The 288,358-nt window shown below is 36.8% G+C and overlaps 4 protein-coding genes across 7 annotated transcripts; 2 read left to right on the top strand and 2 right to left on the bottom strand.

The window, feature by feature from the left end:
• The first annotated feature begins 111,515 nt into the window (after nt 1-111,515).
• Nucleotides 111,516-113,355, top strand: RAG2 (recombination activating 2). The gene has a single exon (XM_026704632.2). The coding sequence runs from the start codon at nt 111,516-111,518 to the stop codon at nt 113,091-113,093; it is 1,578 nt and encodes a 525-aa protein (XP_026560417.1). The 3' UTR covers nt 113,094-113,355.
• Nucleotides 113,356-124,002: 10,647 nt separating this feature from the next.
• On the bottom strand, nt 124,003-127,792 carry RAG1 (recombination activating 1). The gene has a single exon (XM_026704623.2). It carries the CDS (start codon nt 127,790-127,792, stop codon nt 124,652-124,654), a length of 3,141 nt encoding a protein of 1,046 aa, XP_026560408.2. The 3' UTR covers nt 124,003-124,651.
• Nucleotides 127,793-153,007: 25,215 nt separating this feature from the next.
• On the top strand, nt 153,008-177,500 carry TRAF6 (TNF receptor associated factor 6). Its single transcript, XM_026707285.2, has 7 exons — nt 153,008-153,190; nt 164,691-165,020; nt 166,956-167,106; nt 167,946-168,101; nt 169,504-169,575; nt 171,295-171,372; nt 172,478-177,500. The coding sequence occupies exons 2-7, from the start codon at nt 164,716-164,718 to the stop codon at nt 173,357-173,359; spliced, it is 1,644 nt and encodes a 547-aa protein (XP_026563070.1). The 5' UTR covers nt 153,008-153,190; nt 164,691-164,715; the 3' UTR covers nt 173,360-177,500.
• A 12,573-nt stretch (nt 177,501-190,073) lies between these two features.
• PRR5L (proline rich 5 like) lies at nt 190,074-257,063 on the bottom strand. Of its 4 annotated transcripts, none has more exons than XM_087921382.1 (11): nt 256,354-256,496; nt 247,666-247,766; nt 243,834-243,890; nt 232,984-233,246; nt 230,399-230,479; nt 224,332-224,380; nt 215,503-215,560; nt 210,108-210,199; nt 205,544-205,684; nt 204,226-204,352; nt 190,074-191,503 (listed from the first exon to the last, which is right to left on the bottom strand). In XM_087921382.1, exons 4-11 carry the CDS (start codon nt 233,100-233,102, stop codon nt 191,121-191,123), a joined length of 1,050 nt encoding a protein of 349 aa, XP_087777508.1. In that variant the 5' UTR covers nt 233,103-233,246; nt 243,834-243,890; nt 247,666-247,766; nt 256,354-256,496; the 3' UTR covers nt 190,074-191,120. The 4 variants fall into 4 exon arrangements, with proteins under 4 accessions (XP_087777508.1, XP_087777509.1, XP_087777507.1 ...); XM_087921383.1 differs by lacking the exons at nt 247,666-247,766; nt 256,354-256,496 and adding exons at nt 238,403-238,439; nt 246,334-246,457; XM_087921381.1 differs by lacking the exons at nt 243,834-243,890; nt 256,354-256,496 and adding an exon at nt 256,873-257,063.
• Nucleotides 257,064-288,358: the final 31,295 nt, after the last annotated feature.

Below are 288,358 nucleotides of genomic sequence, written 5' to 3'. Positions count from 1 at the left end.
CTGGCTTCTGTTTCCATTAGTATATTTACAAATGGCTTCCTCTTGAAAATTCACAATTTCAGCATTCAGAATCTGTACACTCTTTCATGGATACTTCTGTTAATCCCATTCCCACAACTGCCTCAAGTCTTGCCTCTCCAGACAAGTCCTTGTAAATCTCTTCTTGTCAATCGATTTAGTTCACTGACTGTCTACCATGAGATACTTCATAAAACAATTCACAGAGGAATATAGCCTTCTGCCTCTGTCTTTTACTAAATAGGCTGTTACACTAGATAACCTTTTAATGATTGCATTCCATTTTAACCTGGCTCTAGAGACATCATCAAAGAAAGGAAAACTCCTGCCTTAATGTGATAAATTTTTCATACTGCATTTCAAGCAGGAAATTAGAAAGGGGTGATTATGAGGCTTTTCCCCCTAAACTCTCCTACATCAATGGCCTACCAACCTGGAAATTTGCATAGTATACCAGGAAAGGTTAGGTAGTCTGGGTTTGTGTGAAACTTATACATTTAATTTTGTTCTTTTTTTCCTCCCTTATGTTCAGATCACAAGTCATCTTATGAATGATCACAGTCACAACCAAAAGTACAAATTACATTCTCAGAACCTAACAAATTATCTAACAAGCTGCTAATAGCAGGGGAACAAAATCCTCTACACTAGAAAAATGTTGCAGGATCCAATCTGGGTTGGTTACTGGCATCAGAGGTTTAGTTTTCTGAGCTTTAGCACTCATGATAGAGACCAACCTCATTGAACTTACGTACGTATGCATGAATGTATGTATGTATGTATGTATGTATGTATGTATGTAAGTATGTATTACATTTATATGTCTGTCCATCTTAAAAGCAATTTGGGAGCGGGGGCCTTGAAGTGTAAAACAATCTAAAACAATATCAATAGTGTAAATCAATCTAAAACAATATAAAACTGTGATTAGAGATAGATGGGCAATTCAGAAATGTTATTATTATCTAGTGTATAAATGAGAACATGACAGAAGAGAAGTAAACATATACACACAACCCACATAATTAAATCTTCTACAGGAGTAATGCCATACCTCCTTAGTTCAGAAATTTGAAAATAAAAAATAAAAAATATTACCAGAAGTAATAAAACTGGTCCCACTTGTCTAGTACATCCTTATTTTCATCCCACTCCAATCTCACCCTTTCCCACTGCCTAATTGTTGTGCATTGCCCAGAGTCACTCTTGGTGAGATGGGCCACTGTAAAACTCTGATTAATAAAAAAAAAGAGCCAGGTTTTATGTGCTTTCAGGACTGACAGGAGGATAGGGGCCTCTTGGATCTCAGGGGGACAGTGTTCCTTGGGGAGGAGTTTCAAGAGAAAAGTTATGCTTCTGGGGACCTGCAAAATGGCAATGTTTAAGGAAAGAGACCTAAAGCATGCCTTGGCTCCATCTGGTGTGATAGACAAATGTTCTCAGTGAATGGTGGTCCTGCAGATAAACTGGTCCAGTGGCATGTAAGGCTTTAGAGGTAATAACCAGGTAATAGCCTGAATAGCACCCAGAAGTTTTCTGCGAGAATTTGTAGCTATTCCATAAAGATATGTGAAAAACAATGAGCTGTGGATAGTGGTCCTTTTTTAAGGGTTATGTAGAAATTTACCTCCAGTGTAAATATTTTCATGTTACTGATATTTCTGATGTAATATACATGGGCACTTTTGTCAACAAGATTTCCTCAACTGAAAGTTCACATAAAGGTAAATGAATAAATCATAAATGCCATCGATGTGAATAGATTGTATTCACAAGAATAGTTTGGAAAACCAATACAAACCTTGCCTGCCTTCAAATGGAGGTGAAAAATCACTGGATTTCTTTAGTTGGTTTTTGGAAGGAAAAAATATAGATGCCTTATTGAGTATGAGTGATACATATTTTAGAACAAAATATAACATAATATCATTTTTATAATACAGTGGCTTGTGAAACAATTCAAATCTGTCAGTTGATAAATGCAAAAATATTTTGTCAGCTCTGGCTTCATTTAATTTCACACAGATTGATGCCATTATTATAATTTAATGAAGAGAAATAGTAATGTTGTAATATATATACATGTATAGAGAGAGATACATTTTTAATGCTACATTCCAAAGAACCCTGAGGTTTCTTGGACATTTAAGTGTGATCCACTCAACATTCCTGTATCTTAACTTTAGCAATAACAAGTCATTATGTTTAAAATCTACTCTTACAGCAGCCAGTTTCCTAAAAATTTCTTGCCCTTTATGTTTTAAACACTTAATGAAGGATTGAAGATACTCTGTCATGAAAGAGGTTTGCAAGAAAGAAATCAAGTTATAGACATTGATAACAGGAATAAAAGATACAAAGACATTGAACAAGTATTACAAGAGAGAGAGGGTAAAAAATAACCAGCTAACTACAATCCTTTTTTCCATTTGCAGCTAACCATGGCATGAATATTCCCTGGTAACTTTTTCTTCTGCCATATCCTCATGACATTGTATTTATTTCATGCCCAGATCATACCTGAGGCAGTTAAAAGTTGCTCTCATATTGCTAAAGAAACCTTTTTCCATTTAAGTAGTCTTATGATTCAGACATTTTGCTATGTGCAGTTTGAAGTGTTGCAAGTTCCATCAATGTTGGTGTTAGTTGACTTCTAAGTGTCCTCCTTCCACCACAGCCACTAGTCAGAAAGATGTAACATACTGAAGGCGGTGGGACTTGGAGGGAGGGTCCCGAAACTCATTGTTGCCATTGCCATCCCAATCCTTTGAACATGGGTATAATATTTATGTACATACTTTGAGACGAGGCTTTGATCATGCACTAAGAACCCCTACGTGGGACTTTTATTACCTCCCTCCCAACCCCATAAACTTGACCAATCTCAATCAGGAAATTACAGTCTTTATGTAATTCTAAGAAAATCATTAAAAAGCCAGATATGTGAAATGTAATAAGATCATTTATTAGCTCATAGGCTATGCAGTATCTCAAGTTCAAGGACATGAAGTGCTTCAGAAGACATGAATATATAGTACCATTCTTTGCATCTCCTTAAAACAAACTCATCTTTTCCCAGGATTTCATGGCAGCTAGAAATCAATTGAAAACCTTCAAAACTGAGTGACCTAGAAAAAAACCTCCTTCCTTATTTTTAATGATGCCTCAGCATCCTTAATGGGATTAGATACTTAACCATAATTATATTACCTCCATGCTGGAATTATAATTGATTCTTTAATTTGGGGCTAACTCATGACAGTTCTTAAGAATCAATTGACATAAACTGGGCTACAGTTATTCTCAATTTCTTTTATGATACAAAATCCAGAAAAATCTATTCTACTGAGAAAGAAACAAATAATCAATTATTTGTCATCCAACAGTTAGGTGGCTGACATCTTCAACTCATTCATTTTCCCTCTCAATGGTTCTTGGGGTGTGAAATTAATCTATATGATATTGCTTCCTTCAATGAAGCATGGGTTTTAAAGTAATTGGATTTTGTTATTGAGGTAAGATAACCAGAAGTTGTAGCTCTGTGTATTTAATATCCTCAGTTCTTCATAGAAAGACTTAGGATTTGGAAGGGTTGAGCTCATGCTATGCTTCCCCCCACAGCCCCCCCATACAGTCTTAAGAGAAGAATGCCATTTATTGAGATATAACAGTTCATCTTGTGTGGTAGATATTGACTCCATTCAAATTGGCAAGCCTGCAGTGCCAATTTATTCTAAGCTGATAACAAGGATGAACTGATACCTGAACCACAAAAAGGCACCATATTGTATTTGCTAGATTATTTTGCCCTCTCCGTGAAATAATTATCAGAATTGTTTTCTGCATCAGCTTGAAGAGATCCATCCTCAGAGAAGCATGTCTCATTTAGTAGGTTGTCATGCCTAAAAAGCATTGTATGATTTTACCTGTCTCAATTTGTTTCCCTGTCTATGTCCAACACTATTGCTTTTTTTCATGATACAGATTACTTTAATTTAGTTTTTCAGTTAATGGAATCTAAGAAGTTGGAGAAAGGAGATTCAACTTATGTACTGTTTTAACAAACGTTTTTGTACACACAATAGAGCAACTATAGCAAACTCTATACATAATGATATGACTAATGATTTTTTTTTACTTAACTGTGAGGTTTAAAACATGAAGTTACCTTTTTAAAATTCTATTTTTCCTTCACTAAATAACACAGTAATTTTAAGACTTCGTTCCAACTCAAAACTTCTTCTAAAAGTATGATCTTGTAAAATTATGGTTATCTATCATGACAAGACAAGCATAAAAAGAAAGACAAGTCTAGACTTGTTCTGCTACTGCAAATTTAGAAAACTATGTTGTAATAGACACATTATCTATTGAGCTTAATATTGCCATCTCTGAGTGACAATTTAATATATGGTTTTAAATAGCACTATTTTGCACCATAGCTCAGAACACTCCTTCAAAAGTCAAAATAGAGTTGAGATGATAGCCACCCATCAAGCCCATCTCATGGAATCATAAAACAGAAAGGACCTTGGAAATTGTCAAGTCCAACTGCATGCCACTACTATAGAAATTCCAATAGAAGAGAATATTGAACTTTGGAGTCCTTGAAATGTCTGCAAGCAAAAACCAAGCTCAGAGAGCATCAAGGAATCAACTATAGCAATTACCAAGCTTATTTTCATAAATCATGGGCTACAACATTAGCAGCTGTCCCCATGCTGACTTCTTCCTAGCATTATGGCAGTCAGTAAAATGTTGAAAAATACAGTAGCTTCTGCCCTATTTGCCCTTTTGAACTTGCCACTATTTTGCATTCAAATGTAATGGACATGATTGCTGTTTTAAGAGGTGAAGGGTCAAACTATGAACTATGGCAAAAGATGGGCCTGCTCACTCTGCTTGCTCAACAGTCTTAATTTTCAAAATGTGACTTATTTGTGTATTTTTAATATTCATCTTCTTGAGTTTCTACTTGGGGAATATTTAATATTCATCTCCTTGAGTTTCTACTTGGGGAATATTTAGAGTGAGTTACAAGCAAAAGGAATTAAACACTTTTTAATAATGTAATGGAGATCACTAACACAAGGCAAAAAAAAACTGTCAATTTTTAAAATTATTTTGCCATTTTATTCATTTTTATATTAATCATTTATCTTGTCCAAATGCATTTCAAGATTATTAATAATTACATTATTAGCATACAGCATTGTTATAGCAGCCAAGAGACCACAATGCTTTAGCAGAGTATTAGTTTGGCACGCTAAGGAACCAGCCCTGTTATAGGACATGTTTGCATACTTCCAAGGTGCACTACAGGAGGGTGAGCTGGCTTTGAACCAGAGAGAAAGATGAAGGCTCTCCTGAATTGTCACCCAAGGCCCCATCTGTTCCAGGAGTTGCCTCACAAATGAGCACCACAACCAGAAGGTTCAGAATCATCAGGAATCTGACTGCCTGCACAGAACACCAGCTCATTTCCCTATCACTGGTACCTATCTATTTATCTACACAGAACATGCTTCAAACTTTTAGGTGGACAGAAGCTGAGGTAAGTGACAGGAGCTCACCCTGCCACACACAGAGCTAAAGCTCGAACTGCCAAAGCTGAGACCATCTCCAGTCTCATTAAGCCACTAAACCCCCACACCTCTTATTATTAATAATAACAAGACTAAACTGAAAAAGTTTTTTTAATATACCAAAAATTCAATTAAATGACCCTAAAAAATAGCCACCTGTTTATTTATTTAACCATTTATTTATTTACTTGTTTGATGTGTGTGCCATCAGAACTTTCCAGACTCCCAGCATCTTATAACAATAAAATCTTACAATAATAAAAGCATTTAAAATGTCCATAATAAAATATAAAGAATATAGAGCATTCGTCTTCTGGCAACAGTATAAGTCCAGATGGCATGGTGAAACATTCCCTGGAAATGCTCATATCATTTATGTGCCAAATACCTGCCTGCTGTCAGAAGAGTATCAAACAAAGAAATAATTTGAATTTTCTTAACAGTTCTGAGAACAGAGCACAGCAGGTGAAAAAAGACTCCTATTTTCCCACCAATTATGATTTGGATAGTTCCACTTCATTAGCAGGAAAAGTATTTCAGATTGCAAGGTCATAATTTGTCTGGGGACTTATATGTCATTCCCAGCACAAAACAGTAATCACTGAAACTATTTTTGCAAAGCAATCCCCTAGTCCCTATTATTAGCCCCAAACATTAGTCTGGCCATAGATTTCTGATCAGCAGAAGTTTTTAAATACTTGGCAGATGCAAACCCATCAATAGTCCATCAGCCAATTCCTTTCACTCTTTTGGGGTCTACCAACTTAGAATTTCAGTTTTTTTTAAAAAGAAATTTTCAAAGGTTACGAGGACCAGCATTAGGGGAAAAAGATAGAACTACCCGATTTACCAACTGGACAATTAATCCAATGTTAAATTAATATAGTGGCTATTTTTTAGTTTCACACATATGAAGACTGGGGGGGGGGGAATTATTGTCTAATAGGAAACAGCTTAAATCTAAAAAGAAATACAGAATGAGTAGGAAAAATAAAAAAAATGCCTTGGACATCCTCTATGCTTATATAAATTTCTTTTCTCATTTGAAAAACAAAACAAAAATTGCGCACTCTTTTCTTGTCTTGCCTTCAGAGTAGGTAAACCTAATTTCCAAGAGCTTATATTCAATCTCAGAACAAAATTATTATAGAGATTGAATTTAACACTGGCTCAGAAGAAGGAGAGCTACTATGTGGAAAAGAAAGAGACAAATAAAATAGCATTGTTATGCCTACAACATATAAAATTCACAAAATATGCATACTGGTTATCTGCTTTCCCTGCAAAGAAACCAGTTTTTTTCTTCTTCTTCTTTCTCTTTTTTCATGATAAAACAGGCAAATACGCATTATCAAATCACACTTCAAGAAAACTGGACACAGGATTAGGTTGGAGTTCATGCTGATCACCCAGTAATTCTTCCTTTGAGGAAATAATGCATCGCTCATTTATAATCCTTTTGTCAATATGAATGAATGAATCAATGAATGGATCAATGAATGAATCAATGAATGAATCAATTCTTTATTGGCCAAATGTGATTAGACACACAAGGAATTTGTCTTGGTGCATATTCTTTCAGTGTACATAAAAGGAAAAGATACATTCATCAAGGATCATAAGGTACAATACTTAATATAGTCATAGGGTACAAATAAGCAATCAAATCAAACTAGGAGACAGTCAACATAAATCATAAGGATACAAGCAACAAAGTTACAATCATTCAGTCACAAGTGGGAGTGGATGGTGGAACAAGCCAGAAACCAGGGAACCATGAGTTTTAGTCTGCCTTAGGCACAAAGTTAGTTAGATGGCCTTAGACCAATCATTCACTCCCTAGGAAGGAGGCAGTGGCAAGCTACTTGTGAAAAAAAAGTTTAGAAAACTGCAGGGATCTGCCCAGGGAGTTGCCAGGAATCCACACTGATGTAAGGCATAAAATAAATAAAATAAAGTTAATACAGACCCCTGGTTATTAAATTTATAGCTATTTAATTTCAATTTAAGTTACTCACCTTGTACATAGTATTTTCTATATATTAACTTTTCTTACATATAGAAGATTGAAATGAACATTGACATGAATCTGCAAAATTGATCTCTCTCCTCTAGATTCATCAATTCTTCAAGCTAAATTTATTGAAAATTATTAAATACCACTAAATTAGAAGCAGTATCAAAAGCATATTCTTGATTCTCTATTTAATCATTCTTGTTACAATTCATTATTTCAAGTCTTTTTTAGTAATCTATGGCTATGTACAGTTTAATTACTCCTAAATTAGAATAAAATCCTAATTCACCTTTCTTTGCACCTTTCAAAGGTATAGATTGCCCAAGCAGGTTTAAATTATTTAGTTAAAAACTCGTTCATTATGTCTCATTTCATTAAAAACATTTTTTTCCTGCTGGGACAGAATATGATTGGACAGTTGCCATCCTAAACATACTTTTTTCAAGATCCAGGTATTCTCAGTCATATAGAATCGGGACTCAGTTCATGTTTATCAGCTAATAGCATAAACATATATTTTGTTCCTTTCTCACTACATACAACAGAAGCGGCATCATTTTTATAGAAAAAATGGCACAGAAACAAGGAAGCATGGGGAGAGACTTCTAGTTCAGGGGTGGGCTGTTGGGGGTTCTCACGAGAACCCCAAGCTAAGATTCTGTGCAGTTCAGAGAACACCCAAATCCCAGTCCTGGTGGCCCCACCCCGCCCACCTCACCCCTCCCAGGAGTCCCACATGGTCCATTTTGGATGCAGGTAAGTGCATGGCACAAGTGAAGGCTCAGGGAGGGAAAAAAATGGGCCTCCCATAAATTCAGGAAGGCCAGAAATGGGCCCATTTCTGACTTCCAGAGAGCCTCTGGATCCCCGGGGAGGGAAAAAATGCCCCCCCACACCATGGTGCAGGAGGTTGACTAGGCCACACCCACCATGGCCACACCCACCCAGCAACTAGGCAGAGAACCCTTTGCTAATTTTTTTAGCAAAGAGAACTCTTTGCTAAAACCCTTGTGCTAATTCCACATCATCTCCCGGTGGGTTGATTGCAAAGCCTTCCCACAAAATGAATCACAAAAGCTAGCTCTGTATTCAGCAAACTGTTTTGCATCTGACTTAATGCAGCATTATATCTCAAGGCAAATGGATAACTGTAAAAAGAACATCCAATCTGTTTAGGAGCCTTATATCGGGGATTGGCTACATAGGATCTAGAGCAAATTTCATATGATGAAATACACTGAGGTTTGTTTGTTTTTTAACTAGAGAGGCTATTTATACTTTAAAAAAATATGCCCAGAAATTTGCTCATTTTGAAATACATAAATTTGCTCATCTGCAGCTGTAGAAAAATCTGATCTTCTAAAGTATCCAGTCCTATGAGGTTGGAACAAAAGAAAAAGAAAGGCAACTTATGTTACAATTGTTGGGGTTAGTGCATCGGCTTTTGACCTGTTTCACTTCTGTGAATACTAACAGCAACTTCTTAATTCATAATAATCCTCAGCTTGCAACTTTATCCTTCATTGCCATTTTCTAACACCTAGGTTATTTTATGAGAAATTTTAGACAAATTACTTAATCTGCCCCCCCCATTGCTTCTTATATACATGTCTCATGGCTTCCAACTCTTTGGGGAATCTTGCCACAATCTCAATCAACTTGTCCAATATCACGGTTTTCCTTTTACAGGTTCTCATCCTGTGGCAGGTTTGTGACACTAAGATCAGCAAACCATTATTCTTCTTTACATTCTCCTGCATATCTTAAAAATTTAAGTGTACCCAACATTAAGGGAGCGTCTTGGTGGGGATATAGGGAGAGTATGGCAAAAAGCATCTCTTGCTTTCTATTATCAGAAGTTCAACACCAGGGGGGTCAAACTCAAGCCGCGCAGGTCAGATTCGGTCCCCAAGCTGCTTAGATCTGGCCTGCACAGCTGCCCTGGAAACAGCAACAGACCAGCCCACGGTGCCTCTGCCAGCAAAAATGGAGCTTGGGAGGGCTGCACAAGGTCCTCCCGAGCTCCATTTTTGCTGGTAGAGGGTTGCACGATGCCATCGCATCTGAAAATGGAGCTTGGGAGGACCACAGGTGGCCTTCCCAAGCTCAATTTTTGCTGGCAGGGGGTTACAGAAGGTCATTGCAGCCAAAATTGGGGCTCGGGAGAGTACTTGGGGCATCACAGGCACTGGCAGAGCACTGGGGCTACCACAGGTGCCCCCAACATGGGTGACATTGAGCGGGCCATGACTATCCTGGCCATGGCCATCCCATCTCCTGAGGTCAAACAAAATCCTATGGCCCTCAGTGAAATTGAGTTTGACACCCCTGATCAACATCTTTAGACTTAACCAATAGTTTAAATGTAAACTTTTTTAACGTATATATGTAAATCCCCCTCAAAATCATTGTGTTTCATTTTATTGCCACATGGTTTGGAGTCATGATGTTAATTTATTGTCTGATATAGGTTATATCTGAGCACTGATATTTTATACAGACCTTGATTTGAGTTTTGTTTTGTTTTTTTAATGGCTTGGAATCTGTTTAATCTTTTCACTGAGTTTGATTGAATCAAGGGTTAGCAATAGACATTTAATAAACAAATGCATATTTTTAAAAAAATATTATTATTAAGAGAAAAATCCAGCAGATATTAAACACATTATTGTTTGCATTATTTTGCCCCATTCTTCCTGAACCAGGAGAATAATAATACTAAACCTTCACTCTCTCAAAAATGAGTGGGAAGGATGGCTTTCAACTTGATGAAAGCCAATTTCCCATGGTTCACAAGCTTTGCTTTTAGTCTGCAGAATATTTAAAAATATTTTAACAGCTCTACTCTAAGCTGTGATTATCTGAAAAACTCAAAATGAAGTCCATTTACTGACTAATATGTGCTGCATTTCATCTTTTTTCCAAGTTCACCACTTCACTGCCTGTTGGGTTCCAGTGTCTTAATATATGCCCTTGACAGCCCGCTAGTCAATCTGCACCATTAACACAGCAGGATATTTCAAATCACAGGAAACTGAAAGAGTATTAATGGTCTTGGCTATATATCTGTGACAGCTGAAGCTGACCTTAACAACTCTTGTGAAATCTCCAAATATCATGCAAACGGAAAACTGAATAAAAGCCCCAGCATTTGCTATTCATCCCTATTTGCAGTGTTCCTTTTTTAAAAAAAGTCAACTCTTCTAGAAATGAAAGCTGAACTGCCTTTGGTGCCTTTCCAATGTGTTTCATATGCAAGCATTTTCTAGTTTTTCAAAGGAAAAAATTATCCAATTGACTCACCAAAATATATACTGCAGTATCTCATCTGGGAAATCTATATCGCAACCTACTACAGACCATGAATGGTAATACTTCCATCTTGGTCTTTCACTATTTCAGTGTATCTGATTGTATTTCTCAGCTATGTAAATACTCATGATTAATATCAAATCATCTTCTAAGACCACCTTATTCAAAGAGATTCTAAGTTATTTGGCAACATCTGTAAAATCCATGCATAATTGAAAGTGTTCCAAAATCATAATATTCCTTAAACGCCAGTGCTCCCAAAGCAATGGTAACATGTATCTTTAAATCAATAATCAAATTGAAATGTAATTAACTTTATGTCAGATATATTTCCTGTGAATTGCAGCTTGAATAAATCAAATCATCACCAGTTCCTTTTTCTCCTATTACGTACAAGAAGAAACTTAAATAAAGTCGTATGAGTGAAAAGAGCAGGGAAAAAACCCTGTGGATCATAATCAAAACAAAGAAAGTGAATACAATAACATAGCAATTCCTTTCCTCTGCTCAGGAAAAAAACATGTAATCAACAGTTACAGTTCATTTGACTGCACTTACAGCTTTTGAATACATAAGAAAAATCTATTTTAAAATGCAGCTCTATCCAAAAGATTCAGCTTATTAGATTCCTTTTAGCAGAGGTTGCATAGATATATGTCAATAGCACCATGACAGTGAATGTTCTTCTTTATAGGAAATTTAACTAAATGTTTTATGACTCATCTAAATCCATATCCATATCCATACAAGACAGTGAGTCAAAATTGCAGGAATATTTCCCAGGCTGTCTCATTTGGTTCACTTGCAAGTACTCTGTGTTTTAACCATGAGTTCACTAACAAGGACAAAAAATATTATGTATGAACGAAAGCCTAGCATTTTGCCCAAACCAGACAATTGAGTAGTTGTAAATCAGATTATATCCTTATTCAGTGAGCTATAAACCATGAATGACAGCTAAATCTCTGCTAGTTTAGTTTCCCCAAACTTTCAGGAGTACTTCCTTGTGCAGCATGCTATAAAGATCTCACCTTCTCCTCCTTGGCCTAGTCAATGTTTCCTCTATGAGAAAAGCACTGAAATAGCAGTGTTTGTTTTTTGAGGGGAAAAAAAGTGCCATAGCAACTTGATTTCAAGAAGTCACAAAAAAACAGTAGCCGGGATAAGGTAGCATTTCCTACAATAGCACATCATTTGTCTTGGAGCTCAAGAGGAAACACCATAAAACTCCAAAGTAATTGGTCCAGTATGTAAGCCTTCCATAAGATATAAGGTGGAATAGGATAGGATAGGATAGGATAGGATAGGATAGGATAGGATAGGATAGGATAGGATAGGATAGGATAGGATAGGATAGGACAGGAGAGGACAGGACAGGATAGGATCAGGGGTGGACTGCTATGGGTTCGTTTGGGTTTGGGTGAACCTGTAGCTAATGTAATGGCCAGGTCAGCGAACCGCCAAATCCCACCCCTGGCTGGCCCTGCCCACCCTGCCCCTCCCAGAAGTTTCCATGGGGCCCGTTTTGGATGTAGGGCCTGCGCAGAGGCTCAAGGAGAGTGAAAAATGGGCAGTGAAATTCCTTTGCATATCTCTGTAAAGAGATCTCTACACAACTCATATCCAGAAGGGCCCATAACACCCAAAATAGGGCTGTGGAGCTACAATCAGTGGATGCAATAAGGGTGGAGAAGGTCTGGTGCTTTTCTACTCTTATGACCACAAGGAAGGCCTTAATGGCAACTATTCATTTGATTCTTAAATTTATATGCTCTAACCTGTGTTTAGTCAAGTTTAGTCAAGAGGGGACAGATTGCATACAGGTGACCTAATCCATTGCCTCAGCCATTTATTTCTGGTTTTGCTCATGCTTATTCATGCCTCAGTCATATCAGGATTCCATTTTGTTCTACATATTGAACCCCTTGGAAGTTTGAGCTGGTACATCACATAGCTGCCTTATTTATAGGTGTGCCGAGATTCACTCATGTTCACTATTCAGGTTCACAATTACAGTGGGTATGCATTGGCCACCAGTTAACATTTAGGTACAACTCAAGGTGCCATTTGTTATATTTAAAAACTTACAGAGTTTTGAACCTGGCCTGAATATTAATCAGAACATTTGCTCTGGGTTGAATCTGCTTTTGATATTAGATAGGGACATTTTTTTTGAAGAAATATCACTTACAAAAGTGATTTCAAAGACTTCTTGGTAATGGCCTCCTTCTCTGGAACACCTCACATCCCAGGAGCATTTGGAGATGTAATGTAAGATACTTCTTTGTGTAAGTACCCTGGGTTGTAAGTTGTTATTCATATATGAGGGAGAAGTGATCTATTCTTTTAACCCCTGGATTGAAAAGCATATATATGATATGAGCCCTATTGGCACAGTTATTTGAATGCAATATTGCAGGCAAACTCTGCCCATAATCTGAAGTTCATTCCTAATGGGGGTTCAAGGTTGATTCAGCCTTCCATCATTCTGAGGTCAGTAAAATGAGGGTCCAGGTTGTTTGGAGACAATATGCTGATTTTGTAAACCACTCAGAGAGTACTGTAAAGCCCTGTGAGAAGGTATATAAGTTTAAGAGCTATTGCTATTGCTGTATTAATGGCATAATATAATATGGTATTAATGAATAATAAAATAAATACAATTTAAAATAAAGCATATTTTATATAATTGTATTATATATAATTATAAAATATAGTAAAATAATAATAAAATAATATTTGACAAGATTGAAGTTTACCCATCACAAACATATATCATAGAAAAGAAAATCAAGTGTTGTTACATTTTTTTATAAGATCCAGACATATGATCTTAGGCAGTGATGGGATTCAGCCAGTTTGCACGACTTCAGGAGAATCGGTTCTTAACTTTCTGAGCAGTTTGGCGAAATGGTTGTTGGAAGAACTCATTACGGCAGAGAACCGGTTGTTAAATTATTTGAATCCCACCATTGATCTTAGAGTCTTTCTCAGAAAAAAGGAACTCTGGTCATTTCATTCCATTTATCAACTTCAATTTATCAACTATCAAAATCAACTTCCTGAAGCAACTGATATGTATTTGATATGGACCTTTGAACTTTTTTCTCCTGAGTTCCCTTAAATTCCGTCACTCTGCAATTCTGAATTCTGACTCCAGCAAAGTGATAGTATTCAAATCTGCAAAGAGCATTACTGCTACTCTGTCAAGTGCCAAAGGGCAGAGAGGTGAACAAGTATCTGATCTCTTGAAAAAACACCTTGAAAGTAATCATCATCTTGAGAGTAATGGGTTTATTATTCCACAACCTGCTTAAATCAACACAAACTATACTTGAGAGGAAGCTGAAAGGTCCACCATGAGCCAGAAAGCAATCTAATAAAGAAGTAATTTCTGGAACCACCAGATCTTGATTTTGCTGTGCCGTCCTAGATCAGCAGCCCCCAACCTTTTGGACACCAGGGACCGGTTCTGTGGAGAGAGGTTTATCATGGATCAGAGGAGTGTGGTTCTGTTTGATGTCAGCATCCCACGGGTAGGGCTTCATTTATTTGCATGGCCCATTTTCTGGCATGTTATGGACCCAGTGGTGGGATTCAAAATTTTTTGCTACTGGTTCTGTGGGTGTGGCTTGGTGGGCATGGCAGGGGAAGGATACTATAAAATCTCCAGTCAGAGGGGGCATTTGCCGGTTCTCTGAATTATTCAAAAATTCCGCTACCAGTTCTCCACAACTGGTCAGAACCTGCTGAATATCACCTCTGCATGGACCAGTGTTGTTCCAAAGACCGAGGGTTGGGAACAGGGGTGGGATTGAGCTGTTTTGGACCGGTTTGGGCAAACCAGTAGTTTTGGCAATTAGTTGGCCCCATCCACCCGCCTCTACCATAGTCTGTCCTTTATTTCCATGTTTTGCAGCCTAGCTGATTTGCGCAGCACAGCGGATTGCCACACCTCAGCTGTTTCACTCACTGGAGCTGAAGGTAAATTTTACAGCCCAAAATGGGCAGTTTCCAAATGCTGTGCACAGGCGCTCACCAAACCAGTTGTCACACCAGTTAAATCCCACCCCTGGTTGGGGACCCGTGCCCTAGATGACTAGACCTCTATATTAAGAACCTTAATATAATTCTCTAAGGGTTAAACATTTGAATTTGCTATTAAGGATGTGCTCTGGACTTGACTGGATTACAAGTATGTTTTATTACAGCTATAAGATCAATAGTCAGAAACAGTTAAAAGAAATTAGCACAATTCTTCAACCACATGGAGAAATGGATGGTGTACATAAGAAAGGCAAAACTGAGCAACCTGGGAAGAATAATGGTCAGAAAAGAGAAAGGAGAACTAAAAATTGTGTTCTTTGCCATCACAGCAGTAAAGGAGCATATGGCTCAAGGACTCTCCTGAACTCTCCATGTGTGCTAGTATATTTTTGTAACACTTCAGCAGTATTACAGCAGAGGGCAATGTATCCTGTTTTGTTTACTAATTCTACAAGTTGTTCTATAGATTTCAAGATTAGTTTTTTTTCTTTAGATTTCTTGCTCTATCACATGAATCCTGAAAGAATATAATCCTTAGGCTATCTATTCATCACATCATTTCATAAGTTTCAGTGGTAGATTTGACACCTTATTCCTTTTAAAAAAAAGACACCTTATTCGTTTTTTAAAAAAAATAAAAGAAAAAATGGGCTAAAGTAAATAAAGACTATTAAAAATCTTCAAAAATGGTTTGATGTATATCCATCTTTCTTTATCCAAGATGAAAGAAAGAAAGAAAGAAAGAAAGAAAGAAAGAAAGAAAGAAAGAAAGAAAGAAAGAAAGAAAGAAAGAAAGAGAATTTAAATGCAAAATTAAGTAAAGCAATTACTCAACCAGCCAGATTCATTTTCTGCAGAAAGCTTAAAACTAGGCTGGAAAACACTTGGCCATTAATACAGATCTTTCAATAGGAGCTGTTAGATTATTTTATCATTTATTTTATTTTTGATTTAGATTTCACTTTTCCACCAAGGGCTCAAGGCAGCTTTCATGGTGACTTCTTTTCATTTTATTTTCACAATAACTGTTCAAACTGGGTTGCAAAAATGTGTCTATTTCAAAGTGAGTTTCAATGGCTGAGAGTGGGGAACTCATTTTAACCACTATACCACAGTGATCTTCTGATATTTTATGTAATCTTTTACACAACTGAAGTTGTATCTGAGACTATCAAGAGTTGTATCTTCAGAGTTTACTTAAGTAATCCAAGTTGTAGTCCAAGTAAGATGTGGGTAATTATTTCAAGAGCTGATTTGCCCAGGAGCCATTGAATTTGGAAAATTAAACTTGTTTATTTAAATACATTTCTTGCCATATAAACCACATCTAGCGCAGGATCAAAATATGTTCGGTTTTTCTATCACATTGAACCTTAATCCCTAAAAAAACTATACTATCTTTTAAAACTTTTCCCACATATTAACTAACATTCAACATGCTTCTTTTCTTTTGTAGTTTCATTGGGATCACTATTATAACTACGCAACAGTGAGAACCAGGTTGCTCTATGCAAAGTTTTTAGGCAAAAAATATTTTAGTTTTGAAAAACAGTCCCCTATACAGGTAATCCTCGATATACAACCACAACTGATCACAAAATCCCTGTTGCTAAGTGATATATTTGTTAAATGAGCTTTTGCCCATTTTATGGACTTTCTTGCCAAAGTTGTTAAGTGAATCAAAGCACTTGTTAATTCAGTAACACTGTTGTTAAGTGATTCTTACTTCCCCATTGACTTTACTTATCAGAAGGTTGCAAAAGTTAATCACATGACTCTAGGACACTGCAACCATAATAACTATGAGTCAGTTGCCAAGCTTCTGAATTTCGTTCATGTGACTGGGGTGGGGGGAGGCTGCAATGGTCTTATGAAAAATAGTCATAAGTCACTTTTTTCAGTGCTTTTGTAACTTTGAATGGTCACTAAATGAACTGTTGTAAGTCAAAGACTTCCTGTGCAGTAGCATAAGGAAGAACTGGAGCACTTCTGGCAGAATATAAATAGCAGGTGAAATCACCTAACCTAACCTTGAATGAAATGTAGTATTTTCATGGGAGACCCCCAGAAAATCCCAGGACTCTTACGACACTGAAATCAAAAAATAGCATCCCATAAAAAGACAATGGCAAGCCACAAAAGCAACCAGGACTCACCAGGAGTGAAGCATTACTTTAAAAAAAATAACTTCATGAAATTAGACACCTGATTATTATGGTAATGAAGAAGCAGAATTCACTGACATTTATAATTATATTTCAATGAAGCAAAAAAGAACCTATACACATAGATATACAAATAAACCAAATCAAGTTAACTAACATAGAACATACAGCAAATAACAAACACAAGAGGAAGTTGTTGGTTTTTTGTCCCTAACTTTACAGGGCTGAAGCAAATGGTACTAAATCTTCAGTACTTTTTAGAAATGCCAGGATTAGTTATAAATCCCTCCATTGAAGAGAGAAAGTATTAATTACACCATACCCAGATACTGATAGAATGATTACCCTTTGCCAGAGGTTACTGTACACCCAATTAAAGTTTTTGTTGGACACAGTCAAGATCATGAGTGCAAACACTTTTTTTTTTAATTTTAAAACATGATCCATAAATAATGTTAGGGAAATAACCATATATTCATTCATAGAGTCATTAGAAAGCAAGGAACTTGATATATTTCCATTATATATGAACAATAAGCTTCAGCTGAATCCTGACAATGCTGAATGGCTTTGAGTTTTGAGACAGCTGGGACTAGGACTAGGACTGTGCCATTTCTAGTGCCCCAAATAGACCTGATATGCAAATCTAGGGGGTCTCTAGATTCACAAGTCCTGTTTGGAAAACAGATATCAGTTGTGGCTGGGCGGGTGGGGGAGGTATTGCACAGGTTTGTATTGTGTGTCAGTTGCATCCATTCCTAGATCAGGAGGTTACAGATACTCGTGCCCTAGTCATCTCCAGATTGGACTACTACAATATGCTTTGCATGGAGAGTATCTGGAAGCTTCAACTGGGCAGAATGCAGTGCATGGGCAGTTAGTGTGAACCCCAACATCCCATGTTATTCCTCTGCTCTGTGAGCTGCATTGGCTGCCAATTTACTTCTGGGTCCAATTCAAGGTGTTGGTTTTTAAACCTTGTAATTCTTTGTGACATAGGATCAAGTTATCTGAGGAACTACCTGTCACCAACTTCTTCCTGGGCTGATAGACGCTATGGAACTCCACCCTATGATCTCTCCCCAAAGTCAGATTAGCAATATCCCTGTTAAGGTTCCAGAAATCCCTCAAGTTACGGCCATAAAAAGTTAACAAATAAACAAATAAATACATTTGATCAAATGTAGCCACAGTATAGATAAACATTTCCTTTTTTAGGAGTGCTTTACAGAAACTATTACTTTTAATAATATTAACATTTAGATTAACATTTGTCTATCTTATTTCCATAATATCATATAATTCTAATCACCAAATCCCCACATCAACTTTTCATTTCTTTCAGTTTTTTGCAGAAAATACAAAAATGGTTTCCAAATAAAAATGAAATTTCTGTCTTTTTTTTTAAATTAGGGTTCTCAATTTTACCATCTCTTCCTGTTCCACTAGCTTCACTCTCATTCTTCCACTGTTGGGGTTTGTAAATCCTTGTACCTTTGAGCATACAAAAGTCTCACTCCATTGCTATATATAAAAACAAAGTTCTATAAGATGCCTCTATCTCTTTGCCCATTAAGCCGCAAAGAAAGACCTCTGATTTCATTCACTTTTAAAATTTTCTGCATTAAAATATATATTTGGTCTATTATTTTCTAGTTTTGGTATATGTCCACCAAAAATGTTCCCTCCATTAGATTATGTTCCCAACAAATATTTAAAATTCTCTTAAACATTTTTGACAGTTTATCTGGTGGTCATATACCAACAATACATCATTTTATAAAAGATTTCTTTAAGATTATAATTCAATGTAAATTTTGACATTTTCCCTCATATTAGCCTAACTGTATATTATATCTGCATTTTTGTCCATTTTATCATACAATCTTTTAACTGTTTCTTCCTCTATTTCCATTTTCAAAAGAAGTTTATATATCTTAGCAATAATGTGATCATTATTTATACAGAGCTATATATCAATTTCAGTTTTACCTTTTTCAAATTCATAATTCTTCTTATTCAACTTAAATCTTTCCATTAGCTGAGCATAAGGAAACCAATGGCATGTAAAACCTTCCACCTCTGAATTTTCTTTTCTTTTTAAGTTATACCATCCTTGAGAAATATTTAGCAAGTCAGCATAAGTTAACCATTTTTGTTTAACAAATATTTCCCATCTAAAAAGATTTTTCAGGGTGACAGTCATAAAAGAATTTTAGGAGACAATTTTGCTGGTTTTCTATTTTGTGTAAGAAGCTTTCTAATATAGCATCTCCCAGGCATTGCATTAAAATTGCACACAAATACAGGCAGCACACAAATGTATAGCTTTACACTATATCATGCTTTTGCATGGTCATTTTTTCTGATTGATGTACCATGATATCAGAAGAATGTTCTTCTCTCTTCTCCAAAGTGATTAGTGTTGCAAAAGGGCGAGAACAAAGTCGAGCATTTAAAAGAAGGAATTGGCTTTAATAAATTCTAAAGAATGTTTCTGTGACTTGGCCTATGGCAATAGGATTGTCTTAGTATTGTCTCCAATAATTTGAATCATGGACCACAAACAATTCTCTTTTTCTCTCAGGCAGTTCTGACTACTGAACCCAGGCATTTGGGGTTTTTTTTTGTTTGTTTGTTTTTGTAGTCTAATAAAGACATGGATGCCACCTTAAAAATAAAATTGCTGGAAAGTAGTAAGTACAAGAGAATCTGGCTCTAGATCATTCAACTATTCATCAGAAAAGGTCTTAAGTTGCAGTGGAATTATTTTGGTACCTTTATCTTCACAACATTAAGAAATCAGAAATTAATTTACATTCTTAGAAGGTCTTCTCACTAGGCTGTTAGAATTTAGATTGGACAACTATCTCTCTGGAATGGTACAGGGTTTCCTGTTTGGACTAGAAGTCCTCCAAGATCCCTTCCCACTCTGTTATTTTGTTATCACTTGCAATCACTGTGATCCCCTTAGTAGGAAATATGTGGGTTTTTCTTACTCTTTATGGGTCAGCAGCTAGCAAATAGTAGCACCCCCGCCCCCATTCTTGGTCTGAATCCACCAAATAACAATCTTCTTTACAAAGATTGTCATTTGATTTCAGCAAAAAATATTCAGGGCAAATCACAACATACATAAACGAAGGAATGCCATGAATGAGAGTAATTTTTTCAACTAATGTATAGAAAAACCTGCTTCAAAAATCAACTACAATAGCAATTAGAAATTATCAAAAACAAAACCCCACCCCAGTGGCAAAACTTTCAAAAAAAATCCATATAGTAGAAAAATTCAAAGAAACATGTTGGCCTGAGAGAATAAATGGAATTTTGCATGGCATCAAAACAGAAACTTTCTATGACAGCCCTCAAACCTGAAAAAATAATCAATGTCTAATCTTTACTGACTGTTGAAAACTCTCTAGAATTTTAGGGAAAATATACTTCCCTATCTGAAGATTCCTTGATTCATACTGGAAATGTTGCTTGTAAAGGAAGTTACAGTTCTTTCTTGGAGGAAAATACCAGCAAAATAATCTACTTGCTCTCTCTGACTAAATTTATTTCTGTTTCTCTACTTCCTCAGTTCAATTTGTAAATAATCTTGTTACAAACAATAAATCTAGTTGTCATCTGTTTGCAATCTGGCTGTTGACCCCAACAGCAGCCTTCAAGAAAGTTTAATCTCAAATATTACTCCCCTGAAATCCACAAGTTAGCAAGAGCCCTGTTCCAACCCACCCCAATTATTTGAACTGCCTATAAAGTAAGCCACTCTAGCACTCAATCCTAATTGAATGACATGGCTTGTTCGTTGTCAGTGGACTTGGTCTGTAAACTAGCATAGCAGTCCTGCCATGTGTAAGACAAATAATGTCCTGTGCCAGCTGAAATGTGAGTATTACTTGACTTTTTTCACTGAGTGACCAATATAAATTGAACTTGTTCACTTGATTAACATTTTATTTAGCTTTGTTACACTATAGCCAAGTTTACAGGGTGATATATATGACCTAAATTCAGCTCTATCCAATAAAAAGCAAAGAATAGCTCCACAAAGACAACAGCAACAAATATCGGAGAAATTGAACAAGTCAGTGAGAATTAAAACAGCTCTAAGCCACAACTTTAATACATAGCAGGGCTATGCATCTTTCAGAAATTAATAAGATCTGGGAGACTAAAATATAATAAAATATGTCTGCCTGGTTCTAAATATATATTTGTAAATACAATATATGTTTCTGTCTTCTTTTACAAGACAAATTTCCAGTCTGAAAAATACTCAAAATGCTAGATCAAGGATGTGGGATTATTTTTATTGTATAACTTTTTGTCCAACTTTATTTTTTTCCTTTTCTGTAACAAAACCCTTCATATATTAGAGTTATGTGAGTTCTTTACAGAAGATACTTCTTTTCAGTATTTCCATGCTTGACTCTGTTACCACCTGACCTGAAGTGGTTGCAAAATTATCAAAAGTGAACCCAAAGGTGCCTTTTTCAAGAGGCAACTTGACTTTCTGTTTTTTCTTTGAAGACATTTCACTTCTCATCCAAGAAGCTTCTTCAGCTTAGAGCTTCTAAGAAGATTCTCAGATAAGAGGTGAAACATCTTTAAAGGAAAAACAGAAAGTCCAGTTGCCTCTTGAAAAAGCCCCATTGGGACAACCATGACCTGGATGACTGAGAATCTCCATAGATATCAAAAGTGAAGTAGTCTCAGTGAAGAACACTACTGTGAGCATGGAAAACATTTTTTTTACTATTAAAGAAAAGAGAAGGATGGAATTTCCAGCATTCTATGTTTGAAAAAATAAGTCATTTTTAAAAGAGGAAAAGAAGTACACAAACTCCACTTTGTTCCTACTAGTATTCATTCAACCATGGATCTAGTAAAAGAGAAATATGAGGAGGGGAAATCATAAAATTTGTGATAGAGTCCTTTTCTATCCCAAGGTATTCCTCAAAAAACAAATCACATAATTTTTACTTCTCTCTCAAATTAGAGGATATTATTGGAAAAGACTATAATGAGAAATTTCTTTTAGTATTATTAATCAGCACATATCACATCTAACATCAGAACCATCATTAAAAAAGCACAACAAAGAAAGTTCTTCCTGCGTCAACTCAGAAAAACTGCCCCAGGAGCTGTTGATACAGAGAAATTATTGAGTCTATCATTTATGCTTCTATAACTGACTGACAGGACAGGTACAGACTTCAATGGATAGTTAGGACTACAGAAAAAACAGTTGCAACCAACCTTCCTTCTATTGAGGATCTGTATCCTGCATGAGCCAGAAAGAAGGCTGAAAAAATATCTACAGATCCCTCACATTCTAGACATAAACTCCCCTCAGGATGCTGCTACTGGGCATTGCATGCCAAAACAGCTAAATACAGAGGAAGCTTTTTCCCTCGTGCCTTCACTCTGCTGGACACCTAATTCCCACAGTATTGTCTCTTGTCTAAGGGTATTTACCCATTATCCACTTCATCTTTTCTAACACCTTCTCTTATTGGTATCATTATTATGATTATTATTACTCTTATTTTGCATGTATACCAAGAGCTTATGCACTGGAGACAAATTCTTTGGCTGTGTAATCAAATTTCGCCAAATTATCCTATCCTATCCTATCAGTGATGGGATTCAAAAAATTTTACTACTGTTTCTGTGGGCGTGGCTTGGTGGGCGTGGCAGGGGAAGGATATTATAAAATCCAATCAGAAGTGGTATTTGCCGGTTCTCCAGACTACTCAAAATTTCCACTACCGGTTCTCCAGAACTGGTCAGAACCTGCTGAATACCACCTCTGTATCCTATCCTATTCAATTCAATTCCATTTCATTCCATTCTTTTTTATACAGAAAAGTGGAGACTAAAAAGAAAAAGCCAATTGCAAGATATTTACACTCTCTGGCTTGAACCTGGTATGAGAGCAAAGAGCAAGAAAGAAAATGCATGAATTCATCCTTTGTAGTCAGAATGGAAGGGTTTAAATTTGTATAAAAAGGCAAATGCAGGGAGAAAGGGGCAATTGTTCAGTTTTGTTTTGTTTTTGTTTTTGTTTTGGAAATGATAAAGGAAGCAAAGGGAAAAAATGAGAAGAGATTTTTAAGGTGGAAAGGACTTTTAGGGCATAGCAGAGGAATAATTGAAACACACACTGTCTGTATTCAGGTAGAAAGGTAGTCAAATAGTATCACTTAAAATCAGGCTATGAATCCATAGCCATCAAAAATGAATGCAAAAATTCTCAGAAAAGGAACAGCTCAGTAACTATAGTGCTGGACTGTCAAACTTGTGGACCATGGACCGGATGCATCACATGCTGGCCATGCCCATGCCTGGTTTAGCGAAGGGAGGGGAAGTCATGATACATCATGTCACCATGATGACATGAGTTTGACACCCCTGCTATAGAGTAATATAGTTAAAAAATTAATACAGAATAGTTTTTGAATGACAAGAATAAATCTTGAATACAAAGCTGAGCTACACTTGTAGAAAGGCAATTATGCTACAATAGTTCATTCTTGGTCCCTCTTAAATGGCTCTCTTCATCTGATTAAGCTAGTGAGGCATCCATCCAGAATTCATTGGGCAAACTCAATTGCTAGGACACTAATGTGCAACATTTCTTTATTTCTCTCTTAATAGTCTATTTTTTAAAAAAAATGAGGTACAGTGCATCTATAAGGCAGTACTTGATCGTATAAGGAGTACATATATTTTTTAAAAAATTAATGCAAAAGGCATATGAACATATAGAAAAAACATACAAAAGGTGCTGTATTTAAATAAACCATTAAACCAATACTATGAAGAAAATATCCATCATTCTGTTTAATACATTAGTTCATAAAAAGAAACTGAGCTTATATCCTTATCCCAAAAGTATAAATGCAGACTAATTTTGTCTTTGAATAAATATCTTCTTTGTTTTCCCTCCATGAACAATATAATTATCATTGTTGGAAACTTTGGCATATAATTCAAGACACAGTTATATCTTTAGACAAGAGTGAATTTTGTAACACCTTAATAATTTTGTGACTATCAAGGCAAAATGAAACATTAATTGACTAAGCCCCTATTATTTAAGTGTTCTTCATCCATATTACACTTTCAGTATGACTGAGTGGTACAATCACTTTTTAAATAGTCTCTGAAGAGGCCAGTAGGCTTGAAAAAGAAGGTTTTGTGATATTACAGTATTTGTTTCATCTCAAGATCATAGGTATTACTATGAATATACCCTTTTGCCACTGATCTAATTGTAGAGGGTATTCTAGCTGTTTTTTCAAAAATCCTTGAAAATTGCTATTATTTCCCTTTCCATTAAGCTATCCAAGGAGGATTTGCTTTGTATTTTATCACTTTACTCTCTCTCTCTCTCTCTCTCTCTCTCTCTCTCTCTCTCTCTCTCTCTCTCTCTCTCTCTGTGTGTGTGCGGGGTGGTGTCTGTGGGGGTGTCTGTGTGTGTATGTCTGTGTCTGTGTCTGTGTGTCTTTCACCCATACATACACCCATTCACTCAAACAAACGTGAAAGAGAGAGAGGGAGAGAGGGAGGGATAAGAGACGTGTTTTTATTAAGCCTACATGCTATATGTAATCTTAATAAAAGCTAAAATTGAAGGGGTCAAGCTCAGTTTTATAAGGTTATTGCTTAATGGTTAGGGCAACAAAATGAACTTAATTCTAGCTATGAGGTATATTATTTACTATATATATCTGACTTTAAGAATTATTGCTATTTAGGTATTCACCTGTGGGGAAGAGAAAAGAGAGACTATATTAAAAATGCACAGTACTATTGAACTTCTTGTTAAATCTTTACTTGATGGCTCGTTTTTGTAGGATAAATATTCTGAATTTGTACATGAAACATTGATTCAGAAGTACTGCAAAGACTACAAGGGGAAGATCCTAAAACATTACAACTCATGGTCATCCACTCAAAATAAATGTGAAGAAATTCCTTACATTATACATTATTAAACTGTGGAATTCACTCAAAAGGTGGCAGGCCTTTGATCAGCACAGCAGCAGATAACAACTTGACTTTTTTTTACCCCATTGCCATGCCTAGTGTCCTACTGGCCACCCTCTTGATGGCTGTTTACAGCTTCTTGGAACACAGGGTGCATACTATAAAAAATTAAAAATACTATATAAATACACACAAAAAATTGTCATGTTTGCCAGCTTTCCTAGTGCCTCCAATTATCCAGATTAACAGACAGAAAATGCCAGAAGAAATGGGCTATCTGCCATATCCAAGTCTTTTCTTATATTTTTAGGAAAAAGATATTATTAGTTTACTTTTTCTCATCTCTGTGGAAATTGGTAGCTACTAAGTAAGCAATTCTATACAGAGAAGCAATAGTCTAATTTCCTGCATGCTTGATTATGCCCCTCTTCTATTTTTTTTCTTCTTGCCAGCAAGGAAGCTTTCTAAATCTCAGCTGACACAGCCACCCCATCTGGTGATTATTTTATGAAGTCCAATTTAAGAGCATTTTACACTGGTGTTTGTAAATACATATTGCAAATGTTTCACTGTCATTTGAACATCTCTTTAAAAAAATTCTCTCTTACACTTTGTTTTCATTAAGCTTGCTTTCCAGTTAGGTATCTACATTCAATATTTTTGCATTTAGCTCCAGTATTGATCCTTGCACACCACACGATATTTTATCTAGTTCATACCTTGCCACAAATGATTCCTTAAGTCTTAATTGCTTATGTGTCGTGCTAAACTTTGCAGCTTTCCGAGTTACTGGCAACTTGCAAACAGTGTCAACATAACAAGAAAAGTTTGCAAGTACAAATTGTGAAAAGCTTTGTCTGTGCTGTTTTAAATCTAAAATAACACTATAAATGAAAACTCAAGTTTCTCTTAAAAGGGGGGAAATCATTAACAAACCATTTTCTAATTAAAATAACATAAGAAAAAGAAAATACATGGCATTATTTTCTTGTGACTGTACTAATCGCACTATGCTAATGAGTCTGGAGGCTACTACTCTTTCCCCATGTGATAATCTTAATACTAGACTGAAATTGTTAGTTCAACACATTTGAAGGATACTAAGTTGAGAAACATGGGCATTTAAAAGAGAATTGCTATAATCTCACCTATCCCAAGTATCTTTTTTTAGCAATAGTAGTTTGGTCTAGAGATTGAGGTACCAGGTTTAGAAACCAGGAAACTATGAAATTTAATCCTGCCTTAGTCATGAAGCCAGTTGGGGGAACCTTGGACCAGTCACTCTCTCTCTGCTTCAGGAAGGAAGCAAATCACTTCTGAGAAAACCTTGCCAAGAAAACTGCAGAGAATAATCCAGGTACTCACTAGGAGGCAACAAAGACACATACCAAAAAAAAAAACACCACCCTGAAAGATTGTAAAAACAAGACAAAATGAACCTAGAGGAAACCCTTTCCTTTGACTTTAAGAGCAAACAATCTATATACTGTTTTATCCCCAACATTTAGATGTTGTTTTAAGAACCTTATATATTGTTCTTTATGTTAATATGAAAATTGTAATAGATATATAGGAGGTCTGTGCTGTGTTGTACATTACTATGGTCACAAGCCACGGTCATCCCCATCTTCAAAAAGGGAGACCCCAGCCTAGTTGAAAATTATAGACCAATCTCTTTATGCTACATCACCTGTAAAGTCATGGAATCAATTATTAACCAATCCATCATCCTCCACTTAGAAACAAACAACCTACTCTCTAATAAACAAGTTGGTTTTAGGAAAAAACTATCATGTAATCTGCAACTGTTACACCACAAAAACATGGACTACACAACTTGATCAGGGCAAAGCAATAGATGCAATCTACATAGACTTCTGTAAAGCCTTTGATTCAGTGTTACACGACAAACTACTACTAAAACTAAAATCTTATGGTATCTCTGGACACCTGCATAACTGGATAGAAGCATTCCTGTCAGACAACAAATGGTCAAAATTGGGAGCATCCTATCAAATTCTGTACCTGTCAATAGTGGTGTTCCCCAAGGCAGTGTTCTAGGACCAACTCTTTTCATACTCTATATAAATGACCTCTGTGATCATATCAAGAGCAACTGAGTTCTCTTCGCTGATGATGATTCAACACCACAGACAATACTACTACCCTCCAAAAAGACCTTGACTATGTATCAGAATGGTCAAACAAATGGCAACTTCAAATCTCAACAAATAAATGCTCTGTCTTACATATTGGCAGAAAAAATCAGAAAATAAAGTACAAGCTAAATAGTCAAGACCTTATGAGGATCCAAACTTTGTCAAGAACCTTGGAGTACTCATCTCAAATGATCTAAGTGCTAGAGCCCACTGTAACTACATAGCCAAAAAGGCGTTAAGAGTTGTTAACCTAATCTTACGTAGCTTTTTCTCTGGTAATATTACACTAATTACTAGAGCATACAAAACATTTGCTAGACCAATATTTGAATACAGCTGATCAGTCTGGAACCCACATTATGTAGCTGATATTAACACAGTTGAGAAAGTCCAGAAATATTTCACAAGAAGAGTTCTCCACTCCTCTACTCGTTGCAGAATACTTTATGCCACCAGACTTTAAATTCTAGACCTAGAAAACCTAGAACTACACCACCTTTGATCCGATCTAAGTAAGGTATATAAAATCATACATTGCAATATCCTACCTGGCAATGAATACTTCAGCTTCAACCATAACAACACAAGAGCAAACAATAGATACAAACTGAAAGTTAATCGCACCAAATATAATTGCAGGAAATACGACTTCAGCAACAGAGTAGTCAATGTCTGGAATACTCTACCTGACTCTGTGTTTTTTTCCCCAAACCCCAAAAACTTTAACCTTAGACTTTCTACTATTGATCTCACCCCTTTCCTAAGAGGTCTCCAGGGAGCATGCATAAGCGCATCAACGTGTCTACAGTCCCTGTCCTATTGTCTCTTTTATATATTTTTTTTATTTTTCTTATATGTATCCATGTATTCATAACTATGTTTTTCCTTATACTTATTATCTTGTAAGCAATTGACAAATACAAAATAAAAAATAAAAAAAATATGCTAAGCTGTGGTTTATGTTAACCAAGATACATCATGGACTGAATAATCCAATCCCAGTCTTGAAGGTGATCAGAGTAGTTTGATGGTGTGAATACATGATTCCTGTGCTGTGTTTAACTCTTTTTCTGTTGCATTCCATTGTATTGTATAATGTGTCTGATCTGTCTGAATTCATATGGAATTGATCAACATATTCTTGTGTTTAAAATATTGTACTCTTATATTAATTTATACTAGTCATGAGTCCTAGGAAATACACCTGCACATATCCTATTAAAAAGAGCTCTACTCATTTCAGCAGAGTTAAATTGGAAATTTTCTGGAAAGGGCACGTATAAAATATTGTACCACAATTCAGCTGTTTCCTGACTTAACAATAATACAGTTACTAAAGAAGTGACACCTTCTATATTAATATGCTTCTTTGATTTAGAAATATAAATCCACTTCTGTATTTTCCCCATGAGTCATTTCCTCAGTTTCATTTATTGTCATCAGCCTCCAAATCTCTATTACATGCTGAGATTTTCAAATTGCTATAGCTATTGTAGTCTTCTATATTATATGCTGAATGTGTGTTAATGGAAGCCATTAATGGAGGAAGAAGAGCATTTAAAATTGCAAGAAGTATTGATAACCTGTGCTATACTGGTGACATTACTCAAATAATCAAAAATGCAAAAAGATCTCCAAACTCTAGTAATAAAAGTCAAGAAGCATAGTGAAAAATTGGGATTCTAAGCATAAAGAAGACCAAAATAATGAGAACTGGTACAACAATCAGCTTCTGTCTTTTAGGATCAACAATCAAGAGTAAAGAACAAGCAATCAAGAAACAAACCACAGACTAATACTTGGTAGAGCAGCCATGAAGCTTTCAAAAGGATATTCAGATGCCATGATGTGTTTATACCTACAAAGATCAGTACAGGGTAAGAAGTGGTATTCTCTGTGACATTCTATGAAAGTAAAAGCTGGATTTGACTTTCAATGTTGGAGAAAAGTCCCAAGAGCACCATGGATAATTGTGATGGTATGCAAGTCTTCTTTCAGTATCTCAACCTCATTCCCACATATTATCACATTAACCAACAAATGGATCTTTGAATAAGAATCCTCTAGAGGGTCAAGTCACCAGGGTCAAATTATCCTAATTCAGGCACATTATTTAAAGCCCTGCCTCTTTAGACCAAGTTTCTAATGCTGGAAAAGTTGGAAGAGAAGACAAGAAGATGACCTGCAGCAAGGTAGAAGAATTCAATTGCAGAGGCAATGAGTGCACAATTAGAAGACCTGAAGGGCAACATTAGGATGATCATCATGGAGAAAGTCTGTCTATATGCTTGCCAAGATTTGACACTGAGTTGATGGCAAATAATCAATCAATCAAGTCTTCTATATGCATATTTTAATAAATGTAGACAGTATTAACCATTTGCTTGCATGTGAAATTCTACATTGTTAACATGCTCTGAAAGAAACGTTATTTCCATAACTGCAAGAAGAGCATTTATATTAGTCTAAATCTGATTCACATAATCTGAAACTGAATGTATCCAAGGAAAAAAACAACATAACACAAAGATCCCTCTACTACGTCATACATACATACAGGTAGGTAGGTATGTTGTATTAGGATAGCACAATAAAAATGGGGGGGGGGGGAATAAAACCCGCTCCAATATTTTAAGAAACCTGATGTTTTTTGTTTATATTATAGTCTTGTCCCAAAATTTTGGATTGTTAGGTTGACATCCCACAAGGGATCATTCCTAAACTGATGGTTTCATGGTGAAGAATAGCACAACAGTCCTATTTTCTATTTCTATTTTTCTAATGCTATCTACATAATAGGGTTAAGGCTGGAGTGGAGCTTGTCCATTCTAATTACCCACATAATTGTTTCTAGTTAATCAAGAAAGATCTGTGCTTTTGAGTGTGTGTGAGAGAGAGGGAGGGAGAGGGAGAGAAAGAGAGGGTCAGTTAAGATTTGGGATGAGTACTTGCTTTTTTTGAATATTAAGATCAGAAAAATAAACATAAGGCAGTTTTTATGCTAATTAAACTGATTGACATCTGTCCTTGCTTTGATATGAATATAAGGATTGACTGGGAATGTGTTGGGTGGAAACTAAACTGGGACCATACCCATAGGCTTTTCCAACATACCATGGGATACAGCTGCCTGTGACCACATGATTTCTTTAATGCAGATTGTTTCTTTGAATGTGATCTCTACTGAACCCAAATAGTTTTGCCAAATTCAATAATTACTGCTAATTAACTCCCAACATTATTAGAAATACTTATATAGATTAATTCTGCATTGGTTCTGTAGTAACAGGTGCTGAAAAGATTGGTGGAGTTCTGAAGCAAACAACCGAAAGCTTGGTCTTTATTCTCCTCAGACTTTCCTAATGATTCAGATTATAATGTATATTTTACTTGTTTACTTGCCATCACTCATGACTGATTTGGTTTAAAAAGTGAGTTGTTTGCATTGGCTAATTGGAAAGCATCTGAGGATATCCTGGTTTGCCAGTGGGGAATGTATAAATGTCAGTTCATCTCACTGCAAAGTAATAAAGAAATGTAATTGATATAATATTGCATTAGAGACTGAAAAGGACAACGTACCTCTAAGTCAACGTTTATTGGCAAATGTAGCACTTTTATCCCCCCTAACTAGCCTAAACCTAAATCTGAACAGTGACATTTATAATTATTTTGAAATATACACACACACTTCAAGGTAAAAAAGAAAAATGAAATTCCAAATCATATTAACGTAAAAGACAGTTTTTGTATCCCTCATTTTCCTAATCATTTAGTACTATAAAAACAGGAGTTAGTGTTAGATATATATATTTCTTATTTATTCTTTAGGATATGCTGAGTTCAGCTAAGTGGCTACTTGGGCAGAAAGGACTAAATATAATAAAAGGTTGAATAACCAGTTCACACGGGATATATAACACACACACAAAAATGAATATCTGTGGGGCTTCCAGAAATTTCTATGCTTCCTGAAAATTCTGAATTTATATTCCCAACACATCTAGATGGCAACAGGTTAAAAAAAATGGCCTATAATAGGACTGTCAAATTCACAGCCCATGAGCCGAATGTGTCACATGCTGGCCACGCCCATGCCCTGTTTAGTAAAGGGGAAAAGTTGTGATATATCATGTGATGATGCCATGACAACACAACCCCTGGCTTATATGATTGTCATTGCATTACATTTCTTGTTCTGCAATTAACTATTAGATTTATTAATGGTAGTGATAAAGCTCACCTGCAGTCATTGGGGCTCAATATCAGTGTTCCTCACTAAAGCATCAACTAATTGTGTACTCAGTTTTCCTGACTAAAGCCTCAACTAAGAATCCAAGCTGTAGGCTTCAGTTAAAGGTAATTTGGGGGAAAAATCTACAAACTTTTCATTTCTGTTGTGCTTTGTCCACAAGACCAGAAATTATTCTGCATTATCAGATTCCAGAATCTTAATCTACAACAATTTTCTATTATCACAAAATCAAATATTTGTTGAGTATGACGTATGCATTGTTTTTCCATATTGATTTACTATTTAAATTTTGGTGGTGATGATGACTTTTTTTCATTTTACCATTAATCACATGGAATGCAATATGAATAAAAAAGTAAGATATCAATTTAAATTATTACTATTACTAGAAAATCACAATTTTATCACAATTTAATGAGAATAAATTTTGCCCAGTACTGGAAGAAAGTTATAATTCTGGCAATATTTGATTGGAAAATATGCAGCAGTGGCAAAATTTACAGTATACAGTATATTCAAAATTGATTGGAAACATGTGGAAGAGGCCTTCCTCCTGCAGTATATAGACAATGGCTAAAATGATGCTGATGATGATTCAAAAAAGAAGTTTCACCAAAATTTAGAAAAAATGTTTCCTGCACAAACAATGCATTGCAAATATAATGCAAATATAATGATTTACAGCCTGGCTTCTAAGCATGTTATAAGCATTGTAAATAAGCATAAGTATAAAGGGGAAACTCAGCTTTTTCCTTTTTCCTTTCCCCCCCCTTATTTTTTGGTATTTAAATTATTGCCAAACTTGCTTTCTTAATTTATTTTTTTCCTTTTATCAATATATACAAAAAACTGTAAATAACCGAATTGACTTAATTATTTAATTCTAACTAATCAGCTTAAAACAGAAACCTTTATAGTGGGATAAATATTTTGACACAATATGTAGGATATTTTTTTAAAAACTGCTATATTCAATTCCAGATGAAAAAGACAAATAATATAATAATGGAATTCTCCTGGTAACACACTTTAAGACTCTATTGGATTTTTTAGTTACTGCAATGTGTGTTTGTGTGTGTGTGTGTGAGAGGGTCTTCCAAATATTAGTATGGGTTGCCCATACTAACTCAACTGCTACAACTGTTCTTAAGTCATCTACCCATAAAGGCAAATAAAAGTCTGGTGATTTAATTAACTATGCATTATGGTGGTGATTTATATGAATTATGTGATTGTGTCAGGTTAGAGTGTCTGAATGCATTGTATAACCATTGTTGGATCCTCTAATCTTATGGCATGAGCATCAGAAAATACCTTTTGCTTTGTTGAAGATTTTCATTGAACTTGCTCAATTCTTACTTCTTCTATCATGGTAAGAATATACAGTATGAGAGAGTTTTATGTCGACATTTCTAAAAAAGGTTGATGATATCTCATTCCAGATAAGCATGTTTTCTGTCATATTTCTCCTGCCATGTAGTACCTAGAGATGTGGAAATCCTGTTAATTGAAAATATGAGAGATGATAGCACTGCTATAAGATTAAGATTGGCTTGAAAAAGGGATGAGCCATTTTGCAATCTGGAGCAGAACAGCCCAGCTGTTTTATAGATAATTCCACCAAACCTCTAGGTGACAGCACATAACTAAGACTATCATTTCATACTTTGGGACCATTAATAAGAAAAATTAGAGTCTGTGAATTTTGATCATGCAGTTCAATGTTCAAAATAAAGTATTTCTCAAAATGAATTTTATAAATTGTTCTACATTTGCCATAATGTATCTTGATTACTTCAGTGTAGACTCAGAACTGGTGAACACAGCTATTATTTTTAATGACCCTGTTCAAAAATCTGACAGTGTTTGTTTATTCTTCAAGACTGTTTCATATAGTATTGGTTGTTCTTAAATACCAGGTTGTGCCAATATTGGATAACATATTGCTGAGGAACATGAGACTAAGGCCCTAGACATATTTGTGATCTGGTTTTCAATGCTCAGTTTGTATGCTTTGCTTAATAAGAGAGACACTGAGCAGAAAATACAGGATGAACATCAATGTGGTCTATCTCAAATATATTTCCTTTCTAGGCGCAGAATATATTTAATGCTTAATATGGCACATTTCAGCCTGGTCACAATAAATCAGGGTAATAAAGTAGCTTTCAGAGGATTTTGTTTTGGATCTAGAAATCTGAATTAATAATCTCAAAAATACTTCATTTGCATGAGATGCTATAAGTTATTTTACAAAAATGTGAGCTTGCATTTCAGTCATAGAAACAGAATGAAGAATCTTCCTTCTCTCAGTCCAAATCAAAGTGTTATGGAATATAAAGATTTAACTAGATATTGTAGAAGATACACACACATACATTTATGCATGTATAACAAAATAGTAGAATGAATCTGTATTTTTATTATTTTAGGTCAATACATTACTTATGACAACAGATAAATGACTACAATTCCAGCTGACTTATTATTAAATGTTGCAGAGAGCAGAGAAACATTAAGCATAATAATATAATATCAGGTGTTTGTAACTTCTCTAGATGTTAGTAGAGAAATAGGAGACAAAGTTGGGCTTATTAATGGAAACTTATCCTTTACAGATAAGACCCATGTCCTTTTTTACCCCAATATTAATGGCAATAGTCTTATTTAGATATACAACAAATATCCAGTGTTACTTCTATGGAGGTAGTTAAAAGTATTTGAGGAAGATAAAATATATATAGTATTTTTTTAGTATTTTATTTGATTTGGAAATTACTTACAAGATACAGGTATAAGAATAAATATAGTTTTGAATACATGAGATAGATACTTATAAGAAAAATAAAAAAAAACAATAGGACAGGGATGGAAGGCACAATTGGTGCGCTTATGCATGCCCCCTACAGGCCTCTTGGGAAGGGGATGAGGTCAATAGTAGACAGTCTAATGTTAAAGTTTTTGGGGTTTGGGGAAGAAACCACAGAGTCAGGTAGAGTATTCCAGACATTGACCACTCTGTTGCTGAAGTCGTATTTCCTGCAATCAAGTTTGGCGTGGTTAACCTTGAGTTTGTATCTATTGTGTGCTCTTGTACTGATATGATTAAAGCTGAAGTATTCATTTGCAGGTAAGACATTGCAATGTCTGATTTTATATACTATATTTAGATCAGACCAGAGGTGGCGTAGTTCTAGTTTTCTAGGTCTAGAGTTTCAAGCCTGGTGGCATAAGGTATTTTGCAAAGAGTAGAGGAGCGGAGATCTCTTCTTGTGAAATATTTCTGGACTGTTTCAATTGTGCTAATATCAGATACATGATATGGATTCCAGACTGATGAGCTGTATTCAAGTATAAGTCTAGCAAATGTTTTGTATGCTCTAGTTAGTAGTGTGATATTACCAGAGAAGAAGCTACATAGGATTAGATTAACAACTCTTAATGCCTTTTTGGCTATGTAGTTATAGTGGGCTCTAGCACTTAAGTCATTTGAGATGAGTACTCCAAGGTCCTTGACAAAGTTTGGATCCTCAACAAGGTCTTGACTATTTAGCTTGTATTTTATTTTCTGATTTTTTTCTGCCAATATGTAAGACAGAGCATTTATTTGTTGAGATTTGAAGTTGCCATTTGTTTGACCATTCTGATACATAGTCAAGGTCTTTTTGGAGGGTAGTAGTATTGTCTGTGGTGTTGAATAGCTGTACATCATCAGCGAAGAGAACGCAGTTGCTCTTGATATGATCACAGAGGTCATTTATATAGAGTATGAAAAGAGTTGGTCCTAGGACACTGTTGACAGGTACAGAATTTGATAGGACACTCCCAATTTTGACCATTTGTTGTCTGTTTGACAGGAATGCTTCTATCCAGTCATGTAGGTATCCAGAGATACCATAAGATTTTAGTTTTAATAGTAGTTTGTCGTGTACCACTGAATCAAAGGCTTTACAGAAGTCTATGTAAATTGCGTCTATTGCTTTGCCCTGATCAGGTTGTGTAGTCCATATGTTTTTGTGGTGTAAGAGTTGCAGGGTACAGGATAGTTTTTTTCTGAAACCAAATTGTTTATTAGAGAGTAGGTTGTTTGTCTCTAAGTGGAGGATAATGGATTGGTTAATAATTGATTCCATGACTTTATAGGTGACACAGCATAACGAGATTAGTCTGTAATTTTCAACTAGGCTGGGGTCTCCCTTTTTGAAGATGGGATGACCGTGGCTTTTGACCATAGCTTTGGCAAGGAGCTGGTCCTGAAAGATTTTTCAAAGATTATGCTTAGAGGTTCAGCGATGGCAGTGGATAGCTTTTTTAAGAAGTAGGCACATATTCCATCCGGTCCAATAGATAGGAATGGTTTTAGATTGTGCAGTGCTTTTTTAACAATGACTTCTGTAAAATCGATATGTATTAGATCATTGTACTTGTCAATGACTTCTGTAAAATCGATATGTATTAGATCATTGTACTTGTCTGTGGTTTGACTAGGAAGTACTGGGCTTGAACCATTGCTGTTTACAAATACTGAGCCAAAGAATGTGTTAAAGAGGTTGGCTTTGATGGTGTTGTCATTGCAGTCTTTGCCATTAGGTTCTTTCAGGGGTGGGATGGACCTTGAGTCTTTTAGTTTGTTGTTTACAAAATTGTAGAAAGCATGGAATTGGTGGAATTAGTGCGTAGAAGGTTTTCTTCTTGTTTAATGTGATAATTGGTGCATTCAGTTTTTATCTGGTGGCATAAATTTTTGTATCAGCTTTTGAAGTTGGCAACATGACCAGATTTGTTTTTCTGCCAAAGTGATTTCTTTTTGGATTGAAGCTTCCTTATTGTTATGGGTAATCTGGTTTTTTTTCTGGTTTGGGGAGTTGTTAATGGTACATATAGTTTGATGACTCTTTTGACTTCAAGTAAAAATGTGTTGGAATAGTCTTCTATGGTATTGCATCCAGAGAATAGAAATTGCCAATCAAGGGATGAGAGATCGTTGTTTATAAGATCATAGTTGCCTTTTTTGAAGTTATAATCGGGGATTCCATCATTGTGATGATTTTGGTGTAGACATATGTTGAGACAAAAGTCTATCATGTTGTGGTCACTGTTGGAAAAGGGTTCTTTAATTTGTATTCTGTAAATTGAATTCAAACTAAGCAGAAGATGAGATCAAGGCAGTTGTTAAGCCTAGTATTGTTGGTTACTAGTTGTTCCAGTCCCAGATTTGTTACAGCATTGTGGAAGGTTGCATGTATGGGTTCAGTTGTACATTTGTTTAAGGTTCAGTTAATATGAGGTAGATTGAAGTCACCAAGAAAGATAAAAGCGTGTGGGCAGGATGCTGCTCATGTTACTAGTGTATTTAGCTTGTTTACAAGTTCAATGTCATAATCAGGGGCTCTGTAACATAGTAAGAACTGAAATGTGATATTCAAGGTGAGTTCACAGATAATGGTCTCAGGAAGAACAAGCTCTTAGGTAACTTGGATGTTTTTTTACATGTAAGGACTTTTTATAGAAGATGGCAACACCACCTCCTCTACGGATTTCACAATCAGTTTGGTAAACATGATGGTCTCTTACTGGGGTAATGGAGTCAGGGAGAGATGCATTGAACCATGTTTCATAGACAAATATGATGTCGAATTTAGCCATATTTAGTAAGAGGAGAAATTCAGGTATTTTATTTACAAGGCTTCTTGCATTGAGTAGCTTGCATTTAAGTCCAGTTGTAGTTTGAATTGAGGTATTTGGGCCATGCGTGCCTAGTCTTGGGTAATGGTGGATTGGTTGAAGAAGGTTTCGATGCTGAGTTGTGGGTTGTGTGACTTACTTTTGATACAGTCTGCACAGTAATCAATGTACAGGTCCTTCTCTCCATTGTCTAGATGATTTTTGAGTTCTGTGCATAGTATATGGGAGTGGGCACATTGTTGTAAGGTTAGGTCAGGACAAGATCAGAGGTTTTTAAGGTTGGTGTTGTTTTTGGCAAGTGAATTTATAGTATAAATGAATTTACATTTGCTTAATTCATTTTTGCAAATGATTCTGCAGAAGCATGGGGCCACAGAGCCATTTCTATTTTTGAGCTCTCGGCCAATGCGAGAAATGTCAAGTATTTAATCAGGGGAGATGGTTGATGCTTGATAATCACTGATGATGTTCTGGACAATTGTGATATCATCATTGTTATTGATGTCCTCTAGACCAAATAAGATGGCGTTAGGACGCTTTCATTTGCACTTGACAGCTTCTCTGACGAGGATTGGGATATCATTATTTGTTGGATTTATGGTGTTTTGTGGATTAGGTTGCAGTTGTTGGTTTGTAGCTATTGGATGCTCAGGTTTTTGTGTTGTGTCTTCTTTTTTTCTCAAGGTTAGTTAATCTTTCATTTAAAGTGTCCAGGGATGCTATTATGGTGTCAAGGGATGATATTCACATTTCTATAGAGTCAACTCTTTCAAACAGGGCTATATGTTTGTCCAGTTTGGGTTTGCATGGTGGGCAGAAAAATGGAAATGCATAATTGGATATTTCTAGGAATTGAGTCATTTGCTTGGGTAATTCCAGACAGTCATAATGAGCATATTTTTCACATAGAGAACATTTGATGGAATTTTCATTAACTTTTAGAGTTACAGAGCATATAAAGCATGTGCAGTAATCTTGTGGTTCATTGGTGGGGATTTTTTTTTCTTAGGTTGTGGTTTGGTATTGGATACCAAATATATAGTATACAGATGGTCACTGAACCACTCTATCATCTCCCTCAACTTTCTTTAATTGCTACTCAATCAGTATCCAATCTGAGTCAGTCATTCAGACCAAATGTTTATTTTTTCCAAGCTTTTGAGTTCTTGCTAGAGCCCAACCACAATCTCTGTGCCACATTCTGGGGAGAGAGAAGTTCTTTGAGGATGGGCTTCGGCATGAGCCCCAAAGCTTAATAGACTTTGGTTCCGATGAGCGACTCTGATTGGATTGTGCAACATTATCCTGGGACATGAATATTTGCCTTTATTTGCTACTGAATCTTCCAGCAACACTCAAAGCACTTAAAGCATTCTTAAGTGAAAAGTTTCTTGAGGTGCTTTGCTGAATGATTTCAAATATAATAGGTCTCTTTTACAAACAAAAAACAAAAAAACCTTATTAATCTTTGATAAACAGAACCTATCTAAGGCAGAAATGATTTAATTAATAAATAAAGCCTACCTGTAGGCAGGCCTGTCAAACTAGCAGCCCACATCTGGATGCGTCATGCACAGGCCATAGCCACTCTGGATTCACAAAGACCTTAGCCACGGGACTGTTTAAATTGGACTGTCCTACATTTGTATATTAAACAGTCCCATTCAAGTCAAAAATTGATTTCCCCCACGACTGAAAAACCAGTAGGCCAGGGATGGGGAACCTTTTATGGATCACTCAGGAATTCTGGGAGTTGAAGTCCATAAGTGAGAGAACAGCCAAGTTTCCCTACCTCTGGCCTGGACTATCTTGAAGAAACATTTTTAAAACTCCCCATATTAATGATGAAAAGTTGGTTAATGATGAAAGTGGTTGGAATAATATCACTGGTTAACATCAAGTAACTGAGTCAGATGAAATTTCAGAAAACTGAAGAGGAAGGAAATCCTAATTCTGACAAAAGCAATGAGGTCATGAACTCCAACTGAAATTCCTTGTTCATAGCCCATTGGCATCCATATCAAATTGACTTCCCCTTAAATCACTTTGAGGCTTGAAACGGGCTCAGAAGTTCCCTTCCTCTTGCCTTCATTTTTCCACCTCAAACTGAATCCTTCAACTGCTTTGCTCAGCAAGTTATATTCTAAGGAAACATTCATAAAAAGCAGCCTGAAGTTTCTGTTCAAGCCACTCAGTGAGCCCATGTGGGATCCTGTTCTGTTTAGTGGTTCCTTCACCAAATGGTGCTAAACAGCTCATCAAGGAACTTTTCCAAATTATTTTGCAACCTTACACTAAGGGGAAATTTCTCTCTAAACAGAAACACTTCTGAAAAAGGAAGGCACAGTTCATAATAGGCCAAGAGCCTGAATCATCCCCTTTTCTATCTCTTACCACCAAAAGAAAATTCTCTGACCCACCTTGTCAGGTGAGTATAATGTTCATGTTGCTTTCTCAGCTAGATGATTGGTTTTATTACATAATATGGTTCCTCAACCAAGTGTTTTTATTTTGGTAGAGGAAGCCTAATTAGCCAGATTCTGGCTTGCTTTTTTTTCTTCTCCTCCACAACCTTCAATCCAGAGTTGGGGCAAACTCGATGTACTACAACAAGGGCAGTGGTGGGATTCAAATTTTTTAACAACCAGTTCTGTGGGTGTGGCTTGCTTAGTGGGCATGGCTTGGTGTGGTGTGACTGGGTGGACATGGCTTGGTAGTCATGTTATTGCCTGGGCGTGGCAAACCCAATATCACTGTGGGGACGCTGCAACAGTCGTAAGTGTGAAAAATGGTCATCAGTCACTTTTTTCAGTGCCATTGTAACTTTGAATGGTCACTCCACACAAGCAAAGTACCAGCAAAGGAGGGAAAAATAACTCCAGAGAAGTTCCTGAGACAGGAAGTCTACTCCTGCCAAGAATGTAATAAGGGTTAACAGAGAGGCAGTTTCTATAAGCAACACCAGAATGTTTCCTTCCTGCCTTCCTTACAGGATTAGGCCAGTAATTTCTTCTAACAACTGGTTCTCCAAACTGCTTAGAATGTTCACAATCGGTTCTAGCGAATAAGTGAGAACTGGTAGAATCCCACCCCTGAACAAGGGTCTTCAAACTTGGCAAGTTTAAGACTTGTGGACTTCAACTTCCAGCATTCCTGAGATAACATGACTGGAGGAGGAATTCTGGGAGTTGAAGTACACAAGTCTTATAGCTGTCAAGTTTGAAGACCCCTGTACTACAGGAATACATTGCTATTGATATATCCTGTTTGACGTTTTGTTTGTTTGATGATTTTTTTAAAGAAAATTTATTATTTTCCCTATCTACTACTATATTTTTTGATCAAAGAAGCAATCAGTAAAACACATATTATTCAGGTCTAGTGTTCTCTGGTTAAACCCTTGCTTTGTACTTCATCAATTTTGTTAAAGGAATATCTTCTGCAGAACTTAAGCAGGTATTTCTCCAACCACAGTGCAACAGCACCACCAAGTGTTCTTAAATAGGTATAAGATTCCTTCCAAATATGAGCATTTTAAATAATCTACTACTTCTATTATGACTTATTTGACCTTCATCACTGGAAATCAGCAAAGGTAGTGATCAATATTAATCATTATTACACAGGTACAGTGCCTTCACTGACATTTACATTTATTTGTTCAAAACCATTATGCTCTTTCAAATAGCATTCTCTCTAAATCTCTATTCAGTCATTAATCAGTTATGCACTTAAAATATTTCACTTTTTTTCTTTTCCCTTTCCATGATATTAATTATGGAGCCATTATTCCAGTTTTGATCCTACAATCCCATATCATTTTGCTTTTAAAGGACAGGTACATTTAAAAAGATGCTGAATTTTCCAAATGCATTCTTACATCAAAATCAAATTAAACACAATTAAACAAAGATTAAATTGTTTCAGGACTTTGTAGAGATTAATATTTGACCATTTAAAAATAATGAAGCATAATGTCAGAAATTAGTGTACTTTGAACTGTGGCTTGTAACAAAATTTAAAACAATTTTCTCTAAAAATTAAAAAACTATAAAAAGAAATATATCATGCCCATCCTTAAAAAGCAAACACAATGAGCCAAAGAAAACACAATGAGGCTCAGCAGCTACCTTATCTCCACTCATGGAAGAACCAACAGGTGTTCATAGATGTTTGAAAGATCATGTGGATAGAAACCAAATATCTTTTTGGGGGGGTGGGAGATGCTGTTCTACAGGAAAGGTATGACAGGGAAGGCACACTTCCTACGTCCTATAACATTGTTCAATTGAAAGGACCTGGAGTATACCCACTGCATCCAAACTTACTTAGCAGATAGAAGCTATTGGAAATAGGCAATCCATCTAACACCAAGTCCTATACCATGAAGGCCTTTATAAGTAACAACCAGCATCCTGAATTGGCAACCAATGCAGCTTTCAGACATACAGTGCACATCTATCAACACCTACTCTGTGCATTTTGAACCAGCTATGGATTTCCTGTGGTCTGCAAAGGCAGCTCCATGTTGTGTATTACAATAGGCTCTTCATGATGTGATTAGGGCATGAGTGAATGTATGGATCTGTGCAAAGCCCTTCTTTGTCACAGCTATGATATTGTAGAGACACGGGACACACATCTCTACAGAGTATTGAACCATGAGGTTCATAGTTGTTTGGATACTTTGCTTATGTGCTTTCCTACAGCCAATTACTATTCATCCATCCCTGAGCTGGCAGAAAACTGTATCAGCATAACATTTGCTATCCTGGTTGCTGATCTTTTTTTCCTGCTCTATTGCTTCTGTTAGCAGGCACTGCTAGTCACCTGGCTTCCCACCAGGCTAATGAGCAACAGAGTAACTATAATGGACTGAGAGGCAGAATAAAGCTAGCTTTGGGAGCACACATTGTACACACCATAAAGCTATCCTTGAATGGTGCCAGAATAAGGGAGAAAATATTTCTATAACACCAGTACAGCTATGGAAGACTTAAAGTTGTCTTACTCTGTCACAGTGTGACAGGGATCATTTTGAACTGGAGGTATGTGGTTTTGCAAGGGTAGCAATTGACACTGAAAAACAAGACAGTGGAAGCTTTAATGTCCTTTAGTATAGACAGTCATGTTATTTACAGCAGTTATTGACAATAGGTATATATAAAAAACATTAATGGTGCTCATTCAGTGTCAGGTTTTCTCCCAGAAACCATTCCCTCCACCTCTCCTGCTTCTTCCTCTTTTTTCCCTATCTCCCTCCCCTGTTTCTGGGTTTGACATGAGAAAGAAGAAAAAACAAAAAAGAACAGGGTGGAATTTATTGACGTGCGCTCTCCACAGCTTGACCTCTTCCTGCCATTGAGGAGAGTTATGGTTTTAAAGGTATCAGATATCAGCAAGAAACTGTTCCAATGGTCTTCAGCATTTGCCACTGAATTTCAGCATCATAATCTTGGAGAGTCCTGGAAAAAAACAGAGCTTTGGATAATAGACTTGTGGCCTTTGGACTAACAAGTTGTCCACTGCTGCTTTAAGAAGAGGGTTGTATTCCATTTCAATATTTTAACAGTTAAAGTGTATTTTCTTTCAGGATCAGAAACATGAATAATTAACCTTCTACTTCAAATCACAAATTATTTTATTTTAATATTGTGAACATTGAATGTTGTGACTGTCTGAGTCATATTTGGAGATCCAAAGCTTGAACCCAGAACATTCTACATGTAAAGTACTATGCACTATGCCACAGACCAATGGATATTCATATCACTGCATGATTGCTTGGGCATTTCAATACAATCTCTGCATGTTGTCCAAGCAGTAAAGGCCCTTCAGTACATTTCAATCATTCCATGATGCAGCTTATCCCTACTTTACCATGTATGAAATTAATTAGGATTTCTTTCCATCAAAGTGATAATCAAGGTAATTTTCTTCCATACATAATCAAGGAGCTATATATGGAGAGAGCTCTTAAGAAGTGCTTTTTAATGTAGGAGTTTAATTGAATTCTATGTCTGACTTTTTTTTCTTAAAGATGTAAAGATTTTTTTTTTTACTGTTATGTATAATTAGTACTTTTGAGTTTAGAAAGATTACCTGAAATTAGGTGAATTGCTCCCCACATAACCATTAGTCTTGGGACAGATTGTATCACTTTTATAACAAGGGAAGGAAGGAAGGAAGGAAGGAAGGAAGGAAGGAAGGAAGGAAGGAAGGAAGGAAGGAAGGAAGGAAGGAAGGAAGGAAGGAAAAGATGCATGTTGTACAGCATGCTAAAAAAAAAAAACAATAGCCTGTGAGATGCCACTCAATCTTTTATGACTTTTGAGATACCTTTTGTAAATACTACATAGTGAAGGAGAATCCAAGGCTTATGTTTTTATCAGTCTCTCTTGTAAATTTCACAAAGTCCTATGAGCAAAAGAATAAAAGCCACCCACTCACTGTCTTCCCTAAGTGGCTTTTAGCACTCAGCCAACTCCAGGTTAATTGCACCTCTTGATTTCCATGAGATTCTCCATTCCTATTGTATAAGATCAATTGTATATGGTCAAGCTATTTTCTAACATGCCTATAGGCCAAAGAAGGAATAATGGATGGAACCTGAACAAGGAGAGATTTAACCTGGAAATAAGGAGAAATTTTCTGACAGTGAGAACAATCAACCAATAGAACAGCTTGCCCTCAGAAGTTGTGGGAGCACCATCACTTGAGACCTTCAAGAAGAGATTGTACTGCCATTGTCTGAAATGGTGTAGGACGTTTGGATGGGGGGGTGTTGGACTAGATGACCTATAAAGTCCCTTCCAACTCTGATTATCTGTTAATATCAACACACCAAGCCAAATTTTAGAAAGCCCAGTGGTAGATCCCTAAATTTTCTTCCATCTCTACCGGGTTGCTTTTTAGAGTAAAATAAATATCCAAGTGGTGTTGATTAAATTTTCCATTCATTTCCAGATTATGTCTTTAGTGAACCTGAGAAGAACCATGGACTGACTAACAGCAGGCAAGTGGAAAATATCCCTTGCCTCAACCATGCATGGGAATAAGAGAGAAATTGGTGCACTGGAAGGAAACCAGTCTCATTAAGACTTCCTAAAGCAACATGCCAAATTAAATTCATCATCATCATCTTTTGCATGATAGCCCATATAACTTTCACCATGCTCTTTGGGGCTTAAAAAATGCAAATAAATTGCACATTGGAGAAAATTAGATAGAATACCAAGTAAGCTGTAAAACAATTCTAAGTGTTTCAGTTTCACTACTAAAATCAATTAAAATCTCATATGAAGCACATTCAAAAGGCAATCTGTGATCCATTACGCCTTATTTGTTCTGGGTCCTGTTTTTTGATCCCACAATGCAGTCACTAAAAACTTCCAAAGCATAGAGGGGAAAAAAAACTGTCATTTTCACCTTTGTGATATAATCTTAACCCATTTTAGACTCTATACATCAGAAGTGGTATTCAGCCAGTTCGCACCTAGTGGGTGAACCAGTAGCAAGAATTTGGCGTGGGTCACCAAACCGGTAGCAACATCTGGCTGGCCAAGCCTCCAACCCGGTCACCCAGTTTCAACTCACTCACTTGCCCTGCTCACCCGATGTTCGCTTACCCCAATTTAAAGGAGGACTGCTCCTCTGCCCTAGCCATGCATTTTCAAGCAGCCACTTGAAAACACATAACTGTGGGTGGAGCAGCAGTCCGTTAACCTGCAAAACTGCTCCAAGGCTGGATTCTTCATGGACACTAGAAGTATTGCTTCCCCTTATGAGTAAAGTGCCTGGAGTGAGAGGGAATGAAGGCTGGGGTAGGGGAGAAATCCAGCCATGGAGAAGTTTGCAGAAGCTGCAAATGCATGTCCATTAATCTGCAAAACTTCTCCAATGCTGGATTTTTTCTCCTTGTGAGTAAAGTGCCTGGAGTGAGAGGGAATGAAGGCTGACAGGTATGTGTGTGTGTGTGTATGTGAGAGAGAGAGAGAGAGAGAGAGAGAGAGAGAGAGAGACAGACTGAGAGGGGGAGGGAGGGAGGGAGAGAGAGAGAGAGAGAGAGAAGAAAGAAAGAAAGAAGAAAGAAAGAGAGAAAGAAAGAGAAAGAAAGAGAGAAATAGGGGGAGAGTGTGTGTGTGTGTGTGTGTGTGGTGTGTGTGAGAGAGAAAGAGAGAGAGCGTGAAAGAAAGGAAGGGAGAGAAAGACAGAAAGAGACAAAGAAAGAAAAAGAAATAAGAAGGAAGGGAAAGAAAGAGATTCAGAGAAAACTCTGTGCTATTATTTTTAATTGTTCCATTAATTATCATGTGTTAATATTTTACACTGTCCCTACACCTAGAGTGATTCTACTGCCTTTCTTTTGCCCAGAGTTACCATGTACTTTTCAGGGTTTACATGCATTCAATGTCTATAGTCCAAAGCATAAATACATGAGTGTTTAATAGAGTTGAATGAAGGCCTTCTAGTCCAAGCCCCTGCTCCCACAGGAAAACTGAGGATGCCACTCTGAGTAGAGGTCCTGGGAAAAGTGTCAGAATAACATAATAACACTTAGAAGGGACTTTGGGTGGGGGGGAACCCTATACCATTTCAGAGAAATGGTTGTCCAGTCTTTTAAAAATTTCCACTGATTGAGCACCCAGAACTTCTTGTGGCAAGCAATTCCAATGGTTAACTGTTCTCACTGTCAGGAAGTTTCTCCTTAGTTTTAGATTGCTTCTCTCTTTGGTTCAGTTTCCATCCATTGCTTCTTGTTTGCCTTCTGGTGCTTTGGAAAATACATTCCCTCCCCCCTTTCCTTCTGGCAGCCCCTTAAAAGCCTGTTGCCTATCACACTCTTGGGTAAAGCATGTGTGCCTTTTCCTCCTTTCAGTGGTCCATGAAAGTACATCTATAGTATGCAGATAATAAAGTCAAAAAAAGGTGAACAACATTTTTACAGAACTATAGATAAGTTGAGGCTGGGTGTAACAAGGAATGGCTGGGAAGGGAGGGGCCAGGTGAGGCACCCCTTGATGTGAGTGACATCGAGTTGGCCATGGCCACCCTGTCACATGACCACCAAGCCATGCCCACCCAGTCACATGATCACCAAGCACACCCACCCAGTCACACGATCGCCAAGCCATATCTACCCAATCACATGACCACCAATCACGCCCACCCAATCATATGACCACCAAGCACACCTCCCAGTCACATGACCACCAAGCCCTGCCCACCAAATAAGCCCACAGAACCGGTAGTAAAAAAATTTGAATCCACCACTGCTTTACATAATAGCTTTATGGGGTTGCTACATATAGATACATAAATAAATACATAATTTGTGCCTTTGATTCACTGTTGATTCTTGATGACTACCTGGACAAGTCTCTGGTGTTTTCTGGGAAAGGTTTTTCAGAAGTGGTTTGTCATTGCCTCCTTTCTAGGGCTGAAAGAAAGGACAGGCCCGAAGTCTCCCAGCTGGCTTTGTGCCTAAGGCAGGTCTAGAACCAAAGAGTCTCCAAGTTTCTAGTCCAGTACATTAATCACTAAACCAAACTGACTCAGCTATAGATATAGAGATTTAATGCATGAACAAGGCCTACTGAAGTGAAGCAGGATAGCACATTTCCAAATGTGCTACCTTACAAAAGTACCGTTTCATTATGAAAAAATAATATCTATTTCAAATCAATATCACAACTATCTGCCCCTCCATACTTCCCAAGCTTGTGGTTTATAAAATATTTTAATAAGGATAAAAAGAAGGAAACAATACTGTGTTGAGTAGGACTGCTCCCAGCATGGTCATTCTATTCCAGATTTTAACTCCTTTGTGGCCACCTTCATTGTTTATTGCTTATATTTATTACATTGTGAACAACTATTTTGGAAGCCCAATGAAATGAAATGGAATTTATTAAATTATTAAATTAAATTAGATTAGATTATTTTGGTTATTGACCAGCCTTACATAACATAATAACAGAAATAAGATGAAAAAGTAAAATCAGCTCAACCAGCAAAGGTATAATTTTCTTGGTATAAATCATTTTTAAATAGGGTCTAAACCTTCAGTGACCAGACCAACATAAATTGTAACAAGAAATAGATGAGGATGAGAATGATTGTTAACTTTTGATTTACTACATCAAATCAAACTGTTCTCAGTGAAGCCCCATTGAACCTTACTGGCATTATATGATGACATTATAGGAGAGTGCATCACTTTTGTCAGCTAAAAGATAGTGGAGATTAAAAACTGTCAGTACCACCAGAGTGTTGAATTAGTAAGAATGTTAATGTCATAGATCCTGAGCCTGTCATTTTAATGGCTGCTACAATGACTGAAGTGTTCACTGTAAGCAGTTTTCCCAATCCTTTTTCCAGGACTCAAGTTTGCAAGGCATTCAAGCATCAAAGCTCTTTTGGAATTTTGGTAGAGTAAGCAGATTAAGACATTTGGCAGACTTATGATTGATAGCCTGATTATCAGGAAAACTTTAGGTGGAATTAAATTGCAGTCAGTTTGATGTTCTGTCTCATATTCGTTGTCTCATGCTCTTTCTGCAGGGGGTCATTCCTCATAGATCTCCTTGATTTTTAGGACCTAGTTTTAAGTTGCATGTTCCAGCAGAGTTATTCACAAAATAATTACCTGTTTAACTGAATAATTGTCTTATGCTTGATACTTAATAAAAAAAGAAAACCTGCTGAAATTTGGCAATATGCATCAATTAAGAACTAAATGAGGCACCAACACAAATCTTTAATTGATATGTAGCCTTAATTTTTCCCAGTGCGCATTTCCATTTAAGAATGCCATATGGTGAGGATTATAAGAAACAAGGTTATCTAAAGAGAACACAATTAGTAATGGATTCAACAGTCAATAATTCTTGGACAGGTTTTCAATTTTTGGAACTTGTCCAGCAATCAGACTCATGTCAGTGCAAACTATCCTCTTACATAGGAGAAATAATGTTTTTATATTTATATTAGAGACAATTCCCTCTCTATGATTAATTGGATTCTCTGAGATGTCGCAATCTGGAATTTTGTCTATGGATATTCAATCAAAATGAAGAAGACATACATACATACATACATACATACATACATACATACATATTCCCAGACTCTGCTAATAGCAAAATGAATCAAGTAATCCATGATGGTGGGAGTCATTTCAGGCAATTTTTATTAAGTACCAAAACATTTATTGTGGGCTCCATATCATAAGTTGAATTTCAGGTCCTTCTTATAGCCTGTGCCTGCCTTGACCTCCCATTTAGGCACTAAATGGCACAAGACATCTGTGTGGTTGAAACGGAGTCAGAAAGTTAGGGTAAACCAAGGGGAATAGCAGTACAGTAATTACGAAAAAGAGTTTATGTTAAAAGTAGAAGAAAATATTGCATTATCTGAGCAACAGGTGAAAAAATTGATTTTGCAATAGAGAAGAAGAATAGAGTTTCAGCAGGTGGCAGTATCTACTTGACCTTCTCTAGGATCAGATGCTAAAGCATGATTACTCCATTTAGTATTTAGATGGGAGAGTTTCCAAAGAACTGCACAGCAATAGGGTAGCCAGGAAGTTATTATAGAAAAAAAAAGGCGGGGGGAATAGCACACTGTTTCCAAAGAACTGTCAAGAATCATTTATGGTGCCAATGCAAGCACTAAACATATGTATAATGATGAAGTTGTAACAGGGAATATCAAAGAGGGATGCTTTTGTAGCTAAGAAGGAAACCAACCAAAGTAGGCACCCAAGTGGAGTAAATGCCAATTTTCACTGTTTTACATTTAAGAGCAACACAAGTTGGACAACACCGGAATGTGAGCAATTCAGTAAAATGCAGCATAAAAATAAGTCCAAGAATATCTGTAACATATCAGGTATTAAAGGAAAGGAAATTCTATAAGAGGAATACTTTATAAACAATTCATTCTAGGGAAACTTTCTCAAAATATCTCAGTGGACTGAAAAACATGCTGAGTTTTGCTTCTCCCTGGAACTGCAAAACAACAATTTTGCAATGCACCTGGCAGACCACAAGGCTTCATTGATGTTTATGGTTAACTTGGTGGGTTTAAATTGATGTGGGTCTGACATAGTTCCACCTAATGTTTGCACTTATTCTAGGGATAATAACATTGTCTAAATGTAAACAGTATGATGAGCATATGGATTAGAATTACAAAGAAGAACAGATTTGAAAGGCGTTTATTAATGTCTCCACTGGCCCTTTCCCTTTTGTCATGGTGATTTGGGCCTCTTGGATTCATGAGCTGTACTTCGTTCTTCATACCACGTACCCATTATTCAAAGAAAAAATGTGATATGTAAATGCAACAGTTCTGCCACAGAGCTTTTATCCAGGGCATTTCCACTGGAGCTAGATAGTATAGATCTTTAGCTATCTGAAGAACAATATCTTTTGTTTTCTTTTTTGGCATAGATTTCTTACGTAAAGATGTACTCACATTTTCTTTTGCATTTTTTAAACTATATTCATTCAGTCTGGTGGAAAAAAGACAAATATTGCAAACAAATTGCTATGGATAAAATTGTAAGATTTTTATTTTCATTATAGTATCTTTGAGAGCTGCAGGTATATCTATCCTACCTTTAAAGCTGCAGTCTCACAGATTCTAAAGAAATATATCAAATAAGCCTCTGATTTATAATAGGTAGAATCAGAATTGGGACTCAGTCTAAACAAGCCACAGAATAAGTTATTGAATATTTGCTTAAGTTTTTTAAATATTTTCTAAAATATAAAGGATAATAACACATAAAACTATGTACATAATCTTCTTGGACTACTCTAAATCATAACATTTCACATATAAAGAGAAGAAGAATTAAAATATGAATCCCAAGTCTTCACACATTTAAGGATTTGCTTTAAATAAATCAGCTTTTCCTCATTCCTTTTAAAGAGCCCGTGATTGTGTTCCGAGTGTGTTTCCTGGAACACTTGTGTTATAAGCTTGTGATTTTGGAAGAGATTATGGCTAGAAAAAAAATGTTATTTGTTTCCTAATTAAAGTGACTCCTTGGGGTTTTTTTTATCCTTTGGCTGCGAACTTTGAACTGGTTTCAGATTTCACTATTTTAAGTTTCCTTGACTTCATTATCATCTAGTTACTACTGGTCTGGCTTCTGATTCCTGATTTGCCATTTTGATTATATCCATTCAAGACTTCTAGGCAGGGGTGGGCTGCTGGGGGTTTGCGTGGGTTCAGGAGAACCCCTAGCTAAGATTCTGCATAGTTTAGAGAACTTCCAAATCCCACTCCTGGCTGGCTCCACATGCCCCACCCCTCCCAGGAGTCCCCACATGGACCATTTTGGATGCAGATAAGTTCAGGGTGCACACAGAGGCTCAGGGAGGATGAAAAACAGGCCTCTGAAAAGTTCGGGAAGGCTAGAAATGGGTCTGTTTCTGACTTCCAGAGAGCCTCCGGAGCCCAGGGAGGAAATTTTTGACCTCCCAGAGTCTCAAGGAAAGCCTCTAGAGCCAGGGAAGGGCAAAAATGCACCCACCCACCCCACCCCCAGCATGGTGCAGAAGGCTAACTAGGCCATGCTCACCATGGCCACACCTACCCAGCAACTGGGTAGAGAACCCCTTGCTAAAATTTTTGAAGCCCACCCCTGCTTCTAGGCTACTATAGATATTATGATAATTTCTGTCTCTCTTTTAGCCCTGCTTTATGTTGCAGATCTGAACAAATTCTAATCCATATTGCAGATACATATTTTATGAAAGGGAAAAAAAATCCAGAAATTAGAATAGAATAGAATGGAATGGAATGGAATGGAATAGAATAGAATAGAATAGAATAGAATAGAATAGAATAGAATAGAATAGAATAGAATATGTAATATAGCCCAATGTTAGTTCTTCAACAGAGCTGGTGAACATGATAACCTCAAGCCTCTTTGATCCTCATTTAATAATTTTTATAATCATCATAAACTCTATCAGAACTTCTATAAGAGAAGAATTAATATTATTTGAAAGCATAATCTTTTCATTTCTTGTGTAAGTTTTGATGGATCCTCCCTGAAATTAAAATTGTTGAAATTAAATTATGAGATAACAAAAATAGTTACTGTGTTATCGATACAGTAACATTAATATTCTTAAGCCTAAAAAATTTCGATAGCCATATTCTGGTTGCTTTCATATTGCCATGCTTTCCACATTTCTACTGTATATTTTTAATGTCATCTTTTTTAATCAAATGTATTTCATGAACAGTTTTTACCTAGTACCTCACTAAATAATGTTTGGGAATTCCTATGTAATAGGCCATGAAAAACTAGTGCAGAGAAAACAGCAAACCTGCATTAAATTTTCATTCAGCAGGAAGATCTATGTTCATTTCTTCCTTTCTGTTGATTTGTTCCCTGAAAGGTTTGTAAATGCTACAGTCACACATAAAGCTACCAGCATAGAACCAAAGGTACTTGGAACAAGTAACAGCACTTCATCTTCTTGCTGTAAAATTTTATCCATCAAGAAAGGGGCTCATTGGATTAATCCAACATCCTGTCATGTTTAGGAAAGTTAGTTGTAAATTCAGCCAAGGCAAGGCATGGGCACACAAAATACATCTCAACTTTCATTTTTTAAAGAATCAATGTGCAATTTGCAGCAAATGTAAACAGTGGAGTCAGCAGTTTAAAGTAATAGGATATATTCATTCTCAAACTGAGGTAATCTGATCATGGATATTAAGATAAACAGTGTTTGCTTTTTTCAATACATACTAGATATGTAAAAGCTTTTTTCAGATGAGCAAAACTGGGCATGAATTCAGCAATAATCATGAAGGCTTAGGTGCTACCAAAGCTGTTCCACATAGTAAAGGTCTATTAAAAGTAGCCTGGTGGCATGGAAAAAGTTTATAGCAATACATTAACTCCAGGATATTTTGACTGGATTATTAGCAATAGCAATAGCACTTAGATTTATATACCGCTTTATAGTGCTTTACAGCCTTCTCTAAGTGGCTTATAGAGTCAACTTATTGCCCCCCAACAATTTGAGTCCTCTTTTTAACCACCTCGGAAGGATGGAAGGCTGAGTCAACCTTGAGCCTGGTGGGATTTGAACTGCCAGATTGCAGGCAGCCAGTAATCAGCAGAAGTAGCCTGCCGTACTGCCCTCTAATCACTGCGCCACCAAGGCTCTTACAATGATTCAGGTAAAACTAATAAATCATTGAAATTTTGACAATACTGTTCAATTTGAACACATTGTAATATTGCTATTATTTTGAGATTAAGCTCTGCATAAAATGCTAACAAAGTTGCAAAAACAATCTGCCACTGATTTATACCTTCTTTTATATTTTTTAATGTAAATAGGTGGCTTCACTATTTAGAGGATGACATTACAGTAAATAATCACAGCAAATTTCTGCAAACCAGTGTTGTCACTTGAGATTGAAATTTCGTCTTACAGCTGAAAAATTCTTACTTTCTTTCCTCAAAACCAAGTGTTCCCATTCCCACAGACTTGGACTATGTATCAACCTGTGATTATGCAGAAATCTCTAAGGCTAATTATAGTGTGGGTCATCTCAGTCTGTGTATCTTATGCTGAGTCCTGATGAAAGGATTACTTTTTTTATTAAAGTATTTTTATCTACTCTTTCAACCAAACTGTTGAGAACCTAGGATAACTACAAAATAATGGCTTTTACACATTGTCTTTTTGGTATGTGTATATCTCCCCACAAGCATGTAAAGGAGAAAATATGGAATGAAAGAGGTTAAATCTCTATTAAAGCCAAATTCCCAGCATGCTATGACCCACCATGATTTTCACTGTATCTTTTTTAAATAATGCAGTAAAACATCCAGAAGGCTAAGAAGAATCATTTGGGATAGCTTTGGTGCCAATATAAATGGCTGTTCAACCAAATGTAGTTGATTGTCAGCTTCTTATTCAAAACTCTATTTTTCCTTGCTGTGGAAAAAATATCAGCATTCTATAATGGAATCATTCACTAGATGCTTGCCAACAATTTAGAATATTGGATCTCCATTAAAAGAATTTACTTAAAATCTTGTTAAGGCATGACCTAACCAGATGTCCTTGAAGTAGCCTGATTCTCTCCACACATTTGAATTTATTTTTGCCTATTGTTTTTGTTATATTCTGTTTTCTTCAGGAGTGCAAGGCAGGGATTAAAAAACTTTTTCCCAGGATAATAATTCCATGAAAAGGGTTGAGCTAAGAGACTGGCTCAAAGTCATGATGAATTTCTACTTCTGAGAGTACACATGAATGTAGATGTTTCAGTGGATTCTCATGACAATAATGAGGCTATAATGTAGCTATTATATAAACTGGCCTATTTCCTCAGAAAATATAAGTTTCTTCCTGCTTCACAAAAGGACTGAAGCAAGCATGCATGAACCTAATAGTTTTGAATATGAGTTAAGTTAATAGCATTGCACGAGAATTCTCAGTTTTCTGTTACTTTTTTCCATTTGTTCTTCTCTTTAAATTTGTGTTGCTTTTACTCTGTGGCAAAACTTCTTTAATAAAAAATTAATCATGGCTATTAGATGAATAATATATTTCTCTTTATTGGAAGAATTACAGACAAATCTGCAATGAAATATAATAATCTGTAACAAATAATCATATTACAGATTATATAATATGTTTTATGCCTGCATTTTTCCCCTTTTTGTTTGACTTCATGTCAGTTTTTAACTCCTCATGACTGCCTGAACAAATTCCTGCAGTTTTCTTGGCAATGGTTTTCAGAAGAGTTTTGCCATTGCCTCCTTCCTAGGGCTGAGAAAGGGTGACTGGCCAAGGTTACCCAGCTGGCTTTATGCTCAAGACAGGACTAGAAGTCTCAGCATCCCATTTCTAGTCTGATTCCCTAACCAGAATAATATACTTTACTGATTAGTCAGTTGACCATATCAAGGGATTCCTTACCCACTGCACCAAAAAAAGGTTCTTATTTCCATAGCACCCAACAATTCCTAAATGACCTGCATGAATGTTTTAATGTCCAAAGTTCAAGATGTTATCTAAGTATGCTAATATCCCAAGTTCTTAAGTAAATGAAGTCTTCTATCTAATTGATTCCCTCAAGACCACTCTATATCTTCTTTTCACAAAGGTTGAAGTAGACCATTAACACCTGGTAGACCTTTAGAAGCAAGGCAAGTTAGATGGCAGCCAGAAAATTTGAATAAAAACAAGAAGCATTCCCTTCAAAAGAACAAGATACATATGGTATCTCCTACCAGCTGTGCTAACTGAAACTTTATCAGAACTGAGACTAGTGTGGTGGAAATGCCCTGCCTTATCTCAGTTATTGATCTTTGTGGTGTAGGGATCCCATCTCAAGAGGCTGACAGTGCTCCTTATCATGGTGTTTATCATCTTTCAGGTGTGGTTTGACATGTCAGAAGTTTCACTTTAATAATATGTGAACTTAATGTTACCCACAAAAAAATGATAATATAATGTAAATCGATCTGATCATAGAGTCCCAGCTCTCAGCAAGGCTCAGCCATTCAGTTTTCTTGGATTTCTTTATAGAAATATCACAGCTATATATGATGTGGCATCTCTTTTAAAACCTCCCAGCCTCTCAAAATCACATATATAAAATTTGGATTTTTTTAAAAAAATGGGTGGGAGATAGGAGAAGGTCTGAGTTGAAATAGGGGTAATTTGCCTAAAAAGCTCTTTAAACTGAGAAAATGTTTCTGATGACTCTGACTACAGCCTTTCACTAGATAGTCTTCTACAACTTTCTGGAAAATCTGGAGGTCATACTCCAGTCCCCAACCATTTAAATATTATCCAGCCTTTGTCTAGGGCACTGTCTCAGCAACTCCCAGAATTCCCTAGCCAGCCAGGATAGTGATCTACAGAATCTAGTGATTGTTCATATTTTTGTAGCCCAGGTAGGATAGGTCTGTCTAACCCTAAGTAAAACTTTGTGCTATCTTAAAACAGATTTCCTCAAAACATATTGGGATTATGTATTAGCTAGGACTTTTGGAAATGTTGTGTAAGAAAGACCCACTTAAATAAGGAACCAGAGCACTTGGATATTTGTTTGTTTGCTTGTTGGTTACTTTGTTTAACTCTTATGCCATCTTTCTTGCCAAGACAATCTAGAAACAACAAAGTATCTTTTATTAGCATGCACAACTACAGTTTTCACTAGGTTCCTTGCCAGAACAGATCCTAAAGCCCACCAGGTTACAGACTGCATTCCTGGAAGGGATACACACAGGGGTGGGATTCAAATTTTTTAACAAACCAGTTCTGTGGGCATGGCTTAGTTGGTGGGTGTGGCTTGGTGGTCATGTGACTGGGTGGACATGGCTTGGTGGTCATGTTATTGGGTAGGTGTAGCCAACTCAATATCACTCATATCAAGGCACGCATCTTCTCGCCTGCCTTCTCATGACTGTGGGGGTGCTGCAACAGTCATAAGTGTGAAAAATGGTCATAAGTCACTTTTTTCAGTGCCATTGTAACTTTGAATGGTCACTCCACACAAGCAAAGTACCAGCAAAGGAGGGGGGGAAAACTCCAGAGAAGTTCCTGAGACAGGAAGTCTAGTCCTGCCAAGAATATAATAAGGGTTAACAGAGAGGCAGTTTCTATAAGCAACACCAGAATGTTTCCTTCCCGCCTTCCTTACAGGATTAGGCCAGTAAATTCTTCTAACAACTGGTTCTCGCAAATAGATGCAAACTGGTAGAATCCCACCCCTGGATACACAGGAATTCCAAAAGCAGTATACATTTACAATGTATACAACAATCTGTATTGAAAGAATGTAGGACCTCGTAACATCATCTGACTTTACCATGGCATGGACCAGGCTGGCATCTCTAAATTCTTCTCTTCTAAGCCCTTTCTACTATTACTCTATAACATAATTTGTTGTCATTCAATTGCTCAGTCATGTCTCACTCTTCATGATCCCATGGATCATAGCATACAGGCTCCCCTGTCCTCTCCTGTCTCCCAGGATTTGTCCAAATTCATGTTCATTGAGTCGATGACATTATCTAACACTATCCTCTGCCGTCCCCTTCTCCTTTTCCTTTCAGTCCTATTAAATATCAGAGTCTTTTCCAATGAGTCCTCTCTTTTCATTTGGTGGTCAAAGTATTTGAGCTTCAGCTTCAGTATCTGTCCTTCCAAAGAACAGTCAGGCTTGAAGTCTTATAACATAAACAAACACATTAATTGTATCCATGTATTGGCTTACTCCATACTACAGAAAAGACATCTTGATTTTTATTAACTGTGTCCTTTCCTTCCAGATGCATCAGGCAGTTTCAGCTGCCCTGGTCTGTATACTGTGCTCATCATCATGTATGTAAGAGTTTGTCCCCACAAAGGATACCCTATTGGGGAAGGCTACGCAAAGAGGTTGAATAAAATGTTCTTTTCAAGCAAGGAGTGCCATGAGTACAGTGATTCTTGATTGCTGTTATGAGTCCTATACAGCATGATATTAGAAAAACAGGAATGCCAATAAATTCCAGTTCCATTTTGATATGCTTAATCCTTCTGTGATTCTGTAATGCCATTCAGTCCTGGTTTATCCAATAACACTCTGAGCATCAACCAGCATCAAAAAGTCTGATGTTCAGTCTGATCTTCAGGTCTTCCTCATAAACAAAGTTACCTTTCTCTCAGATATAGGATCTGCCCTTTAACTTTACCAGAGAGTATCCACATACTTGTAATTTACTTCTTCTGTTCCTGATGTCATCTATACAAATAACTCTCTCTCTCTCTCTCCCTCTCTCTCTCTCTCCCCCCTCCTCTCTCTCTGTGTGTGTGTGTGTGTGTGTGTGTGTGTGTGTGTGTGTGAAATGTTACAATTATATTGTTGCAACAATCATAATGGGCATAAACCTGAGAGGCAGTTTTACAATAAATTCTCAGCTTTTAGTGGTTTATATGCTTGCATACATAAAAATGGTTTGACCAAATTCTGAAGATAATAGTGGTAAAAATGGACAAGTTCCTCAGGGTGGAGAATCTATTACAGAAAAACCATTTCCTTTTGTGCATCTAAACATTATAATATCCAAACGATTGGCAAAGCTTAAGAATTGATATCATATGGATCCATCAAACTAAAGCAGAGGTATTATTTATAAACACTGTAAGACTTGAGGCTTCTCCATCCTCTTTCAGACAGCCCTCTCTATAACTCACTGCCATAATACAACAAGAAAGTGGCAGGAGAAATCAATCAATCTTACTTAGCACTCGAATGGAATAGCCACAGTTGGTAAACCAGTCAAGGTGATAAAGAGATATTTCATACCATCAGGATCACCTTTGTCTCAATTGCTAACATTGCATCAAAAAGAATCTTTCTCTCCAAATTTGAAGAATAATTGGCATATAACCTACCATGGATGAAAAAGTCCAAATAGCCAGTAGTTGGAAAAACATTTAAGATAATGAAATCTCTGCAATCTAGTAACTAGCCAGGCCTCTGGAGCAGGGTAGGATTCCACCAGTGTAATAACCGGTTTGGTGAGCAAGCGCATGCACAGCATTTTAAAATGCGCATTTTTGGGTCCAATACTTACCTTCTACTGCAACCCTGGTGAGTAAATCAGCTGAGGCATGGCAATCCACTGTGCCACATGAATCAGCTGAGCTGAAAACCCCAGAAATGAAGGACAGAAAAGAGCAGGAGCAGGTGGGCGGAGCCAAACCATCACCATGATTACCGGTTCACCTGAACCAGGGCAAACCAGTAAAATCCCTACCCCTGCTCTGGAGTCCAGATAAGGTAAAAGAAGGATCCAACCTAGAACTAAGAAGAAATGGCATGACAATGAGAACAATTAATCAGTACAACAGCTTATCTCTAGAAGTTGTGGGTACGTCCTCAGTTGCAGTATACAAGAAGAGATTGGATAGTTATTTATCTGGAATGCTATAGGGAGGGTCTGTTGCTTGAGAAAGGTGTTGTGGTTCCGATTCCTGAGCCTGTGCTGTTAGAGGAAGAGGACTTGGAAGATGAGGAGGAGGAACTGGGAATGCCTTCTTCCCCAGGACCTTCCTCTCTGGCAATGCCTTCCTCCCTGATAATGCCTCAGGTTTCATCAGACAACTGAGAGGAACAGCCTGAGATTAATCAGGAGGAAGGCATATCGGAGCAGCCCCTGACAGAGAGTCAAGAGGAAGAATGTTGGCTTGATCCTAAGCAGCGTTGTAGGGAGAAATGTGAGCAGCAACGTAGGAGGCGTGGGAGGGTCAGAGAGTGAGCTGAGTCACTGAGCCACACCCCACAGGGGATAAAAGTGGGTGTGTTGTCAGCTGGAACTTTGTACGGGACAAAGTTTAATCTTACTTCAGGTTTTTCGTTGTGAATGATTCTTGTGGTCTGCCTTGTAATTCTCTGTGAGTAGCTTTTTACTTGTTATCAATTCGGACTTGGCAGGCAGAGTGTGTTGGTATGCCAAGGACATTATCAGTTCCAAAGAATTAACTCTGTGAGTCAGCCTGCCTGCCTCTGTGTGAGTTTGTACTCTTTCATCTTTTGGGAAAGAAGAAAGGTGAGCCAGAACAGAAAGGGTTGGACTAGAAGACCTACAAAGTCCCTTCCAACCTTATTATTCTATATTCAATGCTATTTAAAAATAGCCCACAGGAGCTTGGGAAGAGACAATCCGATGTTGAACAGGAACACATATATCCATCAAAGGACTGTCTTTTAAAGATAACACACATATTTGAGATATTCATATTATACATTTTTCAATACCCAAACAGAACAGAGAACATTGCAAAGATTTATGTAGTCCCTTCCTACTTTCTTACTTCCCAGAACTCTTAATATTGGCCTTGACCTCAGTTTCATAATAGTAAGCAACCAATGTGCATGTTCATTCATCATTAAGAAAGGTTGAACTTTGTCTGCAAAGCGCTGTATTTGGGGCGGGGAGGGAACTGGCACATAAATTAAAGTGTAAGGTAGTGTTCCAAAAAGGCACCAAAAGTAACTTTCTCCTCTTATTAATATTTAATTAAACTATTTTAAGACTATTGCACTCTGAGCTGATTAAGCTGTTTTTAAGTTAAAGAACAAATTCAGTTATTATTTTGACCTAATTGAAGCCATTTTAATGCGCCCCATTTGTACTGTGCCATAACTGAATGAATATCATTAACAATTTTTGCTCAAGGCAAGGAGTCAGAAAAGCCCCTTTGGCACACATTGATTTGTTTTAACTCCGTGGATCGGTTCAAAGAAAAAAAAAATACAGCTGAATAAAACTATAAGGATACAGCCAGATGCCTTAAGGCTTGGCTGATCATAAAGACCAAGCCATTTAGCTACATACTGTATTTTGCTGAAGGTGGAATAAATATAAACTCATGGATAACATTCAATATTAGTTGGCTTCTCTATATCCTTTGGCTTAATGGGATGAATTAGTTATGAGACATATATTCAGATGGACCAGAGAGTTTTGACAATGCCCTATATCTAGATCTAAAGCTGTTTGATTGCATACTGGTAGTCCTTGACTTACGATCACAACTGAGCCCAATTTTTTTGTGGCTAAGTGAGACAGTTATTAAGTGAGTTTTGCCCCAATTTATGATCTTTCTTGCCATAGCTGTTAAGTGAATCACCACCATTTTTTATGTTAGTAACATGCTTGTTAAGTGAATCAGGCTTCTCCATTGACTTTGCTTGTCAGAAGGTTGCAAAAAGAGGATAACCCAATGCTGGGACACCTCAACCATCATAAATATGAACTAGTTGCCAAGCTTCTGAATTTTGATCATATGGCCATGGGTTGCTGCAATGGTTGTAAATGTGAAAAACAGTCATAAATCACTTTTTCAGTACTGTCATAACTTTGGATGGTCACTAAATGAGCATTTGTAAGTCAAGGACTACCTATACAATCAAAGACACATTGCAACATAAATATAAACATTGCAACATAAATTCTATATTTATCAGGGTAGCCCACAATTTCTGATATGCAGATCTGATCATTCAGTGTAACAGAAAATAATAATAACAAATAATCAGAGTTGGAAGGGACCTAATAGGTTACCTAGTCAAACCTCCCACCAAGCAGGAGATCCTACACCATTTCTGACAAATGGCAGTCCAATCTCTTCTTGAAAGTCTCAAGTGATGGCGCTCCCACAGCCTCCGAGGGCAAGCTGTTCTTAATCATTAATCTAAATGTTAATGTAAATTATTTTATGACAAGTCTTCTTTGAAAAGCTGTTGAGTTCAGCTCCTTCTCAAAAGTTTTTGAGCTAAATCTGTGAAAGAGAACAGGTTCAGTCTGCATTTGCAGGTAATGCAAGCCACTGAAAATGTCCCAACAGATCCATGATTATGACACCTTATGCAAAATATGTGATTGGGTAATGGGTTACCATGGTGATTTGCTGCAACTTCCGAGCTTATGAAATGGCACCTGTTGTTTCCCAACTGCATGCAAAACTTATTATTTTGCATAATGTTTTTGTACAGCTGGAAAGAATCAGGCATTTGTCTCTCATTTTATCATTAAAAAGGCAAGCTCAGCTGCTAAGTAATTCTCCGGTTTATCCATTACTCCACTCAAGCCATTATTAAAGACAGAATTAAAGATGAAAAAAAGTAACAAATTATGATACTTGGATTCTACCAACACTAAAGAAGATTTTGAAGACTCCTTTTCTAAAGTAAAATGGAAAGTTAAAAACTGAGGTTAATGATTAAGAGGACAAAGGTAATGTGAACCAGCATGTATACAATTGTCAGGGAAGAAGTGAAAGTGGTAAATAGTCCCAAGAAAGCAACTAGAAGTGGATTGCATGCTGTAGAAATAAAGACAGTCTAACTAAACCAGGGGTCCCCAACCCCCAGTCTATGGACCAGTACCAGGCCACAACATGCCAGAAACTGGGCTGTGTAAGCAAGTGAAGCCCCATAGGCAGGAAGCACCAGCATCCAAAACCATATCCTCTCAATGGTTCATGGAAAAACCTCTCTCCATGGAACTGATCCTTGGTGCCCAAAATGGGGCTGTTGGTTTAAGCCTAAGTAGAAAGATAATGGCAAATGTAAGCAAGATAATAAGAGAAAATAAAGTCAGAGACATCTGGGGATAATAGTCCTGAAGGGAATTATTCCAGCAGGGTGCCACTACTAATCCCACTTTGGCTGCAGCAGATTTTTATTGGGTTTTTTAAAAAAATATTTACCACCCCTCTCATGGTTCAAAGTGATTTGACACATCCAGCAAACCCCCAGGATTCCCTGCCTGCATTCACTGACAGCTTCTAAGACTTTGAAATTCACCCACCCAATCCCAAGTAGAGGTGTGCTGTAAAGATACAGCAATCTGAGTTCAGCTGGTCAGAAAGATTGGCCAAAAACAGGCAAACATGAACAAAGCAGGGGTAGGATTCTACAAGTTCGCACCTATTTGCTAGAATCGGTTGTTAACATTCTAAGCAATTCGGAGAACCAGTTATTAGAAGAAATTACTGGCCTAAACCTGTAAGGAAGGCAGGAAGGAAACATTCTGGTGTTGCTTACAGAAACTGCCTCTCTGTTAATCCTTTTTACATTCTTGGCAGGACTAGACTTCCTGTCTCAGGAACTTCTCTGGAGTTTTTTTCCCTCCTTTGTTGGTACTTTGCTTCTGTGGAGTGACCATTCAAAGTTACAGTGGCACTGAAAAAAGTGACTTATGACCATTTTTCACACTTACGACTGTTGCAGCATCCCCACAGTCATGAGAGGCCTGGTGAGAAGTTGTGTGCCTCAATATGAGTGATATTGAGTTGGCCACGCCCAGCCAAGAACATGACCACCAAGCCACGTTCACCCAGTCACATGACCTCCAAGCCATGCCCATCAACTAAGCCATGCCCACAGAACCGGTTGTTAAAAAAATGAATCCCACCCCTGGAACAAAGGAATTGTGCACCTGAATGATGGCTCAGCATAGCTAATTTATTGGGTTCACTTCCCAATAGAAAATTATTGACAACAACTTTTCAACCCTTTCATGTTTACCTTGTGGTGCCATGCATTGGATGCCACTGTACTTTGTCTCCCATTTTTTTCCTCTCAGATTCCTGGCCTGACTTATGCCAGGCTATGACTACATTTAAAATCGCCACCTTAAGATATTGTTAAATATCTTCTAAATGTTTTGCCTGAGGTTTCATAACAATGGACTATGGCTAGTATCCAGCTTGCTATCTTATTTATTGGCCACCTGCAGTGCTGGTCCAGAAAAAGTAGTTATTTCCATGGCAGTACATGAGCGTGAAAGCTAGACACTCAGGAGACAGTAACTAAAAGAAAAACCCATCATTTTATCTTAAAACAAATAAAATCTGACTGCTCCTTTGAGGCAATGATCAACAAGCAGAAATTCACATATTTTAGGCAGGTGATGTGAGCAGATGGACTAGGAAAAAAAATTATTATGCTTGACCAGGTTGAGAGAAGTAGATGAAGAGGAAAACAATCAAAGGTGGGTGGACAGATTCAAAGAGATTACTGCAATGCCCTTGGAAAAGATGGAGGTTATTATCAGAGACAAATTGAGACAGCAAAATTTTGCCCATATGGAGTTGAATCCAGCTTGATGGCACCAAACTAACCACTGAAAGAAAAAGCCCACTGTCCCTACTAAGATCTTAGATTTCCATAATTATAACTTGTCAGCCTCAGCTTTTATTATCACTTCTACTGATGAAATTAAGATGTTCTCTGTTATTAATAGGTTCTTTCAATGTGGTCTCTAAGATTCTATGTGTGCAACCTATGTTGATCCAAAACCTGGCTCACCCAATTACTTTGAAGAGAAAATGTCATTTTATTAGGCACCAAACAACAAAACAGTATAAATTGGTCTCCCAGAAAAGCATTGGTAGTTTGTTGAGCAGCCTGAGCAAAAGCAGAGCCATAACTTATATACCTTTGGCTTACTGTATTTCAAAGTCAAGACGAAGAAAAAGGCAGGTAGTGCACATTAAAGCATGATGTTGAAATGTTTCAGATAAACTTATCTGGGTGACATGGTTCCTGTGGAATTAGATTGTGATGGCAGCTATACTACCTTTACAATATGGCTAGTAAATGTAAACGATTTGGTTTGCTGGGCCACAAGTTGCTGTTTGGTTTCTCTCCCTGCTGTGGTCAATTCAGCTTGCTATGAATGTTTTACCACAAGGGCATTTTAAATAGTACATATGTATGGGAGAAGGGGGAATCTCATAAGCTTGGTATTGAAGCAGCTCGCATGGTCACGGAGGAGTACCTTTTACCACCACACTTACACATAATACAGATTGCAGAGGTTGCTCAGGTCTAAGCTAAGATCAACAAATGATCTGCTCTGTTCCAAGTCACAGTGGAAATAATTCTGTCTGATTTGGCCCTCAGAAAATCAGACTGGTCATATTGGGAAGAGAATGTCCCAGAGAAAATCTACAGTAGTCGGTTGCTATAATAAGAGATAATACCAACTTGATGACACACGTTCAACTGATTAGGAATATATTATTATATAATTAAATTTTGTGTTCTTAGAACTTGGGTAACTTACATTCCTTGGGTAATACATTCCTGGTACACATTTCATACTTCCAAACATTAAGAATAATTTTTCTTTATTTCTTGGTGCAACTGTACTTGGACTGCTATGCACACTACACAGCTTAAATTACACCACATCAGAATATTACAGACTATCAAAACCACTGTTATGAGGAAAGATTAGAAAAGTTTGTCCAGAAAAATAAGTGAGTCACAGCAATTTGATACAAGGATATATAACTCTGAAGGCACTGAATAAAATTGGAAAGAGTGAAGGCTTATATTAATGAAATGTGGAGATATACAGTATGTCCTGAATCTATATTACAGTAGAGCATTATTATGACAATAACACTGCATTTACAGGTTATTGTGGGCATCTATTCCAAGCAATTCATGAAATAAGATTTTTGATCATATAGTCTTCCAAAAGTTATTAAAAACAGGTTTGTTGATATACTATTTCATGGGAGCTGCAGTACCTAGAACATCCTTTTAATTAATGCATTTTTTAAATAAAAAAAAATAGCTAGTCAGACACTGTCACTAAAACTCCTGAAACGTCATCTATATCATATTAGATTTCCTGAAGCATTTCAGTAACTTTACAGGATTTGCCATTTCAAGAAATTTTTAACCATTATTTCATGATCCTTGCTTTACCGGGCTAAATCTTGTACTGCAGTTGAAAGTCTTGTACTGCCAATTGTTGCTTTAAAATATGTAGAATCCAATTGGGAATCTATTTCCAATCACAGGTATTCTGTTTTAGATCTCATTCACTTAATTCAAGAACCTATAGGTAATTGCCCTTATTGAATTACAGTTTCATGATTTTTCACAGCTGCAGTCATAACTTTGGCAATTAGCAATGCTTGGATTCGCCAATCAAAAGAAAATGTAGTTGATTTGGGGGAAGTGTGTTTGTGGATATGTGGCTATGTGCACACATGTGAATTTGTATGCTTGTGCTCTTGCATGTATATGTATTAGCTACTGTATTTTTTTTACCCAAATAGACAAAGCAGAATTTGAGTTTTTTAACTGAATCTACTTCTTGATTGATAAGGTTATACTTTCCACTAATTCAGAATTCATCAAGGCTTGTTTATATCAAATAGCAATAGCACTTAGACTTATATAATACTTCACAGTGCTTTACAGTTTACAGAGTCAGCATATTGTTCCCAACAATTTGAGTCCTCATTTTATCCACTTCAGAAGGATGGCAAATTGAGCCAACCTTGAGCCAGTGAGAATCAAACTGCTGGCAGTTGGTAGAATTACCCTGCACTATGCATTCTAATCACTACGCCACCATGGCCCTTACTTGTACCGAAAGCACCTCCTCTATCACTATCAAAAACTTTCCAGACTCCTTCAGATGACTATTAAATCCAAGCAATTATTTCTGAGAACATAATTGGCAACTTTTCCAGGGCAAAGTGAAATCAGGCAGTATAAACTAGAATTATGGCTTGTAGGGAAAAATATGAGAGAAGTGGTGATGATACAAATTAGAAATGATACAAGTTAGAAAGAGTGCAGAGAAGAGCTACAAATGATTTGGGAACTGGAAGCTGAAACATATAAAGAACAGTATCAGGAATTGGGTATATCAAGTTTAATGAAAAGAAGGACTAGGGGTCACATGATATCAGTATTCCAATATCTGAGAGGCTGCCACAAAGAAGGTTAAGTCAACATATTCTCTCAAGCACCTGAAGTCAGGACAAGAAGCAACAGATGGAAATTAATCAAGCAGAGAACAACCAAGAACTAAGAAGAAATTTCCTGACTGTTAGAACAATTAGTGGAACAACTTGCCTCCAGAAGTTGTGAATGCTCCAACAATGGACATTTTTAAGAAGAGATTGAACAATCATTTGTCTGAAATAGTATAGGGTTTCCTGCCTGGGCAGGGGATTGGACTAGAAGAATTCCAGTAACCCTTCCTTCCAGTGGTGGGATTCATTTTTTTTTAATACTGGTTCTGTGGGCGTGGCTTGGTGGGCATGGCAGGAGAAGGGTACTGTAAAATCTCCAGTCAGAGGTTGTATTTGCCGGTTCTCTGAGCTACTCAAAATTTCTGCTACTGGTTCTCCAGAACTGGTCAGAACCTGCTGAATACCACCACTGCTTCCTTCTCTTCTCTATTCTATTTTATTCAGTGTGAAGCAGATCTTTTTTGGTAGGGTCAAGAATGAAGTTTGGAAGGGGGAAAAGGACATGAAGGAAAGAGGAAAATAATGAGGAGAAAAGTTTGAGTCTTTATGAAAAGATATTAAAAGCTAAGTTAATCTCTTAACAAAATAAATGAAAGCAGATATGGAAGTTGCCCTGAATGGAATGAAAAGAATTCAGTATGGATACTAAAAAACACAAGTACAGCACATGCTGTTATGCTAATAACATTTTGATGAAGAAAATCATTTTAACATAGCTGCATTCCCTCATATTTTCAAAAAAAAATTCTTGCTAGTTTGTAAAGGTGAAATAGACCACCAGACAAGCCTTTTTGCAGTAAGGTATATGCCCCAATTTTTCTCTGTTTTCTGGAGTGACCAAGACAGGGAAATACACTTTGAAAAGTAGTGACAGACAGATGGCAGGAATAAATTCTTGATTCCCAGGGCCAAGACATGAGTGTTAACAAGAGTTCACATCAACCAGATGGTTCAAAACTCTGAAGAGCTTCTTTTACCTGGGAATGTTTCTTGGCAGTTTATTCAGCTCAAACACTTGCTACTTGATCTATTTCATCCAGGTGCTAATTGCAGTTTCTGAGGTTCCAGAGTAGTTGGAGGTTTTGGAGAAAATTCCTGTGGTTTTAAAAACAATAGCTTTGAAGTTCTGAATCTCTGAATTCAAGAACATCTTATTTTCCTCATGCAAAATATATACTGCATATACAGGTCAGAAAGCCATAGTTCAGATGGGGCATGGTGAAAAAGACTGGCTCCAGGTCAGCAAAGGACTAAGACAAAACTGAACACTTTTCCTTTATGTATTCAACCGATAAGGCTGAATATATATTAAGGGAAGCTGAACTGAAAGAAGATGGGAGAGTGTGCTTTTGAAACTGGAGGAAGAAACACATTCAGCCAGTTTGCACCAGTTCGGGAGAACTGGTTGTTAACTTTCTGAGCAGTTTGGTGAACTAGTTATTGGAAGAAATCATTAGCACAGAGAACCAGTTGTTACATTATTTGAATCCCACCACTGAAGAAGCATCAGTAACCTGAGTTACAGTATGCTGATGACACTATACTAATAACCAAAAATGAAAATAATTTGCAAGATACAGTAAGGAAAGTCAGAGTTCAATTAAAAATGAAACTACAAGTAAAAAAAATTGGGTCCCACTAAATTGTTTGAAAAATAATTAAATTAAAACTTTTGGGGTGTTTACTTAACATTCTAGAACTGCTTCCTAATAGTTTGTGCACATGGGGGGGGGGGGTTGTTTCATGTTTTTCTTTTCTTTTTCAAATTTGTATCAGTACTCCAAAATCCAGAAATTAATATCTCAAACTTTCTCATGTGCAAACAGATTTGAAGCTACATAATGGTAACTCTGCACATCTGGAACTTTGTTTATTTGTCTGTTATAATGATGATCATGCAGTAGAAAGTAAAAAACAATCTGCATATTTTTCCCCATTCTACTTTACAATTGAAAACACTGTTGACTGTTGCCTGGAAAAGATTTGCTTCCATATCCCCATGCATTCCTTTATCTTCTTTAGAAAATAATCCACAACCATTTTCATTTTAAAATGAAAAGTCAAATTCCCATTTATTTCAAAAGAAAGAAATTTTGATATGGAGCACTGAATCCCTCAAAAATAAACTTACAGCATATCAAATTTACAGTATTATCTTATTAGTTTTCCCTAAGGAGCTGAAGGAGAGTTTTAGGTATCTAATTTAACATTTAATTGAATTCTTTTGGAGTCTTTTTAGAAATACAATTTGTGGTCTATTAAAGAACTGCTAGTTTAAGATTTGCCCATGTGATTTACATGAATAGACATACCTCTGAATGGAGAAATTATTTTCATTTGCAGCCAATGCATATTTAGAGGAAAGGGGGAAAGGATCTAACACTTGTATTAAAAATAAGAGGAACATTTTGATTTAGAATAGAATGCTGTAAATAAAACCTTATAATTTCAAAAGACTATTAAGAGTTGGCTATTTTGTCCCTTTATTTGATGCCTGAATAGACAAGATGGATTAAAAGGTTAAATTCTGGCCTCTATTCTTACAGCACTTATTTGTAAATTACAAGAAATGAGTCTTTCCTTCCACAACTGCAGCAAAGTCCATCTCTCTCTCCCCCCACCCCTCTTTTTCTCTCTCTCTTTCCCTCTCCCTCTCCCTCCCTCTCTGTGTCCGAGAGGGAGATACTAATCTAAACTATATTATATGAAATATATATTAGTTATTGTTATAAGAAAGGGAGTATCATGCTTCTAGCTTATAGTTGTCTATTTTATTGCTGATGTTGTTCTTTAACATGTATTGAGCTCCATCTGGTGGACAAACACAATTTTTTCATTGTTTGGAAGTTGGTTTGGTGGAGTTTGACACTAGAGAACACCTATCTTTCCATTATCCCTCATTCTGGGGGGGGGGAAAAAGGTGCATCCTGAGAAGCCGGACTCCATTTTGTATCATTGTGAGGTAATAGAGAGGTAAGGTGAGGTAATCTAGAAGAATCCAGTTTAGTCCGTGACACATGTCCTGAAGACAAAATCTCTATCCCATACATAACATTGCTGTTTCACCTCATCCTGGTTCTTTAATAAAGTATCACAATATACATTTATGGGCTGGCTTATGAAAGGTTTAGCTGTATGTTGAGTTACACCCAGGGTAATATATATTGAGGACAGAAAATGGTAATCAATCTATCAATTTCTTTATATACTCTTCCATGCCTGTCATGAATTTTCTGAGCAGTCAGTGTGCTTACCAAAGGGCTGTATGCATCCATTTTCTGAGAAAAGGGGAAGGGAAATTTGGAGCATTTCAGGCTTGCTTTTTCATGTAGTTGCTCAACTCTTATCAAATTCAGTCAGAGACTATAAAACTCTGCCTCCATTTGTTTTAATCTTTGAACATTTGAAGATGGTCACCAGAAACAGATTCCAAAATAGTATGGAGGATTTGGGTTCAAATCTATGTGCAGGATTCAGCTAATGAAAGCATGGAAAACCCTTCCAGTCCTACAGAAAAACCATTTTTGAATATAATATGTAAGAGAATGTCATTTGGTTAGGGACCAGAAGGGGAACCTTTTCTGCCATTGTGCCCATTCTCCCTTCAGAGATCAGAATGGCTTTGACTCCACTAGCCTTTCACCAGGCCTTGAAGATTTACTTCTATTTGACACAGAAGCAAATCTTCAAGGCCTAGTCAAAGGCTAATGGAGTCAAAGCCATTCTGGACCATGGCTGTGTGGTGGAACCAATTGTGTTGACTGTATGATATTCTGCCAATTTCTCTCAGCTGCTATGAGTTATATGGGTTTTGTATTTAGATTTTTTTATATTGTTGACCATCCAGAGTCATACATATGAGATGGGCAGCCATATAAATTGAATAAATAAATAAATAAATGCACACACACACACACACACACACACACACACACACACACATTTTGGGATAACATAGAGGTCAAGAATGTTGTTCAAACACCAGAAAAGCACACGCTTGTTGTTTATTTACAGCAGTATTTCTCAACCTCAACAATTTTAAGATATGTGGACTTTAAGTTCCAGAATTTCCCAGTCAGCATGCCAACTAAGTTTACACATCTTAATGTTGCTGAGATTGTGAAACGCTGATCTACAGGTTCTATTTGTGAACAAGATCAAAATCATTTCTACAGTTGGCTTTGTTTTCTTCCTCCAAATAGGGAGAAAGGAGAAGGAAGTGTATCTTCATTACCATTACTTCACACACAGAGATAGGAAGCACTGGATCTTGTCATAATAAGACCTCTTCCCATTGTCCTGTTAAGCAGATGAATGACCACAAAACTGAAGCTTCTCATAGATCTTCCACATCAGCTGTGAACCTCATATTTGGAGCAATCACTAGCATCCAGTTACGTATCTTTCTAGAAAATTATCTATCTACTGGATAAAAACTACTGTTGGTTAGCCATAGAAATCGCAGTGTGAACCCACTTTATTTATAATTGATTTGATTTCAATTCTATAATGTGTGGATGATTTTTATTGATAGTTTCCTTCTCTGTCTAATTTTCAAATACTATATCACTGATTTAATTAGTTTTCAAGAGTGTAAAGCTGTTTCGTTAGAACCATTTGTCATTCTGGACCATTTCTAGAAACAATGTACAATACCATTACCCTTATTGATACTTTAGGGACTAGTGGTAGCCTTGATAACCTTTCTCTTGTCATTACCTCATTAAATTGTATTTATTTATTGCATTTGTATCCTGCAATCAGTTTGACTGCAGCTAAATTCATCTAGTGATTTTCAATAATGTCATTGCTTCAACTAAAATTAGCATGAATAGAAGTAAAATGAACTCACTGATGTATCTGGGATTGTGCCAACACTCAAACACTTCCCTCCCACATTCTTCTTTAATATGCCAAGAGTCAATTACATGAATGACATATTATTACATTAACTGAAGCTGAAGCTCTTTCAGCATTTGAAAAATCATTCCTATTTAATTATGAGATAGGCATTCGAGAACAAAGTCAGCCAAATTTCTTTCAACAAAAGGGGGAAAGGATTGGATTGATTTTCTGATTTCAAAAATCAGAGAAGAAAAAAAAAGTTAGGATAAAGAAATAATTTGCCTTTCTTCATACCTATTTGCCTTTCTTCATACCTATTGTAATTTCTATTACCTTTGTGGAAAATGCAGAAATTGAAATGAAAAAAAATGAAAGAAGGAAAAAAAATCTTATCAATACAAATGTTAAGAGATATCTTTGGAAGAAAGTTTTCCCCTTGTAAGAGGATTTGTCAGTAGAACTAAAATGAACTCAGGAGTTTTAAGTTAAAATCTATAGGTTTTGTAGTACATAAATCTAAGAAACGTCAAATGAATCCTGTTAGAAATATTTCTATTTCATGACACAACTAAAATCTATGTGCTTTCCAACTGCCTTGAACATCTTAGTATTTTAGTAATCCACGCACAAAATATTCTTCTAATGATGTATTTTTATATGTACATAGTAAGAATTTGGCAGCAAAAAATCTGTCAAAATAATTGAAGATTTGCAATCAGATCTCTTTCTTGGTCTCAACCTCCCTGCATATGTGTTTATATGTATGTGTATAAAAAATATTTTATTATTACAAAAAGTCACTGGCAGAGAACATTGGTCAATATGGCATGAGGTACCATCAGTACACCGGATGATACTCAAATTTACATCTTCATCCCAGCTGACCTAAGTGATGTTGTTGCTGCCCTTTACAGTGTTTGGAGGCTGTGAGGGTCAGAATGGGGAAACAGCAAGCTTTGTGTGCTTCTGGCTCTGAGGCTTTAACATATGGTATTTAGTTCTGGATGGATAGGGTTGCACTATCCGAAACAGGCATAGTGTGCAATATGAGGTTTCATGTGTACTCACAACTCCTGCTTGATGAACAAGTAGTAATCAAAGGCTAGGAGAGCCTTTGCACAACTTCAATTGCACATATTCCTAGATCAGGAATCCCTGCCCTCAGTTACTCAAGCTCTGGTTTTCTCATGCTTAGACTGCTGCTATGTATTCTACATGGGGCTACACTCAAAAAGTATCTGGAAGCTTCAGCTGGTGCAGGACACAGCTGCATGGACAATTCTAGGGGCTCCTAGGACAGCCCATATTCTGTAAGCGGCAATGGCTGCTAGTTTGCTTCTGGGCCCAATTCAAGGTGTTGGTTATCACCTGAGTGGCATGGGTCCAGATTATTTGAGAAACTGTCTTACCTCAGTAGGTTAGCCTACCCATCTGCACTGGCAGAAGGAAAATTCTGTGGTCCCAGTCAGCCAAGGAATGTCAGCTGGTGGGATCCAGAAGAAGAACCTTTTCTGCAATGGCTTCCACCCTCTAGAACGTGGGTGTCAAGTGTGACTCTGCTGTCATGTTGCCATCATGTGATGTTTCACTATGTTTTTCCCATTCACAGATCTGCGGTGGACGTGGCCTGAACATATCTGGCCCACAGGCTACCAGTTTGACACCTCTGCTCTAGAACATCATGCCCCTATGCAATCCATATTCATCCTTTTGACCATCTCAGGGATGGGATCCGACCGGTATAACTACCGGTTCTGTTTATTAGCGTCACACGCGCATGCACAAGTCACACGAGTCGCGTGAGTGCAATTTACAACCTGCTGAGCTGTCTGGACACCTGAGCAGTGCTGTGTGTAAGTGCGCAGCAGTTGGAAAAGCCTTTTTTTTCCTGCTTTTTCAACTGCAGCTGTGTCACACAAAGCAGCTGCAGTTGAAAAAGCAGGAAATAAAGGTCAGGTAACAGTACGGGTGGTGGGGGTGGGAGACAACAGCAGCAGACATAGAACTGGTTCTATGTCTGCTGCTCTTTGGAGCAACTGGTTCTACAGAAGTGGACAGAACTGGTAGAAACCCACCCTCCTTCTGAAAGCAATTGAAGACATAGCTGTGCCAATTATCTTGGGACCCCAATGGAGTGTGCTACTTTGGAGGTAGCTAACAACACTCACCTCCATCCTATGCTCACTTTGTTCCCTCCCTCTCCATCCTGATTACTTGTAATTGAATTTTCAATTTATGATCCTTATTGTTTTAATGTTTCATGGTACATTTTAATTGAAAGTCTGCAAACAATCTAGAGTTGCCTATACAAGTTTAATAAATAATAAAAATATATAAATATGAGCTAAAATATGAATGCTGATTTTGATGGGATCAGCAGTGGCAGGAAATAGTGCACAATGCATCCATCCACTTTGTTTTTGTAATCTAAATAGCATTACTGCTATACTCAAATGTTGTTACTTCTATAGTAAAACAAACATGAGCATCATATGGATAGATATGACTATTTTTATTTCTCCAGAAATGGATGGAACAGATTTAAAGAAAATAATTTAGACTAAGCAAATGAGAAAGGGTCAAGCAAATACAATTAACCCAATCAGAAACATTAAGAACTCATTTAAAGCAGGAACTACATGTTCCAAGATTTAATCACAGTTCTCCTTCATATCTTCTTTTTTCCTCTGAGAATACCTCAACATATACAGACCTTTCCACAATTCAATTTGCATCACATAAACCAAAATAACCATGTGAAAAATATCACTAATTATAAATGAGATCTAACAGTGTGACAGTTGCTGTTGGCTTTTTTAAAAAGCTGCAATATTTTAATCAACTGAAATATTTAATAAACTTGATTTAACACATTCTGATCATTAGACTTTAATGCTACTGCTCAGTTTGAATTAGAAGTACTCTTCAAATTACAACTTTCTCAGAGGATAATTTTTTTTGCTTTACAATGCAAAATGAACATTGATTCTAGTTTAACCATTATGAACCTTTGTAAACATACCATGACTTCATTTTTCTGTTGTTTTTTTTTAAATATAGTTGTGATGGCAGGAAAAACATTTTAACTGGAAATGTATGGTTGCTGCTGATTGATGTCATTTGTTCTAAACTGATGGATGATATCCTTTCAAATATTTTAATTTAAATTTTATAAAGGTACTACATTTTTATTGTATTCAACTTCTAAAGCAGCAACTTTCAAAGAGTGATCTAAGTATATCTAATCATAGATATTTTTCAGAAGGGCTTTTTTTCCAGTACAAAGCTTAGGAGTGGTTTCCCTAATAGACAACTTCTTTTCCATTATCAATCTTTTGTTCCAATCTATTGCTACGTAATGATGTTGAGTTGAGCATTTGATCTTCTTTGACTGATGTAGTTGGTAAGAAATCCTATTACTGAGACAAGGCTTGCAGTGCCTAGCTTAAACTTAGCATGCACTTAGAACATATCCCAGTATTTCTGGATTCCATATAGATAGTCTATGGCAGATGCTCAGTAATTTCTCGGTAAATGGCTGTAGAAAACCAGAAAGTTCTAAAAAATTTATAACAGAAATATTTGTATAAATTCATAATGAAACAGAAAGACTATGCAGACTAGTAAAATATTACCAGAAAATATAGCAAGCTCCCTAACTATAATACAGTGAATTGTTGGATTGAAAATAAACAAAAAGAAAACTAAAATCTTAGTTAAAAACCTTACAAAAGGGACAGAAAAAAGATTTAATGGAAAAGATAGATATTCAAATAGTTAAAAAAGTAAAATACTTGGAAATTCATCTATCAGCAAGATGTGTAACCATAAAAGAAGACAATTACTTAAAATTAACACGGCAAATTAATTTGGATCTGGAAAAGTGGAAAAACATGTAATTATCACTGTTAGGAAGAATAGCCACCATTAAAATGAATATCTTCCCAAGACTGTTGTACTTGTTCCAAACAATTCCAATAAAACTTGAAAGGAAATATTCTGAGGAATTAAATAGAATGGTAACCAAATTTATATGGCGAGGCAGAAAGGCAAGAATTAAGTTGAAATTAATGCAAGATTCTATCAATAGAAGAGGTTTTGGTTGCCAAACAGGGAACTATACTATCAAGCAGCTGCCCTTACCTGGCTAAAAGAATGGATAATACTGAGGCATAGATGATTACTTGTACTGGAGGGTCATGACTTACAACTGGGGTGGCATGCCTTTCTTTGGTATGAGAAATATAAAGCACATAAATACTTTCAGGGACACTACATTAGAAACACCCTACTCTCAGCATGGGCAAAAATAAAGGAAAAACACTACTTAAAAATACCAGTCTGGCTCTCCATGATGGAGGCACTAACACACCCAAATGTGATGAAAATGGAAAAAAATGGTAAGATACAAAGATATTCTAAATGAGAAAGGGAGAAACACAAACAGGAATTGAATAACCAAGGGATAAATTTAACATGGTGGCCACATGCACAAATACAATCTAGGTACCATAAAGATACTAACACATGGTTTTTATAAAGAACCAACAGAATTGGATCAAATTTTAATAGGACCAGAGGATAAACTGATTTAAAAATTATATAATTATTTATTGACTATTAGAATGGAAGAGGATCAAGTAAAACAAACTATGATAGCATGGGCTAAAAATTTTGGGTATTCCATAGAATTGGACAAATGGCAAAAACTTTGGGACAAAAACTATAAATTGACATTGTCCGCTGCATATAAGAAAATGTATACAAAATGTTTTATAGATGGCACTTCCCACCAGCAAGATTAGCCAGAATGTTTAAAGATATGTCTGCAAGTGCTGGAAGTGCAACCAAATTCCAGGCACATATTACCACATGTGGTGGACATGTTCAAAAGCAAAAAAATAATAATACTGGACTAAAATACACACCTGGCTAGAAAAAATGATAAAAGAACATTAATTTAAAACCAGAAAAATTCCTGTTGGGCATCATACCAGATAAATATAGTAAAAACAAACAAACATATATTTAATATTACATGTGTTAACAGCAGCCAGAATCGTGTTTGCACAACATTGGAAGGGCAAGGATATCCCCACAGAAGAAAAGATAATAACAGAAATGCAGAAATAAATTAACTAACATTTGAAATCAAAGAAAAGGAAAATACTGAATATTTTGAAGTATGGGATCTGTTCTATCATTTGTTAAATAAGAGAAATAGGAGTTAGAAACTCAAAGATTACAAGAAAAAGATTAATCTCACTATTAGGGTTGTTTATTGTAACTTTTTAATTTTGATTAGTTTTACTAATTAATATGTATTAATGTTATGAGGAAAAGCACTGTTATTATGAAATTGCCATTAGAGAATACAATCATTAAGATTATGACAAATATTACTCCAAAGAAATGTAACCAGGCAGAACACTGTATATATGGATTTTGAACACGTTGCTCTTTTTTATCTATAATTAATATATATATATATACAGTGAATTGTTTGAAGGTTAGGTTCTAAGGCAGTCCCTGGATTATAAACAAGATTTGCTCCTAGGTATGTCTTTAAGTTGAATTTGTAGATAAGTGAAAAGAGTTATTTAGCATCAATTAATCAAGTATTACAGCAATATGATACAACTTAAAATGGTTGGTGGTGTTCTACTTCCTCAAGGCAACATACTGTATTTTATTTATAAATAAACCAGAATGCAAGAATAATAATTTTAGAAAATCAGCATGCACTAAAGTAATCAACAAATAAGGTAATAATGTGTTTTGGGCTGTAGGTTTAGTAGAATAACACATTCATTATAATCACTCTATAATAACAGAAGTATTTTAAATGTAAAGTCTCTATTTCTTTGTGGTTCATGAAAGCTGGTATGTTTATTTAGCCATTCAGAAATAAAGATTTTAAATAGTATAGCAATAGATGCTGTCTTAATTTTGGATTTTTCAGGAGTAATTTGGAATATATGGATTGAAAGCCACTTAGAGTTGTAGACATAAGTGACATGCAAATATTTTACCATAAATAATTTTAAAATAGGAATAAAATGAATTGCTCATTTCCTGAATCACTTTTTAGATCCTTGTACAAATATTTACATCTTTATAAATATTTGGAATGTGCCGTAAAATAGTATAACATAATAATATAACATTAAAAAAACACATTTAAATAATAGCACAGCTTAATTTTATCCCAGTAATATGAATTTTGATCAAACAAAGAGATCATTGTACAAGAAGTCACTAGGAGCATAAAAGCCATTTAACTTGAAAGAACTGCCTTTGAGGACAGTTCAGACTAGATACCCACATCTCTGGATTACCAGTTCTAGGCTTTGATTCAGACAGTTATATAACTACAAAGCCATTTGGAATAATATCACTATTGGTCAAATATTAGAAGGCCAAGGGATACAGGAACACCAGACCTAGAAGTAAAAGCTCTTGAGTGATTCTAAGTTTTACTCAGGGCTTAGTAGCATCAGGATGAATCCAGTGGACACGTAGAACTTCCTGCATAAAAAAATCCATAAGCACAGTTTTGTACTAGAAAATTTATTATAGCCTATTCTTATGTTTATATATCTGAACCTGGACTTTACTATTTTCCTGGATAAATCAGTATTCTTGAAACTTTTGACTATGGTTTCAAGACTCTTATCACAAATCAATGTTTTTGTTCCTTGTCTCTTGTTTTGTTTTTGACATTGATTCCCTAATGACTACAGTGTTTGCTTGCCTCCTTTATTATAAGTAGAATGTTATCACTAGACTTTGGACAAGATTTTCACCATGTTTGCTATATGCTATCCTGAGCACCAAACTTCTAGACCAAAAAGAAATCCTGTCAATAAAATAAGATTTGAAATACCATAGTTTAAAGTAAAAATGTATTTGTAATTTGAGGAAGATTTGACTTAAAACCTACTATTGTGCCCTTGTCTAATTAAAAAGATGTCAGTATAAAACTAGATATATAATCTGCTTTGGATGCCTTAGTGCAGGGGTCCCCAACAACCAGTCCGTGGCATGCCAGCAACCGGTCCGCACAAACAAGTCAGTGGGATGGAGGCAGGATGCAAAGCCATGGTCCTCTGCTCCGTGGAAAAACCTTTCTCCATAGAACCACTCCCTGGTACCCAAAATGTTGGGGGCCACTGTTTTAGAGCTATTAAAGAGGTGCTTGATATTAGGGCTCTGTTTGTTGCAACTACAGATTTTGAGCTACTACTATCCTCCAAAGACAACCTCTTAAGAAAAAGGAGAAAGAAATAGAAAGGCAAGTCTACAAAATGTCATCTCTGAGTTTTAAAGTGCTTTATTAATAGAAGCCCTGTTTCACATTGCTTTTCATCATCTAAGCAGAAAAGTAAAAGATCAGCAGTGTGGGCAGGCAATAAACATGTCAAAAATGAGTGGTGTCCTTCCTTTCTCTGACTAGGAAGCAATGAATGTTCCTGTTTCTGATCATGATTAATCAATAAATTCCTACAGAAATGCATGAAGTGAATTGACAGCCTTCTCCCCTTGGAGGGAAAGTCTATAAGAGCAGTAGGATTTCATTAAGATCTAGCCAGGATCTCACAGTTGGTTTAGATTGTTAAAACAGTGCTAGGGAATGATGATCCTAATTAAGCTGCTAATTACATTCACAGTGGAGGTGCTTAATTAGAAACCAGGAGGCCTCAAATACTGCCAGTGGCATATTACAGGGGGAATATAATTGAGGAGACATTGATATTCAAAAGCTGAGGAGAATTTGAATTTCACCTTGTTTACTTCAAGGAGGAACACCTGTCTGAATTATGCATTTGTATAATACTTGGGTTCCAGGAATAGTTGAGTGTGGCAGATTTAGAAATTATGCAATATATAACCTTCAGTTACTTTCCTAGATAAATCATAATAGGCAAAAGGCAGTTATTAAATCTCAAACTATTGTTTATTGAAGGAAACAGAAAACATTGAGAAAGTAATTGATACTTATAAAAATGAATTTGTCTATTTTGGCTACATCTCCTCTTGTCTGAATCCATAGCAACAGTTTTCAGTGCAAACTACTATGTTTGGAATAGGCTTGTGCAATGGACCAAATCACAGCTTAAATGTTAAGGCAGATCCAGCTGTCATTTGTACATTCAAAATATCCATGAAGTTCTGTCCCTAAATGGTTGTTTTGAATAACCAGCATGCTAGATTGGCATTATTGTGACAGCTAAGATCCCCTACCTCATCCTTCCCAACTCGTGGTGCTTCTATAAAATGTCATAGTAAAAAGAGAGGAAGGAAAATGGTTTAGTGGCCAATTATTCAGCTTAAATGGGGGTTAACCCTGAGACCAGTCTCTTGATCAATCCAAAGGGACGGGTAGAAACTTTTGAGGAAGAGGGCTTGAATGTAGAACTCAATGTTAAGAAGGCTTTTTTTTTACTTTTTAAAAATACCAAGATTTATAGCTTGAGTTACATACTAGTATAATAGACATGTGGGGTTTTTTTGACATTGAACCTGATTATAATCAGATGTACTGTTTATATAATGTACATTTTCTCAATTCTTAAATACTTTGTTTTTGTTCCTATTGAACTTAGCTACTAGGTTCATCGTAAGCATGTGGATTCTTCCATGTAAAAAAAAACTAGACAGAGTAAAATGAAATGACATTTGAATTGCAGGAAGTTGATACAGCATATCTGGAGCACAAAATCTTGATAATTCAGAAAGTATACTGATGCAGGCTTTCATGGCCCACATCTATCCAATGAAGATGATCTCCAAATTTTTACCAGCAAGTGCAGCTTGATATCTTTAGAGGTAAAGTGATCTGCTCCATAGTTACACCTCTTGACACCTCATAGGCAAATGAGAAGAACTGAAGACCATATTGTGTTTGCAATATTCATCTCCAATTGGAACATGTCACCAGGAAAGCCAATTTTTGATCAGCATTTCCTCCAGGGGAATTTGTAAATGATATAATTTGAAGAAATTCCCAAAGAAGCTGATTCTTTATCTGTTTTTTAAAAATTACTATTGCTTAGTATCCTTTTAGGAGAGATTGCTTTATGTTGTTGGTTAGTTAATGCCTGTTGTACCTTGATGTTACATAAGCTGGAAATCAGGGTTTGCTAACCTTTAGATTGTTTTTCTTCTTGTTAACGTTGTTGGTGAAGCATCAGGATACCAGACTGTAGCCTATTAGCTCAGAGGCCTATCACTACTAAATTCAAAAAATAATTGTAGTCTTTATCTTGAACAGTAAATCATCTCATTGTGCCAGATGACCAAGTATCATTAGGTGTCTAAAGGGAATAAATTGTAAGACTAAGCTGTTAATTGGAGGTAGAAAAGCTGTAGGACTTAAAAGGTTATATCTGCACTCCTGGCATCTTTGTCTGCTGACCAAACTAGGTAGAGATTCAGCAACACCTGAAATGTCACAACTCTTGAATACCTGTCCTAAATTCTTCTTTGACTTGTCAAAGAAAAAGGATGAGTAGTATGCTTTATATTTTTGTTGATGTATAGCTATGCAAGGACTGGAAAATCATTTGCCCTGCACTAAAACCAAATGAATCACTTTAGGTTTCCTTTACAAGTAAGAAGGGGTACTTTCTGCTAGGATACTGGTGACCCATATTGAGGGTCTCAACAGATGGCTTCTGTGATATGTAACTACTGCACCCTGAGGGCTAAAGCCTATTTACCTATCTGTTCTGAGGTGGGAGCAACTGAAAAACAGTAGCTGCATTTATGCCACTAAGGGCATAGAAAAGCCTAAGAATTGAACCCTATGTTTACGCAGCTGTTGTGACTTAAAAGACAATCCATAAGCTTTGTAACAATCTTTCTTATCTCATGAGTTTTCATATATTTCTAGAGGAAAATATTTTGCTTGTCTATCAATGATTTCGGTCATCGGTATTAATATCATAAATAATTTATCATTAAAGGAGAAGGCAGAATTGCCCCAGTTCCATATTCTACTGACAGTGTCAGCAGTAAAAGGCTTCTCCCCATTAAACATAACTTAGGCTCCCTTGAAATCTTTAAAAGAAAACTGTATTTTCTGCAGCCAAGAGATAGCTTTCACAGAGGAAGATAAATATAACAATACATATTCCTTGGGCAGATGTTTCATCTCTGCCAATGTTTTATTTTAAACCATCCAAATTAAATTGATTGGTTACCTGGATAAATGCCCAGTAAAAATCAAAAGGAAACTTCCATGTTGCCTAATCATTTTTGTGGGGCTCAAAATAAAGTCTAAAAGAATATTATGAAGGAAGTAAAGTAAGAGGAAGAAATTAAGCTACGATGCTGTAAAAAATGATCATAAAAATGCTAATTTTCCACATAAAATCTTCAATCCTTTATCCATGAGAGAAAATTCAAAAAGAATTCATCTGATGAACTCTTCTGAAACAGTTGGGATATTAATGTTCAATTTTAGAAATAGGATTTTGTAATCTGTTTCCCTTTGGGTGCAGAAAGCAAAATATGAAAAAATATTATTGTACTTTCTTACATTAGCAGTGTCCAGGAAAAAATAAATATTTTTCTTTTAACATTTTAACCATCATCAATGTTTATGAAAGTTTGAGGAATGTTCTTTAATAATGATTTGTGAAGTAATATTTTGTACAATAATAGCTTTATATTACTTATTTAAATCATTTATATAGCTGTTCATCTTATACCAAACTCTAGGTGGCTGCCAATAATATATTTGATAATACATTTCTTTAATAACATTATGTATACTCTGTTATACTCCAGAAAAAAATCTCTACAGTATTTAAAACAAACTGAACTGATGAATTTGGAGCAGGATGGGAAAAAATCCCAAAATTCCCCACCCCTTTTTTGTGGGGTGGGGGGTGGGGGAAATCATTTTTTAAAACTTATGAGGAGATGAACTCTGTCACTCAGTAGAAAAAAATCCTTAACAGTATCACCTAGGCAAATACAGGCAGCTTATGGGGATAAGAAACCCACATCTACCTGCATCAGTCTCCTATATCCTTGCCATAGTAAAGCCCCATAGAAACAAATTAGACTAACAATACAGTTGTTTCAATAGAATTGAATGCGAAATTGATGAGAGCAACATGGAAATTCAGAGTTTTTTAGGATAAGGATTCGCCATAGTATGTGAGTTGGGTATTACAATTTTTTAAAAAATTAGGTGCAGAAACATATCTGAGATATCTCATGTAACTTCAAATGTGCTGCTCTCTTTAGCTTGCAGAAAATTGAACACCAACGTCAACCATGTACTAGATTCTGTAAGCCCAAACTATTGGCATTTCAGATTCAGATAAGCCCAGAGGTGGTATTCAGTAGGTTCTGATCAGTTCTGAAGGACCAGTAGTGGAAATTTTGAGTAGTTCAGAGAACCAGCAAATACCACCCCTGACTGGAGATTTTACAGTATCTTTCCCCTGCCATGTCCACCAAGCCACGCCTACAGAACTGGTAGTAAAAAAAATTGAATCCCACCACGAGATAAGTCTCCAAACTTGGTTAAAGGAAGGGAGATAGGGAATTCCAGCATTCTGAACCTATTACAGAGGTTTAGCAAGCCATGGAAACATTTCTGCTACTTATTTTATATATGATTCTCTCTTGTATTGTTTTTTTTTTTGGTTTTTATATGATGTTTTTATATTCTTGTAAGCTGCCTTGAGTCGCCATGTGCAAATAGGTGGCAATATAAACCTCATAAATAAATATAAATATAATTCTCTATTTGATAATTATTTATTAAAGGTTAAATGAAGGTTTCATAGGAAAGATTAATTTTGAGGTGACTGGTAAGGCAAAGGGGAGTGGCTACAGCATACAGGTGGTTTATTAAAACATTTCAGAGAGCAGAAGGTTACTAGCTACTTATACAGATACAGATAATCAGAGTTGGAAGGGATCTTGTAGGTCATCTAGTCCACACACCCCCACCCCACCCAAGCGGGAGACCCTACACCATTTCTGACAAATGGCAGTCCAATCTCTTCTTGAAAGTCTCAACTGATGGCTGTCCCACAACTTCTGAGGGCAAGCTGTTCCATTGGTTGATTGTTCTCACTGTCAGAAGGTTTCTCCTTATTTCCAGGTTAAATCTCTCCTTGTTCAGTTTCCATCCATTATTCCTTGTCTGGCCTACAGGTGCTTTAGAAAATAGATTGACCCCCTCTTCTCTGTGGCAGCCCCTCAAATATTGGAGGACAGCTATCATGTCTCCTCCAGCCCTTCTCTTCACTAGACTAGCCAAGCCCAGTTCCTTCAACCGTTCATTGTATGTTTTAGCCTCCAGTCCCTTAATCATCCTCGTTGCACTTCTCTGTACTTTTTCTAGAGTCTCAACATCTTTTTTATAATGTGGCGAACAAAACTGGATGCAGTACTCTAGGTGTGGTCTTACTAAGGCTTTATAGAGTGGTATTAGTACTTCTCTTGATCTTGACTGTATCCCTCTGTTAATACAACTTAGAATTGCATTAGCTTTTTTGGCGGCGGCTGCACACTGCTGGCTCATATTTAGCTGGTTGTCCACTAAGACTCCAAGATCCCTCTCACAGTTACTGCTATTGAGCCTGGTTTCACCCAGTCTATATGTGTACTTTTGGTTTTTCTTTCCTAAGTATAGGACTTTACTTTTCTCTATATTGAATTTCACTTTATTAGATATGGCCCAGTGTTCTAGTCTGTCAAGATCCATCTGGATCTTGAGCCTATCTTCTTGGATGTTAGCTATTCCTGTCAGCTTAGTATCATCTGCAAATTTGGTAAGTTCCCCTTCTATTCCCTGATCTAAGTCGTTAATGAAGATATTGAAGAGTACTGGGCCTAAGATGGAACCTTGTGGCACCCCACTGCTTACTTCCCTCCATGTAGACTTAGACCCATTAAGGACTACTTGTTGAGTACAGTTTGCCAACCAGTTGCGAATCTATCTAGTGGTGGTGCTATCTATTCCACTTTTTTCTAGCTTACTAAGAAGTGGGTTATGGTCTACTTTATTGAATGCCTTGCTGCAATCTAAATATATTATGTCCACAGTATTTTGCTGGTCTACTAATTTAGTCACTGTGTTGAAGAATGAAATAAGACTGGTTTGGCATGATCTGTTTTTAACAAACCCGTGCTGACTGCTAGTTGTTACTTTACTTGTTTCTAGATGTTGGCAGATCTGTTTTTTTACTATCTTTTCCAGTATCTTCCTGGGTATTGATGTTAGGCTGATTGGTCTATAGTTTCCTGGGTCTGTTTTTTTTTCCTTTTTTGAAGATAGGAACCACATCAGCTCTTTTCCAGTCCTCTGGTAGTTCGCCGGTGCTCCAGGATTTTTGAAAGATATGGTGCAGTGGTTCTGAGATGACCTCTGCCAGCTCCTTTAAAGCTCTGGGATATAATCCATCAGGCCCCAGTGAGTTGTTTTCATCAAGATCAGAAAGGTGTTCTCTTACTATTTTTTTGCTTATTTTAACTTTTATTTCTGGCCTGTCTTTTACAGTTATGTTTTGGTGGGTTGAGATATAGTTTCTTTTTGCATGAAGACAGATGCAAATAATAAGTTAAGCAGTTCTGCTTTCTCTCTGTTGCCTGTTACTTCCTTGCCATCTTCTCTCTTTAGTGGACCGACTTGTTTCCTTGATTTTTTTTTCTTGTTATTTATATGGTGGAAGTAACTTTTTTTATTATCTTTGACTTTTGTTGCAAGTCTTTGTTCATTCTGAGCCTTTGCTTTCCTGACTTCGTCTCTGCAGATTCTGGCTATCTGCTGATATTCTGCCTTAGTTGTATGTCCTTCTTTCCATTTTTTGTACTTGTCCTTTTTTTCTTCCAATTTGCCAGAGAGATCTTTGTGCAGCCATGATGGTTTCTTCTTGGATTTCTTGTTTTTCTTTCTCAGTGGTATCGGGCTGGTCTGGGCTTCTACGATCATACTTTTCAGAGTTTCCCAAGATTCTTGAGTTGTTTTCCCCTTTAGGATTTTCATCCATGGAATCTTTCCCAAGTTCTCTCTGACTTTATTGAAATCAGCTCTTTTAAAATCCAAGACTCTGGTGTCATTATGTTCTGTTGCTTGTGTTTGTGTTATGTTGAATTCTAGTATGACATGGTCACTCTCACCCAAGGTTCCTGCAGTTTCAACTCCCTCTATCACTTCTTCTCTGTTTGTAAGAATTAAGTCCATTATGGCTGTCCCTCTAGTTTCACCCTCTACCTTTTGGACAACAAAGTTGTCAGCTAGGTTGGTTAGGAACTTATTTGATTTCTCACTTGGTGCAGAATTAGTTTTCCAATTGATATCAGGATAATTGAAATCTACTTACATCTGGAAGAGTATAAGGAAAACTTCTGCCCAGAAAAGAGTTATAATAGCATTTTTGTATATTCATTCCTAGGGTTTTTAAGCACAAATACATAATTTTCCTTCTCTGGGCTTTAGTATTCAGTGCATAGCAAATTCTTTTTGCTGTAGCTTTAGCTGTTTTTGCAACATTCATTCAATTATTGCTCCCTTTGCATCTACCACTACTAATGCCTACAAAAACATGTCTGAAACTTTTTTCACTGCAGTACTAAAGATAAATATTGGGATGTTCTATTAATGAAGGGATAATGGAAGCCTGGTGGTGCTTTATGAAGCAGAAATCTAAACCCTTGGTGGCTAAAGAAAGCCCAGAAGGCGGTTTACTCCAATGAGTGGGCCATATTTTTAATGAGAAAAACAGCACAAGACAAACCTTCTGTTGTACCATTCAAGTTATTTTAATGAATAACTCTATTTAAAGTGCATTCTACTCAAAAGGCAAGTTTGGATGAAGAAGCAAATCACTGACGGGATTTCTTCTGAATTTTAAATGCTATTAACCAGATTTTAAATTGTACCAGGATATTTCTTTATTCAGATATTTCTTTGGAAGGTGTAATGAAATAATAGTTGTAAAAAGAGTATTGAGTGGGGAGTATTAAACTGAATTATATAATTGCATCATTTGCATACTGTTTTCATGGTTGCTATACCTCAAGGATTTAGCAGGACTGAATGGCTGCTAAAAGGGCATCTCAGATGTATTTCTTTATTAATTTATTAGGAAGATTTATCTGCTGTTCCAATTAGATCTGACTCTGAGCAGCATGCATTCTACAATCCAGTAATTGAATTAAAACACAATTAAGGCTAACAGCAGAAATGGCTAAAATAAAAACAAAACAATCAAATGTAACAAGTATTACTAAACTCTCCTCATCTCCCTCTTGTCATGCTTTCAGGAGTCATTTGGACATTTGTTACTTTCCCCAAATGTCCTTTGGAAAAACTAGCTCTTTCAAAATAATTGCAATGAAAAATCTACCCTTATTTCAGGAATGCTGTTGCACAATGGGAATGCTGGCACAGACAATGCTCACCTACAAGGCTCTGGTATCAATATTTCAAGGGGGTGGGATTTACAGAAAGCTCTCTGGTGGAACTTAACAGATGGGCAGAATCTATTTGGACATAGTCTTATGGGAATCAGGATCTTGAAAAAAATTGTTGACAAAGCTTCTTGGATGAGAAGAGAAATATTTTCAAGAAAAAAATACTCCAGCTACCTTTTGAAAAACACCTTCAGAACTGAAGAAGCTTCTTGGATTAGAAGCAAAATGTTTTCAAGAAAAAGGAAAGAAAGACCAGGTGACATTTCAAAAGACCTTTGGGACAACCATGACCTAGATGATTGAGAATCTCCATAGACATTGGCAGCTGGACATCCAAATAATGTGTTAAATAATTAAATACATTGAATACAAAATTAAAACAAATACTGTATCTGCTAGTGTCTAAGAAAAAATGATAAAAAGAATATTCATATATTAAATGCTATAAAAATATTGGGAAAACATGTAAGGTTGCAGACATAGATTATACTACAGGGGAAATGTTAGATATAAATGTAGCTTGCTTATGTTTAGATGACTTGTTTAACATTTTGTTGAAGACTGAACTGAACAGAACAGAAACTTTAGAAATATAGCAATAGCACTTAGACTTATTTACTACTTTACAGTGCTTTACAGCCCTCTCAAAATGGTTTTCAGAGTCAGCATATTGTCTCCAACAATCTGGGTCCTTATTTTACCCACTTCAGAAGGATGGAGGGCTGAGTCAACCTTGAGCCCGATGAGATTTGAATTACCAAATTGCAGGTAGCCGGCAGTCAGAAGAAGTAGCTTGCAGTATTGCCTTCTAACCATTGTGCCACTGCAGCTCATAATATATAAACATAAAACTATTATATGAGAGACAAGGAATGAGATAACATGGAGTAGGCTAAACTTGTACCAAATGATTAGAAGGCATAGATGATTGGTATTTATATAAGGAAAGGTGGAAAGTACAAACCTTACTTGGGGATTCGTTTGTTAAATATGTCTCAGAGTTGACAGAATTCTGATTGAAAAGATAAGTGATGAGCAAATTTAGGAAGTGCTGAATAGGAAGTATGCCAAGCAGATGTTTGCTCTTCAGCAAATCACTGATAATTTATGCCTGTGAAAAACAAATTTTACTCTACTTCATCAATCTAAAGAAAACCCATGACTCAATTAATAGTTTTGAATTATGGCTTTTTTCGTAACTATAAAATTGAAGATTGGTTATAGGGTATAATATAAGATGGAAATAAAGCACTGTAAAAAAAAGTGAATAGTTTCAGTTCTCAGCTGGGAGTAGGACATAATGTGTGATATTTTCCTGATTGTTTAATGCATTTAGATATAAATATACAGTATATGCTCATCCATCCTTCAAATTTATATGGATACCCAACTCACAAGCAAGCAACTTTGGGCAGTGTACAACAAACTAGAAAAAATATTAATATTTATAAACCAAATAGTATTGAAAACTTTTAAAATTATAAAAAGAAAATAAAACTGAAAGAAAATATTATAAATATTGGGCAAGGAGCAGGTGTTATACACAGAATGCCTGTAGTGAAATTAGAGATATATTAGCTGAGGACATCAATGTATGTATTTTGAAGGCAGATTAGGTTGACAATGAGGATGATTTGCAATGCATATGAGAGGCATGAGTATGGATCGGGATGTTGTAACTAAGTATGGAAAATTAATATATCGAAAACCAAGGTAATTGCATTTTACAAGAAAATGTGAGTGAATCTATCAATTATACATGAATGGTAAAAAACAACAACAAAGGAACAGATCTCAGTCCCATAGTAAATGTTTACTAAAGATGGAGAAATGAGTGGAAAAATATTAAGGCACATATATACTAGTTCAAAGATAGCAGGTAGCATATGATTTGTTGCCAGAAATAAATGTTGTCCCATATGCTTCTTTATAAGACTATGCCTCTTTTTGTTTCATAGTAGTGATAGTTGGAATAATTTTTTAAAAAAAGCATATAAGTACAGGTAATCTATGATTTAAAACTACTGGAAGACTAGGGACTGGAATTTTGATTGTAAGTCATTGCAGTCATAAGTCGAGGCACCTATGTGAGTCTATCCAATTCTTTTACTGTTTTATGGTTCTCATTAAGGAAATCATGTGGTCATACAGCAAATTCATTCTTTCAAATGAGAACTTTTGTTGGAAACCAGAGAAAAACATTGTGAACTGCTATCACAGAACTTTACAACCAATTATAAATGCAAGGTAGTTGCCAAATGCCTGAAACTCAGTCATGTCATGGGTGAGGTGGGGGTGTTTACTGTCCATTGCTAGTTGGTTTTCCAAGGCTATCATAAGTTCAACTGGTCATTAAATTCCAGTTTTAAGTTGAGGACTACCTATAAATTGAATGTGTTAAAAAGTCTCTGCTGAATGAATGCTCACTCTATACACAGCTGAGTAACCAATATGAAGGAATTATGCTGAAGTAGTTTGATCTCTGAGAGAAGATAAACAATAATCAAAATGTAACAAAGAACAGATTGCTTAAGAGATTTGATACAATAACCCTAACACTCAAAAGAAATAGATGAGAAGTGTAAGAATTTAAAACAAAGTCTGAAGGAATTCAGTTAGTTAGATTTAGGGTTGTTTTTTTAAATTTATAGACCTCCCAACTTCCAAATAGCTCTCAGAAGTCTCTAGTTTAAATAAACTAAAATCATGGACGGGGTAGAAACAAAAATGTTTGCAAAGTCATTAAAATATGGAAAAGCATAATAAATGATGCTGATTTGAATCAGGTTTAGTCATGTTTCTTTTCATTGTGACATATTCTATTTATTGTATTACATTAATTACATATAATACACAAACAAATGTGTGTGTACACACTTTACATAAGCATGTTCATAAATATAATGGACAATTAATGGGCAAGTACATGGCATTGACAATTTTTTTATCAGCTGCAATTACATAATTGTAAAAATACTACAGACTATTCTAGGTACTCTAACAACTGTCCATTGTGACTCACATTCTGATCTTACAGCTTACTAGCTTACAATATATATTTTTCCTCTGTTTCCCCACATATTTCAGAGCATATTCTTTAAATTATCATGAACTCTTCACTTTCTATGCACACACTTTGGCTTTTGATTTATTTGACTATAATCCAAATGGACCTTGCTACTTCTTTTTCATTCGTGGTTACAATGAAAAGTAATTTGACAGTTCTTAGAAGTGGAACATTTGCTTAATTCAGTTTCAGAATTCAAGCATAGAAAATAGTTTTGATTGTGTTTGTTTTGTTCTGTTTCAATAAAACGAGTTCATATTCTTGGCTTTTTATCACATTTTCCATCAAGCCAAAAAGAAAGAAATTACATTGCCTTTGAAAATGGAAATATATACTCCTTGAAAATTATATGTAATAAAAAAGATAATCTATCTAATTTCTATTATTAGAAATGTAATATTTATTGATATCATGAATGATGAAACAGATTTGTCATTTTCTATTCAGTATTATAGCTTTCACCTTTCTGGAATGTGTTTTTTTATTGGAAATTTCAGTAATATGTTTATGTTGTGACTTAGCGTTTCAGATCCACTCAGCATGCTAAAAAATTGGATTAAGAACATTGAAAGAGAAATAAGCTTTGACTTAGGACTATCATTTTTTCTTAGGCACCAGTTTTTCAGATTTTTTTCCAGGAACCCCATCATTTCAATAGAAAAAAATATTTGTAGCTCAGGATTTAACTATGGGTCCCTGGTATTCACTGAGCTTAGTTGTTTGTAGACTTTTCAGTACCCAACTAGATAACAGCATCAGTGCTAGAAGGCTGGAATTTGCTCTGTGTTTATGTACAAATGGTTTGCCCTGCCAGTATTGGTGGGAGTGTTCTTGGAGGAGGAGCAAGTTAAAGAAACGATGATATGCTTGGGGGAAAATTTTTGGATATGGGATTGATTTGGAAAAATTGTAGTCTCAAAATTATAAAATGACAATGTCAACTGCATATAAAGAAAATTTGTATAAGATGTTTTACATGTGTCACCTACCCCCTGCAGACGTGAGAGAATGTTTAAGAATACATCAGATAAATGCTGGAAATGTCATCATATACCTGGTTCATATTACCATATGTGGTGGACATGTTCAGATGCAAAGAAATATTGGACTAAAATCCACACATGTTTGGAAAAAATGATAAAACAACATATAGACTTTAAACCAGAGATCTTTTTATTGGGAGTCATACCGGACATATACAATAAAGAACTGAAATAGTTGATTGTAAATGTTTTAACAGCAGCTAGAATTGTATTTGCGAAGAAATGGAAAAATGACAAAATACCTGTGCAGGAGGAAGTTATCAAAAAAATTATGGACTGTGCTGAAATGAGTAAACTGACATTTGAAATTAGAGAACAAGAAGATAAGCAATTTTGTATGATATGGGATTAGTTTTATCAATGGTTGGATAAAAAGGCATGGTAATATAATAGACTAGATAATTTTGTTATAGAAATCTAATAGATTGATATAAAACATAATATAGATATATATAACCACTAGTTGAAAGTATAACATAAATTTTAAGATAAAACTTGGAACATCTCGTATAAAGTGATGGAATAAATAGTTTAGTCATGGATGATTAATAACTGATAAATATATAAACATATGTTAGTTTGACAATGTGAAGACTGATATAAATTGTGAGTAAATGACTACAAAAGTATAGCACAAAAGATACGTAACCAACTGACACACTGTATGTACATAAAATGGAAAAGGATTTTATGTTTTTATGCTTTTGTATGTGTATGTTTGTGTTTAAAAATAAAAAACTTTATTTTTTTAAAAAAGAAATCATTCAACTAGAATACACTTTTTTTCTAAGTTCAATTTTACAGCAACGAATTTCTTTTGCTGATATCTCAGAGCAGTTGCTGGAGAAATAACACTAGGGAAGAGAATCCACAAAATAGATTTATACCTCTAAGGAATGAGTGAATAATCCAAGGTCACTCAGTACAACGTTTCTGACTGCAAAATACTTTTGCTTTCAGAAATTGTCTAATTTTACATGCCCATTCTGATCCCTTTATTTGTCCATCATAGTTGGTGAAATTCTGTGCTCTTCCATTAGAATGCCAGTTTTCTATTGATTTTCAAAGAGAACTAGAGGCCCTCAGCAATAATTTAGCCCAAATAAATATTAAAAGAATAAGCCTCAACTTAAAATTTAGCTTTAAAAACTTTGTAGAAACTAGATATAAAGAAGGTGATAAAATTTTAAAATATTCATTTTAGGCATGAAACATGAAAAATTGCCACTGAAATTTCTCAACTCCATCTAATATACTAGGAAGAATTTTTCTACTATTTTTTCATCTAATCTCAGTAGCTGACACCTACTGAGTTTTTTTTTAATAATACTCAAGTTACCAACTCAGGACCAATTCAATCATGGGCAGGATGTGGCAGCTGCCTTGACTACTTCAAGGAGCCCAAGAGCCAAGAGTCTGGTTTGGAAGACAGAGAAGTTATGACGTATAGACCTAAGTTTGGCTGTCCTTTAAGATGCAGTGGACAAGACAGTCCCAAGAGGACTACTTATCCAACCATCTTCTCAGCTTTGAATATCTTAAGCCAACTTTAGTACACCATTACAATGCCACAGAACTGAAATAATATAGTGTTTCCTGCCTAAGGAGGGGTTGGACTAGATGATCTAGATGACCAACTCTGTTATTCTAATTCTAATTCTAACTTATTTTGCTTGAGTTCCAAACATTCTTTTCTTGGTATTATGGAATAGCAAAGTGGCTCTACATTGTATATTGATAGCTTTTGACTTACGGCAGTTCATTTAATGATGTTTGAGGTAACAACATCACTGAAAAAAGTGACTTATGACTGTTGCATCTCTGTGGTCACATGATCAAAATTTAGACACTTGGCAACTGACTTATACTTATGTAGTGTCCCAGGGTCATGGGATTTGTAATCTTCTGACAAGCAAAGTCAATGGGGAATCCAGATTCACTTAACAACCATGTTACCAATTTAGTAATGCAGTGATTCATTTTACAACTGTGGCAAGAAAGATCATAAATTGGGGTAAAACTCACTTAACCAATGTATCAGCAAATGTCTCTGGCTTGTTGTTAATATTTGGAATGGTAGTTTATTACAAACTTGAATATGAGCCAACAGTGTTATAAGACAGCAGCAACAGAAATGAAATTTATAAATCAAGCAAATCATTCAATTTTATTCTGTTGTGGTCACACCCCATTTTGAGCATTGTGTATAGTTCTGAACATTTATTTATTTTATTAAATTATATGCCAGCCATCTCTCTTAAAACTTCTAAACCGCTATTCTGAGCATAAATGCCTATAGTTTGCAAGATTGCAAGCTTTTTAACTCTACTGCTTCTTTCTAAACCATTCCAATCTATCTCTATGATATCAACAGATATCTTCTCTGTGTTTGTGACCTGATATTTGGAAGTCAAACTGGAAACATTAATATGGTATAGCCTGCAATATAGGAATTTGCAATTTGTTACAAGTTCAATTCTGAAATATTATGTTCACTAGTTTGGAACAAGAGCCATTTAATTCAATTGGATATATTTCCTCTCATAAACCTTGCAAGATTTCACTGAACATTTCAAAATAATTTATGAATGAATGAATTGCAGTCACCACATTTTATTCAGCCTAACTTCCTTCTAATTTAATGAGAAAGCAAATACATATCCCCAGAGATTTCAGTGTTGATTCAGTCACTGTCTTGTTCCTTCTTTCTTTCATTGATTTACTAATAGGCATGACCAAAAAAGCCAACAGGGAGCAGATGTTGGAGGTGGAAAAGACAATAAGTAGCAAAGTGGTAAAAAGATAGTTGTGTGTGCCAGATAATCAGTTCTCCCTCCCTCAACTACCCCAGCATAGTGGAAAACAATATTTTAATGTCAACACTGAAGTATGTTTTATCTACCATTCACATCAATATATTTTAATGCAATGAAAAACTATATGTTCCCGTAGACATGAAATAAAGGACTCAACATTCCTTTGTCAGGAAAAAGTCTAGGTTCAGCCTTGTGCTCTTAGTTTACTTGCATTTCCCTTTTGTATCTTTATAGAATAGACTTCTTTATTGGCCAGGTGTGATTGGACACACAAGAAATTTGTCTCTGGTGCATAAACTCTCAGTGTACATAGAAGCATCAAGTGACAAATCATGACTGTAATCATAAAATACAATTATCATAAATCATAAGATACAGCACTCAGTGATAGTCATAGGATACTAAATAATCAATCAACATAAATCATAATAGGATACTAAATAAAGGCAATCAGCATGAATCATAAGATAAAAACAAAGTTATAGTCATAAGAAACTAAGGAAATAGGTAACAGGAAATATGAAAAGAAGAGAAGGATAGTAGGTAATACATTCCTACTCGGTAATTTGACATCCTAGGGCATAAGAAAATGTTGCGGAATTAGTTGTTTAGCAGAATGATAACATGTGAGGGGAACTGTTTTTGTATCTGGTTGATTTGGTGTGCAATGCCCTATACTATAGCATCATCTTTAAAGAAGAAATTGAAAGAGTTTATATTTGGGGTGTGAGGGGGTCTGTAGATATTTTCTCAACCCTCTTTCTGATTCATGCAGTATACAAGTCATTAATGGAAGGCAGGCTGGTTGCAATTATTTTTCCTGCAGTCCTAACTATCCATTGAAGTCTGTGTCTGTCTTGTTCAGTTGCTGTGCCAAGCCAAATGTATTGGTTAAGGATGCCATGAATATCATCTCTGCTGTTGACTACAATAAAGTCAGAGGTTGGGTGATATAGAACCCACTTTTTATGTGACTTTAAAATGATAGCTGATTTAAAATCTTAATAAAATTATATTAAGATGGTTCCCAAATATCTGATCGATACAAAATGTAAACATTTTTTCTCCTGATTTAGTTCTTCAATATTATAAAAAAACACCTCATTTTTTTCAAAAAAAAAATCTAGCCTTAGAACTGAAGCTGTTTCTTTATTTCATGCCCTGCTTAAGTTCCCTGGGGATGACAGATTAATTTAATTAGTTTTATTGAAGTGCCTAGTTGCTTTTATTGGCAAATCCACTCATACAAGGCCTCCTACAAATTTCTCAGGAGGATAATGCCTTCCTATTGGCCCATTTTTTAAATTAAAGTAAATTTATTGTCATGCCTGGCATTATTTTTAGCTGTAGTCTCTGCCATTAAAGTTGCATTTGTACAGTGCCTTCATGGCCATTTAGATGAGAAGTTTAAAGTTTGATTCGCTGATTTCTGTAAACACCCCCATCCCTATCCCCAGCGTGGTTAACAGATAATAAGAAGCAAATAGATATTGCCAAATGGACTGTGAATTAAAAACACTGCTCAGAATTCACCAGGGAACTAAATGATGCTGACCAAAACAGCTCAGCAGATGCCAGTTGAATGCCACTTGGAAACAGTAGACTAGTCACTAAGTTTCCAGCTTCCTGTTTTGTTTTTCTAAGCAGACAGTGTAAAATAACACTGTTTTTGAAAGGCCTATTGGCATACAAGTGCCACTTCTATAGCCGTAAGAGCATCATTGTGCCAGTGATAAGTACTGTCATAATATCACTTCAAAGATACCTGGCTCTAAAGCACTATTCCCAATCTCAGCAAAAAGGGGATGTGTAGAGTCAATTCCTAGGATTCTTAACTGTGGCCATATGACAGAATAATTTTAGGAGCTGAACTCCACATATGTTAAAGTTGCTCTAGAGGATGCTATAAGTAACTAGAGGAGAAAGACCTCCAATGAAATGGCACAGACAACTAATCATAACATTTCAGATTAAAAAATTTAGAATTTCACCATTGAAACTACAGGCAAATTTATTTATTTTATTTATTTATTTTTGTCAATTGCTTACAACATAGTAGGTATAAATAAAAACATAGCTATGAATACATGGATACATATAAGAAAAATTAAATATATATATAAAAAAAACAATAGGACAGGGACGGTAGGCATGTTGGTGCGCTTATGCAAGCCCCCTACAGACCTCTTAGGAAAGGGGTGAGGTCAATAGTAGACAGTCTAAGGTTAAAGTTTTTGGGGTTTGGGGAAAAAAACACAGAGTCAGGTAGAGTATTCCAGACATTGACCACTCTGTTGCTGAAGTCGTATTTCCTGCAATCAAGTTTGGTGTGGTTTACCTTGAGTTTGTATCTATTGTTTGCTCTTGTATTGTTATGGTTGAAGCTGAAGTATTCATTGACAGGTACGACATTGCAATATATGATTTTATATATGATACTTAGATCGCACCGAAGGCGTTGTAGTTCTAGCTTTTCTAGGTTTAGAATTTTGAGTCTGGTGGCATAAGGTATTCTGCAACGAGTAGAGGAGTGGAGAACTCTTCTTGTGAAATATTTCTGGACTTTCTCAAATTTGTTAATATCAGATACATAATGTGGGTTCCAGACTGATCAGCTGTATTCAAGTATTGGTCTAGCAAATGTTTTGTATGCTCTAGTTATTAGTGTAATATTACCAGAGAAAAAGCTACATAAGATTAGGTGAACAACTCTTGATGCCTTTTTGGTGATGTAGTTACAGTGGGCTCTAGCACTTAGGTCATTTGAGATGAGTACTCCAAGATCTTTGACAGAGTTTGGATCATCAACAAGATCTTGACTATTCAGCTTGTATTTTATTTTCTGATAAAAAATTTTTTGCCAATATGTAAGACAGAGCACTCATTTGTTAAGATTTGAAATTGCCATTTGTTTGACCATTCTGATACATAGTCAAGGTCTTTTTGAAGGGTAGCAGTATTGTCTGGTGGTGTTGAGTAGCTTTACATCATCAGCGAAGAGAACTCAGTTGCTCTTGATATGATCACAGAAGTCATTTATGTAGAGTATGAAAAGAGTTGTTCCTAGAACACTGCCTTGGGCACACCACTGTTGACAGGTACAGAATTTGATAGGACACTCCCAATTTTGACCATTTGTTGTCTGTTTGACAGGAATGCTTCTATCCAGTTATACAGGTGTCCAGAGATACCATAAGATTTTAGTTTTAGTAGTAGTTTGTCGTGTACCACTGAATCAAAGGCTTTACAGTAGTCCATGTAGATTGCATCTATTGTTTTGCCCCGATCGGGTTGTGTAGTCCATATGTTTTTGCAGGGTAAGAGTTGCAGATTACAGGATAGTTTTTTCCTGAAACCAAATTGTTTATTAGAGAGTATATTGTTTCTAAGTGGAAGATGGTGGATTGGTTAATAATTGATTCCATGACTTTACAGGTGATGCAGCATAAAGAGATTGGTCTGTAATTTTCAACTAGGCTGGGGTCCCCCTTTCTGAAGATAGGGATGACCGTGGCTTTTGACCATAGCTTTGGCAAGGAGCTGGTCCTGAAAGATTTTTCAAAGATTATGCTTAGAGGTTCAGCTATGGCAGTGGATAGCTTTTTGAAGAAGTAGGCACATATTCTGTCTGGTCCAATAGATAGAGATGATTTTAGATTGCGTAGTGCTTTTTCAACATTGTCTTCTGTAAAATCGATATGTATTAGATCATTGTAGTTGTCTGTGTTTCAACTAGGAAATACTGGGGATGATCCATTGCTGTTTACAAATACTGAGCCAAAGAATGTGTTAAAGAGGTTGGCTTCAATAGTGTCATCATTGCAGTCTCTACTATTAGATCCTTTCAGGGTGGGATGGACTTTGAGTCTTTTAGTTTGTTGTTTACAAAATTGTAGAAAGCATGGAATTGGTGGAATTGGTGCGTAGAAGGTTTTCTTCTTGTTTAATGTGATAATTGGTGCATTCAGTTTTTATCTGGTGACATAAATTTTTGTATCAGCTTTTGAAGTTGGCAACATGACCAGATTTGTTTTTCTGCCAAAGTGATTTCTTTTTGGATTGAAGCTTCCTTATTGTTATGGGTAATTTGTTTTTTCTGGTTTGGGGAGTTGTTAATGGTACATATAGTTTGATGACTCTTTTGACTTCAAGTAAAAATATGTTGTAATAGTCTTCTATGGTATTGCATCCAGAGAATAGAAATTGCCAATCAAGGGATGAGAGATCGTTGTTTATAAGATCATAGTTGCCTTTTTTGAAGTTATAATTGGGGATTCCATCATTGTGATGATTTTGGTGTAGATGTATGTTGAGACAAAAGTCAATCATATTGTGGTCACTGTTGGAAAAGGGTTCTCTAATTTGTATTCTGTAAATTGAATTCAAACTATTGCAGAAGATGAGATCGAGGCAGTTGTTAAGTCTAGTGTTGTTGGTTACTAGTTGTTCTAGTCCCAGATTTGTTACTGCATTGAAGAAAGTTGCATGTGTGGGATCAGTTGTACATTCGTTAAGGGTCCACTTAATATGAGGTAGATGGAAGTCACCAACTCTAGTTTAGCATTGCTGCTAAACTAGAGAGAAACAGCTAAACTTTGGATTATCATTGGCAATATTTCTAATCCAGTTTGGACTAGAAATGTTTGGTGTTAGGTTGGGTTCCAACATGAAAATTGCTCTCCATTGCATTCTCAGATACTTTGGAAAGAGATTTTCTCCATTTCAACCCCTTCCCCCACCAAAATTATCATGATCCCAACCACAGCCTAATGGTATAACGGTACAATGAGTATAATGGTATAATATAAAGAATGTGAAGTGTCATGATTAAGATCATAAAGAGTCCCTGATGCAAAGTTCAACTTGGCATACATTGCACTGTTAGTCGATATAAGCCACCTACAATTACATATCCATAGAATTTGGAAGGCGATATGTTATTATCAAGCTGGAACACTAAATAATGAGCCCATGGACTTGCTTACTTATGCAGCTATGGGTAGAAATAAATCAAAAATAAGCTGGACAATTGTTGAGGGAAAAGTTCCACTGAAATCTGGGGGTACAAAGGTTAAAATATGAGTAGAGAGAAAGGTATGCAGAGAAATTTTTCCTGTTTAAGGAGGATAACGACTTTTTAAAATAGTTTTGAGGAAGGTAAGAGATTGTCTGTTTCTTATTAACACAAAGTTCTCAAATGAGCACTAGCATATCAACACAGCAAGCACACAAATCAGGATGTGCAAAAAAAAAAAAAACCCAATCAGAAACAAAGCGCTAATTCACACACATACAAAAAAGTTATACCCGGCTCAATCACTTCGATTGTCATGCCTTAAGTAGTCAAGAAAGCAAATATAGCAGAAGATGGAGATCAGTGGGTTTCACACCCTTTTTTTAATTAATATTTTTCTTTGGGGTCTTTTTTTTCTTTTTCCTTTTTTTTTTTTTTAAAGTGAATTCATTTGGTGATAGCCATTTCTATAGCCTTCAGTTATCGTTTCTTCATTTCTCTAAAGTGTTACATTTTGCTGCCTATCATTTTAGGAACAAATATTGTTTGTTCTCTTGTCATATTGTCTCCTCCTCTTGATGGCCTCCTCATGTTTTTTTCCGCTTCGGTGCTTGACATGAGTGACTACTGAGGGCTGAATCTTGCCTGAAGGACAAGGACAAGCAAGGTGCTAAAGCGCCAATCAGTAGAGCATGGCATATGCTGTTATTGGAAAAAAAATAGCTTCTGGAATAAAGTGAAGATATTACTCTTCATAGATGATTGGCTAAGATGGACCTTACATGATCATTTCCAAAGGCTGATTAAAAGTGTTCATCTGCTCAAGACTTTCCCCCGTGATATGCTTCAGATACAAGGCTTGGATTCAAACAGAACTTTTCTGTGAAAACTCAGAGATGAGATATTTGGAGGTTGCTTGAAATAAAGGAAACAAGTTATCTAAAATTCACCAGGCTCATTCAAATGCATGCATAACTTTTTGAAATGGATATCTAATTGCTTTATAAAAATATATTGTGATTTTTTTCTAAAAATATATTTCTTACAGACCAACTTACTAGAGAGATTCCCCTGGGAAGCAAACCCTTTAGAAGCCCTTTGCATTATTCTTGGTTGCAAATCCATTCTTTCCTAAGCACACGGACCATTATTTTTTACCTTAATTCCCCATACTTCAACCCATCTCCCATTGAAGAAATTAAGACTGTAAGTTCATTGACTCAGAAATCAGTTTGTAAAGTGCAGAACAGTCTTTCAAGCAGTTAAGAACAATCACCAACAGCTTCCTGTTTTTCAGACACACATATTGATCCAGGTGACTATGACTGTGCTGAGACGTTGATTTTTCTGATGTAATGGGTATGATGAATATCTCATTATAATATTCTATATTTTCATGTAATATATTTTGCCTTCATTCAAAGCACAAAATAGCTGGAATCATAGTTAAGTGTAGCCAACTATTCCCCCAGCCTCCTCTGCAAGCTGTGTTTATAGCTTATTTCCTCTGTATCATATGGAGTCCAGTTCCCATAATTTAATAATGATCTGTTAGGAGGTATCCATAGATGTAGATATCAAACATAATCAAATCTATAGAATCAAATCTTATCTATCAGATACAATTTATTGGAACATATCATGAAATGCAATCTTATTAATATTCTTGCATAATATTACAATTATTTAAAAATAACATATTAAAAATGTAATACAGAGAGACAATGAACGTGACATAATGAGGAAGTTCATTGTCCAGCAATCCAGGTAAACTGAAATTCTAATCCATTTTAAAATTATATGGCTAACCACATATTATTTTTATTCATTACAATTGAAATTAAAATCCAGTGATCATTTCTCTAACCTGGTCCCTCCAAGTAAGTTGACTTTCATCATACAGTATCCTTTCAAGAATCCCAACTTCATCATTAGAAAATATCAGGACTAAAATCCAGCTAATTTGGAAGAAGGCTAGATTGGAAAACACTAGTTTAGAGTTCTTAAAGCATTCCATCTTTCAATAATAAACAATGGAAATGCACACATTCTTGAAATAGTCATGTATGTTTAACAGATGTCTATCCTTCTTTTCTTCCAAGGAGACAAACTTACAATTGTTCATTTAGTGATCATTTGAAATTACTATGGTACTTTAAAAAGTGAATTATGACCATTTTTCACAGTTATGTCACAGCATCCCCATGGTCATGTGGTCAAAATTTAGACCCTTAGCAACTGATTCAGATTTATGATGGTTGCAGTGTCCATGAGTCATATGATCACCTTTTGCAACCTTCTGACAACAAAAGTCAATGAAAGCAGATTCATTTAACAATTATGTTACTAACTTAACAACTGCAGTGATTACCTTAACAGCTCTGGTAAGAAAAGTCATAATATGGGGCAAAACTCACTTAACAATTGTCTTGCTTAACAACAGAAATGCCTCAATATTGGCCACAAGTCAAGGACTATTTGTACTTCACGAGGCTGATACCTAGGGAGATCCACAATCCAGTAGGAATTTCAAGCTATGACTACCAAATCCAAATCTAATACTTTAGTGGAGATACTAAGTATGATCTGAGCACACAAGCCTTCATTAAGGCTGGGTGAGCATTTGAATGCAGGTGCCCAAGTTCAAGTTTATGGTTGTAAATATTATGTTCTCAAAATAGGATATAGCAGGATTTCTGACTACCAACTGAAAGATAATGTCAACAGGAACAAAATAAACATTGTTTTCAATGATTTTTTAAAAATACCCCAAAAAGCTTTTTTAAAAAGTTTCACAAAAACAAAAATAATATTAGTCTCTCTAGGGACTGACTGTGCAGATAATCATTTACCAGACCATTAGAGTGGTTTATGCAAATACTAGTGGTTTTGCAAGAGGAAGAAATGTTATTTTATTTTTCATTACTGTTCCGTTATTATAGTCATTACTCTAAAGTTCCATTCATTGTGTGCTATTTGCTTGTAGATTTTCCTAAGAGTTATTGTTTTGACATACAAGTATCCAAGAAATAATAAAGAGTCATGAATATTCCCTTATATAGAATCTCCCACTGGAAAATGTGAAAGACCACATGTAGTCCTAAAAAAAACATTTTGTATTGTTTCATGGATGCCAATTATTGCTGTCCTCCCTGGTGATAATTGTTATAAAGGATGAATACAGAATAACAGAGTTGGAAGGGATCTTGGAAATCTTCTAGTTTGACCCCTGGCTCAAGCAGGAGACCCTGTATCATTTCAGACAAATGGTTGTCCAACTTCTTCTTAAAACTTCCAATGTTGGAGCATTCAAAACTTCTGTTTAACCTACTGCGCCTATCCACTGTTTGTTTTTTGGTTTCCAATTGAGGCATGTAAAAATAATTAGTTTCACCTCTATTGGTAACTCTCAAAAGATTTGCTGACAAGCAAGGATATCTGATCCCTCATATTCATTCTCTTCAGAGACCAAAATTACACTAATGAACTGAAGAAAACTTGTTGTGCTTACTTGGTTACAAGTACGTTTGTGTGTGAAAGAACAGGGTTTACTCAGGAGGACCATACTAATGCAGACCCAACTTTTCTCAGACTTACCTTCCCTGTTCTGATTTTCTGGAAAAAAAATAGCAAAATGTGAAGAAACAGGTCCTATTTACAATACTGTTAATATAGAGAAGGGGAACATTAGAGATGATCATTTGCTTCTTACATGTTGTCTTAAGCCTTACCAATAGACTTTTGGGTTCATGATGAAAGAAAAGACAGCCTTATACCTCACAAGAGAGAAAATTCAGACTAATGTTATAAGAATTAGTAGAATATAGTCCATATTAGCTTAACACTGAATTAACTGTTTACAATTTAAAGAAAACAAAAAGTTCTTAAGTATATATGTGACTCTACTGTTGCCAATTGCTTTTACATAGATGGCCTCTGTGTGATATTTCTTCTAATTTACATAGTAGTTTCTTAATAAAACCTTTCCTACCATTGTAAACTCCTTTTAAACATTACTTCCACTGTTTATGTGCAATTTTCAAAAGAATACATTCTTTTTCAGGACTTTTATGCTACTGTTTATTGGATGCCAGCAGCCAATTCCATATTATACTGCTGCCTATACCAGAATTAAACCTGTGACACAAAACTGCCCATAACCGATTCCATCATGACTTCCTTTGTTTCTGGTTCATGAGCAAATACATAGTGTTATACTCTGTGTTGAATAGCGAGTAGTGCAAATAATAGATGTGACTGCTGATTGGTGTCTGAATAATGCAGTATACTATTTGGAATGGAGCAGAACAGGTATATAATTAAGTAAGTAATAACCCTTTAAACCTTAATTTTTACTCTTCTTTTGAAATAGAAAGAAGTCATTTTGTCCAAAAGAGAGAAAGAACAAAGCATATACAGTAGGAGATTTAGGCTATCTTCCTAGTCATTTGTCTGGTTTTTTGTGGAATTCCCTGGGGCTTACTTTTAAGTAAATGGTTTTAAGAAAAGAATATATTATCTAAATAAACATTTCTGTCAAAATATCTGCCATGAGTATAATTATTATTTATTTTTACTTCATTTATAAGACCACCTGTCTCATATACTGTACTTGATTCTGGTGACTCACAATTAAATATTGTTTCATGACTGATATTAAGGAGCATAGTGAATCAATAAAAGATTATGTCACTGTAGGAGATGACCAGGCTAAACCCAAGGAAGGGGTCAAATGTGTCATTGGTCAAGCGCCCCTTCGTGCCCATAAGAAATCTAACTCCAGCCCACCTTGATTTCCACTGACTCTTACCTACCACCAATTTGCTTGGACCATTAGTTATTCAGATTCTTGTAGACAACTTAAGCTTGCAATAAATCTTTATATCCATTTGAACTGCTTGGATCTTCTGGTTTCCCTGACTCTTGACAGTTACAAGCTAATTGAGACAAGTAATTGCAATAAAATATTTTAATTGTTACTGCAAATATGTATATATGAATGGTCAATATGAAATTCTGATATGCTCAAAGATATGTTTCAATTAGTAGGCAAGAAAAGAAACTCTACCATTATAAACATCATATATAAATATTGTATTTTTTGTGCTTCAGCACATGGTGTGTAATTATAAAAGGAGATGAATGAATGTTTGTAGCAGAAATTTAGGTGCTAGAAGTTATTTCCCTGTGAGATAAGTTACACTGAAGGCTTGTGACTGTTCCAAGACCACTCAATCTCATGTTCTACACACAGATGGCAGATTCAGTGACAGCTGTGTACCCAAACGGAAGTGCTACCATTGAGAAACAGACAGTCAGAGATTATCCACATAGCAGTTGTAAACCACTTGCATCTTATGCAGAAGCTTCTCCCTTGGTACTTTGTTCAACCCATGAATTGTAATCCTTTCTGCCAGTGCGTCTTTGAAGATATGTGGTTTGCAATTTTCTTTGAAACTAGTGCTCTTCTTGACAGATGTTTAGCAGTCTTACACAAAACTACATAACATTACCATTCTTGCTGTTAGATGAGATAGGAGAAACTGGTCAAGTCTGTTCGACGGGTTTCATCATTCAACCATTTCACTAGATTACCAATGAACTAGTAAAGTGAAGCAAAACAAAAAGCAGTTTTACTGTCCAATCATATCTCAAACTCATTGGTGAACTGAGTTTGTTGTTTGATATAGAAAGATTAATCATTTCACTGTCCCACTGATGGGGAAATCCAACCATTAACCAATCTTCTCTTGTCCACACCATGACTTTAAATGGAAGTATTCTTGCCAAGTGGTTGGTCAGCCCAACATGCTAGGACCAAATGGCTGTGGAGGATGGTGACCAAAGGGAGAAAGATGAAAAAAATGAAACACAGCAGACAGATTGCAATGTATGGCTTCACAAAAAGAAGGTGGAATGCACCAGAAGTTCTCCAATGTAACTCTTGCCCAGTGCAGGATCCAGTAGTGCATCTAATTAATGATAATCAGCTGAGATTGGAAAACAATAACTTTATGCAGAGCAAGAGAAAACAATTGGAGGCTGCCTTTCCAGTCAGATCCGGGCATGCTGAAAGCAATAACATATATTCCTAACCTTCAAAAATAGTAGATGGCCCATCCTAATTTTGGCTCAAGCATGACAGTTTACCCAGAAGCAATGGTTATTTGAATCATCTAATAGCTACTCTAAAAGTGTCAGGTGAATTTAGCCTTGGCAGTTATCAATTTTTAAATTAAAACCAATTGATATCTAAGTCAATCTTTTTTTTAACCACTGTTCAGCTGGATTGCTTTCCATCCAACCTGGGGTTCAAAGAAGATCACGTTGGCATGAAATCTGCTATCCCTTTTGTTTATCGCTATTCTGCCTTTACTAGCTCTGTTCCCAGCATCCTAACTTCCATTCAAGCATCCTAACTTCCATCCAATGTGTGATAAGCCTTTTCACCTTTGATGGTGTGTAGAATAACTGCTGTTAAAGCACTATAGCTAAAAGATTATCTCTGGGGATAAGATGAAAGAAACATGTTGGGGAGATAGGCCTGTTGGTGCCATAAAAGTGAGGAAATCAGAGGCACTTATGAAAATGAAGAGAATAATTATTGAATGAAGAAGTATTGCTTTCAAAGAAACAGATAGGGTGGGAAGAGAATAGTCCTAAATTCTTGTTTTTCTGTCAAGTGGAGGCAGAATTAATATGTGCACACATTTTGTTTGTTTATTTAATTAACAATTCTCAAGTACTACAGATATCAGGGGTATTATAAGAATGGTGTATCTCTGTATATCTGTTAAAACTCTTTGCCTAAATGTATTTTTTGGGCAAGGAAGAAGATCATACAGGAGGGCAGGAGTGTGCAGAGTAAGCCTGGATCGTGGCCTATCTTTTGGAAACTCAGCAGAGTAATCCTTCATTTGCCTACAATAAATCCCATTGAATTTACCAACATCTTATATAAGAGGACATAGGAACCACCCTCATTTGTTCTAATGTGTCTCAGTTATCTATGATCTTGTAAATGGCATCACTGGTCTCTTCTGCATGAAATTTCATTAATCAAATGTGCACATTTTTCCCAAGAATTGTTCATAATAATAACAGATCTTATTCTAAAGTTCTCTTAAGCATGGAAACTAGCATACTGGAAGCTCTGGGGAGAAACTGAAAATGATTCACTGGAGCAGAAGCCACTTTCTTTCCTTTGAAAAATATGCATTTCACTGCTCATCCATCCATGTTCTTTGTAATGAGGTTACTTGAGGCTATCATTCATTAAGCTTTGCTGATCATCAGCAGATTGTGCAGAATCAATTTATGTGTCTCCAAATGAGAATCCTCCTCCCCATTGTAGCATTCAAATAAGGAATGCTACAGCTGAGGTCACTTGAGGATTAGCGTGCTTTCAATTACACAGTTATTAATTCCATTAAACACTGAAAAATGTAGCTTAGCCCTAGCAACACATTACCCATTTATATGTGGTGTACTGTAACATTATGTCATGGTTCTTTAGTCAACACAATTTGGCTAGCAGCAAAAAAGAAAATAAGCAGAATAAATACTTGGATATCCAAGTTAAAACAAGAGTTATGAAAAAAAAAATTGAATTAAGGACTCATCTTCACATTAATTCACGTAACGATGGGGTTTTCTTATAATATTGCTTTGTTTCATCCCCAATTCACAGTGGAATCATTTCCCCTGTTCTAGACACATCTTTTGTCAGGAAGATTATCCTGAACACTATTCTGATGACATAGTGGATGAAGTAGGCAGGAATATGATGCTCCCAGTTCCTATTAGTCATCAAGGTCAACTTTAGATATTTTGGCAAGTCATAGATTGGTGCCCCCTATGATTTGGCTTATTTTCTGATTTTGCTAGGAATATCAAAAAGGTGTCCTTCTATTCTTTTATTTTTTTCCCTTAGATTTCTTGAGCATTACACTTATGGTTCTGAACCCCAGACAATTCTCTTTTTTTTTCAGACATTTTCACCCTATTTTCAGTACAAAACTTTCATTTTGATTACAACAGCACCCATTGCTGCCATATGGCAACAATTTTGCAAAATTATATTTAACCCTCTGGCAAACATGCTGGCTCACAGCGTGCATAATTACTGCTTTTTGCTTTTTATTGTGTTTTTCTGAGCGTTTTTTTTCAATGTTGGTGCCATTTAAAAGTTGGCACCCCTGGATTAGTACCTACTTAGCCTAATGCTGGCCCCTTTGATCACAATAGGCTGCTGTGGGTCCACTTTCTCCCTTTTAGTGATTGAACATTATCCTGCCTTGCTTGTGTTGTGAGAGAGACAGACATCTGGCACTGAAAAATCAGCAGCCTATATAAAGTCTAGGTAATTCTGTTCAAAGCACTTGTCAGATCTTAAACAGGCTGTTTATGCACAGAAATTTATCACCCATTGGAAAATGTTAAAGTTTTCTCCAAGTTCACAACCTCCCATCCTTCAGATATGTGATCTCCCAATCAAGCTAGAAGGCATGGGAGATGGCAATAGGAGGAAGTGAGAAGAAGCTATCAATAATAAGGAAGTTTCATCTTCAACTAGTGCTACAACAGATGATCAGTCCTGATTGCTAGCATCTATAGCTATGGAGAGACAAAATGGAGCTGATTCCTGACATCAGGTGTCAAGAGGGAAATGCAGGAAGGAGGGGGCAAATGATAGCAATTCCTCATCAACCTGGTGTAACCTCCTCCCTTTGTATATGTCATGAATCATGAAAAGGGTGAGACTTTCATCATGAATTGGCAATTCTTTTTTTATCATTTTATGAAACTGATGAATCCTGCAGATGCCTATAATGTTTATTGAATTCACAAAGGAGTATAGATAATTTCACTTGGATATTAGACACAACCCAAATAATGGCTAGTCACTTGTTTCATTTTCAAGGTATAAAAACAAAAATATTTGCATGGATTCTTAAGATGAAGAAATATGCACAGCAGACAAAAATTTTTGAGTATCATTTACTTTATACTTTTTACTTGTATCACCCTGTCCCACCCCTATTATTAAGCAATCCAGCTTAGTATTGTTAGCACCAGATTAAAATCTCCCCCCAGTCACATGGACTATGAGCAAATCACTTTCCTTCAAACCAATCTGCCTTACAGGGTTATTGTTGGAATATTTGGAGAACTGAGTACTACACATACCTTCATAGAAGGGAGGGAGGGAGGGAGGAAATTGTCTTTATTTAGAGTAGTGGTAGTCAACATAGTCCCTACTGCCCACTAGTGGGCATTCCAGCTTTCATGGTGGGCGTTAGGGGTTTTGTCCCCTACTTTATAAATCACCGTTACTGTGGAACCGGTGGGCAGTTAGAGAAAATTTTACCACTAACAGAGATACAAAAGTGGGTGGTAGGTATAAAAAGGTTGACTACCCCTGATTTAGAGTGTAAGCAACTTATATTAACCATGCTGCGCTTCTATATTTAAGCCATCTAAATAGATTGTTGTGTCCTTAGTTTTAAGAATATCATAGAGATATGCCTCTGAGTGATGCTCAGTTATATATTTTGTGTAAGTATAATTGCTGTAGTCTGTTCAAGGTATAAACGGATTCTCACCTTTTTCGCTCTTTGTGGTAAATATGTTATATTTGTTCCTTTCTTTTTCTAAAAAACAAATAATATGCATTGAAAATTGTAAGTTATAGCTCACAAACTTCTAAAACATCTGCAATGTTTCAGATCATCCAGGCTGCCATGAATTAATGTTTTTCTTTACAGAAAAATATCCTAAGACTAGTCGCTTTTCAGGATTCAGGACTGCTAGGACTTGTAAGGGTTAAAGCTGTAAATGAGTGGTAAGCTCCCTCTACACCATCTGAAGTGGGGGAAATGGTCACAGTCAGTTAGTCACATCAATCAAGAAGCCCTCAAGAACACATCTGCAGATTACACAAACACTTTTCCTGCCTGCCTCATTTCTGTGCCACAAAGCAGTCAAAGAAAGATCCACAAGTATTGACATTTGATTCTCTGTTTTTGATGCAAATATAACCATACGAAGCAAAATTCTCCATCATCCAGGTAGGTCCCAAAACTAACATATATGCACTTTCTGAAGGGGAAAAAAATATTTTGAGAAATGATAAATGCATGTTTCAGGAACCTCAGAGTAGACAAAAATCTATAAAAGAACTTGGGTGCATTACTTATAAAAGTGGCCAAGAGTTCTGCAATATACACACGGACACTTTCATATAAATGAATAGTAGGCACACATGGGCATACACAAATATCATATTGTACATTCATTGTAATTTTCCAAACTGGACTTACACATTATCTAATATACTCCATGTAATTTTTTCTTCATTTTGATGATGTTTTTGTTATTAAAAAAATCAAATACTTTTAAGGAATTTTAAGAAAATGAATATAAATTCACTTGGAATTCAGTGCTTTCGATGGTCATCATCTGTTAGTATAGCAGGAGAATTAATACTCTGAAGCATTAACCTGCCCTTTCTCTCTGTCCATCCACTAGGCTTCAGGGCAAGGAGGAAATCACTACAGAACCTGGCTCATAATTGAAAGGTATCATCTTTTCTTCATTATTCATGCTGCTTTATATTTTTCAAGTGCACATTTCTGTATTTTTTTCAATCTATTAGACCTTGCAATTAACCGGTTAATCCTATTTGCTAAATCCAGAAGACTCTCTTACCTTGAATTTCAAATAAAAATACTATCACCATGTAAACCTCTGCTGTCTTGAACACCTAGAATGTATGGAACCTAATGCATATTAAATATAGTCGTGCACAAGGGTGGGATTCAAATTTTTTAACAACCGGTTCTGTGGGCATGGCTAGATGGGCATGGTCATGTGCCTGGGTTGGCATGGCTTTTTGCAGCACCCCCTCCCCCCCCCATTTTGGGGCCTCCTGGGCCTCAGGAAAGCCTCCTGGGGGGGGATTTTTGCTCCCAGAAAGCTTCCCTGGGGCCCAGGAAGGCAAAAAATGGAGCAGGGGAGCAGGGAGGCTGGGGCCCCCTACATTTTTTACCTTCCTGGGCCTCGGGGAAGCCTCCTGGGCAAAGTAGTAAGTAAGCGAGGGAAATCCCAACACAGCTGATCATAGGAACAGCTGATTGTCGGTAGGGGGAAAAAACACCTTAAGGAGTAACTGGGCAGGGAAGAATGGGCAGCAGTGATGTTGGGCATGCCCGCTAGGCAGGGAGGGGAGGAGCGAAGGAGAGGGGTGGGGCCAGCCAGGGACATGATTTCCCAGTTCTCCGAACTGCACAGAATCATAACAAAGGTTTAGAAATGTTAAAGACAAAGATAATCATCCATGTTTAGGTAAGAAAGAAAAAAGCAGTTCTAGCACTGTCTCCTAATGTCTTTTTCTCCATTGAATTTTTTCTGAAAATATTTCGCACATGCACACTCATGCATACAAAATTCTTCAGGGACTTTTATGCTAAATACAGGTAGTCCTCAATTTACAAACACAACTGAGCCCAACATTTCTATTGCTAAGTGGGATAGTTGTTAAGTGAGTTTTGCCCCATTTTACAGTTTTTCTTGCCATAGCCATTAAGTAAATCACTGCAGATGTCAAGTTAGTAATATGGTTGTTAAGTGAATCTAGCGTCCCCATTCACTTTCTTTGTCAGAAGATCACAAAAGGTGATCACATGAGTCTGGGATACTGCAACTGTCATAAATATGAGCCAGTTGTCAAGCGTCCAAATCTTGATGACATGACTATGGGGATACTACAAGAGCTCTCAGTGTGAAAAACAGTCATAAATCACTTTTTTTAGTGCTGTTGTAACTTTGAACAGTCACTAAATAAATAGTTGTAAGTCAAGGACTATCTGTATAGAATAGCTGCTGTCAAAAAATAAATTTATGACCATCTATGTATGTGAGCACATAATGATGCCAACCATCACAACTATTTGTTATGAGTTATTTGGGGCCAATAAGTTGTACCCTCAATAAGTGCTGCCTTGTCATGCAACGTACTATATAAATTGAGACTATGAGATACTTCTAACAGGTAAGCTGGCCATGTGTATACTTGCTAAATAATTGCAATTAAAAATGGAAGACTGGGATTAAGGAATTTGCAATGCATTTTTAGCACTATACTAAGAACTTGTAATGCTATAAATCATAACTGATGTTAGGTGTGTGGGGGGTGAATAAGATTAAGAATAGAGAGTTAATGACATCTTTGGAGCCATTCATACTTATTATGATTTGGAATCAACCTAAATCTGGTCCATTCATTATCTAGCCATCTGGGAGGGAAGGGGAAGGAAGGAGAACATATTGTATGTGTATGAAAGTGAATGGCCCAGCCCAGCCAATTCCTGTAAGAGTTGTGAGCCAATATGAAAATGAAGCCCATTTCATATATTACTTTTGCAACATATAATGAAACTACAACTAACCAGCATGAAAACAAAATGCATTTTCTTAATGTAATCCTCACCAAATTAAAAAAAGTTCTGAGTTCCCTACAAAAAAGTTCTGGGAAAAGGAAATCATGAAGTTTACAGCTTAGTCTATACATGCATACATTACTATTTAGTGGGCATTAGATTGGACTCAGTAGATTAGCCTTATCTTTGAAATGAAAGGAATATTATGGCAGTTTTCTCACCCATATCCTATTGGTTTCAGTATAAATTATACATGGAAAGTACCAGAGGGATGAGATCTACATAAGCCAAGGCTTTAGCTTGAGGACAGTTTATGTAGTCCAAGTTCTTCTTTCCTCAACATCTGGCTGCAGAACTGATCCAATTTGAAAGATCAGTCCTGCTGTTCATTTATTGTTTCCAGTCTTCCCTCTCTTTATATTCAGCTGAGCAAGAAGTGGTATGCATGGTTCTATTATAGTTCTGCTCTTGTAAAACCTCACTAAACATTTATTCCTCTGCAGTAGGACTAAGTGAGATAGCCCAATCTCTCTCTATTGTGTCTTATTTTGGATATTCATTTTACCACTCTTTTTGTTGCCAGGGTCTTAGCATTTTTCTGAAGGAATTAAGAAAAAAAATCACAAGGTATTACTTCAGTTGAAGGCAATGATGTTGGGGTCACAAGGTTGTTGTGCTGTTATTACTATCATTACTAAGTATGAAGCCCACATTTCTGTTTAATTATCAATTAAAAACTTAATGAAAGAGGTGCATTTTTGCCATTGCCCTAAATATGGAGAGAATGGAAAGCAAAACACCTCTATGTGGAGAGCTTCCCACAGTGTGGAACAACATGGGACACACCCTAAATCACACACCAGATTTCTGAGCATCGCTAAAGGGTTGTTCAAGCTCATATAAGTAAAGAGGCAAATTCTTGCCAGATGAGAAGGAAACCCTCAGAAAGTTAAGCTTAAGCCATTCAAGGACTTTGAAGGTTAACAGCAATATCTTAAATTGTGCCCATGTAGATAATCATAATCAGTTCAGATATTTAAATGTAGGCTTCATATTATTCTTGTTTCTTAGATCGGTTAGCAGCCTAGATGCCATATTTTGTACTAGTTGCAATTTCTAGAAAGTTTTCAAGGGCAGCTCCATATAGAATGTATTGCATTTGTTCAGCCAATGTCACATATCTGAATGGGAATTGAATTGCTAATCCTATGGTTTGTGTTCTTGTTCTCTGTTTTTTAGAAATAGAAAACAGCATGGCTTCTTTGCCAGACAAGATGTCTCTTCAGATGATATCAACCATTAACAATTCTTCTCTGATTCAACCAGGATTTTCTTTGATGAACTTTGATGGACAAGTTTTCCTATTTGGACAGAAGGGCTGGCCAAAGAGGTCCTGTCCTACTGGGGTTTTCCTTCTTGATTTCAAAAAGGATGAACTTAAATTGAAGCCAGCATACTTTTCCAAGGATTCCTGCTACCTTCCTCCCCTACGATATCCTGCTATTTGCACCAGCAAAGAGTCAGAGAAAAGCCAATATCTCATTCATGGAGGGAAAACACCAAACAATGAACTTTCTGATAAACTGTATGTTATATGTCTGGCTAGCAAGAATAACAAAAAGGTCACATTTACATGTACTGAAAAAGAATTAGTTGGAGAGGTCCCTGAAGGCAGATATGGCCATACTGTTAATGTGGTTCACAGTCAAGGCAAAAGTATGATAGTTATAATTGGGGGAAGATCTTACATAGCTCTTGGGCAGAGGACAACTGAAAAGTGGAATAGTGTGGTTGATTGCATGCCACATATATTTCTGGTTGACCCTGAATTTGGATGTTGTACTTCATATGCTCTCCCAGAATTTCAGAATGGCTTTTCTTTTCATCTCTCTCTCGTGCAAAATGATATTATCTATATCATAGGGGGACATTCCCTGGAAAATAATATCAGACCTCCCAATTTGTATAAAATAAAAATTGATCTTCCCTTAGGCAGTCCAGCAGTGAGCTGTGTAATTTTGCCTGGAGGAATCTCAATCTCCAGTGCCCTCATGACTCAGACCAGAGAAAATGAATTTGTTGTTGTTGGAGGTTACCATTCTGACAACCAGAAAAGGATGGTCTGTAATACTATTAACTTAGATGATAACAAAATAGAGATAGTGGAAAAAGAGGCACCAGAATGGACCCCAGATATCAAGCACAGCAAGATATGGTTTGGGAATGATATGGGGAATGGATCCATTTTATTTGGTATACCAGGAGACAATAGGCAACTGGCTTCAGATGCAAACTATTTCTACGTATTAAAATGTCAGGTAGAAAATGATCAGAGCTTAGAACAGATGGCACAAGTATGTAGTCAGAGCTCTACAGAAGATGCTGGAGAGTCCACTCCTTTTGAAGATTCAGAGGAGCTCACTTTCAGCTTTGACATAGATACTGACACCTGTAATGAAGATGATAATGAAAATGAGTCTGAATCTGGCTACTGGATCACCTGCTGTGTAGATTGTGATGTTGACATCAACACCTGGGTGCCCCTGTACTCCACAGAACTCAACAAACCAGCCATGATATTTTGTTCAAATGGTGAGGGCCACTGGGTCCATGCTCAGTGTATGGACTTGTCTGAAAATATGCTTATTTATTTGTCACAAGTAGATATCAAGTATTTCTGCACTGAACATATCAGTTTGGCAAGGGGATTGAAAACTCCCAAGGAGATTCCTCCTATTGAAAATAAACCCATGAAAGCATTACGGAGAAAAAAGCCTATGAAAATGTTGAGTCCTGCAAAAAAGTCCTTTATTCGTAAACTGTTTGAATAGAATCACAGTCATGAATAATATTTTAATGTGCAAATCTTAGGTACCAAATCAAAGACCACTAACTTCAACAGAAGTTAAACTTCCAAATAGTAATGGCCCTTCATTTTAAAGCATTTTAAAATGATGGTTTTGTTTCATCTTAAGTTATAATTATACAACACAGAAGAATCACTGCTAAAAATTAATAGGCATTATCAGACCTTCATATTAACTAGATCATTACAGCTTTGTTTAAATTTAGCATTTGTTATTATAAGGTGGGGAGGGGGTGGATAAATTCAATAATGCTATCCCTTTTGAGTCTCTTGACTGTCTACATAGCCCAAGTAATTAAGCGAAAGTCCATGTCAACCAAACTTACTATAATGAATGGAAATATTTTTGCAAAAGAAATATGGTGCTAGAAGATCAATGATCTAATTCATATAAGCCTGTTTCATGTGTTTAGCTTTGAGGCAAACTTTTTTTGAAGATGTAAAACAATTAAATAATTTTTATTTCAATGCTCTTTCTCACTCACATATACACACAAAATGGCCATTGTGTAAAACTTTTGGGGACCATTTTTTACCAGAGTTATCATTTTTCTCCCAACCAAGTTAGACCAAAATGAAACCAATAAGAAAGAAGCCATGTTTACCTCTGCAACAAAAGAAATTGCTGGTCAAATTTCTTCCCCACAATTAGCTCGACCCCCACCCCACCCCAGTTTAGATGAATGCAGATAGGGAATCAGGAGTCTCCATGTTTTCAACAACTGTAATTAGCTCTACATAGTGCTGCCTTTAAAGACCATCCAGAACCTATATTGTAGTTGATCCAGAATGCAGCAGTGCAGGCAATCATATATTATGCTTGTATGATTCAAGCTGCACTAGTTACCTATTGACTTCTGAGTGGAATTCAAAATACTAATTATCTTTGTATCACACAGCCTGGTCTCTGAGGGACCATTTATCTCCAATGGTTTGTGCCCATCACTCCCTTCTGATTCACAACCTACCAGGAGTTATGTAATAGCTTTCATAGAGAAATTCAAGCAACAGCATGGAAATAATCTCTAAGATCAAGCTATGATGATAGCTTGATTGCGGAACTCGTTGCATAAGACTCACAGGACGCAGTCTTATGCTAAATCACTATGAAAACTCATATTTTTACTTGACTTTCTACCACAGAATCTCACTTTTTGCTAATAACTCTCAATCCATTCCACACAGGATTGTTGTGATAGGGAAAAAATAAACCCTGAACTGTGGTTTTATATGTAACTACCAAATAAAAATATCATTCCTCCTAAGACAGTTCATTGTTCCTCATACAATAGCTCAATATGGTCTTTAACATTTTGGAGTTTCTAGAAATCAAAACTTGGGTTGCCATCCTCTAAGGCATGTGCTCTACTAAGCCTCACTTTTCCTTTATCCAAAGATATTTTATTGCTAGCAAGCAGCTGACTTTTCTAGTTGTCGTGTTCCTCTGAAATAATCCTTTATTTTACAGTAGTTTAGATCTGCTCTCACTTTTTTTTATTCTGGATGTATCTGTTCAATTGCTGTTGCTTTTGTTGTTATATGAGCCCTCTTAGGGCAAATTATTTTACAGTGGAAAAGCAGAAAATAAACACTTTTAGTAAAAGAAATGGCTTTGTGATCTCCCCTACAAAGAAACCAACTTGTTCTTATGAAGTAGTGGAAGGAGTGGGTGATAAAAGTGATAACTTGGGAGCTGTGATGGTTGTTCTCACAAACACTTTTTTTTTCAAAAGATATTGACTCTTCTAAGATTTCTTCTAACAATCTGAATAGCTATATGAGGCTTTTGGTGGATGTGCTTTTGAGGCAATGTGTGTGAATTTCCTATAGGCAATTCATTTGACTTGAAAAGAGAACTGCATCATCCACCTTTGCAGTGTAAAACTCTTTGTCCATATGAACCTTCATTCCCTTGCATGTCCTTAACATCTATAGAGTATGTTAGATGTTCCATGGAGAAGCACCTGAAGTGAGTTTCTGTCAATATTTGGAAGAGTTTAAAGCTTGATCATTAAAAATGTTATTCATTCAGCTTCTGTGTAAATTGCCAGAAAATATTACTCAATCTATCCTGAATTTCTATGGTATTACAGTATATGCATAACAAATTGCTTAGAAATTCCTTTGTTTTAACCCTTTGGAACAATAAGTCTAAGGACAAGTATCAAAACTGAAGCTTGAAAATATGAATGTGTAGGTGGCTTCATGTATTTTCCAAATTCATAGATCCTCTCCAATGCCTACTGGTGAGCTGGAGTTGTAATGTACCAAAAATAGCTAAATACATAGAGCGTTATTGAATTCATTGTAATAAAATATGAATTAAATCCATTTTACCTTTTGACCTGACCATGCTGACTTCTTCTCCTGGTGCTCCTTGTCTCTGAAAATATGGCTGCTTTCATGCCATTCACAAATCAAGAATAATTATTTGCTGGAAAAGGTAGCACACCTCTGTATTAAAAACAAAAAGCCTTAATTTGGCCAATTAAACTTATTCTGTAAGAAAAACATTTGGGAATGCTTTGACTCATGGGGTAGCAAAACTGAATGTTGAATACTCACATTTGCATTACAAATAACAGTGCTCAGGAACCCTTTATATCCACTTTATTGAATGAGCGCGCAAAGAGGCATTGTGCTCTAATTCTTGGATACTAGAGCTGGAGATTAAGAATGTGCCTCTCCTAACCCAGGAGATAAACCAACATTACATGGTGTTGATAGAAGATACAGATAAAAATGCCCAAACCAAAATGTGGAATTATCTTATCTATGTGTAGAATGATTGTTTATGATAATTGACATGTGTAATTTCTGTATAGGGATTTTTTCAAAGTACAAATTAGTTTACAGCTATTCCTTCATCTTCAAAAGCCATTCTGAATACTCAATAATACTTGTGAGAAATTACCATTCCTCTGCATTGATATATCTTAGAAATGGATATCATTTCTTACTTAGAAATGGATATCATTTCTGCCTACCATTTTAAATTTTGTAAAGAAGGAAGAGGAGAAAAAGGAGGAGAAGGAGAAGGAGAAAAAGAAAAGAAGCTTCATCAGGATATTATTTTTTCTAACTTAAGGGCAAAATATAATGTAAAAAGATTTTCTTTAACCTATCATAGTTTTTTGAACATGCTGCCCTCTAGAAGTTTTGAACGCCAATACCTATTCTCCACATATTGCCTAAAGCCAATGGAAATTATGTAGCCACATTGGCTGATGGCAGTGGGAGCACTAAACCAGAGTAACTAGAGGGAATTTGGTTGTAGAAAGTTATGCTACACATAGCTCCAAAGCATATGGTAACCTGAAAAATGTGGTAAATAAGTTTCCAAAGACAAGCTAAATTTGTTGGTGTTTTATGAGTTGTCTACTAAACAGATTACTTTTCTTGCTCTGTGCACACTGACACAGGGATCCTGCTGACATAAGCAAGAGACAATTGTCTGTACCAAATCAGTAATGAAACACTCCACAAGTAAAGTAATGCTGCCCATAGAGGTTCAGATAATGATATTTCTCTTATATAAATCACATAATTCACACAACACTCCCAGAACAACTGTGCAGAGAGAACTGGCAACAATTTCAGAACATCCTTAAATTTAATGTGATTTCATGAATTGCACAGTTAACTCCTGTTGAAAGGCTGTCAAAATGCCTTTCTTCTGAGGGTTTGAATTTTCCCACTGCTCCGGCGCAAGGATACAGACAACTGCTTGAAAGCCGGATCTTTTTATTTTTCAGGAAGGCGAGAGATTGCGTGGAGGCTGCGTTCCTGGGCTAGCTGGCTTCGTATGGTAAGTCCCTGATTTTTATACTCTTTTCTCCCTTTTGTGTGTGAATGCTTGTGTTTGTATTTCTTAATGTTTTAAATCCTGTCGGGGTTGTCTTCATTTCTGCCGGAGGGTAAACTCCGCGGGGTGCAGAAGGCAGACTTTGTGGGGTGGTTTGATTGCATTATCAGTTTTGTCCTAATCTCTTTTAGCTTAATGGTTTCTTATATTTGTTTTGTGGCAATTTCCTGTCTGTCTCCTTTGCAATATATTTTGTGTCTTTTGTCTGTTTGTTTTGCTGATTTGGCATGTCTTGTGTTTGTAAGGGCTTTCTTTTCTTGTTTCCCTAGTTTTCTTAACTATTTGGGCTTTTGTCTAAGGGGCTTCTGTAATACCTTTTATTTGATTCCTTTTCCTATGCAAGTTTGTTTTATGGCTGGTCTAATGTTCCCTTTGGGCTTTTCCTGCTTGGGTGACACCACTGTCCTTGTGAAGTTCCCTTTCCACACTCCAAATCAGTGCTCTCTGATGATTTGATTTCTAAAAGATGGGACTAATGTCATTAAAAAGGTTACAAAACACTAGAGCATGGGTGTTTACTTGTGGTGTCACGTTGCCATCATGTGACATATCATGACCTTTTTTCCCCTTTGTGGAGTTGGGGTGGGCATGGCCTGCATGTGACACATCTGGCCGATGGGCCACCAGTTTGACACCCCGGCATTAGAGAATGCTTAAAGCATTCATTGTGTCAATATAAAGAGGGAGGACATGAATGGTTGAGTCAACCTAACACAAACAGTTTTACAGAAAATAGCTTCATACTGGAGGGAAGATGGAATTACCTGCCTCTTTCTTGTTGGTTTCTAAAGATTAGCTAACTTATAGCCACATCAGTTCTAGTTATTCAGCTGCCATTTTGAATCAACTCCACCTTGTAACTCACAGGAACTGGTTTCAAACAGCTACAATAATAGTTACTTAAAATTCTATCAGGGTCTTGCTTTTTCCCTTTATTAGTTTACTCAAAATCATCCTATCTCAAAAAAGCATTACTTCTCTGAGAAGGAAACACTTAAATTCATCTTCTTCTGAAGTTAAACTCCTCATCTATAACCTTCTAATTCAAGTTGCTTTATAATAGCCACACGTTCCTGTCTCAATCTTCATATAATGATAATCAGATCAGGATGTACTTGTAATCAAGGCTTAGTTCTTAGTAAATAATCATATCTAGGCTCCATTGTGCAGAATTATACTTAAAGTTTTATTTAGTTCCTGAAAAATTAGAGCTCTTTCTTCTACTCTTAGACAACTTTCTGTTCAAACTCCTTTCTTAGAGAAAAAATAATAAGTTAATACTATATTGAATTTGGAATGCCATCTTATTTTATTTACAGAGGAATTTGAACAGTCAATAGCTCTATGTTTCTTCAAGATATATTTTGTCCTCAAGGGACATTTAAATGGAATTCAGAAACCATATTTTCCTTTCCTTGTCCCTTAAATGTCTCATTCCATGCAATGAAATAAATGGTTGAATCAGAAAGTTCAGGGTGCAAATCACTAGAACTCTCCTCTCAGTTTGATCCAGAACTAAATCTGAACTTCTCAAAGAGATGTATTTATATGATATACAAAACTTTCTGTTACCTTCTAGATTAAAACTAAAGGAGAAAGTCAGTTCTCATCTAGTTAGCTTCATGCTCAGCAGGGTTAGAAATCATACCTTCCCAGTTTCTAGCCTGGTGCCTTAAACACAACATTAAACTGGTTCTCTTAATTACTATTCCACATTAATTTAATTCTGTATCCTCCTTAAATGTCATTAGTTTACTGGAATTAAGAAATAAGTGACTAAGCATTTATGTTGTCTTGATAACTATTAGTTCAATAACTCAAATGCCACTCTCTGTGGCTTAAAGAGCTCTTGCTATAAGGCTGAAACACCTATTTCAGTCTAAACGAGAACAAGGGTAACAATTACCTATTAACAACAAATACCTAATTAACAATTAGGTAATAGGAAAGATGAAAAGGATAATAGTAATAGTAATACAGCCCTACAAGGTGGTTTGACATCCCAAGGCATAATATAGTGTTGTGGAAATTAGTTGTTTAGCAGAGTGATAGTTTGAGGAAAAAATTGTGTTTGTGTCTGATTGTTTTGAAGGCCTAGAGACAATCATTTAAATATGAGACAACAATATGCTGCAGTTGCCAAAAAAGCCAATGCAGTCCTAGGCTGCATCAACAGAGGGATAATATCAAGATCACATAAAGTGCTAGTATTGCTTTATATTGCATTGATAAGATCATACTTGGAATACTGCATCCAGTTTTGTCACTATGATATAAAAAGATGTTAGACTCTACAAAGATTGTAGAAAATAGTAACAAAGATTATTAGAGAATTAGAGGCTAAGCCATACAATGAACAGTTGTGGGAACTAGGAAAGTTTAGTCTAACAAAGAAAAAAGATAAGTAGGGATGACATGATAGCACTCTTCCAATGTTTCAGGAGGGGTAAACCTATTCTCCAAAGCACCTGAGTGCAAGACAAAAAGTAACAAGATGGAAGTTTAACAAAGAGAGATCCAACCTAGAATTAAGAGGAGAAATTTCCTTCGTAAGTAGAATGATTTGCCTCCAGAAGTTGGAGGTGCTCCGTCACCTGAAGTTTTAAAGAAAAAATGGACAGCCATTTGTTCAGAATGGTATAGAATCTCCTGCTTGAGCAGAAGATTAGACTATAACCCACCAATGTCCCTTCCAACCTTGTTAATCTGTATTCTATAGGAGTGATTTAAAACCAAAGTAAAGAGAAATGAGAAAACTTAATAAACCTTATTTTGCTGTTAATGCCTTCAATATTTATGTCATTTTTTTCCTAGGAAAATCTGCTATTTGTCTTCCAAAGATATGTCTGCATCAATTGTCACTGTTTCAAATAATTGTGATTTATTTTATTTGAAACCAGAAAGGTAGTTCAGAGTAAACCAGGGATGCAAGCAAGTAATCTGAAACTTCTTAAATGCATCTTTTTTCTTAGATCATACTGCCGTTGTGGCAGACGGCAGCTGTGTGAGCCTGAAAACAGCTGCAGCTGCTTTAAGGAGCTTCTAAGTGCTATATGTGCCCCAACAGGCTGCAAAGCATATTTTTGTCCCCAAAACCAAAGCATTGCATAGCCCTTCTGGATGAACTGCAATTGCTCCAAGTCATTTACCCTAGCATCAGTTTAAAAAAAGTAAGGCTAAAAGAAAAGATTATGGGGAAAAGGCTGTGATTAGAGTAGGATGAGAAGTTTAAATGAGAACTTGAATTAGGGAAAGATGCAGCTCATTGACTTTTGGAAGACCACGTGTTCCTCACCACTGAACCGAGATGTTCTGAATGCATTTAATAGCTTTGTCCACGAGATATATTCAACCATGTTAAAGGAAATAACAAAATATGTATTTCAAAAGCTGTTTTGACAATAATAGATCATGAAAATAGAAAAACATTTCCTGGACAAATATTATTTGTGTCATTTGAACTTTAGGACATTGTTTTTGTATCTGGACATCATAAGTTCATTGTCTATTGCTATTCACAGAGGTAATAAGATTAGTACAGAATTTTCGTCTCGTGAAGATCCTTGAAGATGACCAGATTAGGATAGTAACCTTTGTAATTGCAGAGGTGAAATAATGAGAATCGGGAAATGATTATGATTAAAACCAGTATAGTAAAGCAAATACTATGAAGAGAGAGTTAATTATATTGTTATTCACTGAAAGACCTCTCCATGATATTAACATTTGTGTCACAAGCAACTCTGAAATGAAGCCAAATTCTTTTCACATGATGAATTCATAGCTCATCCATGATATAGGTTTCATGGCAACACTATAAAAGTAGTGGTGTTTTTTTTAAAAAAAAACTTCCCAATCTAGCCTAGTCTTGGCATTTCCTGAAGATTTGTCACTCAAATACCACTCAAATTGAACCCTGACTGCTTCTAAAGTCAACCAATATTGCCCTTAGGTTGCTGCCTTTTTGGGAAATGTCTTTAACTCCAGTGCTATAAAATTGCTTTTCAACACCAGCAACTTTAAAATGGGTAGACTTCAACACCTTGAATTCCTAGCCAGCCTGCATGAAGTTGTAAACTACCCATGTTAAAGTTGTTGAAGTTGAGAAACACTGCTATAAAGAATATGGTGAGCCAATAGAAAGTATTTTGTGTGGATGAGGTATTGTTCCAGAGTATACTGCTTCACTCCTGACCCTCAAAGTAGATAAATCAAAATGAATCTGAAATTCTGTCAATAGTTAAATTGATGTGGTGAATTAATCCAATTAGCTTCAGTCAGGTTTTCTTGGCTGTGGATCCTGCGACAAAGACACATAAATCTTTAGATAGAAAAACTACTGAAAACGATTACTCTGAAATCCCAGTTTGAGCAATTTAATAACAAGAGCAAAAAGAAACCCACAACTAAAGATGTGTGCATGTGAGGAGAATTTATTTATACCCATTTAGTGGAGAAAGGAAATGTAATTTTGAAGAGAAGAAAAAGTATTAAGTGCTTTCACTTATTTATAGCCTTTTCAGAACTTCCCAAGCTTCACAATAAACCATTTTGCTTAGCCTTGAGTCAATATAAAAAAAAAATCATCTCATTCAGATGCATGCCTGTGCTTTTATGCTATTTTTTTCCTCTTCCATGCAGAAAGAATCATTTGGAAGAGTCTCATTTTAGTCTAAATGAGTTCCCAATCTCTCAGCTAAAAAAACACCTTTATTTAAGCAACATGGACAAAAAACAAGAAAACACAAATGGGGACTAAAGCTTATATACAGTAATTATATTTTAAAAAAAAGTCTTTCCTTTGCTTGGTACCAACACAAGGCAAGGAAACCCTCCAAGAGTCTTGTGTAAGTCAAAGTGTAACTTCCAAACTAATGTCTCAAATGAGAATAATTGACAACTACTTGTACTCCTAAGGCTCTCCTAAAAAAGCAATGAGGTTCAGAGTGCTTATATTTAACCAAGGTGCACATAGCATCCTAGCTTTCTTCTGAAATGAAAGCATAACTCAGATGTAATATTTTTTCTGCTGTCTCTTTAAACTTTCTGGCTCCTTGAGAATGAGAAGACAAAGCACACTGCCTTGTTAAGAAACACTTTCTTGCCCTCACCCCACCCCCATTGTAATCTGCCTTTGGCATCAAGTTATAAATAGAAACAAACTAATATGCTTAGGATAAAAGGAACATATTCAATATATGAACAACTATCTGTTTAAAAGTAAAGAATATGAATTAGTTTATCTCAAGTATTGGGTGTATGTCTGTGTCCTTTTGTAAATTCTGTTGCTCAGCTAAATAACTTTATGTAAAAATAAAATGCAAGTGTTCGTTTTAAAATAGAATTCATTTTATTTAAAGAAAAACAGTCTGATATTACATCAATAGAAATATTTGCTCAACTTTGCCAACCAAATACAAAACATATCATGTAGTTGGTGCCATGCTAATGTGTAAATATTTTTATAAATATAGACTACTCTGTAGGTAAGCAACATTTTAAAAAGCCTAAGTTTATATTAATTACAATCCTACTAGGCAGCTAAACGCAAAGCAAAGTTAGGTAAAATAGACTCAAGGAGAATTCTTCTAAGCTGTAAGAAATTATTGATGGAATTGTGACAGATATCTACCAGAAATGAAACAATGTGGTTTCACATTCCATGACTTGCTCCCATGACAATAAAGAGTTATAAGTATGTAAACATGTATGATCAATGAAACCACATTTGAATTATCCCATCACTACTATTCCCAAGTCATTGGTTTCTGCTTGTAGAGCAATGTTCCTCAAGCTTGCCAAATTTTAAAATGCATGGACTTCAACGTCCAATTCCAGAGCTGGAGTCCATGTGGCTTTAAAGTTGCTAAGGTTGAAAAGCACAACAGTCAAAGCAATCTGACATCAGAAGCTTCTGGACGGAGAAGCATTTCCTATAGAATATTTCTTGGATCTATTTTCAAGAATATCTTGAAAACCTGTTCTTTGTGAACTGTGTGTGGATCCTTATAGCTCTCTCCTTCTTCCCCACATTGTTCTTCTAACCCCTTTAAACCTCTTAACCTAGCTTAGATTGGCTATAATGGGGAAAGTTGTGTGTTATATTGATGGCTAAACCAGTTGCTCTGTCAAAGTATTTGAACAATGTTTCCCAAGCAATAATCCCCAAACAGTCCTTCCAGATAAATAGTCAATAATGGAAAGTGGAAAGTTCATTTCCCTCTAACTCTTATTGAACTGCAACCTCAAGGAAGTGCTGAATGTTATAATCGAACATCACCTGGAAGGACACTGATCCTTTATTCCTGTTATAAAGCATTACAAAAATAACATAATGTGAGAGAACACTATAGGATTCTGCTAGCAAATTCTGCTTTATGATGAACTGGGGAATTTCATAAAATGTATTTGATGGCAGAAGATTTATTCTATCTCCAGTCCAGAATAAATTAGTTATGAGGCATCCTTGGTGCTCTCTGAGTTTGGTTGTTTTCTTGCAGATATTTCATTACCTAAACTAGGTAACATCATCAGCACTGATGGTGTTACCTAGTTTGGGTAATGAATCCCTCATTTCAATTCTAAGCTACAAATATTCTCTTTTATGACTTAGCTATATGTAACTTCCATTCACATCATCTCATTCATTTTAATTAGATATATGAAAAGTAGCAAAATCATATCTATTTTATATGTATTATTTTATATAGTATTTTAAATGTATTGTTTTAAATATATCCTATCTTTGCTAAGCTCTGCTGAAGTTAAGAAACTGACACCATGATCCATTTACAGCATTTGTCAACTCTTTCAAAACTCAAAAAATATATTAAACAGAAATGACATAGTTTTATATTTTGGCTTCATGGCACATAAATGGTAAAGACTCCCTCAAGATGAACATAACTTCTGGTAACTATATATATAGTCTAATTTAAAATAAATTGTAAACATTATTTCAAATCTTTCTTTGTGGTTATTTAAAATTTAAACCTTTAGGATAATGAAATGACTAGAAATTACTTTTTAAAATATTGAATTACTATCCAGAATTATAATTGCATGAAATAATAGGCCTGTGTATAAATGCCTCCATATTGCAGATTTATCAGGAATGGGAGGCCAGAAGCCATTAAAAAGAAAATGTTTAATTAGATAGCTAATTAAATTATGTTCTAAATGATTATAAACTTGCTATTTCACTATTTGTATTAGTATTTTGATCAGTAATAGACTTCAAAGTAAGTGGTTTTAGTTTCCCAGGTCTTCTGTCTTCCCTTTTTAAAATATTGGGACAATATTTGCTCTTGGCTAATAAAAGGTTAATATTTATAAAAGCAATATGTTATCATCAACCTTTTACAAATTTTACTGAAATTGTTCTGTTTTACCTTCTACATAGTATTTAAATGTGGTCACAGAAAAATCATTACTGGTTTTGGTTCTGTTTTCCTCTTTAAAATTGGCTGTTAAGCCAGACCACATCTGCTCATACAAACTTTCGTGTTATGGACCTGTTGTCAGAACAGCACAGCCCACCATCAAACAGCTTTCCTCAAGGTTTTTACAGCTCTGTGTAAAAAACCATCTCCACTATTTCTGTATGCAAATGAATATTGACTTTTCAGCTGCAAGACCAATGCAAAATTTAATTCCACTTAGAAGTCCATGAAATCAGAAGTCTCCAAAGAATCCTCCATCATCATGAGATCACTCTCAGTCTGTTCTGGACTAATTTGGACCATCTGGCTTTTCAATGTATTATGAGCATTCATGAATTTTTGTAAATGCTTTGAAGTATACAACCAATGATGCTTCAAAACATCTTCCATCTCATAACATTTTGACTGCCTGGCATTCATCTTTCGAAAGCGTCTGAACAGTTTGTTGCCTGACTCATTTCCCTCACTTGCCCAGGCACCAATGGAACCGTCCCGTTCTATAATTTCTGGAACATGAGCAAGTGTTTTATGAAAATAATTGGTAATCTTCCCACCATATCTATAACTGAATTTAGTCGACAGCAATTCAGCGAATCTTTGGGAGTTGAAACTGTATTGACATACAAGTTCTGGGCATTCTTTGGTTGGACATGAAGACCTCCATACTGGTTTCATCTTAAGATAAAGGTCCATTAATTCTCTGAGGGCTTCATGTCTCTCCTCACATTTTACTAATTCGCAGACGGCATCCACAGTCTCCCTACTCATGAGTTTTCTTGCAAAATTTCCATTCATCCTTGTTACAGGTTTCAAATTTAGCTTTTTTCTAAGGTGTTTGTCAAGAGTTGACTGCCACCTCTTTCTCTCTTCTTTGGTTGCACTGGTATTTTTGTATACCTCACCAATCTCAAACTGGAATAGTTTATAAAATTCAGCTGCATTGCCAATATCACAGTGAAGTGCATCTATTGAAGGCACAGTCTCAATAAAAGGCTTGGCAGAAACACCTTTCACTCTGTGACGTAGTTCATCAACAGCTTCATGGTAAGGATTGGCCCTCCACACTTCATATCGTTCTAGGTTTTCAGCATGATTCCTGGTTACAGAATGCAGGATTAGGTTCTGAGAGGCTTCTAGGCGGGTGGCATCACAAAGTGTACAAATGTAAGTAGAGCCTGATGCTTCCAGACCCTCAACTTCACGGACAAGCTTTTCATCATACCCAGTGCCCCTAAATATGAATTTGAAAATTCTAGGAATACCAGCCATATAAAGTATCAATGCACTATTTTTCATGGCTTCCCGTTCTGTTATAAGAGGACTCAGGATGGCAGTGAGGGTCTCGTGATCTGACTCATCAGCCAGCATAAGGCACAAAGGCTTACAACACAACTCTGAATTGGGTTTGCTTTCTTCAAAAATCCTTGTACTGCCATGGTCATGAGTTACAGTGATGCTCATGAGGGTGAAGGAGAATCGAACTGCTTTTTCAGGAACTGCTGGGCCACAGCCATGCTTTTCACTGACATCTCCCATTCCATCGCAGGATTCTTTAATCACTACCGTGAAAGGTCCTTTCAGATAGTCATCTAAGTCATGCGTTTTCAGTCCTTCTAAAATGTATTCTTCTAGATCCATAAGGGCAGCCACCAAAGCTGCATCATATCGAAAACGTTTTGCAATTGTATCCACTGGGTAGTCATCCACAGACTGTTGTATTCCTGACAGCCCATCAATAATGCCTACATCTGTGTTACTGGACACATTTTTCAAAGGAGGCTCCCATTCAAAGGGATGATAACCAGGCAGAAGGGACTTCTCAGCTGTTCGGAGAGCATGCAAAGGCTGGAAAATTTGCCTTCCTGTAATTGCCTTTACTGTCCTGTACATTTTATGATATTGGCTGCAGCTAAGAAAGGTGTTGACTCGGATTGCCAAACAAACAGCTGGATGAAGATCAGATCCCTTCCCTTGCATTATAGCTTCCAATTCATCTGCTTGTCTGTGCTCATTTCTAGATCTCAAAGCTAGCAGGAACAAAGTTAGGCACACAGACTTTATATCTCCTCCTTCTTCCTTTTCTGCAAAATCTTTTACTTGAAGCTTGAGTTCTCTCAAGCGGTGCTTTTGAGCTCTCCGGGTCAGTGAAAGCAAATGTTGTCTTGGTCGGCCACCTTTGTTGATATAGACATAGCTGTCTGTACTTTCTGCCCCTTTATGATTAGAACGATGTTGGCAGTATTTTTCTAAAAAGACCTCCTCATGACAGCCTTTTATTGGGCATCTCAAAACCAAATTGTTGAGGATGCTTAGGAAGGATTTTACAGGGCTCACTAGATCAGTAGGAAAACAAGGATATCGGCAGGATGGGCAATAGCTTCCCATTATTTTAAGACATTTAAGAATGCAGACTCTACAGAATAAGTGTTTACATGTTGTTTCTACTGGATCAGCCAGGATGTGTTCGCAGACCTGGCAAGATATTGACTTTACAAAGTCCACAGGGTAGTCTATTGCAAGAATTTTTGTGCTGAGATGGATTTGCTTACAGTTTGAAATCTTTTTCATCAAACTTTTGTTATTCAGTTGCTTTACCTTTCTTATGCATCTTATTTTTCTCGTATGTCCAGCAATAATCCTGAGTTTTTTGCTCAGCTGTGAATTCAGCATTGTTTTTTTCCTCTTGATGCCACGAAAGGAAGTGACGCAAACATCACAGCTTGTTGAATGGGGATGCCATTCCACTGGGTCTCTCTCTAGAAGATGTGCTTCATGGGGGGCATTGCTGACTTTTCTTTGCATGGCTTTCCAACAATTGTGACAAAAATGAGTAGGGTGGATTGTGTCAATATCTCCCCTTACATCAATCTTAAAAACTTTGACAAAAAGATCAGGCCAGGAAGTGGCTCTTTTCTCTTTCTTTCTCAAAAGAGCCTGGGTCTCCTCATCCACTGGCCCATGAACTGGATGACACTTTTTGTAAGGGTCAGTTTTCAGTGAGCCTCCACAGATGCGACAGAGGTGCTGCAGGTTGGCTTGGTGAACTTCCATCTCACTTTGGCTCATGTGAAAGATAACTTTCTCTTTTGCCAAGCTATTTTTATTCAACTCGGGGGCTCTTTCAAAGGGCACTTGTGACATTACAGTTGCTGCCTTGGGTTGTTCGTCAGTGACTCCCAGAGATCCTGTCACATTTTCTTTAGCAGAGTTAGCCTGGTGGCTGTCTTCAGAAAGAGGCTTTTCAAGAGATCTTATTTTGAACAGCTTGAATTTCCATTCAGAAAATTTCATATGCGGCTGTTGGACATGTTCTGGTCCAAAACACAAGTTTATGCTTGGTGGGGGTAGCTTCTCCATCCTGGCAGATGTTGAATTACCTATTGAGAGAAAGAGAGAGAAAAGAAACTGTTAAGGAACTTCCATGATTAACAACTTGATAAAAAATAAATAAAACCTGATAGAAAATGAATAAAAACCAATGCTAAATATTAAGAGTGCTTCATTAATAAATAGTCCACAATATTTTAACTTCATCTCTACCAAAATGCTTATCAAGCACTGACAGCATGTATAAACATGTTGGTTAGGAGAGGAATGAATACATTCCTGCATGAGGAGAAGAAAGATGAATATTACCAGTCTTTAACCACAGATGCTATCTTGATAAAGCATCTCTAAATACATAAGAATATGTGTTTCTGTTTAAACATAAGAACAAATCTGAATGACTACTTCATTTTCTTTAGAAGCAGGTCTCTTATGGTTGATACATTTATCCCATCTTTGCAAAGTAGAATATAAAGATTCCAGATTTGGTCTACAGCTTTGCAGAATGCTGATGGGTTACCCCAAGTGATATCACACATTTTTCTCTCCAGGAACAAGCTTGCCATTTTTAAAAATAAACCCTACTTTTATTAACAACACAGCAGTTGAATGTTGGTTTCTTAAATAAACAATGAACAAAGCATTTTTTTAAAGTATGCAGCCTTTCTATACATCAGAAAATCAGTAGTGAGAACATGGGAGGGAAACACACTTCAAAAAGAAAAATGGATTCTGAAAAGTATCTTACATACCCCTTAATGTCTAATGATCAGATGAATAAGAGAAAATTATTTTACAATCGTTTGTAAAAATTGGTTATATTTGGTACTGATAGAATTAAATTTGCATCCAACTATATTTTTATATCCCAATCTATGTTTGACTCAAGGAGTTTGAACCCTAGGACTTTTTCTCGTTGAAACTTGAATCAGCAGAAAATGCTACTGGCACCAAATTGCATGCTTCTATTGAGGTTCTTCCAACTGGTTGCTGAAGGGTGTTCTTGATTTTGCATGTGTAGAGCTGATAAGCAAATTAATTGGTTGATTCCTCCAAATTTACTATCTTCTCTTTCTGCACATCACTAGCCTGTGGGATAAACATCTGCCAGTCTTGGCAATGCAAGCGGAATGGACCAATTTGACTGTAGAACTCTGTTGATAAACTCTAAGCTCCTCTGTGTCCCTCCTTCTATGTCCTGTGCTGCTGTAACCCAAATTGAATGTAATTAAATAAATGTTTAGAAATAGGTAGAAATATGAAGGGATCTGAATCACAATCAACACTTTGATTTAGGATTTGTTTCTTCATTTCCCTTTCTTTCTATAGATAAGAAATGCTGAGTTCAAGATTCCAGTGAATTCTACTTAGGACCTAACTATTGGGGTAGAGAGGTGCCCAATCATCTATCTGTTTCAGTTTTGTGATAAGGGTCACAGAGTTAAAATAATTGCAGCATATCTGGCTTATACCTTAATGCTATTATTCAATTGATGCTCTCTCTCTCTCTCTTTTCTTTTAGAGAGTCAGCAGCAGAATGGAAGCAGATAATCCAAACCAGGGATTTGAGGTAAGGTTCTCATTCGCTCAAAACAGTTGCTCTGATTTCATTCCCATGCATCACCAGCTGTGTGATTTTGTCTTTGAAGTAAACTAGTGACAAAACAGAGCAGATTTTATACAGTTTGCAACTGCCCAGGGAAGTTTCTATTAGAAGGGAAAACATATTTCTTTGATACTAGACATCTTAAAGCATTCACAGGCTGGGCAGATGAAGACAATGTCATAGGGACACATTAGAAAAAAATATGTTGTCAAGGCATATTTGAATCATGGTTAGGACAAGTGGGATAGGGTCCAATTCTCAGTGGGAGACTTCATTTGGACTAAGTAGAATTGGACCATGTTATTACTTTAATGCATAGAATATCAGGAGGGTTGTAGGTTGGTCTGGGAAAAACATTCAGATCCATTTTCACCTACATGGACATCCTGCATTCCCAGATGATACAATTCTATGGCAAAATGATTGGTTTTCAGTGGCATTCCCACCCACCCCAGAACACAGATAAATTGTTCAAATACAAATCAAGCTTGTTCATCCAAAGCATTTGAAATAGATGGTACAAATCATGAAAGTAGCTGCAATTTCCACAAGGCTCACATAACTATTTGGAAAGCAGGCAATGCTCTCACTGGGCCAACTAGCAAAGTGAAATGGTGATGCACACACTGGCCCCTGAGCCAACTTTTGAAATAGTTGTGTAGGTTTGCAAAAAGATGTAGCTTTTTTTTAACTGTTCAAAGAAAGGTGCTTCAGTCTCACTGCATACATTGCAAGCCACCTCTTTGGAATCCTTTGCTAAATCTTAATTAGGGCATTGGACAAAGGCTGTGCTTTTAAAAACTGCAAAGAAGATGGAAACATGGGCTGGTACAGTTTGCCTAACAGCATTAGAAAAAAAACCAGTCTTCTAACTGTAGCAAAGCAATAGTACTTAGGCTTATACACCACTTCATAGTGCTTTACAGCCCTCTTAAGTATTTTAAAGAATCAGAACATTGCCCCCAATAATCTGGATCCTAATTTTACTTCAGAACGATGGAAGGCTGAGTCAACCTTGAGCCAGTGAGCTGCTGTCAGTCAGCAGAATTAGCCTGAATTCTAACCACTGTGCTACCACAACTATGTACATTGATTAACAGAAAATGACCCTTCTCTCCTTGTTTTAGTGCTCCTAAATTCTAATAGAAGAATTTGTATCCACTAAATTATGTCATATCCAACAGATTTACAGAGATGTCTTAAATGTACATAGATTGTGCTTCCTAAGCTTTTTCTTCAATTATCTTTTATTCCAGAAAAAAGCCAAATTATATCAAGCCAATAACATCAACAATACATAATAGCGGAGTGGCCAAGTTTAACCCACACAGATTTTTTTCTAGGCCTTAAGCATATAATGGCTCAATAAATTCACTACATGTGGTAACTGAACCAATAAGCAATATTCTAATTTAATTTTCCCAGTGTTATTTGCCAGCGATATCCAGATTTCTCACCTGTTGGCTATGTTGGCTAACAATACAAAGCCAGCAGCATCCAATGACCATAAATTCTCTGTTCATGTTCCAAACTCTTCTTTACATGCTTTATTTAGTTTTAATGTTTTGCTATCCCAGTGTATTATTGTCAGATTTGGGGAAAATATTCACCAGCTCTTTTCTATGTATCAAATGGTTGAAACCACTATAGAAATGCAATTATGAGCTACCTTGCCAGCATATGCAACAGACAAGGGATATAACCCCACAAGAACTAAAAATCTTACTATAAGAGATAGTTGGGTTTACATCAGAGTAATTTCTTGACTCTTTCACCTGAAAATGTTCTAAATGTAAGTAATACGTAGGTCACAATAAACATTTATAAATGCTCTTTGAATGGTCTCATGCTGAAGATTAAACAACCCAATCCTCATAAGGTACTATAAAACCAATCCCATTAACTTCAATGGGGCTTATTTCCTAGATATCAGTGTTCTCTACTTTAACTTCAATTTAGCTTGCTCTTTAAATTTTCTGGACTACTGAGTCACGATAAAACTCTAAACTTTGGGGCTTTTTCTCTAAATGGCTCCATTCATGTATTTTGCATTTAGCCATTTTATTCCATTGTTTTCCATAGGACCAATACTTAAATGAAAATATTCATTTTAAAAATATATGCTGGTTTCACTGTGAGATCTATACAATCACAATGGAACAGCTTTATTCTCTACTTTTAAACATGTCACTTGAAAAGAACGAACTAAAAAGCATATTCTTTGCTTTTTAAGTCTATATGGACAAATATAATTTACACTACAAGTTGAAGTACACTATAGCTCTGATATATTTTGAAATATCTATCAGCTGATATAAGATTTTGTTCTGATAAATCAAATTAAAAAGGCTGCAAACATGTACAGGTATATTTGACTAAAGGGCTCAAGTGATTAACAAAATAATTCTGATGATATCTACTTTAAAAATAAGCCTATCATTTAAAATGGATTAATAAATGTGGATAAGATTGAACTGCTGATGGCCTTCTATATTAAGATATTTCTTAGACGTTTTTAAAGAAACCAGCTTATTCAAGGTCAAGTTTTTCCAGCCTGATTCCCTACATACATAATAGACTGCTCTTGTGATTTCCAATTTGTATAATCAATACTGGCTGAGAATTACTGGAGTTGTGATCTAACATACCTGGAGGATATAGGAATAGACAAGGTTGCTTTCACTCTTTGCTGTGAAGCACACTGCAATGGATAGATTAAATCAGACTTATAATTGTCTTCCATTGAGCCAGCCAGCACACCTTGACTTAATGCTTGCTATAGTTATGTTGCTCAGAGATTGTATGAGATTAATTTCATCTTCTGGCTAAGAAAAGTTCAGAGCTAAAATGTCAGGAGAAGATTCTCTCATACTTAATGCCTCTCCAATCAAATACTTTGTCTTGTGTTGAATAATAACTCATGTGTACTTACTCAGGAGATTATTTAAAAGGTCTCATTTGGAATTTTTTTCTTATACATTACTCCTACATTTCTCTGCAAATTTAGCTCTAATAAGACTATGTAACATAATTCTCTCCAGTTGAAACATCTTACCTGTAAACTCTATGCAAAGGAATAGAACCTGTGTCTACTAGTAGCTTGTAGCCCTAGTGTTTACTTTGATAGGTAGCCACTGATTGTTTCAATTACCATCATGACTAACTTCATTTTTTAAAAAAATTAAAACAATCCAAAGCTTTCAGGATCTTTTTTTTTTGACTGAATGAAATTTGGATCTAAAAGTACAACCAGATTTTCATTTATAGGTAGCTGATCTCATTTCAAAAACATCAGATTAACTGGTTTCTAATCCATTGTTTTCCCTTCCTTATTTCTGTGACCCCTTCTCCTTTAGACCCAGATTCTCAGGTGAATTTTTAATTAATTTATGACTGTATTCTCCTTGAAATGGATATAAGATCTGCCAAGTGAACCTGTGAATACGTGTACAAAAATAATTGGCAAAAGAGACATTTGTTTACTCCAGTCTTAGAAATCACATAATAAACTGGAAAACAGTAGTAAATATGATCAGCCTACCTTCTTCCACTCCCAAGTCTGTATAGCTGCTTAGTTGGCATCAAGATCAAGTTTCTCCTCTTTCCTGTGCTTTATAAGTTCCTTGGGCTGCTGTTTATCTCACTCTAGCCTTCTCCCTCCCAACTCCCTGAACATTTTGGTCACTAACCACAACTTGCTTACTGTCATCCACAGTTGAGGAGTCTCAGCTCCAGCTGACACCTGTTTTTTTTTTTAACATGCCACACTGCTCATCAAAACAATGTTAATTACAGACGTGCTTGTTTGTCTTGCTATAGATTTTTTATACACAATATTTGAAACTTTGCATGATGCAGGAACTTGGATTCCTATTATTATTATGATGATGATTGGCCACACAGTCAGCTGAATGTTTATGCTGGACTTGGTTTTTCTGTCTATCTGTTAGATCTTTTCCAAGGACCTGGGATAACTACATATTGTGCTTTAATAATATTAAAGTTTTATTATGGTTTATTATCACACAATTAGCCAGATACGTAGGCTGGATTTGGCATTTTATCTACTTACTGAGTCCTTTCCAAGGACTTGAGATAGGAAGATATTGTTTGACAGTGTTAAAGGTATCACTGCATGATATGATACATTTGTGCTGGGTACCCAATTTTTCTTCCAGTAGTCCTGCAACTGGTTGCTCACTGATTCCTAGAGCTCATTTCTCACCAAGACTTCCAACACCTAACATTATCCTGTGATGACCAATCCTGTATATTACTTATGGGATATGCATTCTTCCTCTGGGTCCTCTGAAAAAATCTGTCCAGTATGGTTGAACCTCTGGCATAGCTCTCATCCACCTCAGAGCATGTAATTATTATTATGATTGGTTGCATAGTTAGCCACATATTGAGACTGGATTTGGCATTTTTATCCACCTATCAAGTTCTTCCTAAGATCCTGGGCTAGGGAGATGTTATTGTTTGATAGTGTTAAAGGTTTCATTGCAGGATGTAATCTCTTTCAAGTAAAGGCTAGTTTGGTCTCTTTGGCATTCAGTAAGCTTTCATGGTGCACTACTTTCAATGCATCTTCTTCATTGTCCATCAGATATTCTTCCCATCCTCTTTTTTCTTCTTCAACTGTCTGGTGTACTTGCAACATTCCATGCCCATCTATGCTTATTATTATACATACAATAATGTGAAATCATGGCTGCCAGTTCTTTAGCATGTGTTCCCTTCATAGGCATTGAGTTCTTCCCCCCAAAACCTAGGATGTCATAAACTGTTGGTGTAGTATATGCAAGCAATGTGTCCTTCTTTAATAGATAAATGAAACTTTTGTCAATGTGCATGTTTTGTGGGTGTCATCCATGATCTTGCTAATAACCACTGGGACCATCAGATAACAGTTAACAGATAATCAGAGTTGGAAAAGACCTTGTAAATCATCTAGTCCAACCCCCCACCCAAGTGGGAGACCCTACACCATTTCTGACAAATGGTAGTCCAATCTCTTCTTGAAAGTCTCAAGTGATGGTGCTCCCACAACTTCCGAGGGCAAGCTGTTCCATTGGTTGATTGTTCTCACTGTCAGAAAGTTTCTCCTTATTTCCAGGTTAAATCTCTCCTTGTTCAGTTTCCATCCATTATTCCTTGTCTGGTCTACAGGCACTTTAGAAAATAGCTTGACCCCTTCCTCCCTGTGGCAGCCCCTCAAATATTGGAGGACTACTATCATGTCTCCCCTGGTCCTTCTCTTTACTAAACTAGCCAAGCCTAGTTCCTGCAACCATTGGTTGTATGTTTTAGCCTCCTTTAGCATCATGGCCAGTTTATGCCATAAAATTTCAATTTTCAGATCTTGATACTTTCTGATCTCCCATTCTTTGTGCTCAATTTTACTATCTTCTGGAATAGCCACATCAATTATGCACACTTCCTTCTTTTCAACCACAGTCGTATCTGGTGTGTTGTGAGCCAAGATTTTATCAGTCTGTATTCAGAAACCCTACAACATTTTAACTTGCTTCTTTTCAACAATTTTTTAACTGTATGTTTCACTGATTTTTCATTAATGTCACTGATTTTTCATTAATATCACATATTTTTTGCAGATCTACCAGCGAATCATTTCTGTAAATGTGTAATGTCATTGTTTCTAGTAGGTTTGGATATATTTTATTGCACAAGCGGAGTATATGATTTACTGTTTCTTCTGCTCCTTTGAACGATCTGCACTTTGAATTATTTGATGAATTTTAATCAAAAATTGGTTAGTAATTAAGATAATGTGCTGTGTTTTTATCCAAGGATTTTTCAGTAAAATAATAATAACATTTTCACCAGTAAGGCTGAAGTTTCTGGCATGCAATGCTGACATGTTCTAGCCTGAAAATTGGAAGTTCTTAGCCCTTCTACCCACAGCCATCCACTGGATGCAATAATGAAGCCCACGTTATAATACTGTGATCCTTACCAGCACCTGATGCTGTGCAACATCACATCACAGGTACAAAAAGGGAAAGCTTGCATCATTTTGACTCATCTTAGGAACAAGACACTTATGCTTATGTTTCTATAAAAATTTGCTTTTGAGCGCAGAATTAGAAAAAAAAGAGGAAGAAAATGTTGGGCACTTCTTACCCAGAAGTAGAGGAATTAACAAACAGAAGTCACCACGCATGGATAAAGGGCTAGCTTTGAAGTCCTGTACATAGACAAGGGGCTTTTTTAAAAAATGAAAATCACAGAAGGCAACAATCACACAAACAGAATTCTAACAAAAACCAATTCTGATAGCATAACTAAACTAGTTATGTAATATTTTCTTGAATAAGCTGTTGGGTTGCATCACAAATTTATTACAGAAAAGATAGTTTGGAGAGCAATTATTTGGACCTTCTGTTTGAATGCTCATAATCAGAATTATCTTTCCTTTGTTGTCCTCAAACCATTTACTCCCAATTTTGTAGACAGATTCTAGAAGATAAAAATAACCAGTTTAATTTAGTGATTAAGACATCAGGTAGGACGTTAGTTTTAGTCCCTCCTTAGGCACAAAATCACCTGATTTGGACCAGTCACTCTCTCTTAGGCCTAGGAAGGACTCAATGACAAAACAGTTCCACATTTGCTAGGAAAACTGCAGGAACTAGTCCACGAAATTTCCAGGAGTTAAAACTGACTCAAAGAGAGAGATATGTTGAAAGCAGACTTTTGGGGGAACAAACCATTGCTCTTCTGATGTCCTGAGACTAGCCACTGGAGCCAACAAAACTGAAATGATCTAGGATTCAACCCACCTTCCTCATGATTCCTGATGGAATTATTGTCATCAACAATCATCTTTTTATTAGCTCTTCCTTTCCATATTACACTGGTGAAAATCTTCTGGAAAACAGCAACTGATACTTCAGCTATTCATGTCTCTTAGCTCTATTCTTAAATACTAGGGGTTTTATCACTTTTTCCCTTCATTTATGGGGAAAGAAATGGAGATCAATACAATTTTCTCTTAACTGGGTAATCTTATATAAAGCACTTTGAAAAGACATCATTATGTATCCCCTTATGGTATTATTAAATTCAATATTTAATCATTTAAATTTAATTTAAATACTACAGTTAATTTGACTGAATTGATTCATTGCATCATAGCAATTGATGTTGAAACAAATGTGGAACTGGAAGAAACGAGAATGCAAACTCCCCTGATTGGAAAAGTGTATTCTATCCCAAGACAGACAAAGATGCTTCAGCTTTGGTTTCAGCTAATTTTTGTTGTCAGTTGTCTATTTTTTCAAAACTATATTTTAAATTTAGGTTCTACCATTGGCAATTTTTCTGGTGAGAAACATGAAACTATACTTATCTTTCCCCCGCTCCCCCAAATCTAGGAACAAAATCTGGGTACAAAAGATAGCTTGTTGACTTCACATTGCTTAAATCAACCAATGATTATTTTTCTTTGGAAGCATTGTGATATAAGGATTCCTGCTTTGGGTAGGGGGTTGGACATGAAGACCTCCAAGGTCCTAACCAGGCCTATTATTCTATGAACTCCACAACCATTTTCCTGTTGTTTACTTCACATAACTGCCAACTGGTTTTCATTTCGGTTTAAAATGAAGCATATTGTTTATGTTTTCTAAACCATGTAAGAGGAAATCTGTTGGAGTTAGTGATTTTGAATAGAAAATAGAAGCTTAGGAATAAACAAAAAAGTGGACTTTGGCTGTATCTAAAATATATCTAGCATAATCTACTATCAAGCCTGTGGGTGTTCACCTGACCATTATAATAGGAGTGGACAGCCCATGCCAGCTGTCAGAAGGCAGTCTAATGGTAGGAAATAGAAAAAGGATATAGGCAAAGAACAATATGGTTAGATCTACTCAGAGATTTTATTGGATAGGAATCGGGATATTCTAGTCCCAACACATCTGAAGGATGCCAGCAACAATAGAGAAAAACATAGGGAAGTAAGAGTCTATGCAGAAGGACATTAAAGAGCAAGACTGAATGAAAATATAAAAAACATCCAAGAAAAATAAGAAGAAAAACCCAACCAGAGGAAAAAAATAGTACAATGATTCAAATCATCAGAATAACAAACACAAACCATCCAATAATAAATTAAAGGGAACCTTGGAAAATAAAAAGTCATAAATAAATCACCAAATAAAATAGAGTAATCATTGCAGAGAATAGTAAGAGAAATAATTCTATGAATTAGAATTAACATTTCTGTAGTACTGCGTACACTTTGAACATAGCCATACAATATCATCAGTTTGATTATATCTTAGTACTTGGGACTAAATCCAGCCTGGCTTCATTCGGGTTATTATCCAGAATTCAGACACCTTTGACAATAGTACTGTGTAAACCAATTAACGTCCCTTTCTAATTGTTAAAGATGCCACATAATTTGCTAGGTTTATGCAACTGCTTCAAAACTACTTCACTTGTCTCCAAAGGCTGATGCATAAACTAATTATTTCACTTTACCCCCGACTCCCCGAAAAGTTTTTGAATGTTTCGGATAGCACAAATAGATAGTGCTATCTCTTCTATCTGTAAAAAGAGAAGAAAAAAAATCATTACGATTGCATAATTACATCCATGTTCCAACAAATTATGTCTGCCAAATATTTCCACAGATATAAATCTTTTTCCCTCTTACAAAGTATCATCCTGCAGAAATAAGATTGCTATACACTTAATGCCAGTTTGGGTGTTTTATTTACATTATTTAGTATGTAATGTCTCAAACATCTGATTGGGATAAACCAGGAAGTCATGAGTCAAGGAAAAAAAGATTCATTTTGTGCTCAGTCAGCACCACCATGTGGTGGAAATTATTTCTGCATTGTAATATGTCACTATATTTTAAGGAGTTAAAGCTCAAAATCTTTCTTCCTTGTTTCATATTACATTACAGTAAAGTTGATTTTGAATAGATGTCCTTTCCTTTTCAGTTGTTTTGTCATCTGCATTTCAGAAGCAAGGAAATTTGTAATAGTATTTTAGGAATACAGACTTCCCTGAATAGAATGGTTTGCCTTAGCAGAAACAGCTCATAGGTGACCTTGCCTGCATTCAAAAAATAAGCAGCAGCATCCAAAAATAAGCATCAAAAAGGAATGGTTAATTCTTAAGCAGGATTTCTCTATAGAATAGCAGCCTTGGCTGGGAAGTCAAAGAACATCCCAGAAAAAGGTAACAGAAAACTCCTTATAAAACAGCCATGGTGGCACAGTGGTTAGAATGCAGTATTGCAGCCTGTCACTGTCAGGAGTTTGATCCTGACCAGTTCAAGGTTGACTCAGCCTCCCATCCTTCTGAGGTCGGTAAAATGAAGTCCCAGATTGTTGGGGGCAATATGCTGGCTCTGTAAACTACTTACAGTGCTGTAAAGCACCATGAAGTGGTATATAAGTTTAAATGCTATTGCTATTGCTATTATGAGCTGTGGACATCTCCATAAAGTCACCATGAGATGAGCTTAAATTGAAGAACTTTACACTGTACACACGATTTACAAACAGTCTTTTATATATAAAAGTCTTCTGTGCTATTTCTTTGTTTAAAAAATAACTAAGGGACAGAATATTAATTACAGTTGGATTTTCCATAAAGATTTTAGCTCAGTCTGAGGAAAAAGTCTTCACATAATAAAAACATATACACTAGATGCTAACCGTGACCTTGTCTGAAGAGAGAAGTGCAGGCAATCTTCAACCATTTGTTTTCTTCATACTTTGTAGTCGCCATTTACAACTTTCCCAGTAAAAACTTTCGAACAAGCAAAATCAATATGAGAAGCCAGATTTGCTGAACAATCGTATGATTCACCTTATAGCTGCAGTGATTCACTTGATAACCATGGCTGAAATATTCATAAAATTGGGTGTGTCTCACTAAACAATCACCTTGCTTAGCAATAGGAATTCTGGTCCCAGTTGTGGGGGTATGTCAGGGACTACCTATATGGCATATAAATGTGAGCTATTTATTTGAGCTTAAATTTCTACATATCCCTTCCCCAAAAATCAAGAATATGGGACAAGAGCAGCAAAATTCCCAATACAATAATGCCTCCCTATATAGCATGCTTCATTTAATAGTCTAATGGAAAGAACACCTGAATGGGCTTAATGAAATTGAAATAAGCACTATGAGCTCTATCCTTTTTATAAAGACATAATAATATTTCATTTCTATACAAGATAGAATATGAAGTAGGGAGTAAGTATCTTAGGTTATAGAATATTGTTATCAGCTACATCCACGCATATTTAAACATGATTATGCTAGTTACAATTTGAAAAGAACCCATACATAAAACCTTCCTATGGGAAAAAAGTTTTAAATGTGATGTTTTTAGGACAATGGCAACAATTTCTCTATTTACAGCCACTGCCACTAACTTGGTGCATATCACCCAAATAGACCCCTTCTAGAATTACAGGTAGTTCTTCCTTATTGTCAGTAATTGGGACGAGAAACTAAGTGACACAGTCATAAGATGTGATATCATGTGACCATATTCACTTACAACAGCAGTTCCAATTGTCCCATTAGGTGAATCCTGCAGTCACAGTGTTGTGTGGTCAGATGATTGCCTTTTGTGATCTCCTGCTGGCTTCTCTATTGACTATTGACTGTCAGAAATTAGCTGTGAAGGTTGTGATCACATGACCACAGGACGCTGCAACATTGTAACTGCAAGCTGACTGCTAAGTATCTGAAACACAGTCACCTTTCCACAGGGATGCTACAATAGCTACAACTATGAGAACCTATCATGAGTACCTCTCATTCAATATGTTGTAAGTTCAAACTGTTACTGAATAAATAGTCATTCAGCAGTGATTAGTTGTATTCCCCACATCCACGAAACAATCATACTCATTTGGGAAGTTGCTACACAATCCACATGAGTTCTTCCTTGTATCTATGTGTGTGAATAGAAGGCTTGCAGGGTTGGGTGAGTGTTACAATCTCACACTGAGCTTTGGGCAGCTGCAGCTACTCTGCTGTCAGGATTCCAGTGATTGCCCTAATTAAATCATGACCATCGAACCAAGCTTCAAAAGATTTATTAGGAGCAACATGTCTGGCATTAACCTGTATGACGCTAACTCTGGCATACGTAATTTACAATCACATGTGACCCTGTTTCCCCCCTTCCCATTGGGTATGTCATAAATCAGATTCTCCAATGAAGCACGTTCATGAGCTGGGTGTCATCAATCACGTTCTCCAATTAAGGATTTTCATGGACAGAAGATCTGGTAGCTTAGTTACAATCTTTGTCAGATAAGTGTTGAAATGCACCTCTGGTTTTAAACTGCCGCACTGTTCCTTCATATTTCCTTCTCCCCCTCCCTCCCCCATTTATGGCAACTCTAAAACAGGCATAGGAATGCTTTATGAGTTGACATCCATGCATGACAGAGTTAACTACCGGTTCGGGATTTATGAACTTCCCTGCACGCTGTGAGCCGCGCACCTGTAAATTGTCATCAGCATGTTGTGTACAGAGACACAGCCTTTGAAACAGCCCTCTTTTCCTGCTTTTTTAACTGCAGCTGTGCCTCATTCGGCAGCTGAAGTTGAAAAATCAGGAAATAAAGATCAGGTAAGAGCCTGGGTGGGCGCGTGGGCAAAAACTTCAGCAGACATAGAACCGGTTCTATGTCTGCTGCTCTTCAGAGCTACTGGTTCTACAGAGGTGGACAGAACCGGTAGAAACCCACCCCTGCATCCATGGCTTTAAAGAGCAGAACCACAAGGAATCATTTTTTGAATTAAGGATGTTGTTGAATCATCTGCACAGCAGAATCACTGAGCTATGACTCAGTGATACAATGCAATGTGCCCACTTGGTTGTTTAATGTATTTATGAATAAAAGATAAGGAAAGCCTGTAAAGACATTAGATTTGTGTTGTGCAGACATGAATGTTAGTACCTTCTGCATGCAGAAGATGCCATGTATTTCATGTGTTTCAGGTCCTTTTGCCTAGAATCTAATGACTCTTACATATTTCCATCAATGTCATTTTTCTTACTATAAAACAAAATGATTATTTTTTTTTCCACTTAGCTCTCCTATTAGCAATAACCTACTGTCTCCATTCAACATGTAAAGCCAGGAGGTTCTGATGCTGAAGAGGTCTGAGGCCTCAGGTGACCAGTGTAAAAGAAGGCTGTTTGCCTCGTTTCGTGAAGTGATACAAAACATATTTGAGTCCTTGTTTGTTTTCTTGTTTATGAATTAAAGAATTGCTCTGTGATGGATATTTCTTCCTGAATGATGTGTGTTTTACTGGGCAAATTGCTTCATTTACATACTGTACTTTAGAGCTGCTGTCAAAAGGAAGAATTTGGGAAACAATTCCCCTAATTCCACACAATTCATAACATAGTTCTGCTTGTGTAGGAAATAAAAGGCCAGTTGGAACTAAGTATCGGAAATTGCCAGGTTCATTCTTTAAATATCCTTGAATTGCTATGATTCTAGAAAAACAGCTGCCAAATTGAACTGACATCAAACCAACCTTTCAGCAAGAAAATGGGCATAGCTGACCCGCTGGCTGCAATCTTGATAGCATGGATAGAAGCATATGGCTTTCTTGGAGACAGATGATCATATGAAAGGAAGATGGAAAATGTCTTCATCTTTAACAGTTGGATTTTTCTCAGCCCTTTCCAGATGGCTTGTAGCCAACTCTGTGGACTGAAAATGCATTGATTTTCACTGGAAAGACAGAACGGAAGAGTGAATTTGTCAATTGTCCTGGCTCTGGGTCAAACATTATTATTGTTTGAGTGGTGGGGGGAGGTATTGTGATGCCATCCTAAGCCTGAACTAAATGCAATGCTAAACCCAAACCACTGTTTCAATCTTATGGCCAAATTCCATAACTTATTACTATTATATGCACACAAGAACATAGGATGCTGTAATGTATCAGTATAGTATATGTGCGGAACCAAACAATGTGCCCTTTTGTAGTTGACAAAAACTTTGTCAATATGCAGATTTTCAAAGATTTGTTGATATGGTACCCAGTGTGTCGAAAACTAGCTAACTAGTAGATGTATGCCTAATCTTTTTTATTTTCAGATCTTGCCATTTTGTGATCTTCTCCAATTCTTTATCTTTTATTCTAATATCTCCTGGTACTGGTCACATCAATTATCCACACTTTCTTTTTTTTCAACCACAGTTATTTCTGTTTTATTATACAACATTTTATCAGTCTATATTTGAAAACCCCATAATATTTTAGCCTGCTCATTTTTTACTACATTTTCAACTATATGTTCCAACCAATTTTTCATTATTGTGAACCATTAGGAAACTTTCCTTCCTTCCTCCCTCCCTTCCTTCCCTCCCTCCAGTGATTAAAAAAATAATTACTGGAAGAAGGCGGAGCCTCCTCGCTGACAGACCGTAGATCGCGACTCTCTGCGGCTATGGTCCGTACTCTTTCGTTGGAGAGCCCCGATTATTATGATTAGGGGCTGAAGCTGCCTTGGAGGAGCGGCGGAGTAAGGGGAAGCCGCAAGCCAGGTTGAGGGGAACTGCATCTCCCCCCCTGGGCTTGGTCTTTTCCCCCCCGAAAACGACTGCAGCGGTGGTTTAAAATGGCCATCCCGAAGAGGAGTACTCAGCTGGATTAAGATTTGTGCAGGAGGAAAGAAAAAGGTGGATAACATCTGAACCAGGACAACTGGGCAATACAACTAAACAAAAGTACCCTGGGATTAAGGTAACATGGAATTTTTAAGAAAAGAAAAGTGAGCAGTGAAATTACAAAGGGACGGGGGAAAAAAACAAAATATTTTTGACAGCTAAGCGGAACTTCGAACCAGGAAAGGAAGAAGCTGGAACTAAATTTTTAACTAAATTGGACAAAAATATTTTGGGAATAAACAGGCATAAAATAAAGCTGGACTTAAGATTGTCAAATAATAATAATAATAAAGTTTACAAATTGGAGACTGGACTGTGCTGGAATATTGAGGTTCAAAAAACCCTAAATAAAAAAATAGGGGGAAAAGGTGAAGACTTTGTATGATGGAGAGTGCCCCCTTTTGACAGGGAAAGCATCCTGTTTCTGAATGAACTTGTGTGGATATAACATTAAAGAAATATTGAAACAAAGTAAAAATCTTAGAAAGTGAAAGCAGAACCAGAATAAAGAAAAAAGCAAGGAAAGATTGACTGTGGGATTGATTGATGTTTTTGGTATAGACCCTGGGCTGGAATAACTGAGAACTTTAGAAAATTGAAAGAAGAAAGAAGGAAAGTAAAAGTGTTGTGGTTTTTTTTTTTTTTGTGGACTTTAACGATCATAAAATATAAGAGTGTGTAATGATGATATCTCTTGGGGAATTAAAAATGGAACTTAAAAATATGAGAGAATCACTACAGGAAAGAGGCGACTCACTTTGCTCTGTGTTAGAAAAAATGGAAATGGCGATTGAAGAACAAGAAGAAAGAGCTTCAGAGGAGGAGAAGTCAATTCAAGGAGAAGACATTTTAAATAGACAATTAACACAAAGAACACTACAAAGAAGTGGGGAAAGAAGGAAGGTTAAAAAGATGAAATTTAAGAAGGCAATCAGAAGGGGGAATACCTGTGAAGTCAAGAAAGTCAGAAAGACCCAGCAGAAAAGGGGAAAGGAAGATATTAAGAAAGAGGGATATAAACTGGAATGGGAAAAGATATGGGGAAAAGAGGGGAAGGAGAAGCAGTAAGAAACAGGTGCATGAAATAAAGAAAATAGTGAAATGTTGAAAAGAAATTGTTTTTTCAGAGATAATGGTTGATGAATTGAAAAGGGGATTCTGCAGGGTGACAAGAGGTAATAAGAATATTTCTGCAATTAAAAATATTTAGAAAATAGGGTAATATAGATACTGATAACTGTTATTAAAAATCAAGGGGGGAAAATATGCTGTGGAATCCAAATGAAAAGATGTAATGATTATTATTGTAACTTCTTAAAAATAATGGTTTATTGGGAATCAAGATGAGGAAATGAAGGTATATTTTAATCATTGAGGTGTCACACTCAAAAGTGTTTCTCCTCAAAAGGGGAGAAACCTGTACTTGTTTTTTTTTTTAGTGTTAAAATTTGTATTAATCTAGAATTTATAAAAAGAATGTGTAATGGAAAGGGGATATGACAGACTAAAGAACCAACTAAATTAATAAGTTAATATAGACTGTTAAAAGCAAGAAGAGACATTGATAACTTATTATTATTATTATTATTATGCAAACACATATTGTTTATCTTTATTTTTAAAATAAATATTAAAAGATTATATTTGAAATAATTGAAATGAAACAAAAAGATGTTTCGATTGAGATTAATGAAAGGCTAGAATTAATGTGTTTGTTTCTCTCCTTACTGAAAATTTGGAATGGAAAAGGAAATAATAGAATTAAGTATGCATATATGAATGTATAATTGCTGTCATATTTGTATGTAAAGGTGATGACCCAGAAACATGTTGTCCACTAAAGAGATTTTTGTTTTTAATGTGAAAAACTGAATAAAATTTGTTTAAAAAAAAAATTACTACCGGTTCTGTGTGTGTAGCTTGGTGGGCATGGCTTGGCTTGGTGGGCATGGCAGGGGAAGGATACTGCAAAATCTCCATTCCTTCCCACTCCACTAACCTGAATTCCAGCTCCGTTCTCCTGTGCAGGGCAACAAAAGAAGATCCAGCCAATCAACTGGGACTCAGGAGGCAGAGAATAGATGGGGCCAGGGCCAGTCAGAGGTGGGATTTGCCGGTTCTTTGAACTATTCAGAATTTCTCCTACCAGTTCTCCAGAACTGGTCAGAACCTGCTGAATACCACCTCTGCCTCCCTCCCTCCTTCTTCTTTTCTTCCCTCCCTTTCTCCCTACTTCCATGTCATTCTCATTATCTGTCCTTATCTTCCTCCTCCTCCTCCTCCTCCCCTCCCTCTGGGAAGCTTGAATGGAGAATATCAGTGGGGGAAGCAGCAGGCAGTTTCAAGCCCAAGGTGAGCAGGGTGATAAATGCTTACTGCCAGGTGGGGAGGGAGTCTGCATGGGTGTGGATCAGAAAGGGTACACTGGAATGCATGAAAGGTGTCATGTGCAGGTATGCATCAGAGATGAAGCATGGATTGGGAAGGCATCCAGGTGATTGGCATTGATCAAGAAGGATGCCAGGGGTGTGCAAGAGTTGCTGTGCAGGGCATGCAAGAGATGACTTGGGTTGGGGAGTTTGCCTGAGTGTGCTTGGAATTGTGCAAGAGATGCAGTGCAGGCCAAGGACAGCACACAGTGGTGACACAGATCAGGAAGAGTTGTGGAAGCGTCTAAGACTGCCACATTGGTTGGGGAAGATTTGCAGGTTGGGAAGGGTGCCCAAGAAGGGGCGTGGATCAGAGAAGGCACCTGGAGGCTTGGAAGAGTTGCTGTGCAGTCAGAGAAGGCACCCAGGATTCAGAAAGGATGCATGGGAATGTGCAAGAGATCCTGTGTGGGTCAGGGAAGGTATATGAGAAGGGCAGCATGACTCAGGGAAACCACATGAGGAAGGGCAACACAGATTGGGGGAGTGCATGGGGCCTGACATGGGCAGGAAGGATTCATGGGGGTTCTTCCTTCCCTTCCTTTCTTTCTCTTTCCATCAGCCAGGAATTGGCTGCTGCTGGGTAAGGGAGAGATCAAGCCTGGATGAAGTGATTGAAACAAACCTAATGAAAATTAATATATTTTGCTATAGGAAATTTATAATTCACTGTAATAATGGTGCCATCACATGGCACTTCTTTTACAGGGAAAAAATACTTCATAGACTTCCGCATTTTAGGATCAGTGGAATTAAGTATGAAAGCAATCTCAATTTAATGGGTGACATTATAGACATTATAGATTTCTTGGCAAAAATTTAGGAGTAATTTTCCATTGACTCCTTCCAGAATGTTTCATCTTCCCAATCCAGCTTACTAATGTGGTATTGCCTGGTGACTTCACATACCAGTATGAATCAGATGTAAATTTCTTAGTTGTTTGATATCATCTTAGATAAGCAAGGCGTTACCATCAATCTCGACTAGGAAAAAGTTAAGAGCCTAGATTCAAATTTGTTTGCCCAATATCCATGTAGTTTGCTTGGCAGCATTATGGAAATAATTTTTCTTTGATTTCTTTTACTTTCCATTCTAATTGACAATCCAGGAATCTCCCTGTAGATATCCATCCAAGAATTGGAGTAAACCCTGCTTAGCCGGAGTTGTCTACTTCCTTCCACATCTAGAAGAATAGAAAGTTAAAATTAGATAGAAATTGATTTGTGGGTGTGAGTTAGAGATGGAAAATAGATGACAGAAGAGGAATGTTTAAATTATTACTCATTCTTTTATCTCTTATGGATGTTCAAAGTGCTTATTAATTATTGCAATATCTCTGGGCAAAGACATGACCTAAAAAATCAAATGTGTATTATGGTGGAACCATGCAAATGCAGTCTTTCATGCTCATGAGGCAACAGTGGATACAAGTCTGTATGTGATGTGTTTATATCTTGGCATTACAACAGAAATTCTATCACTCAGTTTCTTCTTTACTGCCCCACCCAATCCACCCCGTTACTTATGTATTTCAGCTCTTCAGTCCAAATCAGGAAATAGATGACTGCAATGCTCCTTTATTGAGAATTCTGTAACCTGGCTGCATTTCTCTTCCCTTCTTCTCTTAATCCAGGGGAAAAGGGAGGGAAAGAGGATGAAAAGGGGGAACCCAGACTACATACATACACTTGGCTTATTTTGAAAAATGCTATTATTTTAAAATGTTATTGTGCATTTAAGAATTTAATAGAGCATTTCCTTATTCTCAAGTTAACTATTTTATTTCCAGATCTCCTGAATGTTGGATTGTAATTTTCATCATTCTTAGCTAATCTGCTGGCTAGAAAATATTGGACTATTTAACAAATAAGTAAGTTCAGTAGCCACAAACTAAAGGTGTTTGCAACTAAAACTGAGCTAATATTGGCAAAAGATTCTAATTCTATAAAAATGCTCAAAACAAAAGATTCCATATATCAACTACCAATGAAGAAATCTCTCTTGGCTTAGCCTTTTCTAACAATTGTGATAAACAGTATAATAAGACTGAAACCTTATCAGAGAATGTTTACTCTGAATGGGTTAAATCTCAGGAGCACATTCAGCTATACAATGTGACTTATAAGTGAGGACACCACAGAGACCTACTAACTGAAGAGGGAATTATGTTGCCTGCAAATGAGTTTCTAAAATTTGCATAGAACAGCATGAACATACTTGGAGTAAAACTAGGTTTAGTAGCTGGCCCAAAAGAACCAGTACAGATCTAACTTTTGCTGGGTATGCTACTGGTTTTAAAGGGATAACTGAGGCTTGTAATCTATTAAATATCTCTATCTTATTGAAAGCTTCAGCAGAGACTAATATCTATGGATACAGCTGATGAAGAAAGATACTTTTGGCTTTTGTACTATGTAGAAATTATATTGAACTGGGACAAAGAGACTGAAGGAAGGCAAATATCCTTATTTTCAAAACAAAAAAAGTGGGGGAAAGGAAGATCCAGGAAACTACAGACCAGCCAATTTGACAGTCAGTCCCAAAGAAAGGGACTGAGTTACTTGGCATTAAATTCACAGATTTCCTGGATAAGCATTTAAACTGAACAGCGGGGACAGAGAACTAATGGATTCAGAACATCTCTGTCCCCAGCAACCTAAAACTAATAAGGATACCAGTGCATGCTGGTGCAAACATCCAGTAGATGTTTGTGCAGGTAAAATTATCAACCTTACTGTCAACCAAAACCAAGCATTTAATAGTGAGTGCCACACCATGTGCACTAATCAAACAGGTGGCAAGAAAGTAGGGACAGGTAGGCACAACACAGGTTATGTAGACAGTAAACACGGTGTCAGACATAAAGATCTCAAGTGCCTATATACAAATGCACAAAGTCTGGGGAACAAGCAGGGTGAACTCGAACTACGAATACATGAAGGTAAATATGATATAGTTGGAATAACAGAAACTCGGTTGGATGAAACCCATGACTGGAACCCATGACTTCAATTATCCTGATATCAATTGAAAAACTAATTCTGCACCAAGTGAGAAATCAAATAAGTTGCTAACCAACCTAGCTGACAACTTTGTTGTCCAAAAGGTAGAGGGTGAAACTAGAGGGACAACCATACTGGACTTAATTCTTACAAAGAAGTGATAGAGGGAGTTGAAACTACAGGAACCTTGGATGAGAGTGACCATGTCATACTAGAATTCAACATAACACAAACACAAGCAACAGAACATAATGACACCAGAGTCTTGGATTTTAAAAGAGCTGATTTCAATAAACTCAGAGAGAACTTGGGAAAGATTCCATGGATGAAAATCCTAAAGGAGAAAACAACTCAAGAATCTTGGGAAACTCTGAAAAGTATGATCATAGAAGCCCAGACTAGCACAATACTACTGAGAAAGAAAAACAAGAAATCCAAGATGAAACCAGCATGGCTACACAAAGATCTCTCTGGCAAATTGAAAGAAAAAAAGGACAAGTACAAAAAATGGAAAGAAGGACATACAACTAAGGCAGAATATCAGCAGATAGCCAGAATCTGCAAAGACGAAGTCAGGATAGCAAAGGTTCAGAATGAACAAAGACTTGCAACAAAAGTCAAAGATAATAAAAAAAGTTTCTTCCACCATATAAATAACAAGGAAAAAAAACAAGGAAACAGTCAGTCCACTAAAGAGAGAAGATGGCAAGGAAGTAACAGGCAATAGAGAGAAAGCAGAACTGCTTAACTCATTCTTTGCATCAGTCTTCACGCAAAAAGAAATTATATCTCAACCCACCAAAAACATAACTGTAAAAGACAGACCAGAAATAAAAGTTAAAATAAGCAAAAAATAGTAAGAGAACACCTGTCTGATCTTGATGAAAACAAATCACTGAGGCCTGATGGATTACATCCCAGAGTATTAAAAGAGCTGGCAGAGGTCATCTCAGAACCACTGCACCATATCTTTCAAAAATCCTGGAGCACCGGGAAACTACCAGAGGACTGGAAAAGAGCTGATGTGGTTCCCATCTTCAAAAAAGGAAAAAAAACAGACCCAGGAAACTATAGACCAATCAGCCTAACATCAATACCTGGGAAGATACTGGAAAAGATAATAAAAAAACCAGATCTTCCAACACCTAGAAACAAGTAAAGTAATAACTAGCAGTCAGCACGAGTTTGTTAAAAACAGATCATGCCAAACCAACCTTATTTCATTCTTCAACACAGTGACTAAATTAGTAGACCAGCAAAATACTGTGGACATAATATATTTAGATTTCAGCAAGGCATTCAACAAATTAGACCACAAACTACTTCTTAGTAAGCTAGAAAAAGTGGGATAGCACCACCACTAGATGGATCCGCAACTGGCTGGCAAACTGTACTCAACGAGTAGTCCTTAATGGGTCTAAGTCTACATGGAGGGAAGTAAGCAGTGGGGTGCCACAAGGTTCCATCTTAGGCCCAGTACTCTTCAATATCTTCATTAATGACTTATATGAGGGAATAGAAGGGGAACTTACCAAATTTGCAGATGATACTAAGCTGGCAGGAATAGCTAACGCCCAAGAAGATAGGCTCAAGATCCAGATGGATCTTGACAGACTAGAACACTGGGCCATATCTAATAAAAGCTAATGCAATCCTAAGTTGTATTAACAGAGGGATACAGTCAAGATCAAGAGAAGTACTAATACCACTCTATAAAGCCTTAGTAAGATCATATCTAGAGTACTGCATCCAGTTTGGGTCACCACATTATAAAAAAGATGTTGAGGCTCTATAAAAAGTACAGAGAAGAGCAACTGGGTGATTAAGGGACTGGAGGCTAAAACATACAACGAACGGTTGCAGGAACTGGGCTTGCTAGTCTAGTAAAGAGAAAGACTAGGGGAGACATGATAGTGGTCTTCCAATATCTGAGGGGCTGCCACAGGGAGGAAGGGGTCAAGCTATTTTCTAAAGCTTCTGTAGGCCAGACAAGGAATAATGGATGAAATTGAATAAGGAGAGAAATAAGGAGAAATAAGGAGAAACTTTCTGACAGTGAGAACAATCAACCAATGGAACAGCTTGCCCTCGGAAGTTGTGGGAGCGCCATCAGTTGAGATTTTCAAGAAGAGATTGGACTGCCATTTGTCAGAAATGGTGTAGGGTCTCCCGCTTGGGTGGAGGGTTGGACTAGATGACCTACAACGTCCCTTCCAACTCTGATTATCTGTATCTGTATCAGTTCCTAGGAGGATTCTAAAGCAGATTATAAAGAACTAACCTACTCTTGAAAACAATATGGTAATCACTGGAAATCCACATGGTTTTGATAAAAAAATCAAGTATTTCCAAATTATCCTTATTTTATTATTTTAGATCAAGTGACTCCATAGCAAACTATAGAAATATTGTTCCCGTAATATATTTTGAATATTTAATGAAGCTTTCCACATAGTTGTATTTAGAAAGTTACTTAAATTCTGGGTTATATGTCTAAAAATGCTAATCAACTAATTTCTCATCAAACTGAAGAAGAGTATTAAGTGGCAGACCATAAAGTTCTATTTCATTAATATGCTTATTAATGATAAATGAAGATTAGTGGCAGGAAATCTCATCAAATTTTCAAGATTACACAAAGTCAGATGAGAAAGTCAGGATTTTAAAAGACAGAAAGAAAATTTAAGATAATCTTGATATACTATTGAAAAGGGCTAAAATCAGTAGAATAACAAAACAGAATGAAGACAAATTCAGAACTTACCAAAGTGAAATCAAATCCCTGAATATCAAATAGGAGGCAACAATCCTAATAAAAGTATTTGGGGGACGGGGGAGAACAGAATAACAGTGTTGAAAGGACCTTGTAGGTCATCTAGTCCAGGGGACGCCAACCTTGTGGATCTCAGGGACCAGCAAACTCATAATTTTAAATCCCGCGGACCGGAGATCCTGGGAAAATCCCCCAAAAAGTCTGCAGGAAAATTCCCCACCCTGTTTTCCTACCGATCAATCATTCTTTATTTGGGATCGCAGGATAATGTCTCCAACTCTGTTCTCAGGGGGAGAGAGAGAGACTTTTGGCTTCATGCAAGGAAAGCAGCAGAAGCAGCGAGTCTTTCTTTCTCTCCCCTAAATTCCACCAGAATGAGTCTTTGTGAGACTTGTCAAGCTGGCGCAGCTTCTTGGAGCATGATACCTTGCAGGGTCCCAAACACTCATTCCTGGCAGAGTTTGGGGGAAAGATGTTGCTGCTTTCCTTGCGTGCAGCCAAAAGCAGAAGCGGAAAGAAGCAGCCCGTGACCAAGCCAGGTGAGTGGGGTAAATCCCGCCCCTCCGCCCTTTCCCCCCCACCTCATGTTCTTTGCAATGGAAGTGACGCAAGCCTTCTGTTCCTGCGGGCCATGTGGGTGGCACAGCCTTGTGTTCCCTCACAACCTCAATTAATTGCTTTGGGGGGTGACATTTCTCTGCGGACCACCAAAATTTTCTCACAGACCACCAGTGTTCCCTGGCCCACTGGTTGGCGATCACTATCTAGTCCAACCCCCACCCAAGCAGGAGACCTTACACCATTTTCAACAGATGGCAGTCTAGTCTCTTCTTGAAAGCTTCCAGTGAAGCCCCCACAACTTCTGGAGGCAAGCTGTTCCATTGCTTGTTTCCATTGTCAGAAAATCTTGGAAGAGTAGTTGAGCAAAAACAATTAAAAATGCAAGTGTCCAAAAGAAAATTAATAATGCAATGAGCCACTCAATTTTGAAAGTAAAACTGTACTAAGATGTGTTCATGTTTATTTTATTTTACAGTTTTATATTTGTTTGAAAACGGATGGATTATAAGTATCTGGAAAAAATACTAAAACATGCATGCATAGAACGATAGTACAAAAGGCGGAAGTATCTTTCTTCACAGTGGCAATTTTATTTTACAAATCCCAATCAGTTGCATTCCTTGCCTTCACTTAGGTTTGCAAACACGCCTTAAACAGAATTATCAGGGATAGGTACATACTGAAATGTATAAGACGGTGCATGAAGGGAAGGAGTGGGCACCCACACTTGTGTAACCCACCCCATTCCTTTCCTCCATGGAAGACTATTTAAGCCCACGTTTAAGTTTCAGATTTTTAAACATATCGAGCTACGCCTCTGGAAACGGTACACCCGATTCCGTCATCGACCCAAGGACCACCGGATCCGGCCCTTGTGGATAGATGCAGCACCACCCCACTTCACAGCAAAGAGAGCGGCTCCGCGGGCCGATCGCGCACCGCAGAGCAGAAGCGGCTCGGCCAGGAAGGGAAGCCCGGCAAGGCTTCCAAACGCAGACCGCAAGCGAGCAAACCAAAAGGGCAATTTTCCCCGGCCGCATGGGCAAGTTCGATAAGCGGGCGGTTGTTTGTTTGTTTGTTTGTTTTTTCGACCGCCCACGCGTGGCAAAAGGGCTCGCCCAACCGGGCGTGGAAAGACTCCCTGGCTGCCTGTCGAGGGGCGCTGTGGTGCGGTTTCGCCCTCTGCAGCTCGGCCCTGTCAGGCTTGGCGGAGGCGGAAGCGTCTTTCCGTTCGCGCTGCTTCCTTCGCCGCCTCCCTTTCCTTCCCGTTGTCAGTCGGCTTCTGTTGAGGCCCTGGCGCAGAAGTGGCCGAGGAAGAAAGTCTCGGAGAGGAGAGAAGCTGAGGTAAGCGCGGCGCCCCGTTCTCCCTTCTCCCTTTTTCCTTCGGTTCCGGGGGGGTGGGGGTGGGGATGGGGGCAATGACGACCCTAACGGGGAAGGCCCGCCCGTTTGGTGCCCGCCCTAGAGCGCGTATATAAAAAAGATTTTTTTAAAAAAAAGTTGTAAAAAGTGCAAAACTGGTGGGGCTTCTTGTCTCTCCGCCGACGTCCTTCCTCTCTTCTGGAACACAGGCCTCGTTGCTGATCCCCTTTCCTAGCTCCGCGCCCCGGGCTCCGGCTCCGAGACTGTCCGGAGTGGCTCGTAGGACCCCGAGTGGGTTCAGCTTGTTGTCTCTGCCGCTGCCTACCCAGGCTTCGGTGTTGGGTGCTAAATGTCTGCCTGTAACAAGTTGACTCCACCTAACAGCTTTCCTCGCTGCTCACTTCTATGGTGGGGAATTACAAAGTAGTTCTGGACTTACGACCACAATTGGGCCCAAAGTTTCTGTCGTTAAGTGAGACAGTTACGTGAATATTGCCCCATTTTGCCACTTTTCTTGCTACACAGTGAATCACCACAGTTAAGTTGTTCGCGCTTCCCCTGGCACTTTTGCTTGTCAGAAGGTCACAAAAGCAGATCACACACATGACCCTGGGGCAGGGCAACTGTCATAAATATGAACCAGTTGCCAAGCGTCTGAATTTTGATCGCGTGACCATGGAGATGCTGCAACGGTCATATGTGTGAAAAAAAGGTCATAAGTCACTTTTTTCAGTGCCAGTTGTAACTTTGAAAGGTCGCTAAATGAACTGTTGTACATTGAGGACTACCTGTACAGTGTGAAATTGATTAGACTTAGAAATTGGTGTTTTTATTCCCCCTAACTTAGTTTGGAATCTGCTAAGGAGGGGCCCTATTTTGATCTGTGTGTGCTTTACACACTGGAATTGTTAGTTTTGTATGGAACCATACATAGGGAGCTGACAAATACAATTTCTCCAGGAGTCACATAAAATTGTGAAGGGTTTGGGGAGCGTGGGTAGAGCACACACACACACTACCACTCTAATACTTCATTTTTTATCAAATAGAACATGTGTGTTTTCTATGTGTGTCTTAATAGATAGAATGATTTCTGAAGTTGAGAAGTTAAGAGGTAGAGAATTAAGAAGGGTGCACCTCTTTCCTATTGTCCCTTTCTTTGAGAGTGTTGTCGGTTTCTTCATTTGCCTCTCACTCCTCTGGCTGTCTATATTTTTCTCTCTTGTATATTTTTGGGTAGGAATTGTAAAAAAAATAAGCTACTTTCTTCATCAAAGCAAAAATACAACCTTGGCAGCAAAAGTAAGGCAGGAATGATTTCATTTATGTGGCGACCTAGATCATTTCTGAGATCATATCTGCTAATTATCCCACTTAACTATGTAGTAAGAACTATTCAAAATCAAGATCTAGTCTGAAATAAAGGAAGCCAGGATACAAGCCTTATTAATTAAACACATTATTACTCATGTTTAGTTCTTACAGTTTTAAGAGGTGTATTCAGTTACCTGTACTGCTGTGGGTGGGCACTTTTGCTTATGTCATTTTCTTAAGTATTCAGAACAGAATTTCTTAACATTTTAATTCTGAAATAGAACATCTAATTTTTACTTTGCTTTCTTAGATTTAACCATTGTAGATTAGGTGGGAATATCTAAATAATGTGATGGCAAAGTATTCATTTTGCTACTGGAGAAATTTTAATTAAATTACTTAGAGAAAACTTTACAAACTGGTTCTGTTTGTAATTATATGATGATATTATCACTGCTGCCTGATCTTGCCAGTTAAAAGTCACTAGATATTGAATGCCCTTACTGGATGTTTCAGGCACGGTGGGACCAGCCTAGTATTGCCATTTTATTTCTAAATAATAATTATATACCATAGTGAAATAAATAGTTCCTAATAGTTTAAAATCTCATAATAATTATCATACAATGTAAAACATAGCATCATAATTAAAGCATAATAAATAGGAGATCATCTGTTAATCCATTGGAATAATGTTTTGTAAGCCAGTGATGTAAAAGCTAACATGAACATACAAGGTACTTGATTAGAACACAAGATTATCTTCCCCCCAAAATGAAGTCATCCTGTAAATGAGGTCCTGGCACACTAAGACAAAACCAACAGTAAAATCCCCCTTGAAATTGAGGTCAGAAGGGTGTCTCCCTCAAGCAAAAGATAAAGCTTTTTGAAAGAGTTGCTGATAAATATAATTTAACTCTGAACAGCACATATTTTGAAGACAATGGCTTAGAAACCTGGCTTTTGTGTCATATAATCACAATCAAAATGTGCTTTGTCAGTACTTGCAAAAGCTGAAGAATATATATGATAGAAACCTGAATATTTTGAATTCATAGAACTTGGAAGAAGTATTTCAGGACTTATATAAAAATAGCACCTCTCTGTTACATTGAAGTAATCCATATACCTTACTGTGTCTGTCAATACTGAACATTATAGCCTTCACATTTATTGACCCCATGTTTTAATAATAATTTATTAAATTTTATGCTGCCCAATTCCAAGCAACTATGGACAGCTTACAACAATCCAGTAAATTACAATGAAATGAATAGAAGATGGCCTGCACCACAGATTGGATGGAATGAAGCAGGATGTTTAGTTCTATTTGACACACCATATATTAAGATAAAAGTTTGTTGTTTGTTGTTTTCTAATCAATATATTGAAATAAAGTATGGCTATCAAAGGTCAAGGGACGTGATGGCTCAGCGGCTAAGACGCTTAGCTTGTCGATCAGAAAGGCGACAGTTTGGTGGTTCAAATCCCTAGCACCATGTAACAGAGTAAGTTCCTATTACTTGTCCCAGCTTCTGCCAACCTAGCAGTTCAAAAGCATGTAAAAATGCAAGTAGAAAAAATAGCGACCTCTGTGGGAAGGTAACAGCATTCCATGCGTTTAATCATGCCAGTGCTGGCTCTTCAGCTTAGAAACGGAGATGAGCACCGCCCCGCTACAGTTGGGAACGACTAGCATATGTGCGAGAGGAACCTTTACCTATTAAAGGTCACCTCTTTAGGTAAGATAGGGGCTTTCCCACTACTGTGATTAGAATTAGCATGTGATTTTAAATCTATTTCCTTGATTAATGTAGTTAATATAGTATAATGAAACCTAGCTTCTGAGCTGGCCTTAAAACTGAATATTCTCTTATTATTTAGTGGCTTGGAAGAAAAAGTGTTTTTCCCTCACACTATTTACAACCTTTATACCCTTTTTGAATCATTCCTCAAGTACTTAAACTAGTTTGCAAAAGCAGCTTTTTTGAACTTCTAGTATCCACTACTGCAATTATGACAGATATGTTCCGTGCATTGCTCATGCTTAAATGTGACAATGAGCATACTTCGTCCTTTTTCCACAGTTTGGATTAGCAGAGGAATATGTTTCAGTGTTGAAAATAAAGCAAAGCATATCCCAAAATCATATTGATATCATAAGCACATTAATATAAAGCTAATGGATCAAGATGTGAATTCTTAAAACTGCTCTGTGTTTGTTATCAGAAATAGAAACTGGAACTTATACAATCAATTCTGTTTTCCTTTCAAACACAAATGGGCTTTCCTTAATTGGCAATGATCCTAAATGGAAACTGAAACTGGGTTAAATGACTTTCCAGTATTGTGTACACTGAGGATCATGTAATCTAATTCCATACACTATTTATTCACTATTTTTGAATTGAAAGAGTTGAAGTATTATAGATTTTAATAAGTTTGAGAATCTATTAGCATGTCTGTAGTATACATAGTATAGCAGTAATGAAGCCAACAAAATTCAGACTTGGATAAACTACAAATAGAAAACATTGCTCTTGAAGCAATCTTCAGGTGAATGTCTGAGATGACAAAAGTGGTTGGCATGATAGGAGAAAGATTTTTCATTACATTTCACTCATGCCATTCAAAATACATTTATCCTGTTCATCTCTGGTATACAAAGGTAGAGAAAGGGCTATGCAGCAATCTGGATTTAATGGGGAAACCCAATATAGAGCTTTCAGACATGTTTATAATAACTGTTGGTGCCTTGTTAAAGTAAATTTGACTTTTTCTTGGATGGAACAACAATTATGAAAAGATACAACTTTTTGAAACAGTTGCTGATAAATGTAATTTAACTGTGTTTTTTCTCTTCAAATCCAGGTTGCCATGTAGTTTTAAAGTTTTCCCAAAGTCAGTCATTAATGATTATTAGATTATTAGAAATAAAGTGTCTCTGAGTATATATTCTCACCAGTAACATGTGTAATTAGGTTGTTAAGTTAAACAGCAAAGATGAAATTTAGATACAAATTAGTATATCAGTATATACACTGCTCAAAAAAATAAAGAGAACACTTAAACAACACAATGTAACTCCAAGTCAGTCACACTTCTGTGAAATCAAACTTTCCACTTAGGTAGTAACACTGATTGACAATCAATTTCACATGCTGTTGTGTAAATGGAATAGACAACAGATGGAAAGCATAGGCAGTTAGCAAGACATCCCCAATAAAGGAGTGGTTCTGCAGGTGGTGACCACAGACTACTTCTCAGTTCCTATGCTTTCTGGCTGATGGTTTGGTTACTTTTGAATGTTGTTGGTGCTCTCACTCTAGTGGTAGCATGAGACAGAGTCTACAACCCACACAAGTGACTCAGGTAGTACAGCTCATCCAGGATGGCACATCAATGCGAGCTGTTTGCTGTGTCTGTCAGCGTAGTGTCCAGAGCATGGAGGCGCTACCAGGAGACAGGCCAGTACATCAGGAGACATGGAAGAGGCCGTAGGAGGGCAACAACCCAGCATCAGGACCGCTACCTCCACCTTTGTGCAAGGAGGGACAGGAGGAGCACTGCCAGAGCCCTGCAAAATGACCTCCAGTGGGCCACAAATGTGCATGTGGCTGCTCAAACGGTCAAAAGCAGACTCCATGAGGGTGGTATGAGGGCCCGACATCCACAGGTGGGGGTTGTGCTTACAGCCCAATACCGTGCAGGACGTTTGGCATTTTCCAGAAAACACCAAGATTGACAAATTCGCCACTGGCGCCCTGTGCTCTTCACAGATGAAAGCAGGTTCACACTGACCATATGTGACAGACGTGACAGGGTCTGGAGACGCCGTGGAGAATGTTCTACTGCCTGCAACATCCTCCAACATGACTGGTTTGGCAGTGGGTCAGTAATGGTGTGGGGTGGCATTTCTTTAGGGGGCCGCACAGCCCTCCATTTGTTCGCCAGAGGTAGCCTAACTGCCATCAGGTACTGAGATGAGATCCTCAGACAGCTTATGAGACCGCTGGCCCCTCCTAATGTAAGACAATGCTAAACCTCATGGCTGGAGTATGTCAGCTGTTCCTGCAAGATGAAGGCATTGATGCTATGGACTGGCCCGCCCGTTCCCCAGACCTGAATCCAATTGAGCACATCTGGGACATCATGTCTCGCTCTATCCACCAACTCCACATTGCACCACAGACTGTCCAGGAGTTGGGGGATGCTTTAGTCCAGGTGTGGGAGGAGATCCCTCAGGAGACCATCTGCCACTTCATCAGGAGCATGCCCAGGCATTGTAGGGAAGTCATACAAGCACGTGGAAGCCACACACGCTACTGAGCCTCATTTTGACTTGTTTTAAGGACATTACATCAAAGTTGGATCAGCCTGTAGTGTTTTTTTCCACTTTAATTTTGAGTGTAACTCCAAATCCAGACCTCCATGGGTTGCTAAATTTGATTTCCATTGATAATTTTTGTGTGATTTTGTTGTCAGCACATTCAACTATGTAATGAACAAAGTATTTAATAAGAATATTTCATTCATTCAAATCTAGGATGTTTTATTTTTGTGTTTATTTTTTTGAGCAATGTATTAAGCACCATTGCAGCAATTTCCTTTCACATAATTGTTTTCATGGCCTTCATTTATGATCAGAAGCATATCTCAAAACACTATTTGAAAAAGAGGAAGGAAAATATAAACATCTGAAAAATTACAATTTCAGTTTTCATATGTTTATTAATTTGCTTTATAACCTGGGTTTCATTTAATAATATAACTCAAGACAGTATGCATAAATGGTTGCTTCTCTTGCTTTTCCTACAACAACCATCCTGTGAAAATAGGCTAGGTTGAGAGAGAAAATGTCTGGCCTTAAACGATCCAGCTGGCTTTCATATACCAGTTTCTAGTTCAGCACCTTTTATGGTAAGTTCAAAGAAGGACTTATAGGACAGTATTTTATATTTCCTTAAATTGTATAAAATAAACAAATTTTATAAATCAAATTAATAAATATATGAAAACTTAAATTTTAGTCCTAATAAACAAAAACTGTTGATAAAAAGAGGAAAAAGCATTCAGTGACCAGGTAAATGAAGCTCAGAAGTTATATTTTATGAGAAGATTATCATTCCTAAAGAGAAAATAAAGTGGGTGCAAGAATGTGATATTTCAATTTTCATAGAAAAAACTACGTAGAATTTGTAAGAAAAGCAAACTTTCCTTTAGTAAAAGTAAAACTAAAATACCCTATTTTGGTAACTTCCATGAACAAAAATAGTTGCATGTAGCTGCATAACTGAAAGCATTTGTAGACCAAATGTTTATTTTTCATAAACTCAACTAGAAAACTGTTGCTGTTGTGAAGCAATATGAACTTCAAAATTAGCAATATTGTTATATTAAGATGTTGCATGAAAATAATATACTTTAATGCTAAGTGTTCTAGATATTTTTGCATATTTTACATATAGCTTAGCGACTGCAATTGAATCAAGAATTCCCACTGCTAAGCAAAACACCACAAGACCATGATGTCCTCACATCCTCAGTTGCGCTGAGAACATTAAACAAACCACCCATGCGCTTTAAGTGAGACATCACATGACTGCAAGTTGCAGTTTTCCTGCCAACTTCTCCATAAACTCTGCTTCTTGGAAACCAGTGGAGAAGTACACAAATGGCGATCATCTGACTATGGGGACACTACAATGGTGGTAAATGCAAGGATAGATCATGAATTTTTCAGCACTGAAAATTTCAAATGATTGCTAAACAAGGCAGTCATTAAGTGGGGTCTGTATATATTTATATGTATGTATTTTCAAGGTGTGGACACCTTCAAAATATTTTTCATTTTCAGTTGCATTATGTGAAGACTTAAATTGGTAAAGGCAGGAGATAGAATAGACTGACTGTATAATTCTATAGGCAGTGTGCATAATAACTTTCTGTTACTGTTTTCTAAGTGATATACAGAAATAAGGAAATTTATATTTTCAAAATAGTCTATATTTAAAGAATTCTTCATCAGTTGAGATATGTTGCTATTCTGGTTTGGTTCCTGTAGAATAGCTTCACTTCTTTGAAGCTAGCAACGCAAATAATTTCACAACATCCCAATTTTTTAAAATAAGGATTTTAAAACTGTTTTACTTCCATTGCTTGTCTTTGGATATAGTGTGCATTAATAACCCCTAAAACAGCCATTATACTTTCGTAGTGGGAAATAATTTATTCTGTGGAGAAGAACTAAATACAGATTTAGATAGTAATGGGGAAATAGTTTTTTTATAGCCTTTGTTCCCACTAAGCAACCAGTTCAAACTTCCATGATTTTAAAGAGCATAAAGTTGTATATCATCTTTTTCAACAGTTTGCATCATAAAGAAGTAAAAGCATAGTTATTAAAAATAACTGTTAACTAATAGTTAATAGTTATAGTTAACTAATATTTCAAAAAATAGAAATACAGCTACTTTCCCTAAGCACCTTTGGAACAGGCACTTTGATTTTTTTTTGAAACACGATCAAACTGTGATCAATCAGCAGGATCAAACTCCTGGCTGTGGGCAGAGTTAGTCTGCAATACTGCATTCTAACCACTATGCTACCACTGTGTCTTATTCCCCCAGTAAGGGAATAAACAAGTAAATCAAACTGTCATGTAATTTATAGAATTATGTTTTGCAGTTTAAGAAATCTTTGCAGTTTAAAAACCATTAGTATAGTTTTTATTATACACCACTACCAATATCCTAAACTTGCACAAAAAGGTAAAAAGGCAAAAGGAAAGCATACAGGTTAGGTTTTTAGTAAGTGTTATAAGTTACCTACTTATCCCAAAGTGTACTATGGCTTTGTATAATTACTAATGTATATGCACATACATGCATACATTATATATATAATATTTCTGATTTTATGTATTTATGCTATAGATAGATAGATAGATAGATAGATAGATAGATAGATAGATAGATAGATAGATAGATAGATAGATAGATGATAGATAGATATTCAATCAGAAGTATTTGATACTTTACCATCTTTCACAAAAACCCAGGTTTATTTGGAAAGCAAGAAATTTCATAATGGAAGCTTTTGGCTAGCCAAAAAAAAAAGCATTAAAGACTTTTTTACATACATACATACATACATACATACATACATACATACATACATGTTATTCAGCTTTGTTCGGGTATTTTTCCATGTCATTATAGTTGTGCTTTTAAAGTTGTAGCAACGTTTCGGCAGAATCTCATCTGCCATCATTAGGCTTCTGTATTGTGTTCATCTGAACAAAGCTGAATAACATACATGTAAGTACCCGCGAAAACTTAAGAAAACATACATACATACAATCCCTGCTAATTTACTGGTTGTTCTGATATCCTCTGCTGCTGATACTTCTCAACAAACAGATATTGGGTTTTTGACTTTGGTTGCTTTGTAAGAAAAGGATAGAATGAAAAAAGAGAAAGAAATACAGATTAATTCCATTCCTGGAGGATGAGGTTCTTTGGCTGAAACTTGAGCATTGTGCATTTTCCACATTCCTGATATGAGAACTCTTGAATCCTGTTTTTAAAAAATTAAGAGTTAAAAAAAGCAAAACTTTGGTGATTGAATGGATTGCTCCTTTAATTCCATCTTGTACTGCAACCTGTACTTTCAATATTCCATTATATTTATCTTTTATCTTTTTAATAAGGAAGGCTTTCTGAAGTAAGCATCTGTCTTTTCAAAATAAATTATTTTTTTGTTAACAATAATTTTCTAGAAGAGATGAGGATTTTTCAAAATCTTGCCCCCTGACTTATTTTTGACATATCTTCTGTAGACTATCATTTGTTTAATATTAACTCTATTACATGGAACTCAGAATACTACCGTGTGGTTATTCATTGACAGGCAGAAAAGTCTTATCAAATTATTGGAAGCCTGTGCTGATGTGAATTTCTATAATAGAAAATAACAATCGGCATACTGCCTTGAAAAGACTATGAATTTTGGGGATACTAGTAAATAATACAATATCTTAAACTCATCTTTCAAGAAAATATAGTTTTTCATTTAATACCTTTGTAAAGCTACTTTTCATGATGTTGAAAAACAGTTCTATCTTTAATGCCTTTGATTAGTTCTTTAAAGCGCGCAAGAGCAGAGAGATATCACTTGAGTTTTTCTGTGATGTTCACATACTAATTGTTCCAAGGTGTAAATATATCCTACGGTATACAGGTAGTTCTCAACTTATAACAGTTCATTTAGTGACTATTTGAAATTACAACAGCACTCAAAAAAGTGATTTATAACTGTTTTTCACGCAAGCATGGTAGCAACCCCATGGTCACATGATCAAAATTCAGAGGCTTAGCAGCTGACTCATATTTATGAGGATTGCTGTGTGATCCCCTTTTGCGACCTTCTGTCAACCAAAGTCAATGGGGAAGCCAGTTTCACTTAACAACCAAGTTATCAATTAAACAGCACTGATTCACTTAACAACTCTGGAAAGAAAGGTTGTAAAATGAGGCAGAATTTGCAACAAATGTCTCATGTAACAACACAAAATTTAGGCTCAATTGTGGTTGTAAGTCAAGGACTACCTGTACTCTATCGTTGTTGCATCAGTGGAATGATTATTGGTATACAGAGAACTTTATAGAAGTTGCCCTGAATTCTGTAAGAGATAAATCCTTTCTACCAAGACTTGGCCGGGCATTCTTGAATTCCTCAATTAAGGCAATGTAAGTACAGCTTAAGCATGTTCTTTCCCTGGGCTGTTCACATTCTGCCTTAAATGTTCAACTGGCAAAATGCCCACTGTCTAGAAAACACTTTTGTGAAAGGTGTAGCTACTTTGTTAAAAATTCTGAACAAAGGGGAGTTCTGCAAAATTGAACACTCCTTCAGATTGGGCAGAATTGCATTCTTAAACTTCAAATTAAATATACCTGAACAGAAACTGCTCAAACCTTCCACTACATAGGATAGTGCATTCTTGTAACTTGTAACAAACATGGAATAGTTTCTAGTTATATAAAGTTTTTGAATAGCTATAGTTTGTTTTGTTTTTTATTCTATCATAGTAGAATTATATATCCTTACTCTCATAATCCAATCACATAAATATAACAGATTTCTTTGATTTTTTTTAATAACATGGTAATAGCAATTTAGATGATAGATAGTGGATGGATGGATAGATGGATGGATGGATGGATGGATGGATGGATGGATGGATGGATAGATAGATAGATAGATAGATAGATAGATAGATAGATAGATAGATAGATAGATAGATAGATAGATAGATAGATAGATGATAGATAGATAGATAGATTAGATAGATAGATAGATAGATAGATAGATAGATAGATAGATATGGATGGATGATAGAAATATAATCAAACTTGAGTCACGGTGCCTGTGAAAACAGTTAAACTATGTAAAAGCAAATGGGAGAAGGGATATTATTGAACTATTAGGATGTATTCGTCACAGTTCCAAACCAAGCCAGCAAAAGAAGAGGCCGCACTATGAACAGAATGGATTTCTTTCCTGGATTCTCAGCTTGGCACGTGGTGAATAATACAAGTAAAAGGGTTTCTAGCCAGCATTATTGGCTTCTGCTAGCCCGCATGCCCCGCCCTTCTGAACCCAGTTGCTCCCTGGCTGACTCCCAGCAAGTACTTTTTTGGAGCAAATTCTCTTCAAGCCAGTTGCTTCCTGGCTGGCTCTAACAAGTACTCTTCAGGCCTGGATGTCTTATGAACCGACTGCAGCTGGCTTGCCTTCCTGGCTCCTTGCAGTGTTAGTCCCATCACCTGACACCCATCTGTGCCCCCATGTACCCCCCTCCCCCTGCATGTATGTGGCAACTCCTAAATGGCATGTTGTGACAACTTTGAATGGTGTACCGTCTCAAACATTGACAGTACTTTTGTTGAGTTCTGCATGGATTTGGGATGATTCTATCAGTAACTATTTTGCCCCAAATAAGTGACTGGTACTAAATACATTGAAGAGGTTTGCTCATATAGAGGTAAATAAAGATTAAATCATAGAAAAAAATAAAATTACACTTTTCCTAATATTCCCAAAGGGAATAATGTGATATGTATGTATGTATGACAAATTATTCTTTTCTTTTTCATGCCTGTAGGTATCCCGCCACATTTTAAATTATTATGAGTCTACTACATAGTAACACAAGTTTTCAAATAAATGATCAAGAGAGCAACTGCTGTGCAGCCATGGCCAGTGCTTGCTGTGCTGGGACCAAGGAGGAAAGCCTCACGGTTCCCATCAGCAATGGTACTGCTGGGACACTTTCAAACTCTTTTATGGAGGAAACCCAAGGCTATGATGTGGAGTTTGACCCACCGCTGGAAAGTAAATATGAATGCCCTATCTGCTTAATGGCTCTACGGGAAGCAGTACAGACACCATGTGGACATCGTTTTTGCAAAGCTTGCATTGTCAAATCCCTAAGGTAACACAGAGAGCTTTGTTGAAAGGAAATCAGTTATGCCCCAGGTTCAGTCTCCTAGCAGTTTGTTGGTTGGGATTGGTTTGTTGGTTGATTGATTTAGAACTGTGATATGCTGCCATAAAGTAGTACTTTGTTACTACTTTTAGAGAGCTGTGATAAATATCAAAGAGTAAAAGACAGTATTTCAGAAAATTTTACTGAGGCATTGATTGAGTTAAATTTGTTATTGCTGATCCCCAGTAGACTTAGTGTCTAACAGAATCAAAAAAACAATTTAAAAAACCACAGCAGCTCAAACTAAAACAAGCATCATAATAACAGAAAATCATAGCAGCACTGTATTCTTTCATTTCCCATCTTCCCCCTAAGAATCAATATAATATCAAACAAGTGGCCAATTCCCCAGATTCTGTTAATCTTATTTAAATGCAAAATATGTACCTATGTTCAGGTTTCAATAGTTGTCTTTTAAGTTCTGACAGTCAGTTGGTGACTGTCCCACATAAGAGAAGAAATTCTAAAACTGAGCCATTGAAACCTTAAATAAATGGCATGGCATTTTATTTCTTTGAATAAATGACTTTCACATGATACATGGTTATCATGTTGGCCTAATGGATAAAAATGAAGCATAGCACTTAATAGCAACTTTGGATAAGAAAATGCAGTGTAATGATTTCAGTAAATCTTTATTTATATAATCTGTCAGTCTCATTCTTCCATGTACACTGCTCTGTCTCCATTATTATGAAAGTTATCTTGCTTGAAAACCGAGGGAACTTCCCAATAGTTTGTGTTTTATGTTAAATAAATACTGAAATATTAATGTAGACTATGAATGGAAATTAACAATACAATGTCTATTTTTTAATTGGAAGTTGGATTGCTGTTATGAGAATTGTGATCCAGCAATTGCCTATACTGCATTATAAATTACATTAGTGTGACAGAGGTTGTAGGAACTCAAGTTCTCAATACTTTTTCACATTATTTTACTACTAGAATCATGGGCCATAGCTTTTATTTCACTGAAAGAAATAAAATCATTTTAACAACCTTCCCATGAAGATTGTTAATGCTGACTGAGTTTTAAATGTAAGTTTCCCTTTTTCCTAGCTCAAACGAACTAGTTCTTGATTTTCATTATGTCTGAATTTATTAGACAAATGTCTAAAAAATTAAAAGTCTCTCTTGTTGGTTCAGTTATATTTTAATTGTTTACAATCTATTTAAAAATAATAGTATAGCAATGTGAATCTCATATACATATATCCATCTATTTAGCAGTAGAAGCTTAATATGTTAAATTCTGATTTAAATAATTCAGGCCTTAGATATATGAGCATATCCGGGAGCATAACTCTCTTTCAAGCATCAAACCACAAGTTCCTGTTTCTCCACTGATTCTTCTCTTCTTTTGTATGTTATGTTTCAAATATTTAAAAATATGGGAATGGAACAGAGATATGGTCTAAGAAATACACTATGTCACATATAGTAAATATATGGAATGAATATGTCTATATCTTGTGTTAGCCATACAGGTTGGGGGGGGGTAATGAATAAATGAATGAATGAATATTTTGGGACCTGGCTAAATGCAAGCAAAAAGAAAAAAAAATCTGGAATATTACTTTTTCTTGATTACATTCCCAGCTGCAATCTCTACTCCCACCGCTCTTAAGGTATTTCAATTAATCTGCTATAAAAGATACTGTAGTCAGAGGGAGACATTTGCAGGCTGGCTGTGATGAGGGCAATCAATCAGGAATAAAAATGACTTCCAGTTCATGTGAGACATTTTTGGAACCAAAGCTGATTGCTTGCAGAAATGTAAAGAACCATATTATAGCCAAATGTGTAGTGTTTGGTATTAATACATATACCCCCACACACACAGATGCATATGCATATATATTGTTTTTTTTTTGACAGAGACGCAGGTCAGAAATGTCCAATAGACAATGAAATCTTACTAGAAAATCAACTCTTCCCTGATAACTTTGCAAAACGTGAAATCCTCTCACTGATAGTGAAATGTCCCAACAAAGGCTGCAGTCAAAAGATGGAGTTAAGGCACTTAGAGGTAAGTTTTAATGTGTATGTTGTTTAAGAATTAAGGTCCAGTTCTATACTATTCTGATCAGCATATTTAGGATTTATATAAAGAGATACTTAGGATATGCAAAGCAACAATTCTTGAAAGAAATGGATAAAAGGAAGTAAAATAAATATGACCCTTTCCTTGAAATTGGAGTTAGATCTGTTACGTTAGAATAAGTTACAGATAGTCATCTGTTGCAGTGTTAATTGGGCTGGAATTGCTGTTGCTTAGCGACAGTCTTAAAGTACAATGTCAATAAAATTGCATTGCTTAGTGACAGCAACTCTGGCATTCCCAGTTGCTGCTGTTAAGCAAACCATTATGGGTGACATCTTCATGGTTGCCATTTGCAATTTCCTGTTGGCTTCTCCATTGACTTTGCTGATCAGAAACCAGCAAAGAAGTTGGTAACCAAGAACCACCTGTAATAACATTAAGATTCTTCTGAAAGCCATGCCTTCAGGAGTACTTCATAAGTGGATTTTAGCTGCTCACTCGCAAGTTCTTTTCCCGCTGCAAGAGGTCATAATATTTGTTGTATTTTAAGTTTACTATTGATTTGTAATATAGGTTACTTTTAAATGAAAAAAATAGATTGTGAGTCACTAAGTGTGACAATATTTCTATTACATCTTTGAGAAAAACCATATGAAACTATATGTTTATTGTTGCTTGTATAGTTGTTAAAGCTGTAGTTACAGTGATGTTTTTAATCTGCCAATATTATGGTCTAAAACTATACATTGTGTAAAAATGAATAGGGTTTTGTTTTTTGTTTTGCTTTGTTTTTGGTAACTGTTCTTCTAATGGCTTTTCCTCAGGACCATCAGCTACATTGTGGATTCGCATCAGAAAAATGTTCTCAGTGTCAAGGGATTTTCCAGAAGAACCAGTTGCAAGAACATATGCTAGAATGTCCCCGGCGGCAAATTGCCTGTCCAAATTGTGCCATGTGTATGCCTTATGAAGGAAAAAAGGTATAATGCAAAATAGAACTGTTTTATATTTATACTAATTTAATAAGCTTATTTTAATAATGCATTGAATATTTTGAAGTTGCTTTCTGTTGTCTCATAAAATGGTATATTCCATAAAATCAAGTTTTATATTCCACAGTCCATTGAGATAATAGCATCTTTCTGTGGAAATGATTGTTCTTTCTCCAGTTCTGCCTGCACATTATCTTGACCTAAAGGAGAACAATTAAAACTTTGTCTTGATAATATTGGATGTAGATCAGTATTTATAGGTGTCAGAGCAGAAAGTGTTACACAGCTGTTTTTCCTTCTGTTGAATCATGTCCTAAATGATTTGAACAAAATATTTTGTGTTATACTTTTAAAGTAACTGTAAAGGTAGCCCTTGACTTACAGCCAGTTGCTTAGTGACCATTCAAAGTTATGACAGACCTCCCTAGAGCTACTTGCAACCTGGTTCTGAAGCTCTGACAGGACACAGTCACAAATGGCCACATGTCAGGCACTCAACAACAGACTTGCATTTAGGGCTGTTGGCCACATCTTGTCATGTGGCTACTATGTTTTATGATGTTTTTGCTGAAAACAGGCATTTTCGGTTTTCAACAAAAAACACTTTCATGAACACTGGGTTTGCTTTATAACTGGTGTACACACTTAGCAACTGCCAGCTTTGCTTAATGGTAAAAAAAGTCATGTGGGTGACCCACTTTTATGATCATCACAACTTACCATTGTAATGGGCAGGTTTCATTATGGCTAAGTCAAGCGACTATATACATACCATAATTGTACATAAACTATACTCATTCTTCATCTGAATATTCTCTTGTAGATTCTATAGAAGTGTTTTTGGTGTTTTGTTTTGTTTTGGTCAAATGACTCAATTAGCAGTAGACAACCGTGGAGTAGAGAAAAGGGTTTGAGAATCTTACCTTAGCAGCATTGACATGTGTTACACCAAGGGAAAACATCCTTTTGTTCTCATGGTGTTTATTGTGCTAATAAGTCTCCACACTATTCTGATAGTAGTTCATGTGTTTTCACATCAGTGCTTCAATAACCACAGTTTCTATTCCCGTGGGATTTTTTTAAGAACATAACTCCCATGGAAAACAAAACTTGAATGTAGAGGCCTACATACATGAGTTGAGAAAAAGGATAATGAAGCGTGACTTTATAAAATGTTTCTAATCCCTCTGACTTGATCTGAGTGGGTATCCTCTATTAATTCAAAATTCTTATTCTGGCAAAAAGGCAGATGAACTTGCTTCAAAATCTTCTGAAATTATGACAGAGAGAAGCTAGTTGTAAAACATCTAATAGTCCTAATTATGTATTATTCCCTTTCCATTACAATTAATTTTTTTTTATTTATTTTTTTGCTTTCACTAAAATAAAGGTTCATGATGAAATATGCCTTTTGGCAAATGTCTTCTGTGAATATTGTAATACAGTACTAATCAGAGAACAGGTAAGAGACATACTTTGCTTTTTATTTATTATTTTATTCAAAGTCTTAATAGCACAAATTACTAAGTCATACCTCTGACAATCACTATTACTATTAATAATAATAGCACTATTACTATTACCCTTCTCATCTTTTCTATTACCTATTCCTTATAGGAATATCACCTTATTTGTATCTTATGGTTTATGTTTATTTCATTTAGTATCAGTGTTGTATCTTATGATGCATGAGAGTTGTACTTTATGATTATGATCATGATTTGTCACTTGATGTTCGTATGTACGCTGAGAGCTTATGCATGGGAAACAAATTCCACACTTGGCCCATCATTATTATGAGGGATAATGGGATAGTGTGAATTGTTACATAGAGTTAAATACCAGGGAGGAATATTATCTTGTGTTTTGTCCAACCTGGTTTTAGATATGTCTTATAGTTAGATTCAAAAGCTGTATGTGTATTTGTATGTATAGGCACAAATATCTTGGGACCTGGGTATCTAAAAGCTTCACCTTATACTAAGCAGATAATGTCTATAGAAAGAAACCTTTAGACTGACTTTCACAGAATGTTTTGCCAGGAAGGCTGTCATTGTGGCCTCTCTTAAATTTTTACAATAAATTATATGTACACCATTTATTTTATACCACCAATATTATAATATTAATCTTTTCAGACATTAAATCTTATCTTGCTCTGACTATCTCAAAATATCAACTAAATTAGTTTGCTAAAAAGTATGACTTTACTAAAAAAACTTTGATGCTTATTTATTTTTCATAAGTACTTTATTTCTTCTGTTTATAATATGTTTTATTTGTACTTTTACCTTGATTTTTAGTTTAATATTTTTGTCATTCATAAGTTATACTAGAAGTAGAGATTTGAAAGCAGGAAACACTTTAAAATGGAAGGTGACTTTTTTTAGAAAAATAAGTATTATACTAATTACAAATAAATCACATATTTACTTGTTATAAACATAATTATAAATAAATCTGAGAAGGAAATGCAAAGGTTAAATTTGGTGGTACAGAATTTTTAAAACATTTGTATTATAATATATTTTTCTAAACTGATTGCCAGCAATAGGCAATCTATAATAAAAAATGAAGAATTTTCAAACTTTTTTAAATTGGAGAATTATTTTTTTATCAATGGGATATCATTGGTCCAATGAAAGTTTTGTTTTCCAATAACAGTTCTGGCAGCTAAATTGAATAGAAATTGAATCAGTTTTTCTATGTACCACTCATATTGTAGGCAACATAAAATAGGATAGATAATAATCTAATCTTAGGATTCATTTTATGATGATGTTTGCAAAGCTTGCTAGTTTTATCAAAACTTCGGCTAATTGGGTCTTGTTATCCAAAAGAAAAATGCATAACTATTTATTTAAACCTTTGACAATGCCATCTAAAAGTATTACAATTAATATAATGTAATTTCAGTGGAGTATAATGCTACTGATGAATTATCTTTACAATAATAATGGCAATATTTTTTAATCTGTTATTTTATTTGATGTCTGGAAAATGATCCTCAACTTGAGTATAAAAAATTAGACAAAATACGTCAAATTTGCTGTGAATTTCCAACTTTTTTCACTAGAAAGTAATATTAATTTAATAAATGCTCTTTTGGTATAAATGATACACATTTACTTTTCAGTGTAGGATTTCTGGAAACTACAGATCATTCTTTTTCTTTTTATAGTTGCCTAATCATTATGATAATGACTGCCCTACTGCTCCAGTATCATGTACCTATAGTGCATTTGGATGTAGAGAAAAGGTAATTTAAATTAGTTTTATATATGCTTATGTTTGTTGATCTTAGGAGAATATTTGTCACACAATATTGTAATTATTGTAAAATGTATAAAGATTGATCCTACTATGATTATATGGTTAGCCCTGAGACAAAAAAAATTAGGCCTTAATCAGGCCTTCTTCCTGAGGCCACATGCATGCTCCTTTTTGCAATGTGTTGGAAGGCCTCAGAAGCACTGTGATAAGGCAGTGCGTGATTTGGAGACTTGCGTAAGGGCTTCTTACAAGCTTTTAGAGGCCTCAAAAGCATCATGAGAAGCATTGCACAATTTGGAGAAGAACATGTCGTCTTGGGAAGAAGTCATGGCACAACAATCAGCTGCCTTGCATCGGACTAGGCATACCTTCACAACAGATGAGGAAAAACACTGGTATTGGGGCTAAAGTAGGGCCTGGGAGGGGAAAAAAAGTATCTTTGTTTATTTAGGTATATATGATAGTCAAAATGTAGCCCATTTTTCAGTCCAGACTCTACCATGGAAAAGTCTGTTTTCCCAGAAAATCAGTTCAGAATTTATTTTGTTTCTTCCATGGAATGAGTAAATTCTGTAATTGCTAATGTGAAAGTAATTTGCTTTCATTTAGTGGGATTTTCCTTTGCTGACTGCTAAGGTTTTTTAGTTTCTTTCCAACCAATATGGTAGTTTTTTGTTCTGAATTATTCATTTCTTCTCCTGCAATAATTCATTATAGATAAAATTTGCAGGATGGAATATAATCCATGTGAGAGGGGAGGAGCTTTCCAATCATTGGAAATTTTTGTTCGAGTAGATTTTTTAAATTGCATAAATGTTTTTCAGCTTCTCATCTTAAACTGGTGTTTTGTAATCTTTATATATTGATGTAAGAATGTTTATTTAAATGTTTATTATCAAAATGAACATTTATAGGGAAAAGATTTTACACAGATTATGTTCTTCCTGCACTTAAATAAAAAAAATATTCCTTTCAGCCTTCATATTAAGCTACTTCTTTCTTAATGCAGTATTTTCCCTTCTCCATTACGATGCAGTCCTTGATTTTACTAAAAACAAGTAAGAGTTATGTTCAGTTTTGTCTAATTGCAGATGCAGAGAAATGATTTGGCACGCCATATGCAAGAATTTACTCAGGTTCATATGAGAATGATGGCTCAGACTCTTCGGAGCGTCAGTGTTACTACTCCAACTTCCATGAATTTTTCTGGAACTTTACCCTTCGACCCATCACTCTTCTCTCAAGGCATGCCACCCTCATGTGAGTGTAGCCCAGAGGTTCAGAACTTCAAGGAGACTATTCAGCAACTGGAAGGTCGTTTAGTAAGACAAGATCACCAAATTAGAGAACTCATTGCAAAAATGGAGACACAACAGTCCCAGATGGGAGATCTCAAACGCACCATCCGAACTCTAGAGGAAAAAATTGCTGATATTGAAGCCCAACAATGTAATGGTATTTTCTTGTGGAAAATTGAAAATTTTAGTGTGTACCTGAAAGCTCAGGAGGAAGAAAGACCCGTTGTGATCCATAGTCCAGGTTTCTACACAGGGAAACCAGGATATAAACTTTGCTTGCGTCTGCATATCCAGTTACCAAGTGTTCAGCGTTGTGGTAACTACATTTCTCTTTTTGTTCACACCATGCAAGGGGACTATGACAGTCATCTCCCTTGGCCTTTCCAGGGCACTATACGTCTATCAATTTTGGATCAGTCTGAAGGATCTCCAAGGCACAATCATGAAGAAGTAATGGATACTAAGCCTGAGTTGCTAGCCTTCCAACGTCCTATGGTCTATCGCAACCCAAAGGGTTTTGGATATGTAACTTTTATGCAGTTGCAGGCCCTGAAACAAAGAACATACATAAAAGATGATATTCTCTTGGTACGCTGTGAAGTTTTAACACGTTTTGACTTAACCAGTCTCCGAAGAGAAGGTTTTCAGCCTCGTAGTACAGATGGAACATCATAGCCTATTGTCCAGTCTTGATTGTTATGTAATTATGAAAACCAAGCTTGGTTTAAACATTATTTGGCTCCCTAAAGGGGAGCAGCAAATGAAGCTCCTGTTTCAAAAAGAAAAAAGTGTAGGTCATGATGTTAACCAAGGTAGCAAAATTCTGGTAGTACCACTTCTTCTATGCATTTTATGCCTTCTTTCACCTGTAGCAGCTGCTTTTCTATATTATATGAAGAATCTGCAGAACTGTAAATGAAGTGTGATATTCATAAAAATTACAGATCTTTGAAGCAGAAGTTAGACTGCCAGTCTAGAAAAATAGTGTGCTTTTCAGGAAAGGGGAAAACATTCTTCTGTCATAAGAGAAAATATTTATCTAATGCACGCTGTTGTTCCTTTTGGTGAGCTAGATAACTGACTGACTATTATCAATAGCTGATGTGCTAAAAAGTGTAATTTAAACTTACTGTAACCAGGAGTGGGCCAAAGTCCATTTTCATTAGAAGATTGTCTACACAGAGGCAAATAGATAGTGGGATACCTTAAGATTCTGTCTTGGGCCCAGAATTCTTCAGTATTTTTATAAATTACTTAGAGAAAAGGATAGAAGGGAAACTTACCAAATTTGCAAATGACACAAAGCTAGAAGGAGACACCTCTGAAGACATGTTCAAGGTTTGAAATGTTTCATTATGCTCGAACAATTGGACTTTATGCAAGTAAATACTATTCAGGGGCAAAAACTTTGTCAGGTTCTGCACAGGTAGAAGATAAGACAGTACCTGGCTTAGCCATTATACTTGTGAAAAAGATATCATGAAAAAGATCTAGTAGAGCACAGATTAAGCATGAGCCAGGAAAGAATGCAGAAGAGAACAATAAAAATGATAAAAAAAACTTGGACTTGTTTAGCCTAAATAAGAGAAGGGTAATAGGAGACATGGTATCAGTGATACTAATCTTCCAATGCTTGAAAGGCTGTTGGGTTTGGAAACTATGGATTTATTGTCCCTAATGCTTAAATGTAGGACAAAAACTAATGGTATATTTCCCAGAGCCATTGGTACTCCTTCAGTGGAGATTTTCAAGCAAAAGTTGGACAACCATTTGCCTTGGATTATTTGAGAATTTCTACCCTGGGAGGGAAGACTTTGATTATAAAGGAGCTACCTTCCAATGGATTCCATAGAATTCCTATGATTTCATGAATTGAGTATATAAGCTAATAAATTAGGGCTAAATTGTAAGGCATAATATAACAAAAAAAAACTTTGTTTACACACACACACACACACACACACACACACACACACACACACACACAGAGTATGTGACTTAAGACCCATCCTCAAAGTTACCACAATTGCACCTCTCCTACAGTCACATGACTGCAATTCAAGTGCTTGGCAACTTTTCATATTTCGCTGCAATGTCTTGTGCTTATGTGGCTACAATTTGTGACCTTCCCAGCTGGCTCCTGACAGGCAAAGTCAATTGAGAAAGCTGGATTCATTTTAATGTCCACACGATTCACTTAACAGCAGTAAAAATGGTTGCAAAATCTGATCATGTGTAATATACTTAACAACTGCCGTCACTTAGTATCTGAAGTTCTGGTCCCAGTTGTGGTCTTAAGTCAAGGACTGCCTCTATGACATGCATAATTGCTCAGTGCTCTTTATCGTTAAAGCAAGAAAATCATATCTTTGTAGATTTGGTATTAATTAAAACTTCATTCTTGCTTTCCCCTCCCGGAGAAGTTAGCATTATTCCATTCTCAACTACTGTTAACATAATGATAAATTAGTTTGATGTATCTAAAAGCTCACTGCAGATCTCTTCTGGAGAAGCTTAATGAGACATCAACCTGATTGCCTCAAGACATCTTTGCCCTGATGAAATCTTGAGTATCTTTCACTTACGTTTCATGTCACTATGTTATTTGCACTGCTTAATCCTATCATTCCCTGTTGCATTTTTTTGCACTTGTGATGATAAGTTTTAACTGTGATTCTGCTACAAATGTTAGTAGACATGTTTCATTTTTACCTGGAAACACTGTTAGCCTTAAAGGAAATCCACCTTCTTTTAAAAGTGATTTGAGATTTTTATATGCTTGCATTTTGCAATGTTTTCAGTTTATTTTGCTGACATACTCAGCATAGATATTACAATTCTCAAGAATGTGATTTTTACCCAGCTTCAGATTGGCTGATCTGAGCAAAGCTGTAACATTTTATTGTTGCACACAACAATCGATGTAGTAATGTGCTACTTTGGTGCATAAACATGCTATTAGTGCTAATTGTAAAAGTTATTACCTTTGTGTACAGAAATCTCTGATCAAGATTCATTGGTGTCGACAAGATCATTTTAGTGAAAGTGGTCTTGATAATACCTGTGTGACATGAGAGTAAAAATGTAGAGTCATGACCAAAGTTAACCAAAAGATGAATATGTGGCTCTGATGTGTGAAAGAAAAATAATCAAGGCAGCCTTACCTTTACTTTGAAAAAAAAAATACTGATATAACTAGTAGTGGTGGCAACAGTTAATTGCCCAAAGTGAAAACATATGACAGTAAACCTGTAGCTCCATGAGAGCATAATCTTTCATTACAGTTTTACAAGAATAATCAGAGTATGGTCCTTGCCTTCTAAACAAATATAAGTGATACAGCAATGAAGCAATCATGGAAAAACCCTCAGATTTTGAGTTGATCTCAGATTTTGAGGGCATCTGTCAGAACACTGCCTGTGAAAAGACATGAATGGGGACAAAGCTTATTTGAACCAAACATTTCCCAGCCTTTGGGAGTGAAATAAAGTATTATTTGGTGCCGTAATGTGAGTATGAGAATAACACTTCTACATTTTTATAGAAGAGAATACTTACATACTTGGAAGCAAAAAGTTACATTACTTTTTCTAAACTTTCACCCCACACAGGTCCTGATTATGCATTATTTCAAATAATTGCTTATTGTATTCTATTCAGAATACAAGCCTTTATTAATACTGATTTGTACCATATAATTTTCTATTCTCATGCTTTTTTATGAAAAAGAACAGTATAGATGATTCTTTATTTAAACTTGGTTTAATTGTAGAGATGTCATTTTTGATGAAGTAGTAACTCCCTATGTGATATATTTCATTTACTTATCCAAAAGTAAATGTCAGTCATTGGAACTTATTTCTTAACTATCTTCTAGTAAGCTAAGAAGAATGCTGGCCTCTTTAGGTATTTTTATATACAGAAGTATTACATATTGCAATGTATCAATTTACTGCATATTTACAATGCTATTTTGACAAAAATTTTCCAGAGCACATGGGTATGGATAGTAATTTATTGTAATAAGCATTAACCTTTAAGGAATCATAATCCATTTTGTTAATAAACTATTAGATAGCATATCCTATCTTTGTCAGTTGCTGTTTCAGATTGTTATAAAGTATTCTCTGATAAAATAAAAGAAGGGACTAAGTACTATATATGGGCTTATTTCAACTTCAGGTAGTTTTATGGTAGTTAAGTCAACCTGAATACGCTTTCAGATAATGAAATACAGGATTGCAGGCTCATCTTTTATTTAAAAATTGTTTCTATTTAAAATATCTGTACTTTTTGTCTATTATTTAAACTAATTTTTATTTTCCATCATTAACAACATATTAGCTTCTTTTTTATCCTCTTTTTTAATTCAAAATTGAGTCCTAATTTTGGAATTCATTGCGGATAGACATTAATAAAATTTAATACATACCTTAGATATCCTTTTATTTTTAATTACTTGGTTTTTAGCTTCCTTACTACCCATCCCTTTTGTATATATATTATACTTATTTGTGTAGTATGCTACTGTTTTTATTCAGTGTTTTATATTCTGCCAGGAAAAATTAGGAGCTGGATGCACTTTTTTAAAATAACAAATTTCATTAAAAGGCATAAGCTTTCATAAACTATAGGTCACTAGTTCATATACATGGAGGAGAGGTAACTCATAGACAAGTTTTATATATGTGTGTGTATGTGTGCACAATCTATTCCCTTGAAATACATAGAAATTGAATAATATCTCTCTTTTTTTGTAAATTTTATTTGAGTTTTCACAAAAAAAAATACGAATAAAACATCGTTTTTGAAAGTAGTGTAATCCCAGATTACATTTCTTCGTACAGACACAAATTCAATTTCATGCTCATTTTTATGTTCTATTCCATATCTTATTACTGTTTTACATTTTCTGCATAGCTTCTCCCTTCTTTTAATTTTCTCAATTTTATTTTAATTATCTCGTCTCAATTCAAATCATTATATTTATACTTTTTGTCTGTCCTGTTTCAATTATCTATTATCTTTTCTCATGAAACAAAGTTTCTCCTGTAGTTACTGATTGGAGTATGACGCCTTTATATCTTTTAAGTTTATCCATTTAACTCTTATTTAGGCTGCAATATATACCCTAAAGTTATAACATTCAATATAATACATAACTTCTATTCGGATTCTGCTTGGTACATTCTTAAAATACACACTATATTCTTAAAAAAAGAAAAAATTATAAATATATGTAATTAAAACAACACATTCCATTCCAACTCAGTTCTTTCATTAATGTTAATATTCATTAAATTCTTAACTTCTTTAGCATTACTTTTCAATTAAATATCATACTTCTATGGGAACAGTTACAAGCTTTCCATAATTATGGTTATTATAATATCTTTTCTTTAGATCAGATAAAACTGACATGTTTTTGCTGCTTGCTGTATAGCACAGGTATCAAACTTGATCATGTCACATGATGTATCGTGATGTTTTTTGCCTTTGCGGAGCCAGGATGGGCATGGCCTGTGCATGATGAATCTGGCCCATGGCCCACCAGTTTGACAGCCCTGTTGTATTGAGGTCAAAAATTTTGGTGTATATTTTCTTTTAGGATCATACACTATCACAATTGTTTCAAAATTAGATAGCTTGCAATCTAGGATGAAGTGGATTTTTTTTTTCTATTTGGTGAGCATGTTTTTTTCTTTATTCTTTTTAGTGGCGTGGCTTGGAGAACAATAGTGCATGAATGTATCCAGAAATCCAGATATATTATTTCTGGCCCTTTTATATGCGTTGGGAGAGCATAGAGATATTTTCATTCTGGGACGCTAAGCAGATTTATTTTAAGTTTTCAATTTTATTTTTTTAAGTGCCATTTTACCACAAAGCTCTTTTATACAATACTGCAGGCTACTTCTGCTGAGTGCTGGTTTCCGGTAGTTCGGCAGTTCAAGTCTGACCGACTCAAGGTTGACTCAGCTTTCCCTCCTCCTGAGGTTGGTAAAATGAGGACCCAGATTGTTGAGGGTAATTAGCTGTTTAGAGAGGGCTAAGTGCTATTGCTATTAAACACAAACATGAAGCTCTAAGAATAACATAAATGATGCTGGCCAAACAGCCTAAGTATTGTTGGGATACTATATCAAAATATTTACCTCCTATATTTTTTAAATAAGGGATTGGAAGTTGGTTTTCTGTTTCATTGAAATGTCAGATTATTGTAATATATGTTGAACCAGGTACCCGATACAAACATACAAGTGAACTACAATGGAAAAGTAGCACTTAAATTAAAATGCAGGGTTTCTGCTTTAAGTGAACTAATGCTGTGACATAATCTGGTAAATTAAAAGTGCTAGTAACAGCACCACACTAAAATACTACATATTGTTGCTAATGCCTCAGAAATATATTTAAAAACATTGTGTAATAAATGACCCAAAAGACCCAAATACAACTCATCGAAAACTTTTTGTAACATTCATGGGCAAAATTTATCTCAGAAGTAACAACATGGGTAAACCTAGACTTCAAGTAAGTCTTCTGGATCATTGTTTTATGTAATGTCCCCAGTCAGCAAGCTGTTTTTAAATATGTATAATGTTACACTTTATTTTTTCATACAACTTTTCCATAAATGTTTTGTCAATCAGTGAGTTATAAATACAAGAATTGTCAAAGTGTTTCTTACAGTTTGGCTGTCAATAACAGATGGAGCAAAGTTTTCAAAAATGTGGCTGAATGGGTACAAGACATTAACTTTAGCAATTAGTTTCTCATTTGCATAGCTGCTCAACTTGATTTCTTTAATGCGCGTATGTTCATGAATTTCCTCTTCCTGTTTTGAACACAAGAGGGAAGTCCTGGAGAAACTGGGGCATTTCTTGCTTGCTTATAATAAAGTGCATATGAGTCTATTTTGAGTCAAAACAAAATAGCAAAAGCCTTTATGCTGGTGAGTGGAAATGTATTGTGTTTCAGTGCTGAGTTATACGTATGACCATAAATTTTCAGTGATGTGGATTGCAATTCCTTCTCCAACTGTAGTCCATAATGGCTGCCATTAATGGGAATTGTGAATTCAGCAGTAGTTTTAGAAGGAGAACCATCTGCTGTAGTGTTTTTCTAAATGCTTAACTGTAACTTGTATGGTTACAAATCTTTTTCAAGGCCTACTGGCTACTGAAAACGTTGCTTGCCTTGCACATCAGTATCTCCATTTGAGAAAATGAATAATTTGTAACTGATCAGAAATGTTGCGTTTTTCAAAATAAAAATTATCATGAAAAGTCCTCATTTCAAGACATAAGATAGCATTCAACAAATCATAGCATGACTTCATGGCTTACATATATGTCTTGTGTTAAGTGTAGCACATTAATGCCATACATTCCAGATATTGCTATATGCTTCTGTGAGCATTTTGCACACTGGCTTTGTTGATGTGCTTAAGTGTAATTAACTAATTTCATATAGTAAGTTATTACTAGTGGCCCATTTAGCTTACGCTTCTAAATATACAGTAAATGAATATTCTAAATTCTAAAAGAAATTAAGCCAAGTTTTTTTCATGAGCTTGTCTTTGATTAAAGTGGCCACAAGGTGGCAGTATTTCTCTATTGAGTTCAACACTGTTGTCTCAAAATAATATTTTGAAAGATGCTTTTGGTCATTGGTAAGAGGAGGATTTTAAAATTCTGCTCACTGGCCCAACTGCAGACCTGTTTAACTAAACGCACGCTCTATACCATGAAATTTTCCCTTGCAGCGGTAGTTAGATTTTAATGCTTTCTTTTTGTGTTGAGATTGCACAGTCTAAACAAATGATAAATACTAAGTGAAAATCCAGCTATTGAGGCTATAAGTAAATATCACAGCCACAAGGAAACAATCTCTTAAATAAATTGTGAGTGCTTCAGGGGAACTGTCAGTAGCAGCAACTCCTCATTGCCTTGTTAAGAGAGGCTTAAATCTAGGACAGCCGGTGTTTTAAAGAAAAAGAAAAAGTCACTAAAAGTATATTCAACAGGAGAAAGAGTGCAGATGTTGCCAGGTTAGATTCCATTTCTAATGCCTTTGAGACAAACTTGGAAAAAGCATCTTCCTCTGATCCCAAATCCATCTTACCTATTTCTATTCCAAGTCTGAGCAAGCCCGTGAAGATTTTAGTTACCTCAATTAGAATGGTTAGAAAGAATGTTTATTCTGAAGGGATTTTCCAGCTTCCTAAACTGGCCCCCAGCACTGGTTTTCTGTCTTCCATCCAAGTAGTAATCATGTCTGATCCTGCTTAGCTTGCTGAGATTGACCAAAGTCACCAACGTACTGCCACTCAGATAGACTTTTTTAAAAAATGATTTAGCTAGAGTATAGGGCATAGATTTCCCCAACCTTTCTGGGTTGGTGGCCAGAGGGGGGGGAAGAGGCGATGGTTTTGTGGGAGGGGCAGGTGATGTGTGTACACATGCATGAACACCCATTGCTCATGCGAGTAGGACCATAAGCATTTGCAATGCACAAGTGAGGCCCCAAGTGCCCACATTTGTGGGACTTTGCCCATCACACTTGCGTGAGGCCCCGAGCACCCATGACGCTCATCAAGTGAGATTATGAGCCCCGGCAATACATGAGTGGGCCCCGAGCGCCCACAAAGCTTGCATAAGTACCCCTGAGCCCCCACAATATTTGTTCGAGTGGGGTCGCAAGCCCCTGTGACACTCATGTGAGTGGGGCCATGAGCCCCCACATCACTCGTGCAAGTGGAGCTGTGTCAGCCAGCCATTCACATGGCCTGGTTGTGTATAGATTGCGGCCTTGTAGTGGGCTACAGCCACAGGTTGGGGACCCCTGGTATAGGCCAGTGGTGGCAAACCTTTTTCTGCTCCCATGCCAATAATTGTGCATGCACTCATGCTCGCGTGCCACCACCCAGAAGGCAATGCATGCTGGGCCCGCCCACCTCCCTGCACATGCATGCATGATCCTCCTGCAGCGCGCTGCATGTCTGCGCAAGCGCATGTGATCCCCTTGCCAGACGCTGCACAATCACCCTTGCAGCGTGCAGCGCATCTCTGCGCCTGCGCACACAATCCCCTTGCAGCACTGCGCATGCACGTGCAATCCCCTTGCCGGACGCCGCATGATCCCCTTGCTGTACACGCCTCTGCGCATATGCATGCGACCATCTGCACATGCCTACGCACCTATCGCACACTGCACACTTCTGCACACACCCGCCCCCCGTGCATGCACATCAGATACCCAACAATCAGCTGTTGGGGGGCGGTGGCAGCACGTGCGCATGCACAGTGGGGCTCTTCCGGGCGAGCTCTCGCGTGCTGGGGGAAATGGCTCTGCGTGCCACTTCCGGCACACGTGCAAGAGGTTCGCCATCTTGGGTATAGGCTATCATTTTATCTAGCAAAACTAAAGCGTTTTTTTTAGATTAGGAGGAATGAAAACAAACTGAAAAGATTTCCAAAATGATGATCTGCTAGGCTGTGCCATCTGGGAATTATGCTAGTCAGCTTTCCCCAGCATGCTGGTTGGTGTGGGATAGTTTTGAAAATCCAGGGATCTATGAGATTATTAGTATATGAAAGGGATCCCCCTAAAGAGTTTGCATTGGTCCATAAAAAAAACTTTTTAAAAATTGATATAGGGATATGTTGGTTTATTTAGGGATACCTCTTACAGTACATCTATAGGATGATATCCTAATGGTACGTTTTGAATGGAGCTCCCATGAGTAGCAGTTGTGTTTACAGATACTTCCTTTGATACTAGCTAGGTTCCGTACCATAATGTTTTAATGATTTCTCTACAGTAGAATTTCAGTTTCAGGAATATACGAAAGATTCCAAAATTTTCATGCAAAGGTAGTATTATTACACAGCCCTGTATTTTTGTTGTGAAGCATTCTCAGATAAAAAAGAATATAGAAAGAGTAAGTGATAAACAATAGGCTAAAAACTGGGAAGACTAAGAAATATATTTTGTCTTTCTAAATGCTAAGTAGCATTCAAGCTGTTTTGCTTGTATTCATTTGCTAGTTTAAAAAGCATTGTCAGACTTGAATTTGTGCCTTAGTGACCTATCTCAGTTTATTTCTTGGTCAAATTTGTTTGTTTGTTCTTAATGCCACCTATTTGCCTTCTGTGAAGTAGAGTAAGAAAATTGTGAATTCATGGTAGTACTTTCTACTTTGGAACTTGAACACTGGCTCTGACTAATGTTTTGGGGGGACCTATTTTTTCTTACCAGTTTGCCACATGAAAAATTAATATTTTGTGACTAGGTGCAACAGCCACTTTGATCAATGGATCGGCTCTTTCACTGGCATAAGAATTTGCTGACTGTACCCAACAGACTTAAAAAGAAAGAAAAATCCCCAAATATGTCCATTAAATGTCAAAAAAAAGTTTTGAATTGTCAGTGTTATGGCTGAAAAATGACCTAAGTAAATCCAAGAATTTATTAAAGTTGCATATATAGATAGCCTAATAAGCTTTTAATGCTACATGTAAATGGACATATTTCTATTAGTATTTCAGATGTCTGTTTCCTAGCTGGAATACACATCTTCCTCACGATTAGCCCTTCTGCCAGTTTAGAAAGAAAATGCCTATGGTGGGACCCTTCTGCCAATGCAGTCTCAATTTCAGTAAGTTGAATTAGCAATAAAGCAATATTACATGCTATTTTCCCTGAATAGTCTCTAGTTCTCTTTGTAAAGTCAAGAGATTTTTATATAGCACTTGATTAAGGACCATTAAGAGCCAGTCTGGTCATATAGTGGTTAAAGCACCAGGCTAGAAAGCAGGAGACCCTTGGCTTTTTTCAGCTGAAGGCTGAGTTCTTCTCCTGCCTTCAACCAAGTGGTTGTCCTGGACTAGTAGTCATTCTCTCCGTTCTAGAAAAGACACAGAGACAAAACCCTCTAAAATCTTACCAAAAAACGGCAGGGACTTGTTCATGTAGTTGCCAGCAGTCAAGACTGATTCAAAGACATATATACGACCTCTCCCCCACCTGTATTCAAAATTAATAGGGCAATCAGCTTCTTTTTAGAAAATGACTGCATTTTAAAAAGCCACAGCACTTCATTTAGAAGGCCGAAGCAGAAACGGTTTCAATGAAAGCAGGCAAAGCTTCTGCATTATATGTCATGCATTTAAGTCCTGAGAGTTGAACTTAATTCTTAAATGTTTAATGGACAAAGGACTTTTTAAAAATTGGAACTTTGTAGTATTGACAGCAGCGAGAATTTGTTATGCGCACAAATGGAAAGCTAAATTAATTCCCACAACGGAAGAATGGTTGGAAAAGGTGATGGAACGGTGATGCGGAGCAATTAACTGCTTTAATCAAAGGGAAAAATACATCTAACTTTGTGTCTGGAGACCACTTCTGGATTTTGTACTTGACATAGAAAAAAAAATGAAACTTCAACTTTGGAATTTACTGATTGAACAAGGGTGGGGGTTGCTATAGAAATGCTGATATAAATGAAGTATGCAAAGTAAAAAAGTTGGCGCTGTAATATGTTCATTCTACTACACTGAAGAATCGGAAGTTAATTTGTTTTTATTTCCTCTTTATCCTACACGTCTCCCTTTCTCCACAATTTTTATTTTCATTGGTATTTTATAAAGTTTAATCAAATTATATTATTAAAGAAATCTTAACTGGGGATTAGGCTACATCAAACATGGCAAGGGTCAACAGACTTTCAGCAGTGATGGGAGTGTGTGATCAAAGAGTCTTTGGAAGAGGGGAAAGTGATCACAATCTTTCTGAATGCTCGAATGCTATACTTACCCCAAAGTTATGTCTTCACATACAGCTATTATTTCCATATTTCTTTCTGATCTTCTACTTTTGGTAAAGGTAAAAGCCATGTCTATGAATTCCCATAGACGCTAAAAGCCATGTTGCATACTAGTTCAAATCTGTCTTTTGGGGTATCTGGTGTAAGATAGTGCCATGTTTGGCCACATGGCCTGGCATTGCCTATTTTTCTAGGCACCAGCTATCTGGAATCACATGGGAAACTTGCTGTTATGGAGAAAATGCCAGATTGCAGTTCCTAGCCACCATGGTCTCAATTCCCTACCTCTATTTTAGAATCCTTCATAATGATTAACTTCACTGATGATTAATTTGCACCATGACAAATTCCTTGTCTGTCCAATCACACTTGGCCAATAAAGAATTCTGTTCTGTTCTGTTCTGTTCTGTTCTGTTCTATTCTATTCTATTCACTACTAAATTTTTAACTAAGGATGGTGCAAGCTGGGGAACATACTGTATGATAAACTGCTATCTACTGGTGGACCCTGCTCCCTTGCTGTCTTACTTACCCACCACTGTTGATTTTTTTTCTGTCTCACCATTTCCCAGAAGGGAGCCAAGGTCTTTAAGCATGCAGCTTTAGCAGTGGAAATGGTAGTTGTCTGTTTGGGTTTCAGGCTATAGTACAAAGGAACCACAAGACAGATTTTAAAGAGAATTAAGGCAATAAGAAAGGGAGAATTGCTTGTCAGACAGGGTTACATTTCCATCTTCGTTATATGCAAAAAAGAGAAAATATATGAATAAGCCTGAAAGCTCTTTCACATGAAAATGTCAAATAAAGATAACAAAGCTTTATTTCTTAACAGGCAATATGTTGGAAAGGTCTTTCTGTATCTCTTGCTTTTTTTTTTTTTTCAATTTAAGGAGATGGATTATATATATATAAACCCAAGCAATCTCATCTGCCATCATCAGGCTTCTGTATAGTGTTCATCTGTGATATATATATATATATATATATATATATATATTTGTTTTCTGAGGTTCTCGTGGTATTTATATGTGGATCTTTGGTTGTTCGGTTTTTCCCGCGTAAGATTCGAAGTATCTAGGCAACGTTTCGATGAAGTCTCATTCATCATCTTCAGGCTTCTGTCTCCGGCTCTGTGCTTTTCAGAGTAATGTGAGATTGCAGCTGCTTCCTCCTTTTAACTGCCAGTGGGGTGGGACTTGATTGGGTGGGGGCTTGGCTGTGTTCTGATTGGGTGGGGGTGTGTTCTCATTGGTAGGGGTTTGGTTGTGTTCTGATTGGTTGGGGGTTAGCCGTGTTCTGATTGGTTGGAGGCGTGTTCTGTTCAGGTGGGGGCTTGGCTGTGCTCGGTTAGTCTTAGTTGCTGGGGGATTTGAGCTGGTGAGTTGTGATCTTGCTGTTTGGCTTCTAGTTCGTGGTCCTGTTGCATCTTCATAGTGGGTGTCGGTTTGCTTCATGTATGGCTCGGAGGGGTTTGAAGTGGGTAGTGATGCAGCTGTAGTGCAGCTTCTGGTCCATGGTCGTGTCTCATCTTCTGAGTGGGTGAGAGTCTGTTTTCTACATGGAAGTGTGGTGGTGGCATCTTGTGTGGCTCTCATGGGTGTGGGTCTGGTGTCATTCTTCATGTTAGGTACTCGTCTGTTCATGAGGCGGGTTTCCAAATGGCTGGAAGGCGGGAGGTGTCATCTCGTTTGTTCATGCTGTGTGGGCGTTTTCTATCTCTATGGCTTCTCTGATTATTCTGCTGTTGAAGTGTTCGGTTTTGGCGATAGTTCTGGTATTTTTAAAATCAATTTCATGTCCTGTGGCTTTGAGGTGTTGGACCAGGGAAGAGGTCGTTTCTTCTTTTTGATTGAGTTCTTATGTTCTTCAATGCGTGCATTTATTCTTCTGTTAGTTTGTCCAATGTATGTGGTAGGGCAGGCAGTGCAGGGGATTTCGTATACTCCTTGGTTTTCTAATTCGATTTTGTCTTTGGGGTTTCTTAGGATGGTGGATATTTTTCTGTTTGTGCAGAATGCTGTTTTGATGTTGTGTTTTTGGAGGATCTTGCTGATTTTGTCTGTAGTGCCTTTTATATATGGGAGGAGGGCTTTGCCGTTTTCTTGTTCTCTGTCTTGGATTTTGGTTGGGGTTTCTTTTTGGATTAGGTGGGTAATCTTCTTTCTTTGGAATCCATTGGCTGTAATACGTTGGTGAGAGTGTGTAGTTCGGTTTTTTGGTGTTGTTCATCGGCTAAGCATTTCTCGCCAAACAACTACAACCTTATGCAGAATCCATCAACTCACACGTAAGAAACTCATTCCAGTTCATCGAGATCATAAAGAAACAAAACTTACAACCTAGCGACCTACTAGTAAGCTTCGATGTCATATCCCTCTTCACCCAAGTGCCAATAAAAGAAGCCTTGACAGCCATCCAAAACAAATACAACCCCCAAGCACATCCTAGATCTAACCAACCACTGCCTATCCAATACATACTTCACCTACAATGGACAAAAATACAAACAAATAGAAGGAGCACCCATGGGATCACCCCTCTCACCTGTCATCGCTAACCTCTACATGGAACACTTTGAAACACAAGCTCTAGAAAAATACGACCACAAACCCAAACTCTGGCTCAGATACGTAGATGACACCTTCATAATCTGGCCACATGGGAAAGAAAAACTGAACAACTTCCTCACACACCTCAACAGCCTACACCCCAAAATACAATTCACCATGGAAACAGAAGCCAACAACCAACTTCCCTTCCTAGATGTCTTGGTATACAAAAGATCCAATGGCTCCCTAGGACACACCATCTACCAGAAGAAAACTCACACTAACCGCTATCTACATGCACTCTCACACCACCACCCAGCACAGATCAATTCCAGTAGCCAAGACACTCATCTCCAGAACAAAATGCTTAGCGATGAACAACACCAAAAAACCGAACTACACACTCTCACCAACGTACTTACAGCCAATGGATTCCAAAGAAAGAAGATTACCCACCTAATCCAAAAAGAAACCCCAACCAAAATCCAAGACAGAGAACAAGAAAGCGGCAAAGCCCTCCTCCCATATATAAAAGGCACTACAGACAAAATCAGCAAGATCCTCCAAAAACACAACATCAAAACAGCATTCTGCACAAACAGAAAAATATCCACCATCCTAAGAAACCCCAAAGACAAAATCGAATTAGAAAACCAAGGAGTATACGAAATCCCCTGCACTGCCTGCCCTACCACATACATTGGACAAACTAACAGAAGAATAAATGCACGCATTGAAGAACATAAGAACTCAATCAAAAAGAAGAAAGCGACCTCTTCCTGGTCCAACACCTCAAAGCCACAGGACATGAAATTGATTTTAAAAATACCAGAACTATCGCCAAAACCGAACACTTCAACAGCAGAATAATCAGAGAAGCCATAGAGATAGAAAAACGCCCACACAGCATGAACAAAGCGAGATGACACCTCCCGCCTTCCAGCCATTTGGAAACCCGCCCTCATGAACAGGCAGTACCTAACATGAAGAATGACACCAGACCCACACCCATGAGAGCCACACAAGATGCCACCACCACACTTCCATGTAGAAAACAGACTCTCACCCACTCAGAAGATGAGACACGACCATGGACCAGAAGCTGCACTACAGCTGCATCACTACCCACTTCAAACCCCTCCGAGCCATACATGAAGCAAACCGACACCCACTATGAAGATGCAACAGGACCACGAACTAGAAGCCAAACAGCAAGATCACAACTCACCAGCTCAAATCCCCAGCAACTAAGACTAACCGGAGCACAGCCAAGCCCCCACCTGAACAGAACACGCCTCCAACCAATCAGAACACGGCTAACCCCCAACCAATCAGAACACAACCAAACCCCTACCAATGAGAACACACCCCACCCAATCAGAACACAGCCAAGCCCCCACCCAATCAAGTCCCACCCCACTGGCAGTTAAAAGGAGGAAGCAGCTGCAATCTCACATTACTCTGAAAAGCACAGAGCCGGAGACAGAAGCCTGAAGATGATGAATGAGACTTCATCGAAACGTTGCCTAGATACTTGAATCTTACGCGGGAGAAAACCGAACAACCAAAGATCCACATATATATATATATATATATATATATATATATATATATATATATATATATATATATATATATATATATATATATATATATCACAGATGAACACTATACAGAAGCCTGATGATGGCAGATGAGATTTCTTGGGTATTTTTCCACGTCATTATAGTTGTGCTTTTAAAGTTGTAGCAACGTTTTGGCAGAATCTCATCTGCCATCATCAGGCTTCTGTATTAACAAACACAATACAGAATACAGACGAACACAAAACAGAAGCCTGATGATGGCAGATGAGATTCTGCCGAAACGTTGCTACAATTTTAAAAGCACAACTATAATGACGTGGGAAAATACCCAAACAAAGCTGAATGCCATACATGTAAATAACCACGAAAACTTAAGAAAACAAATATATATATGTGTGTGTGTGTGTGTGTGTGTGTGTGTGTGTGTGTGTGTGTGTGTGTCTTCCCTGCAGTTTATTTCATGGAAAAGAATACTTCGCCCTGTCTATATTTTTTGATCATCTGTAAAATTTACATTCTGTTACATTTTTGACAAATGATTTCACATTAGGGCTGTGCCGGTGCATCTCCCTTACATTCAGTTCTTCACCCAAGCTATCTATAATTTGAATGTTGAATCCGAACAATGGGATGAAAACTGTTTTTGAACTTGGATCTAGTTCTGCACTGAATTGCAATTGTTGGAAGTTCCTTCTTAGTGTCTAATTTTCTTAAAAATAAGTTTTTGTGACAGACCATACTCTTTATGGCAGCCATGTTATAAGCTTGATTTTGACACCTTCTCAAAATTCAGGGTTGTTTTTTTTTTTTCATTGTCCCAAAATATTGTGTGAAGCTTGGTTTATATCTACTTCCACCAGATATTTAGAATATCTAATTATTGTTTTGAAGCCGAAGAGTTTTTCCTAACACTGTATCTTCTAAACATGTTGAGCTCCAGGTCAATGTACATAGAAAGATATTCTTGTTTTCCTAATTAACTGTACTTTTTGTGACAAGAAAGCTGCATACACAACAGAACCCGGGTAGTATTTGTTAAAATGCTTATTTTGAACTAGCAGAAAAAGCACACATCCCACATTCTCCACATATATTTTATTCTACTGTTTGTTTGGGTTTTTGGCATAATGCAATTATTTTTACCATTTAAACAGCTAAATAAGTTATGATTGGATTGTGCTAAGACACCCAATAGCACTTCTTTATCTGCAGCTATATGTAGAAATTTGCCTTTTCCTTGGATTATGAATGACTTCCATCAAAAGGGAACCACTGCCAAATAAGCATGATACTTATGAAAATTATATTAAGAAACTGGATTTTTTTTTAAAAAAAACCCTATCAATTCTAGATACTTAAGGCCATTGCCCATTAATTTCAAGAGACCGGCAGGAAGAAGGCAACTAGACACAAAACTGAAAACATTCTTTCTCTAGTCTGTTTATTAATGGTTTGGCTACCAAAGGTGTATAGTTTTCAGAAATCAATAGATCAGTTCGAAAAAAACTCATTTAACTTGATCTTGATATTTGTAGCAGTCAATCATAATAGCAGTTGTAGATATTCCCTGTTCCATATGGAATTTTTGCACTATTCCCACCAGCCAAAGGGGTTGTCTGCTATCACCACACTAATGCAAAAGCAACCTTTCTTTAATTGTTGTTATCAATAAAAGCTATTTCCAGACTATTCAGTCTTAAACCCAGAAATTTATAGAAGCTAGTAGCTCAAAAACATTGCATGCTTACCAGCTCAGCACTGGTATTATGTTTTTGGCAAGCAATCAGATACCTTCCTTAAAAATACTTCTAATAGTTTTCTGAAAATAATTTGAGTAATTCCTGAGATGTACTGAAATCAAAACATCAAAACAATATGCTAGCCACAGTAGTTTTGTTTTAGGCTACTGCTTTCATTTTATTTTATTCACCCAGAATAGAATTTGTTACTCTGACCAGCTCTGATGATAGAGTGGAAGAAGTTTTACTGCTCCTATGTTTACAGTTTAGGTATACACCATATTATAATGAAAATGTTCGTTGTCCTACAAAGGGATGTACCACTGTGACAACCTTGAAGATTTTATAACTGGCTTCTTTGTACTTTTCATGACACATCGCAGTTGAGAAGAACTGCCTGTCCCTAACAATGGAGTTCATCTTCCCAATCTGCAAGGCAGAATAAAACTAGGACTACAGTGTTCACCCTCTGGATAAAGACAAAAACTGAATGCAGCTGAGGGTACGAAAACCTAACTGGAAAAAGAAACTCTGAGAAACCATTGCTCTGAGACAACATTGGAAACTTTCAGCTGAAGCAAGTTTGTACCTTTGTAGTCCACAGAAAGGACTCTTACATTATTAGAACCTAATAACACAATCAACTTCAGGATGTGTCCTGTAGATCTAATTCTTGATCTAAGCAGCATGAACAGTAACATTGGCTGTGCAGGAGTGTTCTTTTCCTCTGTTTCAACAGACAGATGTGCAATTCAGTTCTGCAGGCTCCTCCATGTCTGGGGTGGCCAGTTCTTCTGGTCCATCTGCTATGCTGGGCTCACTAGAAAACTGTCTGTGGTTCAAACTGGGTTGCAAGAGGAGACACTGGTCGCCATTGTCTGGTTCTTCTGCTAGCATGCCTGAGTGCATAATGGAAGCCATGGCCAACAGCTGGATATCCGAATGAGCATTGGCGACAGTATGCCGACGGATGCTCCCACATTTCTCAAGGTAAGCCTCACCTTCCTGCTCAGTCAGGGGTGTCAAGGCGGTCTCACTGACTTGTCGGGTTGCCACTGTGTGAGAAGAGATGCTTAGTCCGTTGGATTTGTAACGAGATCTGTAATACCGTCTCTCTGGAAAACAAGGGAAAAGAGACATTTTTTGTTAATTGTTTACCATTGCAAGAATTGGTTTCTCCAGATTTTGTTTCTGTGAAAGGCACATGAAAGATTTCTTCATCTTAATTTTGCCAACAAGTTGCAACATGTGGATAATAAGAATATTTGGAAATAAATACAATACAAATTATACAATGGATTATACCCAATCTCCTGCACCAGTATGATCCTATGTTAAAAGTCTCTGTTATGACAAAGAACGTATGACACTGGAGAACGTTGACATTATTGTAATATAATCCCTCTTCTAAAGTTGTCTTAATTAACTAAGTAATTAAAAAACCCTAATTATCCTTCTGGATTTTGCCCAGAATCTGACACAGAAGTATCTTTTCTTCCCTGATGTAACTTTTCACCATATACAGTTCAGAACGATTGTATTATGGGCAAAGTTAACAGCATAACAATTGGTGGCAAAGCAAAACAAACTTTTCGGTGAGAAATTTATTGCCTATTCTACATAACCTAACAAAACAACTCCACTTGAAACTTTTTATAAAAACAATAATGTGTGTCAGAACAAAGTAAAAGTATTAGAACATATATATCTTCATTTTCAAGTTCCTAGCACCCTAGAGTGGATATTTTTCAGACAAGAACGGTCTATTTAAGGTTTTCTTCTATGACAGAACATTTAACATTCTTATTCTCAAAACCCTGGGCACATACATTTTCTCCAATCACTCATTTTGCATACCTGTACTATGAACCCCCTTTTTTCCCCCAACTTGATACCCTACAGTGCCCACTACAGTCCTATGCTTCTGGTGGATACTATTTTACAGAAAACTTTTATCATCATTAATCTAGTGAGCTTCCCAGTTTGAATTAATTGTCATTTCTAACAAAAGGATTGTTACAAGGTAGGTGGAGAAAACCAATCACATTTTAGATAGGGCTGGATTCCAATTCCCACTATCTCCAGCTAGCATGGGCAGTGCTATGAGATAGTAGTAACTTCAACTCAACTACAGCTAGACAACAAGAGACCCTTTCTTCCTGACCTAAGTTATGAAGATCATGGATGAAAGTAGTAGATACCACTTTCTTGCAGTTCCATTGGACAACAGTATTCCCTATACTGAAGGAATTCACATGGATCTAACTAGCAACTTTTAGTACATTCAATTATAAGAATGATGGGGATGGAATTTCAGGTCACATATTCTTAACTTACAGTACAAGCACAGACAAATTCAATTTTACTTTAGAGGAGGAGAAGTCAAACCCTAAGTGCCCCAAGGAAAAACATGTGCACATTCCAAACTCTTAAAGAATTATGAAGTCAGGAATTTGTTTTGAGTCCCTGAACATGCATTTTTTTCATGTCTGCTCGCCTCAAGCTTTTTTTTGTTTACAGTTAAGTTATGCTTTTAAATAAGGAGTCATTTTATAGTTACTATTGTTATAGGACAATATAACAATAGTAGGACAACTGAAAATCCTTGTATATTATTGAGATTGCTACTGATAGTTTCTCCTCTAGTTTCTACCTGCTCCTGAACTATAAAGCTGTACCATGTCCTTTTTCTTCTACTTCCTTATATCAAACTGTATGCTGCATGAGAAACAGGGATCCTTCTACTTCTGGGAAAGGTATGGCAAACTGAAGACAATTCTGTAAAGTGCAACTAATGACCAGGCCTTAGGAACTTCTCCAGATAAGGAGAAAATGGGAGATCACCCATATATGCTTTAGGACAGCAGTTTTCTGCAGGTTTGAGTGCTGGGAAACAAAGAGGTCAGCTATATTGCTCACAAGTGGAGCCTTTTAAAGGACACTAAGTCTGCACATCCCACAACACTTTTGGAAATTGCCAAAATTGCCAAACCATTGTAAACCATTAGAGACCTTCAAGACAAGTTTTAAAAGTTTTCATCAGGTGAATTTATCTTCAACTCTGAACAAAAGAAAAATCAATTACAGGCTTAAGAACTTAAAAGACCTTGAAATAAATAGCAAAATTTTGACCTAAGATGGTTATAAATGGATGAAAGGTTCAGATGAATATGGAGTATTGATTTTCACTATAAGATTTTGAATTCTCCTTTTGGCTCTCCTGGTTATTGCAAATCAGAACAAAGATAAGTGATGATTTTAGACAGCGAAAAGGACTAAAGGTTCTAAGCAGAAGAAAAAAATGCACACTTGTTTTTTGGTATCAATTAATACTCCGACTTCCAAAACGATCAAACACTGTAACACTGGAAATATTAAATGAATTATTTGAAGAATGGAGCCATAAATTAGTCCTTACAATGTCAATATTTGTTGGTAATGACAGACTAGGTTCAAAAGATATTAATGAAGTAATGACAGATATGGAACAAATTTTATCTGATAAGATAGAGAAGGTACTGAAAGTGGAACTACAAATAACAGATCAACAGAATAATTTGGAAAAGAACACTTTACTGGGTATTAAAACATCTTTGATTGTTGGGTGTTGCCCAGAATTGCTTTTGATTAGATTTGATGAAAAGTGATGGGACAGGAGGACAGGAGAAGAGGGAGGGCAGGGGAACGGAGGGAAGACTGGCCAGAGTTTTAAAAATTAAAAAGACAAATGATAAACCAAGAGAATGACCTGTAAAATGTTTTCTTATTTGATTTACAAAAGAGGCTTGCCAAAGCCTTGAATAAATTTGTATAATAGGTTAAAGAAGAATTGAAGAGAAATTAAATCCTAAGACTGTATTTGATTGAATTAAAAATTAAGACTGTTAGGAGTAAAAGAAAGAAAAAAAGTTGGTTTATTTGATCAAGGTTAAAGTAATTTTTTGTTGGTTTGCAATGCTCTGGCAAACCATTTACCTTTTGCTGACACCAGGACTGAAAGGTTGGTATGTTATGGATTTATTTATAGATGAAGGATGGGATAAGGCAGTGATGGCTAACCTATGACATGCGTGTCACTCGTGACACGCCGAGGCACTTTGACTGACACGCCTGTTGGTGTGGGGAAAACCTGCACATTTAGAGGCTGCCTGTGCTCTGCTCCAATCCCTGCTCCCTGCTTGTTGCGTGGAGGCGTGGTGTCACCACTGCCGCAAGATCTTTGCAGCAGAGAACCAGTTTTAACTGCCATAAACTGAGGTTTGTCAGTTTCATTACCTCAGGAACACTACAGGAGGAAAGGAGATCCATGAGGTTCACAGCCCTGTAAGGTGGCCTTCCAATCCCCACATCCTGCACCTGCAGCCCTGAGACCAGGGAGACGAGTTTCACAGCCCTGTGTGATCACTCCAGCCCAGTCCGTCATAAACCAAATTATTGATATTTCTTGAAGTGACACACGACCCAAGGAAGGCTACACTTTTTCCTGATTTTCGACACACCAAGCTGAAAAGGTTAGCCATCACTGGGATAAGGGATGGAAAGATTACAGAAGCTGAAGTGTTCTTAAATTTGTTTACACTGTAACAATGTTTGGAAGTCATTTCCTTTGTTTTTGCATGTTTTATTATTTCCATTCTCTTCTCTTTCTCTAAGTTTCATTACATTAGTTTTTATTATTGTATTTAAATTCTGAATAAAAGTTATATTAAAAAAAGAAACAGGAATCTTCCTAAAATACAGCTGCTTTAATAAGTCATGGACAAGTACTATATTCATGGTCCCACATGTACTAAAGCACCTCTTCTAAGAACATAGAGACAGTGTATAGGTAGCCCTCAATTTACAACAGTTCATTTAGTGACCATTAAAAGTTACAATGGCATGAAAAAAAGTGACTTATAACTATTTTTCATGGACTCATTGCAGCCAGCCCATGGTCATGTGATCAAAATTCAGATGCAAATTAACTGGTTCATGTTTATGATAGTTGTGTCCTGGGGTCATGTCATCAACTTTTGTGAACTTCTGATAAGCAAAGTCAATGGGGAAGCCAGATTCACTTTACAATCATGTTACCAACGTAACAACTCAGTGGTTCATGTTTTAGCAATTGTGGCAAGAAAGATCGTAAAATGGGGCAAAACTCTTATAACAACTGTCTCACTTAGCAATATCAATTTTTGACTCAATTATGGTCATAAGTCGAAGAGTACCTATACTATAGTGGTGAAGATGCTAGACTAGCATTGGGGAGATTCAACTTCCAGTCCACACTCAACATTTAAAGTTCACTAGATGAATTTGGATCAGTCATTCATTATCAACCTAACCTGCCTCACAGAGTTGTAGAGGAAAGGAGACTAGAGAGATGTTTTGTGTGCTGGTATCCTCACAATACTTCATACTATTCTGAAAACATTTCCAATACACCTATACTCCTCAGAGAAAAGTATGACATCAGTAAAAGTCAACTTGCTTTTTTTTTTTCTCCAGCAGACATCTCCCTTTATAGTTCTGCTCAATCGAAACACTACATCCAAAATAGCTGCTGCAACGTTTATTATTGCAGCACAGGAAGAATTCAGAAATGGCTCACCACATTTTATAGCACAGTACACTTTCATAAGACTAAGCATTAAAAAATCATCTATGGGGAAAGAAATCATAGCTAGCTTGCTGCGTCACCAAGACAGAAGTATTAAATAAGCAGAACACCCCAAATTTCTGATAGAGTGATATCTCATTTTAAAGCTTCTATCGAATTAGCTAGCTATTGGTTAAGGCACTAGGCTAACATCATGAATTCTAGTCCCACCTTAGACATGAAAGACAGCTGGGTGGCTTTTTTGGGCCAGTCAGTCTCTCTTAGCCCAATTCACTTTACAGGATTATTGTTGTGAGAAATATAGGAAGAGGAAGGAATATTAGGTATGTTTGCCACCTTGTGTTAATAGTAACAGTGGGATTAAAAATAATAAAGGTGGGATTAAAAAAAAACTATCTAATCTAATCTAGCTCTTCCTTTGTCTTCATAGATGTAGTTGTAATGGATTTACTTCTAACCAATTCATATCTGAACTGAACTCCACTTAAGCTAATAGCTGATTCTTCCATTTGCAATGGTTATTAAAGAACTTGAATTAATCAATTTTGTCTCAATATTATCCAAACCTATAACTGGGAGCAAATATTAGCAGTTAAAATTTTCGCCATTTAAAGCTCTCTTCTTTTTTTTCCAACTCATAATACAAGTCAGGAATGAAACACTGAAACAAATCTCTTAGAGAAAAGATAGCTGCTGAGGTGTAGCCACCCTTTATCAAGAATTATATAGTCAGAAAGTCCATTCCAATTTGGCCACAAATCAGAGGCTGCTGTGAAGCAGTACTTTGTAAATTCCATGCACACTTTCATTCATGCTGGAAACTCAATCCTGTATATTCTTTGTTTCAATCTGCAAGGATCAACACACAGAGAACACTGGTCTTAAATGATAGTAGTAGTCCCACAGCAAGTTCTTTTAAGTCTTTTATAGGCCAATGAATTTCTGCTTGGGTAATATTTATAGCTATTTATTTCTTCAGTAACAGTCTCTGCTACATTTTATAACTGAGGATCCCAGTCTAAATTGTGAAGCGAAACTCTAACTAAAACTTATTTTCAAAGCTGTAAACAAATCTTAAAGTCTCTCTATTGTGTCTTAATACAAAACAGTTGTAACAAGCACCATCCATCTCCTTGGGATATTTAAACGCTGCCTCCAATGAGGCTGATAGATTACTTTCCTGCCAGAGGATATGGTGCTCTCCCATCCTCCCTCCCTCCGTGTGTGTGTGTGTGTGTGTGTGTGTGTGTGTGAGAGAGAGAGAGAGAGAGAGAGAGAGAATTTTCTTATAATTGCCACTGTCATGCACATCATCCTTCTTCCAGAGATTTCAACTGAAAATCCACATGTTTATGCTAAGAATCATTGCATCAGTAATGCTACATTTTTATATTCTTTCACTGAAACTATCATAGTCTTTCAGCCCTTATTACTGAAATAATAGGCAAAAGGTGATGGAAAATGAGCAGTTTTAATGGGATTATGAAAGTCTGAGCAATGCGCTCTTCAGGGCCTGCACTGCCACAGAAGAAGCAAAAAAATATTGATGAGCCAATCATATTCAGCAGTGCTTCCTGAGGTCATTCTGTCTGAAGAGCACCTACTTACATCAGTGGCTGTTCACTAGAGGGCACGTGATGTAGAAAACCAAAATCACAAGACTGCATCTTGATAGTTAATCTCCAAGTTATCAATGATCCCAGTGGTAAAAAAGAGAAGTGCACAACCTGAGACCCAGTGCTACATAGAGTGTTCATGCATAATGTTTGTTCAATCTCAACTCTGTCCTTTGGTCTCTTTTATTCTATAAATAGCAGCATAGATCCTTAATACAATATAAGTTCTTGTTCTAAATTGGGAATAAATTTCCTACTTTAAGCTTAGGCCTTGAATATGCTATGCTATTCACTAGAAACAGCACCTTCAGTAGCAAATGGAGAAAGAGCTACAAGACAACACTGGTATGAATCCAGATCAGGACTCCTTTCCCTCAGAAAACCACTAATGATGCTTTAGGTTAGGCCTGTCAACTGGAGGCCTGCAGGCCAGATGCATCACATGCCCACCCCAGCTCCGCAAAGGCAAAAATCCCACAATATGTTGCGATACATCACATGACATGATCAAGTTTGACACTGATGCTTTAGATACATACTAGAGAATTGCAATCTCCAGTTGACTGGTAAGTTGGAGAGAAAGTGAACCAGAATTTCCAAGAGTACAGCTGTTTGGCTGCCTGGTTGAAAAGATTGATTTACTGATATCTTGTGGCCCTGGGGTGGACAGATCTGAGGTTTATTACAAAAGAATGCAGAAAGTATAAAAGAAACACAAAATGGTGCAAACAGGAAGAGAGAAAAGAGAAAATTAACAATCTAATTTAGAAATGTAGACACTCATGTTTTGCAAGTTTTCTGCTCAGACTTTTAAATAGCTGCAAATATTTATCTCAAATCAAATGAATCATAAGATCTAATAAATAGATTCCATGGCCAGCTTGTGATTTCACTATTAACAGCAAGATTTAGCAATCATTTCCCGCTTATCATCTCATTGTCTCCAAAAAGTTATTCCAATCTGGAGCAATAACTATAAAAGGCAGTTGGAAAAAAAATGTATTCAGAGTGCAATGGTGGCCAGGCAGGAATAGTCAGGAGAAAACAAACACTGCAGGCTTTGTTCTACAGTCCTGTTTACTGCAGCTAGCCACATGAATATTTTTTGCAACAAACACTGCAAACTGCCATCCATAAACCACTATAGCAACTGAAAGAAAAAAATGAATTGAGTTCATATCAGCTGATAAGCTATTACCAACAAATGCCTATTATTGTTTTTTAATCTCTCCAACAGAAATACTATGGTCAGATTCCAATCTAAAAGAACCGATAAATATAAATGTGTTGCACAATTACTATTATACAAACCGAAGAAGGACCAGGCGTTCCTTTGATCTCATGCTCAGCTACTGCTATTGCCCATATAATTAAACTCACCTCACTACTCTCTTGTACTGCTGCAGTGGAGAACCATCCCATTTTTAAATTCTGCACGGGGAAACTACAATCTACTTAATTGGTTATTTAGAGATTGGCATCTTTGAAAGTGTTACAGTGTTTGAAAAAAGAAAATACCCAGAGCTTAGGTAGGCACTGTTTTCTGATTTGGTCTGCCCCAAAATGCCTCCTTAATAGAAAGTAAATTATTCCTTCCTTGATTTTTTTTAATCATCTAAGTGGACTCTACAGCACTTTTGCAAAGAAGTATACCATGAGTTTGTATTTCATTTTGCATCATTCTAGTTTGCAGATAAATCTTTTTTTAATTGAAAAAATATCTAGTGGTCATCAAGGAAGATGTGTGTAGATACACTGTAGCCATTGCATATATTGCCTTTCCAGGCTTTGAAGCAATGAAAATTACCTCCATACTGTATTTCAAGAAGTGCATTAGTTTTAAGTGACCAAGCCATTATTGCAAAAAAAGATAGAATTGTAGATAGGGAAGCAAATTACCTAAATGTAGACAAGTCAAACAAAGGTGATAAGAAAATACATATGAATGTACAGTTTTGGCTTCTACCTTCAGCTGCTAGATTATTACCTTCATTGACCCCTTCTCCCTAAAGAAAGGGATCCTGCCACAAACCTTCATAGTCATGGAAAGAGAATCATAAGTAACCTTTCAGTCCTATTTGCATGGGTTGGCACTGAGATATATTCGTAACTATCTCCTTAAGCTAGATCCATTCTGCCTGGTAAGAATGTTTTGGAGGAAAGCCAGAAGGAAGTACATCTCTATAATACCTCCCATCTGGAACAAACTTTCCCTAGACATGAGATTAACATGAGATTTACTTTACAGTAATGAGAAGAGAGAATGCCAATAATTATACTGCTCTGATTAGTTTGCTGGTTTAAATTTTTGTACTACATTTGCTATTACACAAGGGATATATTATGTCTATGTAAACAGTTATGCTATTGTTACCACTTCATTTCAGAAATCAAATAAATAAATGTAGTATGAAACTACAACAGCAATAACTTTAAAACACTTCTGGAAAGCAGGAGTCACAAATAGCTCTGAACTCAACCCACAGACCAGAGGGAATATATATATGGCTTGGTGGCTAAGACGCTGAGCTTGTCGATCAGAAAGGTTGGTAGTTCAAATCCCTAGCGCATGTAACAGAGTGAGCTCCCATTACTTGTCCCAGCTTCTGCCAATCTAGCAGTTCAAAAGCATGTAAAAATGCAAGTAGAAAAATAGGGACCACTTTGGTGGGAAGATAACAGCATTCTGTAAGCCTTTGGCATTTAGTCATATATATATAAAATAGCTGAGTGGCTGGAATGGAAATTAATGGAACCAGAAAATTGGTAAGTCAATGAAACACAGAAGAGATGTTACAAGAAAGGAAAAAGGGTTTTCTGCCAAAAATGTAGGAAATTTCTCCTAAGATGCCTAAGAGAAATGGGTATGTTTTCCACAGTTCAGATATTTATTATTTATTTATTCAATTTGTATGGTTGCCTATCTCACCTGTGATCTCACAAGAGTTGGTATACAAGCCAAACTGAATGCTATGCCACAGATTCCTTCCATGTAACCTTTTAGTTGTTGCTGAGTAGTCATTCATTTGCACCTGCTGTTTTGTGACATGATGAACATCCTTTCTTCAGGACTATTACTCAGTAACTATGTTTCTCTAAGGCAGGGCTGTCAAACTCCCGGCCTACAGGCTGGATGCCTCATGCACTGACCATGACCTTGCCTGGTTTTAGCGAAGGAGGACAAAAATTCCCAATGTGTCACATGATGCTGCCATGACGATGCGAGTCTGACACCCCTGCTCCAAGCACATTCTTATGTTATCATCTAGTCACCATGTCTTCTGCTAATTTCTTTTCAAACTCAAGAGTCTTCTCCAGTGACTCTTGCTTTTGCGTTAAGTAATATTTAAGCTTTAGTTCCATTAAGGTTTCCACTGAGCAGTCTGATATCATTAGCATACTGAAATCTGTTATTGCTTCTCCCAGGAATTTTGATTTTATTTCCTTCTACTCCAGCATTTTTCACGACATGTTCTGCATATAAATTAAATGTTCACTGTCACATTATTTATAGGATGTACTCCTTTCCCTATTTTGAACCATTTAGTTGCCCCTTTTCTATTTTAACTGTTGCTCCCTAGTCATCAATTGTTGGAAATAATGAACACACCTTAGTTATCAGGCACAAGTTTCCTTATGTTGAGACTCAAGTAAACATGACCCACAGAATGTTTATGGTCTGGCCTTGTGAGAACAGTTTATATGGCACCATCCATCATTATAAGTCTCCAAAATGCACTGAACTATTGAAAAATGAAAAGGACTGGATATTTTTCTTCAATATCCAATAGGTGGAGATATTGTTCAACTGTCAACAATTATGCTAAACAAAGACTGTGGACATTAACTTTGAGGGCCTAAAGATGTCTCAACCATTAATCTATTCCAGCAGCATTTAGGATTAGAAAAACATGTCTCGATATAATATTCAGCATTTCTGCTCACCCATTCTGGTTCAATGGTTAAAGTTTATATGGAGAGAAGATAATGAACTTCATATAACATATTTCTTTTAGGAAACACTGTCTGGAAGCCGTGAAGCATAATGTGCTCCATTCAAGTGTCTAATTAGGCCCTAAAATCCACTGAAATGATAACATTTTCTAGTTCCAATTTCACTTTTAACTCTGAAGCCGTCTATACATTTCACTGCTGTTCCATACATCACAGCATTATTCAAGGGATTAATCTTCACATCTTCTGTTTCCCATTCACATGTTTAATTGCTACTTAGAGAGCAAGAAAAATTCAAGAGATTCTGCTAATCTAACCTTTTGGTCACTTGCTAAAAATATACATCCATCAAATACTTGGGATTTAAAAAACAACAACAACTAGTAACCATTTCTTATATAGGATGATTAATTTTTTCAAGGTCAATAAATGTCCCAACATCCAAATCTTCAAAATCCCAGCTTCCCTTTAGAACACCAAAATCATTTTAGTCATTCTCATTCATCCCAGTAAATAAAAGGAATCAACTACTAACTGAGTTCAGGGAAGCATTTTTAGTTGTTGCCAAATTCAGATCAATCCAAAAACAGGAACGTTCTGTTTTTCCCTCATCCTTCATCTTGAAACATAACAAGATGACAGACCTTACCAAAACTGTAAAATATCAGGCTCAGTAGTGTATGACAAGGTAATTATCAAAACAAGTCAGGAATGATGGTTTATGTAATTCTTATACTCCCCACTTTCATTGGAAGTCAATGAAAAATTGAAAATTAGCAATAAAAATCCCAAGTCTCTATGATCCTAATTCATTTACAGGAATACCACTGAGTTTCATGACGGTTGTACTGGGATGAGAGTGTGCTCAGGCACTAGCTCATCTTATGATAAAGGGGTGATTTATGACTTGCCATTTTCACCACAGCAGCTGTTTTGAGAACAAGCAGCCTTCCATATCAGCCACTGTGTAAATTTCAAATGAGACTCAAAAAATTGTCTACTTCTGCTCTATCGCTAAAGACGTAATTTCAGTATTTCTATACAACTGTCAACTACAGCTGGCAAAGCATCAAGGATGTTCTGAATGTACACATAGAAAGCATAGTAATGGGGCCCACGTGTTCTCTTAATGGGGGACCAAATGTAAGTATTCTGAGTGTATAATTCTTTGAAGGTCATGAAGTATATAAAATGTGTTTTATGGCAATAAACCCTGGTTTTATTGGTAGAGAAGAAGATAGCAGAGTGCTTTCAGAGTCACATGGCCACCGCAAATAAACAATTTCACTACTTCACTCAAGTTCCTGTACACTTTGTATTATTTTTCTTTTGAAGGAGAAGGGTCATGATTTTATTAGCTGTAAACAGTGCAATGATTATATTTGTACTGTGACAGGAACATCTCGTTTATTGAAATCATGAATTTACAGCTGCTCAGTTTTACAAACTAATCTGATGTGGTGTTAATGCCAAGACCTATTAGGAAGCCCAGAACTCTGCTGGGCTAAAGACACCAAGGATATATGCATAAAAGATCAACACTCCAAGACTGGGAGCTAAGAATCCACAAGTAGAGACCTATGCTCCTGCATAAGATAGGAAACTTTGGTTTCAAATCAGACTTAAGAGATAGACAAAGAAACAGAATGATCAGGGAGAAATTGTTAAACTTGGATGATTTGGAAGCAACTTACATTCTCTCCACTGAACAAACTCCATATCAAGTCATATTCAAATAAATCTGCAGGCTATGCTTCCCTAATTGGGAAAATCTGTTGGGAGAAAACCACGTGCTTTGGGAGTAGATCTGGGATTTTAGCTATTTTCATTGAAATGGTGTCAGACAGCAAGACAGGAATGATCTGTGCCCAAAATCGTACTGAAGCACTGCATTAATCTGACTTTACTGAATTTACAGTCATTTCCTTGCCCACAATGTAGCACTATGCACTGGGAAGAACGGTCCACAGCAATCATGATTTAATCTATCCACAAGAAAAAAAAAATTCTAACAATCAGATAAGCTATTCTGGGGAGAAGAAAAGGCATCTGTGGGAACAAAGGGTAGGCATACAAAATAGGAAAGACACTTAATAATTAGGTAAGCTCATTAAAAAGCCAAAGGAAAACAACACAGCTAAAAATGGTATTTATTTTTGTAAATCAGATTTTAACTAGCTGTTAAACATTTGCAAATGAATGTCTTATTAGACATAGAAAAAGAAAATGAAGGGCGTTTTTCTGCATGTACGCAAATTAAATGCAAGTTTGTATTGATTAGTAGCTGCACAGGGATAATTTAACATTTCACTCTTAGTTTCTGTGTCTCATCCACACTGGGTATTGATTACACATCATTGACTATGGATGGTTTATAGCCAATTTGTAAATGGCAGGTATCACACACACACACACACACACACACACACACACACACACACACACTTTTTCTTTACCCTATGGTATTGCCTCTGGCTAAACATGTTTTGCAGGGTTTTATAACATAATCAAATGAAGCAATACTCAGATGTGAGCAAAAATTTTGGATGCTATGTTTTTGTGAACTCTTTTTGTGCAGACAAAAAGGATTCTCTCCTGATTCCATAGATTCTCTAGTTACCTTGGACCCAAATATCAGGACTTGCAACATTTTACATCTTACCCAGGGCACAGGTACTGCCAGGGAAGCAATGTTCTTCACACAAACCAAGGTATGGGGAAACTACCAGTTTTACAAGTTCTTCTAGTTGCATAAAAGCCTTAGTGGGACCTGTAGGTTCATGGACTCCCTGAAACATAAACAAAATATACCTACTGTCAAATACCTGGGATATGCAAATCAACACATTTTATTTGCCCATTTTTATTTTTCTAATTGACTGAAGAAAAGAAACTTAATTATGTATTAGATTATGAAGTAGGGGTTATAAGTTATATTATTTTCTATAGCAGTGTTTCTTAACATCAACCAATATGTCGGCTGGGGAATTCTGGAAGCTGAAGTCTGCCTATCTTCAAGTGAGAAGGTTGAAGGTTGAGAAACGCTGTCCTGCAACAACCTGCTGAATGTTCTGAGCAGATAGCTCAAGCTGGCCATTCCAACAAGTCAACGAATATAAGCAAATTAACTTTCTCCCCAGGACTTGTGACCCAATTGGCAAGTGATGGATGTTTTAATTCTCTGAATCCAAATTATCCCAGCAACTTAAGACAGCATTCCTGATGTTTCCACCTTTTTCTTTCTCCCATCGTCAAGAGTTATAACTAGGGAACATTGGCAAGGTGGGAGGCTGGTTAGAACTATCGAAGTTGTAAATGTGAGGAAATGAAAAGAAGGCAAAAATCCATGGCCAGAGCTCAGACATGATAATTTAAAACAAACAAACAAAAGTATTATCCTTGAAACAGTCATTGAAAACCCTATATTTCAACATATTAATTTCATTATTCAGAAAACTAGAAAATATTTTAGATAGCTCAAACTTAATCAATGAAAGACTGATGTCAGAAATCCATTCCTCTTAATTGAAAATACCTTGCCCAACACACATGATTAAGGCTGTATCATGTTGACTTTCTCCATAAGAGTCATGCTTACAGCATGGAAATAGAGGCATTTAAGGAGGTAGGCATATCATCAATGTCTTTCTATGAGACAGACCCCAATATATAGGGAGCCAATATTTGTGGGTCCAGGCCAAAGGCAATTCTCTGCTTCATAAACTGTTTGGAAAGCAATAATTTCATTCTTACAGTATATCTAATGCTCATTAACAGTGGTGTGCAATACATTTGGATGTCAGTACAATATATTTCAAAGTTGCTAATATTAAAACAGGCTAAAAATATTAATGCTAATGTTAAAACATGCTGCTCCAACATCACTACGCTTCTAGTTGGAACAAAATATTTAGCCTTGAAATGTTTTCCCAGCCCCACAAACATCATAAATGATAGGTGAAAATAAGACCATTCCCCACCTGTAAAATCAGCAGCATCTGGATAATGGAGGGTGGAAGGTTACTTTGGACCAGAGGAAGAATCTCATCTAACTTTACTCTTAATAAGACCAAGTCTCGGAAGCCAAGCAAGGAAATCTGACGAATGGTCAATTCTTGACCCTACATTAGAGAAAAAAAAATGGCATCCATTAGCATTGTAATATGGTTCAATCCTATTTGCAGACCCTACCCTGTTTCTTCAACCTAACCTGAAATTAAGTCCCAACTTGATTTTTACATGTGCACCCAATATTAAGCCCTACTCCCAAAATAAGCCCTAATTAAGATCCCACCCACTCCAGAGTGCACGGGTAAAAATTAAGCTAGGGTGGGGATGGTGGGGTGGAGCTGCCCTACTACTCACCTTTGGAAAGTTGTAGCCAGGCCTTGCACACCCCGACACATGCCTTGCTGGCCCATTCTGCAGCTGGCAAGGCTGGCAATCCGGAGCTCTGTTATTGGCTACAGAGGCCTTCAGAAAAGCCTTGCCGGCCGCAGAAAAAGAAAGTTCCAGAAGGCCTCTGACAGAGAAGAGGAAGCTGGGGGCGACGCATGCAAGTGAAGTTAGTCAGTGAATGACATCCCCTGAAAATAAGACCTGGTGCCTTTTTTGGTGGAAAAAATATAAGACAGGGCCTTATTTTCAGGGAAACATGTTACATTTTTGGGCAGTAATGCCACACAATAACATAAAAGAATTGGAGAACAAGCTGGTACATGAAAATAACCTGACAGAAAAATTATTGTAAATTAAAAGAAACACAATGTTTATGCTGCCCCTGGATAATCAGTTTCTGGATAGAAAGGCAGTTGTAGAAACTGTTGTTAGGAAGGGGGGAAGTGGGATCACTGTGTAGCTAGATAGGAAATGCATAATTGAAGCAGCACTCTTTTCAAGGGGTTCCACAAAAACTTCACTATGTATCTTGGACTTTTTAAAGCATGAGACTTAATTTAGTAACTTGTCTTTGCTGGTCTAATTTCAGATATTTAATAGCACTCCAAGAGATAAAATATATAGCATTTGAATAAAGTTTTTATTTAAAAAGGTATGTGTTATTTAAAATAAAGATGTGTTTTTGATTTCTGCTACCATCTTTAAAAGGCTAATGCCAAGCCTATGAAGCTACCATATCCTTCAACCTTTGTTTAAGTACTGTGTTTACTACTCTTATTTTAATAGCTAAAATCAACCATGCCGTATTCTCTCCATGGGAATTGTTTAGATATCCCCAACTAATGAACCAGAACTCTAGCTGGAGGGAATAAATGTACGTTAATCATCAATTCATAATAGGGTTAATGATACAACTAACAAGTTCATCAAAACGCAAAACAAGAACACAAGCCAAAGGCTCTGAAGCCAGAAATTTCCTGCTTTTAAAAAGGACTGTTCTCCTTAAGATTCAAAGGGTGTGGTTATGGGCAAATAAATGGAGCAGGAAAAAAAAAAGAAAAAGAAAGGAATGAAATTTCTGCAGAAACAGATATGGTTATTCTCAGTTTGACCTAATCTCTGTTGTATTACAACTAATCTACTGTGCAAATTTTAAAAAATATGAAGAAGGAACATCTCAGCAAATAAGTATCCACAATCCAGCAACATTAAGAATACAGTTATGTCTTCATCTATAGGGGAACATTGAAAAGATGGGAGGCTATTTACAGTTAGAACTGTCCATACCTACCAATTCATGTCAAAATGATAACAAATTTTGTTTGCCTGGCTCTTCACTTTTAATGATATGAAACCTTTCCTAATATTTTTATTTTGGGGGAATGTTCTGTTACAATTAATTGGCTTTGCTCTCGCGTTTGGCCCAAGTAATTTATATAGAATTTTTCATTTAACTTATATATATTGGATCATTTTTATAATTTAAATTCAATTCCACTGCCAACCTATAGTTGTGCAGCAACAATCTACTGGAGATTAAGAACAAAGCATCATCAATCTACTGTAGATGAAGAACAAAGCATCATTTTTTTCTGTCACTGACCCTTTATATTATATTCAATTTTTTCAAGCACCTTTTCTGTCAGTAGTTCTGATAACTACTCTGGGAAATATTATAGTATGGTACACATGTGTTATTCATAATCATTGAATTTCATATCATTATAACATTCACTGCAGCATCTTTTTGGTTGCTGTACTCAAGAATTTTAGAACAGCACATTTCTTTTGTGCTATTTATTCTACTGTTCGTTTATAAAGGAAAAGTGTGAAAGAGAGCACACTGCATGAAAACAGCTCTTATAATATGAAGCTTTCATCCATTTATCTGTACTTCAAGAAACAACTTTCAATTTTCCATAATATTTTGGCTAGACAATCAGCTAAGCTCAAACAAATGGAGTCACAGTTGGTTGAAAAGCCAAAAAGACCTCAATTATTTTTCTGTCAAATTGGATGAAGGTTTCAAATGGCATGCTACTGAGCTCTGTCTTAGGAACAAGTATGCTTCAATATGCTTATATGTATTTACTTAAAACGGAAAGCACTTGTCTGAACAGTAGTGTAGATAAAAAAGAATCCAGGACAGCATTTCAATCAACAAAGCAACAGCAATATTATGAGATGGAAAAAAAGAATGTAATTTCAGATCACATCCATCAAGGTACAACAACTTCGAGTGAATCATTTCCTATATACATAGTAAAATCTATTGTGTTAACAGATGGCAAAAATTAAGATAATTCAAAGAATTGAACCATGTTGTAACGTGGTAGAGCTGACCAGCATTTCAAATCCAAAGTCATAAAGATGCTTATGAACAGACCGTCTTTAATTCAAACATCCTGCCCTAGGACAGATGCTAAAGAAGATTGGACTTTATGATTTAATCTGCCTACAAATGTAATAGATAGAAAAAATGATTGATTTAGGGCCCCAATCTTCCTGGGCCTATTGATATATTTGGAACGTTGAGACCATCTACCAAAAGCTAAACTGATTTTCATCTCATTTGTCCTAATAACTTCTTCTGACTTTCTAATATACTGTCTTCCTCTTATACTTGGAGGTCATGCTTTACAGTGCAGCTTTCCATTTAAAAAAATAAAAATGTCAAGCAAAAGGTAAAATCAGATAGGACAGGAACCCTGGTAGGTCAAAAAGGAATGGCAAGATACACTGACACTCATGGGCATGGGCATATTGTTGGGAAGCCCAGGAGTTAAAGATTTTTCAAATGTGCACGGTTCACCTGCCTGTAAAGCCACACATACCTTTTATCATCTGCTGCAAGTATAAAAAGGAGGAATAGGGGAAGGGAATAACAGGAAAAAGAAAAACAAAAAAGAGAGAGAGCATAGGAAATCAGATTCTTATAGCAAGAAGAAAATATTTACATTCTCTCTAGTAATATGAAAAACAAGTGTTTCAAACAAGCCTTGCATAAGGTAGTAACGTTTACCTGTTGATATTTTTGGTCTAGAGGGAAAAATAGCATCAGTTAGTGGTGGATTGTTAAAGGGAGCTCTGGAAAAGCACAGAGATAATATGTAACTTTCTTAAGAATTTCATTCTACAAGAAATCTGTCCCATCGGTTACTTCTTTTGCTGCATAGATAATATTTTCTTGGTCTTCTAATTAATTCCCTGTTACTGAGCTCATTCAGCTCCTTGGGAAGAAAAATATCACCTTTTTATCTCAAGAGTGCCAAGCATAATTACTGGGATAATGAATACAGAGTATTTCACTTGTCTCAAATGCAAAAACTGTTTATGTAAAAAGTGGTGTAACAGTAAGGATTGTTAACTATGGCATACAAACACTTGGGCATATTGGACAGTGGGTTGAGCCAATTTAGTTAGAGGCCAATATAAATACATTTCATGATTTCTCTGCTTCTAGGGGAACAGACAGTTCTAAAATCAGAAAATGGGAGGCAGGATTTTCCCTTGCAATATGCTGCCTCTAATATATAATATGCCTCATAGAATCTTATCAAGTATCTGGCTTCCTCTTTACAAATCATCATTTTAAATTCAAGAGTCAACACGGAAATTAGATTTCTTTCCAGTTTTTCTACTCAGGAACAATGGTAAGAAAAAAAGAGGCTATAATGAAGATGATCAAAAAATTCAGAGGAAAGCAGGTGAAGAAAGCACAAAATCTCAGGCCAGGTTGGCTGGGAATTTTGTTATTCTGGAAAGTGTCAGGTTGGAGACAAAGACTTTTATCATTAGCGTATTGTCCAATTACAATGTCTTCAGGTGGTTAAAACTAAAATGCACCGTTAACAATGGATCTGTAAATTAACAATAACACAAAATATTGATCTGGAATAACTTATCCTTTAACAGAGTGCAGATTTATAATTATTGGGTTGTTGGTTTAAATTAGTCAAGACTTTTATAACCATATCGATAGCAGGACAAACAAGCTTAAGAACAATTCTGGTGAAATGTGTGATTCTTAAAGTTTAAAATAAATAGTTTTCCTTTATAGATTAAGTTTCATGTCTCCCTTCAATTATAGGGCAAGTTTGAATTGTTTTTCTCTGCCCTGTTGAGCTTATATTTAACTAGCTTTACCTGAACAGGGTAAAATATAGCCTGTAATGTTGGAAGAGTTTCTGTGAAGAAGTGATCCCAAGTTTCAGATAATACATAGATACGATCTTCTCCTAAAAAAAAAAATACAATGAACATTAGGCCAACTTGCAAGAAGCATGCTGTTATTAGATACGCAACTCTCATTTCCAAGTACAAATAAAATCCATTGCTTGGCTTTGTGAGATTACTGGAGGTTGCTAGGTGTCTTTTAGATAAGCAGCAGAGGCCTCGGTAAGTGGCACATCTAGCCAACCTTGGGTGGTTTTGAAAAGCTAACTAGGTTTGGACCTGGTTGATGCCTGGATGGGAGACTTCTGAGAATACTAGCTTGTGGATTAGACTGGGAAATCCAGGAAGTAAGGAAGGACAAACCACTTCTATCTGATAGCCACCCCAAGACAGGGATGCCTAACTGGCAGCCCGCAGGCCAGATGCATCACGCACAAACCATGCCCACCCCTGCTCTGTGAATGGGAAAAAGATTCCCATGATTGGAAAGCGTCATGTGATGGCAACGTGACACCACGGAGTTTGATACCCATGCACTAGAAGCTGAAGGTTCCAAATACTAATTTTTACAAAGGAGGCTCAGCTGCAACTGCAACGATGATCTCAATATGGAGCTGCCCTTAAGGCCTTCCTGGATGCTGCAGTTGGTTCAAAATTTAACTGCCATATGTTGACTAAGAACCACCAGGGCTTTGTTGGTCTTTCACTGGTTTCCAATAGATTTCCAAGTAGAATTCAAAATGCTGGTTTTAACCTATGGGGCCCTTTATGACATAGAGTCTGGATGTCTGCAGAACTAGTAAAAGTAGAATTGACCCATCTGATTTGTTTGCTGAAAATGAGGATGCTGAAAGTACCTCTTCCCCATGAAAGATCAGAAGAGTGAGAGGAATGGCATTATGGATTTGGCGATACGTCCCTGTATTGTAGAAGTGACCTATGGAGATCTGAACGGGACCATACGTGACAGTTTTTCAGAAGACTCTAATCCACACAACATTTAACTATTTAGAAAGGTTGAAAATTGTTTATTTCCAGATATCATATCATATCAGGTAGGTTTTTTAGTTATCTTTCTAAGGTAGTGGTTCTCAACCTGTGGTCTGTGGAGGGGAGAGGCCTATGAAGAAAATGAAATGAAAGAAACATTATGATTTAAATCTTGAGTTAAGTTTTGATGGTCCATGACCACAAAAAGTATTTAAAGGGGCTCCATGGTGAAAAAAAGGTTGAGAATCTTTATTTAGGGTTTTTATGCACTTGTGTAACCTTGACAAAAATTGCATGAAACCGATAGCATAAAAATTCTGCAGATACATAAATTACAACACATGGCAGTTATGCCAACTTTCTTTTTGTCTTCCTTCCAAAATAAAACAATGTGCTTACTTTTTCTGAGGGATAATCAGTATTCCATACTGCCTAGGGCTAACGTCATATGAAAACTATAAAAAATGATTTATTTAAAAAGGAAAAAAAAATATGCTTAGCAAAAAGCCCCTGCTGTTTAAAGTTCATTAATCTTTAACTAAAAATGTAGACATTCTCAGAGAGAGAGAGAGAGAGAGAGAGATGGAAGGAGGGAGGGAGGGAAGGAGGGAGGGGGGGAGAGAGAGAGAGAGGCAGAAATAATAGTAAAAATTTAGCAGGTTTTAACTTTCAGAGCATTTTTAAAAATTGTTCATTTCATGAAAAATAATCTATAATCCTTTCTATTTAAAGAACATTTCAGTACCCCCCAAAATGCTAAAAAGGTTTAGTGCAAGGAATTTTAATATTCTATTCCCAGTTGTACAAATATATCAATTAATGAGGCACATACTTGTGTGAAGGGTATAACAAGGACAGTGGTCAGAGAAAACCAGGTCCAATTTCATTAGAGGTGGTGGTGAGACTGGAAACACTTTGTCCAACATCACAACCTATGAATCATGCCTATATTTGGTATAATCCTATTACAATAAGGTCATCTGGAGGCTAAACATGTAGTGGGGTTTATGAAGACAAGACCTATTCCCAGAGTCCTCACCTACATCCTGAGAGTAAGTTTTCAAGGGACTTTCTACTAATTGTTTCTTGAATCCAACCACAAATCTCAAAATGGTCAGGAATTCTATGTTATCATGGATCTTTGCATACAGTGACTTATTTATGTGTGACTGAATATGAATAGAACCTTTATACAATTTCCAATGCAGAAAGATCAAGGATAGAGATGCTGACTGTAGAGTAGTCTTAACACGAGTTGCTGAATGTATGCTCAGGTTTTAACAAAGCAATAGTTTAATGCTAAATTAAGAATGCAGATTGAAAAAAAAACAAGTCAAATAGAATGCACCCCTTACATTTTCACTAATATAATTTTACATATCAAATACCACTATACTGGATCTATCCATAAAGTTATTGCTTCTCAAAACCTTTTCTTTACCAGGAAAGAAAATATCTGTTAGCAAGTACTGTATGCATTATTTCAAAACCCATTAAATAGGATTTCCTCTAACCCTTTTCAGCAACCTTAACTGAAGTGAGGAGTAAATTTGTGGTCAGCATTTGTGCATGCATACTATGGAACACTATAATTCCATCCAAATAAACACAGTTATAGTTTCTCTTTAAATCTTGTTACCATCTTATCCCCATGCATACAGTTAAGAATACTTCTCTGTCTGCTCACTCTACCTCTCAGAGCTGGTTATAAAGCAAAACATCCATTAAAAACTTTTGGAGACTGGTCAGATCCTCTTCCAATGAAGTCAGATCCTAGCATGTTAATTGTGCCTTTGTATTCATTTCTGAAATCATAATACAGTACTACTTAGGTCACAACAGTTCATTCAACTATTTAAAGTTACAACCAGTCCTCAAGAGTTCTGACTGTTGCAGTGAGTTGTGGTAAAAGGACTGCAATTTCCAACATTCCCTGATAGCTTTCTACAAGCAAAGTCAATGGGGAAGCCAGTGGGAAATCAGAAGCAGCTCCTGTTACTCCACTCACTCTATACCACCTGCTAACAGCACCACTCCCCACAACACACATCTGTACTCCCTAGGGCCTGCCCATGGCACTCCCCCACATCCCAAAAGCATCTGTCTAAGGTATTCCCCACTCCCCTGCAGCATCTGCATACCTGCCTATGTTCCAGTGCCACTGCTCACAGAACTCCATCACCACACCCCACAGCCTGGGACTCTTCCCACTTTTGTGGTCCTGAGCTTACAATAGCAAATGGAACTGAGGAATTGCCATTACTACATAATTCATCCATGTGATATCATGTTTTGCAACTGTCATCACTTACAATGGAAATTTCACTCCCAATTGTCATTGTAACCCATGGCCTACTTTTAACATACACTGAAGTAGTTTTAAGCAGGATTTGTAATTGCATTGTGGTAAAACAAGAAATAACTATTTTTAAGCATGATGCACCATCAATACAGATATAACTCCTCCGGTCTAAATATTTTACAAATATTTTTCAGGCCCCTTGCTAGTGAAACTAACCATTACATTTTTTTCAGTAATTGTGGAACTGAAGAATCACTCATTTTCTCCCAAACTAAGTTTCAGCAGCCATAAATGGCACTTACTGAATTTTCCACATAAAGTTGAGTGATTCAGAAATTTACCATTAAAGAATTGCCAAACTCAGATTTAATTTCCAATCAGAAGCACAAATTTCTGGCTGCTGTATAGTCATGGCCTAGGACCCAGATGAGCACACACTCCAAATTATTGTGTGAGCTCACATTGCAACATTATAGGCAGATGTTATTCATTGCTGTTAGACTTGTTTCCAAATAAGGACTCGTACAATTGCAGTCTTAGCAGCCTATGACCCACTGAATTGTAATAAAATTTTATTTTTTAAAAATAAACTAAGATTGTAAAGGTCTCCCTCAAGGGAACCTTAATTATCTGACTTCAATTAGAAATTAGTTTGAGAATTGAAATTTAACAATATAGCTGACGGGTTCTAGAACTGTCATATCACATCTGCTTCTTGATGTCTTAGCTAAGTATACTTATTATCTCTGGTATTTTAGTATACTTAGTATCTCTGGTATTTTAAAAAAGTTATAAAAATATTACATGCAATGTTTATAACTATCTGCAAAACTCTTTTCATTCTTTTCCTTTCTTTTGAATCCAACTAATAGAAAAACAATAAAACAGAAAGCTTATACTAGTGAATAAACAGGTGCAACAATTGAAGTTTATCTGGTCAGAAGTCTGAATGGTTTTGTGGTTAAGAAACTAGGATAAATTTATTTCTCCACAGGTTCCTGCTTCCTTTTGAACTATTAGAGACCAATACAACTTCCTGGCAGACTGGCAACTGAAAACTGTTATGGCCTAGGTAATATTCTCCCATGTACTGTATGTCAATCTAAGATAAAGCTATATTTTATGAAAACCAGGAGCTTGTCCCAATCTTTTTGGAATTAACTTTCAAATGACTAACAGAATTGGAAGAAACCTTGGAGAATCTTCTAGTTCACTACTGGGCTGTGACCTTTTGACCAGCAGGCCTCTGCATGTGTAGCTCGTCTTGCACAAGCAGTGAGCAGTATTGGCACATTAATATGAACATGCAGCTCAATGTGTACAAGTTGAGCTGCACTGTGCATGCACACCGCCCTGCCACTTGCACAAGCTCTGCACAGACGCCGGTCCACCATGGGTGCAGCCCAGTTCCCTATTCCCCCACCTGGCTGGGCCACCAAGCTGCAAAGGTCAGGGACCACTATTTTAATCCAACTCCTTGATGCTGCAATAGTTTTCAAACTTTTGACTATAATCAAAGTTGAAAGTGACCAGCCACCACAATGTATCCACAAGGTTTTAGTTGTACCTACCAAGACCAATTGAAGAAACTATGTGAAACATAATAAAAGATTTCTGGTGAATGAACATTGAGAATTATAGGCACTGCATAACTGATCTCAATTTATAATGTTCAAGCATAAGCCAGGCTTTCCCTGCAGAAATATGAACAATGTTTAATAGTCTTTCATAACAATGTTGGTTTGATGGTGAAGTTGGTTATAGCCATTTGCTAGACATCTTTCACCACTAATTGGTCATCGATGGTACATATATACAGATAAATGCTGCCTTGTGATAATTTGCCTTTTAATTGGAAAGATATTTTCTTCTCTGTTCTAAATAACCTCTATTCAGTGCTATTATTATGACTTCATTGTGTTATTTATACACATTAGGACCCGGGGATATTTAGCCACATGACGCTGATATGTTGGTTTTTCCACAAATTCATCTTAGCAACTTCAGAATATGATTCACAAAGCTTTCTGGGAATCTAGAGTCCTTCTTAAAGTTGTCAATTTCTATACTTGCCTTCACAAAACTTAACTTTTTCTTCTATGTATAGCAAACCTTTTGCAAGAAGCTGGTTCTGCCAAAAAGAAAAAAAAAGGGAAAAAAGGGTTGGATTTTCAATATTCAAAGATACAAATGATGTTTTTACAAATGTTATTTCAAATAGATTTACCCAATCTATTGAATAAGCAATATGTCTTAGTTTTAGATCAAGTATGTCAAAACACATATGGCCAATGAAAGTTTTACATGCTCTAGATGTAACATCTTAATTCCTAATCAGACTCATTTCTTTTCTGCCCAAAGATTTTCAAGTTGGATTTTATTGCTATTATTGTGCCTTAATCATTTTGTTGAATTTTAATATTATATTTATATTTTACTTTCAGCTCTGGAAAGTCTCAAAGAGCATACATTTCTGGGTTGCCAAATAAATGTGGAAAATACATGTAAAGAAAGGCATTTCTGCATATGATCAGCTAAAAACAGTCTCCATTCTGCAGATGTTCAATCATGTGGCATATCTCAGTTGCAAATACCTTAATGGTCCAATGCCGTAAAAACATTCACTGGTGGAAGGAAACAACTGAATAAATTCTTATGGAATTAGAATTTAAAAGGACAACACAAATGCTATAACAGTTTTCCAGTGTGCTAAAAATTAGAACACAACCAAGACTTGCAACAATACACTGCATGAAGGAATGTCCCTATTTGCTATTAGCTATTTTATTTTATTATTTATTTATTTTATTTTATTTTATTCCATTTTATTCCTCTACTGTTTTTCAAGTGATGGCTCCAATCCAATTGTATGTCTGCCTGTACTTTGGAATCTCCCCTTAAAGTAGGGGGTTTCCTAAAAATGTTTTGTACAATTAAAAACTTTGGGACTGTCCCCAGACACAACTCCTTCTTGTACTAATTGTGTTATATAAGAACTGATAGTCACTTCTGAACTTCAAAAAATAGAAGGAATGAGTCAATGTTGACTCTCTATTTTACATCATCAGTGCAAACCACACTTCGCAAAACTTTACTTTCTTTTTTTAAAAAAAGAGGAACACCGCAGATCTTTTGTTTTTTTTGTATTTTACAAAAGGAAACAAATGAAAAAGCTGTTTAAATAACAATCTTGTTTTCTTGATATTTAATGCAGCAGTTATAATAATCGGTTTAATGTGATGTACGGCCTTGCATGCAATATCATTTAATTACAGTAAGATTTCTGATCATTAAATGTTTCAATATTTAGTCGTTGAAGAATATGCTGAAAATCCACTTTCACAAAGTTGTGCTGAAGGAAAAAGAAGTTGTACCATCAGGGTTTTTTTTTTTCACCTCAAAGACCCCTGTGAACTTTCACTGAAATTTGTGGATTTTTAAAAATTATTTTAATATATGCTTATGGCAAGATCTACCAGCATTTCCTTTCATTTTTCACTGGAAACTAAATAGATATAAAACCCATTAACATCTTCAATAGTTAATATTGTTATTCTGCAGAATATGGTTTAAAAATATTCACATAGCTCTACCAAGGAACTGGCAGCCTAAAGTTTTCTGTAGAGAGAAAGTATAAGAGTTGAAGCTAAGCAAATGCAGTCATTGATATATTATTATTATTATTATTATTATTATTATTATTATTATTATTATTATTATTATTATTATCATCATCATCATCATCATCATCATCATCTAAAATTTATTTGCTATCTATCTCTAGGCAGCTCACAACTATAAAATATGGGGAAATAAAAAAGAAAGATTAAACAAAGAGAAAGGAACTGCACTCAAAAACAGACTGGCAGCCAGTGTAATTTGCCAGTGTACTACAATACTTATAATCATGGAATTGAGGAACTGCTCAAGTTATCAAGTCCAAGCCCTTGCTCAGTGCAAAAAAATCTACATCAAACCATCCCTAACAGTGACTTACTCAGCTTCTGCTTACCATTAAATCAGGAATGTTTAATAAGAAAGACGCCTCTCTAGGTAATTGATTCTAATTTCAAATTACTCTTACTGTTAAGATGTTTTTCCCTCCTAACATTCAACTGGAATCTTTCTTCCTGCCCTCCGGGATAATATGTAATAGTAGCCTTTTGTATAATCATGTCCAAGGTGCCCTCTGGACTCTCAGAATTCCCAGACAAAGTGGTCATAAGAATTAAAGGAATTAAAATTCTACACACATCTGGATACACCAGTTTGGGAAAGCCTGGAGGTTATGCATGTTATGCATTTTATGTAATAAAATATGCACATGGTTATGAGCAATATTTCAATTGTGAAAAAGAGGCAGATGAATCATATGAGTCATTTTTATTCCTCTAACATTTATAGGAAGTATTTGTGGTTACAAGAGATAGATGTACTGACTGCCTACAGTTTACCTATTCGGTATGCATATGGAATAATACATAACTATCCAGAATAGTTGTGAATTCCTTGTCTGATGGAAAATAATTGGCTGATGTTTGTGCAAGCAAGCACATAGAGGAACAGTGAACAAAACAGAAAATTTGTGAGCAGTATTATGCTCTATTACCCAAGCAACTATTTTCTTGCAAATTCAGAACAAGCCAAAAGAAAAGGAATGCAGGTAAAAAATACACAAAGGTCTAAATATATAGCAATCATGGGGAAGAAATTAGTCTCATTTTGAGAAATGCATCAGTGCCTTTGCAGTGCTTTCTTCCCAAGAATCTTTATTTTGAAAGCCTAGAAAGACTATGCCAACCCAATTAAAATTACTCAATAGAAACTATGTTTAAAATAATCAATGGTTTGTTTTTATATGGTGCATGGAAGTCTGAGTCCCTTTTTAACAGAAGGCCTTTCTCTGTGTTACTTAGAAGTTTAGCAATTACTTCAGATTCAATAAATATATCTTTGGACAAAATAAGCAATCATTTTCTCAAATTTCTCAAAATGCTAGAATAAACAATTGCTTATGTTATTCTCACAAACCATGCCATGTATTATATTCTCCCTCCACCCCCCACTGTAATAACTTATGAACTTGGGTAAAGAAAAACGAAGTATCTCAAATTAAAAATCCAGACTGAAGAAGAATCATAACCCAAGGAAAAGTTTGAGGAGCTACAAGGTCTCATCTACCAGAATTCAAACATAAAACAGTAGTAAGTTAAATAGATGTAAACCTCATGGTAAGTCATAATTTTATTTCCTTGTTTCAGCTAAATCTGATTTGTGAACCCAGCAACTGTGTTTTGGGCTTAAATGTACAGGTGAAACTCAAAAAATTAGAATATCGTGCAAAAGTTCATTTATTTCAGTAATGCAACTTAAAAGGTGAAACTAATATATGAGATAGACTCATGACATGCAAAGCAAGATAGTTCAAGCCATTATTTGTCATAATTGTGATGATTATGGCTTACAGCTCATGAAAACCCCAAATCCCCAATCACAGAAAATTAGAATATTACATGCAATCAATAAAACAAGGATTGTACATAGAATAATATCGGACCTCTTCCAAAGTATAAGCATGAACTCAATACTTGGTTTGGGCCCCTTTTGCAGCAATTACTGCCTCAATGCGGCGTGGCATGAAAGCTATCAACCTGTGGCACTGCTGAGGTGTTATTGAAGACCAGGATGCTTCAATAGCAGCCTTCAGCTCTTTTGCATTGTTCGGTCTCATGTCTCTCACCTTTCGCTTGGCAATGCCCCATAGATTCTCTATGGGGTTCAGGTCAGGCGAGTTTGCTGGCCAATCAAGCACAGTAATCCCATGGTCATTGAACCAGGTTTTGGTGCTTTTGGCAGTGTGGGCAGGTGCCAAATCCTGCTGGAAAATGAAGTCAGCATCCCCCTAAAGCTCATCTATGGAAGGAAGCATGAAGTGCTCCAAAATCTCCTGGTACACAGCTGTGTTGACCCTGGACTTAATGAAGCACAGTGGACCATCGCCAGCAGATGACATGGCTCCCCAAATCAACAGAGACTGTGGAAACTCCACACTGGATTTCAAGCATCTTGCAGTGTGTGCCTCTCCATTCTTCCTCCAGACTCTGGGTCCTTGGTTTCCAAATGAGATGCAAAAGTTGCTTTCATCAGAAAAGAGGACTTTGGACTACTGAGCAACAGACCAGGTCTGTTTTTCTTTAGCCCAGTAAGATACTTCTAACGTTGTTTGTTGTGCAGGAGAAGCCTGACAAGAGGAATATGACATTTGAAGCCCATGTCCAAGATCCGTCTGTGTGGTGGTTCTTGATGCACTAACTCCAGCCTCAGTCCACTCCTTGTGAAAGTTCCCAACACTTTTGAATGGCCTTTTCCTTACAATCCTCTCCAGGCTGCAGTCATCCCTGCTGTTTGTGCACCTTTTTCTTCCACACTTTTCCCTTCTACATAACTTTCTATTAATATGCTTTGATACAGCACTTTGGGAACATCCAACTTCTTTTGCAATTACCTTTTGAGGCTTTCCCTCCTTATGGAGGGTGTCAGTGATGGTTTTCTGCACAACTGTTAGATCAGCAGTCTTTCCCATGACTGTGATTCCTACTGAACCAGACTGAGAGACCATTTAAAGGCTCAGGAACCTTTGCAGGTGTTATGGCTTAATTAGCTGATTAGAGTGGGACACTTTGAGCCTAGAATATTGAACCTTTTCACAATAGTCTAATTTTCTGAGATTGTGGATTTGGGGTTTTCATGAGTTGTAAGCCATAATCATCTCAATTATGAACACATCACAGCTTGAACTATCTTGCTTTGCATGTAATGAGTCTATCTCATATATTAAGTTCACCTTTTAAGTTGCATTACTGAAATAAATGAACTTTTGCACGATATTCTAATTTTTCGAGTTTCACCTATAGTATGGTTAACTGAATTACTGAATAAACCTTAAGTTCTGAAGTTGTATTACCATATATTTATTAGGTAGTCAGTGTGAAATGTAAGCCACTTGATTAAAAAAAATCCCTTAGTTTAATAGAATACATGAAGCTTATCATTTGAAACTTTCTGTTGCATGTAAAGACTAAGCAACCAGGTAATTTCCAGATTGTTAAATAACAAGATATCAAGAATCTCTTTACACATTATTCCAGCATATGAGGAACAGTAACTAGTAACTTATAACACTTTACTTTTCTTCTGGATATCATGTTCCAGATGTCAGTGATTTAGCTGAAAAGTTCACTGCCTATCAGAGATATGTGCAACTTTGAACAATAAAATGTAAAAAAAACAGGGTTTCCTATTGCCACCATTTATCCAAAAAATAACTAGGACAGTTAATGGGTAAACTCAACTTTTGTTCCCTGAGGAACCACTTTGTAAATAAGTTGGAAGAATTAAAGGAAGTTTTAAATCTGCATATACAGATGTAAAATGACATTAAACTGGATGATAGCATTAAAAATATAGGTTGTGCAGTGCTAATCATACGAATTTCCATAACCAACACTCAAGTATTTTTTCCTAAAAATAGAATTAAACTTGGAAAAAACAATATCTCACAATGTGAGCTGTTTGTAACTCAATTTGAAATATTTTCATTATAAAAAAACTCTACCTAAAGTAGTAGAAAAAAGAAAATGCCTCTCTCACTCAGATTAAGTTCAAATTTCTAAGATGAGATTCCAGTTCTCAAATTTGTTATTAAACTCTCCTTTACAGCTAAGATTAGGGCAGGTATAAATAGAAAGTAGATCTTTAAGAATGTTTAATAAAAATGAGGTTTCAGTCCACCTAACTCACGATAGAAGAAAACATTTGTGAGAGAAATTATTTTTATATGGGTTTTTTTTTGTACAAAGTTATCAGCTCCCCAAATAAGCAGTTCAGTTCAAACATAATAGCAAACTATAGTCACTGTGAGCCAAAATCAAACCATGAACCAGGGAATTTTAAGTAAACTATAATGACTGCAACTCCAAACTAACATTCTTTTCCCCTTATCTGCAAAAGCTTCAAACTTATGTCCATTCATGCTTATAACCATATATCATGGTTTACTATTACATCATTCCACAATTTCAGTCAATTTTACTGCTTACTGAAGTCAAGTACCATCTTTTCATTAGACCTATTATATTTGTGTAAGATCTGGGTTGTGTACTTTTGTTCCCAGAGATAAGAGAAAATATTAGGATTGATGTTCTGAATGGGCTGAATCTTAGTTCTATTGGCCCAATTCCATTATTTTATGCTGAAAAAAGAACTAATATTTCTAAACACTGGCCATTTTCACATAGAATGAACCAGAATTCTGGAGAATCCTCACTGTAGTTGATCTGCTCATATACTTGGCTCATTAATTATGTTTCATTCCTCCCAATTAATACAAGAGGTCAAACAAATCCCTTCAGCATATTGCCTGCATCAGAAATGTTGGCTTTATTTCACTGCTTACAAGCCAGTATTATAAACCATGGCTCTTTTTTCATTTACAAATTATGGCTTATATGGAGACCAACAGCCAAAATATCTCTAGTCCAATTGATGTGCCAATAAATTATTCCAGATTTATTTAACAATTCAAGCTAGAGGAATAGTGAATAAGTTGAAATTCACCAGCGTGTCATTCATCATCAGCCATGATTTTCAACAATGCTGATTTATTGTTCAGTGTTTATTCTATTATTGTTATAGGTGACTTATTTTTGAAAAAAAAAATCTAGAAGTAAGCAGAGTCTAAATTACAGCAACAAGTCATTGGGGAAATAACATTTTGTTTTTATGCCATTAGGTGCACTAGAATCAAGTACTAATGAATGTTTGAAACCTTTAATCTGGCCAGTTAAAGTTGGCTCTCACTAATGAATCTACTAAAATATTTAGTTATTAATTTGCTATCATGACATTCACTTGACCTGAATAGGGCTGGTTTAAATTTGTGCTACAAAATGGCACACTATAAGATATTGCTTGGAATTACGATCTCCAGTTATTTTTATTTCATTACCTAGTATGCAGTAGTAAGTAGGAAGGTTATGAATTGTATAGGGTTTTTTTCTGTTTCTGGGACAAGAAAGAATAAAATACAGTGAAATTCAGTGTGTGTGTGTGAAAACTTTGTGTCAATTGTGTGTGTGTGTGTGTGTGTGTGTGTACCAAATAAGTGTATTGCACAAACTATATAAACATAACCTTTGAGCCAATATTGCATAAGTTATTGCTATTACAAGAAATGTATTATAATAGCGTACACTGAATTGAGGATAAAGAAGAAATTATAAGTTAGTCTTTCTTTTTAGAAATCCTTGTGGTTACTTCTGGGAAATCTAACAGGTCCCCAATATAGAGGTGGACGAAAGAAAAATCCTATTCATAATTTGGTTTCAAAAGTTTCATTTTCACTAATGAGGCTGTTTTCTACAGTAATGATAGCCGTGAATTTGTGCACACATTTTTTTGGATTCTTGTAGACAAGACCCAAACTTTTTCTGTGGTTAAGATTAAGATCTCGGAGGGCTGTTTATCAGTTAAAAGATACATAATAATTTCACTCTGACTCATGCATTTCCTCAACTCCAGTGTTTGAATTATTGTTGCTCTACAGACTATTCAGGCTTATTAAATGAGATTTCTGTTCATGTGTTTCAAAGACATAACATATTTTAGTGCATGCTGGAACTATGTGGGTTGACAGCTATGTGGGTTAACATGCATTCCACATTTAAGTGCTAAGAATGGGTATTTGCACTGTACATCTTATGTCATTGCTTAGGTAGCTTTTTTCAAAAAGGTGGGGAAGGGCTAAGCATCATAGCATGAATCCCTAGGAACGAAAACTCATCAAAGGAAGCTATTGTCAAGGATGGTCCCTTCTCAGTGATCATTGAAGTGGACCATCTTAATCAATTTGGGGAAATGCATTATCCCTACTGTACAAGAGATCACATAAAGTATTTCTGATAAGGAAATATTAAACCGTCAGTTGAATATTTATTGAAAGGTGGAATATCTTCAAAGACTGTGATTGTGGAAACATCTTCATGATGCCTTATTATCAAATCTCTTTATTATTTTTGATTTTATAATGTTCAAGGGTGCTTCAGAGTCTTTTAGGGCAGAGATCCCCAACCTTGGTTCCCTAGACTGGCACCGGTCCGCAGCATGCCAGAAACCGGTCCGCACAATAAAGCGAAGACCCCTCCGTGGGATGCAGGCAGCACACAAAACCATGCCCCTTTTGGTCTACGGAAAAAACTCACTCCATAGAAGTGGACCCTGGTGCCCAAAAGGTTGGGGGCCACTGCTCTAGGGGAAGCGGGTAATCTTGGATTAACAGCCATTATCTAAAAAGATCTTGATTATATTATTTATCCCAAATGTTCATAAGGCATTGAAGCACACTTTTAAGTTTTGCAAGGAGAATGATGAATGGAATGTGGAGAAGAGAAACATGAGTTGTGAGCATTGTAACTTAAGCAACACATACACCCGTGCACGGGGGTAAAGAGGGGGTTTTGAGGCCAGAAGCGGAGAAAATTCCCTAGCTGTAACCCTTTTTCCGAAACCCACTTTCCAGTTGTTCAAGAGGTTTTTTTTTAAAAAAAAAGCATCATTCCCATAGTATTAGCCACTTAAATGGGGCGTTTTTATGTAATACAATCCTACAGTTTTAAGAAAAGAAATACTATATCAATTTGAAGTTCTGTGATAAGGTTGTCCAGCTTTGTTTGAACCTTTGCTATTATGCTATGTTGGCCAAAACAGTTTCTAGCTTTCTATTCAAAATCTAAGAACTTGCAGCTACTTAAAAAGGACAAGAAAAAAGAAAATGAGCATAAAGACTGAACCAAAAGATAGTCCAATTTCATTGTTTCATCTCTCCACTTAAGAATTAAATGTTACCTGAAAATAGTCTGTGATGAAGGATCCAAGCTCACTCTTCAACAGCTGCCTGGAAAGAAATGGATCACTTCTCATGAAAACATTTCCAGAAAATATAACAGAAAATAGATATTTACTGAACTCTAAATGCATAAGTGACTAATAAGATACTTTGAGACTTATTATGTATTGTTTAATTTTATTTCTTTCATGTTTTCCCATGACACATTTGGTAGTTGACAAAGAGTCCTAAGTTAATGGAACACCAAACTGTTAGTTGGTATAACATTACATTTAACCAAAGCCAGCTTAATTTGTTTTTAATCTGATTTATCCCACACGCATGAATCATTTAGAATCATATTCTGACAGTGCATTCTTTGTAGCCATTAACTATCTGAATTAGAAATACTTATTTGTATGAGACAAACTTTATAGCAAGAATTTGATCAAAAGACTTTTGTCTTCAAACTTAACTCCTGCCAAAGAAGAACAAGTTTAATTTCTAAAGAAGGTAAGATCTGATTTGACCATCTCCTGCATTCCTAGATATTATTTTTGAGTGGGCTGGAAAGCAAAGCAAAACCAAGATTTCTACTTTTTCCTGTCAGGTTAAGTTGTAATGCTTTGATGTCCCATCCCACACACATTTAATGTCTAATAATCATGAAGAGACCTTTTCAAACCTTACAAAAATCTGTAAGACAAGGTTCAATCACCATGCTAGAAGAGAAACATTTTCAGCAACATTCCAGTTCAGAAAACCCTTGTCATTTTCTGATCAATGACAAACATTACACAATTCCAATTTCAACAAAGCAAATCACTATAATATTGCTTTTTAAATCTGAATCTTTTCAAGCAGAATTGAGGTGTAACTGATTTTGAATATCTGAAAAGAAAGGACAGGATGAACCCATGGAACATTCAAATAAACCCCATCTTACGACTTCAAAATAATAATTTAGAAATCATTTTGCAGTAGTATATTACTACTATGACACAACCTTCCCATTACAGTTTGTCATGAAGTTGAGATTGAGACATCACTTTTCTCCTTGCTGCACCCAGTAATTTATAGTACCAACATTAATTCAATACATGAGATTTGTAAGAATTCTGAATTCCTGCCCTCAATTTCCACCCCATAGTGCTTCTCAAATTATGGGCAGCCATTCTTCCACAATGTTATTTCTTTCCTCCTTTTTAAATTATCCCATTCACTGCACTAACAAATTTGCTTTCTAAGCTTATGTAAACTAAAACCACCAATTTCTTCCCTAATCCTGTATGATCAAACCCTTCCAGGCATTCGCCCAATACGTTTGCTATTCATTTTCTCACTCCAGCAATTAACCAATCTACTGAACAAACCTAATCAGGCATCCTTGCAAAGTAAGCTTTATTAAACGTAGGATTTTGTGATCTGGAGCCCAATTTAGTTAATGCATCAATTGAACTTTAATCCACATAACAAAATTCATTTGTCTTCAAAATGAAAAGCACAAATTTGATGTGATGTGCCAATACATTTATCCTTCTGGAAGTTATGCTAAAAGATGTGCAATTGGTGGTTTTGTTGACAGCTGATTGATCCAATAGAAATTTCTGCCTCTTCTACACAAGCAAGCTAGTTATATGCAATTGCTTATACACGTGGAAGGCAGTTGCATAGCTAGAGAAACAAATATTGCATTTACAAAGAAAAAAAATGAATATGCTGCTATTAACAACAATTTTTCTATCCAAGCGTCTTATTTAAAGTATGCATTAAAGCAGTAAGATTTTTATCCATAAGACTGAAAGGTCTCTTCCGGTTTGAAGGGCTTCGGCGACAGACAGGAATCCACGATTGTGCACGGTTTCTGCCTGGGCTCGCTGCTGAAGCGGCCCTAGCCGGCTGGTTTGGGGGCTAAGCCACCCCACAGGGGTGGTGAAGAAGGGGGAGACTGCCAGCAGGGTCAAGGAGAGCCGCATCTCTCCTCCTCAGCTGGTCAAACTCCCTTTCCCGAAGGCGGTAGGAGCGGTGGTCAGAAATGGCCACCTCAAAGAAGTACTCAACCAGAAAAGAACATGCAGGAGGTAGATAAGAAGTGAAAGTTTGGCTCACTAGGCTAAGTTGAAAAAGCAATAACTAAGGTACCCTGAAATTTAAATTTTACAAGAAATAACATCGCTCCCAAAGAAGAGTCGGAAGCAGCGAAAGAAAGTGAAAAGGGAAAGGTTTGCCTTTTTTTTTTTCTTCTCTCTCCTTCCTTATATTGACAATTAAGAAAAAGAAGTTGGAAAAATCCGCTTTGGCATCAGCAGGCAATTAAGCTGAAAATATAACTAAATGCCAAAGGGACAATGAAGATTTCTGGACATTAAAAACTTTTTCTTCTATAAGTAGGAAGGGAGAGAAAAAGAATAAGGGCAGGATCTGGAAGAGGGAGGAGACTGCCTGGACTTTAAAAGTAAAATTTTAAAGTAAAATTTCAATAAGACTTCTAAAAGATACATTTTAACTGAAACTTTGCAACTAAATAGTAACCCCAGGAAGAGAAAGTGGGGAAAAAAAGAAAGAACAAAAAGAAACAGTTTGTGTGTATTTGGATTACTTGGTGATTTTTGGATTTTTGGCTATTATATTTGAATGACTAAAATCAATTGGGTGGTTGTTTAAATTTTTTTACAATGGCATCACTTTTCGATGAATTGAAAATGGAACTTAAAAAGTACAAAGAAGAGGCACAAGAAGGGAGGGGTTCCTTTTTTCAATTCTTAGAAATGGAGATTTAGAACTATGAGAAAGAACAAGAAAAGACTGCAAAACAAGAAGACTAGGACAAAGAAGAAGCCATCTTTAATGAACAAGTAACTCTATGTGGGGAAGAAAAAGGAAAGGGGGAAAAGAGGATGGCGAACTTAAGATTTAAAAAAACAACCAAAGAAAAGAAAAATAATTCAAAAAATAAGTATAATACTGGAAAACAATAGAAGAGGGGAATACAGAAGAGGGAAGTAGAGGTAGAGAGACAAAGGGGTAAAAAGGGGAGGGAGAAGAAGAGAGGGAAGAAGGAAAGGAAAAGAAGTCACAAAGGTCTGGAGCAAGATATAAAGAAACAGGACCTATTTAGAGATAATGGGTAAAAATTTAACTGAAAGGGGGATTCTGTACATGAGATTGTGTTGTTATATTTGAAATAGAAATAACTTTAGAAAATTGGAAACAACATATGATTAGAATGAGGGATACAATGGCTAGTGTAACTTAGTGAAATGTCTGTGAATAAAGTAAATGAAATAAAATAAATGAGAAAATTGAATTAGGAAGGAATGGGAACACTTTAATTAGTCAATGTTTTATAAAATATAAGTGAACAGGGGGGGAATTGATTATGGAAAGCTAATAATAGTTCCCATAGAGGCATGATATTTAATTGAAAAGTCACGTGAAAAATCTTAAGACTTTAATGAATTTTAATATTAATGATAGAATTGAATTGGAATGGAATGTTGTTTTAATTATATACATTTATATTTTTTTTCTTTTTTATAAGAATATTGTGTAGTTTAAGAATGTACCAAACAGAATCTGAATGGAAGCTATGTATTATATTGAGTGTTATAACTTTAGGGGAAAGATATAAAGGCATCATACTCCAATCAGTAACTACAGGAGAAATTTTGTTTAATGAGAAAAGATAATAGACAATTGAAACAGGACAGACAAAAAATATAAATATAATGATTTGAATTGAGATGAAATAAATATAATAAAATTGAGGAAATTAAAAGAGGGGAGAAGCTATGTAGAAAATGTAAAATTGTAATAAGATATGGAATAGAATATAAAAATGAGCATGAATCTGAAATTGTGTCTGCACGAAGAAATGTATCCCGGGATTATGCTGCTTTCAAAAAAGATGTTTTAATTGTGTTTCCTTTTGCGAAAACTCAAATAAAATTTACAAAAAAAAAAAAGAATGAAAGGTCTGATTTCAGAAGAAACCTACAAAGCCATTTGTCAGAGCATGAAAAAGGGTATCTTATTGAGATGATACAAAAAGCAAAAAAAAAAAACTTTATGAAGGCTTCATTTTTATTTTCAAAAGATCTTATGGCCAAAACTGCATGCTTTAACCAGATGTTTTTAAATCAGTCACATAAATCTGTGCTACTGAAGAAAATGTCAGAGCTGTTCTTAATTAATTCACTGAGTACTTATCAATCAGAAGCATGGAGGATACCAATAACTTTTTGTCAAAACATTTTAACTTTCTTGGTCTTGACAATGTTTAAACAAGTTCATGGAATTTAAAGACGAAAGTGGGGGGGGAAGGAGATCATTCTATGTGTTTATCAGATTTCAAGCTATAATCAAACTAATGTTTGTTTCCATTTCCTAGAGAAAACTCTTACCTATTGCCATGCCTTTGTTTTTGTTTTTTTGTGCCTTAAAGTCATTGTTGATTCTTGATGACTACTTGGATAAGTCCCTGCGGTATTCTTGGCAAGGTTTTCAAAAATGGCTTACCATTACCTTCTTCTTAGAGCGGAGAGAGAATGAGTGGCTCAAGGCTACCCAGCTGGCTTTGTGCTAAGACAGGGATGTCAAACTCAAGGCCTGCATGCCAAATCCGGCCTGAAATGTGCTTAGATCTGGCCCACAAAGCCATCCTGGAAACAGCGAAGGACCAGCTTGTGGTACCTCTGCCAGCAAAAATGGAGCCTGGGAGGGCCGCGTGCACCCAACACGAGTAATGTCAAGATGGCCAAGCCCACCCTGGCCATGCGCCTCTGCCCCCCTGTCCCCCGAAGTTCAAACACAATGCTGATGTGGCCCTCAATGAAATAAAGCTTGACACTTCTTTGCTAAGGCATGAAGAACTCATGGTCTCCTGTTTTCTAATCTGGTGCCTTAACCACAACACAAAACAGGCTCCACCAAGGCATTAATCTTTTTTGTGCTCATACATCTGACCAGACCATTCAAATAAATTCAATGCATGATCTGTGCCTGTTTTCATTATTATTCAAATTTCTGTGACTTGCAAAGATATTTCCAATTGAACACTGAAATCTGCAACATTCTACACCTACCGCATAGTGATCTCTCTGACACACATGCTTTTTCACCTCTTCTCTTTCATATACACAAATTCAGTACCTAAATATGATTCCATCCAGATTTTGAAGAGCAGACCTACTGCATCCCACTTCCAAAACCACCAACCATCAAAGCAGATGCATCTGTAACACCTCACAACTTTTTTTTAAAGAAAAAGCAGAGGCATAGACCTGTCTGGGAGAAACCCCGTTCAAGGCAAATTCTTTTCTATTATGCCACTTATTTAGAGCATAACCTTACAAAGCAGCAGCATTCATGCAGCACCTCACTCAACTCAATCAACTCAGAGAAAATCAAACAGAACCTTTCTCACCCTCAATTAAATCTTTGCCCCAGAAAGTGCAACTTACTCATTTCTTACCTCACATATATTATATAGTGACAGGGAAAGAAAACCCCTCAAACTCCTTGCAAAAATTCAAGAGAAAACCATCTCTGTCCTGCTTACATGCAAATGGCTCCATCACATAGCATCATGGCTCTGTCTGCTAAGAATACAAAGCACGTGTATCTACCACAGCAACAGCCCAGTCAACCACCAATAAGCCATTCTTACAGGTGATAAGTTTCCCAGTCCTGAGTTCCTTTAATATTATGATGACAGAGGGAAGCTGAAAAAATACCCTTTTTGATAGCCACTTCTTAACTATGATGGTAGCATGTAAAGAATTTGCTGGAGGAGGAACTGGGCAAAATTCTGATTTCTACCATCCATTACTGCCACTGCTACTATGAGAAATCACCTGGTAACAAGAAGAATAAGGACCTAAACCCATTTATATATTATCTTTTTTACTCTTGTGAATTTCTGCACTGCTTTAGCATCATAAAAAGAGTTCATAGTTCAGTCTCCTTTACTGTGCCAATAAAAGAAGAATCCAACGCACAAGCTATTGCCACAGTACAACACTTTCAGAACTACTTTTGCTCCAACATGTGAAAGCTGTTGAATCCAGTTCAGTTAAATCCACATACCTGACATTTTCATTGAGGATGTAGAGTTCATTGTTTTGCAAGCCTCCTCCTTTGAACACATTGATCACTGCTGTTTGAACACTGCCAAACAGAAGGAGAAGGTTAGGGCAGTCATAAATAATGAATGTCATCGCCTGATTTACACAAAGCAATGAAATGGCAGTCAAGAACCGTGTAAATATATCAGCGAGTAGAGAAGGAGATTAATTGCCCTTAAATGACTTCTGCATTCCACCCCCCATGGAATCATTAGGCTCCTTTGCCCACGGCTGTGGAGAGAAATATAATTATACAGATATCAAGAAACTAATACAAGCAGGTGCTAGCCAAAATTAAATGCACCGCTGTTTCCTTCTGCCCTTATGCAGCTCTTATTCAGAGAACTGCCATGAGTATTGCATCATCTTCTTTGGAAACTAAAATCAACTCTGGAAATTTTGGCCGTTGTGTATTCTGACTTCTCCAAGCATACACAAAGGCCAGAAATTAAAACAGTTTGCTTCACTGCATACCACAAAAGAATACATTCTTATAAAAGAAAGAAAAAAGAGACAGAGTGTTATGTATGTTTCACAAGATGCAAAAACTTATCTCTGCAGAACTGCATGGCCAAATCACTGTGGAACAGTCTCTGAATTAACCCAGGATTTCCCTCCCATAAAAATAAATGAAAAAATGTTTACCAAGGTAACAGAATTCAAGAAAATAAGGACATCTTTGCTAGTTTCTTCACTAATCCAGTTATCTATAAATATATTTGTACAAACTATCCACTTTCAAACCAATTACAGTTCTCACTAGGACCATGTGGTGTGGAGTTGAGGGAGAGATGAAAGCACAATCAATCACTGCTGTCTGCAACAATTTGTAAATGCTCTCTGCACCATTAACTGCAGGCATTTAAATAGGACTGTGCTTCTAGTCACTGATCTCATGATAATTCACATAGAGGTAGTCCTCAACTTACGGTAGTTTAATAGGTACATTTATGATAGCTTGGCAAATGGTCATGCTGTCCCCCTTCCCTGCAGTCATATGATTGCATTTCAGGCTTTTGGTAATATGTTTGCATTTACAAACATATGTCAATTGTCTTGTCATGTGATTGCCATTTGCAATTTTCTCTGTTGGCTTCCCCAGAAAGTCAATGGGAAAGCCAGCAGGGAAGGATATGCAGGGGAGGATGGAGGATTTTAGGTTCGTTCCCCCAGTGCACCCTTCCTTCCATACACTGAGGCAAAATCCATGCATGCACAGGAGGAACAAATCTCACATCTGGCAAAAAAAAGCCAGCAAATGCCATTGTTCTCAAGATCATTTGGAAGGTCCCTTCTCCAAACTGGGAATTTTGGAGAGGGAGCCTTCTGAACTAGGAGTCTCCAACCTTGGTGTTTGCTGGCTGAGGAATTCTAGGAGTTAAAGTCCACAAGTCGTAAAGTTGCCAAGTTGGAGAACGATCACAAGAATGGGGTCCACTTGCAGGATGGAGCAAGTGACCTCAGTAATCAGCAGCTGCAGAATGCAAAAGTAAATGGACCTGGGCATGGTGGGATAATGAGAGTGCCTGGCTCTCCCAGTGTAGAGGGAGGTCCAAGCCCTTTCTCCAGCATCTATTTAACAACCTGCAAAGATGCTTAACAATCACAACTGAAAGAACTAGGACTGTGGTCATTGAATGAAATGATATCTTGCTTAATGACCATTTTATTTAATGACTAAGATTCTGGGCCCAATTGTGGCCATAAGTAGATGTTGTACAGCATAGAATCACTGTTTGATACAATGAGAAATGTCCTTGAGGGAGCTCGCTTTTTTTCCTCTCTAACCGCTACATTGATAACCATTACATCTGAATCAACAAACTATGTTTGGAATTATTTCTTCTTGCAGAATTTTAAATCATAATTTGACAAGTTAATCAACCAATAAAAGTAGAATGAACTGTAGCCATCAAATCATCTTCAATACATACTCCAAGACATTTTTTGTAACTTTAAAATCTTTAAAATCACGTAGACACACCTACACAGAATTCTCTCTAGTGTGAAAAAAAAATCCCTGTAAGAATATTGTCTCACAACATCTTATCTCACAAAAATAGATTGATTACTCAGTCACTCCCTTGAGGCATTTGTGAAAACTTTAAACCACATTTAATCCAATATCTTTTTCTTTGCACACCAATTTAGGAAAATGTTCCACTCCCACAAGATACATACAATTGGTGAGATATCCACTGAATTGCACAGATAGTTTGTGAACTCAAAGACACAGAGAAATCCAGTAATGGCGAAGAAGAGTATTATAAGGATAAAAGGGCTCTGAAATATTCTGGGTACAAGAGGAAAAATGTTTATTGAGTACACACATCATCCCTGTGGACAATTCCAATTCCTAAATGCCAAATTCCATATTCTTTTTCCAGAATATGCTGCAGCTACAATGTACAACCACATCATCCCTGAAAGACACCTCCTGCTTTAAAGAACTATCATGTGAGAGACCCTGCACAATCTGAAGCAACTTTTTACCCTCTAACTCCAAGACTCAAGACATTAGCTATACACTGACTGGATGTTTCTCACCTGTTCCAGGCAGAGTTAGATCTGAACTGCAGAGATTGTCGAGCTGCCAGGAATCGTGGCAAATCACTCAGCACTGGGGAGCTCATGAAACGTGGCCGGGGTTTTCGGAAGGAGCCCATCTTCTAAAATTGGAAAGCTTGAGCTATGATGGAGTCCACGTCATCAGTTTAGACAGAAGGGGATGAGGAAAAGGATTTGCATGAGGATATTGAGGTTAACTGGCTTGGAAGATGCTTCTGTTTCCTCAGGAATCAGAATTCAGCCTGTCAAAAGTGAAAACAACAAAGACAAATTGAGGTTTGAACATGTTATACAAACTACAGTATGTAACAGACTGGTCGTAATGCAAGCTCACTTGCCTTCTGTTGCATCAAAATAAACTTCCTCTTCCCATCACCACTATTCTGAGATTGTTTAATTAATTGTAAAAAAAATCTCCTCTTTCATTTTAACTTCATCCTAAAGAGATGTTTTTTTTTTTTTATGTTAATATGCCAGTATTTAGAATCCTTTGGAAAAAACAGAAAGAAGACTGGCTTAGAAACTCATGTTTGTAATAAGTGTCTAGAAATCAGGGCATATAAAAAGAAAGGAAGTAAGGAAGAGGAATGCTATATCTATCTATTTATCTATCTATCTACCTACCTACTTATATAAAACAAGCTATGCCATTTATTTTGTTCAAAGGGTTTTATCCAGACTGAATGTAGCTACCTCTTAAGGATTTTTTACACTGCAACATGCTTAACCATCTAAGTACTGACAGTACAACCTATCCTGTTAGGAAAAATCCCACATTATTTAAGGAACACTGAGAAAAGCAGGCCCAGGCCTTTCATTAAGGCCCCTCTGGATCTAATGAAGAATTGCTGAAAATTGTCAAAGGCGCAGAATTTTTCTCTTACTGTAAAGCAATGTTGCAATCTATTCCTTGTGAAATCACTACATATCAATGAGTAAGATTGCAGTTGGTAATACTATACCAAGCTTTTGGATCATTACCAGTGGAAATTTCCTTTACAATTTAGGCAATGCCACTCCCACTTGCTAGGACTGTCACTATGCCAAAGGGGATTTGGGTCACCCAAACTGGTTTTGTTTTGACTTTAAATGTAGTTCTGGGGTCAAAGCTAGACAATGGGAATTTTAGGTCTGTACATCTTTTTAATAATAAGTGGTAGGTAGGAACTTAGAAGGCAGTTCCAAAATTGTCTGAGCTGTCATATAAAATAGTATAGTAAAGATCATGGGCTGAAATTTCTGATTCACATCTTAAGCTTATAAGAAGCTTGTTTCAACCACAGTTTCTATCCATTAACCTCACCTTACAATATATGGATAATACTGCATCTTACTTCAAATACATAATACATAATCAAGCATAATAATAATGAGTACAATTGGAAGGTTTTATATTTCTACAGAATTTTCATCTTGTCAAACATGCAATTTATATTCCAGAATCAGGATGAGAGTGAGCACAAATAAAAGAGAAGTTAGTGGATCATGATCAACCCAAAATTCATTTCTTCTTCTAAATATGACTAAACTTCGGTCTAACCCAAAGACTGTCAATGTTTGTTTATTCATGTCAGAAGCATCACAATTAATATAAGGCATACTGTATGATATAAAACTTAAAATATAAAATAAAGATTAAAATATGTGCAAGTTAAACAGATGTTGCCCAGAAACTAGCAACATTAATTGCATTCTGTTGCATTGCCATGAGGTCCTCAAATGTACACTGATCAGGACAGAAAGAACGTATGTGTTGTTGTCTGCATATCACCACAATCATAAAGGGCAAAAGCTACCAGAGTCCCATGCATTCAGAGTGTTTCTGGGTCTTGTTGTACCCATGCGCAGCCTGTTCAATGATTTCTGTACTTCCCAGCTTTCTTCAGTCTTTACAAAGATTGTAGATCAAAATATTAGTGATTATTACAATAAGTTAAATTTTTATTTTATTTTGATATTTTATATAGCTGCCTATTCGCACATAGTGACTCTAGGTGGTTTTCAGATAATAAAACAACGTAGAAAAATTAAAATAATAAAAAGTAAAATAACAAAATAATAATAAAATAGAAAACCCACCCTCCCCTCAGTGACAACACACACTCAAATCAACCATTTAATGGGCTCCATCCCATTCTGGCTTCCCCACCCCCACTGGCAAAACTTCAGAGCCATCTGAAACAGTGCTGGAGTCAGTCTAATTTCTAGAAGGATGATGTTCCAGAAGGAGGGAGCCACTATGGAGAAGGCCCTTCTTCTGGGTCCTGCCAGATGTACCTCCTTATGGGACAGAACCTGCAACATTCCTTGCTTCCCGCTCTAGTGGGTAAAGTGGATGTGACCGGCAAGAAATGGTCCCTCAAATAACCTAAGGAATTTATACTAGATAAATTCCTTTTTAAAAACTATCTCAGATAAGCTTTTCTTCTCTAGAAACACAGCAAAGATTCTTAAAACAAAGAGGCTAATCCAATAAAGTGCTGGCTCTAGATTTGCTTAAATTCTCTTCAATAAATTCTACTTTCATTGGGTAGAAAATGTCCTTCCCTTAGATAGCCAATTTCATCCTGATAGAAACACTTAACTGTATAGCATGTTTAGTACTGTAAAAGTAAATAATTGACAAAGAAAAAGGTGCAAGTGTTCCTATAGACTTGTTAAATTACAACTGAAGTTTGAAATGAACAATATATTATTCTAAAGGCAAACTAGGCATCAGAGTCTTGGGTTAATTCAGGGATAGGCATTCAGCTCTCAAATCTATTTTATGTCCTCCCCAGATCCCTTTCACACATGGTTTCACAAAATTTAGGAAAATTAATTTATAATCCATTGGCAATAATAACTTAACTTACAGCTTTTTAATTATTATTTTAAAACTAAAATCCCTACATTCATTCTACATCAAAAATAGGGGGGGAAATACAAAAACACACAATTCTGGTTACATGTATATCTGTAACACAAGCTTACTCAACTATGAATCTCACCACTGTATAAAAATATTAAATGCCAGCCCAGCCTCCCTGAATTAAACAGCAATATAGAACTTGATTGGTCATTGGCACAGTGGTACACAATTATGCCTTGCTTCTTCAAGCACAGTTGCAATCAAATTCTCCCTCTCAGCACATCAGTTCAGGAAAAATTTTCCCCATTGCCAGTTTTTTCCCCTCCTATAATTAATCACTGCAAAAAGAAAAAGTTAAGCTTATGTATATGTCATGAAATTATCTTTTACTATATATAAAAATAAAGGATAAAGATCCTTAAGTACATTTGTACCAGTTGTAACAATTTTTACTTACAGGTAATCCTCAACTTTTGACTACAAGTTGTGCCCAAAATTTCTGTTGCTAAGCTAGATATTTGTTAAGTGAATGAAGTCCCATTTTACAACCTTTCTTGCCACAGTTGTTAAGTTAGTTACATGGTTGTGAAATAAACCTGGCCTCCTCGTTGACTTTGCTTGCTGGAAAGTGGAAAAACACAATCACATGACCTCAGGACACTGCAACCATCATCAATACGACTTGAGTTGCCAAGCATCTGAATTCTGATCAGGTGACCATGGGGATGCCGCAACAGTCGTAAGTATGAAAAGTGGTCATAAGTCACTTTGTCAGTGCTGTTGTAACTTTGAATGGTCACTAAATGAGCTGTTGTAAGTCAAGAACTACCTGTACTTAGTTGTTTCTTTTTTCATGCTTGCCTCACAACCAGTTGCTTAGCCACTGTTCAAAGGTATGATGAACTCAAAAAAAGAAAAAATACTTATAAGCCATTCCTGAAGTTATGACTGCTTCATTAGCCATAGGGTCACATAATTGCATTTTGAGTGTTGGCAACCAGCTCACATTTATGAGTAACTGCAGTAATCTGGGGTCATGCGATTGTAATTTGTGACTTTATTTGCCATTTTCTAGCAAAAAAGCTCGTTTGATAAATTGGATTAGGACTTATGACCATATGAATCACTTAATTGTCATAAAATTGAGTATACTGTGGGGCAACCCCACTTAGAACTAAAATGACTTATGATCAAAATGTCAGGCTCAATTTTGGTCACAAGTCAAGGACTACCTATGCACTTTACCTTTTCTCTACTAACAATTATAGCAGTATTTATTTGTAGGCAAGTTTTTCTTCAAGAATTTACAAGACTCAAATTCTAGAGCATTCAGCTTCAGAATATTTATGACAGTCTTTCACAACCTATTCAGCTTTGGTAATAAACACGCTTAGGTGTACACCAACAATGCAAAAATGTGTCACATGTGAAAATGGTACGATATTGTGTGCAATGAAGATCTGACTGTTAAATATTTCCTGAGGGTATGGACAAAGTGTAAACATCAAGGGCAGAAAGTTAAAAAAAATGTTGGAGGCCATAGAAAACCAACTTAAACGTACAGTTACCTCAAAATAAGACCAGCGGAGGGAGGGAGGGAGGGAGGGAGGAAGAAAGGAAGGAAGGAAGGAAGATTTAAATAGTTGCAGAGCTGAAGTACAAGGGCAGACAAAATTCCCCCCAAGCTTTCTTTCCTCCCACCTTCAAGTTTGTTTAATATTTCACACTGCTATACCCTTTCATGTTCCTAAAGGAGGGATTCTGGGTGATATATAGTAAAACACTGAATAAAACATGGGAATATTAAAACATTATATAAAAAATTAAAATTTAAGAGTTAAAATTTAAACTTTAAGTAGGCAAGAATCCTTTGGGCTTCCTACCCAAGGCTGTGTGTTTCAGAAGGCCAGAAGGCCAGGAGCATAGGGGCTTTCCTCACCTCTGAGGGAGAATATTCAACCAGATGGGGACAATGGCGCTCTTCTTAAACCCCGCCAGTCAAAATTCTTTAACTGATGGGTCCACAACATACCTTCCCTGCCTGGCCAGGTGGAACAGACTGATGTGATGGGACAAAGCTGGTTTCTTAGGTAGCCTGACCCTATGCCATGTAGGTTTTTATAAGTCACACTTTGAATTGGACCCAGAAGCAAACCGACACTGAATGCAGTTTGTGGAGCAGAGGATATTACATTCTTTGGACACCCAGTATAACTCACACAGCTGTACTTTGCACCAACTGAAGCTTCCAAATACTTTTCAAGGATAATCCCCTGCAGAGCACATTGCAATAATCCAAATGGGGAATAACTAAGGCATGAGTGACTGAATGAAGAGTGTACACAAAATTGAATGAAAAGTGAACACAAAATTGAGCAAAGGCCTTTCTGGCCACAACTTCCACCTGCTCTTTGAGCAGGAGCCCAGAATCCAGGAAGACCCTCAAATTATGCACCCAATCTGTCTGGGATAGTGCAACCCCATCTAAGACCAAAGATGATAAACCCCTGGGTACAGAGGGGCCTACCCACAGACACTCCACCTTACCAGAGTTTAATTGAAATCCTTTTTTTCCATTCAGGCACTGCAAAAGAATGAAGTTGGATGAATGTTTTGGTACAAAACAAAATTCTCATAATTTCATTTATGCATAGTTCAGCTAGATATCAAAAAGGGTTTCAAAGAGCTCTTTTTATGTCTATTACTGTAGGTCCACTGTAAGCACATAGGTCTTCTCCTGCCAGTACTCATAGCTCAGGGCAACACAATCCCATTTTCTCTGCCTTTAGAAGAGCAACCAAGGCAGATGTACATATTTCACTGGGTTTTTATAAGATTAGTTTTGGTTTTCAATTGATATTTTAAACAGGTAGTTCTCGACTTACGACTACAATTGTACCCAAAATTTATGTCGCTAAGCAAGAAATTTGTTAAGTGAGTTTTGCTCCATTTTACGATCCTTCTTGCCACACAGTTGTTAAGCAAATCACTGCAGTTGTTAGTCACATGATTGTTAAGTGAATCTTGTTTCCCCATTGACTTTGCTTGTCCGAAGGTCACAAAAGGCGATCACGTGACTCTGGGATGCTGCAAACATCGTAAGTATGAACCAGCTGCCAAGCATCTGAATTTTGATCACATGATCATATGGATACTGCAAAGGTTGTAACTGTGAAAAATGGTCATAGGTCGCTTTTTTCAATGCCATTGTAACTTTGAATGGTCACTAAATGAACTGTTGTAAATCGAGGACTATCAGTGTTTAACTGAGTAAAATGGCATAAAACAAAGACAAAGAAGAAGAGAAAGAAATGAAGGTGGACTTAACAGATGGGCAAAATCACCACCCATCTTGTCAGCTTTTTACCTAAACATACATCACATTCATACTCACTCCCTCTCAAGCTTTGATTGCCTGTTTCTTTTCCTAGGTAACAAATGTGAGTGAAGAAGACCCTGAGAAGAACTATTTATTTCAGCTTCTTGAAACAGCAACTGCCCAAGTAAGGATTTCATAGAAAGTCTGGAAGACCAAGCTCAACCTCCAGGTCAGAGTTTCCCCATCTCTAGTACAAACCATCCTGCAACAGTATTGATGTTCAAAACAAGGAAATTCCAAATCACTCATAAGCCTGTGTTATCCTGAAAGCAAGGGAAATACAACTAGAAGGTTCAACTAAGTTCAGAAGAACTGGATGGATGATGAAATTTTTATTTCTCACTCAGAATGCTAGAATTATAAATAACATGGTTTCCTGGGTGGAAGGCTTTGATTTGGGGTGGATAGCGTGATAGTGGTTTTGATGTTTTTCATTAATACAGATCCTGTTACAGGAAGGCTTATCTTTTTTCACCGATATACACAGAGCATTAATCAAGACCACATTATTATTTTTGTAGATCTTAGGCACTTTTGCTGTTGTAGATCCTCCTTCCATGAAAATAAAAGTATTAAAAATATTTTGCATCATATCCAATATTTATTTTTTTTACAGAGAAATTGGGAACAGTAAATAATATATGCATTTTTGTAATAATAATTAACCCATAACAAGTGATTATTGTTTGTCCCAAATCATCAAAGTTACTAAATTTTAGTATTCACATTGTGCCTATAGGTTAAAAAGAAGATAATTGGTTTGATGTTCTAAGTGTTTGTGTTTCTTGGTGGTTTTTTAAATTAAAAGGCCTGGGAATAAATTATTTATTAAAATAACTAAAAATAACTTCTATTTCATTTTTTCTTTCTCATTTAAAAAGTGAGTAAACATTTTCATGAGCCTTAGGCCTATTGTGCCTAATGAATAAGTCAGTCATGGCACTATATTTTATAAAAAAAAGCTTTAGAAGGAAAACACATAATTTACATCTGATCATCAGCAAATCAGAAAACAAACTGTCCAATAACATACTTTTTATTGCTATTTTTCAAATAGTTCATCTCCTTACATTTGGAACAGATATAAATAAATCAGTTACTGAAAATGGATATTTTTACTTAAACCAAACAGCTGGTCTTATTGCAAGCTTTTGAATAATTTGTCCAAATCTAGAAATTACACTAACTTCTCCTTAAAGAAAGTCTTGTTTACACTGCCATTACAACAATAAAACAACTAGTTTATTCAGTAAACAATGTTAAATCAGACTGACCATAAAAGTAAGATCAAATAAAACATATATTTTATTACAGCTAACCAGAACATGCTGTCTAATAGTGCAGTTATTTCCAAGGTAAGAAACCCAAAGGGGCAGAATTCTAAAATGAAAACTAAATTGAAGATTAGAGGCAGAACTAAATCAAATTTCACAGAGCGTTACATTTGCTGCAGACAAGGAATTTCCCAAGGCTAGACCTTATGCTGAGAAAGGAAAGCAATCTTTTTTTTCTTTCTTTCTGACACATCGTTTCCTATCTAGTCCTGATAAGAAATTCTCCTTCTCTTAACAAATTACCAAGACTTTATTACCTACATTTCAAATTTAGAACAGTGTCACTGTGCTAGTTATTCTCAGATGTAATCTGGATTAAGACAAAGAAACTGCCCTTGTTAGATCTGGGATCTCAGCTGAAAGTCTGCAGTTGCAACCTATATTATCAACAGAGACACAGAGATAAAGGGATCATAGCAACCAAAGAAATATTAGTTTTCCTCACACAGTAAATTTGTTTTCCAGTATCATCCCAAAGTATACCAATAAAACATGCTTGCAATATTGCAATATAATTTGGTATGATGAAGAGGGAGAGGGCAGTCATATGTCTCACTACCAATTTGAAGGTTCTTGGTCATTCTTAGTGGAAAGCAGAGTCATGTTTCAAATGTTGCTAAAATATATAAACTTTTAATGTATTTCATAAAGATAAGTATTTGCTATTTCAAAAAGTTCACAACACTAATCTTTTCCGGACCCCAAAACAATGCAGTCAGACCCAGTCAGTGCTTGGATGAGACACATCCAGGAAAATTCAGGGCTGTAAATAAGGATGGGAAGTTTAAAAAAAAAACATTCTATAAAATGAAGCACTTCCATCCATGAAGTTTTTTTAACTTTTAAAAATACCATAGATGAAATCCTTTAGGAGGATGGTTTTGTAATACGGCTGACCAGTGGTGTCCACGGGAGCTCAAGCGTTCCTCAGAAAGGTAGAAAAGTTGCAACATCACATTGCAAGCTCCTCCCCTTTTATGCATGCATGCATGCAAGTTACAACACATTTAGGAAAGTAGTGGGCATACACTGCAACATTGTTTTGTCAGTATGCCTGGGGATTCCTCTGCTACTAAAAATGCTAGGACAAATTTGCAAATAAAGGCTCAAGGAGTATTGGCCTACAAATAATTCTAAAAAAATGATGATCCTGAATATTTTAATGATACGCCTGGACCTTATTACTTTTATCAAGATTTCACTAATTCAGACTTCAAATGCTAAGGAATTAATCCCTATTATGTTGATGTAATTTACTTATTAGAGGCTGAGTATATATTGTAAATCTTCTTCTCATTTAAAAACAGTTTTCTTTTAATCTTCTGGCCACCTGCTCTTGATTTTTAACCAGCTAGGTGATTATTTCACTTTTCTTTTGCCTGTGGATTGTCCTTCTGCCAAATAATATTCAAAAAGGTTTGAAATATATAAGTCATTTAAAAAAATACTAAAAAATATTAATCAACACTATGGGTTGTAAAATTAAAGATAAATTCTTTCTATCCATTTAGCAGTCAAGAAGCTACAACCTGCTGCTTGCTTCCTTTCCAAATCTAGTCCATCTTTTACTGCTGATATGATTATAAAAATTCTTGTTTATAGGTACAGATGATAATTTCCAGTCTCCAGTTACATGTTGATAAAAATGTAAGCTTAAAAAAATATGTACTTTTTCATGTGAGTTCATGGAGCAAATATGAGAAGATTTAAACATTTATTGTCAGTCATTGCTCATCAGCCCTCCCAGGTAAGCCTGACAAGAAACATGACCAAGTGAGTTAAGTCTACTGTACTTTATTATACTTTATTCTGTATTAACAGAATTTTGCAAATCTGAAAAAATCCTGCCACTACTTTTAACAGACTGATCAATTAGTGCAGGTCCTTCCTAAATTTCTTTTTCCATTAAGAACAAGAGGCTCTTCCCTCTGGTCTGATTGTTTCCCAGACAGCATATTTTCTCCTTGTCCCTCAAGGTCATTCCCACATACCATTACACTTCTATACATCACTATGTACATGAAGTCATTTCCATCTGTTCCAAGAATAATGTGTATATCGCCAAGCTTTGTTTTTTTTTATTTTCTCCTCATGCTCAAAGGATATTTCTGGGCAAATTTTCTAGTTACAAAAAAGGAAAGCAAAAGAGCAAAGAGATCTGAATTGAGCATTATATGCACCCACTGAATTCAGGAAAAAGACTCAAAATGACTCTACTATAGTTTACACAGAATTCAAAAATGAACTAGCTTACTCTGCAGATGACTGCTACTTGAGAAACGGAACGGTATTTTTTTGAAATGAGTTTCATATTCTTTTTTAAAAGGAACAACCTGATTTTTATAGCTATATGGGATATCTGAAAACTCAAATCATTAACACTTTCTTTGTAATGCTATAGAAATGGCTTCTGTTGCCTTCATCTTTTAATTTCTCATCTAATTTGCAGCTTTTATTTTTTTCAAAGACCTGACCTGACCCTACTCAACTGTGAAGTCCATAAAAGGTTGCCTTGCTTCTTATTAAAAGATTCATAATATATGACACCACCTGAGGAGTATATTTATATAAAGATGCATACCTGAAACCGTTTTGGAACTGATTTTATGAAACAATATACTATAGATTTCAATGCATACAAACCATTTGCATTAACCTTTGCTTGTGAGACAGAATATGCTAAACAAGATTCTCTCCAACAACAAAAATACAAGTTTATTGTGTAATTAATGATATGTTGCCCTTACAGGTCACCAGGTCTACCAAATGCCAAACTTCCTTTAAAATTGGATCCAGGTTCAGCTTTGCATTGTCTTTACTGGATATGGTTAGTGCATAAACGAAAAGGGGAAAAGGATTTCTGGACTCAGCAGATAAAAATACAAAGCATATCTATCCAGGCTAGCAGACTATTTATTTAATCCAATTTTGAGACCAACTGACTCCTCGATAACCAAGAGTAGTTTACACATTCATTCATTCATCTTATATACCATCCTTTTCACAAAGAGCAACTCCAGGCAGCTTACAGACATTCAATCAAGTGCAATATAAAACATTAAAACAATAAGAATCTTAGATTTAACAATGAATTAAAATAAAACTAATAGGATAGAGAGGGAGGGAAACAAAGGAAGGAATGGAGTACTATGTACTCCATTAACCACCTCCAAAGTGCCACAGCTCCATTGGGACCAGATGCTAATTGGCACAGCCATGACTTCAAGGCATTTTGGAAAGCCAAAAGAGTGGATGCAGATCTTACCTTGAGGGCAAGATTTTCCACAGCGCAGGAACCACAACAAAAGGCTCTTCTTCTGAACTGCGCCGAAAAAAAGTAAGAGAAAGCAACCAACCAGAATGTTAAACCAGATTAAACTGCATTAAACCATACCAGGATCCACAGCCAATCCATCCCATGTCTTGGGAGAACCACCATGTTTTTAGTAATGTTCAAATGTTATAAGGCTGAGAGCTGCATAGTATTTTAAAGTCCCAACACCATCTCCATCATAACTATATGAAGTTTGTTTGCACTCATCCAGGCCACCACTATCAGCCTCTTCTGACTAGAAAAAGAAACACCTGTCTCCTAAACAAATTAGTAATGCTCTGATGAGCATCTGTCCCGGAATAATATTTTAATCTTTAATCACTATTATCATTTGTAGTACCAAAAGTCATCCAATGTTTTTTATTGTTGTTCATCCTGATCCCACTACCAGTCAGTCTCACAAGAGGTTCTGGAATGTCTTCATAACTCACTGTAACATTTTAGGAGGAGCCTTAATGCAATAGATTACACAGACTGTCTAAATCATAATAGCCAAAGTTTTCCTGTACAGCAAAAGTGCAGCTTTTAATAGGCCATGCAACTATATATTTAGTTCTAGTCTTCAGCTATGGTAAGGATATTAATGAAGTTTAACTTAAATGTCAGTTGATTTATACATTCTCTATTTATAAAGGATCATTAAGGTTTTTAAGTACAGGTGGATTTCGGAAGTGCAGAAACATGGATGTTTGTTATAATCTATCCCATGTTATTTTCAAGTGCACTGCAATCCACAATTGCATTCTTTAAGCAACAGTCTATTGGATTAGTAACAATATTTCTCTAGCAGCCATCAAATTTAAGTACAATTTCTACCAGTCTTACTATTTTACCCCAAGATATGTAAACAGGGTGGGGTTTACAAAGCATACAAAATTATTTTTGATTTGGCTTAGCCACTTATACATCACATGCTTCACTCACGATTTAGCACTGAGAGAACCCATGCAATCTTAGATTAATAAGCACAGCTAAACCTGGTCTTACTGCATAGTACAAATGAACCTTGCTAAATAATGTGACATGCTTTAGAGGAACAATCACTAATACAGCTCTATCACTCTTTTTTTTATATAATTTTCCAGTAAACTTTTCTTCAAAATGTTATTTTCTTAACTAAAGAGAGTGCAGTGGTAAATTGTAGGGTTCTAATCCAAACTCTTTAAAACATTAAGTATTGTTATACCCAACACAAAATGCTTCCCAAAGTTGTTTCCAAGAAGTTGGTGTTTTCTGTGCGTGCTGAGCTACCATCATCCCTCATTGCTTATGCTTTAAATGTAACTTGGATAACTGAAACTAATTTTTAAAAAATCAGCTGCTAAAGTGGTCACACAGTATTCGCACATCAATTACTTTATCTGGAATAGCCAAAAGCTACATTTTTTTTAAATGTTTAATATCTTTACTTTTTTTAACCAACAAGAAAATAAAATTAAAAATACAAACTGACGTTACAAACAAAATCTTATATACTTACCAGTATAAAAGTTACTGGTTTAGCAACGAATTGAATACTATAAGCAAAATAAGATTGTGAGATACCACAAAATCTCTACCATAATGGCACATATTGCTGCATCCTTTGTTTAGAAAATATTGCCTTTTCCAAAACAGATACATCACACATTTCCAGCAAACATTCCTTGACATCTGGAATAATATCACTTTTCCAATTTAATAAAATAATTGATATAATTACAATTCCTTCTAAAAAGTCAAATTCCAAAGCTTTGGTATAAAATTCAACATTGCATGCGCATTTTTAACATTTAATTTTTTTGCCATAAATCTACAAATATACATTAATACACAATCCCAAAAAGTTATTCAATGATCATATGACCATATAATATGATCAATGACTTCAATTTTTTTACACTTCCAGCATAAAAAAACATCTGATTTCTACCCTTTCAAATATATTACTTTGGGAGTCCAATATAACCTAAATATTATTTTTGATTAATTAACTTCAGTAATTTCAATGCATTTAGAAAGCATCCATTTGGGAAAGGCTGCCCTGGAGACTGTACTTACAATAATTGCCTAAATAATTATCATATTCAAAATTATATATTACCTCTTAATAGCTCTTAATTATTAATCCACATCGTATTTATGGTATCTTCTATCCTACAAAACATATACTCTATGTGCTTCTTTATGTAGATATCCCACTGAGTTCAATGTGTCTCATTCTGGATAAGTAGATACAAGATTGCAACCTTCGCTTCAATGGGAAAATTCAAACCTGTAACTTTATTTTGAAAACATTTATTGCTGCTAAAATAACCTAATTTTAAAGACAAGTTGAATGTAAAAAAGTTCTTTCATCTGCATATTAAGCTAGAAACTTTTTCAAAAATTAACTTTTTAAAAAAGTCATTCACACAAAAATGCCCCAAATCAAGATATTCTCAACACTCACCTTTAAAGTAATGGAAATGCTGCTCCCTTCCTTTGTGGTATACTGAGAAGCAAACCTCTGCCCTTTAAGGAATCTGAGCTAACTGTGGCAAAAACATTGAACTGCAAGAGGGACGAGGCAGAAGGAGGAAGCTCCTCCCACTTCAGTAACCCACCAGAAGCAGGATATCTGCTAGCAGCCACAAGGAGAAGAACATTTCAATTGGCTGGACTTCCAAACAAGGTGAATGCTACAAGAGGCACCTATAAACTCAGCATTCTATGACCCTGGATATATCAACAGAAAAGGAAGACAAACTCAACGATCACTGTCTGAATGCAAATGGGTTTCTTCCCTCCCACAGGTGAAGCAACCAGGCAACAGTAAAGTTTTTCCATTACATATTTGTACAACAAGGAGTTTCACCTGTTCAAGTATATAAAGATGCACTCAAGGATAACTGAGGATATCTGGGATCTACTGCTGCTAATCAGGGCATTCTTTTAGGAAGTTCATAGATTGGAAGGCTTTTGAGGTCATCTAATCCAACCCCTTGCTCAAGTAGGGGACCCTATACAATTTCAAATAAATGGTGGTCCAATCTCTTCTTAAAAACCTCCAGTGATGAAGCATTCACAACTTCTGAAGGCAAACAGTTCCACTGGTTAATTGTTCTGTCAGGAAATTTCTACTTAGTTCCGGGTTGCTTCTCTTCTTGATTAATTTCCATTGATTGCTTCTTGTCTTGCCTTTTTTGCTTTTGAAAATTGGTTGACCCTCTCTTCTTTGTGGCAGGACCTCAGATATTGAAATATTGCTATCATGTCATCCCTAGTCCTTCTTTTCATTAAATACAGGCATACCCAATTCCTGCAATCATTCTTCATGGTTTAGCTTCTAGCCTCCTAATCATCAATGTTTGTTTGTTTTCTCTGCAATTAGTCTCTACCTTTGCATTTGGTTTTTATTGCTTAAGTGTAAAATGTTACTTTTCTTTCCATTCATTTCGTTAGATAGGGCCCAGTGTTAAAGTCTGTTGAGATCCTTCTGGGGTGTTGACTATTCCTGACAACTTAGTTTCCTCAAATTTAATGAGTTATTCTATTACCTCATTAAATCATTTATGAAGATCCTAACAGCAACAGAAAATATGGTCTGATATTTATATCAGGAACTGTGGAAGTTTAATCTAAAACTTTCTGAAAGTTTGTGGAAGACTTATGGGATGCTGGCATGTAAAATCCTTGTAAGTATCATATCCAGTATTTTGGCTGGCTTTCATTGTATATTTTAGGCAGGAGTGAAATGGCTATCATTCAAATCATTATTCTAAAACACAGGTATCAAACTCACCACATCACATGATATATTGTGACGTTTTTCCCTTCGCAGAACTGGGGTGGGTGTGGCTTACGCGTGATGCATCCGACCCACTGGTCGCCAGTTTGACACCCCTGTAAAAACAAATGTTAAGATAAAGTTCAGTTCCCAGTTTAGCTCTACTTACATAACTAAAACCATAATTTGTTTTCCTAATGATTTATACATTTTGTTTCGTTCCAATTAGCACATTCTTATATTTTGTTCTTTACTTTAAAAATCAGGAAGACCACATATTTTTAAATGACAATTTTAAGCATGTCTAAAATTGTTACCCACATAAGTTAAACAGATAAAGTTACAGGGACCAAGCCCTGCTTGATTTGATATGAAAGACGTAAAAGACATTTGGAGTGGCGGAGAACCAACAAACTCTCCTTCCTATATAATGAAAAAACACAACTATTAGCCAATCAGAACTCATCTTTCAGCAAGTATGGATAGCTTTGTTCTACTGCTCATAGGATAACTCCCCCTTCCCACTTCACATCTTTAATATTTCAAGATTCCAGATATCTGTTGGGATTTTTTTTTAAGTAATATCACTTTCTTGCCACAAGAAGACAACCGGAATTGTAGGAAAAGGCGAGACAAGTGTTACCTAAAATGGTTCCGCAAACGATCCCAAGAAAGACAAATGTTGACTCTGAAAAGTTAAGGAATCAGTTCTCAACAAATGAACCAGCCAACATGTGGAAAACTCTGCTTCAGCAAACCTCCTTCCCAGGCAGAAGGAAATCAACAACTATCAGATGACCTGAATGTGTTTTACTGCAGGTTTGAAAAGAAACTACAGCCACCTATCTCCACAACCCACATCTCAAACACACCAACAACAGTCAAGCCTCTTACAACTGGCCCCAATCCATTGGGTTCACAACCTTGGGTGATTACAGAAAAAGAAGTGCAAGGTCTATTACACAGACAGAAGCCAGGAAAAGCACCAGGGCCAGACAAGATAACTCTTTTTTGCTTAAAAGTCTGTGCTGACCAATTGGCCCCCATCTTCACCCGAATCTTCAATAGATCACTAGAGATGTGCTATGTTCCTTCCTGCTTCAAACGCTCTACCATCATCCCAGTGCCAAAGAAGCCTTCCATCAAGGAACTGAATGACTACAGAGCAGTTGCTCTAACATGGGTAGTTATGAAAATCTTTGAAAGGCTAGTGCCGTCCCACCTGAAAACCATCACGGATCTGCTGTTAGATCCCATGCAGTTTGCATACCGAGCAACTAGATCGACAGATGATGATGTTAACATGGCTCTGTATTATATCCTATAACACCTTGAATCTCCAAATACCTACGCAAGAGTCCTCTTTGTAGACTTCAGTTCAGCATTCAATACCATCATTCCAGACATTCTTCTAAGTAAATTAAACCAACTAGCGGTACCTAAACACACTTGTAAGTGGATCATAAGCTTCCTAACAGACAGGAAGCAGCAGATGAAGCTAGGCAGAATCACATCTGATACCTGTACAATCAGCACAGGGGGCCCCCAAGGCTGTGTGCTATTTCCACTTCTCTTCTCCCTATATACCAATGACTGCATCTCAAACGATCTATCTGTTAAAATACTGAAGTTTGCTGATGACAGTGATTAGTCTCATTCGAGACAACAATGAATCCGCATACAGACAGGAGGTTATACAACTTGCCTCGTGGTGTAACTGGAACAATCTGGAACTGAACACACTCAAAACTGTAGTAATGGTGGTAGACTTTAGAAGAAACCTTCCCATACTACCACTTCTTACAATACTAGACAACACAGTATCAACAGTAGAGACCTTCGAATTTCTAGGTTCTACGATATCAGATGACCTAAAATGGACACCTAACATCAAAAATGTCATCAAAAAAGCACAACAAAGAAGGTTCTTTCTGCGCCAACTCAGAAAGCTCAAACTGCCCAAGGAGCTGCTGATCCAGTTCTACAGAGGAATTATTGAGTCTGTCATCTGCACCTCTATCACTGTCTGGTTTGGTTCTGCAACCCAACAGGACAGACACAGACTTCAGAGAGTAATTAGGACTGCAGAAAAAACAATTACTAACCACCTACCTTCAATTGAGGACCTGTATACTGCACGAGTCCAAAAGAGGGCTGTGAAAATATTTACAGACCCCTGACATCCCGGACATAAACTGTTTCAACCCCTTCCCTCAAAACGACGCTATAGAGCGCTGCACACCAGAACAACTAGACACAAGAACAGTTTTTCCCTGAAAGCCATTACTCTACTAAACAAATAATTCCCTCAACACTGTTCAACTATTAACGAAGTGTACACTACTATTACTGTTAATCTTCTCATCACTCCTTATCACCCATCTCCTCCCACTTGTGACTGTATGACAGTAACTTTGTTGCTTGTATCAGTATGATTTATATTGACTGTTTCCTAGTATGATTTGATTGTTGATTGTACCCTATGACTATAAGCGTTGTACGTTAACAAATGTACCTTTTCTTTTAGGTATACTGAGAGTATTTACACCAAGACAAATTCCTTGTGTGTCCAATCACACTTGGCCAATAAAGTATTCTATTCTATTCTATTCTATTTTATTCTATTCTATTCTCTGTCAGATATTAAGGGTAGGGAGGGGAGGGAAAGGGACATAATCTAACTTGTCCTTTTGCCATTAACAGCAATTTCACTAAAAGAAAGTGTACTGCAAAAATAACCATTTTTTTTTGTAAGCCTTCAAAGAACAATTTGAGGGACCAAATATAAATCAAATATTCATATAAAAGAAAAGATATCAGTATAGCTAACTTCTCTAAATAAAATCTCTGTTAGATGTATGGAACATGAATAAGTTATGAAACTGACACAATGAACACTGAAATCTCTTATTCTTACTCTTCCTATTTGTTTAACAGGATTTAGTTAACAAGAAAGAGTGGGTAAGTACAACGAACCCAGGTTTTAAAAAAAGTAGTTTCAGGGGAAAAGCATGAAAGTAATGCAAACTGTTCTTTCTGTATCAATTTTACCTCTGCATAATTATGGTATCAAACAAAAACATACTTTGTATGTGACATTATGCAAATGATACTGCAAAAATATTATCTGTTGCATGTGAAATCCATTGTTCAAAAATCCAGAAAATAGAAGCTGCAGTTGGTATTTATACAGCTCCATTTTCATCAGGGGAAAATAAAAGTCCAGTAGAATACAGGGTGGTGACTGAAGTTCACCAAGTCCCGTTCTTAAATTCCTAATATTTTCCTGCTATTACTGCATGTTTCTAATATTGTTTAATTAGTAAACTAGATTTCAAAATGATATTAACTGATGCAAAGAAGTTCATAAAATTAATTCAGAAGTTATAGATTAGAAGAAGGGTTATATCAAAGCTCTGGATGTTATTAAAATAAAAACAATTACTGTAGAACTTTGGTATAATTGATTAACTTGCATATGTCTCTTGATTAATTTCAATACAAATAGGCACTGCAGTCACAGTGAAACATTTTCAATAGCTTCAGCAAATCAGCCTTAGAAAAATCAGGAACAGATCATGCTTTCATCAGTACTCTCAATGTATTTTTTCCCCCTCATCCTGCTTTCAACAAGTAACCCCAAACTAGTAAGCTGTAAAGGTTGATATCTCTAGATTAGTTTGCTTCAAAAGAAAAAAGGCAGGTTTCTTATCATGGGAATTGCTCGTACATCTGCTGCATTGCAGAGCTTTGTTGACATTCAAATTCAAACTCAAACCCACTGGGGCTCTAGGGCAGGGCTGTCAAACTTCTGGCCCGTGGGCCGGATGCATCATGCACTGGCCACGCCCATGCCTGGTTTAGCAAAAGCGGGGGAAATTGTGATATGTCATGTGATGCTGCTGTGACACTGCAAATTTGACACCCCTGCTCTAAGGCAAGTAGAGTTTTTGAGTGTGAAAAACTTCATTCCACATAGTAAGCATAAAGAATGTTCAGAAGTAACAGTGGCTGAAAGAGGATGGTTTTGAGAGTAATATTTTCTATGTAGGAAAAAAAAAAATCAATAGAGTTTGAGTTAATTCAGAAGAGTTTCAGCCTAGCATCCTTTTTGTTAATTTGTTGTTGCTATCTTTTTGTTGTATTTGTTGGAAGCATTACCTATCCAAAATACAGCTTGATGCATGTACCATTTGATTGAGCCTCTGTGGTGCAGTGGTTAGAGTGCAGTATTGCAAGCCACTTCCGTAGCCAGCTGCCTACAATTTGGTAGTTCAAATCCCACCAGGCCCAAGGTTGAGTCAGCCTTCCATCCTTCCAAGGTGGGTAAAATGAGGATCCAAATTGTTGGGGGCAATATGCTGACTCTGTAAACCGCTTAGAGAGGTCTGTAAAGCACTATAAAGCGGTATATAAGTCTAAGTACTATTGCTATTGCTATTTGGGAGTGCAGCACCAATATAGGGAGCAGTTATTAATGGAAGATACTGTAGTTGATACATTCTCCCCCAAGAAAGGAAAAATGTTGTACAGAGGTTGTATTTGTATTTGTGTCATCATTGTTCTTTGCCTGCCAGAGAGATCAAAACCTCCCCAATAGCCAACCTGTTTTTCTTGCCTTAGGATAATACTGACCCTATGGAACAACTTAAATAATATCACTATTCCTATTGGCAGGCTCCCCTCAGTCATCCTGCCTACCTCTCTCTCCTAATGCCACACACCCAAGCAAGGTTGCTGCAGCTGAAGGAGCAAGTGGCAAAAATGTTTCTTTTTCATTTCTGCTTCTGCTTCTCCCCAAAGAACCAACTATCTTTGGTTCTCCTTTGTTGCATCTTTCCTTGCCTTCACGTATACTACAGAATACCATTACCAGTCCCAACATCAGCAGCATCTGTATTTGACCACAGCCTGTGGACCAAGCACAGATCTTTCCTAACCCTAACCCTTTTCTAACAAAACAAAAAAAGTTTTCCCCATCCCCAACCACTACTGTAAACTGGAGGAAGGGATGTCTTGTATTGTTTAGGTAGAGGGCAGGCGCAGTGGTGGGATTCAAATTCAAATTTTTACCAACAGTTTTACCACCAGTTTGGTGGACATGGCTTGGTGGATGTGCTTTGCCTAACGTTGGCGCACAGCTTTCCCCACCAACTGAGACCTGCAGCGCCAATCAATTGAGAGGATAAAAACTGTTTTCTTTCTTCTCTCAGATGATTGTTGGAGGCTTTTCTTCCTCCTCTCAACTGATCATGTGAGGCTTTTTTTACTACCAGTTTGGCCGAACCGTGCCGAACCGATAGCACACCACAACTGGACAGGTGGTATAAATTGATAGAGCTGCAAAAGGATGCAACCATCCCTAATGAAAGCTCTGGCTACCTTCTAAGGTTAGCCTAAAGACTAGCTTTTAGAAGAGCTTAGGAAGACACTTTTACCTCTGTAGTAAACTACTGTTAATGCTTTAATCGGGCTTTGCTTATTTTTTATTCTTTCCTATCTATTTTTTTTTTAATTTGTTTGTCAAATGTGTATAAGATAACAAGTATAGGTATGAACATAAACATGAACAAAGGAAGTAAATACAGATAAATGGGGACAGTTAGACAGGGATGGTTGGCACACTGGTGTGCTTATGCATGCCCTCTTTAAGGACCTCTTAAGAATGGGGTGAGGTCCATGGTAGACAGTTTGAATTTGAGGCTGTAACAACTGAGTCAGGTAGAACATTCCAGGCATTGACCACTCTGTTGCTGAAGTCATATTTTCTGCAATAGAATTTGAAGTGGTTTACCTTGAGTTTGTATTGATTGTTTGCCCATGTATTATTGTGGTTGAAGCTGAACTAGTTTTGATTTAGCAGGCAAGATGTTATAGCAGACAATTTGGTGAACTAATCTAGCTACTTCTTCCTTTCACCTCATATCCATTTAGTTTTGTTTCCTCTTTGTTTCTTTCCTTCCTTTCTAAATTCACTGAAAAAGTGCTTATTTCTTCAATTTCATTTACAGTGGTACACAAATACAATATATAGCCAATTACAACAGGATTACGGGAGTTAAATATGGGGATCAGGGTGCCAGTCACTTTGTACTTGAAAGATTAAAGACTAAAACTTAGAACTAGACCTGGATATAATTTGTAAAAGTGGTAATATTTTAGACTAATAATAGTTTCATGCAATTTTAGAGGCATATTCTATGCGGCAAATTCTAATAATTCACCCTGGAAGTTAATTGGCATAAGCTATTTCTACAGAAGCTGTTCCTCCATCAATCTTATGTGATATAAGACACTCCATTAAGGCTACCTCTGCCTCTGTATGGCAAAGCATGATGGATCCAAAGACAAAATCAACGGATCCCTAAAGCTACCAATCTGATGTTCTTGCATTACTGCAATATCTTCCAGAATAGCTGACCATTGCCTAATTAGTCTTCTGAGCAGTATCTCTATTTTGTTTTGATTAAATCTAATTTTATTTGCCTTTATCCAATCTTAAGCAAGAATTGATTCAGACCATCCACACTCTTACTTGGTTCAATTAAACAAAACAAGTGAATTGAGGTCCATATAATAATTTAATAAATGTGTTGGCTGCCGATAAAGTGATAGAATCATGATATTTAGCTGGCAGAGCTAGACAGCCAGATGATTCTAAGTGTTGAAAAGCACGGAGAATAAAATAAAATTCTTAAACTCACAACACAGGTGGCTGAGACAATTAATTCTATAATGTTTCACTGTTTCACTGTTTTAATTCAAAAAATTTGTAAGGCAGCAACCAGTGACTGAAGGAGAGGGATATTCCTGACATAGAGCAGAGTATCTAGCTGAAGGTGTTTTGGTCCACAATATACTATTTATCTATAATGAAATAAAGCACAACAGGTAAGTCAGAAAATATTACTTTTGATGCATTCCCTCCCCCTAAAAATAGAGGGTCTAAAGTTGCCTTTTCAATAAGCTTGGTATAGGTAGAGGACACTGTCAGACATCCCTGCCCTCAAGACTTTAATTACTTGCATTAATTTAACTATGGGCATTTTATCCACTTTTGCATGATTTGTTTTATTTATCATTGCCACCGTTAACTTTTATACATGCATTATTTTAACTCTAGCTACTAGTGGTTTCATTTATTGGCATTTAATAAATATTTTAACTGCTATGCCTGTTTTGTAAATTTTCATGGTTTGGCATCTATTGATTTAGTGGCACAGAACAAGTAAATAAAAATGAGCAATAGCTCATACTCAAAGTAGGGTTGATGCATCATACAGATGAGTCCTCTTTCAACCCCAAAAGGTCTTGTTAAAGAAGACAGTCCTGACACATTTCCTAAAAGAGAACAGGTGGGGTTCAGTGCAACTTCTAAAGGAACATATTGAATAATATGCTTGCCCTGCCTAATCTACGACACTGGTTAATTAGGAGCATGTAACAGAAGGGAATAGTCACCAAAGAGTTCTTACAAGAGATCACTTAGCTTCTATGGTAGACCTATGCAAACAGGTGTCTTACTCCTGCATATAGCAATGGGGGAATCCACCTGCCTCCCACCTAGTCATTACTATATAATTATGCAGAACACAGAACCAATATGAAGGCAGCAGATGAACTAATAGCTTTGCTTATCTTTTAGTAGACAGCTAGTTGGTTTTTAACAACTAATTTCAGCTTTGTTGGTTCCCCTTTCCTCTGAGTAGTTTCATGAGAACACTCATTTTTATCCTCAAAGAAATCAAAGGAAAAGGGACCAGCCCGGAGTTATTAAGAAGCTCCATGACCAAGAATGCTCTGAGTCTAGATCTCCCCAACTTCAGCTGAGCACTGTTCCAGGGTACACTAATGCTTGCCTACATGCTGGAAAAGCTTTATCTACCAGTTTTTTTCTTGCAAATCTATCCAGGTTACTACAGAAGGAGCATGCATGCCAGCATATCTGACAACTGCTGGCAATCCCACTGCAGAAGTTATTAGAGAGTGCAAGCCACTACAAGCATCAGAGTATGGTCCAGCCAATTCACATTCTACTCGCTGTGATTTGCCTGAATTCATCTGTCCAATTTGTCCCACTTCCCCATGCAGATCCGTGACAGATTAAAAAGTACACATTTGCTGGTTGCACAGCTGTCTCTGCAACCCAACAGCATGAATCCAGCCATACAATAATTTAAAAAAAAACACCTGCGTGGGTGCCAAAATGTGGACCCAACTCTGCAAGGGCCTCCCAGCACTTGACTCTTTCCCTCAGTAACCTGTATCTATTCTCATCAGAACATTATAGGGTGCCTGGGTCTGTGGTAAATGGCTTGCTGAACAAAATTGAAACTTTCTGCACCACAAAATTACAGGACTGCCTATAAATACACTCCACAGTTGTTACCAACAAATAAAAATATACAAGACCAGCTCAAGCGTCAGTTCAGTCCTTAGGGCCCTGGGAGAGTTGCTTGGCAGGAGGGGAAATTTCGGGAAACAAGGAAGAAATGTAAGAAATCGGAGAAGGGAGGGCAAAGCCTGACCCTCTATTATCCAGAATGCAAAATGATTGTTCCTTTAAAAAAAGAGTAAACATTCTGTTAACGGAATTAAAGGCGCTCAATTATCCAAGCCTTCCCCAAGCCTGGCGATGCCTCGTTCATGTGTTTAACAAAAAGCGTTTCATTCTTCCCAGGATGACTCAAAAGCCAAACTCACCCAGTCCCCGAGACGAGGATTTTAAACAAGTGGGAAGAGCCTGCCAGATCTTTCTCGCTCTCTCGCTCTCTTTTTTTTTTCCACGCTTAACCGCACGTCTTCAGTCTCTGCATAATAGCCGGTTACGCTCTCAATTTAAAGTCATTTAGCAATAATGAAAAAAAAAAAAAGTGGAAGAGGAGGGAGAAGGAGGGATTAAATTATCCGCCCGTCTCCGCCCACTCGGGTTTTGGAACTCAAGCAGCACCTCCCGGAAAATTATATATATATATTTATATATTATATATTATATTATATATTATATTATATATTATATATTATATATATATATTATATATATATATAAAATGAAAAATAACTAACCCAAAAGGATCGCGCAAGTCGGCGAATCGGTCCCAAGAATACTTGGGAGAACCAGCAAGCAAAGAAGCCCGCAGGTTCGGTCTTCTGTTGATTCCGTAGCGTGGAAGTAAGAATCCTCCTCCACAGGGAGGCATCACTTCCCGAGCAGACACTCACCGGGTCTGTCCTGGCAAACCTGCGCGCCGATCCTGGAGAGCGAGAGCAGCTCCTGCTTTCCTCTCTCCCTTTCTAAAGACCCCTGGAGGCGGCGGGCTTCGGGGTCGGTATGCAAAAAGAAAGCCCCCGGGAGCCGCCTCGCTGCTCTAGGCGGCCGAGGACCTAGCGCGTGTTTCGCGCCTCGAGAAAGCGTAAACAAGGCGCTGAGACCGAAAGAAAGAAAAAGTCTTTTTTTCTCTCTCTCGCTCACCCCGCCCCGTCATAATCAAAACATATCGCTAACTTATTGCTCTTTCTACATTCCACGTTGTTTTTCTTCTTTTTTCTTTTTTTTTCTTTTCTTTTGGAACTAACTGCCTTCCCCGTGATAAAAATCGTTAGGGCATCTCAGGAGCCGGTCGTATAACAAAAAAAAAAAAACACCTTATAAATTGTAAGCGGCTCTTCCTTCACGCCAGGATAAATAAACGCGGATGGCCGCCGTTGCTGGGGAAACTGCTGCGGCTTTCCTAAATTTTACAGCTCTCTCCCCCCCCCCCCAACTCCTCCTACTCCCACTTTTAGGGGAAGTTCTCACCTTACTTCGCCATCCCCTCAGACGAAATTGGACGCGAGGAAAGTTTACGCTTTACGCATCCGCCACCCCGCCTTTTATTTAAAAAGAGCTTAGAGCGCCACTTTTGGAAAGATGGGAAACTAATAGGTGTGGGAGTTTTAATAGCTGGTGGAGGAAGAAGATCCTCCCGGTTATAGATTCGCTACGGCACAAAGTTTTGTTTTGCGTTTTCTTGAGGGTTTCTGCCCCGGATTCCAAGTTTTTATCGAGTCAGCTGCCTTGGACCACCCAAAATGAAAGAAAAACCAAGGAGTAGTAAGAGGAAAAGAAGTTGAATTACAGGTAGTTCTCAACCTATAGTAGTTTATTTAGTGACCATTCAAAGTTACAATGTCACTGAAGTGACTTTTGACCATTTTTCATGCTTCATACCATTGCAACATCCTCATGGTCCTGTGGTCAAAATTCAGACAGTTGGCAACTGACTCATATTTATGAAGGTTGCAATGTTTATTTTATTTTATTTTTATTTTATTTATTTTGACTTGTCAATCGCTTACAAGATACTAGGTATAAGTATATACATAGTTATGAATACATGAAATGGGTATATATAAGAAAAATAAAAGAAATAATAGGACAGAGACGGTAGGCACGTTGGTGCGCTTATGCACACCCCCTACAGACCTCTTAGGAAAGGGGTGAGGTCAATAGTAGACAGTCTAAGGTTAAAGTTTTTGGGGTTTGGGGAAGAAACCACAGAGTCAGGTAGAGTATTCCAGACATTGACCACTCTGTTGCTGAAGTAGTATTTCCTGCAATCAAGTTTGGTGCGGTTAACCTTGAGTTTTTATCTATTGTTTGCTCTTGTATTGTTATGGTTGAAGCTGAAGTATTCATTGACAGGTAGGACATTGCAATATATGCAATAAATTTTATGTACTATACTTAGATGGGACCGAAGACGGCGTAGTTCTAGATTTTCTAGGTCTAGAATTTAAAGTCTGGTGGCATAAGGTATTCTGCAACGAGTAGAGGAGTGGAGAACTAACTCTTCTTGTGAAATATTTCTGGACTTTCTCAACTGTGCTAACATCAGATACATAATGTGGGTTCCAGATTGATGAGCTGTATTCAAGTATTGGTCTAGCAAATGTTTTGTATGCTCTAGTTAATAGTGTAATATTACCAGAGAAAAAGCTACGTAGGATTAGGTTAACAACTCTTAATGCCTTTTTGGCTATGTAGTTACAGCGGGCTCTAGCACTTAGATCATTAGAGATGAGTATTCCAAGGTCCTTGACAGACCTTGGATCATCAACAAGGTCTTGACTATTCAGTTTGTATTTTATTTTCTGATTTTTTTTGCCAATATGCAAGATAGAGCATTTATTTGTTGAGATTTAAAGTTGCCATTTGTTTGACCATTCTGATACATAGTCAAGGTCTTTTTGAAGGGTAGCAGTATTGTCTGTGGTATTGAACAGCTTTACATCATCAGCGAAGAGAACGCAGTTGCTCTTTATATGATCACAGAGGTCATTTATGTAGAGTATGAAGAGAGTTGGTCCTAGGATCATGTGATCCCCTTTTGCGACTTTCAGTAATTCACTCAACAATGGTGGCAAGAAAGGTAGTAAAATGGGGCAAAACTCACTTAACAAATGTTTCATTTAGCAACATAAATTTTGGGCTCAATTGTGGTCATAAATCGAGAACTACCTGTATTAATACTTTCTATATTTTTTTCCAAAACTTTCTTATACCAGACACTGGTAAGTTATGTTTATTCAGAAATTGGCACAACAGTACTATGAATATGTACTCAATATTATACCCAAATGTATTTTATTTACACATGAGTAGTTCTTAGATCTTTCCCCACATGGTGATGTCCCTATAGATGAGAATTGTGGAGGAGGGTACTGAATAGATTGAGTGACAGATTGGGAAAGCTGCTTTACTCTTATACAAGAGTCTGGAAATGAGCATGTACTAACAATATATAGATTCATTATGTCTGGTTTGTTAGTCACGAAGTCATGTCTGACCCATCGCGACCCCATGGACAATGTTCCTCCAGGCCTCCTGTCCTCTATCATCCCCAGACTCCATTTAAGCTCACGCCGACTGCTTCAGTGACTCCATACAGCCACCTTATTCTCTGATGTCCCTTTCTTCTTTTGCCCTCAATTGTTCCCAGCATTAGGCTCTTCTCCAGTGAGTACTTCCTTCTCTGGCCAAAGTTCAAATTAGGTGGCCAAAGTAGGTGGCCAAAGAGTTTCATCTTCAGGATCTGGCCTTCTAAAGAGTAGTCAAGGTTGATCTCTAGGACTGACCAGTTTGATTGCCTTGCAGTCCAAGGGACTCGCAGGAGTCTTCTCCAACACCATAGCTCAAAGGCCTCAATTCCTTGGCACTCAGCCTTCCTTATAGTCCAACTTTCATAGCGATATATCTGCTTAGTTTTTTTTTTTATTTCAATCCATGTTGTTATGCTTCCAAACTACATCAGTTTAATACCTCAGTTATAACATTTTCCTACAAAGAAGTAATAAAGCCACCGCAGAAAAAACATAATCATCATAATCAGCAAGAATAATATGTGAAGTTACACAGTAAAACAATTCCTTCCAAATAGCAAGAAATAGCAAGAGTGAGGTTTTAAAATTGGTACAAATGTTTGTTTTTTTTCCTCTTAAGTATTTTGAAACTAAAGGTCTTTCCCTGAGACCAGAAGGATAATATTGGAGAGTGTTTATGGGAACCTTTCATAAATGTGGATTGGGTCCACCACTTCAGGAGTGTCAAATTCATGTCGTCACAGCAGCGTCAGGTGATGTATCGGAGCTTTTTTTCTCTTTCGCTAAACCGTGCATGGCCAGTGCATGCTGTAGAGTGAGAGCTGATGTAATGCACTCTAAAAATGTGAAGTCATTTGGAATTCTAGTGACAGTTCTAGTGACAATGACAGGAATCTGCTTTCTTTTTGCACATGGCTTCAATGAACTGATATTGTACTAGACTTCCAAAATGGTGCTTTGTGATTTCAGCCTGGCCCTATCTGCTGGTATAATAACTACTATCAGAAACATGTATTGATAGTGGCTTATTTTTGGTCAGTGACAAAGCCAAGCAGATGGCTTCATTCTGGCATTTTAAAGTTTGATCTAGACATGGAAGAAGGTTTCAGTTCACTACTACAAATTGTCCATTCAGCATTCTAGTTCAGTATGTATCTCCCTTGACCGCTACTCTGCATGTACTGTAATGGTCATTAAAAGTACTATTTCTCCTTGTCCCAATAATGTCCTGCTGTGGCTATTCCATGTTACATTGTATAGCAGGAGAATTATTCCATTTTCCATATAATAATTCTTTACAAGCTGATTTGAATATAAAACCAATTCACTTCTCCGTGGGAATTGCCTGCATTGGACTTAGCTGGAAGTTTTTAAATAACAAATTGCACTTGTTTATCAGTACCTGAAAACGCTTGTTGAACATTTCCTTCTTAATCCCAGCTTTTGGATATGTAACCATTAAATAGCAGAACAAGATGAAGTTAAAGACAGCAATAAAGTTTGATTGTTTTACAACAGTAGTATCAGCAGCTGAGGCAGGCATACATGGAAAACAGGCTTTTGAATCTTTAAGAGCTCCCAAATTATGAACTATTTAACCAAAGTTCTCTTTCTAATGTTCTACAGTGAAACACTGGGAAACTAGCACATGTTTCTGAAGAATTCGGAAAGGAATATCCTTTGCTTGTATCTCTGCAAGTACCTGAGCAGTTGCTAAGACGAAGCAATTCTGAAAGATACCTTTATTAGGTATTGCTTGCTAAAACCACCTAATCAGAACTGCAGCTGAATACTTGAAACAATTTGGGAAGCATTATAAAATTTAAGAAAGGTGAGATAAATGTGTCTACTTATACAATTAAGAAAAGAACTAATCAGAAAAAGACTGATTAAGCATATCACTTTTAAAATATTTCTATTACATTTCTATTGCTGGATTATTTCAGCTAATCTAATGTCTCTTAGATCATTTACCAGGATAGCTTTTTCTGAAGGGGAGAGGAACAGGCTTAGATTCCATCCCAGCAAAACAGAGAGGTTGTGGATTCAGAAGATTATGGATTCTAATAATTTCCACTTTTGATCCTGCATTGGTTTATTCCTCTGTACAAAATGAGTTCACAATTTGCTGGGGGTGGGGGGAGACTGAGATGATCCTGTTGGAGTCAATGCTAAATAAGCAGAGGAAAGCTCTAGACAAGAGACACCTTGCACAGCTTCATCCTGCTGCCAATTTTGGACAATTCCTAGACTAAGAAGTACTCATGCCCTTCTCACCTTTTATACGACTATTGCTGTCATCATGGAACATAATAACTGAGTTGGAAGGGATCCTGGATGTCTTCTAGTCCAATCCACTGCTCAGGTAGGAAATCCCATTTCAGATAAATGGTTGTCCAATTTCTTCTTAAAAGTGTCCAGTGTTGGAGCATTCACAAATTCTGGAGGCAAATTGTTCCACTGATTAATTGTTCTAACTGTCAGGAAATTTCTCCTTAGTTCTACATTGCTTCTCTCCTGTCCTTGAAGATCAGTTGGATGCTGCAGCTACTGCAAAATTAGAGGGATTTGCAGCTACCATCACTGCCTTCAAAATGGCCGGCATAATCACCTGATTACACCTGTCATTTTGAAGGCAGTGACCATCAATGGGGATACTCCAGTTTGGAATGCAGCATTCTGAGTATTAAAGGATTTACTGCATATTGTTTGTAAGTATATTTGTACTATAGAGGCTACACAGGTTTCCAGTGGGCTTTTAGGAGCAATTGCTACCTTTATAGCTTAAGATGTGCTATTTATGAGACCATCTTCTCTTAATATTATCTGTCCAACCAAAACTTAAAAGAGTGGGCTTGCTGTGGGTCCCAACCTGTAGGGAATGTCATCAGGGACTGAGGAAGAGCCTTACCAGTGGTGGTCCCTCTACTATTGAAAGAAAAACTACTTTCAGAGATAAGACTGGCACTATTCCAACCAGTGGCAAGAAAAATGTTAAGAAATAGTTCTTTTGGAGTGTCTTTGGTGGTAATTGTAGAAGTTGCACTCTTGGGATAGGTTGTTGATTGGATTTTATATATATTGCATGTTTTTAGCCCTATTAAGGTACTAAGGAATTGTAAATTGGCCAGAGTTGCTTTGATTGGAGCAGCATATAAAGTCAGTAACAAATAAATGTTCATATTGCTTATGAAGGTGGTTCAAAGACCACTCTAATTAAAAAACTGTACTAGTGTAATACTCCATTTCAGATAATTCAGAATTACCAAAAGGGGCAGGAGGAAGGGCTTTTTCTAGAAAGATATTAGATGCAGTCACATGTGAAACTGAACTTCTTGTATCACCTTTTTTCCAGTCATTCATTAGAACAGGGGTCTCCGAACTTGGCAACTTTAAGACTTGTGGACATCAACTCCCAGGATTCCTCAGCCAGCTATGCTGGGAATTGAAATCCACAAGTCTTAAAGTTGCCAAGTTTGGGGACCCCTGTTCTAATGAATGACTGGAACGAAGGTGATACAAGAAGTTCAGTTTCACCTGTGACTGCATCTAATATCTTTCCAGAAAAAGCACTTCCTCCTGCCCTTTTTGGTAATTCTGAATGTATCTGAAATGGAGTATTACACTATTATAGTATGATTGAACTCTTTTCAGTAAAAGTCTATCAGTAATCTGTCAGGCAGGGAATTGCTACAAGGAAATTACGTGTTTAGGCTGTAATCGACCATTGATATAATCCATTATAACCTAAAGATTAGGCTCAATCCACTGGCATTTCTTTGATAATTCATTATACACATTTCTTATTTCATAAAAGCATTACCCCGTGAAAACAAAGTTATAACGGCAACTGTTATTAAAGGACTAGCTCGATACCTGTGCTTCACGATGAAATTATGTAGTTGGGCTTAATTTTAGGGGAGGAAAATAAGGGGGGGAAATTCTGCCTCTGCCTACCAGCATCCATCGGTATTTATCCTGTCAGTGTGTGAGAGAGTTGAGGGCTGTTTGAAAACTGAAACAGCATTTGCTGTGTGAGCAAGAAGGCGACAGCAAGGAGCCTAAAAGGTGTGGCTTAGCTCAACTGTTTTGTACTAAAGCTGCTTAGTACTGTGAAACTAAAACTGAAATTGAAACTCCTCTCCTCTGCCTGTGTTTTGCATTTGGAACAGATTTCTTTTCAGGGGTCGAGGGGGAATAGAACTCCTTAACATCAGAGCTTGTTGATAATAATATACGAAATACTAATACTCTGATGGTCATTTCGAAAAATTCTTTCTTAGTGAGCACCTAGAAGCCAAGAGGAACATACGTGTCAAATTTCAAGTTTGTAGGCTTTATGGTTCTGGAAATTTTATGATGATGCATGAGTGGTATTTACAGTATATACAGTATATAGAGTATATAGTATATAGAGATTGTATACAGATTAGAATAGAACAGATTTTAATTTTGATTGTTTGGTCCACCAGTATACATTGTGGCTTTCAATATGGGCATCTTCCCATCTTACATGTATGTCAAAGTCATGTCACATATGTAGACCTACCGGTAGCAATATAGCTACATGTATTTATTGCCGAGTGTCACAATTCAGTCATCATAAATGAAGCAACTGTGATTTTATACATGAAATACAAAAAGGAACATTTGAAACACAAATTATTATACTTTGAATTTCCTTTACTCATGTTCAGTTTTTATCTGAGTCATTCTTTCTCTCTTGTTCATATGTATGAATATCAAGTGAATGTCTTGTTGATATCAAATTCTTTCTTTTTGCAGGATGGAAGGCTACCTACAGTATCCTCATTTCCATTTATGAAGTTCAGTAGAAGACAAGTCATGGATTTTTTTGTGTGTACAGAAGCTGCAGCATTGAACTGCATGCAGTAGTAGAAACGATTCACCTCTTTCTCTCAATCGTTTCAACTACTGATGCATTCAGAAGCTACATAACTGCACATATTATTTTGGAATTATTTAGGAAAACACAACCTGGATTGTTATTCGGTAATGTCTATACAAGATGTGAACAAAAACCAGGAGAAATTTGTCCTTCTCTCTAAACTGGTTTCCTGTTTATTATTTTGTTGCACATGTGTACTATCTTGTTGCCAACAAATGAGTCTTATTACAACAGTCTATCAGTTCTGCACCAAGAGGATTCACGTCTTCTGTATTCATGACTTCTGTACTCATAATTATCTGTCAGATTTATGTACTACCCATCTCACTCTCACTTTTTTCATCTTACAGAAATAAAAATCAAGAAGCCTATCTGAAGTAAAATCCTTTTCTTTAAATAATAGCATTTATTTTGAAATATCTCTAGATGCATTTCTGATTTTCAACTGGTAGAATCAATTTAATATCCATTTTTGATAAAATAAATAATAAAACTCACATGGACATGAAAACACAACCTAAAATGAGATGAGCAACATTTAAATAGCATCATATTTGAAGTCTAGGTTCTGCTATCTCTTTTTGGCAATGGCCACCTATCATGACAGAATTTAGAAATATGATTTCTAGGCACCACCACTACCACCACCATCTAAAATATATTCCCAATTACACAATATAATAAACTTTACACATAGAAAAGAAAAGCAATAAAACTGCCAGAATTTTTATGATGATAAGGCATGAATGCATGACCTTCATCCCAACAGAGATTATGTCAAAAGCGTGGGAGTTAATCAAATTATTGAAACTGACACAGCCTGTAAAATCAATCTTCCAAGTAAACGTAAGACATAAATTTTAATCTGTACAAGCTACTGAAGAATAAGATAGATTTAAGAGAGCAAGAATTGTGCTTATAGATGTAAGGACAAAAATGTCTACTTGGCTGATTATGTATACATAACAAGCAGATATTTGCTTATTGACTGGATTTATGTTCCACATTCTTGTCTTTCTTATTAACAATAAAAAGAATGTAATTAAAATGCAATGGAAGCACAATTAAAATGCTATTAAATCACAGTGAAGAATAAAAACAAAAGTAATCAGCATCATCCATTGCCAAGTTAGCACTAAAACTTGCTCACGTATCAAAGGCATCGCTAAATGAAATATTTGTGGCTGTTGGTAGAAGGATAACAGAAAAAGGGAAGTCTGCGCTGCTTTCATTAGGAATTCCAAAGCTTAGGAGTAGCCATCTAGAAGTTCTCTGAGGATGATATGATTAAAGAAATGCTGTTTTAAGATCTTAAATTTTGTATAGAATTGTGAGTGGAAAACACTGTTTTAGACAGGCAAGTCTCAGGTCACATAGAGCTGAACCAGCACTTTAAATTACATTTAAACTGTATTAAGAAATTCTACAGTGCTTTAGTTGTTAGAAGTCATATACTTTTTTTAGAATTTGTATACTGTCCCTGCACAAAAACTCTTTTATTTTATTGATCAGGAGTGCACTTTCCACTTTAGGGACTACTCTTGTTGCAAGATTGATTATTTTCTCTCCAAACAACAAAACTATCACTTTAAGTAAAGAGCTTAAAGCAATGTTGCTCAAAACAGCCAATACAGTTTTTTATTCAATTTGGCACACATTGTATCTCCTTATCTGTATTTAATATTTCCTATATTTGAAAATTGTTACGAAGTTTCAATAAATTAATTCCAAACATTTTGGTTGAATTGTGTGTGTATATATATATAGAATATGTACAATATTAGTGAAACAATAAATATAAAAGCAACTAAATGTGTGTGTGCATATACATACGGGTAAATAACAGAATATCCACTTTAAAAAAAATAATTATTATTTATTCATTTCTTCCCTCCCTCCCTTCCCATGGGAAAATGGATTTTTTGGATTCTTCAGGGAAAAAAATAAGACTTTAATCATTGAACACTAGAGGGAACTAGAAGGAACTATGGATTATAATTACAGAAGAAGAACTTTCAAACTTTCATTAATACAGTAATATAGAATGAAGAAAAATATTTTAACATTGAATATATTGAAACAATAGTCTCAGAAGTTATTTTTAGAATGTCTGCCTCTATAGATAGTGTTTAAAATATGTTCAGAAAAAGAAAAGGTTTTACCTGACAAAACTGCAATTGATTTAAAAGTGGGTTTAAAAATAGGCTACAAAAATGACATGACAAAAGATGTTAGACTGGACATAGAAAAGAAATCAGTGAAGGTCTTAATAATTAAATAGTTAAATAATTTAAATAATTTAATTATTAATTTTAATTAATTAAAATAAATAATAATTAAAAGGAATATTCAAATTATAAAGCAAGAAGTTGACCTGGGTAATTTTATTTATTGGATTTACAAAAGAGACTTTTTAAAGTTTTAAAGAATTATGTTAGAAGGGAGAAAGAAAAAAATGAAAAGAAAACAGATTCTTAGAACATTATTTGAAGAAAGTAAAATGAAGGAATATAAAGTTTAAGCTTAAATCTCTGATCAAGGTTAAAATAGGCATACTCTTATCTCTGGTAATCCTAAATGTATTTTTACCAATCAGGACTGAAATAATAAGGCTTGAGAATTTGTTTATAAATTACCATAAAAAAAGATGCTGTGCCACTCAATACCAGAGTAACTCTGAAAGGTTCACAATACAAAAACAAATACATAATAATAGAATATAGGAAAAAAATGGCAACTTGGACAGCTAACATCAACACATGTATCAAACACCTTGAACAAGAAGGTAACCTAAGGCCTCAGACAACAATCATGTCTTTAAGTAGCGGTGTCAAACTCACGGTATCATGGCAGCTTCACGTCACGTATCAGGACCTTTTCACTCTTTACTAAACTGGGCAGAGGCCCATAGGTCACAAGTTTGATATTTCCCAAATATCGTGAGGGTGGTAACCATCTGCATCTCTCAGAGGTCAAGCATTGTGACAAAGAAGGCATTCTTCCTAGATCTCAAAAGATTTTATTTTATTTTATTTATTTATTTTGTCAAGAGATTATTAGATAACAGGTATAAGTATAAACATGGTTATGAATACATGAAATGGATATGTATAAGAGAAAAAAAAGAAACAATAGGACAGAGACGGTAGGCACGTCGGTGCACTTATGCACACCCCCTACAGACCTCTTAGGAAAGGGGTGGGGTCAATAGTAGAAAGTCCAAGGTTAAAGTTTTTGGGGTTGGGGGAAGAAACCACAGAGTCAGGTAGAGTATTCCAGACATTGACCACTCTGTTGCTGAAGTCGTATTTCCTGCAATCAAGTTTGGTGCGGTTAACCTTGAGTTTGTATCTAATGTTTGCTCTTGTATTGTTATGGTTGAAGCTGAAGTATTCATTGACAGGTAGGACATTTCAATATATAATTTTATGTACTATACTTAGATCGGACCAAAGGCAGCATAGTTCTAGGTTGTTTAGGTCTAAAATTTCAAGTCTGGTGGCATAAGGTATTCTGCAACGAGTAGAGGAATGGAGAACTCTTCTTGTGAAATATTTCTGGATTTTCTCAACTGTATTAATATCTGATATGTAATGCGGGTTCCAGACTGATGAGCTGTATTCAAGTATTGGTCTAGCAAATGTTTTCTATGCTCTACTAGTTAGTAGTATGATATTACCAGAAAAAAAGCTACACAGGATTAGGTTAACAACTCTTAATGCCTTTTTGGCTGTGTAGTTATAGTGGGCTCTAGCACTTAGATCATCAGAGATGAATACTCCAAGGTCCTTGACAGACTTTGGATCATCAACAAGGTCTTGACTATTCAGCTTGTATTTTGTTTTCTGATTTGTTTTGCCAATATGTAAGACAGAGCATTTATTTGTTGAGATTTGAAGTTGCCATTTGTTTGACCATTCTGATACATAGTCAAGGTCTTCTTGAAGGGTAGCAGTATTGTCTGTGGTGTTGAATAGCTTTACACCATGAGCAAAGAGAATACAGTTGCTCTTAATATGATCACAGATGTCATTTAAATAGAGTATGAAGAAAGTTGGTCCTAGAACACTGCCTTGGGAGACACCACTGTTGACAGGTACAGGATTTGATAGGACCATTTTGATAGGACTACAATTTTGACCATTTGTTGTCTGTTTGACAGGAATGCTTCTATCCAGTTATGCAGGTGTCCAGAGATACCGTAAGATTTTAGTTTTAGGAGTAGTTTGTTGTATACCAGTGAATCAAAGGCTTTACATAAGTCTGTGTAAACTGTGTCTATTGCTTTGCCCTGATTGAGTTGTGTAATCCATATGTTTTTGCAGTGTAAGAGTTGCAGATTACAGGATAGTTTTTTCCTGAAACCAAATTGTTTGTTAGAGAGTAGGTTGTTTGTCTCTAAATGGAGGATAATGGATTGGTTAATAATTGATTCCATGACTTTACAAGTGATGCAGCATAAAGAGATTGGTCTGTAATTTTCAACTAGGCTGGGGTCTCCCTTTTTGAAGATGGGGATGACCTTGGCTAGGTTTGGCAAGGAGCTGGTCCTGAAAGATTTTTCAAAGATTATGCTTAGAGGTTTGGCTATGGCAGTGGATAGCTTTTTTAAGAAGTAGGTACATATTCCATCTGGTCCAATAGATAGAGATAGTTTTAGATTGCGTAGTGCTTCTTCAACATTGTCTTCTGTAAAATTGATATGTATTAGATCATTGAAGTTGTCTGTGGTTTGACTAAGAAATACTGGGCATGATCCATTGCTGTTTACAATACCGAGCCAAAGAATGTGTTAAAGAGATTGGCTTTAATGGTGTCATCATTGCAGTCTTTACCATTAGGTTCTTTCAGGGGTGGGATGGACCTTTAGTGTTTTAGTTTGTTGTTTACAAAATTGTAGAAAGCGTGGGTGGAATTGATGCATATAAAGTTTTCCTCTTGTTTAATGTGATAATTGGTGCATTAGTCTTTATCTGGTGGCATGAATTTTTGTATCAGCTTTTAAAGTTGGCAACGTGACCAGATTTGTTTTTCCACCAAGGGGATTTCTTTTTGGATTGGAGCTTCCTTATTGTTATGGGTATTTTTTTTTTTTTGTTTGGGGAGTTGTTATTGGTAGTTTGATGACTCTTTTGATTTCAAATAAAAATATGTTGTAATGGTCTTCAACAGTATTGCATCCAGTGAATAGAAATTGCCAATCAAGAGATGAGAGATCATTGTCTATAAGATCAAAGTTGCCTTTTTTGAAGTTATAATTGGGGATCCCGTCATTATGATGATTTTTGTGAGGACTTATGTTGAGACAAAAGTCAATCATGCTTTAGTCACTGTTGGAAAAGGGTTCTTTAATTTGTATTCTGTAAATTGAATTCAAACTATTGCAGAAGATGAGATCGAAGCAGTTGTTAAGTCTAGTATTGTTGGTTACTAGTTGTTCCAGTCCCAGATTTGTTACAGCATTGTAGAAGGTTGCATGTGTGGGTTCAGTTGTACATTCGTTTAGGGTCCAATTAATATGAGGTAGATTGAAGTCATCAAGAAAGATAAAAGTGTGTGGGCAGGATGTTGTCCACATTAGTAGTGAATTTAACTTGTTTACATATTCAATGTCATCATCAGGGGCTCTGTAACTTAGTAAGAATTGAAATGTGATATTTAAGGACAGTTCACAGATGATGGTCTCAGGAAGAGCAAGCTCCTGAGTAACTTGGATGTTTTTTAGATGTAGGGACTTTTTATAGAAGATAGCAATGCCACCTCCTCTACAGAATTCATGATCTGATCGATAATCAGTCTCCTACTGTGGTAATGGAATCAGGGAGAGATGCTTTGAGCCATGTTTCACAGACAAATATGATGTCGAATTTAGCCGTATTTAGTAAGAGGACAAATTCAGGTATTTTATTTACAAGGCTTCTTGTGTTGAGTAGCTTACATTGAAGGCCAGTTGTAGTTGGAATTGAGGTAGTTAGGGGTGTGTGTGCCTAGTTTTGGGTGATGGTGGATTGGATGGAGTAGGGTTGGATGCCAAGTTGTGGGTTGTGTGACTTACTTTTGATAAAATCAGCATGGTAGTCAATGTATATGTCCTTCTCTCCATTGTCTAGATGTTTTTGGAGTTCTGTGCAGAGTTCATGGGAGTGGATTCTTTCAGTATGGATAAGTCTGGTTATGAGCAAAGTTATGGATGGAATTGGTTTTAGCTGTGGCATTTATTGTATGAATGAATATCTGTTTGCTGGACTAATTTTTGCAAACAACTCTACAGAATCTTGGGGCCGCTGAGCCATTACTGTATTTGAACTCGGGGCCATCTCTGGTTATTTCAATGATATCTTCAGGAGAGATGTTTGTTGTATTGGAGTTGCTTATGATATTGCAAACTTTGGTGATATCATCAGATTCGTTGGTGTCTTCAAGACCAAATAAGATGGCATTTGGACATTTCTGATCACATTCCATCATGTCTCTGATGAGTAAGGAGATATGATTTGTGGTATTATTTGATGGGATAGTGATTATTTGGGGCTGTGGTTGGTGGTTATTTTGGGTTGTAGTTGTGATTGTAGTTGAGGTAGTGGTTGTGGTAGTGGTTGTTGAGTTGGGATTTGATTTTGAGCTGTAAGGTATTTGCTTATCTGTGCTCCATTTTTTTTCAAGAGAGATTAGGCTTGCTTGTATAGTTGTTTCAAAACGTGTTACTAAGTGTTCTTCTATTGAGTGAATGAATGATTCTATGCCACTTTGACAGCTTTTACCAGCTGACAGAAACCTCAGGAGCTAAGTGGTACCTCAAATAATTGACCATGTGTAATGTAGGCCTTTATAGCTGATAAATTCAACATCTTGTATTGCCCCTAGAAGAATATTGGTAGCCAATGCAGCTCATGAAGCAGCAGTTTCACACAGATATGCCAAATCAGGCACATCACTCTCACACCACTGTTGCCAGTTGTAGCTACAAAATGGTCTTCAGGGGTAACTCCACCTAGAGTGCATTGCAATAGTCAAACCATGAGGTGACCAGAATGTGAGGAACTGTCTTGACAGCATCCTATAATTGTTTATAACTGGGCTATATTTCTCCTCATAATAACGTGTAAAGTGTACCGGAACAACAATTTATGCCTGTAACAATATAATATATACTTCACCTGGGATTTTAGTCATAAAACTGCCTCAGAGGTAAGATGCAGAGAAATCATATGGTCTTCCATTTACTAGACTATATTTGTTTTCAAAATACATTGTTCGATGTAGTGGCTCTAAAGGAGACTTAGAAGATTTCAGAGTAAAAACCTCATTTTCATTTTAAAGGAGAAACTCAAGAGCATGCTAGATGTGTTATTGTTACATATAAATTTGCCCAACAGTGGAAAAGAAGATATCTCTAATTTAACTTGTACAATTAAGAATGGGAAGGAAGTTCTAAAATTCTAAAATCCTAGAATGCTGGTTGATAACTTGATTTTTCCTTTTTTATCCAATAAGATATACTGGGAAGAAGCCCGATGGGAGAAGAATATATCAAGCATATGTTCTCAGAAATGCAAGCCATAACCTTTATCTAGGCACTGCTTTTGCTGTTAAAAATGAACTCCCGCTCCCCACCGACACACACCAACACACACCAACACATATCCCTTTTTTCTTTATTGTAGGAAGACCAAAAGAGGAAGGAGAAATGTGAACAGATTGAGAAAGTTCCTTAAATGACTGGCTAAATATTGGAAATAGTTAATTATTAAGCATAGTAACTTCTCTGTTATGGATTTACCATGGAAATATATTTTGAGACTTTTGATCACACTAAAAGAAGCTAAATAACTTTTCACCTTCAATATGAAGATTTAAATCTATAATCTGATATTATCCCATCCTGTTTTGCCCTGAAATTAAGTGATATATGGCTTGCCTCAACTGATTATGGCTGAACTCGGTATCCCACAGTCAATTTCAACACTGCACTGAATGGGCCATCTAGATTTAATGCATCATTTAAATGATTTTTCTATTAGGAAACATTTTTATTACTGCTGTATAAAGAAAACAGATTACATTTTATAATATTTCATAATCTAGTGCTGAAAAACTAGATAACTAAATAAAGCAATGACACAAATCATACAGCATGCTAAATAAACTGAGAAAGATAAGGAAATGCATAATGGTTGTGCATGGAATACCATTGTTTATGAAACAAACAAATATGTCAGCAGATGGCCAGCCCAGATAAATAAATATAAAAGGCTAGAGTTTAAGGCTGAGAATGAACAATAGCCTTAAAAGAGTGCACATTACCCCTTTTGACCAGACTTCCATTCAGGAAACCCAAGACATAATACTGTTGTCCTGTATCCTGTCCTCTATCTAAGGATATTGATTCAGTTCCACTTAATCATGCTGGCCATTCTTTCCTGTACATGTTGTGGGTTATAGACACCAAACAGTTACAATAAGAAAAGTTTTTTAACTGAGGATTCGTTTACATGGTTTGAAAAAAGAAAGAAAAACTCCAAGATGAATGTTTGGAATGCAAAACAGCATGGCCAATGTAAGATGCTTCATACCAAAAGAGACCCACGTCTCACCTATTGTCTAAACTGACAGTGGTTTTCCAGATTCTCCAGCAGAGATCTTTTTAAACAGCTTATGGGGATTGTATCTAAAAACTTTGACATGCAAAATATGTACATAGTGACTGGGTGTTATTGACTATTCCAATTTTTTAAAAAAACTTAAAGCAAAGTCAAACGTTGTTCTTCAAGAAGATGAGACAAAGTGTTTGTGGAAGTAAGGTTTGTCACAAACCATTGCAACTACTATGTTTTTATTTCATTTATTTTAAATGTACTACAACATTCTTTTATCCAGAAAGATCGCAGTGTTGTGTACAAATAGATAGTAATCATTTTCAGTGGTTAGCTAACAAGGACATGTTAATTAGCGAAAAAAGACTATCTTTTCCCAGAGGGTGTACACTATTGAACTTTTTGCAATTTTATTTTTTAGATAACCCAACCTCTCTCTTATCAGGAAGTAGATGTCAATAAGATGCCCTGGAAAATGAGTGGTGGCAACAGGAATTAGCAAACCACTACTCCAAAACAAGTAGCAGCCTGGCATGTGAGCATACAGAACACTTCTGTGAGACGAAGTTTGAAATCTTTAGCTTTTTACCCCCCAAAGGCTCACCAGTACTGATAGAAACACTATATTGTAATGGGAAAACATACGTTGCTGCAGATGAAGGATTCTGTGATATTTTATAATGATTATCCATATTATTAATCAGATAAAGGGCAAAGATTAATATTCCCTATTCTCTTCCTTGATTTAAGAACAATTCCCTTGGTGTTTTAAGGAAGAGCGGATTGACAGCATTTAACATGCTTTTCTGAAGCATTAAAAGAACTAGCTAGAGATAGTGGAAATTCAGTGACAGAAGTGCTGATAATTTGAATGGAAAAGCAGCCATTTTAAAATTCTCTGCCTACCTAGTTATATTTAGTATATAATGCGAAAAGGTAAGAAGCAAAAGTCTGCTAGTACAATGCATCATTTAGTTTTAGCTTGCATGCTAGCCAGCTTAAATGAAATGCATTCTTTTGCTGTAAGTAATGAGTTCACCTTTTTTTTCTGCATAGCAACGTTGGCATCTTTTGGTGGAAATAATATATAATCATTTCAGAGAGGAAGGAAAGTGATGGACCATATTCTCACCTCTATTGTAGACAGCAGAGCAAGACGATTGCTATTTTTATATTTCCTAGCAGGAAGAAAGAGAGGAAAAATGATCAGAGACTGCTTTCCTGAGCTAAACAAAACAACGCATAATGTTGTTTTATAAAGAACTGTGTTTCCATAAATGTTCATATCAGCAAAAATGATGCATATATTTTCTGGGTATACATTTTTCAATAAGCACTGCAATATATTTTCCCCCAAAGGTATAAAAGCAATATTTGTTTTGCATAAATTACTGTATTAATTTCTTCAACAGGCAAATAACTTGCTTTTAACTTGAAGCACATTTCACTTTCACATCCGAGTGTCTGTCTGAAGAATAAACAATCAAGTAAAATTAGACTGAATTCACAAAGAAATTTCCCATTTCATTTAATACATAAAATAAATGCATTGAAGGGAAATACTAATCTACCGTACCCTACCGTACCCTAATCTACAGGATACATGTATATACACATGTACAGTATTTTTAATATAACCCCTGTGTGATGAACGTATTATTTTACCAGAAGCAATGAAGCCCTAAGTGGGATGTGATGGTTAGGCAGCAATTTTGTATTTACCATTATGTGTATGTTAGGACTACTTGTACTTTAAAAATTTTCCCTGATGTGAGCTCTGGTGTTATGTGACAAGATCCCTTTTATTGAATAAGGTTTTTAATTACATTCAGAGTATAATACCCTCATTGTGACAGCTAAGAATGAAATCAGCTTCTTTGTTCAATGTACTAACAACAGAAAAACAAAAAATGTTACATCCCAAGGAGATGGCCTGCCTCAGATTGAGGACGACTAAAAACAAGAAGAAAATTTTCAAAAGTCTCATTTTACACAGGGAATTTCCAAGTTGTACAAGGACAATGGCAGTGTTAGAGAAAATGGAAGTGAATAGATTAACCTTCTTTTATATACTGTAATTGGTTCCTGCATAAAAATAATCCTCATTTATGTAAACTAAAAGAACCCGGAGTTAGAAAAGAAAAACAACAATAAACTTCCCTGTTCTTAATGGGATGGGCTTTCTCTGTCTTTATTTACTTATATCTACACTGAAGGCATTAAAGATTCTTCCAGCTAAGAATGAGAGTTCTCAAAATCCCCGAGCAACATGGACAGTGAACTGGTATGATGCAGGTTGTGGAATAAAGTGGTTTGTGCAGCAGTTCCTGAATCTCATTGTAATCTCTTCCTTCTATACATCCTGTATCACAACATGAGGTCATGATCAACACATCAAGTTGTGGCTTAGTTATGAAAACCAATTGGATGACTTTGGACACTCACTCTATCTCAACCCCCTCACGGGGTTGTTGTGAGGAAAATAAGAGGAGGAAGGAAGGTGCGCTGGATATGATCACTGATTTGAGTTATTTGTAAAAATAATAAAAGCAGGATATAAACAAACAAATGAACACACACACACACATACACACAAAATTCAGAATCTATACCCTCAGTTTTCCAGTGTACATACATAGGAGTCATGGAATCCTACCAGGAATTCTACTTTAAGCCTACTAGCAATTCTGACTTGCTAATTCCAAACAAGCCACATTAAACCTGGTTCACACAACCTACAAAGATTTCTCACCATACAGAGAACTCCATACAGCCCAGCCCATTTTAATTGAGTCAAACATATGGTACAAACCCAGGCAATGTCTCTGGCCAAAGCTGATAATTATTTTTTATATATAAAATTTGGCATCATCCCACTTTTCTAATTCATGTATATTACCCAGAGCCACTAACGAGTCTTAAAATCAATACAAGATTTTAAAAGCTTAGAAAGCTTAGACAAAGCTATTACTAACTATAATAAATTCCTGATTCGGGGACAGGGATTAAGATAATGAATTGCTACATAGTGGTTACCGTTTTTCACACTAAATAAATTATTTACTGCTTTACTGCTAAACAAAATGCCTGTATTAATTTGTGCTAAGCAAGCCCCATTAACTGCATAATGATCTATGGTTAGAATAAAACATCCATTTGAACATCTGGCATATTCTCATTTGCAAAAGAGACAATTGTTTCATCTGCTGCCACATTCTATAAATGTTTATTTGGTCAGAGTCCAGAATATTTGTGGAACACTATTCTCCTTAAATTTTCACAGAAGACAGGTTAAACCTGTTATGTCCTGAGGACTCAAGGAGTTCTCACTCAGGTCCACTCACTTTACGTGGGCGTTATTTCCCCCATTCCCATTGGTTGGCTCTCCCCAGCAGCCAGCTATAAAAGCAGGCTGCGGGGTCCAACCGGTTGCTGATTGCTGCGAGCCAGTTCCAGGCTTGGCAAGCACGGTCAGCCCTTTATTGTAAAATAAAGTATTGTTGCACTCATGCTCTGGTTCAGCCTCTCATTGCTCAAACAAAACACTGGCGACGAGGATGGGATGGCTACCAGAAGCACCTTGCAACCGCTGAGTCACTAGCCACCGATCTACAGCCCAGAGAGCGATCGGCTGGCGACAGGAAACGCTGATCCGCAGCCAGAGAGAGCGGTCAGCTAACGAAACGAGCGATCAAAGAGCAACGCAGATCCGCAGCCAGAGAAAGCGGTCTGAGTCAAATAGTTAGGAAGCGTCTGTAGCCGCTTGTTAGCCCCGCCACGGGAAAGTGAAGCGCTGCGAGCCGCAGCCGCTCTGCATTTGGCGCGAAATTCAAAGCGGGTGTCATTTGAATTTCGAGCCAGTAGGAATCACAGCACAGCGCTGTAGAGAGTCACTAACGCCCACTTTTTTTGGCGCGAATCAAGACACCTCCAACGGCTAGCAGCCAACGTGGTAACCCAGAGAGAAAAAGAGAGGGTAGCAAAAAAAAACCTCTCCAGAGCTGATATCACTAGTAACTCACGAGCGTTCGTAGTCCCAGAGAGATTTTTTCCGCAGGTAGCCCAGCCGTTCCAGCACCATGAGTTCCAATCCAGTATTCCCGGCGTTTAAACCAGACGAAGAGAAGTGGGAATCGTATAAGAACCGTTTCAATCATTACATCGATGCGGTCGGCCTGGCGGATGCGGGAGAGCATCGGAAAAAATCCTATTTCTAATCTACTGCGGAGCCACCGTTTACGATACCGCTGCAGCACTCGTGGCGCCGAGAGAATTGAAAAAGCGTTCCGTGGTCGAGTTGCTTGAGATCCTCACAAACCACTACGCTCCCAGGCCTTCACAAATCGCCAGGAGGTTCACGTTCCGAATGAGGAAGCAATCAAGTAAGGAGACCATCAACCAATATATGGCCGCCCTCAGAACAGCAGCCCTGCACTGCGGGTTTGGAACATACCTGGAGGACATGCTCCTCGATCAATTAGTTTGTGGGGTCAAGGATCTCAACCTACAGAGGCGACTGCTAGCTAAAAAGACCTCAACCTCGCGCAGCGTAGAGGAGGCCCTAGCAGCCGAGCTAGCAACGAACTCAGCCACCGAAATTCAGGGCCCAAGCGCCAAGCTAGCAGCGTTCCCAGTCCATTCGAAGAGGTGGAAGCGGAGGAAGCCCACAACGATGAGAACGATGTCCATCGCCTCACCAATGACAGACGGTCGCAAGTAGGGCCAAACAAGAATACACCGGTCCACCCAAGCACATCACTCTGTGCCTAGCCTGTGGGGATCACATCAAAGGGCCACCTGCAAGTTTAAAGGAGCCGTTTGCAACAACTGCCATAAGAGGGGCACATCGCGAGAGTCTGCCAAGCCCCAAAGCGCTGCACACAGACCCCCGTCCTTGCACTCGGGACCACAGAGGCAAGTATTAAACTGTCGCACGCACCGCCTTGCCAGGCGTACTTGCCACACTGTTAGTAAAATTTCTCTCTCCGTTTCCCTAGAAGGTAAACCGTGCCACATGGAGGTTGACACAGGGTCAGCGCTCTCAATAATCTCGTGGAACACCCTCAGAGACTCCACCCCAGCCTATCTACTACCCGGCTTCAGAGATGCCAGTTCGGTCTGAAGGACTACCAGGGAAGGCCATTCCCGTGATCGGCAGAGGCAAGTTCTTTGTCAGTTTTAGAGCTTTTAAAGGCCACCTACCTCTAGTGGTAGTTAACGGCAATCTACCCACCTTATTGGGGCTCGATTGGTTTCCCACCTCGGCCTAGGGTTAACAGGAGTCCATGCTGTCTCAACCTCAGACACTGACTCCTTATTCGCTGACTACGCAGATGTGTTCAGTGAGGAGCTGGGGTGTTATAATGGAACCCCCATCTCGTTCACCGTTGACCCCCAGGCAGTCCCAATCAGATTAAAACCACGTAGAGTTCCATTTGCTATTCGACCAAAACTAGACGCTGAATTGGATAAGCTACTAAAACAAGGGGTCATTGAGCCAACAGATTTCGCCAAGTGGGAGACGCCCATTGTCACACCCTCAAAAAGATGGTAGCCTGAGAATTTGCTCGGACTACAAGACAACAATCAATAAATATTTACAAGTTAGCGCCTACCCTGTGCCGTCATTCAGCACTTATTGCACACATTCGAACCGGGCAGTATTTTTGCTAAATTGGACATGTCTCAAGCATATCAACAGTTCCCTGTTGATAACCAAACAGCGGAACTTCAGACCATCGTCACTCACAGGGTGCCTTCCGATGCAAGCGTCTCCAATTTGGCGTAAGTGTTGCCCGGGTATTTTCAGTCCCTCATGGGCGGATTTTACAGGGCCTCCTGGTGTAGTACCCTACTTGACGACATCTTGGTCTCGGCCAGGGACAGACCCCAACTCTTCCAGAGAGTGCGAGCAGTGTTAGAGAGGTTCAGACAGCATGGCCTCAGGTTAAAAAAGAAAAATGTGCCATTGCCACTAGACAGGTGGACTTTCTGGGTTATAAAATTGGCGCCTCTGGCATTCACCCCCTGGAGTCCAAGGTTAGGGCGATCCTGAAGCTCCCACACCGACCTCCAAAAGCGGAGCTACAAGCTTTCTTGGGGCTCCTAAACTTTTATGCATCCTTCTTGCCCCATAAAGCCTCAGTAGACGAACCCCTACACAGATTATTAGACAAAAAGTCACCATGGCACTGGGGGCACAAAGAAGACCAGGTGTTTAACGCCGTCAAATCACTACTTACGTCAGAGGCAGTGCTCATCCAATTCGACCCCAACCTTCCTTTAGTACTGGCAGCAGACGCATCCCCTTTTGGAATTGGGGCGGTCGTTAGTCACAGACTCCCCAATGGCGCCGAGGCGCCCATCGCCTTTTTCTCCAGGACGCTCTCTCGGCCGCGGAGCGAAAGTACAGCCAAATAGACAAGGAAGCCCTAGCAGCTGTTGCAGCCGTGAAAAAGTTTCACGAATTCCTTTTGGCCATTTCTTGAACTGGTCACCGACCATAAGCCCCTCCTGGGCCTACTGGCGGCGACAAACAGACACCTCAAGTCCTTTCCCCTAGAATGACAAGGTGGACACTTTTCCTAGCGGCCTATTCATACAAACTTATTCACCGCCGGGCAAAACTCTATCCACGCCGGCGCTCTCAGTCGCTGCCCCTTACCCGCTCCGGCTGAAGACCCAGCTCCTGTCAACGCCATTTTGAAATCACCCAGTTGGACCTACCCATCACCGCCCTTGACATCGCCGCTAAAACCAAGGCAGACCAACGCTCCCCAGGTGCTCGACTGGGTGAGGAGGGTGGCGGGAGGCAACGTCGATAACAAATTTGCACCCTTTAAGACTCGCATGCAGGAGCTGTCCAGTTTGCAGGGTTGTCTACTGTGGGGCACTCGAGTGGTCATTCCGACCTCGCTGCACCGAGTCCTGGGCGCTGCACGAGGACACCCGGCATTGTGAGAATGAAGGCGTTAGCACGCAGCTACGATGTGGTGGCCGGGTCTAGGCGAGGACATTGTCAATTGGGTAAGTTCCTGCAGCATTTGCCAGGAATCCCGTCCTGCTCCCCCATCGCCACCCCTACCAGATGGGAGAGCACCAACGCCCTTGGTCTAGAATCCATATCGATCTGGCAGGCCCGTGCATGGAAAGATGTTCCTAGTGGTCGTGGACGCTTATTCCAAATGGATAGGCGTGGCGCAGCTATCCACGACCACCACACTAGCAATCACCAACGTGTTACGCGCCTGTTCGTTACACATGGACTACCCGACTCCATTGTCTCCGATAATGGCCCACAGTTCGCATCAGTAGAATTCAGCCGTTTTGCTGCCAACCTGGGCATTAGCCACATTTTCACAGCCCCATTTCACCCTGCCAGTAATGGGTTGGCTGAAAGGGCCGTCAGGACCACCAAAGAGGCCTCGCTAGGTTTGGCAGGGATGACTGGCACCACAAACTCGCACGGTTCCTGATGAGCCAACACTCAACCCCTGTGCAGTCACCAATAAGTCCCCAGCGGAACTTCTGATGGGCCGGCGCCTGAGGACTGTATTGGACAGATTGCACCCACAATACTGCCCTGACTCTCCCCTTGCTTCTCGTCGGGGTTAGACATTTTTGTTACAGGAACCGATATTCGCAAGGAATTTTGCCGGGACCCACTTTGGATTCCAGGCGAGGTCATCGCCATCACCGGGCCGAGATCGTATAGGGTCAGGCTGGAGGATGGTCGGCGTCTGGAGGAGACATATAGACCAGCTTAGAAGGCGCCTCAGCACCCTTGCCAACAAGAGTCCAGAGTCTCCAGTCGAAGGGGAACCGCCTCATCCGCCGCCCAGCCACATCGTACCCTGCGACCAGTCTGCACCAGCGGTCGTTCCGGTCAGCCCAAACTCGGACAACAGCACCCAGAGAGTTGACCAGCGGATCCAACCCACGAGAGCTTGACCCCAGTAACCAACCCGGTGTCTCCCGAGGATGCCCAGTCCAGAGAGAGAGTTGGCGACACTATGCCGGCTCGACCATCACAGACTGGTACCGAACAGACAGACAATGTTCCCGAGTTGCGCCGTTCCGGGCGCCAACACAAACCCCCCGTCTACCTCAAGGACTATGCATGTTCGCATCTGGGGGGAAGGGGTGTTATGTCCTGAGGACTCAAGGAGTTCTCACTCAGGTCCACTCACTTTACGTGGGCGTTATTTCCCCCATTCCCATTGGTTGGCTCTCCCCAGCAGCCAGCTATAAAAGCAGGCTGCGGGGTCCAACCGGTTGCTGATTGCTGCGAGCCAGTTCCAGGCTTGGCAAGCACGGTCAGCCCTTTATTGTAAAATAAAGTATTGTTGCACTCATGCTCTGGTTCAGCCTCTCATTGCTCAAACAAAACAAAACCTAAATGTTATTATTACTGCTAAGCCTAATTTCAATATTACAAATCCCGTAACTGCATAATTTTAACTAACTTGTAGAATGAATAGGTCTCCTATTCATTCCAATATTTCATAGAAAATGCTGTAATCTACATATAGAAAATATTTCACGTTTGGAAGTTTAAAATACGTTTTGGACAGTCTGAAAGAATGTCCTAAGGCTTCACTTATTCACAATATGGATTCAGTTTGGGTGTGGCCAAGACCAACACCAGAGGGCTAAAATTAAACTTTATACAGGACTAATATTCCATATATAAGGAAGTTCCTATTGCTCAAATAAAGCTTAGTTTAAACAGGAAGTCTCTTATTAACTGACCAAACTCAATGGACAAAGTTATGTGAGAGCTCTGGAGGAACCTCAATCTACATGTCATTGGTTCATCCATAGAAATCAACAAAGAATAATATTGCGCTGACCTTCTGATTACTGGAGTCAAGGATTCCGGTACATCTTTCACTGGGAGATGGCCTTCTTGGGTACCTACTCTCAGAGGTGGCATTCACCAGTTCTGACAGGTTCTGGAGAACCAGTAGTGGAAATTTTGAATAGTTCAGAGAATCGGCAAATGCCACCTCTGACTGGCCCCATCCCCATCTATTCTCTGCCTCCTGAGTCCCAGCTGATTGTCTGGGTGTTCTTTTGTTGCCCTGCACAGGAGAACAGAGCTGGAAAGCAGGTTAGTGGGGTGGAGAGGGAATGGGATTTTGCAGTATCCTTTCCCCTGCCATGCCCACCAAGCCACGCCCACCAAGCCAGGCCCACCAAGCCATACGACACCCACCACGCCATATCCACAGAAGCGGTAGTAAAAAGATTTGAATACCACCACTGCCTACTCTTCAATTAAAATCCAAAAGAGAGCATCCGGGGCAGTGATTCAAATTTTTTTACTATCGGTTCTGTGGCCGTGGCTTGGTGGGGCAGGGGAAGGAAAATGTAAAATCTCCAGTCAGAGGTGGTGTTTGCTGGTTCTCCAAACTACTCAAAATTTCTGCTACTGGTTCTCCAGAACTTGTCAGAACCTGCTGACTACCACCTCTGATTTAGGGGAATTCTTGCAATAGGCTTTTGATTTGTATTTCCAATCAGAAAGAATGAAAAACTAGAGGCACTGCAGAGTGAAGGAAATACAAGCAGAAGAAAAAATTAAAGGAAAGAAAACAAATAATCAGAAATTTGCAAAAGCACCAACCTAGAAATCCTAAAGCAAACTAAGAATGGAAGAAAGCAAAGCCTTTTTTTAAGGGAAGAAAACATGGGGGAGACTGAAGAATAGATTTTACCAGTTTTAATACTCCTACAAAACAATTAAGCACTTGAAAGAAGCACTGATGTTTCAATGGAGAGCTTTAGCATGAGATAATGATATTGCAATAAGGCTTGAAAATACTGAACTGGGATTTCACTGTGCAGAGGTGGTATCCAGCAGGTTCTGACCAGTTCTGGAGAAACAATAGTGGAAATTTTGAGTAGTTCAGAGAACCGGCAAATACCATCTCTGACTGGCCCTGCCCCCATCTATTCTCTGCCTCCCAAGTCCCAGCTGATTGGCTGGGTCTCCTTTTGTTGCCCTTCCAACGGAGCTGGAAAGCAGGTTAGTGGGGTGGGGAGGGAATGGGATTTTGCAGTAACCTTCCCCAAGAGCGGGGAGGGAATGGGGATTTTGCAGTAACCTTCTGCCATGCCCACCAAGCCACGCCCACTCACCCATGCCACGTCCACCAAGCCACGCCCACAGAACCGGTAGTAAAAAAAAATTGAATCCCATCACTGGCACTATGCCAAAAGACCATAAATAGTTGACCAAGATTTTACAGACATAATTCAGTTCTTGTCTGCTGTGCTCCTTTCCCATTCCCTTTGTTTATATGCTCCTCAATGCTTTTAGAAAAGAGTATGATGTTATATGAATTTAATTCACTGTTATGGATTCATCAATAAAATTACAAGGCTGTAAAAAGCACTTTTGAAGAGCTTGAGTTAAATTCCATCCAATATTTATACATCCGCGGAGGTGGGTAAAATGAGGACCTGGATTGTTGGGGGCAATATGCTAATTCTGTAAACCGCTTTGAGAGGGATGGAAAGCACTATAAAGCGGTATATAAGACTAAATGCTATTGCTTTTGCTAAATAGTCTAGGCAATTTGATGCCAAATCAACATTTCTGCACCTTTCCAAATTTAAAATCTAGTAAGAAAATAATGGCTAATTTTCCATTAGGGATAGCTGCCTACCAATGTAGGAGGCCCTAAAACACCTTTTCAATAGCTAAAGTTACCATTTTAAAACCATTTTTTCAGAAAGGAGAATTAAAACCAGTAAAAAAACCTGAGGCTTTTATAGCAACATTCATTTATTTATATGAATCAACATTCATGGTTGTTTATTTCCAGATTTTATCATCCAAACACTACTGTTCAATTGTGATTAATTATGTTTTATTTTCTTGTTAATTGTAAGGCAAAATTGTGTGGGTTATATGACCCATGGGGGAGGAAACCAGTGACATCTAGTGGCAAAGGCTGGAGGTGATGAGATTAACAGACTGTAAACTTTAAGAACTATGGCATTTTTAAAACTAGATTACAGTATATTGCAGTTCTGGCTGTATGATGCATTATTCATTCATTTACTAACTCTTAGGGTTTAATGTGAACATGACTTTCAAAACTGACATTTTTATCTTCAAAGAGGACCAGGATAACATACATCATTTTTTTCTTTTCTTTTTTTAAAATCTTCCTAAGAACCCTGCGTAAGTAATTAGCTTGGGAAGTAGCCTAGTTTATGCAACTTTCATGATTACATAAAATTCTAATCAAAGCAGAACCAGAATGCTTACTATTATTGTTATTGAAATTATTATTATCATCACTGTGGTCACTTATTAAGGAATAAATAGATATTGCTTTCATCTACAGATGGTCCTCGATTTACAAACTACCTGAAAAAGGGAACTTATCATCCCAATCCAAAGTTCCAACAATTGCCTTGTGGTCACATGACAGGAGTTCGGGCACTTAGCAACATGGCTGCATTGACAGCTGCATGCAGTATCCCGAGGTCATGTGACCACGTTTTACAACAGTTTTGCCAAAAACCGGCACTTATTTCCAATTTTCAGCAAAACTATGCCATAGCATACAATGAGTTCATTTATGACTGTGGCATTCACTGTATGTGGCATTCACTAATACGATCAGTCAATCAAAAGCTACATTTTAGATTGCTCATTTCAAATCAGTTTGAAAGATCTTCAGTGACTTTAGGACAGAGAGCTTTTCTATTTAATCAATTTTCTAAACAGATGCACTGTCATAGCCAATTTTCCCACAATTAGTGTCTCGTAATATGCATGTGCAAAGAGTTCAATAACAAATTCATTAAATAACACAATTGATAGTACACGGAGAAAACGAAGAGGGCAAGCATGGATGCACCACTTCTTCCAGAGGTCCTTCCAGATGTAATCTATAAGTGTAACCAAGTTCTTTTCAATCCCATGCTCTAGTATAAAATCCATTTATCTAATCTCCCATATGCAAAGTTATTTGGAGTAGAAGTATACCTACCTTTTCAACTATGTTATATTAAAAGGAAAGGAAGACTCCTTTTCTCTTAAGGAAGAATTGACCATTGCCACAACCCAACCACATGTCACCTCTTGTGAAACTTTAGCTAGTCCGGGAGAGTTGGATCTCATATGACAAACTAGCACTTCTAAAAATCCTGTCCACTACTTTGGAAGTAAATGGGTCACATTCTTCCCAGATAACCAAGCTAGACTGAGCTTCAGTTATCTGCATGGGACTTGCTTCAAAGTTAGAGTCAGGGGTGGGATTCTACCAGTTTGCACCTATTTGCTAGAACCGGTTGTTTACATTCTAAGGAGTTTGGAGAACCAGTTGTTAGAAGAAATTACTGGCCTAAGGAAGGCAGGAAGGAAACATTCTAGTGTTGCTTACAAAAACTGCCTCTCCGTTAAACCTTATAACATTCTTGGCAGGACTAAACTTCCTGTCTCAGGAACATCTCTGGAGTTTTTTTCCCCTCCTTTGCTGGTACTTTGCTTGTGTGGAGTGACCATTTAAAGTTACAATGGCACTGAAAAAAGTGACTTATGACCATTTTTCACACTTACGACTGTTGCGGCATCCCCATAGTCATGAGAGGCCAGGCGAGGAGATGCATGCCTCGATGTGAGTGATATTCAGTTGGCCATGCCCAGCCAATAACATGACCACCAAGCCATGTCTACCCAGTCACATGACCACCAAGCCACACCCAGCACCTAAGCCACACCCACAGAACCAGTTGTTAAAAAATTTGAATCCCAGCCTTGGTTAGAATCCAACTTGTCATTCACCCATAAACTCAGAATAGCTACACCACAATCAAATACTTGAGCCATTACTCCAAGAACAAGGCAGAAGCTGGCTAGGTAGCTTTGCATGCATTTTACACTCATAAATCCTGTTTGTTATCAACATTTAATGGCTTTTATTTTCTTTTCCAAAAAATGAAGCTGAAAAAAACACTGTTTTCCAAATGAGGATACCATAGTAATGAGCAGTTTATGTGGGTGGAAGAGAGAAGAAAACTCTTTTGTATGAGTGTCCATCTGAGTTCCGTTCCAAGTGGGAAGAAAGACACTGGAAACATGGAGTCTGCTTGGAAGGATGGTTTAATGGTGAAGCAGAACCACCAAGCATGTGTGATTATGGGTAGCTGACCATATGGAGTGGAGAGTGAGATATATTTATGTCCTCTGTTGGGCTTTGAACTTGCTTCCTGTTCCTATGGCAAGAAGTGTATCCTGATTGGTTGTCAGACTCCCATGGGGTGATGTAAGGGTAACTTTGTAGATTGTCTGTGTGCTAAGCTTGATTGAAACTTGGTGGGTGGTGCAATGAAGGGAAATGGCTCTGCCTGAAGGAGGTAGATCTTTGTTATGTAAAATAGACTGGCCCAGGCTTTAATGGCCCATTAACAAAGGTGGGAGGGGCTGAGGGGCTGCCTCTCTGAGTTTCTACTTCTCTTTTAGAGGAAATATTCTGCCTTTTTAGTATATCCTAAAATATTTCATTTTTCTAGGAGAGGGGTGGGTTTTAACTTCCAACAGTGGGTATAGAAATATAATTGATACATCTGCACAAGTATAATGAACCCTAAAGTTAAATAAGTATCTAGTGGGGCATTTTTTTAGATACATTTTAGCATCTTGGAACTTGCTTTAGTTAACTGTTTTTTTTAAAAAAAGAAATCAGAATGTCTACTAGGTCCCTGAAGGACATTTTGAACTTCTGTGGCAGAACAACCAATACAAATATGCTATAAGCATTAAATATATATTTTCTTGTCCTGCCTGAATGCAATCAAGGAATTTATCTTTTAGCCCAAAGGTTTGGAGCATTGTTGTTTTTTCAGACAGAGAACCATGTGGAGTCTTGAGATAATGTATAGCGTCTAGCTCAGAAAATTAATAAATCGTGCATTTAAGCTATGAAAATGTACCACATAAATGTTGCCATCAAGTATTATAAGGGTGGTATTCCACAAGCATGTTGGTGCTTTCCACCAGTTATCTCAGTCACATAGACCCTAGATCTTTTTCAGAGGATTTCTCTTTCCAGTCCCCAGGTGAAAAAATAATAATAATTTCCTCAACAGAATTGCCTTAGCCCAGAAGTCTCCAAACGTGGCAACTTTAAGACTTGTGGACATCAACTCCCAGAATTTTCCAGCCAGTAAGTCTTAAAGTTGCCAAGTTTGGAGACCCCTTCCTTAGCCAATGACACCGTTGAATACAAACCAAGCTATTTTAATTTGGAAATGAAAAAGCTAGTAGACCTACCAATCAATTTTAACTCAATTAGGTGTCTAGCAAATATAGCGCATGGCAGCTCCTTAAAAATGCTTGCCTTCCTTTACATAATCTCCGTAGCAGTCTGTTTAATATCCAAAAGAAATCTATACAAGTAATCTTTCACAGTGGATCAATCTTAATGAATTTCAAGATGCCCAAAATTATAAAAAAAGAATCCCACATTATACAGCTCATTTTTTAAAAAATGGAAAGAGAACTATAATCTGGGTGTTCTTTTTTTCTTGCAAAGGGACTAAATTTAAAACAGTATTTTAACAAAGGGGAGCCCAGTCCTTTAGGTAGTTTTTGAACTAACTGCATTCTTGATTTATTTCAGGGGAAAGCCACAAATAAACTTGCATGTGAATAATTTCAAAAATACATTCTGCATAGATAAAGAAAACTTTAAAATGTATAAGGTGCTGATGCCAAGACATGATGAAATAAGTATAACATGAGACATTTTTGTTCACATAAATCAGGTTCAAAGCTTCTCTTACATTGGAAATTTCTGTTCTGTATTCTAGAATCTGTAGATTAAAATTTTTATATTGAAGTATATAATACATAAGATCAATATCAGAAAATTTCATATTTTTAATGCCTGTTCTCTCACTCTTTTCAAACATATTTTATGCATAAAAATAAGCCATAGATTTATATGTGGTATAAATCTATACCATTCCAATGTCACTTTTCTAATTCTTGCTCTTTTTGAAAAAGTTTAAGGGCTAGCTTTTCCCTGTTTTTTATTGGAGAATATTTTAATTAGCACAAAAGAAAAAAAAAGTGTCCCAAAAATGTATTTTCCCAAAGATAAATGAAAAACATTTTGACAGTAAAATCCTCCAGTCCTTTAAGAGGATTTTATAAATCCTCAATATAAAACTAGCACATCAGAAAGAACATAAAATATGACTATCACCAATTTTTAAGGTGATTCCAAGTCATTTCACATATTACAGACTGTGGTGTGAAGATGCTTCCTGACATATCTTATTATGCCACAAAACAAAATAATGCTGCTGTATGTAATGT

This window comes from Pseudonaja textilis, chromosome 1, assembly GCF_049901715.1.
Source record: "Pseudonaja textilis isolate UNSWEBS1 chromosome 1, rPseTex1.2, whole genome shotgun sequence".
NCBI lineage: Eukaryota > Metazoa > Chordata > Lepidosauria > Squamata > Elapidae > Pseudonaja > Pseudonaja textilis.
This window is presented reverse-complemented; position numbering and strand designations above follow the sequence as displayed.

What these genes read in the sequence shown, in the direction of transcription:
- PRR5L (XM_087921381.1), bottom strand. Translation starts at nt 233,102, where the DNA reads ATGGGCTCCTTCCGAAAACCCCGGCCACGTTTCATGAGCTCCCCAGTG. An exon ending in CTATATTTTACCCTGTTCAG is followed by an intron (nt 205,685 to 210,107) that starts GTAAAGCTAGTT and finishes TCTCTAATGTAG; the next exon opens with GGTCAAGAATTGACCATTCG. An exon ending in AGATGCTGCTGATTTTACAG is followed by an intron (nt 204,353 to 205,543) that starts GTGGGGAATGGT and finishes TTTATGTTTCAG; the next exon opens with GGAGTCCATGAACCTACAGG.
- RAG2 (XM_026704632.2), top strand. Translation starts at nt 111,516, where the DNA reads ATGGCTTCTTTGCCAGACAAGATGTCTCTTCAGATGATATCAACCATT.
- RAG1 (XM_026704623.2), bottom strand. Translation starts at nt 127,792, where the DNA reads ATGGAGAAGCTACCCCCACCAAGCATAAACTTGTGTTTTGGACCAGAA.
- TRAF6 (XM_026707285.2), top strand. Translation starts at nt 164,716, where the DNA reads ATGAGTCTACTACATAGTAACACAAGTTTTCAAATAAATGATCAAGAG. An exon ending in TGCCTTATGAAGGAAAAAAG is followed by an intron (nt 168,102 to 169,503) that starts GTATAATGCAAA and finishes ACTAAAATAAAG; the next exon opens with GTTCATGATGAAATATGCCT. An exon ending in CAGTACTAATCAGAGAACAG is followed by an intron (nt 169,576 to 171,294) that starts GTAAGAGACATA and finishes TTCTTTTTATAG; the next exon opens with TTGCCTAATCATTATGATAA.